The 267,284-nt window shown below is 47.4% G+C and overlaps 7 protein-coding genes, 2 long non-coding RNA genes and 1 other non-coding gene across 22 annotated transcripts; 5 read left to right on the forward strand and 5 right to left on the reverse strand.

Moving 5' to 3' along the window:
- Positions 1–10,698: 10,698 nt before the first annotated feature.
- ANXA6 (annexin A6) lies at positions 10,699–60,191 on the reverse strand. 3 transcript variants are annotated; one of them, XM_054718054.1, is made up of 26 exons: positions 60,060–60,191; positions 48,631–48,674; positions 42,750–42,840; positions 41,704–41,798; positions 41,034–41,147; positions 40,142–40,232; positions 39,155–39,234; positions 37,762–37,818; positions 36,828–36,921; positions 36,312–36,407; positions 34,915–34,973; positions 33,833–33,955; positions 32,766–32,824; positions 31,085–31,163; positions 29,375–29,456; positions 28,534–28,628; positions 27,792–27,905; positions 24,190–24,280; positions 23,344–23,423; positions 22,731–22,784; positions 16,740–16,757; positions 15,939–16,035; positions 15,183–15,278; positions 14,311–14,369; positions 12,617–12,739; positions 10,699–11,491 (listed from the first exon to the last, which is right to left on the reverse strand). In XM_054718054.1, exons 2-26 carry the CDS (start codon positions 48,646–48,648, stop codon positions 11,432–11,434), a joined length of 2,025 nt encoding a protein of 674 aa, XP_054574029.1. In that variant the 5' UTR covers positions 48,649–48,674; positions 60,060–60,191; the 3' UTR covers positions 10,699–11,431. The 3 variants fall into 3 exon arrangements, with proteins under 3 accessions (XP_054574029.1, XP_054574028.1, XP_054574031.1); XM_054718053.1 differs by lacking the exon at positions 60,060–60,191 and adding an exon at positions 59,785–59,908; XM_054718056.1 differs by lacking the exons at positions 16,740–16,757; positions 60,060–60,191 and adding an exon at positions 59,785–59,908.
- Positions 60,192–72,964: 12,773 nt separating this feature from the next.
- LOC103295793 (platelet-derived growth factor receptor-like protein) lies at positions 72,965–85,112 on the forward strand. Its single transcript, XM_008152270.3, has 6 exons — positions 72,965–73,022; positions 77,740–78,082; positions 78,945–79,096; positions 80,624–80,917; positions 81,639–81,778; positions 84,885–85,112. Exons 1-6 carry the CDS (start codon positions 72,965–72,967, stop codon positions 85,110–85,112), a joined length of 1,215 nt encoding a protein of 404 aa, XP_008150492.2.
- A 408-nt stretch (positions 85,113–85,520) lies between these two features.
- On the reverse strand, positions 85,521–119,170 carry CCDC69 (coiled-coil domain containing 69). The gene is made up of 9 exons (XM_008152234.3): positions 118,977–119,170; positions 104,320–104,389; positions 101,829–101,935; positions 101,008–101,095; positions 93,389–93,462; positions 92,262–92,363; positions 91,665–91,784; positions 88,364–88,461; positions 85,521–87,668 (listed from the first exon to the last, which is right to left on the reverse strand). The coding sequence occupies exons 1-9, from the start codon at positions 119,022–119,024 to the stop codon at positions 87,491–87,493; spliced, it is 885 nt and encodes a 294-aa protein (XP_008150456.1). The 5' UTR covers positions 119,025–119,170; the 3' UTR covers positions 85,521–87,490.
- Positions 119,171–136,869: 17,699 nt separating this feature from the next.
- LOC114235387 (small nucleolar RNA SNORA33) lies at positions 136,870–136,997 on the reverse strand. Its single transcript, XR_003621593.2, has one exon. It is a non-coding gene; the product is annotated as a small nucleolar RNA SNORA33 (small nucleolar RNA).
- Positions 136,998–137,426: 429 nt separating this feature from the next.
- On the forward strand, positions 137,427–146,939 carry GM2A (ganglioside GM2 activator). Its single transcript, XM_008152235.3, has 4 exons — positions 137,427–137,809; positions 143,178–143,339; positions 145,602–145,784; positions 146,134–146,939. Exons 1-4 carry the CDS (start codon positions 137,720–137,722, stop codon positions 146,311–146,313), a joined length of 615 nt encoding a protein of 204 aa, XP_008150457.1. The 5' UTR covers positions 137,427–137,719; the 3' UTR covers positions 146,314–146,939.
- Positions 140,234–171,638, reverse strand: SLC36A3 (solute carrier family 36 member 3). Of its 5 annotated transcripts, none has more exons than XM_054718059.1 (12): positions 171,229–171,638; positions 168,734–168,824; positions 166,391–166,479; positions 163,590–163,685; positions 157,988–158,072; positions 156,603–156,821; positions 155,602–155,700; positions 155,031–155,197; positions 151,794–151,963; positions 148,289–148,469; positions 140,683–140,799; positions 140,234–140,441 (listed from the first exon to the last, which is right to left on the reverse strand). In XM_054718059.1, exons 1-12 carry the CDS (start codon positions 171,315–171,317, stop codon positions 140,318–140,320), a joined length of 1,527 nt encoding a protein of 508 aa, XP_054574034.1. In that variant the 5' UTR covers positions 171,318–171,638; the 3' UTR covers positions 140,234–140,317. The 5 variants fall into 5 exon arrangements, with proteins under 5 accessions (XP_054574034.1, XP_054574033.1, XP_054574032.1 ...); XM_054718058.1 differs by having other exon boundaries at positions 140,683–140,784; positions 171,126–171,638; XM_054718057.1 differs by having other exon boundaries at positions 171,126–171,638.
- A 146-nt stretch (positions 171,639–171,784) lies between these two features.
- LOC114235378 (uncharacterized) lies at positions 171,785–182,981 on the forward strand. 4 transcript variants are annotated; one of them, XR_008556408.1, is made up of 4 exons: positions 171,785–171,885; positions 178,173–178,313; positions 181,127–181,212; positions 182,732–182,981. It is a non-coding gene; the product is annotated as an uncharacterized LOC114235378 (long non-coding RNA). The 4 variants fall into 4 exon arrangements; XR_008556409.1 differs by having other exon boundaries at positions 178,240–178,313; positions 182,732–182,980; XR_008556410.1 differs by lacking the exon at positions 171,785–171,885 and adding an exon at positions 171,901–172,218 and having other exon boundaries at positions 178,240–178,313; positions 182,732–182,980.
- On the reverse strand, positions 176,920–199,020 carry SLC36A2 (solute carrier family 36 member 2). Its single transcript, XM_008152236.3, has 10 exons — positions 198,855–199,020; positions 195,634–195,724; positions 194,993–195,081; positions 194,372–194,467; positions 191,043–191,127; positions 186,990–187,208; positions 185,310–185,408; positions 182,574–182,740; positions 180,009–180,178; positions 176,920–177,191 (listed from the first exon to the last, which is right to left on the reverse strand). The coding sequence occupies exons 1-10, from the start codon at positions 199,007–199,009 to the stop codon at positions 176,920–176,922; spliced, it is 1,443 nt and encodes a 480-aa protein (XP_008150458.1). The 5' UTR covers positions 199,010–199,020.
- On the forward strand, positions 184,482–187,076 carry LOC129149505 (uncharacterized). The gene is made up of 3 exons (XR_008556412.1): positions 184,482–184,666; positions 185,069–185,428; positions 186,964–187,076. It is a non-coding gene; the product is annotated as an uncharacterized LOC129149505 (long non-coding RNA).
- A 22,042-nt stretch (positions 199,021–221,062) lies between the features above and the next one.
- On the forward strand, positions 221,063–266,350 carry SLC36A1 (solute carrier family 36 member 1). Of its 4 annotated transcripts, none has more exons than XM_054718063.1 (11): positions 221,063–221,204; positions 230,564–230,711; positions 235,744–235,834; positions 236,817–236,905; positions 237,577–237,672; positions 239,652–239,736; positions 240,156–240,374; positions 245,830–245,928; positions 248,481–248,647; positions 252,888–253,057; positions 261,943–266,350. In XM_054718063.1, the coding sequence occupies exons 2-11, from the start codon at positions 230,569–230,571 to the stop codon at positions 262,212–262,214; spliced, it is 1,431 nt and encodes a 476-aa protein (XP_054574038.1). In that variant the 5' UTR covers positions 221,063–221,204; positions 230,564–230,568; the 3' UTR covers positions 262,215–266,350. The 4 variants fall into 4 exon arrangements, with proteins under 4 accessions (XP_054574038.1, XP_054574039.1, XP_008150459.1 ...); XM_054718064.1 differs by lacking the exon at positions 221,063–221,204 and adding an exon at positions 222,543–222,629; XM_008152237.3 differs by lacking the exon at positions 221,063–221,204 and adding an exon at positions 224,188–224,360.
- The last annotated feature ends 934 nt before the right edge of the window (positions 266,351–267,284 follow it).

The following is a 267,284-nucleotide window of genomic DNA, read 5'->3' on the forward strand; positions in this document are numbered from 1 at the left end:
CAGATGTTGAGTGGGGTCTTAGAGACCTACCCACCCAGGAGCAGCCAGCTCTGCACGAACCAGCCAGGGTGCTCCGGAGCCTTACTTCCCATCCCGAGTCTCAGTGATCCCTGCTGGGAAATGGGGACAATGAGTCCTGCTTTGCCTGCCTCCTGTGATGATCAGTAAAGTAAAATGATGGATTGCAGACATTCTTTGTAAACTATCGACTGCTTTACGAACATAAGGTCTCAGTTCATTATCTGCTGATGGGAGGGGGCCATGTGGATGAGCTGGCCTCTCTCGATCAGCCCCGGTTCCAGAGTTTCTTCATTCTTACAGTTTCTTCAAGACCACTCACAGTCTTACAGACCACTGAGGATACAGGGTGGACAAGCCAGACCTGTTTCCTGCCTGCTCAGAGCTCACAGATTTGGTGGCTGCCCTGTCCAGAACAGTAGCCATTAGCCACACGTGGCTATTTGAATATAAATTAGCTAAAATCAGGAATTCAGTTCCTCAGTAGCACCAGCCACATTTCAAGTGCTCAGTAGCCACACGTGGCCATCACATTAGCCTGCACACGTCCAGAACATTTCCATCATTGCCAAAAGTTCTATCGGACAGCATTGCTGTGGGGGCTGCAGGCTAATTAATAGGTAGTGACAGTAAAGCGCATTAGAGACGTGTTTTGACAGAAATTTACAGGGAGCTACATGGGCTTGGACAAAGGAGCAACTGGTCAAAATTTGGGGATCTGGGAAGTCCTCCTGGAGGAAGTGACGCCTTAAGCTGAGACCTGAAAGTAACCAAGCGCGAGCATAAGGAAGCGTGTTCTCAGCAAAAGGAAGAGACTGTGCAAAGAGAAGAGGACATTCGGGGAACTTAAAATTGTTCACTCTGAGTGGAGCATGGAGTTTGAAGCAGGCAAGGGGAAGTAACATAGGTAGGGCCTAGGGAAACAGACAGGCCGTCACAGGGGCCACATTCAGCCCTGGAGGTAGGGCAGGGGGGTGAAGTGGGGGTTAGGAGGGAGGAGGGGGAGAGACCACGGAATCCAATCCTCAACTGCTTCTGTGCCCTTCAGGCTGGGATTCCACGGGAATGCTAGAGACAGCTCCTGGCTCAATGGCCTCACTTCACAGATGAGGAAGTGCGGGGCAGACAAGGGAAGTGACTGTCCAAGTGAGTACTTGGAGGGACTTCCTGGCTCCTAGTCCAGTGCTCGGTCCCACACCACACTCAGTCCCTCGGTGGCAGTGACACTTTTAAAATGAGCACTAGCTGCCCGGCAGGTGTTGCTCAGTGGTTGAACGTCAACAGTTCGATTCCCGGTCAGGGCACATGCCTGAATTGCAAGCTCGATCCCCAGTGGGGGGCATGCAGGAGGTAGCCGATCAATGATTCTCTCTCATCATTGATGTTTCTATCTCTCCCTCTCCTTTCCTCTCTGAAGTCAATAAAAATATTTTTTAAAAAATAATAAAAATAAAATGTTCAGTAGCCACACAAGTGGCTACCGTACCAGAATGGGCAGACACTCCCATCATCATACAAAGTTCTATAGGACTAAAGGCACCAGTCCTTGAGTTAGACCAGGTGCAAAGGATGGTTGCTATCCTTCTCTCCACATAGATCCTTTTCTCTCCTGGGAGTAAATACACCTTCCCACACCCATGCTGTCAGATGCTCTTCTCTCTGCACCGCCCCCGCCCCCGCCCCCCCCCCCCCCCCGCCCCAATACCAAACTGAAGGGCCTCCCTCACAGCTCAGAAGCAGGCATCTGGGCTGGTGGCAGGACTCAGCATCAGGGAGAGAGATCTCGTCCCTGGCTCCCTTTATGAAATCTCCTGGTGACCTGGGATCAGGCCCCAGGTCAGCCAGAGCCTTCGTGAAATTGACAAGTGACCCTAACTGGAGGAAATAGAGTTTTAGATTCCTCGTCAGTAGAATGTATCATTCAGACCTAATATTTCTGGATCACTACATTCCCTCCAAATGCGATGTTTTCTCTCCCGGGGCCACAATAATCTGTGAGTCCTCTGTGAGTTCATGAAGCCCCACTTAGACAGGTGCCTGCTCATGGAGCCTTAAATGGCAGGGGGACCTGGAAGCACTAAGGCGGCTGAAGAAGCTGGACTGCCTTCCTCCCTTCCCCTCCCTCCCCCGCCCCCCTGCCTCCCTTGAGCTGGAATCTCCAGTCAGGAATACTTGGCTTGCACATTCTCGGGGAAGATTAGCACTGGGTTTCTTTCCCTGCCAAGATGCTGAGGGCAATTAGCTTCTCACACCTTTTCTCTCACCTCTTCTTTCTTCCAGCTATGAATTCCCTGAAATTGCCTCTTCTGTTGAGGCCGTGCGATAGACATCAAGAAAGAAGAGGCCCTTGGACTGAGTCCTGGTTTTGCTGTGTGGTCCAGGGCAAGTCCTTCCCCCTCTCTGAATTTCCCCTTCTGTGAGGTAAAGAAAGGAATCAGACTTGATAATCACTAAGGGACCTTCCATTCTGACTCGGTAAAGAAGTTCAAAAGTTCAGAAGGAGAAATCAGGGAAGGCTAAGATGGTCAGGAAATAATAGGTAATATTTAGGATTAACATCTACCAGACAAGGCCCTACGTGCTCTTAAGTGAATGATTGCATGCATTCCTCATCAGAACCCTAGTGCAGTGGTCGGCAAACTCGTTAGTCAAAAGAGCCAAATATCAACAGTACAACGATTGGAATTTCTTTTGAGAGCCAAATTTTTTAAACTTAAACTTCTTCTAACACCACTTCTTCAAAATAGACTCGCCCAGGCCGTGGTATTTTGTGGAAGAGCCACACTCAAGGGGCCAAAGAGCCGCATGTGGCTCGCGAGCCACAGTTTGCCGACTACGGCCCTAGGAGACTGGTACTGCTATTTTACAGATGAGGAAACTGAGGCTCATGGTGGTTTAGGCCAACTGCTCATAAATGGCACAGCTGGAGTTCAAACTCAGGTAATGTCTCCAGAGCTCACCTGGAAAGGAGTCCTCTGTGCTGGACCTCAAAGGATGGTTGAGATTTGGGTGTACATGGGAACCTCTCCCAGGCCCACGCCTTTGATGCTTAATTATTCAGCTCCATCTATTCCACCTTGTTAATATGTGTGGGGACTTCACGGGGCCAGTCTCATAATAGTCAGTCAGTCAATATTTATTTAGTGAATGAATGGATTTGAGCCCGTGGGTTTCCTGACTCACGAATTCTATTGAAAGCTCCCAAGGATTGGGATTCCTCATGCTCTTAGGACCTAGCCCAGCAGTCTGGGAAGACCCAGGTCCCACCGTGAACCTAAGAAATCAGACTCTCGGGTGGAGGGAGGACTGGAGGCAGCATTTTTAATAACCTCCCAGGGGTGACCTTAGTACTTAGTAGAGTTTGAGAAAGCCAAGTCCTTAAGCTGGGCCTTCCAACTCCAAAGTGAGAAGTACCTGCCTGTAGACTGGCAGCCAAGGAGACCTCGGTGTCATGAACCCTCAGGAGGTACCAAGTATGCTAGTACTTCTCTGGGCCCCCCAAACATCCAGCCCGTGACTTTTGCAAAAGCCCTTTGAGTCTCTGAACATCCACTCGGTATCAGGCCACCGCCCTTCCTGAACTTACCGTGTGACCTCAGTAAGTAGTTTCCTCTCTCTGTCCCTCAGTTTCCTCATCTGTGAAAGGGGGTCAGTTCTCTTTGCCCATTTATAACCCTGGGAATGTGCCCGGAAGGGTACCTGTTAGGATAATTTCACAAAGAGTAACATAGGTCAGGGGTCCGTCAACTCTAGTGGTCCATCGGAATCATCTGATCTATCTGGTCTTGGGTGGGTCCTTACATCAGCAGCTCTCAGTCCTGGCTGCACATTAGAATCACCTAGTGAGCCCAGTGAAAACACAGATGCCCAGCTCCCGCCCCAGATTAATTACAGCAGAATCTCAGAGGGTGTGGCCTGGGATTGCTATTTTAAAAGCTTCCCAGTTGATTCAAAGTTGGGGCTACCACTCTCAAAGGGGCCATTACAATAGTTCTGATGCAGGTGGTCCCAGAACCTCAGAGTTTCTTGGGGCTCTGTGGTCTCACCCCACCTCTTCCCCTTTTTTTTTGTACCAGGGGAGCTGCCTTCTCAGTACCAGGGTCAGAGACCATGAGGACGACAGATTTTAGAACATTGTACATGATGGATGTGAAAAGAAAAATTAAAACTCAGACCAAGTCACGAAGAGGAGAGCAGGTACATGTAACTCTGTCAGCATCTGAAAAATGGGATTCGGGGATGCATTTTGCAAAATTGTGCTTTCCAAGGAAACAAATACAGGGCAGTGTGTTGCAAGATTTTTGTCAAAGGAAAATGATCCAAGGACAAATGTTGCACAATTGTGCTGCTGAAGGAAGTGGCTTCTTGGCCCATCAAATCTGGAACAAAGCTTAGGGATTATCTTAAACCAACCCCCTGGCTGGATAGAAGAGGAAACTGAGGCCCAGGCATAGAAAGGCACATACCCAGGGTCAAGCAGGGAGTTGTGGATGAGCTAGCATCATCATTCAGGCTTCCCGACCACTTCCTGTCTGCTCCCTTTCCTCTATTCCTCAAGTATCCCCCATTTCTGTTTTTGCTCCAGGCCCCAGCCCACCTCCTATACTCACATTCTCTTGGATAGCACCCAAGGTCAAAACCTGGGACTAAATCTGTGTCTGGATATACACCTGCCTGATAACTGGGGCCAGAGCCAGCGGGAGGCTGGGGTGTGCAAGAGAGGAAGGAGCTGTCTGATGATGTGGCCTGACCTCAGAAAGGAAGCCTGGTCACCAGGGGGAATTTCCCCGGGGCGAGGTCTCATGTCTATGCAAATATGGCACTCCAAGTAGCCTGGACCCCAGAATGGGAGAGGGGAGAGGCAGGAAGCAGGGAAGGAAAGGGGTCTGCACCTCCCAGGGAACCCACATTATGCCAGGCTCCCTCCTTGTGATCTCATTTTGTCCCTGAGACACCCTGCTAAGGAGGAAAGTTGGCCGGGAGTCAGTGAGGGGAGGGTACATTGGCCCAAGAAAATGCAGTACATTCCAACCCCAAAGGGAAACCAGGAAGCGGCAACAACGATGATGGATTTGGTGCTGCCACCGCCGCTGCCGCCGCTGCTGCCACGGACAAGGGTGACAGTAATGATACTTGAGTCCGAGAAGTCTGACAAAGTTTCATTTTAGGTTTCCATCTCGCTCACTGGGGAGTTTTATCCTGGGGCCAGATCGCCTGGGGAGGTAATGACCCTGCCTCCCTTTGGGCGAATCTCAGTTAGTTAGTTAGCGGGTATGGCAGCTGGCACCGTTAACCCTCTCACCACCAGCTCCCAGAGCATTCCTAGATAAGGGAAGAGAATGGGAATGATGTTTTTGAAGGAAAATCTCTCTCCTGCCTCTTTACATGTCACTCACCTTGAGCCTCACCACCCCCTAAAGCCTTCCCCCAGGATCCTGTTCCCTTCCAAGGCTGACCCCATCACTGCCTGGCTCTTCAGGGAGCTGGCCTTGCCTCCCCGGAGTAGGGTGGCCATAGGACCAGAGTCTTGGCAGGGCAGTTAGGCCCCACATCTGTTTACCCGCCCATTGCGGAACATACACAAGGACAGCGGGCTGCTGATTTCTGGAGCTGTGCGCTGCACACGAGGCTGTGTGCCAAGAAGGGTGAGTGTGTGAAAATCAAGTGTGGGCACTTGTGTGAGCTGTTTCCTGTGTGGTCAGTAATACATGTATGGACCACAGATCAGTCTTTCTGATTGTTACCAGCATTGTATTTGTGGACCTAAGCGTTTTTGGTTTTTTTTTTCCTCTATGTGGCCACCCATGTGTGCTTCTGATTCCGGGTGTACAGTGTGTCCCTGTGGATATGACTGGCAGTGATTTGGGATCCCGTGTGTCTGATAAGTAGTCATTACAGGCTTTGAGCGGATACCAAATATATGGGAGAGTGGGAATGGGAATCGCTGGCCCAGCACTGGCCTAGGATCTCTTTGTCCAGGCCCTCCCATGCCTGCCCATGGCTATCTCCATCCAGGTCAAGGCCACCTCAATGGGGTAGCACTAGAGGGTTCTGACTGCAGCTGGTGGCACAATAGGCAGATGGCAGTAGCGGAGAGGAAGGGGTGAGACCCTCCCACAGAAGGAAATGTATGTTCTGGAAACCGCTACAACAGCTGGGCCTGGGGGGAGGGCTCATTCCTACATGGCTCTGATTTAGGGCTTCCTCCATCCTCACTTAGCTGAGAGGGCAGTGGGATGGCCTGCACCTGGGGCCTGGGCCTCACATCCTGCCTCTAAAAGCACTTCCTGCCTCTGGGTTCCCAGGTAATGACTCCTGGCTTCACCGCTGCCTCCCTCTCTCATTCCCCAAAGCAGGTCGGGCAGTTCCCTTGGTTTCTTGCTGCCCTGTGTCTTTCTTTTCTCTTTTCTTTTCTTTTCTTTTCTTTTCTTTTTTTTTTCTTTTTTCTCTTTTCTTTTCTCTTTCCTTTCCTCCATCTCTGCTTCCTCAACTCTGGCTCAGATCCTCCTGCCTCCACATCTGGGGAATGACTACAAGCCTGTCCAGTGGTCTCCCAGGCACTGGCCCATCTCCTCCACAGATACGTCTTTCTAACGGACCTCTCTGATCAGACCAGTCTCATCCCCAGCACCTTCCGGGCAAAGTCCACACTCTAGCCTGGACTCTGTGAACTTCCGGATGGTGTTCTCACACTGGGTGTGGGGCCCAAGACCCAGGGGCCTTTCCCATTGCCTCCACTTCTGTGCCCTTATTCCAGCTGTTGCCTCTCCCTCCCACCTTTAATATCTTTCATTGTTGGAAGCATAGCTACACATCTTTCAAGGTGCCTGGACATGCCTCTTTCCAGGGAGCCGCTCTTAACGCTTCTCTGTGGTTAATTTGTGGCCTCTGCACTTGGTACCACTTGCTACCATGTGCTTGGTTGAATTTTTCTAAAAATATTTCTTCACTTAGCTGAGGGTTAGTGGCACAGTGGAGGGACTCAGTAGTCCTCAGAGACTGTTGGAAGAGACTCTCCCTCGTTCTCCTCCATGAACTGGAATCTAGTCCATTTATTAATAACAAAGAGCTGAGTCCTTACTATATCTTGAACAGTGTGGTTTAATCTTCACAACCCTGTGAGTTAGAAACCTTTGTCATTCCCATTTTAAAGATGAGGAAATCAAGGCACGGAAAGGTCAAGTGACTTATCTATGTCTAAGCGGTTCGCTGGTATTTGAGGCCGCCTGCCTGCCTCTGTAGATCTAACCACTGAGCAGAGGGCTGTTATTCAACTAAAATTTCCCACTTGCCTAACTCCAACCATAAAGCGGGGAAGTCGGCCTTGGGAAACCTGAGGTCTGAGGGGAGTGGAGAGGCCTGCTGGAGCACCGATTTACCGCTTCTGGGTTCTGAAATTTGGGTTGGGCAACTTGACACTTCTCCCTCCTGTTGTCTGTCAGCTCAGTCTGGCTTCCGCATGAGGAGGAAGAGGAAGAGGAGATGTCAGCAGAGAGCAGGGCAGGAATCAGGAGGCCCAGGTGCTGGCCCCAGATCTAGCCCTTACTCAGCCAGGGCCACAGTCCTGCTCTCTGGCCACAATTTCCAAACTTATGAAATGGGAGGGCTGCTTTGGATGACCACTAAGGCCAGTTCTGGATCAGTCAATCTTCAGGCCATTTGCTTCCCCACTTGGACCATCAGTGTCCTCATTCAATGGGGTGAACCTCCCCCCCCCACCCCCCCCCCCCCGCCACTACAGCAAAGGAATGGTTATGGAAAAGCTTCTCCCACCAGATGCCTCTGGCAGTGACTCTCTCTGGCACAGTGAATGGGGATGGGGGGAATGGGGGTTAAAGAGCCAGTATTTCCCACACTGCTCTCCAATGGCAGGAAATGCGACAGTGGCAATTCCCCAACAGCTGCTCTGTGCTCGGACTCAAAGGGCAACCCCTCCCAACCAGCCGCTTTCTTCAGACATTTCCTGTGGCCCAGAAGGCCAAGGTTGGCACATCCCAGTCCAGAGCTTCTGAAAAGGGTTTGCCCTGAAGCGGAAATGCATGGCTCAAGGCAGGAGGGGAGCAGAGAGGAGCTCAAGAGAGGATGGGTCTGGCCCTAGCTGGTTTTGCTCAATGGTTAGAGCATTGGCCCATGGTCTGAAGGGTCCTCAGTGGCAGGCTCAATCCCCCACCCCAGGCATGTGTCTCTCTCACATTGATGTTAAAAAAAAATAATAAAGTTTTATTAAACAAACAAACAAATAAATAAATAAATAGGATGGCTCTGGGTTGAAGCCTCCCTTGGAGGGGAAGGAGAAAGTGGGAGAATGAATGTTCAGGGAGTTTATAAAAGCACTGAACCCGGCCCGGGACTGCAGGTCCCAGTTCTGTCTGCTGCTAACTTGCTGTGACCTGGGCCCGTTGCTTCCTTTCTGTGGAAGTGACAGTTGTCTTTCTGTAACTGAGAGGGAGGTGAGAATTTCTGAGGCCCCTTCCACATTCAGAACATTCACCACCATCATCGTCTTCTCCCACTTTGAGACAGTGTGGTTTGGGCTTCTGCTTTCTCTTTCCTTTTAGTTTTAATTTAGTCCCCACTTCTCTCCCTTGAACTCTGGCCACAGAAGCAATCTCCAGTCCGTTATCAGTTGATAAAGGTGTTCTGAAGGGAGGTGGGTGGGACACTCAAATGGAAGCTCGTAAGGATGAGGACCAATTGGGTCTAACTTTTTACATCTTTAGCATCGAGCACATAGCATGGCACATAGGAGGCATTTGATGAGTAGACGCTGCATGAATGACTGAGTGAGTGAGTGAGTGAAGTACCTTGGATTCACAAGAGTGGCTACTCCCTCCTCTGCTACAGCTCCAAGAAAACAATGTGGTTTGTTCTGCAGGCACCTGGGTCTTAGTGAGATTGTTGTAATAGATTCCCAACGGGCCATGCTCCTTTCATGTTTCCTTTTTTTTTTTTTAATTTAAAAAATTTTATTTTTAGAGAAAGATTGATCAGTTGCCTCCTGCACACCCGCTACAAGGGAATTCATTGTCTGCCTCCTGCACACCCCCTACCAGAGAATCGAGCAACCCAGGCATGTGCCCTGACCAGAAATAGAACCAGCAACCTCTTGGTGCATGGGATGATGCTCTACCAAGTGAGCCACATGGGCCAGGGCCCTTCATGTTTTTCTTAAGTGCATGGCTAGATGCACACCTTCCCTTCCCAAGAAAGGCTCCCCCTGGGTTTTAAGATAAAATCTGGACATACAGGTTCTCTATAATTGGATGTGAACTCCCATTTCTAATCTGGTCTACCTTATCCCACAAACCTTGAGGGTCTCCCTTCTACTACTGACTAGTCCTAGAATACAATCCATCCAACTGAAAGAAAATTAAGTGGGAAATGCATGTTGGGAAATGAGAACAGTGTTTTGTCCAGCACGAGGGCTCAGAGCTGTCCTCATTCCTGATTTCTAGGAATTCCACAAGTCCTAGTTTCTCCACTTGTGTGTTCCCTCAGCCTCCTGGGGCCTCCCACTTCGATTCCCTCAGGTCCCATTGCTCTCTCCTTTCTACTCCCAGCCTATTTTCCCACCAGAACATATTTTTAAGCAAATGTCATATTTAGCTTCGGATGCCTCTGTGATCTGCAGCTGACTTCTTGAGAAAAAAGCTCAGAAAACATCTTGGGATCCACCTCTCAGTTCCTACAGTGGGGCCTGGCTCAGGGCAGGTGGTGCCATAAGGCGACTCCAAGGCAGATAGGACCCCACTCGGCACGTCCACGCATCACCTCTCTCACCCCATGCCCCACACAGAGTACGAGATAAGCAGAATTGGGGGCTGTGTTTTACAAATAAGGAAACTGAGGCTCAGAGATGACATGCTCACAGTCAGTTAATGTTAAAGGTCTGACTCCACAGCTCTTAACCATTTGTTATCTTTTGGTAACAGTTAAATTAAGTTGGGCAAATACCCCAAAAAACTCAGCTGACTCTCATGGGGTTTGGGCTCACCATGGGGTGGAAGGCAGGAAGTGGAGAAGACACAAGGTAAATTGTCTTACTTTCAGACTCATTTTGTCAGAGATGAAGAGAGGGCTAGGGTCCAAGCCCTCATTGTACAAATAAAGAAACGGAGGTCCAGTGAGGGCACTAGCTAGTCCAAGGTCACACACTGGGGGAGGGACAAGACCAGACCCAGCCAGTCTCCCAACACCCAGTCCTTGCACAGCAGCTACATTATACACAGAGTGAGCTCCCAGGACGGCCAGGACAGAGAGCAGAGCCCTCCAGCCAGCAGGCACTGTCATGCTATGTCATTGGACAACGTTAGATCCAAGTCTCAGGGTCGAAGCAGAGCTGGGGGAAGGGAGACAGAGAAACAGCAGTTGATTCTACTGCTTATCAGTGATCTTCACAAAGTGGAAACTTTCCACGGGCCTCCCCAGATCACGATCACATCTGGTGCCCTTGAAGAGTTCAGAAGAGGAAGTTTGGGTTTGGTTGTAATGGATGAAGAGCACCACAGACAAACGTACGTCCACGCAGCAGGGGGGGAAGGGGCCCAAGACCCAGAGCTCAGACTCTCCTTTGGGATCCCCAGAAGAGAGTATAAAGCTAGAGCTCACTCCTGGGCAGGCTCCAATGAGGACAATCTAGGCTGCAGGTTCAAGGTCAAATATACAGGTCCTCACTGGGAATGTATTCATGTGTGTCTTTTTATTTCAAGAAAGAAGTATAAAGAGAATGATCTGGAGGCACATCCTAGACTCTCAATGCTAGAAAAGCCAAGATCTCTTTGTCCAACCTTCTCATTTTGTAGACGAGAAAACAGCGAATTGGGAGGGGAAAGAGATGAGCCCAAGGTCAGAAAGAAAGTATGTGGCTGATGCAAAATGGAACCCAGGTATCCGGACTCCTGGTTCAGTGCTCTAGCACAACCACCTGGACGGAGGCGGGCGCTGAAGAGGTGGCAGGATTGTTGGCCAGAAGACATTTACTCCTCCCTCCCGCCCCGCTGCCAAGAACACTCAATTGACACCTGCCACCAGGCCCCGCCATTCAAAACACACACATCACTCATTTCATAGACAGAGGCTCAGTATGTTTTTGGATTTGACAACGCCCAAGCCAGGGCAGGGGCTGTGGCAGGGACAGAAGGGTGGAGGAGGAAGATGGGGAATAGAGGTGGACAGAATCTAGGGCTACCGTTCCTCAGCCAATCAGATGTGAGGAGTGACCATGCTGGGCCTTCAGTGGCCCCTGGGAGTGGGAGCCTTTCCTAAACCCCAGCTGACGACAAGAGCCCAACCCTGCCCCCCTCCCCCCACCTCTACCCCTCCCGTAGTCTCTGAAGCTGGAGAATCAGGCTTGGTCACGGTGGCTGGTGCTGATGACCATGTCTTGGCTGAGGTGCCCGTCAAAGCCAGCGTCCTAGTCCTGGCCCCCACAGATAGCCAGCAAGGCCTTCATGAAGTCTCCGGAGGTGTCACCCTGGCAGAGGCAGAGGGAGAGGGAGAGCTGAGTAAGTGAAAACAATCCTGATGGTCTCAATGTCCCTCCTCCTAGCTGTCCACGTTCCAGGAATAGTCTGTGCACCTACCAATGTGTGTATATATAACATCCCTTTCCTACACAGAAATGGATATGCAACAGCCACACTGTTCTGGACCATACTTTTTTGAATTAAGAGAAGATCTCAAACCAACACATAGAGTCTTCTCATGCTTTTTCACGGCTGTATCGTATTCGACCACAGGGCTATACGTCAGGTAGTTAAGCAGTCCTGTTGGAGGGCTTCCACCCTTGCTGCTATAAACAATACCGGCATAAACATTCCTCTATGTGCCTTTGGGGATAGTATGGCTATGTCTGTCAAACAAATTCCTACCCACAAATACCAAGTCCAACACGAAAATGTCTTGAATTCTGAAATCTCGAAACTCCCCTTTGAAGACGTGCTACCAAGTTGCCTTCCCACCAAGTCTGTGTGAAACTGCCGGTGAGATTTCCCACAGTCTTGTCAACCGAGTACAGTATCAAACTAAGATCCTGGTCATTCTCAAAGACAAGAAAACGGGCTCCATAGTGAAAAAAAGTCGGACACAAAAGAACCACGTATTACGTGATTCCATTGATAGGAAATACCCAGAAAAGGCAAGTCTACAGAGACAGGAAGTCGCTTGATGGTTGCCCGGGGCTGGGGGTGGAAACAGGTAAACAGGTACAAGGACCGTAGTGGGGTGATGGAAATGTTTTAAACTGGATTGTGGCGATGCTTGCACAACTCATTACATTTACTAATATTTTTAAAATTATACCCTCAAACAGGTGCATTTTATGGTATGTAAATTATACTAGTTCGGTAACAATTTTTAAAAAGCAAAAAAAAGAAAGGCCCTTGTTTTATCTGGCAATCTTTAATTATAAACCTTTGAACCATCTGGAATTTATTTTGGTATAAACAGTGAGGCAGGTCTTTCATTTAGCAACATCCTGGCTGTCCTCAGAGGTAAGTCATTGAGAAAAAGACTATGGGAACAAAAAGGACTTCGAATCTTATGTTCAGGGACCTGACTCTCACCCCCTTCCCCACTGACCTCTAGCCCCACTCCTCACCTCAATGACTTCGTTGAGAGACTTGTCGTATTTCTCGATGAACTCCCGCCGGATGTTGAGTAGGTCGATCTCACTCCGGGAGACCATGATCCTGGTGAGGGTCTTCTCATCCGTGCCGGCACCCTGGTAGAGCCGGGCATGAGGAAGACACAGGGCAGGAGAAGAAACAAGGCCAAGTCAGGCTAGGACTAGTGGGTGTCTATCTGCCTCTCTCCCTTTTCCTGCCAAAACCGGGGTGGGATATTCTGCCTCTGCCTGCCACAGATAGTCCTGACCCAAATCCCCCTGGGCCTAGGGCTGACCAGACAGGCAAAAATGGCTTGTATGAGTTAAAGAGTGTACCCCCAAAATTCATGTCCACCTGGAACCTTACAATGAGACTAATTTGGAAATAGGGTCTTTGCATATGTAATTAGTTGAGGTCCTACTGGATTAGGGTGGCCCTAGATCCAATGACTGGTGTCCTTATAAGAAAAGGATGGCCCGGCTGGTGTGGCTCAGTGGTTGAGCCACACCTATGAACCAGAAGATCATGGTTTGATTCCCTGTCTGGGTACACACCCAGGTTTCGGGCTCAATCCCCAGTAGGGGGCGTGCAGGAAGCAGCTAATCAATGATTCTCTCTCATCATTGATGTTTCTATCTCTCTCTCCCGCTCCCTTCCTCTCTGAAATCAATACAAATATATTTAAAAGAAAAAAGAAAAAGAAGAGGATGTATGGACATGGACACAGCAGATAAAGATAAAGGCAGAGACTAGAGGGATTCATCCACAAGCCAAGAAACACCAGGATTCCTGGCAACCACAGAAGCTAGAGAGAGACACCAGCGAGTTTCTCCCTCGAAGCCTCCAGAGGAACCAATCCTGCCAATACCTTCACCTTGCCCTTCTGGCCTCTAAAACCATGAGAGAGTAAGTTCTGTGGCCCTTCAATTTGTGGCCACTTGTTACAGCAGATCTGGAAAACTAATACAGGCTCAAGGAGCAGGCACAGCGCAGGGATTGTGTGGGCAGGTGGGGCCCACTTTGCCCCCAGAGAGCTTGCTCACGTTGGGAGTCAGAGCTGGCACATGGTAAGTTCTACATAAATGGTGTCATGTCTGGGGACTGCAGGCTGAGAAGGCTCTCAGCTCGCTCTCACCACACAGCCTCCCTGGGCTCTGTCCGCAGTTGAGACTCTACCTGCTGGGCTGAGAGGGTGGCCGGCGTGGCCTGGGTTTTTGGGAAGCCAGGGCCAGGCCCAGAGCTGAGCACTTGCTACCTTTTGTGATCATTTCATAGGAGGCTCTGTGTCACCTGCTGGAAGGGGAGCTCTGAGAGGGCAGACTGTGTCCCTCTCACTCAGCCCCGTGTCTCCAGAGCAAGTTTCTCCACCTTGGCCCCTGGGGCCGGATCATGCTTTGCTATGGGCTCTCTCCTGTGCATTGTAGGCTGTTGGCAACCCTTGTCCTCTACCCACCAGGTGCAAGCAGCTGTCACTCCCCAGGCTGTGACACCCAAGATGTGTCAGAACACTGCCAATGTTCCCGGGGGCAGAGCCACCCTCCCCCCAGGGGCTGAGAACTACGATCCTAGAGCCAGACACAGGGCAGATGCTGCCAAATATCCAACAGGGACCCAGCTGTCACCGTGCTGCTCTGGGGGACGGCGGACGTGCTGGAAACGAAAGGAACAGACGAGCACGCCGTCTTACCTTCATGGACTTGTAAAGTTTGTCGGCGAAGAAGAGAGGCTTGTTCTTGACACTTTGAACTGCAGGAAGAGGAGAGGGATGCAGGGAATTTGGTCAGAGGAGCTGTGCCCAGACTCTGGGTGGGGCTTTCTTCTCCCACCTCCTCTCCCCCCAGTCATTGCCAACCCCAGGGTCATACTCAGGGCCTGGCACACTCACTCCCCTTCCTGATGCCACCTCCTCTGGCTCTCACTGGGTCCCAGATTGGAGAGGGTGCAGGCCAGGCTGAGGGACACCCCGCCCCCATGCATGAATTTTGTGCACCGGGCCACTAGTATTGTAATAACTATGCATGGTGCCAGGTGGGTGCTGGAAATACCGGGGAGAACACTGTGTAAAGTATGTTACTGTTCTATGTTAAAGTATAAAACACTATGCTGTACACCTGAAACCAATACTAAATACTGAAAGTAAACTGTAATTGAAAAATAAAAAAAATAAAAATTTCAAAAGGACTCAAATCATGCAAGAAGAGAGTAACCAAAGAGATCCAGGTACTGGGAGGAGGAAAAGGTGCACGTGTAGTATGAGTATATGTGTGTGTGTGTGTGTGTGTGTGTGTACACCCCCAGTCCGCTATTGCCCTCCTGGTTTCTTCCGCAGGAGAGCTGTTTCTGCTTCCTGCCCTGCAGCCTGGAACAAGTCCTCACATTGCCCACCGATCCATCACACAGAGGCAGGACCCCGGGAGCCGGTAAGTGGCAGTGTTGATTTTCCGGTACTAGTCGCTTAGGCAGCTGCCACAGCCACGTGTTCAGGGAATCTGGCCATGTGCCCAATGCCCCAGTCCCCGCCCTAGACCGCTAGCCCCTTCCCCTGGTCCCCGCAGGTACCAATGGCCACAAACGCGTCCTTGACGTCCCCAGACATCTCCTTCTTGATGATGTGCTCCACGTCATAGTTGGTCATCTTGATGAACTCCTGGAAGACTGGCCCCCAGAGAAGCCCCAGAGATGGGGGTGAGCTTCAGCTCGGAGGGAGGGGGGAGATCACCCCTCCCGCCCACCCAGCTCCGCCCACAGGCTGTGGAAAGGGGCAGCAGGTATGGCTGCAGGTATGGCTGTGCCTAGGTGCACCATCATTGAGGGAGGAAGTTCTGACCTCAGGCTGCCTTGGGCTCAGAGCCAAACCGTTTCAAGTCAGACACTGCCCCAGAGCCTTGGACAAGTTCTAGGAACCGGGCCAGGGCAGCAGATGAGCGTGGCTCCCAGTCACAGCTCTACCGTGAACTCACTGAATGACCTTGGGGGACCCCTTCCCATTTCTGGGCCTCCCTTCCTCCCGTGTCAAGTTGGGACAGAGATTACTCTAAGGAATCATAATGATAACACCGAGGCAGTTACTCTGTGCCAGGCATTGTGTTAAGTGCTTTTTGTGAATTACATTTTTTTATATCCTCACAACGGTCCTGCGTGGTAGAGCTAAAATCCCAGTGTATAGCTAAGGGAATGAAGGCACAGATATTGACTAACTTGCCTAAGGCCCCAGGGCTAAGTGGGAGATTCAAATCAAGACAGTCCAGCCCAGCCGGTGTGGTCGACAACTTTGGGGTCTCCCTGCTGACTGGAAAGGGGAGGGGTGAGGCTCACCTCTCCGGAGGTGCGGATAGCTGCGTGTACACAGGATCGTCATGAAACGCGTCTCCAGGGAGGTCTTGTCTCCACTGCTGGACGTGTCTGCTATTTCCTGCAGGGACAGTGGGGGAGAGGGTTTGGGAGGAAGACATGGGCAGGCCTTGGTTATCCCTCACTCTCATGTCTTTGCCTCGGCCGAGGGCAGTTAGAGGTGGGGCTAACCCAGCCACCCAAGGACACTGACATTGGCCCCTTCTTCCTTCCTCGGCCTCCTCAACCCCCACCAGTTCCCAGGAGCCCTGGGGACTGACACACAGGGGCTGAGCCTCGGGGCAGAGGACGGCGACCCCGGGGAGGGGCAAACAGGCACCGGGCGTGGAGACGCGGGAAGCGTGTCGTGCACACGGGCAGGGAAAAACGGCCCAGCCAGTGTTTCCCCAAGGGTCGGAATGTCACAACTTTAATGCACCACATCTGTGCTTCCACAACGATCTAGCCGGCTACAGCTCCATTTACATTGATTTTAAATTTCCCTTTAAAAATAACTGATTTCAGGTTTAAAAAAAGCGTCTATTTAAAGAAAATATTCATAGCTCACGTACGTAGCACAAATCAGGTGGGAAATGAGTGGGTGAAGTTAGGGAAACACTTGCCTGGCCCATGTTTTACCCAGTGGGGTTCGTAGAGGAGAGAGAGAAGCTGCGAGGCAAACCCCAAATCACTGCCTGACCCTGCCCCCTCAGCCCCGCCCAGAGGCACAGGCACAATCAGACTTCACTCAGAGGCCTTAACCCACAGGGAGACCCCGGCACTCACCAAGATCTCAGCAGCCACCTGAGAGCAGGGGGGAGAGAGGGGGAGGCAAGAGTCAGAGGAGGCCCGGAGAGGGTGGCTCTGGGGGCCCTGGGGTGCAGGGACAGGGGGCCTGGCTCAAGGTGGCAGAGGTCCCGAGAGGCCCCAAGGGGAGGCCCCGAGAGGCCCCAAGGGGACTCGGGACCACAGTGGGAGCAGGGAGGAGAGAAAACATGGTTCCCTGACCTTTGGGCTGGACATCAACATGGGGACAGGCCTGGGAATTAATTACAAAAATGTTCATCAAGGGGGGAGGGGAGGACACAGAACAGGGCACTCTGCCCATCGTCACCCCGGGCAACCTAGGCACCTCCAGACCTAGTGTGCTCATCTGCAAAGCCACTGAGCAGTCAGACTGTGAGACCTGCTGCATTCCTCACACCCTGCCCCCCACTCGGTGGAGGGTCCTCAGGAGACCCGCCACTTCACTCCCTCAAGGGACAGAGAGGAGAGACAGGAGAGCTGAGGCCTGGAGGCCAGGGGATTGACAGGGCACACAGCCAATCCGGGGGAAGTGCCAGCCGTTCAGCCATTTTACAGGGGACAGTGTTCATGGCTGCCTAAGGCCGAGCACAAATTCGGTTAGGCCAGAACTGCGACCTGGGATGCCTGGGGGCGAAATGTAGCCATCCCTGTGCACCCCAGGCTGAGTTCTGCCTTTGCCCATGTTCCCAAAACTGCCGACCCTTCATCTATCGGACAGACCCAAACCATCCTCTTCATAAACTTCCCAACAGCTCTCTGCTTTAGAAAGCTTCTTTTCATTCTAGAAGTTGGCAATGTCCATCAAAACGTAAAATGGCCGAAGCCGGTTTGGCTCAGTGGATAGAGAGTCGGCCTGCGGACTCAAAGGTCCCAGGTTCGATTCCGGTCAAGGGCATGTACAATGGTTGCGGGCACATCCCCGGTAGGGGGTGTGCAGGAGGCAGCTGGTCGATGTTTCTCTCTCATCGATGTTTCTAGCTCTCTATCCTTCTCCCTTCCTCTCTGTAAGAAATCAATAAAATATATTTAAAAAAAAAAAACACGTAAAATGCACATGCTGCCTGATCTAGCAACGGTGTGGCTGGGGATCTGCCTTACAGACAGACCGGCCAGGTCTGCCGGCAGCCGTCTTTGTAACAGGGAACAACCGGACACCATCACTACTGCTTGTTACTCAGGCTCTGCATGGCTCATCCATGATGAGAAATGAAATCCACACAGCTATTTAAAAGAGTGAGAGTGGTCTGCAGTGCTGATAAGGAGTTTCCATTTAAATTAAGCAAAAAAGTGTAGCATCACAGTGCCTAATTGAGGCTAACAGTGTTCCTTGTATCTAGATACGAAGAGATGAACACACACTCGCTCCTACCCACTTCCTGGGAAGTCATGTAGAGGGACGGTCAGGACACTGCTGACAGAGGCTAGCTTTGAGGAGGACTGTGGGGGGGAAGCTTTTGCATTTTATTTTATTTTTCCTGAAATTTTATGTTTACATTTTCTCAGCATGGAAGTATGTTATTTTTTATTTTAATGTCAAATCGGAGTTATCAGGGCTACTAGGTTTACGGGAGGCTTCTGGTTTTTACTAATACTTTTTTCTACATTAAAAATTGCCCAGCTTAGTAGTTGAGTGTCGACCCATGAACCAGGAGGATTCCTAGTCAGGGCACATGCCTGGGTTTTGGGCTCTATCCGCAGTGTAGGGGGCATGCAGGAGGCAGCTGATGGATGATTCTCTCTTCATTACTGTTTCTCTCTCTCTCTCCTTCTGCCTTCCTCTCTCTCTGAAATCAATTTTTAAAAAGGTTAAAAAAACACACAATAAGAAACAAACAAAATGACCTCGCTGAACCTTGAGGACATCATGCCAAGTGAAATGAGCCAGTTACAAAAGGACAAATACTGTATGATGGTGACTATTTGACCTGGAGTAGTCAATTCACAGGGGCAGGAAGTAGAACGGCGGTTGCCAGGGGCTGGGGAGAGGGAAATGGGCAGTTATTATTTCATGGGCACAGAGTTTCGGTTTTACAAGATGAAAAGAGTTCAGCGGATGGACAGTGGTGATGGTTGCACAACGGTGTGAATGCACTTATTGTCACTGAATTGGACACTTACAAATGGTTAAGATGGTAAATTGTATATTGTGTGTATTTTTATTATGTGTCATGCACATTTTACCCCAATTTTTTAAAAAGTTATGCTAAAAATGCCTAGTATTTTATTTTAAAAGAGGGAGATGTTTAAAAAACTTTAAGAAAAAGGAATTAAGGTATCAAACATTCTTCATTTATTTGGGTTAGAGAACCCCAGGCATATGTTTTTTTCAAAGCAACTTTAAAATAATAATATTTGTAATATGAAAAATGCAGTGGGTTACTAAAATAATTTTCCAGATAGTCAACACAAAAACTTTTCCTCATTAGCCTAGCTACTTCACGTAAAAATTAATCTGGGCCGTTCCTCCTAAAGTTAGTTTGCAACTCCTAGAAATATACCCAAAAGAAACCAAACATATATGCACACAAAGACTTGTAGACAAATGCTTATAGCCAGCAGCATTATTCATAATAGCCCTAAAGTGGGCACACCCCAAATGTCTATTAGCTGATAAATGGGTTTTTTAAAAATGACATATTCATACAGTGAAATATCATTTGGCAATGGGAAGGAAAGAAAAAATATATGTGGCATAATATGGATAAATTTTCAAAATATTATACTAAGTGAAAGAAACCAGTCACAGAAGACCACATATTACATGATTCCATGTATGTGAAATGCCCAGAACAGGCAAATCTTAGAGACAGAAAGTAGATCAGTGGTTGCCTAGGGCTGGGGGCTTCGAGGAAATGAGGAGTAATTGTAATATGTACAGAGTTTCTTTTGGGGATGATGAAATGTTCTAAAGTCGATTGTGGTGGTGGTTGCGCAAGGCTGTGAAGACACTAAAAACCACTGAAGTGTACATTTTAAACGGGTCATTGTATGGTTTATGAATTATATTTCAATAGTGCTGTCACATCAAAAAATACAATCCGGGCCCTAACCGGTTTGGCTCAGTGGATAGAGCGTCGGCCTGCGGACTGAAAGGTCCCAGGTTCGATTCCGGTCAAGGGCATGTACCTTGGTTGCGGGCACATCCCCAGTGGGAGGTGTGCAAGAGGCAGCTGATCAGTGTTTCTCTCTCATTGATGTTTCTAACTCTCTATCCCTCTTCCTACCTCTCTGTGAAAAATCAATAAAACATTAAAAAAAAATACAATCCGGGGATTGAATTATCTAAAACTGGCCACAAATCTTCATTTCACTCTTAAGTATAACTAGAAAAGTTATAGGTATTTTTTTGTATGGCCACAATTCATTTCACAATTAGATTATATATATTATTTATGGCTCCACCCGGAACACTGAGAATGAAAGGGAAGCTATTAGCAATGACTGTGGGGCAAGAGGTGAACACTGGACATGGGTCACCTGTTCATTAAGAGACCCAGAGCCCTAAGAGCTTGTTCTGGATGCCCAGGCGAGAGTGTGGAAAGGAGGAGGCATAAAACAAGCAAACACTGCTCAGTACCAATGCACATTATCTAGGTTTTCAGGGGGCAACTTGGCTCTGCATACCAAATGCCTTCAATTTTTGGATAGATTTTTCCGCCAGCATTCCTATTTCATCTCTAGAAATCGAGTCAAGGGAAAAAGTCACGCATGTGATAAAAGAGTTGGTTATTCGGACAAGGGCTGGTTAAATAAAGTGTGGCAGATCTTAAATGGGACAGTATATAGCCATTAAATGATGTCGATTTTTAAAAATAATATGCCACAGTTTTAACAGGATATTATTTTTACATTTTTAACTATTATAAATCAGGAATGACAACTAGAATGATATGTTCCGAAACATTAACAATGGTTATTACTAGGTTCTGATTTTTTTTACTTATTTTGCTTGTCTCTATTTTCTAAAGTTTCTACAGAAGAATGCATGTCACTTTTCCAGTTACTGTAAGGAAGGAGCCCACACTAAGATCAGGGTCCAGCGTCTGTGAATCTGCAAAGGCAGCTGAGTGGGGCAGGGCTCCGGTTCCTTTGGTTGTTTCCACCCAGGTTCTCTCTCGTCCCTTCTCTTCCCCAAAAGCTGCAAGCAAGGCTCACCACTGCCCCCTGCTGGTAGCAACTGGAAGCATATTCTCATAGGTAGACCAGGCTAGTGGTCGGCAAACCCATTAGTCAACAGAGCCAAATATCAACAGTACAACGATTGAAATTTCTTTGGAGAGCCAAATTTTTTAAACTTAAACTTCTTCTAACGCCACTTCTTCAAAATAGACTCGCCCAGGCCGTGGTGTTTTGTGGAAGAGCCACACTCAAGGGGCCAAAGAGCCGCATGTGGCTCGCGAGCCGCAGTTTGCCGACCACTGGCAGGCACCCGATTTCCAGAAGCACTGGGACGATAGATTTTGGGTGAGCTTTAAGGAGTTAGCCAGGTTCAGAGACCCTCAGCAGCACAATAGGGCCACTCTATTGAATGAGTGAAGGAAATCCAGCCTCAGAAAGCCACTCTAGGGGGCTGGGTTCTGAGGTTAGTCCCTAAAACACACTCAATGCAGCTGGCATACCCAGGAACGGAACCCTGCAGCTCTGGCAGCTGAATCCCAAACCAGGGGCTGGACAACTGGACAACTGGTTTGGAAGTTGCAGGGAAATGACTATATTGGGTCCTGGAGGACAGCAGATGGTATTAAGTACAAGCTTTGGAGTCAGGCAGGCCTGGGTTCAAATCACACTATGGGCACTTAGAAACTGTACCCTTGGATTTGTAAGGAGCTTCATTTTCCTTCAATAAAAAAGGGGGGTATAAAAAAGTACAAAGCAGTCTTAGCATCATACTCAGCACTTAGTAAGCATTCTGATAGTTTTATAGTTGTCAGGTCACAGCTAAGGTGCCTCCGGCTCCGATGCTGTGGTAACATTCCACACCTCTGCTGGTGGAACTGGGAGCTGAGCTGGTGCCCTGACTCCTAATCCATCAGAGCTCTCTTCAACCCACAACCGTAAAAGAAGGGGGCTGGATCCGCAGGCTGTGGTGTCTATGTTAATCCCTGGACCTAGAGTTTTGGGGGGCTGAAAATGGTTCAGGAAAAAGAGACAGAGACCAGGAGCTGGGCCAGGCCAGAAGGCGCTGGGATCAAGGCACAGGTGAGTGGGGATAGTGTGGATGGCCTCAGCAGGGACTGCCCAGCCATAGGGACACTTAGGGACAAAGGATTTGGGATTGTCCAGCCTCTGTGAGAAGCCACCTCCAGACTTCAAGCTCCCCAAGCCTTAGGAGCAAGGCAGAAGCAGAGAAGCCACGAGACCCGAGAGAACCCCCTGCCCCCTTCTTCATTCAACAACAAGTATATATTGCGTTCTGATCACGTGCCATTTCAGTACATCAGTGAGCAAAACAAAGATCCCAGCCCTTGATAAACTCACTTTCTAGGTTCTCCCAGGATATGACCTTCAACCTTGGTCTCATTCCGTAAACAATAAACTAGGAGCTGTAGCGCTCAGGCCCCCGTCCCAGCAAACTCCCAGACCTGCTCCCTCTGGGTTAACTTCACCTGGGCTACTGATTTGCGGTGTGACTTTCAGGAGTCACTCGCCCTCTCTGGGCCTGTTTTCCCTCTGTAATACGAGGAGTTTGACCTGGATGATCTGTAAGTCCCTTCCAGCTGTCAAGATCTTGGACTCTAAGCCTAACTCTTCACACAAGAAATATCAGTAAGACCAGCACCACATTCCCAAACATCACTGACAGCTCTGAGAGCCCTAAAAATCTCACTTCTAAGGATGGAAAGGTGCAAGGGGCCCAAAGTCCAAGTGTCTCCCATAAAACCACCCATGCCTTTGCCAGGAGCCTTCCCCACTCCCACAGAGCTAGGGCCTGGCACGGACTGATGTCAGCTGAAGCAGCTGGGGTCTCACCTTGGCATCTTCCCGGGCCTTCTCCCGGTCTTCTCCTCCTTCCTCACGGTTCCCCTGTAGCAGGACCAGTGCGAAAGGTCAGTCCCCAAACATCCACCCTCTCTGTCCCTCAGCAGCCACAGGACCTTGCTCAGCCACTCTGAACCCTTTTCCTCAGCTGGAACATGGGGACAATCATCCGGCCTTCATGGGGTTGGCTTCGTGAGCATTACATGTGAACGTCCGGAAGGCACTTGGCCCAAGGCCCGACTCAGACACAGTGAACTTGCATCAGGGCCTGGAACCTGGGCTGTGAGAATTTAAGAGATGGTGGTGGCAGCTCCTGGGTAACAACACAGGGAAAGGTCACCCACATGGCTTCCTCTTGTCAGCTGAGTGCCCAGAAAGCCAGGCTGAGGGCCATCCCGGGAGGGCTGCCTGGGGAGAAGGTGGCACCAAACCGGCTTTGAAAAGTGAACAGTGGATAAAGCTTTACACGAGGAAGTAACTGGCTCAGCAGTGGGACTGAGTTGGCAAGAAGGGAAGACACCCTCTCTTCCTCAGGATTGGGCTCCTCTCCCCTCCTCCCAGGGCCCCAGAGGGTCTAGCAGGCCTGGGGCCATGAATCACCCACCGTAGCCAGAGAGATGAGGATCCTTCTGAAGTGGCCGGATGTGTCTGAGCTCAGAGCATCCTCCAGGGACTTGTGATAGTCTGAGACAGAGAAAGGGGGTGTGGGCAGCTGCTGGCCAAGAGGACTGGCGGGGGGACCTAGAGGCCCAGACTTGGTGGGGGTGGGGTGGGGATGAGGAGTTTGTAGTTGGTTCTTGGGAGTATTCAGCCATCTGCTGATCTTGACACTGATATGCCCACTGGTCCTTCACCGCCCTCTGCTCCTGTCCCGGGTGAGGTCTCGCCTCTCCCATGAAACAGCCTCCCTGACTTCATTCTCTCTTCTACCTTCCCTCCTGCATGACAGCTGCTGGCCCCACAAACACAGCTCTGACCTCACAAATTCTACCATCTTAAAGCTGCTTTCAAGAGAAAAAGTTTAAACGCTCTTGATGGTATTGAAGATTCTTCAGAATAATATAGGGTCACTGGTGAAAAAATTAATAAGAATTTCAAGATGGCAATGGTGTGGCACGCAATCAAGCGCGGGCCTTCTGAACGCAGGGCCCCGTGGGGCTGCCAGGCCAACCTCCGAGCTGCCCTTCCTCTCCCAGCGGCGGGATGCTCTCTCCCCTCACTCCCAGACACTCTCTTCTGCCCCCAGGACTCTGTCTGGCTGAACCTCTATCTGGAGCACCCTTTCCCCAGACACAGGGCTGGTATCACCCAAGGCACTTATCAAAGCCTCCTGGCCTGAGAAACGGGAGACAGCAGAGCTGTGGACGAGGTGGGAAGCTGGGGGATCTAGCTGTTCGCCCACCCGCCTCCCAGTAGTGCTGGGCCCCAGGCCTCCTTCCCACGGACTCACCTTCCTTGTAGGCCGCATTGATGGCCTGGATTTCAGCATTGGTCCGAGTAGCTAGGATTTCGATGAGAGTCTTTTCATCTGTGCCGGCTCCCTAGAATGTCAAGGTGAAGAGCATCGGAACCACAGCCCTGACCTGCGTGCAGAGGCGGGCATGCTCCGAGAAACCGCCCAGGAGGTGAACGCTCAGGCCACCAAGCCCTCCTGGATTTTCTCCCCACACCCAGACGCAGCCCCCAGACCACAGACCTTGGCCCAATCAGGGGCGAACATGCCAGCTTGTCAAGATTTCTGGAACCTCCCACAAAAATTGCTGCTTTTCTTTTTAAATGCTTTTATTGCTTTTTAGAGAGGGAGGAAGGGAGAGAGATAGAGAGACAGAAACATCAATTGGCTGCCTCCTGCATGCCCCCTACTTGGGATTGAGCCCACAACACGGGCATGTGTTCTGACCAGGAATCAAACTGGTGACCCCTTGGTTCCTGGATTGACGGTCAACCACTGAGCCACACTGGATGGGCAAAAATTGCTTCGGCTCAAAATTTAAAATGAAAAGAATATATGATATATGGGAACTTGTACATAAAATGCATATACCACATGTACATGTCGGAATATAAATATTTACACATGAGTATATAAAAGGAACAGAGGACACACATCTCGGGATCCGTGACTGGTCTCTGGGTAGATGAGGGGTCACAGGTGATTTCTATTTTCTTCTCATTTGCTCTGTGTATATTTTCTCAAGTTTTCATAGTGAACACATATGAATTTGTCAGAAGAAAGAAGGTTTAGTGCTTGAAGGAAAAAAATATGCTCTATTTGTTCATATTTGGATGTGATGAGTGATACGTTAGGTCTTCTGGACTGAGGCAGCTGGGAAACCCGCTACTCAAAGGTTCCCACTTTGAGGGAGGGGGACAAGACTGATGGACTAATCGATTGGTAGATACTAATATCTGTTAAACACCGGCCATATGCCATTCACTGTGCAGGCTGCTGGGCCTATGACTATAAAAACAGGGAAGTCTCCTGGCTGGGTGGCTCAGTTGGTTGGAGTGTCATCTCATACACCTAATGGCTTCGGGTTCGATTCCCAGTCAGGCACATGCCTAGGTTGCAGGTTCAATCCCTGGTCTGGGCGAGTACGGGAGGCAACTGATTGATGTTTCTCTCTCATATCAATGCTTCTCTGTCTCTCTCTCTCTCAAATCAATAAAAAAACATATCCTAGGGTGAGGATTACAAACAAACAGGGAAGTTGTGTTCTCTGTCCTGGGAGGTTACTGCCCAGTGGTCAACTGGTCCCTGAGTTCTCCGCCCTGAAGCAGACTGAGGCTGCCTGAGGTCTTTAACAGCCTCTTTATTAAAAGCTGCATTGGTGAGGACAGCCTATCCTCAGAGTGTCCAGACACCCAGGTCTAGCCTCATCCTTCTCTTAATTCTGTGTAGGTTTTTTGTTTTGTTTTTAAAGTCACTCACTTTTTTGTCTAGAAGTTTTAAAAGGACAATAATCTCAACTTGCTTTGCCAGGGAATGTTTGTTCTCTAAATCATTCAGAGGCCAAAGCCCTAGTGATTTTGAGGCAGGATAGTAAGAAATTAGGAAAACTCCTGGCAAGTGGAATGAGGGAAACTGAGACAAAAATAGTTGCACAAGCTGAGCTAATAAATCACAAGACCTTTATCTTCCCTAACCAAGGACACTTGGGAGCAGATGGTTTACACCTCTCTTCCCCAACCAGGGAGTGAGTAGCTTAAATCACCCTGGTCAGGGAGACAGATAACAGAGACCCAGCTGATGCCATCACTGCCAGCCAATCTCCAGAACAGATGAAATCAGGGGAATAAGTAACAAAAAAGCCCAATTAGAGCCAGACAAACCCAAGATAAAAGTAAAGCAGGGAAGTGGACCAGGGAAGCTGACTAGAGAATTATCCCAAACTCCTCTATGGCTGACTTCGATGCATCAGCATGTTGAAGGACACACCTGGGAAGCTACTGAATATGCTGTTGAGACCCTGCCCTGAGACCTCCCCTAAAACTCCCATCTTTAGAAAAGAGACACGAACCCTCGAGACCCCGTGTGCGCTCTCTCCCTTGAGCACACCCACGCCTCCCCTTTCCTTGGGTGTATACTTTTGCTTTCCTTCTCCTAAACAATAAGGATCCCAGGAGACTTGCAACCAGGGGAGCAGCGGCAGCTTGTCCTAGGCTAACCCTCTGAAGCTGTCTCTAAGGATTCTCCTTTTACCTCTGGAACTTGTTTCCTGAGTCCATGCAGCCCAGCATGGCTCACTTATTTTGCCTCTGCAACTTCCTTTCCTGAGTCCACGCAGCCCAGCCTAGGCTCACTCCTGCTGCTGTGACCATGCCTCTTCTACCTTAAGCTTCCTTTGTTTCACTGTCCCCAGCTTTAATAAATGTACTCTCTAAACCACCTAGAACCTGTGTTGTGAAATCTTTTCCTGCGTGAAGTCAAGAACCCCCACATTCCAGACCGTGCAGGGCAGACCCGCCTTGGTCCCTGTCCCTTTCTGGCGACAATTTCATGCAGTTGTCAAGTCAGGCTCTAGAGCCAGACAGATTTGATCCGAATCCCAGCTCCACTACTTCATAGCGCTGTGACTTTGACCAAGCAACCTAACCTCTGAGCCTCAGTTTTCTCATCTGTAGAATGGGGACAAAAAAAATAAAAGCCTTGCCTTGTGGGTTGATGGGACAAGTCACTAAGCTAAAACACTCGGCCCAAGTTAGGTTCTACTCTATGCTCTTATTAAACGCTATCAGCTCCTGGCCCAACTGGAGCCTTGGGAAGCAAAGCAGCCTCTGCAACAGCTGGGCTGGGACCGAATGCCCTTTCTTGCTATTCGCAGGGCCAGGTCTTCAGAGTTAGCAGTGCCCTTCATAGCCGTGACCGCACTTGACCCTGTCCCACGTTTAGAGGGCAGGGATGGCTGTTTCCCTTTCACACCTGAAAGCACACAGGCTGTGGCCCAACAGCACACAGTACGTATGTGGCAGGGCCAGACTAGAATAGACTCCAACGGCTGCTGCTGTTCCTTCCAGGTCCATCCTGCTTCCTCTAGCTGCTCCAGGAGCTCCCTCTCACCCCTCCAGGAGCTCCCGCTGACCCCTCCAGGAGCTCCCGCTGACCCCTCTGGTGACTGGGCACACGGCACCACTTGAATCAACCACAGTAACAGCTGAGACTTAGGCAGAATTCCTGGGAGGAAGGAACTCTTTCCACTGGAGGTACCCACTGCTAGGATAAGCACAAGCCATCATACCGCCATGGGGAGAAAGGCTGGCGGACAGTCAGGAGCCGCAGAAGAGGGGTGAATCAGGGTTGGGGAGAGACAAGAGTCCATCCTTTTAACATTGTTTTTGTCCCGGGATTCAGCTATGTCCAAAACCAGACCAAGTCCTGTAATTTTCAGTTATAGGCGCCAACATCCCCTCTGTGTTCACGCCAGCTTGAACTGGGTGTGGGAGGGGCTCTACCAAGGAGTTACAGCCAACCCATCTAGGCTTTGAGGAGCCCCTGTGTCCCTCCAGCCTCTGCACAGACTGGACCCCATCCACTTGCTGCCCACACTGTACCTCCATGGCCTTCTTTAACTGCTTGGCATCATAATGGTCCGGTGGCAACATCAGCCCCAGAATCAGCCTGGCCAGGTCTCCAGAAAGCTCTGACTTCAGGTCAGCCATCAAGTCCTGCAAAAGGCAGAGCTGAGGTCACGCCAACAGCAGCACTTGCCCACATGTGACCCGGGTCAGGGAGGATATATGGAGAAAATAGGGGCTCCCCGTGGGTGCAAGGGCTCATGGGAGCCTGTGTCTGTTTTTGGCTGATGCTGGGTTTACTGTTTAGAGGAACTCAAAAGAGGGTGGGGAAAATACAACCCGGAGGGAGACCTGCTCTCCTTGGGGGCAGCAGACAGGGAAGGAAAGGGGACAGTGCCACTTCAATCCCGGGGCAAACGCGCCAGCCCCACGTAGGTGCCACTAAGGCACAATGATGAGTGACACTCAGCCTTGAAGCCTCTCTGTGCAGAGGGGACTGTGGGACGCCAGAGACACTGCACGAAAACAACATATACCCTCAGTCTCGCCCGGAGGCGAGCCTCTAGCAACTCCAAGCCATTCACACGAGTGTTGCTGACCACAGGAGCCGGGGGGATGCAGATGTGTCTGTAGGCAGCCCATACCCAGCCCATACCCAGATGCTCTCAGAACGCGTGACCACATGGGGTCCCCCTGCCATGAAGACCCAGGTGCCCCACGGTGCAGAGCTGGCTGCGACAGGCCAGCGGAAGCCCAGGTCCCAGGCTGAGCCCCTTACCCGGCCGAAGTGAGACTTGAAGGTCTGCCGCAGCTGCTGCCGCTGGGCGTTGCTGCGGTGTGTGATGATGTCAATGATGGTGTCCTCGTCGGTTCCTGAGTCAGAAAGCCCCGTGGCTCAGAGGCAGGCCTGTGGCCCAGCTCCCCCCCACGCCCCCCACTGATGGGCCCTGTCAGTCTCAGAGCTCCATCTCTACATCTTTACACTGTTATCTTCGAGTCCTAAATACACTCAGCAGATACCGTCCTTCCCAAGAGACAAAGGAAAATGAGGCCCCGAGAGCAGGGGACTTCACCCCAGGTCCCAGGGAGGTGCCCGTGGGCAGAAGCGGGGAAAGGGCAATGGAAGCCCCGCCCTAGATGCTGTCCCCAGTGGCCTTTCTGAGGACGGGCCATCCATCCACCCACAGGGTAGTTCTCCCACTGGACAAATGGAGGCCTGGAAGGGGTGGCCATCAGGGGGCGCTCCCATCTGAGCCTGGGGACTCTGGTTTCAGGGTCCACACCCCTTATTTGGCACATGGGGAAACTGAGACTTGGGAGGCTTGAGGGATTTGCCCAAAGTCACACAGTGAGCCGGTGGCAAAGCCAGGACAAGAACCCAGGCCTTTGGATCTTTCACCTGCACCAGGACATTGCTCCCGAGGGGCTCCTTGTTCTCTGGGAAGGGACTGTGCCAAGTCCCTCACCAACCCCTCCCGGCCATGCCCCCTCCACTCAGGGAGCCAGGAGCCTCCTCAGGAGGGTGAAGACTCAGCGACCCAGGGCTGAGCCTCTGCTCTTGCTCCTGCCTGGCCCCCTGCCAAACTCCAGAGGCCACCGGTCCCTTCACGGCCCCTTACCGAGTCCCTTCATGGCTTTCCTTAGCGCTTTGGCATCTGCGTCAGGGTTGAAGTCGTTGGCGGGACGCACGGTTCCATTCAGCTGCAAGAAGCAGAAATAGACTGAGCAGGTGCCTGGAGGCCCCCCGGGGGGCCAGGCCGAGAGAGGAGCATGCGAGGGAGGAAAGGCTGTCCCCACGAGCCCCAAACCAAGCAGCTTGGGGGGAAGAGGCAGGCGCGAGGGCACAGCAGACAGACCCTTGCCCGAGAGCTGAGAGAGGGAGAGAGACAGACCTACGGCAAGGGCCGGGCAAGCAAAGTGTCCAGGCTCTTGCCCAGTCAGCTCTGTCCTGGCTCCACTGGGGCCGCCCCAGTCCCTCAGTCTCGTCCTGTCCCCAAGGCCCTCCTGCCTCTTAAAGAGCCACCCCTCCCTCCCGAAAAGACAACAGGAATGCTCTGGAATACTAGAACAGTGTTTCCCAAATTTTAGTCACCCCTGAATGACCTTCACGTTGTTCTCTATATTTGTATACACCCTATGCTATTTCTTACTATTTTTACTGAATTCAATCTCTTTTCTGTTTCCCTTAAAGCATTCATTTTGAAATACATCTAAATACTGCTCAAGGGCAAGGCTTTCTGTCCAGTTTGTTCTTTGACGTATCCTCAACAGTGCCAGACAGAGTAAGCACTAAAAAAACACTTGTTAAATTGATGAATGAATAACATAATTTATATCACTATCACAAGTAGGAAGTTGGTATCATGTTCCATAAACCCATGAAAGTAAATGTAACACAAACAAAAAACCACACCGTCAAATACCTATCACCACAGTTAAGCAGGTGCTGTTCTTGCCAAAAGCAAAGACTGGGAGCTTGGAGCTGGCTCGCTCGGCTCTCTCTCCTGGTGGAAAAGGAAAGCCAGCAGGTGTGGCAGAGATGTGGCACCGACCAAGACCCTCTCTGTGACGTGGTCAGAAAGAGCGGGGAAATGAAGAGGAGGCGCTCTCTCGCCACGTGAGGCTCCGTGTTATTTCACGCTGTGGAGGCCCCCCTGTCCCAGGCCACGTTCATTTCCCGTATAACTTCAGGTGACATGCAATGACTGCTCTTGCCTTATAATTTGGGAAACGCTGTTCTAGAACATCAGAGCTCAAGAGCCCTTCCAGGGCACCGAGACCGCCACGTCCAACACCCTCATTTTAAAGGTGGGGACAGAGGCTCAGGGAGAAGTGGGGGCCTGCCTAAGGTGGCACAGCAAGTGAGCATCCAAGGTTCCAGATATTTCTGTGTGGACCCCGTGCTCCCACTCCTGAAGTGGTTTGCTCCAAGCACTTCTGTGAACACTCTCATCCCCGTCCTTTGTGGGGTCTGGGTCTGAGGATGCTCAGGACAACCTTGAATCCTCCGGTGCACCCCTGGGTGGCCCTCTGTTCTCAGCTTTCATGCCTCCTCAGCCCAACGGTTGGACCCAGGATGGGACAGGCCCCTCCACGGAACCAGCCAGGTTAGCAGTTAGTGGGCCAGAACCCTTCCCAGCGTGTTAGACGTCAGTGCAGGAAGCAGATGCCCACACCAGAGTGCCCACACCAGTTCATCACTCCAAGGAGAAAAGGAAGCTTCAGATGCGAGGACCCTGCGCTGGCCAGCAGGGGGCAGCTGGGTGCTAACCAGAACAGCAGGAAGGTGCGAGCAGGAGAGTGGAAGCAGGAAGTGGGGAGGGTCTGACCTCTACTCGGCCCACTGCACTAAGCTCCCACATCTGATAGGCCACCTGCGCTGCCTCCGGGAAGAATTGGCCAGCAGCACTGGAATGGAGGGGGTGGGGGAGGACAGGAGGGAATGTCATCGTAGGCACACCACACACACACACACACACACACACACACACACACACACACTCACACAGTAAATCCATCTACCTTCTCCCAGCCTATGCCTCATCCATTCACCAGAGCCCTCCCTCCTTCCGTCTCTGAGAGCCTTCCATCCTCTCTTGAAACCTCCTGAAATGCTGGCTCTGCCCAACAGCCTTCCTGCCCTGGGTGCCCAGCAGGACAGCACTTCTCCAGTCCTTCAACTCCCCCTCTCTTCCTTGTAATTTGAGCGATTCCTATTCAAGTCTCCCCTCTCAGAAAAGGCCACGACCAGCTTATAGCCACATCACCTCTACAGCTCCTCCTGCAACGCACCTGGCATGCCAGGTGCTCAGCAAACATCTGCTGAACTGAACCACCCCCTACGGCACTTACCAAGGGAACAAAGGTTCCTGTAGCCCTTACTGAACTGGACCCTTCAAGCCAGGCACTCAGAGATGGAAGGAGGGAAGGGAATTCTCAGTACCCACAGTTCCCTTCCCAGCACACTGGTCAAGTCACGCTCCCACTTCACCTCTTCATTGGCCCACCACCCGGGGAGAGGCTCATGTCCCAGGAAGAGGCCCCCAGCCCTGCTCCCTCATGGCCTCACCTTTGTTCCCCGCACTCGACACAAGTGCGACCTCAGTTATAAAATGAACCAGGCTGGCCCTGGCTGATTTGGCTCAGTAGTTAGAGTGTTGGCCTGTGGACCGAAGGGTCATGGGTTTGATTCCCAGTCAAGGGCATGTATCTCGGCTGCAGGTTCCCTGCCCAGGTGGGGGCCCATGTGGGAGGCAACAAACTGATGTGTCTCTCTCATGTTGATGTTTCTCTCTCTCTCTCTCTCTCTCTCTCTCTCTCTCTCTCTCTCTCTCTCTCTCTCTCTTCCCCTTCCTCCCTTCCTTTCAACCTCTAGAAATCATTGGGGAAAATATCCTCGGGTGAGGATTAAAACAAATTAACCAACCAGGCCGTACCCTCTCATCTCAGGGCCGTTCCTCCATCCCAAACCCTCTCCTGCAGATGCTGACTTCACCCCCACCCCCACCCCGGGCCTCAGCCTCATTGTCTTCAGGAGCCTCTCCCAGCCTGGGTTATGCACCTCTATGTGCGTCCATAGGTTCATACCTCCCCGCCACAGGACTGTCCCATATATATGCCCTGGTCTGTATGCCTTCCTAGGCTGCGGACCTCATCAGGTGCTTCCCACGAAGGCACTTTGTGAAATATGCTGAATACGTGAGCAGGGAGAGCAGGCATCTGTATTTTGGCCATTTACGGATGACGAAACTGAGGAGCAGCTATGAAGTAGGCCTGGGCCCCCATCTTCTGGTTCCTGGTCCACACCCCCAGACTGACGTTCCAAGTTCACAGGAGCAGACATCGCCATGTGCAAGACCACGTTCACATTCACACACAGACACTCGGACTTGCACCCGCGCGGTGCTCCCGGCTCGGGGAATCCCCAAGCTCATCCACTCCATCCACTAGAGCGAGGGACAGGACAGCTGCCCCCCAAGGCCACTGCCCCGGGGCCAAGAACCCACTTACTCATCATCTCCCCCACACAGCTTCAGCAGGGCCTTCTTGTATTCGCCAGAGGTGTCATTCTGCGGGGGAGGGAAGAGAGAAGGTTACCTCTCACCCAGCCCTGGGATCCTCAGACAAGGAGAGACGGTTCTGGAGAGCCCCAAAGAGGGGAGGCTAAACATCTATTCACTGTAGCCCTGACTTTCCTCCTGTCTGGAAGTGGCCGAGACACCAAACAGCGGTGTGCCGGCAAGTATTTAACAACTGCTCTCTGGGGGAAAAAGCAAAAGAGCCCTGATTTGGAGCATTTGCCAATTTCTGTGGTATAAATACCTCCAACGGGTAATTCCAAGCCACCGATATGATTTCATAGAATGTGAAATTAAGATAATCTGCTTTGCCACCAGATAATCCCCAGACCGGCCCTCCCAAAGTGAGAACAGGCCTCCAGGCACAAAAACGTTGGGAAAGGCAAAAAACAAGCAACTAATATACATTTAATAGATGTGGCATATTCCCTCTTGGAGCTTCATAATGGACTTACTATATTAAAAGCTGTGAGAAATTCTGAGATAAAGAAACTGGCTTATCTTTGCTTATTCTAGTTTTTTCCAAACGTTTTCCCATGGAGCCCTTCTGCACGTCATGCCTGTAAAATTCTGCTTTAGAAATACACTTTGGGGAGCACAGCCTGAACTCAGAAAGCTTCATCCCATTCACCCCAAAGAGGAGAAAAAAATCCAACTCTACATCAGTCTCTTGAGCAAGTCTCATGAGCTGGACACCCCAGAGTCAGAACTGGCCCAAGGCCAAGGGGTCCCAAATTAACTCTTCAGTGTCCCCCCTTCTTCCCGGAGACCGAACTCTCGCCGCCCTGGGATGGAGGCCTCCCGGATTCAGCCTGCGTGCCCTTCAGGACCCAGCCCTGCCTCCTCTAAAGAGGCGCCTCTCGGACTTCGTGTCTCACAAGCACCGCCAGACCTCAGCTCCCCTGACCGTGCCATGGGACAGCCGCTCCCAGCCCTGTCTCGGCAGGAAGCACCCCCCCCCCCCCCCACCCCCGACCTCGTGCCCATCGCCCCGCTCACCTTGATCATGCTGTAAAGCGACTTCTCGTACTTGGTCCGGAATATCTCCCGAATGTCCAGCATGTCCAGCTCACTGCGGGAGACCATGATGCGGATCAGCGTGTTGTCCCGGGTCCCCAGGCCCTGGAAGACAGGTGGGTTTCGGGGACGGAGTTGAGAGGAGGCCAGAGCGCTGACGGCCCCCAGCTTAGTTGGAAATACACTTTTCCTAACAAAACGTTACGATCAAGAGCAAAGGAAGCAGAACCTGGCCATTCCCTCCGTGTGTCCCTCCTGCTTTGATCTCCATCGTTCCAACCCTCGTAAGTTTACCTAACTCTGTAGCTCTGAGCAATCTATGGTTTAGGTTTGCACATTTGGGATCTCTGTAACTGTGCCACGGTGAATTTATTTTTCCTGCTACTCGTGATGGAGACTGGGTCGTCCCCAGTTTTTTCCTGACACGGACAATACTGAGATGACCGTACGAACGTAGGCACACAGGCCACACCTCTCCAGGGCCCCACCCTGGCACCGGGAGACACGGAGTAGGCTGCCCACCCCTGTGGGATGGCCACGCAGGGGGCCTGGGGCCTCTGGCTCTGGCAACACACGCCTGCGTTCATTTCCCTGCGAGCTATGGGCATGTCATCGGTTCTGTGTCCTGGGTGTAAAATACTGGGAAGCAGTGTTGTCAGACGCCCAGAGTGAAGCCGCTGGGTCGTGAGTGAGCATCGTGACTCAGCGGACAATGCAAACGTGCTTTCTACTTACCTGGGTCTCCATATAAACATTCTGATTGATTTGTTTAAAGTGGGGGCTTCCAACCCATCTGGCTGGGTGGATTGGGTGCAGGCTGTCACCGTGCCCTCTGCTCAGTCGGAGGTCAGGGCAGGTTCTGGGTGGGAAGGTGTGTGACCAGGTAGCATCTCAAGCTCTGGAGCTCACCTGGGACACACTGCTCTCACTCTGACCTGTGGCCAATCCCCGAAGGCTCCCTCGGGCCAGTGGACCACAGGGACTTGCCCACGAGTCCCAAGAGTCGTGGCGGGGTGGGCAGAGACCCCTCCCCGAACCTCGTTCACGTCAAACCCATCACGCACCTTCATGGCCTTGAAGAGCCTCTCAGCAAAGTACTCCGGGGTGCTCCGGATACACTTCACTGAGAAGAAAGGAGAGGGGGTTTCAGGAGGAGGATGGGGTGCCCTGCCCGTTTCCACTGCTCAGGGGCCCACCAAGTCCAAACCCAGGAAGAACCTGGCTCCTGATAACCTGCAGCCCCAGAGCATCCCAGACCTGCCCACTTGAACCGCAACCCCAGGGGGTAAAGAACTCAGGAGACGGGCCTCTTGTAACGTGGCTCAGGCGTTACAAAGACCCACTTTCTAGTCCTTTGGGGTTTCACAGGGCACTGGGCCGGGTGGGTGGTAGCATCTGGGCGGAGCAGGGAAAGGTGTGTCTTTAGATTCGGCTGCACTGAAAGGTACTGGCTGCTGGGCCGCTGGATCCTGTGGGTTGACCACTGGGAATGGGGCTGCCAGGGGACGGCTCGGGGTGGGAAGAGGCGGCCTGGGCTGTAGCCCTCTCCCAAGAAACACACACACACAACCCAGGCTCAGACATGCGGGCTCTTGGAATGTCTGGATGGCAAGGGCCTCTGGGTCAGGCAGTCCGTCCCCTGCCCCCATTCGTCAGATGAAGAAACTGAGGCCCAGCAAGGATAAGAGACTTGCTTTAAGTCAACAGCAGATTTGGGAGAAGCCCCAGGCTTGAATCTTGACTCCACATTGACCAGGCAGCTCCTGGCATCCCGCACACCGAACGTTCATTACAAAATGACCCCTCGAGCTGAAACCGGTTTGACTCAGTGGATAGAGCGTCGGCCTGCGGACTGAAGGGTCCCAGGTTCGATTCTGGTCAAGGGCATGTACCTTGGTTGCGGGCACATCCCCAGTAGGGGGTGTGCAAGAGGCAGCTGATCAATGTTTCTCTCTCATCGATGTTTCTAACTCTCTATCCCTCTCTCTTCCTCTCTGTAAAAAAAATCAATAAAATATATATTTTTTTAAAAAATGACCCCTCGGCCAGTGACGCAGCCTCTGTGCAACTCAGTTTTCTCATCCGTGAAATGGAGATAACGACAGTGCCCGCTCCAGGGTCCTTTTTAAAGATTAAACCCTCAGCACAGAGCCTGGCACGCAGTTCATGCTCCACGAAACCCACTCTCCTGGTCATTGTTTCCTGACCCGGCCCAGTGCTCTTTCTCGTCCCACCACACACTGGAGGGTGAGCCGGGGGAGGGAGCTGGTGCCTGAGGCTCGACCCCTGCCTCCCCGCCTCAGTGGTGCTGCTCTGGCCAAACCTTTGGAATTCAATGCCCAACTGCTCTCACCTTTCCATCTCCACACCACAGAATTTCTCCTTCCCACCCTCAGCCCCGTGCTCCTGGGCCAGCAGCCCAGCCCGCCTCGCAGCCCCAGAAGGCAACATCAGGACGTACCCACAGCCAGCATCAGCTTCTCAAAGTCCCCGGACAGCTCCGCTCGGATGCTGGCTTCGATGGGCTTCCCCGTGTTCCTCAGATACTCATCGAACACTGCGGGGGACAGAGAGTCAGGGGTGTCAGGAATGTCCCCGTGGCATTGAGAACCAACAGGGACATCAGAGGGGGAAGGCGCTGCGGCCAGGACGGAGTGCCAGCATGAAGGTAGGGCTGGTACTGGGGAGGTGGCAAGGAGGTCGTGCACACCGCCCGCCACCTGCTGCGAATGCTGTGAGCGCCCGGGTACACCTCAGGCTCCAGCGGGAAGACAGACGGGTACTTAGATGGAGGGGATAAGCATCCTCTTAACGACTCTGGTGAAGGACCATGCAAACCACTGCCCAATAAAATCGGGGCTCGTGTCTGGGTTGCTGATGAAGTAGTGACCATGCTCCGTTAGCAGGAAAGGAAAAGAGAACAGAATTCTTGGCACAACTCCAAGGGGGCAGCTGTAGTCTTTTGTCTGGAGCTTACCCAACCGAAGATGCTGCTTGCTGCGATTTCCCAAAATGTAAACGAACTGGGCTTCATCTGTTCCCCATTTCAGTTCCCCCGCCTCATACAGGTCCTGAAAGGGGAGAGGGGCGACTAACTGAAAGAGGAAACCTCAGGACACAGGGCTCACTGGCCAAGCCACTCCGAATTGATGCTGAATCCCTGAAGAGACCAGTAACTGGCAGCCTCAGGACCTTTGCATATACCACACGGCTTTCCCCCTTTCTTTCTGGGAAACTCCTAGACAAGCTTCAAGTGCCAGATGAGACATCCCATTGGTTCTCAAAGCCCTTCCTGATATCCCCAGGCAGACTTCTGTTTCCCTCCCTTCCTCTCTCTTCCAGTTTGTTTCTTTATACCTATATTCTTCTGTTTCTTTATAACTGATCCACTGTATATTGCAATGATTTCTTTATATGCCTGTCTCTCCACTATGACATGGACCCCTTCAGGACAGGGACAATATCTCAGCATTCTCTCTATCTGTCCCTCCAGAGTTACTGCATATAGTGGGGCTCGACACGCCTGGAATGTACGGTATATCCGAGGAGAAGGTGTTCGTGTGATCAACATAATCGCAGTACTGTCTGATTTTGTTTATTAGAGAGCCCGCAATGCTTGGCAGAGTGCCTGGCACACAGTCGGTGTTCAACAAATATTAACTAACTGAATAAATGGAAAAGTTAAGAAAGCTCCAAAATACATCTTACCCACTTTACAGGTTGTGTACCTTAGAAAGATAACATAAATCCTCTCTTTAACAAAGCACTATATACATAATGATGCCTGTGAGTCAGTTCTTTCTGGTATTTGCAAATTACTTCGCCTCCAGCCCTTCCCCGGGTCCCCAACCGTTCCCCTCTCTCGGGGCTCCCTCGCTGTGCCTCAGGGGCCTCCATCAGGGCTTGTTTACCTGGGCATCCTGCTGCACCAAGTCCTCGCTCACGACATCGTCCTCCTCCCTGGTTCCCTGGGCAGAGAGACAAGGAGCACGTGGTTCAGATACCAGGGCCAGGGACGGCCTGGTGCCAGTGGTGGAGAAACAACGCTGGGGAAACCCCGGTGGCCCCCGAGTGTCGGAGCAGTGACTTACAGCAGCCACTGAGTCGAGACCACATCATCTATTTTGTGGGGAATCATAGTCCCTCCACCGGCTTTTCCCTTCATCCTTGGAGCTGGGACCAGAAGGGGAGTCCTGCGAACAACCAAGGTCCTTCCAGGTGCCCCCCTCCCAGAGGAAGCCGGGCCTTGTACTGAGGACCCCTCAGAGGGCAGGGCCCCTGACACAAGTCCTAGCGTGGCCCACGACGCCCCCAACGAGATCACAAAAGTCTGCATGTGTGCATTCTGGTAGGGGCTCCCAAGAATTCACCAACCAGGATCTGAGGCCTGGGCCCTCAGATCTCAGCTCAGACGCTGTGAAGGCACCAAATCCCACTGGTGCTCCTTGCTCCCCCCAGGCCCTCGGCCCACGGACACTCGCAAGGACAGGGGGCAGCCAACAGAAACAAAGAGGCGGCTTAATTACAGACACAGCTTCCCAACGGTTTGCTCCTCGGAGCTGGGCTTGCGCTATCTCAGTGTCTGTCCCCACAGGGCCTGCGGCCACAGAGATGGCCACGCGGCTGGACAGGTACAGGTGAAACGGCACGAGACCTGCTCCCCAGCGCACTGCAGTCATGCAAAATGCAGGCCTGCCGCTGCCAGAACTTTCAATTATTCAAAAGAGTCCAGACGTCTGGGGTTTTCTAACAAAATCTCCCTGTTTGTAAATGTTAGCAACTAACTAAATAGGTGTTTTTTTTAAAACCCACTGTGTGGGGGAAATCCCTACTTGGCAGCCTTTCTTTGGCCTCTTTTTTATGGGCTCCTTTGTGGGGAGGGAGGAGCAGCAGGGCAGGCGGTGGGGGATGCAGTGCGGCAGCCCCAGGACCGCCACAGCCCTGGCTGGAGAAGCAATGGCAGGAGGGAGGCCCGGAGAGGAGGGGGAGTGCGTATGGAGAGAGGAAAGAGGTCACAGGAGAGGATATTCCTGGGCACAAGAGAGGAGGGTGCGTGCAAAGGGAAATGTGGGTCATCTGCCTGTGCAAACCAGGGTAACAGAGCAGACACCTGGACGCTCAAATTCTACACCCGGTGAGCCAGAGGGAAACCATCTCAAGTTCAAGGATAAAAGGGGAGAGGGGGAGGGAGTGGCCACAGTATGTGAAGAGCCACCAAGAAGCCCCTCACAGGCTCCCCCGTCGGTGGGGACAGGGCGGTGCACTCTGGTAGAGAGCTCAGGGGAGGGCCCCACGTGGACCAACCTGGAGCAGGACCACGAGCATCTTCTGGAAGTGGCCAGAGGTGTCGCCAATGATGTCAGCCTCCAGGTCTCGCTCGTAGGCTGCAAGGTTAGAACACAAGCTCTAGTCCCATCCCCAGGACATCCCAGGGATCCAGGAGAAAGGTCCCTGCTACCCCCAAGTGATCAGATATTGGTTACAAATCCCAAACCCCAGTCTCCATGGTAACCCTGGCAAGACCCAAGGTGCATTTTCACAGTTCCCTGTACTGACCCATGAAAAGATATGATGGCATCTCTATCCCCACCTGTGCCATCCTCCTCCGGGCACCATCATCGCTCAGTGGACAGCAGCTACAGCCTCCTGACTATTCCCTCTGCGTCTGCTCTCACTCCCTCTCCGATCCACAGCAACAAGGGTGACCATGTCTTAAAGCCAGGTCTGATCACGGGCTCCTGCTTTCCACTGGACTTAGAATAAAACACCATCGCTTCCTCTTGGCCTACAATGTCCTGTGCCCCACCCTCCGTGCTCCAGCCTCACACTGGCTACCAGGCTCATTTCTGCTCCAGGGCCTGGGACCTGCTGTTCCCTCTGTCTGCCAGGATCTTCTCCCCACTCTCTCTGTACTGGCTCCTTCTCATTCCGCAGGCTTTCCCTGACCCCCTGTCTGAAGCAGGTCTTCCCCAGTTAAGGTTTCATTCTTATCTCATTTGTTTCCTTCATAACATAACCACATCATCATCGCGTTTAACTGTTTATTGTCTGAATCCCTCATCATCTCATTAGTCTATAAGCTCTCGGAGGCAGGGGCTACATGTGTCTTGCCTCGCATCATATCCTTAGACCCTAGCATGCTGCCCAGCACAGAACACCTGTGGACAGGGGGACAGTCAGATGAGGGGAGGAGGAAAGAAGATGGATGAATAGGTTCTTAGGGTCTCCATCATTGCAATCGCCCCCATTTCATGTCTAAAACCCCCGAATGGCCCCTCCCACCCATCTCACCATCTTTGTACGCTGCCACCAGCTGGTGGATCTGCTCATTGGTCCGGGAAGCCAAGATCTCAATGAGGCACTTCTCATCGGTGCCGATGCCCTGGGAGAGGAGAAGGGACACATGAGTCAAGGGCTGGGCTGGGCCTTGGGCTGGGATCCTGGAGTGGCCAGAGCTATGAAACCCTCAGCATTTAGGGCGCTCCTACTACAGCTCGTAAGCAGCGATTGGGAAATAATGCTTTGAGAATCAAAAGACATAGATTCTAGTCCCCCCCACTTCCCACCTCCGCCCCTCGCCCCCCACCTGTAGCTTGCGTTGTGACCTCTCATTAAGAAACTTTATCTTTCGGCCCTGGCCAGGCAGCTCGGTTGGTGAGAGGTTGTCCCAATATGCCTAGATTGCAGGTTCGATCTCTGGCCTGGACACATACAAGAAGCAACCAATGAATGAATAAATGAGTGGAACAACAAATCAATGTTTCTCTCTCTCTCATTCTCTCTTCCTCTCTCTCCAAAATCAATCAATAAAAAAATTTTTTAAAAAAGAAACTTTAAATTCTGGGTCTCAGTTTTCTCATCTGTAAAATGGAGATGCTACTAGTTGTTCTACCATCTCACAGGGAGATGGAGAAGGTAAGGATCTCTCCCATTGCTTCCTCAGGACTAGAAACTGCTGGTGTGGGGGTCTGGGCCAAGGGCCCCTTTCCACACTGACGTGTGTCCCACATCTGTCCACCTGGAGGAGAACGTGGTTCCCTTCTGGGACAGGGTTTAGGCAAGCTGCCTCTTGAAGCAAGGCACACCCATGCGTGGGTGAGGGCTCTGAAGACTTGCTGTAGGGCCAGAATCTTACCCTTAACCACGCCCACACCCCCAACACACACAGACTCACACTTCTTACCGAGAGGGCGTCTTTAATTTCTTTGGCATCACAGTAGGCAAGTGGCCTCATCAGACCCACAATCAGTCGTTCAAACTTCCCCATCAGCTCAGACTTCAAGTCTGCAATGAGGTCCTAGCAGGTGGGGGTGGGGGTGAGAGGAGATGGGGGAGGAAGGGGAAGAGCAGTTACACTGATAAGAATTACATTTAATGAGCAGGTACTCTGGACAGGCACTGGGCTAAGAAGCTCATCTCATCGTCACTCTTGGAGGTGTGTGCTATCATCAACCCGAAGAGGCAGGCGTAGAGACTTCGGGCCACCTGCCCCAAGCCACGCAGCGGCACGTGGTGTAGGGGTCAGGTCCACAGGTCCTGCCTGCTCCCCACCATGGTTCATTTACTTGTGTATCGTGTCTCCCTCCCACTACCAGTGAGTCCAAGGGGTTGGCACCTCCCTCCCTGGTCTCATCCATCTGCGTGGCCCTAACACCCAGCATAGGGCCCAGCACACAGCAGGTGCTCCAGGCAGTCTGTGGCTGAACGGTCCCTGACTGAAGAGAAAAAGAGGCCAAAAGTGCCAGCACAGAGGCTGACGTGGAGCAAAATGCTTGGGAAAGACCCTGAGGAACACACAGGAGATGGAATCATTCCCCCAGCCCCACCCCCTGCCCTCCGGTCGCCATGGTTACCTTGCCATAGAGGGACTTGTAGCTCTGGGAGATCTCCTGCCTCTGCCTGTTGCTCCGGGAAGTGATCAGCTCCAGGATGGCCTCCTTGTCACTGCCTGGAGGAGGGGAGGACACCCGGCACCTTACCCAACCTGCCTCCAGGAAGCCCACCAGGGCTGCTCCCTGCAGTCCTCGGCATTAGCCTTCTACTCACAGGTGGTGGCATCACAGGGAGGACCTATGGGGCCCGTTAAGCCCCCACTAGGAGGGCTCGTAGCACACGCAGTACGTGAGCTCCGAGGGCCCGTGATTCAGCTCCTCATCACACAAATAAGAAAACTGAGGCCGGGGATGGGGGGCAAGGACTCACCCCAGGTCTCACAAACAGCCTGGCTTAGAAGAACTCAGGGGTCCTAACACCCAGAACAGGGTTCTTTCAACCAAGAGAATACTGAGGCCCTGGCTGGTGTTGCCAAATGGTTAGAGCGTTGGCCTGCACACTGAAGGGTCACAGGCTCGATTCCTGATCAAGGGCCCATACCTGGGTTGCAGGTTCAATCCCCAGGCCTTATTGGGGCGTGTGCAGGAGGCAACCGATCAATGTGCCTCTCTCACATCAATGTTTTCTCTCTCTCTCTCTGCTTACCTCCCTTTCTACTCTCTCTAAAAATCAATGGAAAACATATCCTCAGGTGAGGATTAACAACAGAACAAAAAGAGAGGATGCTGAGAACCAAGTTCAGGGTAGTGGTTACCCCGAGAGGAGAGGAGTGGAGTGATCAGCAGGAGGACCCGCCAGGGAGGGTCTAACCACAGGAGGAAGCGAGTGCAGTTCTCAAGCAGGGTGGCAGGTCTGTGGGTGAAGCCTCTGTTTATTCTTTAGACCTTGTTGGTCTGGAGTATTTCATTGTAAAAATATAAAAAATAATAAAAAGAGGAAACAAAAGCGTGAGTGAGTGCATCCTCCATCTCACCCCCACCCCCCAAAGGGCTCAGGGATGTGCCCACACGCCCCAGCGAATCCTGCCTCCTTTCCTGGGACCCCACTCCCAGTGGCGGGCACCCACCGAAGCCCTTCATGGCGGTATACAGAGCCTCGGCATCCTGGCTGGGATCAAAGTTTGGGAAGTCATGAATGGAGCCGCGGTACTTGGCACCCTGTGGAGAGAAAAGCAGAGGGTGAGCTGCTGACCCTGACCCTGACCGGGGCTCCCAGCCCCAACTCCAGGTCACATTCCCAACCCTGGCCACAGGCCAGTCCAGGCTGAGCCCTTTCTCCTAAAATTGAGCGTTGACCACAGAAAGCCTGGCCGAGGGCTGACTCTCCTGGTATCTGCTACCACAACCTGCCCCAAGGACGGTGCCAATTCCCGTGGGAGGGTGGCCCAGCCAAGCCCCATGGCCCTGCACCACTTTGCTAGGGCCCAGGGGAGATAAGAAGCCAGGCTTGGCAATGATCCCTACAGGAGCAACAAGAGCCCCTCATATTTGTACGGCACTCTCTGATTTACAAAGCCCTTTCGCCTCCATTGCGATTCTTTTAGCAACTTGGAGAAGCACTTAAGACAACCTCTATCACAGAAACAAAGACACCGAGCCCAGAGGAGGGAAGCCCTGCTGCCAGGGTCCCTGGAAGCCAGCTCCCCGCCTGCTCCCCTCTGCTCTCCAGCTCCAGAACCCTGCAGCTGCCAGCTCCTGGGGGCGGGGTCTTGGCCCGGAGAGCCCCCTCAGGATCAACGCCAGGACAAGGCACCGCCCCTCGGGGACCAGTAAACTGAGCTGTGCGCTGGCATCTGAGGACAAGCTGGCTGGGTGCTCGGGGCGAAGGGGCGGGGACGCAGAGCCAGAGGATCTTAGACATGGAACCTGAATGCACAATAGGCTGCTTCACAGAGAAGTCCGGGGTGGGTCAGCTACGCGGCTGGGGAAGCAGGAGGTCCAGGAGAGCGGCAGAGAGCTGAGAGCTGACGGTGCCGGGGCCCCAGGCACGGAGCACACAGCTCGGGACAGGGCACTCAACCTGGGCCAGGCCTGACATTGCAAGCTCTAGATTCAGGGAAAGAGAAGACCCCATCCCGTCTTTCACGAGCTTCTGATCCAGTGGAGAGACAAACATAAAGCTTGCAGTAAATACCCGAAGACAGAGGCAAAGAAAACAGGGGAAACAGCAGAGGTGGAGGCCAGCCTGGGGGAGGGAACCAGGAAAGGCTTGGTTGGGGGCGGGGGAGGCCCACATAAACTATGCCTTAAAGGAGGAAGTAGACAGGCCTCCGATCACCTCCTGCGTCTCCCAGGGACCTGGCCAGGCATTTGGGTGCTCTTTGGTTTACGTCTGCAGTTGCTGGCTTCTCCGAGGTATGCACGCGTGGGCGCCGCGTGGGCACAGGGTTGCTATTTAAAGTTCGGACAGGGCGGATGGCCAGAAAGGAACACAGTCCTCTTCCCGCCATCAGTGAATCCCTTGCAACCTGATCACAGCCCTGGACAGAGAAGGAACGAGGAAGGAACACATGCCCAATACCGGGACCAGAAGAGAGACAGTCCCTCCAGAAAGCTCTGTGTCTGTCCTGCTCGCTGACGCACTCCACGCACCAGCACAGGGCTTGGCACAGCAGCACTCACTAAAGACTTGTTTCCTAGACCCGTGGTCGGCAAACTGCGGCTTGCGAGCCACATGCGGCTCTTTGGCCCCTTGAGTGCGGCTCTTCCACAAAATACCACAGCCTGGGCGAGTCTATTTTGAAGAAGTGGCGTTAGAAGAAGTTTAAGTTTAAAAAATTTGGCTCTCAAAAGAAATTTCAGTCGTTGTACTGTTGGTATTTGGCTCTGTTGACTAATGAGTGTGCCGACCACTGACCTGGACGAATGGGTGCGTGAATGGGTGATGACCGAGTGTGTTCTGAGCAGAAGGAAGGTGGAATCCAAGCTGTGTCCTAAGGACGCGTAACAGCTGGCCCCACGGGGGCTGGGCAGGGAGAGGGCTTCATACAGAGCAAACAGCCTGGCAAAGGCTTGGAGGCAAGAGCAAGCAACACTGAGGGAAGCCAGCCCAAGGCTTCAGCGCTCAGTGCAGACGCCCAAAGTCGCCAAGATCACGGGAGTGTAAACTGCCAGGAGGGAGCGAGAAGATAGAAACATGCCCCAGGATGAAGGGCAGAGGTGTCAGCAATGGCCCGTGAGCTGAGAACCCTCTCCTGTCGCTGCCCCCCACTCCACCTTCTCCCTCCTCCCACACTGCGGTGGTTGAGGCAGTGTTTGGGGAAGGAGCTGCAGCTGAAAGATGAGGCAATGCCATCCTGGGGGAAGGGAATTCTAATGACAGGCATAAGGCTTGATCAAAATGACCCCTTAGAGCCAGGCCGGAGTGGCTCAGTGGTGGAGCATCAACCTATGAACCAGGTTTGATTCCCGGTTGGGGCACATGCCCAGATTGTGGGCACAATCCCCATTGGGGGACGTGCTGGAGGCAGCCGGTCAATGTTGATGTTTCTTTCTCATGGATGTTTCTAGCTCACTCTCCCCCTCCCTTCCTCTCTCTGAAATCAATCCTATATAATAAAGATGTAATATGCAAATGGTCGTTACACCGTGAAGCGTAATGACCGACCGCATAACGACTGGATCCGACTGGATCAGACCGCATAACGACTGGATCACGGATCAGCAGGAGGGTGGAGCAGCGAGCTACAAGTGGGCGGCGGAGAGCTACAGGAGGGAGCAGGGCAGCAAGCTATGGTGGTGGGGGGGGGGGCACGCAGGGAGGCTGGGGGAGCTACAGGAGGACGGGGCAGAGGGCGGAGAGCTACTGGAGGGTGGCAGAGAGCTACTGGAGGGCAGCAGCGAGCTACTGGCGAGCTACTGGCACACAGATTTGTGTGCAGGGCTACTAGTAAAAACATATTTAAACAAAAATAAAAACTATCCCTTAGAGACTGGCCTAGCAAGCAGCAGGGCCTGTCTCCCACATGGGTCTTTGCACAAGGATGATAAAATCTTCTGGGGGACCACCAGCCAGATGGGTTATCCCCGGACCCGGCAGGATCACAGCCACCAGAAGAGGGGGTGCAGGGCATCTCAGCACTGGTCACACAGACACAGAGACGGTCCTTCAAATCACCCAGGCTCACGTGTCCCACCATCGGCTATTCTCACACCAAGCTGGTGAATTTTTCGTCTCCAAGTGCCACCTGTGCAGCTGTCCCTACTTCTCTGGCAGACAGGTTCCAGGCCTCAGGTGCCCATGACCGAGGGGGGAGGGAGAGCAGAGACGAAGGGACTTTCCACCCTGAAATATTCAGCAGGTCCCGATGGCAGCTGGTGAGCAGCCTGAACCCTGGGGCTCTGAGGTCTTGGGCCCCATCCAGGCTGCGGCTGGCGTAGGAGTGCCCAGGCCTATCGGGAGCAGAGGTGACACCACCCAGAGAGAAGGCTGTGGCCAGGGCTCCCCCAGAGAGCTGCCTTGATCAGACCTGACCCAGGCCTCGTCTCTGCACCTGCTGGAATTCCAGCACCTGCCCCCTTGCCCTGTCCTCAACGTGTTCTTACACCCATGATCACATTCAAACTCAGACACCCCTGTGCAACTGAGGCCACAGAGCCATGCCACCACACGATTTCCTCAGTCTTTGGGCCTCAAGTTCTCCTCTCTGAACAGAAAGAGAGGGAGAAGAGCGCAATCACAGAAGTAACTGGGAGTGATCTGGGCCAGAGAAAAGAGTAGCTTTTCTGTGCATGCATGCATGTGTGTATGTGTGTGTGTATGTGCATGTGTGTGTGTGTGTGTGTGTACGTGTGTATGTGTTTGCATGTGTGTGGTGAAGGTGGGCACACCAGAAGCCGAACTAAGGTGCTAATTGGGAGCAATAGACACAAAGTTGGAAGACCTTTGTCACACTTCTCTAGTATTGTCTTCTGCAAACTCCTCCCCCGGCTAACCCTCTGCACTCCGAGCATGCCAACAGCTACTGCCCTGAGCGCACTGCATCCTCTCCCTCCCTTCTGCTCCAGCAGCCCCTCTACCAAGACCTCTCAGCCCCCTGCTCTTTCCGAGTGGCCCCTCCAGGCAGCTGCCCCATTCCTCCCACCTGTGTGCCCCCAGAACATCAGCACTGTGCATGGGGATTGCAACTCACCCCGTAGGACCAGGGACTCCTAAGGTTCTGCCACCCCAGGACTCTTGCTTGCAGGATGTCTACTGGCCCTTGGCCCACGGCAATGTGGGTCAGCCAGGCAGACAGCATGGTCTGGGAGCACTAGACCAGGAGTCCAAGATCTGAGCCCTAGGTCCTGGCCCCTCTGATCTCCCAGGGTCTGATGTGTCTACTTCAGTCACCTAAGAATTTTTCAATTCGAACGCCTCTCAGGAAGTACTCGGGGCTGACTGCCCATGGAGAATGAGGAACAGCAAAAGTTCTGCCTTGGATCTTTGCCCATAACCAGGAATACCGTCTCCTCCTGGTCAAAGAGGCCACTTGTGCAAAGTGTACTCCGCAGAAGCTCACAGGGGGGCAGAGCTAGGGCTCTTTTGCGTGTACTGATCCTAGATCACATGATACACTGTGCTCTTCAGAAACTGTGACTAGACGTCCTTAAGGCTCTTGTTCAATGGGTGGTGGGCCATGAAGGCAGGGACGAATTTAGTTTTCACTGAGCTCAACCACCTCACAATGGAAACTGAGGCCCAGAGAGGGTGAAGAATCCCCCCAAGATCACACAGCTTCTGTATTATGTCCACGACCAGAGGCTCTTTGATTGAAGTGAGGCACAAACGGGGCCAAGTCAAGAGTCCCTTAGTTTTATTCTCCCTTTTTGATCTCACTGTTGCAGTGACCATGTCTCTCTTTCTCTAAAGCCAGCAAACAGGGGTCTCTCTCAGGCAAACCCAGGCATAGAATGACCCTAGCTCTTTCCAAGGGCAGAACCCAATCCTGGCCACACACAGGAGTAAAAGCTCTGACACACCTCAAATTCTACTGCCCAGCAAGGTGTCCCACAACATGAAAGTCTGGGGTCTTGCCCAGCTGGCGTGGCTCAGTGGTTAAGCGCCTACTTAGGAACCAGGAGGTCATGGTTCAATTCCCAGTCAGGGCACATGCCCGGGTTGTGGGCTCGATCCCCAGTAGGGGACATGCAGGAGGCAGCCAATCAATGATTCTCTCTCATCATTGATGTTTCTATCCCTCTCTCCCTTTCCCTTCCTTTCTGAAATCAATAAAAATATATTAAAAAAGAAAGAAAGAAAGAAAGAAAGAAAGAAAGAAAGAAAGAAAGAAAAAAAGAAAGAAAGAAAGAAAGAAAGAAAGAAAGAAAGAAAGAAAGAAGAAAGAAAGAAAGAAAGGGAAAAATTGGGGTCTCCTACACCAGAGGGACTTAATTCCAGATGCGTGTGCAGCACACTCCCACCACCAGAGCATAGACGACCCTCCGTTGCTCCTGCCTGTCCAATATCCATTTCCCTTCCTGGGGGAACCCCTCTTGGGCCATGAAGTTCAGGTGGGACCAACTCTACTTTCTGGATCCAAGTTACCCAGGCCCAGCCAATGAGAATCTAACCTCGGACTTTCCCTAGAATCACAGGGAATAAATGATCAGGAAGCAGAAGGAAAGCCTGGAGCTATTGGTGACTAGTGTGCCAACTCAGGGAAGGAGCTGCCACAGGAATCCCACTTCGGAGGCAGAATCTAACACTAGCATTTGGACCCCTGGATCCAGCCAGACCTGAAGGCCTGGGCTTCTCAGTCATGTGCACCAATACACATCCTTCCTGCTTAGGATGCTCTGGGTGCCTGGAAGAGCGGTGACGTGGAACAGGAACAAGCAATGCCGGGGAACCTCTCCTGCTCCGTTCAGGCTGAAGGTACCAGGGATCTGTGCAGCGCGCCCAGTGACTCTAGGATCCCAGGCCCGGGGAAGGCAGAGCACAGCCTCCGGAGGCGAGAGGCTCCTTACCTGTGCTGGATTGGCCATGGTCTCGGGTTCTGCAGCAGAATACGCTGTGGAGAAGAGAGAGACCCCATGAGACTCCCTTGCACTCTGCTCCCCTCCATTCTCTCCCCCAGTTTTGCTCACCCTTCCTTCTTCCCAAGGGAGCGTATGTTCTCCCTGCTCTTTTCCAGCTGCCTCCAGCCCTTCAGGTTCAATGACACCCCAAAACCTGGCTCGGGGCCAGATGAGCTTTCCAGAGGACAGTGGATAGACTAGCCGGTGTCCTGGCACTCCCACCAGGATGGGAAAGGGACTTGGAACCCAGAGGGAGAGAAGTCACAGTCACTGACTGCACGTGACTCCTCCAGGCCGGGCAGGTACTTTCCTAGATATGGTCCCACCTAACCCTCACAGCAATCCTTCCCAGCAGCTATTCCTCTTTCTTACAGAGGAGAAAACTGAGGATGAGGGGAGTGGGGTCAGGGAGTTAAATAATTCTCCCAAGATCACACAGTGTAAGACTGAATTCAGTCAAATCCAGATTCCAGAGTCCACGCCATCTGCACCCTGCGTGCCCTCTTTCCAAGTCACCAAGATCTGTCCCCAAACCCAGACAGCTTAGCGGTCGGCACATGAGAAGACTCGGGGCTCCTGGTCCCCTGCTGCAAATACCTGGAGGGCCACGGTCCCTGTGTACGTCAAGAAACATGTCCTAGCCGAAACCGGTTTGGCTCAGTGGATAGAGCGTCGGCCTGTGGACTCCAGGGTCCCAGGTTCGATTCCGGTCAAGGGCATGTACCTTGGTTGCGGGCACATCCCCAGTAGGGGGTGTGCAAGAGGCAGCTGATCGATGTTTCTAACTCTCTATCCCTCTCTCTTCCTCTCTGTAAAAAAATCAATAAAATATAAAAAAAAAAAAAAAAAAAAAAAAGAAACATGTCCTTAGCCTCTACTCTGACAAGGCACCGCTCTCAGTGCTGAGTTTAAAACCTGCTTTTCTGGAGCTTACTCTGTAATGGGGAATACAAATGCATGTGATAAAAACCAGGGAGAAAACCCCGGCTGGGTGGCCCAGTCGGTTTGAGTGTCGTCTTGTAAACCAAAAGGTTATGGGTTCGATCCCCAGTCGAGGTTTGTATGGAGGGCAACCGATCGATGTCTCTTCCTCACATTGACGTATCTTCCTCTCTCTCTCCCTATTCCTCTCTCAGAAATCAAGAAACATTTCCTTGGGTGAGGATAAAAAAAAAAAAAAACTAGAGAGAAAAGATAAAGCTTGGTCAGGAGAGAGCGACAGTGGTCAGGGGGTCTCATGGACCGGGCGGATCCCTGGGTGCTCGGTGTGGCTGGTATGGCAGCAGGGACGCTTGGAGGATGTGGGGTCAGGGGCCCAGTGCTTGAGGCCACTGCGGAGACTTTGAAATTTTCTTTGATGAAACAGAAAGTCATGGGGTTGAGGGGTGACTGAACAAACAGGACACACGAACTCATTGAAGGAAATGCCAGGACACAGGTTCTACACTAAAGGACTAAGAAACCAAGGTAGTAAGTCACTAATATTGTGGTAACTATGCACGGTGCCAGGTGGGTACCTGAAATATGGGGGGACCACCTTGTAAGGTATATGACTGTCTCACCACTATGCTGTACACCTGAGAGTAATACAAAATCATACTGAATGTCAACTGTAACTGAAAACAAAAGTAAAAAAGACCCCAAGGTATCTTACCTAAAAACAGATGAGAAAGGGGGTGTGATTGGTTTGGAAAGGGGAAGAGAAGGGGGAGGGGCCGGATAATGAGCTCCCTCAGCAGGAAGGCCAAGATGGAAGTGAGCAATCTCCTCAGAATGAGAGGAGAAAGGAGAACCAGTACTTTCCATTTTATGGAAATTAGAACTTTTTAAAGCATGTCTATGGGTTGCTTTTTAAAAGTAAAAATCCCAACTCTGTCAGACATACTCAGTAAGATCTATGAGGGGCTGAGCTAGGAGGGAGGGCAGACACCAAGGCGACTGTAGCTCAGTGCTTCCCAGTTCTGCACAACTCTCCCCCCAAAACCCAAACAAAAACGCTTAAGGGAAAGCAGCCCTGACCTCTGTGGGGTCACTGGGGACAGTGTGACACAGTGGGGGACACAGGTTTTGAAATCAGACAGACAGACCTGAATTCAAATCCGGTTTGTCACTCATTAGCTATGTGACCTTGGGCATATGACTCATCTCTGAGCTCAAGGTTACCTCAAGTGCAAAACTGGGGCTGGCCCTTTCCTGCCTTGCAGGGTGGTTGGAGGATGAGACACAGCTCTGGTCGGGAGCAGAGCACACGAGGCCAGGCAGAGGCCTGTTCTCAGTAAATGGCCGCATTTGCTGCACTAGCGGGAAGCTCTGAGGACGGGTCCCCTCTGCCTGATTATGAGCCCCCCAAAGGGCAGTCAGCCGGCAGACATGAGATGGGGTAGGAAGTGAAGTGAAGAGCAGAGGGCAGCGATCTGTCTGCAAACACCCTGCTGTTTCCCTGACAACCAGGGGCCCCTTGGTACACATGTGCAGCTCTCACCAGGAAATGGAAACCAGCCCTGGGTTTCCCTGGGGGCCTGGGGGAAAGAGTGGGTGAAAGAGCACCAAGGCCGGCGGAGAAACAGGGACTTCCGAGGAGGCCGGGGGAGTCCGCCGAGGCAGGGAGGGAGGGCTGAGGCCTGTCACCTGCACCTCCAGCCTCGAAGCCTTCTCTTTTGGCCTTGCAGATGGAAACTCAGCTGCTGGCTGCAGCCCAGGCCCATCTGGACAAGAGCCCCTTTCCAAGGAGAGCGGCTCAGAGGAGGGGCCTCGAAGTCCTCGGGAAAACGCTCTCAGCTCTGAGAGCTGCTTTTGAGTGCCTGCCTTGCGTGTGCGTGGAAAGCAAGCTTCTTCCAGAGTTAAATGTTCAGACTGCAGCTCAGGGGGGTCGATCTCCAACAGCCCCTCCTCCGAGGGCTCAGGGACAATGGAGCGAATCACAGAGGTGCCGTCTACACTGCTTTACCCTGGCTTTACAAGGGGCTGTGCGTCTTCCCAGAGCAACCCAGCCCTCACTTCCCATTGGCTGACTAATGTTTTCTATCCAGTGTTTCAGAAACCCAGAGGGCCCCTTAACGATCCACTACTCTAATCTCATTTTCTAGACGGGGTAAAGGCGCCTTAGGGAGACAAGTGACTTGCCACGACCAAGACCACAGCCACAGCTCTGCCTCCCAGCCTGGCACAACGAGCACCCACACAGCCCTGAGCCCTGGCTGCAATGGGACCTTAGGAAGAGGCCCCAGGGAGACACCCAGGTTCTTGTTCCCAATCTGTCTGTAACTTCAGACAAGCCAGGTTCCCTCTTTGGACCTCAGTTTCTTCATCTGTAAAATGGGGACATCATCACTCCCTCTTTGGGAAAATCCAGGGTGGATGTGAGAGGCTTTTATAGATTTCAACCAGGAATCTTCACAGCAAAATCGCAGAATATCAATCCTACTAGGATTCTCCCCCAGACCCACGTGATTCCTCTCCAGCACCCCATCCCAACCTTAATATGCACGTCTCATCATCTTGGTTGAAACAGATGCTCAAACCTAGCAGGTATGGCCACTCGAGACCGGAGCCTCCTCTCTCCTCCTACAAACCCTGAATCTCTTCTGATCCGGCTGCTCACGAAGGCTCACCATGGCTGCTCATTCCAGAAATCCATTCAAGGGCAGAGTAGCCTCGTGGCTGCTGTGGCCACCCCCTGCCTTAGCCCTGTAGCCTGCAAGCCACCCTGCTTCCTCCTCCCTCTTTGGGAGCTCAGGACTGACTCGAGGAAGACTGCTCTGGGGTCGAGAACATACCAGAGCCGGCAGAACCCGTGGCTCACTGCCACAGAGCTGGGGAACCGGACAGCTGGACAGGGGAAGGTCACGGCCAAGTCATGCAAAAGGCATGGGCTTCGGGACCAGATGTGACTGTGAGTCACAGCTCTGCTCCTGCCACCAATCTGTGACTTAAGCAAGTTACCTAAACTAAATCTCCACTTCCACATCTGCAAAATGCCTTTACCCTGGTAAATGTTACCTCCCTGTACGGAGACAGAAAGGAAACAATGAATGTACAGCCCTTAGCACGGTGCCGGGCACATAGCAAAACCAGAATAAATGGCAGCTTTTATAGTGACGAGCCCAAACAAACACAAGGGAGGCAGTGTGGCAGCCTAAGAAGGAATGCAGGTTTTGCTGTCATGACCCAAGTTCAAATCCTGACACGGCAAATTCCTAGTTCATGGCCGTGGGTGAGTTCTGCCATTTCTCTGACTCGGTTTCTTCATCTCTGAAATGACAATCCCATAAAGTTTTTGTAAAAATTCAATGAAGTGAGGCAGGTAAAATACTCAGCATGGGCAGACACAGATGCAATGTTTAATAATTGGTGGCTTCTGTTACTGCGGTCATCCTCTTAGAGCAGTGTCTCCAGTTGTGACGGTCCATTGTGATGTTTGTCATACACACAGTTAAAGATATACACAGAAGTTCACGGTCAGGAGTGTGGACTCGCCCTAGCCGGTTTGGCTCAGTGGACAGAGCGTCGGACTGCAGACTTAAAGGATCCTGGGTTTAATTCCAGTCAAGGGCACATGCCCGGGTTGCAGGCTCGATCCCCAGTAGGGGGCGTGCAGGAGGCAGCAATCAATGATTCTCTCTCATCATGGATGTTTCTATTTCTCTCTCCCTCTCTCTTCCTCTCTGAAAACAATAAAAATATATTTAAAAAAAAAAAAAGATTGTGGACTCAATGCAGCGAAGCAGAGGGAGGAGGAGAAAAGGGGGAGAGGCCAGGCGATACAAAAACATTTGAAAAAAATTTTTACAAAAACACCAGCATAAGAAAAACATTTCTGTCCTCCAAAGGTTGCCCTGGCCTGTGTGGCACGATGGGTTGGAGCTGCGTACCAAAGGATCGTGGTTCCATTCCCGGTCAGGGCACAAATGCAGGTTACGGGTTCGATCCCTGGTTGGGACGTGCAAGTAACCAATGTTTCTCTCTCTCCCCCCCGCCCTCTCTAAAATTAACAAAATAAAATTTATTTTAAAAAGGTGGCTTGTGGGCTTTGGAGGAACAGAGTGCACTTTTAGGGAGGGAGGACATGTTGCGTGTATGGGGGTGAAAATTTGAGGAAAATCAAGAAATAACCTGGCCCTGGATGGTGTCCTCAGTGGTTAGAGCATCAGCCGGCAAACTGAAGGGTCTTGGGTTCGATTTCTGGCCAAGGGCACGTGAATCTGGGTTGCAGGTTTGATCCCACATGCAGAAGGCAACCAATCAATGTGCCTCTCTCACATCGATGTTTCTTCTCTCTCTCTCTCTCTCTCTCCTCCCTCCCTCCCTTCCCACTCTCTCTAAAAACATCAATGGGAAAAATGTCCTTGGGTGAGAATTTTTAAAAAAGGAAGGAAGGAAGGAAGGAAGGAAGGAAGGAAGGAAGGAAGGAAGAAAGGACCTGGAAGGTGGTATATGTGCCCCAGGAATCCCCAAGAGACTTAAATTTGAGCTCAATACAGCACTTCCCTTCCCCTCCCCACACCCCGCAACTCAGCATTCAAGGCCCTAGACATCCTTCCTGATTTAACTGTCCTCTCCTCCCTCCATCCACCACCACACCCTCCCCTGCACACTCCAACCCAGAATCTCTGCTTACTAGCATTTTCGATCCAGCTTTCTAGCATCAACACCAGTGCTTTTACATTTTGGCTTCATGAATCCCACTGGGGGGTGGGGGGCGGGGTTCAAACTAACCAAACCATACATAAGGCCAACCCCCAGAGATTCTGACTCAACAGTTCTGAGGTGAGGTCTGGGCTTTGGTAATTTTTTTAAACTTTTCTAAATGATTCTGCCAACTCTTCCAGGAAGCCAGGAGAGATTTCTTCGGCCTTTGACCCCCACAGCATTCTGAAACCACCTGCACTTAGTGGCTTGGGGCAACCACTGTGGATTTAGGATTCTCCTATTAGATGGAGGCTGCTTGCCTCCAAGGTATTGTGGGGGGAAATCTGTACTTCAAATTCTCTAGGGTGTCTGGTTTCGGTCTTTGCTTTTGAGCTATTTTACAGCTCAGTAAGTTGTAGATAACTGACGGTAATGCAAAGTAATTCTTATGACATGCTCATCCTGTCCTACCTGGTAAAGGTCTAATTATTTCTCTCCTCCTCTGATGGAAAAAACAGTTTGCCTCCATTTGTACATTCCTTTCAATATAAAGATGTCTACTGATTCTCTCTGGAGCTGGTATAACGCCTGCCTGGTCGGGTCATTAATTAATGAGTACAATACAATCTTTAGCACATGGTCGTTTTTATAGCAGGGTGAGCCATGATTCTACTCTTTCTTGAAAACGATTGTATATGTGTCTTTGTCATGTACCATAGTGTGTGGCTCATAAGGATTGTTGGATAAAATGCACTGAGTAGCTTTAACGCTCTTTAATGACCCCCTTGAAAAATCACAGTGTAGCCCTAGCCGGTGTGGCTCAGTTTGTTGGGCATCGTCCCATGCACCAAAAGGTTGCTGGTTCTTGCTGGTTTGATTCCCAGTCAGGGCACATGCTGGATTGCAGGCTCGATCCCTGGTAGGGGGATTGCAGGAGGCAGCCGTTTTATCTTTTGCTCTCACATCAATGTTTCTCTCTCTCCCTCTCCCTTCTCTCTCTAAAAAAATCTATTAAAAATACTTTTTAAAATCACAGTGTAGGGGAGGAAAAATAATTTTCCTTTTACTAGACCTTCTAGGTTCTTCTGTCTGGTTTAATAATGGAATCAACATTTGACAACTTAACAAGAGAAAATAACCAAATTTATCACGTATGTACATACAGGAGTTCCATAAGAATATGGGACTCAAGGGCAAATCGCCAGTTGAGGCTTATGAACTACTCCTAAAGAGAAAGGAGTAGTGGCTTGGACTTCAAAGAGGAGGCAGGCAATTCACAGGTAGGTGAGCAGGAGCAAATATTGCTGGGCCACCCAGCAATAATGAGACCCTAAGGGGGGAGTCTAACAACCAGACTTTGTTAGGTTCCTCTCCATCTGCCACATCTAGTTCATTATTGTGCTAAGGTCAATATGCTAAGGTGACTATGCTAGCGTGATCTCCCTTCCTGGGGCAGATTTTTCTAACTAAATTATTTTAGGCAAGTAAGGGGGAGGTAAAAGGCTCTTCTTGAGTCTTTTGTTTCTAAAAAAAAAACAAAAAACAACACACAGCTGAAAATTATCACTATTCCCCCAAAATGGGCATATTTGGGGGTGGCAAACTCTGCTCCCCCTCAACAGAATAAAAGGAACCATCCAGCCTGGTGCTTTTATTCCTAGTTAGATAGCTAAGAGAGGAAATACCCTGAGAAGTGAAGTAACTTGCCCAACTCAGTACTTAAGCAGGGGCTCATTTTTCCAAAAGTATTTACTGAGCGCCTCTTGGGTGTCCACTGATAGGAACTGGGGTTAGAATAAAAAATGAAACGGACGAGTCTCCCCCTGCCACCAAGCTGGCAATTTAGTTCAGTAACCTGCCTTTTTTTGGATCCCATACACCACCAGCGACAAAAGAAAGTAACTGTGCATTCATCATGATGAACAAAAATATACTTTTTAAGCATGAGGTCAAACGCATATAATAAGAAGTCAAAAAGTTTCTACCTGTACCTTTCTGATGAAAGAAAGTCACCTTTAGTGCCTGCCGGGGTGTGTGCACCCCACTTAGAGGTCTCTGGCCCATAAAATCTAGATCCTTCCCTTTCCTCTTTCCTGATGGCTCCTCCCCCAGCCCGCAGGAAGACGCCCAGGACCGCCCCAGTCCTCCGGGAGCCTCCGGGTAAATGCCATTCCTGGCCCAGAGCATGGGCACGCCCCCCAGCTCATGCACTCGGGTTTCTTAGAGAGCAGTGTCTTTCCCTCTCCTGACCCAGAATCATTGATCCCAGGGCTGGACGAGGCCGCAGGAGATCACTGGGCTGCCCCCGGTAGAACTGGACTGACCTGGTTTGAATCCCAGCTCGTCACTTTCATGGGAGGCAGCAAGGTGTAGTGTCTCACAGTACAGAGGCTAGGGCTCCAAGGCCTGTGCCTGAAGCTGAACCAGCTAGGCAGGAGCCTTAACCTCCTAAGTAAGATGAGAGCTAAAAACAGTGCCTACCACAGAGGAGTTATGGTGAGGATGAAAAGAATTAAAATGGGGGACATCTGTAATAGTGTCAACAACAACAAGTTAAGCCCTAGCCAGTTTGGCTCAGTGGATAGAGCATCAGCCGTCGGACTGAAGAGTCCCTGGTTCGATTCTGGTCAAGGGCCTGTACCTTGGTTGCAGATTCCCCGGCCCTGGTCGGGGCACAGGCAGGAGGCAACCAATCAATGTGTCTCTCTCACACTGATGTTTCTCTCTATCTCTCCCCCTCCCTTCCACTCTCTCTAAAAAATCAATAGAAAACATCCTCGGGTGAGGATTAACAAAAAATAAAATAAAATAAAAAGTTAAAAAAGAAAACATGGTTAGTGCTTAGAAGAGGCCGTGACGCACAGGACACATTATGTGAGAATATTATTTCTCCCCTAGACTTTTCAAGGCTCAGTTTGCACATCTGCAAAATGGGCATGCTAACAGCGTCTCACCTATCAAGGGCTCGGCCAGGGCCTGCCAAGTTGGAAGGGTGCAATACATCATAGAAGCTGCTACTTTATTATTACTTATAGAGCACCAGGACACCCATTTTGCAGATGAGGAACTTGAGGCTCGGGTCACCTGCCATCTAGAGTACCACACTCTTCTGAGATTACAACAGTAGCACTTGCTTCTCTGTGCACAGCACTCTGCAGTTTACAAGACACTTTCACATCTGCAATTTTGTAATCTCAAGAGGGTAAACTCATCCTCCTTTTACAGGTGGGGAATCTGAGGCTCAGAAAACCCAAGTCATTCCCCCTTAGCCAGTCTCGGTGGGGGCTTTTCAACCCCAGGAAGAAAGAAAATGGAATGTGGCTGATTCCCAGCCAAGAAGTTCATAAGCATAAAGGCATCCCCACTACACAGGCACAGACTTCCGCTCCTCTGCGGGGATGAGGGAGGAGGGGTTTTGGGGGAGAGAGACGTGCACACTCAGAAATCTGGGTAAAGACCACATCCTGTGCTTTGTCTCCACCCAGGAAGTATCTTGGAGAGGCTGGGTGGGGTGAGGTTGGCTACACCCCTGGGCCTCCCCAGAAAATCCTAGAACGATACAACAAGAAGACCCACGCAGCCCCCACCCACTTTACCAGCTGGGTACCCTGGGCACATCTCTTATCCCTCTAGAGAGGAAGGAACGAAGGACCAGGGGGTAGGAGGTGTGTCCCCAGGGCTCCCTCTAATGCTGCAGTGCAGAGGTTCCAGACCCTGGCAGCTACCCATCACTGCAGAGCTCCCCCACCCCTCCCAGGAATCAGCCCCAAGAGGTCAGGTCCCCGACTTCCCAGGGGCAGCCTGGAAAACGCATGCAAACGCATGCTGCCCCAGCAACAGCTGCAGCCCTTACCCAGAAACCACAACTATTTTCTGTGTCCCAGCAGCCGCCTTGGGAACAGGGGTGGAAGGCAAAGGAAGATGGGTGAGTGACTGTCACAGCTGCAGAGGGGGAACGAGGCCTCAGCCTCCCCGCCCAGCCCCACCCAACTCCCAGAATTCCAAATCTTAGGACCTTGAATCCTAGAAAACCAGCACCAGCTCTGGAAGAGAAAGCTGATGCAGCAGACTTTGCTACCGGCGGGGGTAACTAAGGCCCAGAGAGGGAAGGGGCTTGCCCAAGGACCCCCCCCCCCCCCCCCCGCACCTGGAACTATAGCCCAGCTTCCCACTGACCCCAGGCCATTGCCCTCTGCATGGTGCAGGGCGTGATGGGCAGAAGGGCAGGGTCCGTGGGAGCTGAAGCAGGGCAGGTCATTCACCCGCAGGGGAGGGACTAAGAGGTCAGGATTCCCCTCTGGGTCAGTGGGGCCAGCGATTTAAGGTGTGCTCTGGGCAGGGGAAGAAGGGGAAGTGAGGGAAAGGGCGGACTCAGGGAAACCAGAGGCCTTTCACCAACCCTGGAGCCATATGTCCAAATTTGGAATAGTCCTGGGAGACCCACCAGGGTTTAGAGAAAAGGAGGGGGAGGGAGGAAGCAAAGGCCGCCTCCATCCTCCCGAAGGACCCCCTGCCCCTTCCCTTTCTTTGCAGGGGTACAAGGGGGTGGGGGCAGGCTTCACAAGCCTGTATCAAGACTCCCCAAACCTTTTCACAGCCACTGTTTCCTCAGAGAGGGGCTGGCTCTACCAACTTGTCCTTGGAGATGGAAACTGAGGCTGAGAGGGAAAGCTACCGATTCAAGGTTACACTGCAAGTTGGTGGTGGAGCTGGGCTTCCATTCAAGAACTTCCCTCCCACAGAGGTGTTCTAGGGGTGACCCGAAGCCCCCAAGTTTGGGGAAGGCCTACACTGGGCTTGGGGAGAGCAGGAAGAAGGGTGGGCCTTTGCTGGGAGCCTCCTTCAGAGGCAGGCAGGGTCCCCGGGGCCTAGCGGTGGGGACAGCCGGTCCACACCCAGACGACCCTCCCCGCAGCTGCATACTCCAGCCTCTTCCTAAGGCTGAAGGTCTGACTCTTCGCGACCCGGGCCTGCGACCTCGGCCACACCCGTCCTGCGGGCCGGGTCCTTGGATCCCCCTTTCCGAGTCCCGGGCCTTCCGAGTCTCCCCAGCCCTCCCGCGCCCGAAGCAGGGCCGTCATCGCCGCGGCCTCCGCCAGGTGCCCGGGCCCCTGGACCACACCCTCCGCAGAGGCGGCCCTCCGCGTCCCTCCGGCCCCGTCGTCCCCCAGCAGGGCGCCCTCCGCCCCCGCTCCCGCGCCTGCAGCACCAGGTCTGCTCCCCCCGCTCATCCCCACCCCGCTCTCCCGGAGACGCACCCAGCCTGCGACCCTCTCGGGTTACCGCGCCCTTGGGCTCCCGTTCCCCGCGGCCCTCCCCGCTCCCGGGCGCCCCCTCCCCACATCCGGGCGGGAGGCGGGAGGCGGGGGTCCGGAGTGACTGGGCGTTTATTAATCGCCCCCGCATCTCCGCAGCCCCTGGCCGGGGGGGGGGGGGTCCCCTAGAGCGAGACCCTCTCGGCCTCCACGCACTCACCGCGCGCGGCGGAGGCCTCTGGTCGCCGACCGGCGGACGGGCAGACGGGAGGAGGGACGGCCGGGCGGACGCGGAGCTCGCTGGGTGGAAGCCCGTTAGCGGAGCAGCAGCCGCAGCGCGGGGGCGGACCGGGCGGAGAGCCGTGGGCGCAGGACGGACACGTGGCGCGCGGGGGCCAATCGGGCTCGCCCCGCCTCCCCGCCTCCAATCCCACCGCCCTGCCTTTGCTTAGGTTCCAGTCCTCCATAGCCCACCGGGTCGTTGACCTTACTTACCTGCTCTCGGGGAGAGAAGGGCCCAGAGAAGCCCCGGTCTTGGCCAGTGTCACACAGCCAGCGGGTTGTGGAGTCAGGATAGGAACCTGAGCCAGGTGACTCCAGAGAGCTGCTCCTTCGTGCTTGGTTCTGGGCAGTGCATTGTCCAGAGGAAAGGGAGACAAAAAGGCCAGCAGTTATGATCCAGGGCTGTGGGGAAAGCAACACACCTTTCCTGGAAGCATGAACTCTTTGGCAATACAGAGAGAGCGGAGTATGATTGATCCCCCGGGGATTTGTGAAGACTTCCTGGAGGAGGCGATGTTGCAGGGAAAGTCAGTAGAACCCCCCATCCTCCGCCTCCTTAGAAATTCTGCTTTGGTGAAAAGACAGAAAGATGGCAATTCCGAGATGTCATTCAGCTGCAGAGACTCTCTGGGCAAGACTCTGATGATCAATTTGCTCATCTGAACGATAAGGATAGCCAATGTTTTTACAAGGATTGTCCTCAACCTGTTACTATTTCAGAGACCTCTAAGCCTCCCACAAGGAGACCTGGTTGGGAAGTCCTTTCATCTCTTCATTTCCCAACAACATTGAACACCGTTCCTGAGCGGGGAGGCCGAAGTACGCAAATGGGAAGTGGAGCCCTGCCCTGCCCTCATGGAGGGCAGGTGCCTAGGTCATGGTTATAACGAAGGTCAGCCAGCTGTAATCTGGAAATCATAAAGGGCTGTGATGGCCCACAGCAGATGGACCCAGCCTAACCTAGGCTTCCGCATGACAGTGATGCTACGCTGTGACCAGAAAGATGAGTGTAATCTAGTAAGAGACTAGGAAGAAATTAAAATAATTACCTTAAGATGAGGAGAGGCCAAATTGTGGGGGCAGAGGGTGAAGGCTGGTGAGTCCTGTGAGGCTTTGCCTTTTACTCTGAGGCATTTGGGGAGCTGTTGCAGAGTGCTGAGCAGATGAGGGACATGACTTTTTTTTTTTTTTTTTTTTTGTAAAATCCACATAACATAAATTAAGCATTTTACAGTGAACAGTTCGGTGGCATACATATTGTGCCACCACCACCTCTATCTAGTTCCAAAATGTTTTCATCACCCTAAAAGGAGACCCCATAAGCTTTAAGCAGTCACCCCATCCTCCCCTCCCCTCGCCTGGCAACCACCAACCTGCTTTCCGCCTCTGTGGATTTACCTGTTCTGAATATATCATATAAATAGATCCGAAGTATATGTGGCTCTTGTGTCTGGCTTCCTTCTTTTAGTTTAATTGTGTTAGTCGGGGTTTTCTGGAAAAACAGAACCAAAAGGATACAAGAGGAGATTTGTTGTAGAAATTGGCATCTGCCGTCTCCTGGGCGGAGAAGCAGGAGAGCCAATGGTGCAATTCAGTCAGAGGCTGAAGGCCTGAGAACCTGGAGCCCTGAGGGCAGGAAAAGATGGACATCTCAACGAGAGAGAGAGAGAGAGAGAGAGAGAGAGAGAGAGAGAGAGAGAGAGAGAGAATGTCCTTACTTCACCTTTTGTTCCACTCAAGCCCTCAATGGCTTGGGTGACGAGGGCAGTTGCCTTTACTCAGTCTACTCAATCAAATGCTAACCTCTTAGCTAATCTAATGCTAACCCTCACAGACACACTCGGAAATAAAGTTTTACTAGCTCTCCAGGCATCCCTTAGCCCAGTCAAGCTGACACATAAAATTAACCATCACAATAATGATTTTGAAGTTCATATCAATACTCTATCCTTTTTATAGCTGAATAGTATTCCATTGGGCGGAGGTGCCACATTTGTTTATTCATTCATCAGCCTGTGGACAGTGCGGCTATAAATGCTTGTGTACAAATATTTGACTGAGTACCTGTTTTCAGTCCTTCTGTGTATTTCCTGAAGAGTGGAATTGCTGGTTCATACAGTAATTCTATATTTAACTTTTGAGGAACTGTTGAACTATTTTCCACAGTGGCTGCACCATCTTTCTTTCTTATTTTACTTATTCATTTATCTTTTGTGGCTCCTCTGGTCCTGGCGTGTTCCCTCAGCTCCCGAAGAGCTCTCATGGTTCCCCAACCTTCTCTATGCATCTCTCCCTCTCTCTCCCTCTCTCTCTCCTTTGTTTTTGTGAAGAATCCATTCAATTGGCCCTCAGTCGTCTCTCGGGACGAATTGCTCTGAATATAGGTGTACCTTGCATATGCTCTTGGGAAGGGGTGAGTTCAGGATCCACCTACGCCACCATCTGGGACCAGCCTCCAGCTGCACCATTTCATATTCCCACCAGCAACGCACAAGGATTCTCCACATCCTTGCCAGCACTTGATGTTTTTAGTTTGTAATTGCCACCCTAACTGGTGTGAGATAGTATTGCATGTGATTTTGCCTTGCATTCCTCCAGTGATGCTGAACCTCTTTTCAACTCCTTGTTGGCCATTTGTATGTCTTCTTTGAAGAGATGTCTATTCAAGTCTTTGCCCGTTTTTTAAATTTGGTTGTTTGTCTTTTTGTTGTTGAGATGTAAGAATTCTTTATGTATTCTGGAGATGACATATGCCTCAAAGGGTCATCAGACCCCTGTGCTAAGAGCACTGAATGCCAATAAGGGGTAAGAGTAGAAGCAGGTTCCTTAGGAGGTTTTTGTGGTAACCTGGGCAACAGATGCTGGTGGCTCAGTGTGTGTGTGGCGGGGAGAGGGTGGGGGGCGGAGCACCAAAAGTCTAAATTCAGGATCGATTCTGGAGAACTGACATGTAGCCTTATTCAAATTCATAAGAGCTTTAGTAGGAGAAACTTACATACAGGGGCAAGGCAGCTGCTTCCAGTGGTGGCCGGCTGGGGAAAAACCCACACGCCTCCCAGGACAGGGCCTCTTTTTTATCGGGTGTTAATAGTAAAACCATAGGGTGGAGAGTCACAGAGACCTCCGGAAAGAACATTGCATTCCTAAATCAGCAGCAGCATCAGGGAGTGATCACACTCCATACATTCATTAACCTCCTTCCTAGGCGTATGATGTTTACCTTTGGGCGGGAGGCATTCTGGTTTTTGGGTTAATCGGCTAGTCAGCCAAGCCTGAGGCTACAGAGAGTTAAGAGTCCAACATTTCCCAGACGCCTTTGCTGCTGGAGCCCTGTTACATTTCAGTGAGCTCACCTACACTTGGCCGGAGGTGGGGATAGGTGGTTAGAGACAGGATACATTTGAAAGTGGAGTGAACATGATTTCTTGAAGGAATGGATGTGAGGTGAGAAAAAAGGAGAGGAATCAAGAATGACTCCATGGAAGGATGGCGTTACCATGAACTGAGATGAGCAAAATGCAGGAGGAGCAACTTTGGGTTTGGAAGTGGGGAAAAGATTAGGAGTGCAAATTTGGACCTGTTTGTTTAAGATTTCTATCACGCATCCAAGAGGAGACGTCACAGAGGCAGTTGGGTAGACAAGTCTGGAGTTCGGAAGAGGTCAGACTGGAGATATGAATCTGAAAGTCAGAGGCATATAAATATTGCTCAAGGCCTGAGAAGGAGATGAGGTCATCAAGGACGGAGAGAACCAAGGGACATGCTACACTGAGTCAGGGAGAAGAAAAGGGTCCAATTAGGTGACTGGGGAAGAGCTTGCTGTGCCGTGGAAGGAAACCCAGGAGAGCGTGGTGTCTTAGAAACAATGAGGAGAAAGGAGGAGGGAGTGGTCAGTGTGCCAAATGCTGCTCTGAGGCCCAGCAGGACGTGACCCAAGAATCCATCACGATTTAGCAACGTGAAGGTCAACGTTTCTCGTGCTCTGAAGAGCAGACGTGGTGGTGTGTTGGGGGTAAGGGCCAGATAGGAATGGGCTTAGGATGAAAGTGCCCACTGCTTATTCTAGGAGTTTTGCTGAAATGGGGCAGTGTCCAAATTCTTAATTTACAGTGAAGTTCATTGAAGTTCAGAGAAATGGTGACCTTTGCCCAAAGATAGCCCACGTGCCTGAGGCTGGACTGGAAGCCAGGTCGCTGTGACTTCAGAGGCCAGTCTTGTTCCTGAGCTGCAGAAAGAGGCGAATGCACTGCTGTCTCTTTGAGTTGATCATCTCATTTCTGGGAACCACACCTAAGAAAATAATATGAAATACAGAGAAAGGTTTGAGACCCAACACTGTATTTTTAAAAATCCTCACCCAAAGGGAGAGATAAAAGGAGAGAGGGAGGGAGAGAGAGGAAGAGAGGAGAGAGGGAGAGAGAGAGAGAGAGAGAGAGAGAGACCGACTGATTGGCTGCCTCTTGTATACACCCCGACGGGTATGTGCCCTGGCTGGGAATTGAACCCGAAATCTTTTTGGTGTAAAGGATGACATTTCCACCAACCCAGCAACCTGTCCAGAGCAAACACTGTATTTCTTAACCACAGAAAAAGAAACAATTGAAACATGCAGGGGCCATGCAATAGCAAATAAGCATGTGTTACTCAGAAGAAGGCTGGTGGAAGAAGGCAAGCACGGGATAGAAACACTAAGATGACTTCAACTTTTTGGCTTCTCCTAAACCACCTTCCTCCACGGAGCTCCACTTCCCAAAGCTTTTGTAAAAGGGAGAGTGTGATGTGGCCCCGAACAATGGACTGGGATTCCATACTTTCTCACCTCCCTTCTCTGGGCTTTCCTTTCTCTGATTTAGGAGACGTCAGGATCTCCAGGCTGCCCTCTGGGGAAGCTGGAAATAGTCCGATACTGCCACCTGCTGGCAGACCCCAGTTATGTCGGCCTCCATCAGGAGAGGGTGCTCAGTGTTGGGCATTCAAGAGATGGGTCTCACCTTAAGTTCTCTAGAGCAGCGATTTTCAGATTTTCACCCCGTGTGCTGCAAGATTTTTAAAGACATGTGATACTTACTATTTAGTCAGGGATACTGACCTCTTTCCCCTTGGATTGTCAAATAAGAAAATGACAACAGCCAACACAACTGCCGTCTGGTGTGAATGTATCAAAATTATACCTTTTTTTTTTTTTGTCAGATCAGAAAATATATGTATTTTTGGTGTGCCCCAGAATTTCGGTAATTGGTTTCTGTGTGCCACGAGATGAAAAAGGTTGAAAAATCTCGAAGGAACCCTGTTCGAGTGACCACCAGGAAGCCTTAAGGCCTGTTGTCGTGCCTGCCACTCCTCTATAGGACTTGAGGATTTCACTTCTCTATGGGAGAGAACGTAGGACTTTCTAACCACTTGGCGTGAGCTGATTATTTTCTGTGATGGGGGTCTCAGCAACATGAGGATGCTTAGCTTTGGGCAGGCAGGCCGCTTAGAGGGCGGAGAGATGGAGAAGCAGTGCACAAATAAGAGCCAGGCTTCACAATCACAGAACCACTTTTCTCATGACTTCCATTGTTTGTTTTACTACTGTAACAATAATAGCTATCCATTATAGAGAGCCACAAGATAAAAAAATGTAAAGTCTACCGGACAATCCAAAGATAGCCTACATTAACACTGCATTAACACATCGATCTTTTATTACAGAACAACAAGAACAATAATACTAATAGCAACATGTATAGAGTACTTATGTGCCACACACTTACACTTTGCAAAACATTGAAACTTATTGCAAATATTAGCTTATCTTTTCTAAACCTTCATTTATTGTGAATATCCTTTAATCTTTTTTAATCCTCACCTGAGGATATGTTTAGAGAGAGGAAGGGGGAGAAACATCTATGTGAGAAAGAAACATCAATGGGTTGCCTTCTGCACATGCCCCAACCAGGGATTGAACCCCCCAATCTAGGTATCTTCCCTGACCAGGACTTGAAGAACCCACAACCTTCTGGGGTATGGGATGATGCTCCAGCCACCTGAACCACCCAGCCAGGGCTGTGAACATATTTTTATGTGATTAAATTTTCTTCTTCAAAACATTTAAAAGGACTATCAAATTCCATTGTATGGTAATAGTATAATTGATCGAATTGCCTATTGTTGGACATTTAGGTTGACTCTAATTTTTCAACATGGCTTTGAGATGGTTTCCTAAACCTTGAGTTCCAGATAAAAGAGTAATGAATAGCTTTTGAGGCTTCTGATACAAATTGCTAACTTGCTTTCTGTTGAGAGGAAACCTCACTCACCAGGTAGAAGGAAAGCCATTGAACCTTACCTCTATTGCATAGGTCACAAAGCATGTTCGTATCGGTTATTCCCTCACAATGGAGGTAGAAAGAGCAGGCACTGTAATCCCATCTGAAATGCATGGACTCACTGGCTGGTGGGAACTCACAGGGACCAGGGAGGCTCTGTGACTTAGCCTGCACAACATAGCTATTTTGTGCCTGGGTTCAGGCTGGAACTCACGTTTCCTGACTCCATGCTGTCTCTGGGATCCCACAAACAAGCACTTCCTTTAGGTTTAACAGCACGCTTGGGCCTTCAGAATGCTTTGCTTGTTGGACATGGGAGTGTACGATGGACCTTCTAGGCAGCTCATCACCCCACAGTCTAGTCAAGCCAAGAGATTACCTTGACCCCTGAAGGGGAAGTTAGGGAAGGCTGGGTCACTGTGGAAAGGGTAGGCCTGTAAGCCGCTGTAATTAGAAAAGCAACTGCATAGTTCAGTGCTTTAGAGCATGGTCTTTAAATTAAAAAGCGAATAAGTAAAAACGGCCCTAGGGTCTGGTTCCATCACATTCTAACTGAATAACCATTAACCTTCCCCGCCCGCGCCCCCCCCCCCTCCCCCGAGAGTCTGTTTTCTTGGTCATAATACATGGCTAGTATAAAGGTATCTGCCTCACAAGTTTGTTGTTGGAATCCACCAATATAATGATATAAATCACTTAGCAGCCATTAACACGTAGTAATGAGACAATAAATATAAGCATTGCTACTATTATTAAGTAAATGGATAGAGCCCTGCTTTATTAATAATAGGAGGTGAGAGCTAATGCTGGCTGGGCTATACATGCCCTTGTAATTTTGCTTTGTTCTGTCTGTACAATGCTAGAGAGAAGGGATGGGAACACATGATCTCTTCAGATTCCCTTTATTCTTGTATGAGGAAACTCTTGAGTCTCTCACATTCTAAGATTCCATTTACTGTTAAAGAGTCAGTAAGCGCTTGTTTCAAGATTCTGTGAGGTTAAGATTCTATAGTTCTGAGATCCTTTTTCTGGGATTCCAAGATCCCATGACTCACTCAAAATTCCGTTGAAATATTTCATTTGCATGGAATGAAATCTTCTAAGCCCGGCAGAAGCTTGCCTGACGAGTTCTTACTATTCTTGTAGGTCTCTCCTTAAATAGCACTTCTTCAGAAATTCCTTCCTAATTCTTCCTCCAGTGCTCTTTATCCACGCCTTCCCTTGTCTCTGCTGGAATCCTGCTCTTTCCCATCCTAGCACAGTCCTTACTGGTAATCAGAGATTTGTGTGATTTGGTTAATGCCTGTCTTTGTGTCTCCATTGCTTGGTAAAGTAGACTCTCAATGAATATTTGATGAATGATACATAAATGAATGCATGAATTCTATGAGTCAAAGATTCCATGAGTGTTTATTCCCAAAGTCTACTATTCCAGGCACTCCCCACCCCCCACCACCTGAGGACCTGACACCTGGGAAGGGAGTGACCTGTGACCTTTCCAATTCCATGATGTTGCCTGGCCTGTTTGTGCTCCTCCCCCTTCTCTCCCCACACCTCCATTATTTGCCTGTTTGGGAGCTCTTGCTCTTGAATTACAGAAAAGGCTGGGCTGTGTCTCTGCTGTTGAATCCAGCCTGGACACCAATTCGTTCGTTTGTTCGTTCGTTCGTTCGTTCGTTCGTTCATTCATTCATTCATTCATTCATTCAGCAAATGCTTGGCTAGTGCCCACAAAGTGCCAGGCCTGTGCTAAGGGACTGGGACAAAGGGTGAACAAAGCAGACCTAGTCCCAGCTTTCACAGAGCTCACACCCTAGAGAGCCAGATATGGCGTTCATGACATAATCACAAACTTAAACCATGAACCTTTGTGGGAGGGAGAATAACAGGGTGCCCTGAGAGCTTACAACAGCACACAGTCTAGACCCAGGCCACCACGCAGCGTCCTCCAGGGCCATGAACTGGTCTCCATGTCCATTGTCTGGACACTCTGCTTGTGAAACCTCTCCCTGGGGAACAATAGGCAAGAACTTAGGTTCAAAGTGGTGACAGGCTGAGCTCCCAGTACCCTTGAAAGTACTACGCCCAGCCCTAACTGGTTTGGCTCAGTGGATAGAGCGTCGGCCTGCAGACTGAAGGGTCCCAGGTTGGATTCTGGTCAAGGGCATGTACCTTGGTTGCAGGCACATCCCCAGTTAGGGGGTGTGCAGGAGGCAGCTGATTGATGTTTCTCTCTCATCGATGTTTTAACTCGCTATCCCTCTCCCTTCTTCTCTGTAAAAAAATCAATAACATATATTCTAAAAAAAGAAAAAAGAAAGTACTACACCCAGCAGGCTGGAAGCTAAACCCTCACCTCTCAGAGCCCTTCCCCTCCTCACAGGACTCGATCACTGAAAAAGAAACATTAATGTCCTAGAAGGCCAGAGCTCTAGGTGCCCAACACCCTCCTTGAACAGGTGGGGAAACCAAGGCCCAAAGAGGCAAAGCTGCTCAAGGTCACACAGTCAAGTGGCAAAGGGAGAAAAAAAAAACCTAAGCTCCCCATTGTCTCCCCTCCCCCCACACCCACTATCTGCCTTCTGCCAAGAGTGACCACTGAGTATGTGCATACAGAGGGAATCCTTTTTTAACCTGAAGCCAAGAGGGGTTGCACCGGCTATAAGCAAAAGTTAGCATGTAGACAAGGCTCTGCAGGACAGGAAGAGGTTTATGGCTACATTTGGAGGGATTTGCGCTATGGTGTTTCCTTAGGTCACAAACAAACATGAGAGAAAATACATCTGGTGATGTGTCTGTATTGAATACCACACTTTTACTTAACAAACATCTTCTTCAAGGAAATGTAGCTATATGAGCCTGGAAATGCTATTTCTTGCTGACTGCAGTTTTGTTTCCAGTAGCAAAAAACTGGAGACAACCCACCTAAATGGAAACAACCTAAAAGTCCTTTGGCAAGGGAATGGATAAACTGTGGTAGAGCCCAGCCATAGAATATTGTGTAGCACTTTAAAAAGTATAAAGGTAGATCTTCATAAGGGACCAGGCACATTGCTGAGTTTTAAAAAGAGGCAAATTTAAGAAAAACATGTACAGTGTCAAACCATATTAAGCTTCATCTGTATTTTTTTGAGAATGAATTTTATTTACATACTAGACGCCCTGTGCATGAATTCGTGCACCAGTGTTGTCCCTCAGCCTGGACTGCGGGATCAGGCCAAAAACAACTCTCTGACATCCCCTGAGGGGTCTCGGATTGTGAGAGAGCGCAGGCCAGGCTGAGAGACCCCATTGGTGCACGATCAGAGCTAAGGAGGGATGCGGGAGATTGGTCAGCTGGGGAGGGACCACGGGAGGGCTCCAGGGCGTGTCTAGCCTGTCTTCTCAGTGGCAAACAGCCAGACTCCAGCAGCAAGCTAACCTACCGGTCAGAGAGTCTGTCCCTGGTGGACAGAGCACATCATAGCGACTGGTCAATCAGTTGACTGTCTGCCCCTTGTTGGCCAGTACACATCAAAGAGAGTGGTTGAGTGGCCTTAGCATATCATTAGCATATTATGCTTTGATTGGTTGAACAGCTGACAGGATGACCGGACACTTAGCATATTAGCCTTTTATTATATAGGACTAAAGGGCAGGTGCACGAAAATTCGTGCCTGGGGGCATCCCTCAGCCCAGCCTGCCCTCTCTCACAGTCCAGGAGCCATCAGGGGAGGTCCTACCAGAACCAAGACCTACATCCGGGCATCAGAAGGCAATCCTGGGGCTCAGACCTCGAACACAGTATCTGGTCCATTATCTGGGTCCAGACATCCACAGTACTCCAGACCACCATTCTATGACCCAGAGGTCCAGCTCCTGATGCAGACCTCCACGAGGGACCCAGGACCCAGTCCTACATCCGGGCATCAGACCTACATGCGGATCCCTGACCTTCATGCGAGGACTCAGAAGGCCATCCCAGTGCTCAGACCCCAAACACAGAATCCAGTCTTGTATCAGGTGGCCAGATCTTCATCCATAGTCCAGGGCACCAGTCCATAACCCAGAGGTCCAACCCTGGAGCCAGAACTCCCCCCAGGGACCAAACCTCTCTCTGGGGCCCAAACGGCCCACCCAGGACCCAGTCCTACATCTGGGCATCAGACTTACATCCGGGTCCCAGACATTCAAGCTGTGGCCCAGAAGTCCATCCCAGGACCCCGACCTCCAACCCACTATCTAGTTTTTATCTGGGTCCAGACATCCACAGTCATCCAGACCACCACCTGATGATCCAGATGTTTAGACCTTGAGCCAGACCTCCCTCCAGGGCCCAGACCTTTCTCTGGGCCCGAACTGACCTCCCAGGACCCAGACCTACATTGGGGCATCAGACCTACATCCGGGTCCCAGATCTTCATGCGAGGACCCAGAAGGCTATCCAGGGTCCCAGACCCCAAACATGGAATCCGTTCTTTTATCAGGGGGTCAGATCTTCATCCGTAGTTCAGACTACCAGTCCATAACCCAAAGGTCCAGCCCTCGGGCCAGAATTCCTCCAGGGACCCGAGGAATTCTCTCTCTGGGGCCCAAACCGCCCTCTAGGAACTTGAACTATCCAGGGCTCAGCCCTACATCTGGGTTCCGGATAGTCAGGCCAGGGCCCAGAAGTCCATCCCGGGGACCGGACCTCGAACCCATTATCTACTCCTTTATCTGGGTCCAGATATCCACAGTAGTCCAGACCACCATTCCATGATCCAGAGGTTTAGACCTTGAGCCATATCTTCCTCCAGGGCCCAGACCTTTCTGTGGGGCCCAAACCACCTTCTCAGGACCCTGACCTACATCCGGAGCTCAGACCTACATCTGGGTCCCAGACCTTCATGTGAGGGCCAGAAGGCCATCCCAGGTCCCAGACCCCAAACACAGCATTCAGTCTTGTATCAGGGGGCCAGATCTTCGTCCATAATCCAGACCACCAGACCATAACCCACAGGTCCAGTCCTAGAGCCGGACCTTCCCCCACAGCCCAGACCTCCCTCCTGCGCCCAAACAACCCTCCCAGGACTCAGACCTTCATCCATGGCTCAGACGTACATCTGGGTCCCTGACCTTCATGTTGGGGCCCAGATCTCGAACCCAGTATCCAGTCCTCAATCAGCGTCCCGACCTCCACAGTAGTTCAGACCACCATTCCATGACCCTGATGTCCAGCCCCTGACCCAGAACTCCACCCGGGTCCCAGAGCTCCCTCCAGTACCCAGACCTCTTTCCCAGGACCAGACCTCCATAGATTTCTCAGACCTACATCCGGGTCCCAGACCTTCAGGCCAGGGCACAGAAATCCATCCCGGGGCCCAGTCCTCTAACCCGGTATCCAGTGCTTTATCGGGGTCCAGACATCCATAGTAGTCTAGATTACCATTCCATGACCCAGAGGTCCAACCCCTGACCCAGACCTCCTCCCTGCCCCAGACCGCCCTCCAGTGCCAAGACTGCCCTCCCTGGACCTATACCTCCATCAGGGGCTCAGACCTACAAAATGGTTTCTGACCTTCATGTGGGGAGAGGGTCTAAGCCACAGTCTGGCCTCCCTCTGCAGGAGGCGACCGGGTAGATGAGGGGAAGGCTCCGCCCCCATCACCCTGCTGCTGCTGCCTGCCCTAGGCCCTTGCTTCTTAGCACTGGCCCTGCCCTCACCCACTGGTGGGTGGTGGGCGATCTGGGGCCAGGCCGGCTAGGGGAGGGGCTGTGGGAGGTTGAGGCACAGCATATCACACCCTGTCCAGCCTCTGTGGAGGCATGGCAACGGGGCCGAGCCACTGCCTCTGTGGCTGCCTCTCCGGAAGGGGGACCACTGGGACCGGACCGTGCTGCCCCCTCTCCTGCTGCCTCTGAGGAAGGAGCCACGGTGCCGGGCCAACCTGTGCACCATGGCCTCTCCCCATCTGCCAGCCCTTGGTCCTCGCAGACGCTGTGGCTTTGTCAGGAAGGACATCTGGAAGACGTCCGGTCTAGTTAGCATATTACCCTTTTATTGTATAGATTATTTACTTAAGTAAAATTATTTTTTAGAAATACCAGTCTTCAGAGCAAGGTTAACAAACCTTTTTGGCAGAGGCACAGGCAGGAAAGATTCTGTGCTCTGTGGGCCACATGTCACTGTCACAATTGCTCCATTCTGCCGTTGTGGTGCAAAAGCAGCCCAGACAGCACACATGAGCGTGAGTGTGGCCATGTTCCAACACAACTTTATTTTTGGACACTGAGATTTGAATTTCCTATAATTTTCATGTGTCACCAATTTTTTTTTTAACCATTAAAAGACATTCAAACCATTCTTAGCTCACAGGCTATGCAAAAGCCAGTGGCCAACAGATGTGGCCCAGGGGCAGTAGCCAAGCCCTGCTTTAAGTGCAGCTCAAGCTCCACCTCCCTTCTCTCCATACTCACCTATTTTGTCCTCAAATCTTCCTGTCCTCTTCCTCCATGGCCCTCCCGTGACCTTCATGGCCCCTCCAGCTGCCTCCCAGCTCCGCCTGTCTGGCCTTGGGGACCCTCATCTCCTGGCGGCAGGACTGTTTTTTCCTGAGCAGGGCTCTGAATAGCTCCATTCACCTTGGCAAGGGGGAGCCCAGAGGAAGGAATTTTGGAGTCCTAGAGAAGCCAGGACTCGAGACCTTGATTTGCCTTTGAAATCAGGTCCCTTCCCCTCCCATCCCCAGAGGTCCCTTGCTACTACTTCCCCTGCTCACACTTTGCCAGCCCCAACAGTCTGTTCCCTGCAGCTCCTAGGGCCACATCAGCTCCAGGTCGCTCACCATGGACCTCAGAACCCTCTGCTTCCTGTCCTGTTGCCTGGTCATCTGTGTCCTTTCAGGTATGGACCTCTCCTTCCCTCTCGGCAAATAACTTTGACTCCCCCAGGATGTCCAGAGACCCCGTCTGCCTCTTCCGTCCAGGGAGTGCCTGGTCACAGCATGGGGCAGGGGAGTGAGGCTGGAACCCTGGTGTCAGGAGGCTGAGATCTAGGCTCAGCTCCTCCACTCACTGTCTGTGCTACCTTGGCTGGGTCCTGCCACCTCTGGGAGCTCAGCTTCTTCATCTGAGCAATGACAAGGATGGGCTGTGGGACCTTCCAGAGCCAACAGGCCTCTCTGATCTGAAAGTCAGGGGCTATTTGTTTAAGTCTAATACTGACTTAGATTCCTGGGTGGTTCTACTGTGCGGAGCTCTGAAATCTGAAAGGTACAAATCCTGGCTCCTCTGCTCGCTCACTGGCAAGATTTCATAAAACAGTCTCTAAGACTCAGTTTATTCAGGAGTAAAGTAGGGATAACAGTAATCTTAAAATTATAGAGTGGTTTTGAGGATTAAATGACATAATGTATATAAACGTTTGGCCTAGAGAGCCTCACATGTAAATACTCAACAAGTGGTAGCAATGTTATAAAGACCCCTGATTAAAGCTGGCCAATCCAAGATTATATAATTCTAAAAGTCAGAGTGATTATTTCTAGGTTCTTTGACTCTAGGAGTCTATATTTTGCTCACAAATAGCAGCAGTTGGAGGGCTCCATCAGGGGCACAGCCTGAAAGATTCTAGCCCAGAACCTAATAGAAGACAGATCCTTAGGGGAGGCGGAGGCCCCAGGGAGACTCTTCCTCCATCTCTCCACTTCCAGCCGTCCCCGGAAGAGTTGGGACTGGAATAATCTCTGCAAGAGAAGAGCTGGGTTTGGCACAGGATTTGGAGAGATGCTGTCATCCCAGACTTCCTCTTCCAGATGCTGCCTGGCCACTGGCAATATCCCCACGTGGTGCTATCAGATGTTACTTAGGGAGCTTCAGATGGGAGGGAAGGAGTGGGCATCTTCCTGGTAACAAAGGAGCGGTTTAGCAAAGGGTTGATGGTCGACATTGGAGGGTTATTTGAAGGAGGAGGAGTTGGGGGGGAGGTGCAGATTCTGGAGGTGATGTGATCTCAGACATTTAGAACAAGGGCACTGAGAAGACTCCTTGAGAGTCATCTAGACAAGGTTTTATAAAGCTATGCTCTAAGGAAGTAATTCTGTTGTCTATTGCCTGCCTTGGGGTGGGAGAGAGGGGGGGGGAATAGTGGTTGAAAAGCTGGATGGGTGGGTTTCCAAACTCCACGCCCTTCTACCAGAACAACCCTATTATTCTGCTTTATCATTGGCCTTTCTTTGATTTTAGAGAGGAAAGGGGAGGGAGAGAGAGAGAGATAGAAACATCAGTGATGAGAGAGAATCATTGATCGGCTGCCTCCTACACGCTCCCTACTGGGGATCGAGCCCACAACCCAGGCATGTGCCCTTGACTGGAATCGAATCCACAGGCCGATGCTCTATGCACTGAGCCAAACCAGCTAGGGCTATCATTGGCCCTTCAATATTTCAAGAGAGGGTTCTGCTATCTAGACTTTACCTATTGATTGGTTTGCTTTTAAACTTGAAAAGCTCTGGTTTAGCCGAACCTCTTTGTTTTATAAATGCAAAAACGGAGACCTAGACACGTGGTAGCATCAGATAGAATCCCTGGGCAAACCACGGGACCCTCGTTTCCTCATCTGCAGGCTTTGTGAGTGTTAGATAAGATAATGCACAGAGAGCACTCGGCACAGTGCCTAGGGGCCCAACAATTTTTAGTTATGACCATTATCATCATCATCAGATGCTGAAATAAAACTTGCCGTCTTCCTGCAGTTTGCCCAAGTGACCTGTTGCCTTGGCAAGCCCAAAGCTGTAGACATCGTGTGACGGCTCCCCGAGGGCCCCTCCCAACGTGGTCCCATAGCCCTCAGTACTGGAATGTGTTTGCAACCCCCTGCCATTAGGGCTTGTGGTGGGCCCTGTCGGGTCTGCCAGGACAGCCCCAGCTCTGGGAGCCACCCAAACCCAGCCCTCGGCCACATATATTCGGGTTTAATATATGTAGTACAGACATGCCTTGGCGTTATTGCACATTCCATTCAGACCACCATAAATGAAGCGAGTATAGCAATACAGTGAGTGGTAATCTTCTTGCTGGTGAGGGTTTTGCCTTCAGGTTGTAAAAAACAAAAACAAACAAACACAACATCTGGGAAGCACAATAGAGTGAAGTGCCATAAAACGAGGCGCACCCTAGTCCTGCAAGGCAGGCGTTCTTGTTCTCATTTTCTAAATGAAGAAAGTGTGGCTCAAGGAAGTCAAGTGACTTGGCCAAGGTCACACAGCTAATTTGTAGCAGAACAAAGATGGAGAGCCCAGACCACTGGCTCTGAAGTCCGTGTTCCATCAGCCGGTCCAGGCTCACCATCCCTTCTCTGGAGTGGCCTAGATACGTACCCCCGAGAATCTTCGTGTTTGGATGCCAGACTTCAGTGTTCTAGGTCACCTCGTTCATATGTTGAGCCCAGCTGTTCTCTCTGAGGCGTCGTTTCTCAGCCTGTAAAAAGGAGTAAGAAATGCTCCCTGGGCTGCCTTTGGGGCCTATGGCTAAGATTAAACCAGAATGTGTGTGTGTGTGTGTGTGTGTGTGTGCGCGCGCGCGCGTGCGTGCGTGTGCGTGTGCATGTGTGTGTGTGTGTGTAGGGTGGGGAAGGAATTCTCTGTGAACTGTTAAGTGCTCTTCCCAGGTAAGGAACTCAGAATAAAGCTCCCCTGAACTACCAGAACTTCTTAAAATTATTGAAACACCCCTTACTTCTAAGGTGGGGCAGGGCCCCCAGGATAGATGTCCCCATTAGGGACACGAGGGAGACCTTTTACCTTGTTGTGAAATAATAGAAAAATTGTATTTTGGTCTTTGCCCCCAGTGCCGGGCACAGAGCTCCTACAACTCTTGCAGTTTTCTCAGTGATAAGAGCATAGGAGCGTCTTTTGTTCTAATACTTGGTCTTTGACCTGCCTTAATTCCTGACTCAGAGTTCCTGATTCTCCTGGAATTTCCTGTGTGATAGGAGGGTCTTTTGTCCTAAGGCGGTGACTCTTGGAGGGCTGCTGGATAGCTTCAGAATGGGGCAGGCCACCAGAAAGACCAAAGAAGCTCGGAATTTCAGCCCCACCCCCACCCTGTGGGAAGCGGAGAGGGGTGGAGATTGAGTTAATGATGGATGGCGCCTGTGTGGGAAGCATCCTGAAATATCCCAAGAGGATGGGTGGGAGAACTTCTGGGCTGCTGAGCAGGTGGAGGGGCTGGGAGCGTGTGCACCTGACAAGACCACGGAAGCCCTGCGCTCCTTCCACATACCTGGCCCTGTGTGTCTCTCCCATCTGGGTGGTTACATGTATCCTTTATCATTTCTCTTTATAATCAACTGGAAAACGTGTTTGCCTGAGTCCTGTGAGTCATTCTAGCAAATTGAACCCAGGAGAGGAGTGTGGGACCTCCTATTTATAGCCTGTCAGTCAGAAGCACAGGTGGCAACATGGGACTTGAGACTGAGCTCTGAAGTGGGAGGGGAGGGGCAGGCTTGTGGGACTGAGCCCTTAACCTGCGGGGTCCTCGCTGCGTAGATAGTGTCCGAATTGATTTAAGCCATAGGACACCAGTGTGTTGCAGAGAATAATATGTGCTTTACAGTCATTAAGAGGATGAAATAAGAAAATGTATATAAAGGGGCTAGTACTGTTTTAGAAACGCTGTAGACTCTGTCAACAGTAGCTATTGGTATTATTAAATACTGAGCTCCCCATCACTAGACATATCTACTAGTAAGTGCATATTAAGCGACCTCTTTTGGAGCATGCTTAAGAAGGCGTTCAAATATTGGTGGCAAGTTGGAAAAGAAAATGTGTTATGTTCCCTTGCATAGCCCACCAGCAGTTTCACTTCTAAAAAATTCACTCTCAAGAAGCAATCTGAGTAAAGGTGTATGTATAAGACGATTATTGCAAAATTGTTTATTTTGGATAAGAATGTAAAAAAACAAATACCCAACAATGAAAAAAATAAATCATGAAATCCCTACCATGAAATCACATACAACTCATTAAAAATGTTGGTGTACAGCCCTGGATGGTGTGGCTCAGTGGTTTGGGCACCATCCCATGCACTGAAGGTTGCTGGTTCAATTCCCAGTCAGGCACATGCCCAGGTTTCAGGCTCGATCTCTGGTGGGGGGTGTGCAGGAGGCAGCCGATAGATGTTGCTCTCACATGGATGTTTCTCTCTCAAAATCAATAAAAATTAAAAAAAAAAGTTGGTGTACATGTGTTTGCCATGGAATAGTAATCAAAACATATCACTAAGTGAAAATTCAGATTAAAGATATGTATTATATTATTCCATTTTATTTTTAACAAAATAGTTATTTAAAATACTTGCATTAAAATAGCCTTGAGGAAATGTGCTTCAAACATTCATGGTGCTTATCTCTGGATGGTAAGTTTTGGGGCAATTTTAATATTTTTCTTGGTTTGTCTGTATTTTACGTTTTTTCCCTAAAGAGGGACAATGACTTGTGCAATAGTAATAAGTGTACAAGGTCCTCACAGAACTCTGAGATCAGTCAACTACTGGGGTGAGGAAAGGACAGAAGTGGAGGCGAATGGTGAAGGCTGGTGACCCCAGACTACCCTGTCTTCCTGCAGCTGAAACCCAGGAGCGCGGCAGAGCTCCAAAGGCTCAGAAAAAGAAGGACGGCAAAGCAGCCAGGCCCGGGGGCGTGAAGCCCTCAGGAGCCTCCGGCAGGAGAAAACCCAAGTCAGAGCGGAGACAGCAGCCCCTGCAGAAGAAGACTCCTGTGGAGGCTGCAGCTCCCAGCGCCCCGGCCCCCTCCATCCTGACCCAGGTGTTAGGGAGGGGCCGCTTCCAGAAGGTGGGGGACTCCCTGAGCCTGCGGGCTGGGGAGCCCCTGGAGCTGCGCTGCCGGGGAAAGGTGGTCCACTGGAGGGTGCCCGTGTACCTGGAAGAGGAGGGTGAGGGCCGCCTCAGGTATGGGGAGGAGGAACTCCTGCCACAGCCTGAATGGGTCCAGGGTGGCTCAGAGGATGCTGGGCAGCGGTTGATAAGCACTGAAACCGTTTCCATAGGGATTGAGATGGCCCAGGGCCCACACTGGGCATCCCATTATGTACAACTGCAGGCACCTAAAAGAAACAGTAGGATGGGCTCGCAAGGCCCATCAGATGCAGGGAGAGGCTTCACCGAATGGACACGTGGCTTCCCACAATTCTGGGAAGTCGGTTCTGGGGGCAGCAAATGGTGCCGGTAGGGAGAAAGGTGCAGAGACAAAGCAAAAGAGGCCGACAGTCCAGCTGGCGGCCACCCTTCTGTCAGGGGCGCCGCCTCAGGGAGCCAGAAAGAAGGATCAAGTTGGCCCGGCCAGCACTGCCCACTCAAGTCCAGAAGAAAACCGGGCAGAGGCTGGGATACAGAACTGGGTTCAGAAGGGTTGCCTACTGTTTCTCAGTTTAGTTTCTTAAAATGAGCTCTCCGGGGACTCGGCCTCTTTTAGCAGGCGGAGGTGGCTAGAGGGCAATTGCTGCCCTGAGCCAAGGGCCACAGGAAAGCCAAGGAGCGCAAAGGTGTTTGGGGGATCCCGCTAGACGGGTGTGGGCACGGTCAGTGGGGAACAGATGTCCCAGTTAGAAGTTGCGTGTGGGATAGGCGAGCCAATCAGAAACTGTGGGTGGGGCCAGTACAAACCCTGCCTGCTCCACTGGGGAAGGGGAGCTGGGGGGGGTCGAGTGATGAAAGTTGGGGAGGGGGACTGTCGACCAACCAAATGCTGCCACTAAGTGTCCCAAGCCACCCCTCCCCCGCCCCTCTCCTGCCCCCACCGACGGCCTTTCAGAATCAAGCACTTCAGCCAGCACAGCCGGTTACAGCTGGTGAACTCCACGGGCGCGGACACCGGGGAGTACAGCTGCTGGGCCCGAGACTGCCCGGATGCCGCCTGCACGGAGGGCGAGGACCGCCAGGGGAGGACCTTCATCTTCTTCACAGGTGCCCTGGGGCCGGGTCTCCAAGAACCGCCGTCCGAGAAAACCCTCCAAACATAACTGTCTTAAGCCTTTGCCCTTCGTCCCACCTGTACAATGAGGGAATTGCGCGAGTGGTCTCCAAGATCCTACCTGTGACATTTCTGGGGTTCCATGAAGAGCTGAGGAGCCCTACTTTGTCCCACCAAGGAAACAGACGACGCCCCTAGAATCAGCTGAGTTTCCCTTACTCAAATCCAACCATAACAGTAATGCTTACCCAACCTAGAGGTCCTTGACCTTGACTCGGTGTCCCCTGGAAACACCTTAAAAAAACACAGGTTTCTGGGCGCCATGCCCATTACGGCCGGGTGAAGTCTGGAACCCTGGAATGCCAACATTGGGAAGACTTGGGAGCCAGCAGTCAGTGCTTCCCAAGTCTGGTTGCCCACTAGGGTTCCCTGTGGAACTTTAAACCGACTGATTCTCTCCCCCGCCCCCCAGCAAGGTTCTGATTTACTTGGCCTGGGGGTGGTGCCCAGGACTTGGTTATTTTAAAATCACTTCAGGTGATTCTGATGTTCAGCCAAAGTTAACCATTGCCTTTGTCTCACCCTAGAGCGGTTTCATCCAATACAGATGCCACTAAATCGATGTGGCTATTTAAATCTAAATTAATGAACATGAAATAAAGTTTAAAGTTCAGTTCCTCAGCTGCACGAGCTACATTTGAAATGCCTGTGGCTAGAGGTGACATATGACAGCGCGGATGCAGACCATTTCCATCCTGACAGAAAGTTCTACTGGACAGCACTGCTCTAGAAAGCTGGTCCCCAGGCAACTCCTACTCACTGCCCCATTGTGCACCCGAGAATCTGGCCTGAGACTATGTTGCTAACGGTGCCTTGAAAGAGTTTGATGAATATGTGCCTCTCACAGGCCTGGTGCCTCATATCCAGTATCCCATTTGCTTCTTATCGGCTCTGCAAAGCAGGCCATAATCTAAGGTGACCAGATCGTCCCGCTTTTGGCGGGACAAATGGTTAAAAATCGGGACTGTCCCGCCAAAAGCGGGACGATCTGGTCACCTTACCATAATCGCTCCTACTTGACATGTAAGAAGAACCAAGGCTCAGAGGAAGAAAGTGATTTGCTTAAGATCCCACGGTGAGAGGGTGGCAGGATTGGGAATCCCACCAGAAACCTCAACTTCAAGTTCAGTACTTCCTGTAATACTTTTCACATAAAAGGACCTTTAGAGACCAAGCCATCTGAGCCCCACGTTGTACAAATGAAGACACTAAAGACCAGAGGGGGATTTGTTTAAGATGCACAGCCAGCTAATGACAAAAGCTTGAACTAGCCGGCTGGTCTTCAGCTCCCAGTCCAGAACTCCTTACCGGTGAGGAAAGAACATGGAGAATAGAGAAGGGCAGGGAAAGTGGGATTTCAAATCCTCTCAAGGGACTTACGCTCATGAGTGATGGTAGAGCATCAGGAAACAATACATCTGTCCTAAGCTCATTCTTCTCTCTCCCTCCTTCCTTCCCAGACCCAGAAGAACTCTTTGTCCCCACAGAGAATTATTATGAGGTGGTACAGTTACGCAGTCATCAACCAGTCCTGCTTCCCTGCCAGGTGACCAACCCCCTGGCCCAGGTGACGCTGCATCGAGAGTTCCCCCCAGAGGAGGTCCCAGTGGACGGGACGGACATCTCCTTTGATGTGAAGAAGGGCTTCACCATCCACCGGCCCCGAGCTTCCTTGGCTGGCTCCCTTTTCTGCTTGGCCAGCCTAGGAGGCGTGAGACAGATCTCTACCAAGTACATGCTGATCTACATCAACTGTGCGTGAGCCTAGGTCTCTGGGTGGGCAGGGCAGGGCAGGGCAGGGCAGGGGAGGATATGGGAGGGATCCCTCCTTTGGGAACCTCAGGTTTGGAATCTGTGGATTAGCTCTAAACCACCAACCCCGTTTTCACAACACTCCGTGTATTCAACCATCTTGTCCAGAAATAACCAGGCAATCAGCTATTGAGCTAGCCTGTATCAGTTCAGCCTTTCTGTCCACCCACGTATTCTTTTTAAAAATATATATATTTTATTGACTTTAGAGAGGAAGGGAGAGGGAGAGAGAGATAGAAACATCAATGATAAGAGAATCATTGATTGGCTGCCTCCTGCACGCCCCCAACTGGGGATCTAGCCCACAACCCAGGCATGTGCCCTTGGTGGGAATTGAACCTGGGACCCTTCAGTGCCCAGGCCAACGCTCTATCCATTGAGCCAAACCAGCTAGGGCAACCCCACTTATTCTTAATCAAGTCACATTATTCATCCATCCTCCCTTCATTCAACCATTCCATTCACCCATCTTCCATCAGATTAACTGTTCCATCATCTACCCATCCTCTATTAATTCATTACAATCATTCACACATCCTCTATCAACTCAACCACCTCAACCATTCATCCTCTATCAATTTAACCATTTCAACCATCCATTCAATCATTATAACAATCAATTCAACATGTTTGTCCCCATTTCTCCAATCTTCTCCATGGCAGACCCATCATCGCCCCCCAAACCCACCATCCAAGCTTCAGCAACATCGGTCCTACTGGGAGAGAACTTCAGTGTGACCTGCACGGTTCTGAGTGAGCCAGAGATTGCTGTGGACTTCCGATGGGAATATCCGGGGCAGAAGGTAAGCAGAGGATGAAAATATGTGTGTATGTGGTGGTGGTGGTGGTGTGTTGGGGCAGGAGTGTGGGAGTGAAGGATTAGGACGAGGGCCAGGAGCAATCACAGCAGAGTGGAACCCCTGCTTGACTAGGAATCTGATGATCAGGGATTCTAGTCCCAACTCTGACACTTCTTTGAGTGACCTTGGGCAAGTCACTTCTCTTTTCTGGGCCTCAGTTTCCTCATCTGTCAAATGGAGCTACTTCTCAGGTTAATGTACAAAAAATGTATAATGTGCCCCTTTGTTAATTTATCCAACAATATTATTGAGCACCCACCACAAGCCAGACACTGTACTAGGTGCTGCGACTATGATGATGCGTCAATAAGAGAGGGCTTCTGCTCTCTGTGAGCTCACAGTTTAAACAGGAAGGGGCAGTGAATAAACATCATCATCTGGAGAACTCAAGGAGCTACATCTACAGGAAGGTGACCAGGTGGATTTAAGATAGAGCGGTCAGGATGTCTTCTCTGAGGTGACATTCAAGCTGAGGCCCAACCGGCCCAAATCACTTCAAAATGGGAGTTGAGCAGTGTCTTGCTTCTGTTTTGTATACTTTTGTATTTTTATTTCTGATAGAGGGGCTTCTTTCAACATTTCTTTGCCTGGGAAAGCTTTAATTTCTCCTTCATATCTAAAGGATAAAATCCTTGGTTGATGGTTCCCATCTTTCAATATTTTCAATATTTCCTTCCATTCCCTCCTGTCTTGTAATGCTTCTCTTGACAAAATTGGATGATAATCTAATGGGGTTTCCATTGTAGGTTATAGTCTTACTAGAGGCCCGATGCATGAAATTCATGCAAGAGTAGGCCTTCCTTCCTCTGGCTGCTGGCACTGGTTTCCCTCTGGCACCTGGGACCCAGGCTTCCCTCGCAGCCCCGACTTCGTCCAGAAGGTCGTCCATATTACGCTTTTATTGTTATAGATTCCCTGGCTGCCTTGAGAATTCTTTTGTCACTGATTTTTGACAATTTAAGTACAATGCGTCTTAGAGAAGATCTTTTTGTGTGGGTATAATTATATGTTCAATTAGCTCCCTCAATTTTAAATTCTAGTTCTTTCCATAGGTTGGGAAGTTCTCATCAATTATTTTATTGAACAGGCTTCTCTTTCTTCTATTACACGTATTATCCTTAGGTTGCTCTTCCTAATGTAGTCAGTTCTTGTAGGGTGCTTTCATTTAAAAAAAAACACACACCAAAACCCTCTCAGTTCTCTCTCTTCTTCCTCCTGGGTTATTCCTAGATTTCTATCTTCAAGCTCACTAATTCTCTCTTCCATCTGATCTGCTGTATTTCCAATGTTCTCTAATACATTCCCCATCTCATTTATTGAGTTATTTAACCCCAGAATTTCTGTTTGGTTCTTTTTTGTAGTTTTAATCTGTTTGGTAAAGTACTCCTTTTTATTCCTGAGCTCATACAACTGCCTTTCTGGGTTTTCTTGTATACCATTGAGTTTCCTCATAACTACCATCTTGAATTCTCTGTCATTTAAGTCACAGTCTTCCATGACTTTGAATTTGGAGACTTTTCATTTTCTTCCTGTGCATGTTACCTTGGTTGTTCATGGTATTTGATGGATTGCTTCTCTGTCTGCACATTTGAGGCAGTGAACGCTTGTTTAGATACTGTTCTGCTCTCAATTCAGCATGTTAATAGGTAGGGTACTTGCTTTTGTTTCCCAGTAGATGGTGGTACAGCACAAGTTTTTGTGTTCTCTTACCTGCACCGTTAGCACCTCTGGGCTAGTGGTGGAGTAGCATCATTTAGGTTGAGGAAAATGCTGCAAACCCACCAGGATTCTCCTCTGTGACCAGCTCATCTCTGTTACATGACATGATCATTGTGGTGGGGGGATGTGGTGGGTGGTGGTGAACGGGTTTTATGAGCTCCCAGAGCTACTTTATTTCCCCCCCACTAGTGACCACTGACTCTGCTGTGTTTTTGGAGGCATCTCACTGCCTCCACTGGGCTCTGCTGAGATGGGTAAGGCAGGGAGGCAAGTTCATGATCTCACATCTGCCCCTTTTACACTCCAGGCCCTACTGTGAGGGCTGCAGCTCCACTTTTCCACTGGTACCTTGCTTGCTGGAATTGCAGCGGGCACCAAACCGCATCTGTTGCTACCTCCCTGTCCTACCTCCCCTACTCATTCCAATGCGTCCACCTTCAGATGCCCCAATGCGTGGGTCTTTCAGGTGTGTTTGTGTGTTGAGCTAGGGATCCTCTGAGTTGCACACATCCAACTTGTAAATTCAAGGGGAGAAACAAAGGAGTCGTGTCACTCTGCCATGATGGGGGTGTCACTTTAGGAACATTTAAAAGGGCTTCCTGGAAGAGCTGGAATCTGACTTGGAGGGAGGGCTGGACCCAGAAAAAAAAATGTACTGAAGGTGAGCCCTGTCCCCAGAGGTTTTAGGACATAGATATAGTGTGTGTGTGTGTGGGTGTGGGGGGGGGAGGGAGAGGTTGGGGGGGGGGCGGTGTCATTCTCCCACTTGTCAAAAGTGGAAGCTGAGACCCAGTAAGAGAAAAAGGACATGCAGATGGTTGGGAGACCACGGTTTCCCTCTGCCAGCATCTCCCCAAACATTTTCTCCTCACAAAAGAGTGTTCCTAGGAAAACACTGCCTCCTGTAACCATCGCCCACTTTGGAGATTCAAAACCCACCTGCACACGTGACAGACGCCGCCGTCTGCGTCTCCCCAATTTAACGTTGCTTGACTCGTGTTTCCCAGACGACTTTGATAATGAGCCCCCCACTCCCCCACTTTGGGGAGGGAGTGCCCACTGACATCCCCGCAGAACCAGAGTGCTGCCCACCCACCGGGGAGGTGCATGTCCGTGAGTGGGGAGGAGACCCCAGCTGCTCCCCAGGGACTTGAGGAGCTTTGCATTTCCCACAAAGAACCTGGCCTTTCAGGGGCTCTGACACTGAGCTGTGATCCTGGGCACGTCACTGCCCCTCCCCCGGAAGTATACGTGGTACCTCTTACCTGCCGGGGCCTGAGGGAGAGATGGCACTGGGAGAAGCTGGCAGGTGGTTATCTTTTTCCTGCAGATGGGCCGACCCCCCTACATCAGCGAGCGGGCCGACGTGGTCCGCAGGGAGGCCCAGGCTCAGCAGGAGGCAGGGAGCACCCTGTATGTGGAAGAGGCCCGGGCTGGGGACGCTGGCGTCTACACCTGCCGGGCCACCAACCTTCAGGGCACTGGGACGGCCACCACCCGCGTCCATGTGACCCGGAGGCCTCGAGTCTCCCCTGCCCCTTCTCAGCTCCCTCCCTGACTGCAGGCATCTGCGTATGGCTCAGTGGGCAGAAGCAGGGGTAGGTAATTGTGTGAACTTTGGTGTTTTTGATGCCAAGAAGGTGCCCCCAGAGGGGAGAAAGAACCTTAGCCTTCACCCCTTACGCTCTCCCATCTCTACTTTCACCCCTCACTTCACGCTCACTGCCTCACGCCCTGCCCTGCCCTGTCCTGAAAGCCAGCCTCCATTCCAACCCCAGGTGCAGGGCTGGGCAAAGCCAGGGCCAGGGGGGCCCCAGCACCCCGGGAGGAAGCCTAGACCCTGCTGGGCCACCCAGGCCCCAGGATTATTCCTCACAGATGCCTGCCCCTGGCAGAGGTCATCAGCAGGACCCACCTCTTCCCTCTCCCAGGAAAACACAGAGGCCAAGAGAATACTATTGTGTTTCTATTTGGCTTCCATAGCTTGTCTGCCCCAGGGTGAGGCTAAAACCACAGTTTGTCTCCTCCAGGCACCACAGGGAAACCCCCCGCTCCCCACCGCCTGCCCCCTTTCCAGCCCAGCCCCTCGCATGGAAACAGGCTTTCCAAAGGGCATTCTGCAGCCGGCAGCGCTCTGAACCGCAGTCAGAGGAGGTTAGGAAACGCTGAGTACTTTGCTTCTTCCCTGGGACTCTGAAATGTATGTTAGCCTATTAAAGGTTCTGAGAAGTCCTGCAGCTGGCAGATCTGCTTCATCGGGTTGAACCTAGAGTTGCTCAAATTGCTTGGCCACTAATTCTTTTCTTGGTTGTGTCCAATGAACTAGTGTATCCCAGACAGGCTTTGGGGAAAGTTACGTGAAATAGTCCGTGTATAGCTCAACTCCAGAGCTGCCCCAAGGCTCCTGGATAACCCGTCTGCCCACCGCCGGACTCCCCTAGCCCTGCGGAACCCCCATAACTAGAAATGAATGAAGAAGGCAGTCTGGGACGATGGAGGGAAACCTTAGTTCTACTGGACTAACTTTTCCTACGAGCGGGCCCAGGGCCGGGGGCTGACGCTGGGGGCTGACGCTGGGGGCCTCCGGCAAGGCCCTTGGGCTCCTGTGATCTCAGTCTGCTTTGATGTTGAAGAGAGGTAAGAACCTGCTTCAATATTTTATGCAGATTGGAGGGGGAGGTGTATCAGAAAGCATTTCATTAAAATGCTCTCTGCAAGAAAGGTTGTTATTATAGCCTCCTGCTGACTGGAAGCTTCCTGAGAAGAATCTTAAATCCACAGATACCAGGGCCACCGGACTGGCCTGCCCGGGTGAGTTGCTTCAGCCACCCCTTTGCACTGGAGGGGAAGCGGAAGGCCAGGTGCTAGGGGCCTGGGGTCAGGGGTGGTAGAAGGAGTTAAGGTGTGAGCAGGAGTAAAAGAGAGACCGGAGTGGGTGGGGGCCAGAGAGAGGAAGGAGGAGAAAGACTGTCACAGACTTGATCTTCCCAGAGCCTGGGGAGAAGAAAAAGCACAAGATGAGACCTGAATGACAGATGAGGCCCCTGTCCTGGCTCCGCGAGCCCCACTCCCCACCTAGGTTTCCTCATCTGGACAGAGAGGAGCTTCCAGCGTTGGCTGTGGAGTGATTCAGATGCACCAGACGGCCCCGTGCCCACGTGGCACTGAGACGGAGGACCTGGAGGGCCGAGGAGTGAGCTTTGCCTGGTCAAGGAGGGGCTCTGGCCATCAGCCCTGGCTTGACCAGACTCTGGGAGCAGGAGCAGTGGCATGTCCGATGCCCTGCCCAGACCCTGCCTTGGCTGGGTGGCCCCTGGCACTGCCAGCCCCAAGGGCTTCCATTGACCCCCTCCCAGATGCTCACCTTTCCCAGGTGAATCGTAAGGTTTGGCCCACTTCCTCCCCTGTCCCGAAGCCCCTAGCCTGACCTTCAGACAATCCTAGAACGGGACACTGCCGTGACTTAGGAGTCATTTGTTCAGTTCCCCCATCCGTTTTAGAGGAGCGGTAAACTGAGGCTGAGAGAAGGCCAGGGCAGAAGTGGGGACATCTAGGGGCAGGTTGATGAGCTGGCAGCAAAGCTGACAGGTTAAGACCAGGAGGTTGTGTCCTCTTTGTCCGATGCTCAAAGCGGCCCAGGCTCCCCCTGGGAAAAGCCTCAAAGCTCCCCGATTTGAACGGAGAGAGGGGGAGGGGCGGAAGGGCTCCTCTTGCTTGTTCCCTGGGCCAACTTGAGAGAAGGCTTCCTGGGGCCTCTGACGCCCCGTGGGTGATTCTGCGTGGCCCAAGCCCTGCGGCTCCCTGGGCACACACCCTGCTCCCATCTCTCCTGCCCTCGTCCCTCCTGGGGACAGAATGAGAGGCTCCTGCCGTCTCCTCTGAAGGTCCCGGAGAGGGAACGGTGACACAGGTGGCACGGTGGCCCAGGCCCTGAGCCTAAGTGGCCAGGAAGGAGACCTCCGTGGGCGTGACGGAGGGCAGGGGGAAGGCGGGGGAGGCGTCAGCCCCAAGGACCCGGTACAGCAGCTCCTCCTTCTCCTGCTGCAGCTGTCGCCTCAGCTGCGACTCCTTCTCCAGCGCCTCGTGGGCGAGCAGCAGGTCCTCCGAGAGCTGCCTGTGGGTGCAGACAGAGGCCAGGGTTGCCCCTCAGGGTCTCCGGTGGCTGCAGAGACCAACCCGTTCCCCTAGGACATCATCCAGAGATGGGCCACCTGCTTGCCCCAGCGTCCCCACCATCCCACCAGGCCCCCTTGCACGCAAAAGGTGACTTGATCTGTTGACCAAGAAGCGTGGCCCTCACGGGCAGACAGCTTTGGGTTCAAATCTGCCCCATCACTGAGCTGGGTTTCCTTGGACAAGCTATTTACTCTTTTCACATTTCAGTCCCCTCATTTGTAAAATGGGAATGAGAGTAAGGGGACCCAGCTCTTAGAGTAATAAGGAGGATAGATGATATGTATCCATCAGATTATGTCTGACATGATATCAGCTCTAATTTACTAAGCCCTTAGGTCTGACTCATTCACGGACGTTCATTCATTCTTTGGGCCTCCTGAGCTGGTCTCAGATTGGGCTTTCCCATGACGCCCCCTCAGCCAGGATGGGGACAAACGGATGCTAATCAGGGCCTTTGATTTAGGTTCCCAGGCAGGGTTGGTCCCTAGGGATACTGACTCCCAAGGAGGGAGGAGCCACATTCCCCGGATAGGCCCGGGCCCACCTGTCAACCCGATCCCTGGGCTTCTCTGAGACTCTCAACTGGAGGTTTTGGCAACAAGGGTGGAGGAACGGAGGCCGGGGAACAGCTACCTGGACACAACCGCCTGGTTGCGGCCTCGGACGTGGAGGTCCTCATTCTCCTGCTGGAGGGTGGTGATCTTCTCCTCCAGCATCAGGTTTTTTTCTTTCTGTAACAAATCAGAACGAGCTCAGACGGCCGCCAAACAATGTGTGCCGTCACCTCCCTCTTATCTGTGGGCCCTGAAAACGCTGACTCGTTCTAGACCAAATGTTACAATTCAGGGAGCAAGAAGATGCCTTAAAAAAAATAACGCTAAGGAGTGCACAGGGGGCTGGCCGTTTTTCATTTGGCCACATGAGAACGTTACAAAAAGGATACAGCCACCAGCACCTAGTATCTCCATCATTTCAGAAGAGAAAGGATATTCTTAGTTCTCCAAAAATCAGGGGATAGACTATATAGAAATAAAATGAAGTGTACCTGTTATGCTACGCCATAAAAATGGTTGGACAAAATTTAGAGGGAACATTTGAGATTAAATATCTGATTAAAATATAGGCTGTGGCACACACAGGCCAGAGACACCTTCCAGAGCCGCATAATCTCTGTGCAGATCCAACCCAGGGTTCCAAGGCCTCCCTTCTCCTGCAGACACAGCCACCTGGGTCCTCAATACCTGCGGCTCCCAGGCCTGTCCCCGCTCACTCTGGCCTCCCATGTCTGTCTGGTTTTCAGCCTTCCTCAGCCCCTGCCTGACACGTGACATCTGCCAGGCCCTCCTGATTAGCCAGGCTACACCCTGGTGTCACCCACGTGACAGCGACACGAGTAGCTAAGAAAAGTGCAGGACCCAGATAACAAGGAGCCACTGCTTGACCCAGACTGGCCACAGAGCAGTCTCAGCATGGGTGGCAGGTCAAAGCTGGTGGGGGCCTCATCCGGGTCCTACCCTCTGCACACTCCAGGGAGGGGGGGTCCTACCCTCTGCACACTCCACTGAGGGGGGGTCCTACCCTCTGCACACTCCACTGAGGGGGGTCCTACCCTCTGCACACTCCACTGAGGGGGTCCTACCCTCTGCACACTCCACTGAGGGGGGTCCTACCCTCTGCACACTCCACTGAGGGGGGGTCCTACCCTCTGCACACTCCACTGAGGGGGGTCCTACCCTCTGCACACTCCACTGAGGGGGGTCCTACCCTCTGCACACTCCACTGAGGGGGGTCCTACCCTCTGCACACTCCACTGAGGGGGATCCTACCCTCTGCATACTCCACTGAGGGGGGTCCTACCCTCTGCACACTCCACTGAGGGGGGTCCTACCCTCTGCACACTCCACTGAGGGGGATCCTACCCTCTGCACACTCCACTGAGGGGGGTCCTACCCTCTGCACACTCCACTGAGAAGGTCCTACCCTCTGCACACTCCACTGAGGGGGGTCCTACCCTCTGCACACTCCACTGAGGGGGGTCCTACCCTCTGCACCCTCCACTGAGAAGGTCCTACCCTCTGCATACTCCACTGAGGGGGGTCCTACCCTCTGCACACTCCACTGAGAAGGTCCTACCCTCTGCACACTCCACTGAGAAGGTCCTACCCTCTGCACACTCCACTGAGAAGGTCCTACCCTCTGCACACTCCACTGAGGGGGGTCCTACCCTCTGCACACTCCACTGAGAAGGTCCTACCCTCTGCACACTCCACTGAGGGGGGTCCTACCCTCTGCACACTCCACTGAGGGGGGTCCTACCCTCTGCACACTCCACTGAGAAGGTCCTACCCTCTGCACACTCCACTGAGGGGGGTCCTACCCTCTGCACACTCCACTGAGAAGGTCCTACCCTCTGCACACTCCACTGAGAAGGTCCTACCCTCTGCACACTCCACTGAGAAGGTCCTACCCTCTGCACACTCCACTGAGAAGGTCCTACCCTCTGCACACTCCACTGAGAAGGTCCTACCCTCTGCACACTCCACTGAGAAGGTCCTACCCTCTGCACACTCCACTGAGGGGGGTCCTACCCTCTGCACACTCCACTGAGGAGGTCCTACCCTCTGCACACTCCACTGAGGGGGGTCCTACCCTCTGCACACTCCACTGAGGGGGGTCCTACCCTCTGCACACTCCACTGAGGAGGTCCTACCCTCTGCACACTCCACTGAGGGGGGTCCTACCCTCTGCACACTCCACTGAGGAGGTCCTACCCTCTGCACACTCCACTGAGGGGGTCCTACCCTCTGCACACTCCACTGAGGGGGGTCCTACCCTCTGCACACTCCACTGAGGAGGTCCTACCCTCTGCATACTCCACTGAGGGGGGTCCTACCCTCTGCACACTCCACTGAGAAGGTCCTACCCTCTGCACACTCCACTGAGGGGGGTCCTACCCTCTGCATACTCCACTGAGGGGGGTCCTACCCTCTGCACCCTCCACTGAGAAGGTCCTACCCTCTGCACACTCCACCGAGGGGGTTCCTACCCTCTGCACACTCCACTGAGGGGGGTCCTACCCTCTGCACACTCCACTGAGGAGGTCCTACCCTCTGCACACTCCACTGAGGGGGGTCCTACCCTCTGCACACTCCACTGAGGAGGTCCTACCCTCTGCACACTCCACTGAGGGGGGTCCTACCCTCTGCACACTCCACTGAGGAGGTCCTACCCTCTGCACACTCCACTGAGGGGGATCCTACCCTCTGCATACTCCACTGAGGGGGGTCCTACCCTCTGCACCCTCCACTGAGGAGGTCCTACCCTCTGCACACTCCACTGAGGGGGTTCCTACCCTCTGCACACTCCACTGAGGAGGTCCTACCCTCTGCACACTCCACTGAGGAGGTCCTACCCTCTGCACACTCCACTGAGGAGGTCCTACCCTCTGCACACTCCACTGAGGAGGTCCTACCCTCTGCACACTCCACTGAGGAGGTCCTACCCTCTGCACACTCCACTGAGGGGGGTCCTACCCTCTGCACACTCCACTGAGGGGGGTCCTACCCTCTGCACACTCCACTGAGGGGGGTCCTACCCTCTGCACACTCCACTGAGGGGGGTCCTACCCTCTGCACACTCCACTGAGGGGGGTCCTACCCTCTGCACACTCCACTGAGGAGGTCCTACCCTCTGCACACTCCACTGAGGAGGTCCTACCCTCTGCACACTCCACTGAGGGGGGGTCCTACCCTCTGCACACTCCACTGAGGGGGGGTCCTACCCTCTGCACACTCCACTGAGGGGGGGTCCTACCCTCTGCACACTCCACTGAGGGGCGTCCTACCCTCTGCACACTCCACTGAGGAAATGCTCAGAAAGCAGAGGCCTGAGGTTGCATCCCCCTTCACCCCCCACCACCACTTCCTCCACGTACCACTGTTTCCATGAGGATCAGCCGCTTGTCCAGCTCATGAATACGCTCATTCTTCATCTCAATGACAAAGTGCAAGCTCTCCAGCTCCTGCTCCCAGAACTGACTGGGGCTCCCGTAATCCTAGACAGGGACATGAGTGGCTTCATCAGACTAGCAGGTAGAGGGCTCGCACTACCTCCCTCCTCCCCATTCTGCCTCCAACTCATGGTTTGACTTACAGAAGTCTCCTCCCTTTCTTGGCCCATGGGAAGTGCTTAACATGCTCATTCTATCCCAATAACATCCCTTGAGACATCCCAGATGAGGAAACCGTGGCTCAGACAGGTTAAGTTGCTATGCTAAGTGGTCGGTTTGCTGTTTGCACCTAATTCTCCCTGAATCCAGAGCCTGAGCATTTTACTAACCCACATGCGTCTCTCTGAGCCTTGCTTCCCCCGCCCCTGTGACACGGGGACCCTGTTTCTTCCAGTCCCTTGTGAAGAGAAGAATGTCAAGTCTGATCCCTGTCCTTGCAGAGGGCTTGGCCTTTCCTGTGGCCCAGACCTTGACCTCCCTGGAGACCCCAGAAGGAAAGGGCCCAGGTGTACGGCCACCCACCTGGATGTGCTTCTTATAGTCTCGGCTCAGGATGGACTCCTCCACCCTCTTCATCTTGGCCTGGAAGGCCTCCAGCTGGGAGCTCAGTCCATCGATGGTCTCCTGGAGCAGGAGCGATGATCAACGCCTGGCTCACAGAGGCAGCGGGTGACTTCTCCACCTCCCCGAGAGGGACCCGTTCGGGATCCTCAGCCTGTCTGCTCTACCACACCCAACGAGGCAGGCGCAAACCACTTCGGCCACTGCTTGGAACACACCAGCCCCGCCTCTTGTTCTAAAGCCTTTACGGCCCCTCCGTAGCCGTGGGAACAATGTCCTGGTATTCAAGGCTGGTGTTAGCTTGGCATTCACAGTACCTCCATACCGGGCTCAATACACTCGCCCAGGCTTATCTCCACGGCTCCCACTACACACCACCTCCTGCAGCCAAATATCACATCACTCCTCCAACTGCAAGGTGCATTCTGGTCTCCACAGCTTTCCCCGCCGGGAATTTCCTCCACCTAAACCTTGCCCATAGGACAGAATGCAACCCCTTAATATGATGCCCAGGCTCCCCTGTGTTTGGCCCTTGCCTGCCTCTCCAGCCCCAGTTCTCTCTCCCACTCTACGCTACGCCCCAGGCATCTTGGGCTTCTTCCAGTCCCACAGGTATTCCATATTGCCCCTCTCCTTCATGCCCTGAAGCACACTGGGTTGTTTATTTTTGTTTTTGTTTTCTGCATCAGGCGCCTTTCCTACCCTTCTTCTGAAGAATTCCAACCTATCCTTCAGGCTCTGGTATCGATCTCACTCCCTTTAGGAAATCCCTGACCAGCCAGGTTGGGTCGGATGCCTTCTTTCACGCTTCCACAGGTCCCAGTCATCCATCCACTCACCAGTCTCACCACACTGTGGCAGCAGCCCATGACGTCTCCAAGATCCTCCCAACGGTCCTTAGAAAAATAGGCCAACCCTAATCTCAAGCCTGGCTGTCATACCAAGGGGTCTGGATACATGGAAGGCAATCACGTCTGTCCCTCAGGCCCAGGTAGAGGCCACCAGCTTTGGCTGTTTGGGGCTCCGTGCTGCTTTCCTGCAGTCCTCCCCTACTCTCACAGAGACTGGCATGGCCCAGCCTCTCTTACCTGCAGGGCCACCTTGGCCTCCTGGAAGGAATGGGTAAGGGCTTCCTTCTCTTGCTCCTGTGAGGCCCGGAGGACTGTGGGGAAAGGAGACACCTGTGAGCTCAGACACCCAGATACGCCACCCTGAAGCCTTCTGGCAGGCCCACGGAGGCCAAGAGTGTGGGAATGCTCTTATCCATCCTCCTATCTCATGGGCTTGGGGCTGTGTCGAAAATAAAGTAGATATCTAATAAAAGCTCATGGAAAATGGCAACAAATTATGTCCAGCGAGGAACCATGAACCCTACCAGATTGTGGGTGCCACCCACACGTCGCTGGGGCTAAGACCCAAAGGTCTTACGTCAAGCTGTTCATCTCAGTCCACAGCATGCCGTGGAAAATGCGTAGGGCCAATGTTTTGTAAGCTGGGTTAACCAATCATGAATCATTGAGTTATGACTCGTCAAACCATGGCACAAAACCATGGTAAGTACATTAGATTTGGGGCCCGGAAGTCTACCTGGTCCTGATCCTGCTTCTTCAAAACGGAGGAGCCTTGAGGTCACTTAAAATATCTAGAAGTGCCTTTGCCTCGACTGTGAAATGGGTCAATAAGCCTGGCCTCATGTCCCTAAGGGGCGAGGAAAGGACATGCGAGGACTTCCCAGGCTGGGCAGGGCTACGCAGAGCTGGATTTATTCATCCCCCAAATCAGTACGGTTATATTTTTCATCCCACCTCCTCGACAAAGTACCTTCTGGAAAATTCCAACCGTGTCTCAACTGCAAGAAGACAACACAGAAATGACCAATCAATAGCGGGATGGGGAAGAGGACAGAGAGGACAGGAACGTTTAATACAGCCAAAGGCCCAGGTTACAGAAGGGGTCTGTCAGAGTGGGCAGTGACACAGAGAAAGGAATGTTCAGTAATAGAAATGTGGTAGGGCTGTCAAAAATGGAAAAGACAGCCATATAAAAATTATAGGCTTAATTTATTTTTTAATTATGGGTCTAATTTGCCTAATTAATTTGCCCATCAGTACAGGTTCTGGTTCCAGGTAAGAAGGGGGAAGCACTCTCCATCCAGTCTCTGACTGAATGTGGCTATAAAACCTGAACAGAATAAACGAAGCTGCCGTTTCTAGCCGCTGAAAAGTAAATGGTGGCAGGCCGACTGGGCAAGAAGACCAGAATTTGAAGTACCACTGAATCAGTAGATTTAAACAAGACCCAGAATCTCATGTACTCAAATATTTTAAAAGATACAATACAAAATTGCTCAGCATATGAATCCAAAATGGCTCAGCATACAATCCCAAACACTTAGCATACAAAGCAGCAAGAAAATCTCACCCTAGCCGGTTTGTCTCAGTGGATAGAGCGTCGGCCTGCAGACTGAAGGGTCCCGGATTCAAATTTGGTCAAGGGCACATGCCTGGGTTGCAGGCTCGATTCCCAGTAGGGGGCATGCAGGAGGCAGCCAATCAATGATTATTTCTCATCATTGATGTTTCTCTCTCTCTCTCCTTCTCCCTTCCTCTCTGAAGTCAATAAAAATATATTTTTAAAAAAGGAAAAAGAAGAAAAGAAAATCTCAACTTGCCAGAAAAGAAATCCAACAGATGCCAACACTGAGACACCACAGAATCGTTACCAGAGACTTAAGACAGACATTATAAAAGCTCCATGAAGTCAGGGTGAGCACTCTTAGAAAGAATGGAAAATAGAAATTCTTAGCAAATAAACAGGACATATGAAGAAGAACTAAAAGGAAATTTTAGAACTGAAAAATACAATAAATGAAATACAAACTCACTGAGTGGGCTCAACAGGGGAATAGAGATGACACGAGAAAGAGCTAATGAAGTTGAAGATAATCAGTAGAAATTACCCAATCTAAACAACAGAGAGAAAATATTAGAAAAACTGAACAAAGCCTCAGGGACCTTTAGGATAATCTCAAAATATCTAACATTTGTGTCATCAGTCTCAGAAAGAGAAGAGTGTAGTGCAGAAAACCTACTTAAAGAAAGAATGGTTGAATGCTCCCCACATTTGGCAAAACAAACCTACAGATTAAAGATGCTCACTGAACCCCAAATGAAGTAAACCCAAAGGAATCCACACCCAGACACATCACTTGTGAGAACTAATGACAAAGAAAAAAATCTGGAATGAAACCAGAGAAAAATAGTGTCTTATTTAGAGAAAACAACAGTTTGAATGACTGTGGATTTCTCATTAGAAACCTTAGTGACTAGAAGGAATAAGCACATTTAAAAACTGCTGAAATAAAAAAACACACCTATAAATATAGAATCCTATATCCAGTAAAAATATTCTTCAGGAAAGAAGGTAAAATAAAGACATTCTCAGATGAAGGCATACTAAAAAAAATTCATCACCAGCAGACTTGCGTTAAAAGAATTGCTCAAGGAAATTATTCAGACAGAGGCCAATAACACCAGAGAGAAACCTGGAACTTCAGGAATATAGAAAGAGCAACAGAACTGGTAAATACCTGGGTAAATATAACAGGCTATTCTTCTTCCCTGAGCTCTTTAAAACATGATTGATGGTTAAAAGCAAAAATTATAACATTGTCTGATGGGCTATTCAATGTATGTTGATGTAAGACATCAGACAAGTAAAAGTAAAAGGGGAGAGATTAGAGCAGGTGTCCTCAAACTACAGCCTGCGGGCCACATGTGGGTGTTTTTGCCATTTTGTTTTTTTTACTTCAAAATAAGATATGTGCAGTGTGCACAGGAATTTGTTCATAGTTTTTTTTAAACTATAGTCCGGCCCTCCAACGGTCTGAGGGACAGTGAACTGGCCCCCTGTTTAAAAAGTTTGAGGACCCCTGGATTAGAGGGACGTACATGATGGTAAGATTTCTATATTCTGTTTGAAGTGGTAAAATAATTTAAGTAGACTGTTATATATACTGTAATTCTTAGAGCAATGATTACACACACACACACACACACACACACACACACACACACACTCAGAAAGAGATATAGTAAAAAAGACAATAGGTAACATAGATCTAAATGTAAAACTTAAATCTATAAAACTTCTTAAAGACAACATAAAAGACCTTTGTTACCTGGGGTTCAGCAAAGAGTTTTTAAAATGACACCAAAAGCATCTCTCTATATAAAAGCCTAATATGCTAATTGTCTCTCTGATCATTTGACCAGTCGCTATGATGCGCACTGACCACCAGGAGGCAGACACTCTGACCAGTAAGTTAGTTGGGGTCCGGTGATCAGACTGGGCGAGATAGGCCGGACATGCCCTAGAGCCCTCCCGTGGTTCCTCCCTGGCCCCAATCATGCGCCGGTGGGGTCCTTTGGCCTGGCCTGCACCCTCTCACAATCTGGGACCCCTTGGGAGATGTTGGAGAGCCGGTTTTGGCCTGATCCCCACAGGCCAGGCCAAGGGACCCCACTGGGTGCATGAATCTGTGCACTAGGCCTCTAGTAATCAATAAAATAGAAAATAATACATTGGAATTTATCAAAACTAAAAGTTTTGCTGTTAAGAGAATGAAAAACAAACAAACAAATACACAGTCTAGAAGAATATATTTGCAAATACAAAGGACTCATATCCAAAAATATAAAGACCTCTCAAAACTCAACAGTAAGAACAAGCAAGCTAATTAAAATGGGCAAAATATTTGAAAAGACATTTGACCAGAGGATATATAGACAGCAAGCAAGCAGAAGAAAAGGTGTCCCATATCATTAGTCATTATTGAAATGTAAATTTAACCCACAAAGAAATATCACTGCACACCTATTAGAACAGCTACAATGAAAAATATTGACAAGTATTGGCAAGAAAGAATAGTAGGACTCATACATTGCTGATGGAATGAAATGATGGTCACTTGGGACCACAGTTTAGCCATTTCCCATAAAGCTACACCTACGTTTATTATGTAACCTATCAATCCAACTCCTACCCAAGAGAAATGGGTACACAAAAACCTGCACCCACATGTTTAGAAGAGATGTATTCATAATCGCCTCAAATTGGAAACAACCCAAATGTCCCACAAGTGAACGAGTGAACAATGCAATACAACTCTGAGATGAAAATGAATACACTAATGATGCATACAACAACTCGGATGAATCTCAAAGGCATCAGGTTGAACGGTATTGTATTATAAAAATGGGCCGAAACCGGTTTGGCTCAGTGGATAGAGCATTGGTCTGTGGACTGAAAGGTCCCAGGTTCGATTCCGGTAAAGGGCATATACATTGGTTGCGGGCACATCCCCGGTGGGGGTTGTGCAGGAGGCAGCTGGTCGATGTTTCTCTCTCATCGATGTTTCTAGCTCTCTATCCCTCTCCCGTCCTCTCTGTAAAAAATCAATAAAATATATTTTAAAAAATGGTATTGTATTATTTTGTTTATATAACAGCCTCAAAAAGACATAACTATAGCTGAAGAAGAGATCAGTGGGGGGTAGGGGAGATATGAGTACAAAAGGGCAGCCTGAGATAATATTTTTGGGGTGATGGAACTGATTTATACCAGATTATGCTGATGGTTACATGAATCTATGCATGTGCTAGAATTTATGGAATTATATACCCCAAAGAGTCAATTTTGTTTTTAAAAATAAAAACAAAAGCCTCTAGAAGAAAATAAAAGACAAAAATAAAGGTCATCGAATGTGGAAAACCACCACTATCCTCTCCCAGTTACCTGTTCACCTTCCCCCAAACAAAGCCCATATATTTCCCCCATGCTGTGCATTCATTTAATACATGTTTATGTAGCACTTAATATGTGCCAAGAAATTTAATAATAAACAGAAAAGAATTCTGATGAGAAGAACTTAAGACAGACAGTCCCTTCTCCTGTGGGGTTTTATAATAGGACATTTTTCTTATCAATCTATTCATAATGCTAAAAATCATATCAAAGCAAGGTTTGGAGAACAGTTATTTTCCCACAATAGCCTTATGGGGCAGGGAAGGTAGATTTTAGACTCACAAAAAGTGCACTGAGGTCAAGAGACAGGCCCAGTTTCACGAGGTGTGTTGATATTAAAACACAACTCTTCAAATTCCCAGGGCAAGGGCCTCAATTCCATTTCAAAACATTTTGTGCTAATGTTGCAATATGTTTCAAGATTCTTAAAATTGTTCAGACCTCTGTTCTAGTTATTCCATTTCTGGGAATCTGAGGACATCATGTGAAATGTGTGCAAATCTTTATGCAAAAGACGTTCAGTGCAGTGTTATTTATAGTAGTTAAAATCTAGATGTCTAGACTCATGGGAACTTAAGGAAAACCATGTATGCAATTGTCTAGCCTTCATAAACATGTTAGTGCAGCATAATTACATGGACACATGTTTTATAGAATGTTAAAGTGAAAAGAACAGGGTACAAAATTTTACCTATAAGTAATCACCATGGTGTTTTTAAAAGATAAATAATTCTGGGGAAAGGTCATGCAAATACTGATGATTAAAGGGAAAACTGGCATAACATTTTCTAGGTCAATTTCAATAGCATCAAAAATATATGTAGCCCTGATTGGTTTGGCTCAGTGGATAGAGCGTCGGCCTGCGGACTGAAGGGTCCCAGGTTCGATTCCGGTCAAGGGCATGTACCTCGGTTGCGGGCACATCCCCAGTAGGGAGTGTGCAGGAGGCAGCTGATCGATGTTTCACTCTCATCGATGTTTCTCGCTCTCTATCCCTCTCTTTTCCTCTCTGTAAAAAATCAATAAAACATTTAAAAAATAATAATTCTTTCTCATCGTTGATATTTCTACATTTCTCCCCATCTCATTCTTCTCTGAAATCAACGAAAATATGTTAAAAAAATATATATATATGTAAACCTTTTCAAAGACGATGTACAAATGGCCAACAAGTGCATGAAATGATGCTCAGCAAAATTAGTCATTAGGGAAATGCAAATCAAAACCACAATGAGAAAACACTCTGTACCCAATAGAATGACAATAATATTAATAATAGTATCAACAACGGAAAATAACAAGCGTTGGCAAGGATGTGGTGCAACTGGAACCCTTGCGCATTGCTGGTGGGAACGTCAAATGGTGCAGCCACTGTGGAAAACACCTGGTGGTTTCTTAAAAATTTAAGCATAAAATTACCACATGACCCAGCAATTGTAACTCCTGGGTGTACACCCAGGGGAACCGAAAGCAGGTGTTCAAGCAGGTGCTTGTTTTAGTGGCACTGTTCACAGTAGCCAAAGAGAGGAGGTAGCCCATGTGTTCATCCACCAGTGAATGGCAACAAAGTGTGGTGTATCCAGGCCAATAATAATGAAATATTACTCAGCCATAAAAACGAATGGAGTAATTTGTAAAGTGGGCAAAGCAACAGCAACAACAACAAGGGAAAGGAGTGCAAATGCATGCTGCAGTCCGGATGAGGCTTGGAATATGCTGGGCGAGGGAAGCCACAGGCTGTACGCTTCCATTTATATGAGTGTCCAGAATAGACACAGCCAGCAGACAGCGGGTGGGTGGTTGCCAGGGGCTGGGCATTGGGGAGGGGGTATGTGGAGTGACTGTTAGGTGATGAGAATGTTCTGGAACTGGATAGTGGTGATGGTGATGGACAGTGGTGTTGAATGTGGCCAAGATTTTACAAAATGGGGTTCACACGTGTAAGTATCATTACTATTGTAAAAAATGGCAAAAGTTTGAAATGATCTAAATGCCTATCCAAAGGGGCCCAGTTAAATGAACAAGGGTGCACACTGGAATGCTATGTTGTTACTAAAACTGATGTCGCAGAAGTTTAATAAGTTGTTAATACAATTCAAAGTAAAACAACAACAACAATTTATCTCCTTCCCCCCAAGTATAGATGTATAGTCTATACCCCCAAAATAAAGGGGATCTATATCGAAGGGGTAACTGACCAGTTCTGGGTGGAACTGCACACAATTTTAATCTTCTCAATAATAAAATAATAATGCTAATAATTATTTGCTAACTATCTTGCAAAATACCAGGCCCTGCTCTAAATTCTATCTATTTACCTAAACATTAAATTAAACACCCTACGAACAAAGCTAACTAACTTCTTCAAGGTTACACAGCTGCTAAGTGGCAGAGCTAGAATTCAAACCCAGGGCTGATGGCTATGGAGTCTGAGATCCTAACCACTACGCTGTAAGATCTTTTTGTTTAATCTATAGATTATACATTTTCCATGAGGTCCACATTTGGTGATATCAGAGGAAAGGAAGCTATTTGAAAGAAATGATCAATCTAACCAGAAATTGTAAGCACTGTCATTATTGTGGGGAAGAAATATGACACATTCTCATATATGTCTAGGTTTTCCAAATGTCCTTTAAGGAATATGAATAGCTTTTAAAATGGAAAAGAAAAAACCAAACAAACCACCTCCCAACTAAGGTGAAACAAAGCATGATGTCAGGCTTTTAAAGCTATGCCCCACAAGGACAGCCACGGAGCCTACAGACTGCAGTCCTGCGGCTGCCAGTTGCTGGGGAAGCAGAGGCAGGAGGAGGGACAGTGGGAGTCCCCGCTGTGAACGTGGCAGATGGGCCGCAGGGAGGCCCGCCCACACCCTCCCTAAGCACAGCTCCATCCTCACCTTGCATGGCTGCCTCATGCTCGCCTTCCAGGACTCTCCGCTGCTCGTCCAGTTTCTCTTGAAGCTCTAGCTCCCTCTCCTTCTCCACCTGGGGGCGGGGGTGCCAAGTGGGATGAGACTGAGCAGGGTCAGGTGCAGGTTCAGCAGAGCCTACTTACCCACTCACTGCCCCCTGGTGCTTCGTGGAGCTAGGGCAGTGGTCCGCAAACTCATTAGTCAGCAGAGCCAAATATCAACTGTACAACAGATTGAAATTTCTTTTGAGAGCCGAAAACCGACTTCTGCGCATGGGCCACGAAGTTTCAATCGCACTGTACGTGCGCGCCCGCAGGTGGTATTTTGTGGAAGAGCCACACTCAAGGGGCCAAAGAGCTGCATGTGGCTCGTGAGCCGCAGTTTGCCGACCACTGAGCTAGGTGATCAGAATCCCACCCCCTCGTCAGAGTGATGAAAACGTGCTCGGAGAGGGCACAAGACCCCCCAGGCGTAGCAGGAATGACCGACTGCCTTCTTTAGGGCTTAGAGAGGGATCCCTGAGAATTATCTAGGAAAGGGACTTAGGAGTCTTCTAATTCTGATGCCCACTCAAGGTAGGAAGCCCTTCTACTGTGTTAGTGTTTCTGCACCTTCCTTTGCATATAATGAAACATATCATGAATATAATGAAACAAGCTGTTAGAGATATTTGTTCAACTGATAAAGGACTCCCTTTTGGAAAAAGGAGTAAGAGATACCTCAACAATAAAGCCAAAAGTCGGTCCTCACTCTTGGATTTTGCAAGGCTCGCTGGACAGGAGGAAAAGAGAGTGGCTGGGACTTACCTGCTGTGCCCATTTCTTCTTGTCCTCTTCGTGCTGCTGGAGAAGTCTGGCAATTTCCTTCCGGTGCTGCTCAGCCTCCTCAGATGCACAGAGCTGGACAGTTGTGGCTACAGGTGAAAAAGCAAAATAAATAAAATCCCACTGAGAGGAAGTGGGGTAATCACGGCGACAGAGCGTGTGGGAGGCTGGAGCTGAGGGGTGAGAACCCTGCTCTCCTCACAGGAATGGTCTCAGCTGGGGATCAGCCTCCGGAGGCAGCCCCAGCCTCTCGGGCTTTCCAGGCCTCCTCAGTGCAGGGCCAGTGGCCTTGTGTTGGTCCCTGGTAACTCACAGGACAGTCAACTCAAGTACCCTACCCAATATCCAAATTAAAAATAAAAAAGTTGCTGATATTTAATGACTGGGCAGCTGTTACTTACTACAGATTTTCGGCTTTTTTGCAGAAGCCAAAGAACTGGCAGTGTGTGCCTTTGGGTCAAGCGGGAGCTGGGGCGAGCTGGGGCGAGGAGCAGCTGCCGCCCTCGTCCAGGAGGGGGCTCTGCTGTCCCCACAGCCCTCACCTCTTCCTACTGAGCTTCACCTGCCGGGGCCTGTGAGTGTCTGACTCTCGCCTTTAGCATTTCCCCAGATGGAGGGTGAGGAGCTGCCTGAGCAGGAAGGAGCCGCAAACAGGAAGTCTAGCCCTTGCTTAGGGAAACTCCAAACAGTCTTAACAGGCTCTGGGTAGGACCTGAGGCAGTGGCCCATCCCCTCGGTGCCTGTTCCTCAACATGTGAAATCAGGACAATAATAATACATTCCTCACGGGGCTATCCAAATGATTCAAGTAGAAAACAATGGCAATAGAAATAATAACAGCAGGTAAGGAACATCCAGAGCTCAGCATGCCCGGGCTCATGCCCAGCTCTGCTCCAAACGCCTCACAGTGTTACTTAGTCCGCACACCCACCCAATGGTGGGCACCATGATGATTCCCATTTCACAGGTGAGGAGACTGAGGGACAGAGGAGTTAGGCCCGAGATCTCCCACTTCACAATCAGGGAGAAGGGCTAGGAACCAACACACTCTGATTCCACTACCACTTCATTCATCTGATTATGCACGAAAAGCAGTAAGTGTGTGCCATGGCCAGGTAGCTTGGTTGGTTAGAGCATCACTGGATACACGAAGGTTGTAGATTCGACTCCCAGTCAGGGCACATACGAGAATCAACTAATGAGTGCATAAATATGTGGAACAACAAGTCAATGTTTTTCTCTCTCTCTCCCTCAAATCAAGTAGAAAAAAATGTTAAATAAAGAAAAGCAGTAAGTGTGGTGCCGAGCATTTGGAAGTGCTCAGTGTTCACTAAATGGCCTCCAACTGTTCCTCGGGGCTCATGACAAGCATTAGAGGCAAATACTAGTGTTTGCATGTTCGTATTATGATCACAGACCTCACAGGCTGGGCCCGGGTAGGGTATGATGAGGAATGTGGGGATTGGGGCTGCTAAGTGAGAAGCCAACACTGTGGTCAGTCCATCGGGGCAGAGGAAGCAAGTCAGCGCCCTGGGTCCTGGCAGTCACAGTGGTCAAGGTCAGAGAGCCCCACACAAGGTCAGAGAGCCCCACACAAGGTCAGAGAGCCCCGCACAAGGTCAGAGAGCCCCACATGCTCACAGATCACTCGGCACAGGGTTCCAAATGTTAGTTCACAAGACCAGGACCGACTGGCCCCAGCTACGGAGAAGCTTACTCAAAAATATATCATCACTAACAGTGCAGGCTCTCCAGCCCCACTCCCAGAGATTCTTATTTCGTAGGTCGGTGACGGGGCCCCAGGACCTGTATCTTTGACGTTTCCCCAGGCAATTCTCATGTACAGCCAGGCGAGAGAAACTCTGATTTCTGGTTCAATTGTTTATCTGGTACTTGAACCTCATCTACAATATCGCGGACAGCCTCCAGGCTGTAATTAAACACTTTCAGAGACGGAGAACTCATTCTATTACCAGGCAGCTCTGATGATTTTACGCCAACCACCACACAAACCATCCTTTGAGACTGAACTGAATCCTGCCTGCCTGTTCCTGTTACCTTGAGGCCCTAGTTCTGACCTCTGGGTCACACTGTACAAGGCTTATGTTTCTTCTCCATTGAGGGCACTTCAAACACTCGGTAAAACATCCTCTGTTCCTTTAACTGCTCCTGCCAGGACCTGATTTTCAGATTCCTTATAAGCCATTCTTCCTTCATTGAAATCCTTCCAATTTTCCTGGATTCCTCTGAAAATGTACTTTACGGAAATAAACTCAGGTGTGATATCCACAGCCCAGAACAGGAAAGCACAGGTCAGGACGATCACCTCCCTGATTTTAGACACGATACTCCTATTAATGTCACCTATCTAAAAATCTCATGAGATAATTAGGTGGCTCTGTCACCTTTGTTAATTATAAAGTAGGAAACCTCATGGATATCAGGGAAGGCGTTTATGGAGCAGGCTACTCACCTGTGTCCCCATTGAGGGGACCTAGTTCCTGGGGCTCCGGTCTGGGTGGCTGATCTGGTTCTTGGCGTCTCTGGAAGAAATGGCACAACAATGAGGTGGAGGCGGAGGGTGGGAGGTCAATGTGAGGATGGCTGCTACAGTGGCATTCTTCCAAAGCAAGACAGGACTTCCGCTGGGCGGGACCACTCAGGCCGCCTGCCTCCCCATCCCGAGGCAGCACCCCCTCGGCGTGGAAGGGGTTCCCAGAGCAGGGTTTTTCACCATGGCCAGGAAAAGCCTCCGTGTGGTTTGACTCCTGCCACACACCAAGGCCTCTTCTTCCTTCTCCCGGGATTGGCCAGACTCTGCTTTTACCCTCACCCATTATGACCCTCAGGTGCCCTAAAACTTCCCAACTTCCAGTGCAGTGACAATTCCCCTTTCTTCTCAGGGCCCGTGGCTAGCACAGCTTGCAGCCAAGTTCTCCTTAAAGTTCTGTGGTGTTGGGGGCAGAGCATCAGCAGTCCAAGCCGTGGTTTTACCGTGTTTATCTCTGCTGGAAGGGCCTGCTTCCCAGCCCTAAGGAGGCAGAAGTACTTCCCTTGCCGGACGGGGTGAGACACTGAATTGGGATGTACTGGGTGGGCACTATGCTGTCTACACTACTTAGCTAATCTTCAGAGCAACCGTGGGAAATAGGCATGTCCCCAGTTTAAAGAGGGGAAGGCAGGTTAGGCCTCCATCAAGGTAGATTAGGGCAGTGGTCGGCAAACTCACTAGTCAACAGAGCCAAATATCAACAGTACAACGATTGAAATTTCTTCTGAGAGCCAAATTTTTTAAACTTAAACTTCTTCTAACGCCACTTCTTCAAAATAGACTCGCCCAGGCCGTGGTATTTTGTGGAAGAGCCACACTCAAGGGGCCAAAGAGCCGCATGTGGCTCTCGAGCCACGGTTTGCCGACCACTGGATTAGGGCATAATTGGCAGTTAAGTATTTGAGCCATACCTAATGGGCGATTTAACCAGCCTTGGCCAGCGTTGGTTGAATCTGATCAAATGAGACTGATGGATGCAAAGGGCTTTCTAGATCACAGTGTAAGTGGCTTCCAGATTGTAAGTTGCCTCCCGTATGTGCCCCAACCAGGGATCGAACTCGCAACCTAGGTATGTGCCCTGACCAGGAATCAATCCTGCAAACTTTTGGTTTACCAGACGATGCTCCAACCAACTGAGCTACCTAGCAAGGGCAAATGAATAATTTTTTCCCTTTAAATTTTTTTATTTTTTTTAGAGAAAGAAGAAGGGAAAGAGGGAGAGAGAGAGAAACATGGACATGAGAGCAAAATATTGATTGGCTGCCTCCCGAATGCACCCCAACTGGGGATTGAACCCACAACCCAGCCATGTGCCCTGACTGGGAATCGAAGAACCAGTGACCTTTCGGTGCATGGGGTAGCAGCATCTAACCAACTGAGCCACACCAGCCAGGGCAAATGAGTAATATGTTTACTGGAGAGTTCTTACGGATTGATAAGCAAAAGGGCTGAAAAATTATTTGCAGACTACCACTCACTTTATAAAATAGAGGACATTTTAACCTTGCAAAATATAGTAAGAAAAAACTCAAAACCAGTTCTTCCAGGAAAAGGGAATGACATCTTTATCCAAGGTTACACACACTCTCACACCTTTCATTTTCTCATTTCACCTCAGATAGGTGAATATTTGGTCAATATCTGGCACTGGCCACTGGACCAGAATCAAAGCAAAATAATGTAAATCCTTTTGTACACTTCTCAAGATATTCTTAAAAAAAAAAAAGGTATTCTAGACCCCATTTTGAGAAACATTTAAAAAAATAAGTCAGCCCATGAAAAGGCTATGAAAATGTTCAATTGTGAATTATCACTATAAAAGAAAAACTTGAACAGATTTTTACATGTCATTATTAGAATAAAAATTATTAACAATTTCATGAACTCAAGAACCACTGAATGCTGTTAGAAAGCATACTTCTGGTTGGGGAGGGAAGATAAGTGAAGGGAAGGCTTCTAGATTCTAGAACATTCTGCTCCTGGCACAGTATGAGCCCCTGGCACACTGAGGGAGGCAGGGCGCCTCCCCCAGGCCCTGGTGCCCCAAATCTGCTCAGCGGCTGGGCGTGCCTGACAACGGAGTCCTCCATCCACCCTGCGCAGACTCAGCCCTCCTGTCCCAGGGGAGAGGGAGATGGCTGGGCCAGGCACAAGCCAGGGGAGCTGTCAACACAGGAATCTGGGGACGTGACAGGAGCCAGCCTCTCCACCCTGGGCTGGAGGAAGGAGGGAGATAAACACAAATGGTTGTCTCATCCCTCTTGCCACCACTGGTTACATTAATCTGGGCAAAGTTTTTATGGGGGTGAGAATTCCTGAACTCCTGTCACGGCTCTTCCACGAACTTGGACCAATCCCTTCCCTCCTTTGTGAGGGGCGGTGAGGAGGTCTTCGTTTCCCCCACGGCACTCGGAACACTGGAGACTGGAGCAGTGTGATCACCAACTCTGGGTCGCCCAGATCTGGATGCAAATCCTAAATCTAACCCTGAGTGATGTATGACCTCCCCAAGCCCTGGTTTCCTCCCGAGGTTGTTTTAAGGGTTAGATGAGATAATGCACCTCTAATACCTGGCACATTCTAAGAGCTCACACATTGCATATCGTTCATTACGTTATGTTTGAAAGGACGGCAGGAACAGAGACTCCACGGGGCTTTGGCAGCTTGCTGAGGCGGCCAGGGGCCTCAGGTTGCCTGAAATAAGATCGTAAAGCTCACGAAAAATGGTCTTCTCCCAAAGAACAACCAGAGCAAGGGGCACCACTCTCCTTCACGAATGGCTTCCAGACCATAGGTGGGATGTGGCCTGCACCCGAGTCCCCAGATCCTGACAAAGCCTCCCAGGATCACTCCTTCAGAATGACATTCAAAGCTTGTCACGGTCTGTCCTCCGTCTGCCATCCTTCTCCTCCACCCCATTTCTTTAGTTGAGGTCAAATTGGTATAGAACATTTTGTAAGTTTCAGGTGTACACATTAAAATTTGATATTTGTATACACTACAAAGTGATCACTACCACCACCATAGATCTAGTTTCCATCCATCGCCACACAACTGACCCCCTTCACCCATTTTGCCCTTCCCCACCCCCTTTTCCTCAGGTAACCACCAATCTGTCCTCTTTATCTCTGAGGTTTTTGTTTTGCTCTGTTTATTCATCTGATTTGTTTTATAGTTTCCACATATAAGTAAAATGATACAGTATGTATCTTTCTCTGACTTATTTCACTTAGCATAATACCCTCAAGGTCCATCCATATTGTTGCAAATGGCAAGATTTCCTTTTTTTTTTTTTTTTTTTTTTAGTGGCCAGGTAGTATTCCATTCTATATATGTGCCCCCCCCCTTTTTTTTAATATATTTTTATTGATTTCAGAGAGGAAGTGAGAGGGAGAGAGAGATAGAAACATCAATGATAGAGAGAATCATTGATTGGCTGCCTCCTGCACACCTCCCACTGGGGATTGAGCCCACAACCCAAGCATGTGCCCTTGACTGGAATCGAACCGGGAACCCCTCAGTCTGCAGACCGAAGAAGCTCTATCCACTGAGCCAAACCAGCCAGGGTGTGCCCATCTTTTTTATCCATTCATCCATCCATGGGAACTTAGGTTGTTTCCATATCTTGGCAGTTTTAAGTAATGCTGCAATGAACATAAGGGTGCAGATATCTTTCTGAATTAGTGTTTTGTATTCTTTGGATAAACACCTGGAAGTGGAAAAGCTGGATCATTTTGTAGTTCTATCTTCAGTTTTTTGAGGCCTCTCCGCACTGTTTTCCATAGTAGCTGCACCAGCTTACAGTTCCACCAACAGCGTAGAAGAGTTCTCTCTTCTCCGCAGCCTCTCAACACTCGTCATGTCTTCTCTTTCGGTCATAGCCATCCTAACAGGTGTGAGGCGATATCTCATTGTGGTTTTGGTTTGCATTCCCTGATAATTAGTGGTGCTAACCATCTTTTCATGCGCTTGTTGGCCATCTGTACGTCTTCTTTGGAAAGCCGTCTATTTAGACCCTCTGCCCATTTTTTAATTGGGTTATTTGTTTATTTTTGTTGTTGAGTTATATGAATTATTTATATATTTTGGAGCCCATTTTCTTAATATTTAAATATCTGTAAACATTTTTCAAATTATAGTAATAGCAATATACATACATTTATTTGTTACTAGAATGTTACATTATTTCCTTACATATTAAATTTTCAAATATATTATGAGCATTTACTACATAGCATTAAGTACTCTGTAAAAAATATTAGTGTTATTGACCCAAGCATTACATCTCTATGGATGGATTTAATCATTTAATCAATAATCTACTGTTGAGTATTTAGATTATTTCCATTTTCCAATTTCCAAATTATGCTTCAGTTAACATACGGATATATAAGATTTTTTTTACACACCTAAAAGTACTGGCTCTACCCTCCAGAAAGGTTCTACCAATTAGTTCACCCACTAATAGCACACAAGGCCAGCTTCACGGCAACCTTGCCAACATGGAATAGTATCACTTTTTTTTTAATGTTGGCAAATCTTCTAGGCCAAAACCAAACCCAAACTACCTATTGTACCCCACCATGTGCATCCCAAAGTGCTCAAGATGACCTCAGCATGTCATACCTCGGAAATACTGAGGGTTTGGATCCAGACCACCGCAATCAAGTGAGTTGTAATCTTTTTGCTGGGGGAGGGTCTTGCCTTCAATTTGTAAAAAAAATGCAACATCTATGAAGCATCATAAAGTGCAGCACAATAAAATGAGGTATGCCTGCACAGTCAACAATTTCTCAGACCTCCAGGCCCAGCTCATCTATCATTTCTCCTTCATCTCGCCCCAGGCCTGAGTTAGTTCCTATCAGCTCTAATCTCCAGGGCCTAGTCAGACATGTGGGGACCTACCTGATTACTTGTGTTTCTCCTGCTAGTTCAAGGGGCTCTTTGAGGACAGGGACCATTTGTGAAATCTACTATGGATTTGCCCCATTACGATGCCCAGAGCGGTATTTGTAGGAATGTGACCCACGGGCCTGCTGTATTAGAACCACATGGAGTGTTGGCTTAACATACTCCCCAGGCCCAGTTTTCGACCTACAGAACCTGAGAGTGGTGTGTGTGCTGGGAGGCTCCAATCTACAATCTCTAGGTGATTCTGATGCTCATAAAAACCTGAGGACACATTGCCCAGTACTGAGTAGGAATTGATAAGCAGCCACTCATGGAAAATCCCCAGGTTGGACCCTGGCCGCTTCCTCCTTGGAGGTCATGGAGCAGAGTTCACCCTGCAGTGCGAGAGGACAGGAGCAGGGAGGGAGACTTGACAATTTCCCGTCCAAAAGCACAGCCGGGGGACTGGGGATGGGAGGGGGAAGGCCTGGGACAGGGGTGGGGCATCTGGGTTGAGCTCTGGAAGAGGGATGGCAGCTTCCCGAGTCAATGGAAACTCGGGGGAGGGGAGGGGAGAACCCAGGACTAGGGGAGAGGCTGGGAGACCTGGGTTCCAGCTTTACTGTGTGGCTTTAAGGAAGTCCCTTCCCCTCTCTGGACCTTCGTTTCTCCATCTGTGATGGGTCAGAGTTGGAACAGATGTTCTCAGTCCTTCTGAACTCCCAGGTAGCCCTTCAGCTAAGAAGGCTGGAAACAGGACGCCTATCTCTCGGGAACACACACAGTTCTGGATCCAGGCCCTCGTTGTCAAGCAGATTAGAGCCCTGCTCTGGGTTCAACCTCAAGCAAACCTGGTCTGAGTAGGACGTGGCTGCCCAAAGCAGACAGAGTCAGGGTACAATGGGAGGACAGTGCCCCGAGCAGAAGCCAGTCATGTTCAGTTGGTGAGACCGCCCCCCCCCCCGCCCCGCCCCGCCCCAGAATATGTTTGCATTTTGGAGGGTAAATCGAGAAACAAATGTGTCCAAAAGGAACTGACAGGATGTGGAAGGAGACCCCAAACCAAATGACAGGAGGGACTGTTAACAGAACAGTGGGCCAGCCGCCTGAGCACTCAGGAAAACCTGCCGCTCTCTTCAGATCCGCAGAACGCAGGAGCTGCCAGCATGTGGTCCACAGCCTCAGAGGGCAGGGCTGTGGCCAAGGACTAGACTTTTCAAGAAGTTTCAGCTCAACCTGAAGGAGGATTTCAGAACTATCCCAAACAGAGGCAGGCTGTCTTACTGGAGGGTGGGGGGTGGGGGTGGTAGTGAGCTCTCCATCACTGGTAGCATAAAAGAAGAGGCAGACTTCCTTTTGCAGGTTGAACTGAGCGAACTCAGAGAACCCGCAGCTCCAACAGTCTATGGTTCCATAAGGTAGCCCTGACGTTCAGCAACTAAAGACCTCTGGTAAGCACGAAGTGTTCGGCTAGTGCGGATGGTGCGTAAAACCACCAGCATCCACAGAGCCTCGGAGGGCTCTGTCCAGTACTATTCAGCCTGCAGTACTTGGGGTGTACTAAAGCCTCAGGGGTAGACTCCTCCACTTCCCTTAAATTCTGGGCCTCACTGGCAAGAATGAGGAAGGCAGCCTGGCCGGTGTGGCTCAGTGGTTGGTCACTGACCCAGGAACCAAGAGATCGCCAGTTCCATTCCTGGTCAGGGCACATGCCCAGGTTGTGGGCTTGATCCCCCGTGGAGGGGATGTGGGAGGCAATCAATGATGTTCCTCTCTGATCAATGTTTCTATCTCTCTATCCCTCCCTTCCTCTCTCTCTAAAAATCAATAAAATAGGTGTTTTTTTTTTGTGTTGTTGTTGTTGTTTTAAAGAATGAGTAAGGCAGAAGCCACTGGGATAGAAGCTGCCTGGCTCTTCCTTACCGTGGGAATCCTACCAGGATGGAAGCCCAGAGTATTCTGAGGATGGCTCGGCCTCTGCTGAAGACACTGATGAGTCTAACCTGACTTCAGGGACCATCACTCCATCCTTTTTGTGGGCCTTCAAGGCTTTGTGTATTTCTGATCGAGTGCTTTGATTTACGCCCTCAGTATTTCTGCTTAGCTTAGAGAATTGAGTAATCAAAGGCACCTTAAGAATTCAACTGGCACCTCTGTCCCCCTAAACCACAGCCCTGGCTTCCCTTGGCCACATAGTTCTGTCACACCCATCTTGACCCAGAGGACAGGGTTGGAGGGGCCCCTGGAGACTGTTTACTCCAATTCCCCCTCCTACTTCCAGATGGAAAAACTGAGGCCCCAGCGGAGGGATGGGCAATAACTAGTCAGAGGCCACAAAGCAGGGGAGCAGAGCCTTAATGAGAATCCAGATTCAAGGCGGGGCCTGGAGTCCCTTCCGTTTCCTTAGTGCCTATACAGACGGAACCAAGTAGCTCAATGTTTAGGGGACGGGTGATTCTGAGCCTCAAGGGGCTCAGGTCACACCCCTCTGCAGTATCAGAGCTGCCTTTCCGGTGTCTGGACTCAGCGTGGGTGGGGCCCCAGCCCCATTCGTTTCAGGATCTGAACAACCACAGTCAGAGCGCATTGGCTGAGGGTGGAAGCAGGAAGGAGGTGGGGGCGGAGGCCCCAGGGGCCCCCTCCAGGGCCTTGGGTGGAGGAAAGGCAGGGCCTAAGTGTTCAGGGCTGTTGAGAAATGTGACTGTTCACACCCAAATTAGAGAAAGACGCAGAAGCAGGACCCACTCTTGACTCCCAGTCTAGTGCTTTCCTCTGCAGAGGCTGCAGCTGGTGTCCAAAAGCATTTGAGCATCGTCCAGGCACCTCCTTGTCTGCAATGCTCCCCACTCTTTTGCCAAACCATGGTTCCAAAGGGGAGGCCTTGGGTTCCGGTGCCCGTTTTGACTGGTGACAAGGTGGGGGTGGGAGTGTGAGAGGGTGGGGAGTAATGAACCTTAAGATAGATAACTTTCCTGGGGCAATTTATATATAAATCACCACCAAGCCGGTAACTTAAAACAACAGAAATGTATTCTCTCACAGTTCTGGAGGCTAGAAGTCCAAAATCAAGGTATCCGTTGGGTTGGTCCTCCTGGAGTTTCTGCAGGAGAGTCTGTCCCAGGCCTCTCTCCCAGCTCCTGGTGGCTGCCAGCCATCCTGGTGCTCCTTGGCTTGTAGGTGCATCTCTCCGATCTCTGCTTCTATCATCACATGGCCTTCTCCCTGAGTGTCCGTGTCCAAATTCCCCTGTTCTTATAAGGACACCAGTCATTGGATCGGGGCCCACAGTAATCCAGTATGACCTCATCTTAACTGGATTATATCCACAAAACACTATTTCAAATAAGGTCCTATTTATAGGTTCTGGGTGTACATGAGTTTTGCAGGGACACTCTTCAACCCAGCACAGATAACGTTTCTGATGCCGGGGCTGTTTCCTTAAGGAGGGACGGGGGTTGGGCTGCATGGGCAGTGGAGAAATGGTCAGGAGGTCTGCAAGGTTCATAGACACTCAATGAAAAAGAACTCCGCCTCTCGGGGGAAGAAGTACTGAAAGTAGGTCAGTTTGTACATCCCTATACGGGGGGTGGGGGGGGGGGGTGGGAGGGGGGTGGGGGAAGCATGGATGGGGACAGATGTTTTATGTATTGTGTAGTATTTGCCCTAGATGTTCTGGAAGACTCAGGTTTGACAATAAAGTGACACAAGATAAATGATTTTTAGGGATTAAAATTCACTTGCCGAGAGAAGTAGGATGGGTCGTCTTCAGGTAACGGACAGATTTAGATCTATCTACGGTGAAGATGGATGGGTTTTCTCTCGCTCCTTCTCTTCTTTGCTCCTTCACATGCGTGAGCTCACAGGAGCTCCCCTCCCCGCCTCTGCCAGTCCTGCTCTCCACCCCCCAAGGCTCCCAGTGCTCTGAGGGTAGAGGACGCTACGAGGAGGGGTGGAAACCCAAGTGCACCCCAAGATGTCAGAGCCAGGACTCAGGTCGTCTGCTAGACTCTTCGTTTTATGGGGCGGTGCGTGTGTGTGTGTGGGGGGGTGGGATCTCCTACTTTTTCCAAGTTGATTTTTTTGAACATGACCGTTTACGAATGTAATACCGACCCCTTGGGGCTCCTTTTCCAGGCAGGTTCCAGACTTTTGTTCAGTAGCTGCCCTAGGAACATGCGCTAGCAGGTGGCAGCGCCCCCCTACCAGGGTATCACCATCTTGACTTGTCTGCTTCTTAGCAACTGATTTGAAGTTTTATCGTTTCTGCCTTTTTTACAACACAAGTGCTGATGTGAAGCATGGGCCCCAAATGCAAGACCCAACTGAGGCGAAGACGAAGTGCTTAGCTGGCTGGGGCGTATCAGGCGATCAGGGGACCTACGCTAGCTGCCTGGAAATTCAACTACAAAGGAAAAGAACAGAATTAAAAGCGCGGGTATGTGCAGAAAAGGTGACACCGAAGAGTGCGCCTCCAAGGCAAGGATGATTCAAATGTTTTCTAATGCGTTTCAGGCCACAGAGTACCGAAATCTGGTCTGGCCTCACAGGTTTCAGGGCATGTGTATGGAAGCCTGTGTTGGGTTTAGCTGGGATGCTGTGTGGGGGGACGGTGGTTTCCAGGTTGGGCAAAAACCACCCAGAGGCCACATATACACCCATGTCCCACGATGTTTGGGGCAGAGGGCTCGGTGCCCAGGAGAGGCAGCTTCCCTTCACGGCCCCTCAGGGTCCCACCTTGGCACACTGCGTTAACAGGTCAGGTTTGCCCTGCCCCTACTACGCAGGGCCCTGCCTCTCCTGTGCCCCACTCAACCTAGCACACAGTCTAGTCCACCCACCTCAAAACCCAGCCAAGATGCCACCTCCCTCAGGAGCCTTCCTTTGTCCCCTCCACTCCCCTCCGAACACAGAGCCACAGTAGCCTGGGGTTAGGATGAAATGCCAGGATGCTCATGAATAATGTAAACACCCAGGTGTCCACTGGTTAAAAAAGTCACGGGACATCCACAGACTATTCGGTGGCCATTAAAAATCATGTCTCCAGCCCTGGCCAGTGTGGCTCAGTTGGTTGGGCATCGTCCAGTGCACCAAAAGGTTGTGGGTTCGATTCCCGATCAGGGAACACACCCAGGTTGTGGGTTAGATCCCTGGTTGGGGTGCATATAGGAGGCAGCCGATCGACGTTTCTCACCTCTCTCTCTCTCTCTCTCTCTCTCTCTCTCTCTCTCTTTCTAATTAATAAAAACATATTCTTGGGTGGGGATTGAAAAAAAAAATCATGTCTCCATGAACTATTTAACATGGGAGAATGCCCCAGCAAAATGTTAAGTAACTAGAATACAACCACTTAAAATAGTCACACTGATGTATAGTACACAGCAGGAAAAATAGAGAGAATGACACTGAAATGTACACAGAGGCTAGCTCTTAATGATGGGATTAGAAATGACTTTTAAGTTTCTTTATACTTTTCCAAATTTTGAAATTCTTCCTCAAACACTGTCATAAACAGAATAATTAGATTTCTTAAGTGGAATCCTAAATATTTGCTAGTCCCAGGTTTGTATCCCCTCTTCTATCCTTGCCAAAATATCCTCTGACCTCTACTTGAACTTCTCTCGAGATGGGGAACTCACTACCCTTCCTCCTCATGAGAAGTAGAATGTGGCTTCCGTTAGCTTCCCCTCACTGGCCACAATTCTACCTTCTGGAACAACAGAGAACAAAGCTACTCCTCGTGCTCCTTGACTCTACTGCAGAGGTTCGAAGGCAGAGGCCAGCCTCCAGGCTCATGCTCCCAACCCCAACAGCCACTCAAGGACGCTAATGTCCCCCTGGCTCCCACATGCCGCTTGCTTTCCTTGTGTACAATCTAGGCAGTGATGTGCTTAAAGTATAACTATGTTTCCCTTACGACAGTACCCACATTTGCCTCTTATCAAGGGTGTACCGCTTGCCAGTCAGTGCATAAGAGACTCTGTTATACACATTCTTTCATCTAATCTTTAGAACAACCCTATGACGCAGGAGCTAATATCACACCTATCTTACAGACGAGGAAACTGAGGCATAGGGAAGCCAAGTCCCTTCCATGACCACTTAATGGATCTGGGATGGAGGCAGGACTGAAGCAGCACCTAGCCCAGGGCCTCGTACACCAAGTTAATAACTGGATACATGAATCTAGTTCTAAACCCCCCTCCCCGCGTGTCTCTGGTTGAGTTTCATTATTATTTACTAGAGTCCCAGTGCATGAAATTCGTGCACGGGTAGGGTCCCTAGTGGCTGCCTGCTGCCGGCTGGGGCCTTGCTTCGTTTCGCGCTGCCCCCCTGGTGGTCAGTGCATGTCATAGCAAGCGACCGAACTCCCGGTTCGATGGAACTTCTGAGGGGACACCTAGCATATTAGCCTTTTATTATATAGGATATACACTGAGTGGCCAGATTATTATGCATTCAGAGATCATAATAATCTGGCCACTCAGTGTATATAGATGCCCATGCAGGCTCTTCCATGTTACTCACTTCTGCATCTCTCCCTTGGCCTCACCTGGCCTGTTACCTGGACGTGATCACAGAGTTACTGAATGACTGAGCCCCTGAGAACCTGCTCCCTGAGGCCCAGCTCTGGGAGCAGTGCTGAACCAGGTCTTGTCACCCTGCTCAGGCCTGTGAGGCTGTGGCCAGAGCAGAAGTCTTGGGGACTGGGGAGTTCAGACATCATGCCAGCCAGGGTGGATGGAAGACTCCATGACTTAGCCTCTCAATGGAGTCCAGAACAGCTAGTCAGCTGAGACCACCAGGCACTAAAACAGAAATCAGCCAACTCTCAAATCTTTGATCCTGGAGAGACTTTGAGAAGTCCCAGTGGTCAAGCCCTTGTCCCTAGCCAGGGTGGGTCCCACTGAAAGCTTTGGACTCATTCCTTGCTGCCTGCCACCTCCCCTCTCCACAACGAGCCCCATCACATGAGCTTTCTCTGGCTCAGCCTTTGCTCAGACTGCTCTCTCCGCCTCAACTGGGTAACTCCTACCAAACCTTCAACACTCAGTCAAGGCATCCCCCCACCCAATCCAAAAAGCCTTCCTATATCGCCCAAGGCTGGACGAGCTACTCCTGTTGCACCCTGGGCTAAGCCCTAGCCTGGCTCTTATTTGGCCCACATCCACTCACTCAAATACTAACGTAGCACCTGCTCTGCGCTCTGCACCAGGCGATGAGCACTGGATGCGGCGTGCAGAAAACCAGGCTCCGTTGCACAGCTTTGCCACCAACTGGCTCGATGACTTTGCCACCAACTGGCTCTATGACCTTGGTTTCCTCAGCTGTAAAGTGGGGAGGATGCTGCAGCTCCGCCTAGCTTCCAGGGCTCTTGTGAGCTCAGCAGGATGTGAAAGTACTCTGCAAACTGCCACGCAGGTTGAGTCATGGTTGTCGTGACCTGACCTCCTCTCGTCTGAGCTCATTTCTGTATCTCCCATCCTCAGAGTCCCCCTCTCTCCCAGGGGCCTGATAGCCAGTGGGATGGGCTTGGGAGCTCAGGGGTTGGCAGCTGGAGGAGAAACTGGGCATGGGCATGAAACAGGCATGAACTTTCAACAAAATCGATTTACAAATCCTGCCTCACAGGGGCAGGGCCCTGGCATTGCTGGGGCAAGGAAGACAGGCCAGGCTGCTCTGAGGCGACAGAGTGAAGGCTTTTATGCCAAAGGGCTTTGGAATCATTAAGAAGGCACCAGAAGCACAGGGTAGCGTGGAGGCAAAGAACACGGGACCAGGGGCCTAGGTACCAGGGTCCTCTCTAAGTTGCTCTCTGGGACATCAGTCCAGACCCTTCCCTTCTCCAGACCCCAGCCTCCATCTGTACACTCGGTGCTTCCGCCCAGGTGGCATCCAAGGCCCTTGCTCACTCGGATGTTCTGTGCTTGCCTTCACAGTTTGGGAGGGAGGTCCAGCCCAGGCTGTGCTCAGGACAGACAGGCACAGCTGGTAAGGCTCTCAGCAGGGCCAGGAGGCACGGGGACCCACGCTCGTGGTGGTCTCCTCTTCCAGCCTGTGGAAGGTCAGGCCGGCACAGGGCTCCTCCCCAGCCTCCTCCCACCACTGTGTGGATGGCTTTCACCGCGGGCCCATTTTGCAGACGGAGAGGTTGACACAGGTACACAGACTCGCCACGGTTAGAAATCATTCTGCACGTTCCCCTCCTCTTCCTTATCGAGGGGAAACTGAGGTCCAGAGAGTGGCAAGGGCTTTCTTAGGGTCACACATCATATTGCCGTTAGAGCCGGGATCTAAAGCCAGGACTGATGTCCACCTGTCCCCAGCTCGATTACAAGTCTCACACCAGGCTCAGGCTGATGGGCCCATCACCCTTGTCAGCCAGCCCTGTGCTTCCGCGGATGGAGGCAAGCCTCAGTTTCCCGGCTGGAGCCAGGGAGGACACGAGGGTTTCTGGGTCAGAGCTTGGTGAGGTTTTTCTGAACTGGCTGTAAAGGAGGAGCAAGGAAAGCTGGGGAGGCATTGTACTTGGGACCAAAACTTACCTTCCTGGACTAGGCACAGGGCAGGGAATAGAGTCGCACAGGCTGGGGACAGAACGGAACACCCAATAGGCAGAAAAGCTTGTGCTTGGGCACAAGCAAAGCCAGGTACAGCGAGAGACTCAAGTTCAATGAAAAGTGACTAAATATTCTCACAGGTTGGGCTCTGTCAGGGTCCCCACGGAACTGATCACCACATTTATGGGACCACTTATTCCCACCTGGCTGGAGGGCAGACAGTGGTAGGGAAAAGGGCCAGGACCTGAGGGGTCCCCCCTTTCCCCTGTGCGCCTCAGGTTGTCTCCAAGGAGGTTTGTCCTTCAGGCTCCAGGCTATGGACCTTCTGGGCTTGTCAGACCCCAAGGGGCAGCTGGTCCCACTGCAAGAAACCTGAGTAGTGTCTCCTGGGTCCTAACCCAGCTCTGAGGCCCCTTGGGGGAGGGGCAGGAAGGGAGGGAAGGGCAGCAGGCGGTAGATCTCCACCCTCGTTAGCCCCTCCCAGCTCTCCCCACCCCCCCCCCCCACCCCCCAACCCCAGCACAGCCCACAAGCGCCCGCTTTGGGTCCCAAAGAGGCTCTAGACCAGCGATTGTCAAACTTTAAACCTTATTGTAATCACCGGAGTATCTTGTTAAAAGACCAGCTCTGTTGGAGCAGTCTGGGGCAGAGCCTGAGATTCTGCATTTCTAACAGGTCCCACGTCATGCAGATGCTGTGACGCCGTGGACCACTCTGCGAGCAGCGGCCCTAGAGATGATCTGCTTCGGACCCGTGGGAACGCCGAAGGGCCAGAGAGGTCCAGCCACTTGTCCGTGGCCACACAGCGACCGGCCCCGGACCGAAGGAAAAGGGCACCTGCCACCGGCGCGAGAGATTTCCTCCCTCTGGCGGAGGAATGATCTGCCCTTCCCAGGCCCAGCGGCCGTGTTGGTAAACTCCGCTGCCCCGCGCCGCTCAGCCCCGGGCTGGGAGAAAGAGCGCCGCCCGCCCGGCCGCCCTTCCCCGCCTCCCTCCGTGCCGGCCTCTTGCCGTTCTCCGCCGGGCACCCCCGCGCCGGCCGGGGGGGGGAGCCCGCGGCGCCGAGGGTCCCCTGCCCCGGAGCGGCTCCACACTTCCCTTCCCTTCCGAAGGCAAACTTCTCCGCCTTACCTTCTTGGGGGGTTTGCAGCAGCTCAGCCTGCTGTGTCCGCAGCCCATCCTCCTCCGGGGGCTCCCGGACGCCGCCTCCTAATTCCGGGGCCCCCAGAGGACCCTGCCGCCCGGGCCCCGCTGCCGGCTGCGCGCCTGCCGGCCAGGGCTGCGGGCGAGACCCTGAAACTGAACCTGAAAGCGCAGACTTGAGCCCGAGCGGCGCGGCCGCGCGCCGTAAATACCCGAAGAGCGGGGCCTCGGCGAAATCCCTGGGGCTCGCCGCGCCACCGCTCGAGGCAGGTGACCAGAATCTTTGGCAATGATAGGAACCTCTGGTCTGGGCGGAAAAGATCCCGACGAGCAATGGATGCTTTTCCGGGCACTCAGCAGAGAAAAGGCCAGGGGGAAAAAAAAAATCAAAACAATTTTTTATTAAATACAACAGCTGCCACTTCGTGAGGGCTGTTTCTATCCCGGCTACTTTTTACATATTGTTTCTATTTCTTGCCATCTCTTTGCAACAGAAGTGTTATCGCCTCCATTTTACAGGTGAGGCTCAGAGATGTGAAGTGATTTGCCTAAGCTCACATAACTGGTAAGTACCAGAGCCCAGGTATAATCCAGTTTTAACTCCAGAACCTAAGCTTTGAACCACTTCCTTACAAATACATAACAATATTAAGTTTAATTGCAATGCCTCCTCACGTCTGGGTGGAGACCTCTTTCCGGCTATGATATTCAACTCGATCGATCTGAGATGGATGTTATCCATCAAAACAACTTTGTGAGGCAGACAGCACATACAGTGGGAATACGGAACATAAAATGCCTGGGGGAGATACTTTTTAATCTGCCCTCACTTTGTGACTAGCTGAGGTTTCTAGGAGTAGCAAGGCAGGAAAAAGACACCCAACTCTGAAAATCAGTGTGCAGGTGTGTCTGTGTGTATATTAGGAAATTACACAAGGCCCAGAGACACTTGCAAAGGGTGTGGATGAAAGGGGCTTACAGTCATGAACCGGGAAAGAATACGAGACCACCAAAGAAATTCCTCCTCCACAGAGCACAAGACCAAGTGCAACAGGTCCTAAGAAAGGAAACGAAGGGCACGGGTGACATTAGGTTCTTGGAAGGAGAAGAATATAGGATGGTTGTTCACAAAGTATGTTCCCAAATCAGCAGCGTCGAGACCACCAGAGAACTTTGTTAGAAATACAGAGTCTCAGGCCCCACGCAGACCTATAGATCCTAAACTCTGGGAGTGGGTCTCAGGCATCTAAAGCTTCACAAGCCCTCCTGGTCATCCTGGCCCAGGCTGAAGCTTGAGAACCACTATTGTAGGATGGGCTAACTGGGTAATGAGCAGAGTGTCTACTTAATATTTATCAAAACAGTGCTCATAATTTAGTCAAAACCAACAAGGCCCAAACCAAAACAACCGAAACATCCAAGAAAAGAATATTGGTTAAATAAATGATGCTCTATCCATAAAAATAGAATGTCATGCAATCAGCAAAAACACTGATGAAGATGAATGTTTTAAGTATTATAAAATGTAATAAATTCATTCTTATTTTAAAAAGTGTTATTAGTGACTACTTCTGGGTGGGTGAGATTTTAGATTTTTAAAATTATTCGTCATCTTCTTATGTTAAAAATGAGTATATACTTATTACTATCGTAATAAGAAAATTAGTACTGTAATAAGAAAAAAGGGTTTTAAAAATATATAATTTTAAATCCATGCATGAGACTGAGACTAGTTTTTCACCATCAAGTCATGAGCAAGTATGTGAAGTCCCAAAGTAATAGATAATGACTATGAAAAGCAACAAAAATGGCAAAAATGCAGCCGGCTGATGTGGTGCAGTGGTTGAGTATCAACCTATGAACCAGGAGGTGTCATGGTTCGATTCCAGGTCAGGACACATGCCTGGGTTTCGGGCTTGATCCCAGTAGGGGGCATGCAGGAGGCAGCCAATCAACGATTCTCATCATTGATGTTTGTTCTCTCCTTTCCTCTCTGAAATCAATAAAAATACATTTTTAAATGGCAAAAATGCATGGGGAGATCATCCCGAAACACTTATTTTCCCCTTTGGAGAGTTTATCATATGAACATTGAAGAGTTGAATTTTTTAAATTGTTCTTGACTTGTCATGTCAACAAACGCAATCAATACCTGGGCCGGTGGCTGGGAACTAGGAAGGCAGATTCGGTTCCTGGAGCCTTTATTCTCAGGAGGTCTTGCCTCCAGCTTTCTTGAGCTTTAAGTCCAGGCTTAGGTTTCTCACTTTCACACAACTTGGCTTTTTTTTTTTTTTAATGTTTTTATTGATTTTTAGAGAGAGAGGAAGAGGAAGGGATAGAGAGATAGAAACATAGATGAGAGAGAAACATCATTGATCAGCTGCCTCTTGCATGCCCCCTACTGGGGATCAAGCCCGCAACCCCGGGGAATGTGCCCTGACTGGGAATCAAGCCAGTGACCTCTTTGTTCCTGGATCGACACTTAGCCACTGAGCCACACCGGCCAGGCAGAACTTGGCTTTTAAATGATGTGCTTCAGAGTTCTGCCTGAGGGGTGGGCTGGGGGGAGCTCTAGAGAGTTTTGCTTTAGTAACTTAAGTCTGAATATGTGGCTAATGAGATTTTCAGTGGTTGATATACCAGTCAGAGTAGGTTAGGTTTTGCTGCAAGAATGAAAAACAGAAATGTCCGTGGCTTAACACAAGTGAAGCTAGGTTTTGCTCACACTACCTGTTCAGCATGGGAGGCAGTGGGCTCTGTTTTACAGCGAAACCTACGCCATCCTATGATGCAGCCATCTCAACACCGTGGCTCCGGGGTTTGCCAGGGCAAGAGAAGAGAGTGCACAGAGAATGGTGCATGGAGTCGTAAATGCTTCCACTCAGAAGTGACACCCGTTAAGACCATTCACATTCCATTGGCCAAAGCAAGGCATCCTACAGTCATGCCCAGCTTCAAAGTGCTGGGGAAGCGCAGCCTGTGCCCAGAAGGAGGGGAAAGCCCCAAATAGTGGTGAACAAGCAGTCAAGTCTGCCACAGTGAGCTATCAACAGGCAGGTTCTATGGTGTGCCCGTTTCTTGGACAAGTTAGGTGAATAACTCATCCTGATTTGCTCCGGATTTCCCCGCGTTTAGCACCGAAAATCCTATGTCCCAGAAAACTATGAGCAAGGTATACTGAGGTACCAGAGAAGTTCTTGTCAGTGGATTAGTCACAATCCGTTTTGTTTTGGTTTTGTTCGTTTGTTTTGGACATGAGACCTACACCTAGGAAAAAATGGGAAGCAATGCAAAACAGGTTATAAAGCTAATGTCGAGTTGTATTCTCCATGTCAGTGGTCGGCAAACTCATTAGTCAACAGAGCCAAATATCAACAGTACAACGATTGAAATTTCTTTTGAGAGCCAAATTTTTTAAACTTAAACTTCTTCTAACGCCACTTCTTCAAAATAGACTCACCCAGGCCATGGTATTTTGTGGAGGAGCCACACTCAAGGGGCCAAAGAGCCGCTTGTGGCTCGCGAGCAGCAGTTTGCCGACCACGGCTCCATGTATTAAAAGGAGATAAAGAGACCATGGTGGATGGGGATGGGGAAGGAGGACTCCCTGGAGGAATATTAAAACCAAAGGATATGTATGCCAAAGGGAATCCTAGAATCTCAGGATGGGCTGGTATCTGACGCTTCTGCTGCTTGCAGCTCAAATCTCTTCGCCAATTTCCTTCCTCGGTGTCTGTGGAGCCTAGGATCAAATACCTCCAGTGTAGGAGAAGCCATCACCTATCTCGCCATATCTGGGGGGGGGAAGAGGAGAAGTAGGGGGGCGTCGTTACAAGAAGGAGGAACAGTGTGAGTCAAGTCAGGGTAGAGTGTGGAGGTTGGGGAGTCAGGGAGCGAAAATTTAGTGTTTGTAGCTAGGTTGTGTGTAAAGGGTTAAAGGGGAGGATGGGGTGGGCTCTCTTGCGAAACGTTGGAAAGAACAGTAAGATTTACCCACAGCCTCTTCCACTAGAAAAGCACGAGGTACCCATTCATAAAAAGTTGTGCATAGACCCTCAGGCAGCTCAGAGCCCCCTGCAGCCCATGCAACGGGGCTGTGTCTGGATCCAGGTTAAGAAGCCCTGGACGCAGTGGTTGCTAAACATCTTTCTAGCTCCCAAAGCCTTTTCTGTCCCAGTTCTTCTGCTCGAGCCCAGTTGTTTTCCAGACACACGCTATCTGCCCAGAGTGACTTCCTTCACCATTCACCTCTGTAGGTTATAGTCTACCCGTGTGTCAAACAGCAGCCCAGTGACCCCTCCGAACGCCTTGCAGCACCTGTTCCACGGTTCTCTTAGCGCCCTTGGCAGTGCTCCTCCGAGTTACACTTGTTTGTGTGCTCTGCGTATCCTCCCTAATGGACTAAAGGTTACACAGCTCTGTCTCCTCCCTCCTCTCCCCACCCCGTACTTAACAGATTGTGGCAGAGATTTCCAGGCACCTCATTCAACTTGCATTCTACCCTCTTCCCTCGTTACTGAACCCCGATATGCTCTGGGACGGCCATGTGCTGGGCTGACAGGCTCCTTACCCAGCTCCCCTTGCATCTGGGGGCGGCCAGGGAGATGTAAGGGGAAATTACTGGTTGGAGCTTCCAGGAAATCTTTTAATAGGGGAATGACTCAGCTTGGAGCAGGGATCCCTCTTTCCTTGCTCCACACCCCCCTTTTCCTGCCTGGAATACAGACATGATGGCTGGAGTCCAGCAGCCATTTTGTTACCCTGAGCCAAAAGATGGGAGGTGCCTTTATCTCTGGTGAATTTATAGGAACCCCTGGACCAGCCTTGATCAGCTACTCCCTAACATTTTTACATAATAGAATAAATAACAAATTTGTTTAACCCACTGCCATTGAGAGTCCGTCTAGTGAATGCAATGTCTAACCAATCCACAGTTACTAATTTAGATTTGTTCTATTGAATTGGATAAGAATAGTTTTCTCTTACAGATGCTCCCCAGCTTCAGTTCTGGAGGTGGGAAGTGAGGCTCTGCTGAGCTTTGCCAGCCTCTTGATGGAGACGTTTTTGACAGCTTTCTCTTGGAAGGTACATCTATAAGAGAAGAAAATGAGAGGAAACCTAAAGTTATTGAGTCCTTATGCTCCTACTGCAGTGTTGCTGAAGGAATGAGCAGGTCATTTGCTTCACATCATCTGGGCATTGTTGGTTAAAGCCCAGTTTCCCTGGAGCCCTCTCTCCTTTCCCCTCCATTGAATCAGGGCCTGCAGGACTGAGTCCGCGGAATGTTCGCACTAAAATTTGAGCCTTATTGGTCAAACGGTTGTGGTGGGTCATCTCAGCAGGAATCAAATCGCTACATTAATTACACTGAGCTGTGTCGAATTGAATTAATGGGGAAGTCCTTTGAAAGGAGGATTGAGTCTGAGTAATGCTAATTATCAAGAAGCCATCCCTGCCTGTTTTCCCAGGAGACCTGTGGTTTGGGATTTGGGACTGCCTTGGGAGAGGTGGCAAGATTCACATTACCATGTCCCTTTACCAAGCGTCGATTCATGCCAATAACCGTTGGTGAGCACTTTCTCTGTTCAGTGAAGTTCAGGTGGAAGTCCTAGGGCTTTTCTCTAGGGAGAACTGCACATCACCTCTTTGCGGGGGTGCTGGGGCCTGGAGGGTACTAGAAATGAGCAGAGTGGACATTTCTTCACAGCGGTGGTCTCAAAACGTGGTCCAGGAATCATCATCATCATCATCAGCAGCAGCATCTCTTGGGAAATTGTTAGAAGTGCAAACTCTTGGGCCTCACCCCAGGCCCGCTGCATCAGAAATTGCTGGCTTAGGGGCCCAGGAACCAGTGTTTCACATGTCCCCATGGAAGTCTGATGTGTACGTATGCTTTGACCTTTCTGTCCTCCGCAGGTCTGACAGCCACTTTTTTTTTTAATGGGCACAGAGATAAAGGGTAGAGTGGAGTCCAGGAGTCTATAGATGAGCCCCATTTTCCATGTTTGAGCATCCTTGGCTGGGCTGCGTGACTGGTGTCTGAGCCGCCTCCACCTGCACCCTCCACGTGAAGCCCAAGGGACTGCTCCATGGCCTCTGAGCCATCTCCCTTCTAGGGACTAAGAGTCACTTTATGCATAGGGTCCTCTGATGAGCAGCTTGGTGACTTAAATGTAATCAAATGAACACCAGCTGGGGGCTTTTGAGGCCCAGATCAGAGATGTATATTCACTTGTCTGGCTGCACCTAAATCAATAATCTACTTGTCCCCTCCTACAACCCCCACATATCCCTTATCATAGGACTATGTTTGCCCCTTCTGCATTTCCTACCCAACATCACGTTGTCAATTCCATTCAGTTCCAAACATATTTACTGTGTATTCTGACTCAGTGGGAATCACACTCTCCAGGAGCCCACCTCATTCTTGAGTTGAAAAATGACTAGTTTTCCACCTATGTCACCTGCTCTTTAATCACACTTTAAGCAACTGCTTTTCACCAGATAACTGCCCTAACCCCTCCCTTTTGGAAAACCTGGTGTTTCCGGCCCTGGTCTCACCTTCCTTGCTCACTCTGATGGGAGCATCTTACCCACATGAAACGAATTAAAATGAGACTCAGAGGATGTAAGGACAGGGGCTGTGTTTTCCAAGACAAAAATTGGAAAACGTAATTTAGCAAAGGAATTTATGACATTTATGTTTTTTATTGACTCGATTCATTCATTTATTCGTTGCCAACATATTGGAATTCTGGGGCATCTCAATAGTTTATGGGATTAGGAGGTAGAATATTTGTCAGTGGGAGGGGCCCAGAACATATGAGAAATATGATCGAGGTCCAAGGCTTAAAACTTAAATGTCTACAGGGCTGGTAGGCACATAAATGAGGAGAGGGCCAGCATGAGATGGGCTGGGGTGCACACTGGGAACCAACCACAAACCCTGCAGAAGGAGCACCGGTGGGTGTGCAGCAGTGGATGGGCCTTAGAAGGAAATGAAGGCCCAGGCTGGCCTGACCTTCCAGTCAGTTTTTCAAGAGAAACTAGAAATTGGGGTTTCTTAAATGTAACATCTCTCTCTCTCTCTCTCTCTCTCTCTCTCTCTCTCTCTCTCTCTTTCACACACACACACACACACACACACACACACACACACACACACTCACACACACACACAGTTATGCAGGCCAAACCAAATATTTAATATTTGCTGGAGGTTATATCACCTGTGGTCCAGGTAGGCAAATGATGTAACAAGGCCTATGGGAAAATACTATGAAAGCAAAAGGGATCTCGAATTCCATCTGGGGGGAGGAAAGGGAAGAGCAGGCTTCACCGAGGGGGTGATGTTTGCGCTGGGCTGTGTGGATTACGCATGGGTTCCTCTTGTCAAGAAAGTGGGGAAGTTTAACTATGTGAGGTCATGGATGTGTCAACTGACCTTACTGTAGTGATCATTTTGCAAGGTAAACATGTATACAATTAAAATTTTTAAAAAAGAAAAAAATTAAGAAAAAGAAAGGAGGGAAGAACACTCATGCCCAGTGCGGTGTGGCTTTTCAGGGGGCTCAGGGGCTTCCTGTGGCTGGAAGTGCTGGGTGAACGCAGGGAGTGGGGGAGGGGCACCAGAAGGACTGCAGCCCCCAGGCCCAGCTCAGGCCCTGCCCTCACTGAGCTCCCAGCCTGATATAATATAGTAACTACGGTGGCGGTGGCATGTGCAAGGCAGAGTGTGGGCTGCTGCAGGGGTAGTGGGGTAGGCGGAGAGCAGTTTCCTCTCCTCTCAGCCTGGGAGGCGGCAGCTAGCAGCCGGCAGTGTTGTGGTTACCGGGGCCTTGGGTTACAACACATGTTTGTTTTTAAGAAACGTTGCAATACCTTTTAAATCAGGGCTCTGGACAGGATCCAAGGACAGTAGCAGGACCAGTCCCCGTGGCGCTTCTTAAAGCAGCAGCTGCAGGGGGCGGGAGTCTTGGGAACCTGGACTGCGGGGCGGGCCTGCGTTAGGCAGGGCTTGGAAGCTGGGCAAGGCTGGAAGGAGATCAAATCCCCAGTTCACCTCATTGCCCTTCTCCTCCAAGGCCCTGTGGGCCTGGAACACTTGAAGATGGTCAGTCTCCCAAGCTGTCTTGGAAAACTAGAAGCAGTGGGCACAAGCCCTGAGGAATGAGAGGTCCACATCCTTCCGAGGAAAGACCTTCCAAATGGTCCAAGATTCAGGGGTCCAGCTTGACAGGGAGTGAGTGCCCCATTTTGGGAGGCATGCAAGCAGAGACTGACATTGGTAGGGCCTATGGGAAAAGGCAGGCAGGGGCCTGCTGAGGGCGTGGATGCTCAGAGCCATTTTGATTGCGCCTGGAAGGGATCTTGGTCCCTTTTCAAAGACAGAAGCTACTCCTCAAAGGAGTCACGATGGGGATTCATGAGACTCCCATTCTGGTGTACTGTTGCGGGGAATGTAAAATGGTGCCGGCGTTATGGAAAACAGTATGGAGGTTCCGCAAAGAATTCAAAGCACCCAGCAATCCCACTTCTGGGTATACATCCCAAAGAATTGAGATTGGGATCATAAGAGATCTCTGCGTACCTGGGTCCATTGCAACATGATTCACAATAGCCAAAATAGGGAAACAGCCCCCCTATCCACGGACAGATAATGGAGGACAGAATGCTGAGTGAAATAAACCAACCACAAAAGGACAGATACTGTGTGATTCCACTTACATGAAGTTTCTGAAACAGGCAGCTCGTAGAAGCCTCGAACAGAAAGCTGGTTCTAGAGATCTGTGGCACAACATGGTGCCTAGAGTCAACAACACTCTGTTGTGCACTTAAACATTTGTTAAGATGGTGGATCTCATGCTCAGTGTTCTTACCACAAAAACAAACAAAGGAACAAAAACAAAAACCAAGGTGGGGGGGATTTTTGGAAGTCATAGGTATGCCTATTGATTTTGGTGATGATTTCTGGGGTGTATGCATATGTTCAAACTCATTGAATTGTATACATTAAATATGTGCAGGTTTTTTTTACACCAATTATACCATCAAGAAAGTTTGTGTGTTTTTTTTAAGAGAGAGAGAGGAAATGAGAGGGAGAGAGAAACATCAATGTGAGAGCGAAACATCAATTGGCTGCTTCCTGCACGCTGCCTACTGGGGATTGAGCCTGCAAACTGAGCATGTGCCCTGACCAGAATTGAACTGGCAACCTTTTGATACATGGGATGATGCTCAACCAAATGAGCCACACTGGCCAGGGCAAGAAAGTTATTTAAAATTTTATTTTCCATTCTGATTCTTGGCTTGCTATTGATTTGCACTTGACCCTGCATAATTCACATACATTCATTTCTCTGGCCTCACATCCTCACCCTTCCATTTACACAGTGTCTGGCATGGAGTAAGCTCTAGCAAAGATTTGTTGAATGAATGAATGAATGAATGATTTGGATTGGGGCTGAAGTTGGATAGGGATCAGCGAACTTCATAGTTTACAAAAAATTCCTGAATTATTCACAATCATGTGCATATAAGCAATTAACATTTTTTCTGGGTGGAGGGTTTATAGTCTTAATCACCATCACCATAACTTATTGAGGATTTATTATGATATGCTAAGGTCTTCAGATACCTTTTCACGTTTAATCTTCAGGAACTGTGAGGGGGATTGGATAGGTTACTAATTCCGCTCTACGAAAGTGGAAACTCAGGTTGGGGATTGTAAGCACCTGCTTAGGGCCAGGTGCTGGATTTGAACCCAAGTCCATCCGACTCCACAACCTGAGCTCCTGATGAAGTACCACAGCTTCTCAAAGAGATCTGTGACCTCAGAAGGTAAACAGGAACGTTCTATGGCTCTAGAGTTCTATTTCTCTGCGGGACTGTGGGGGATGGGGGAGAAGGGGCTGAGGTGGGGGGAAAAGAAAGCTAGCGCGAGCAGGACAGCGCCCACGCCAGCAAGGGCTGCTATTTAGAGCCGCCCCAGAGCCCCTAGGAAAGGATGATAAGGGGGCGGGCAGGGAAGAGCAGTTGAAACAGGAGCCCCAGGAGGGGGAGGGGGCTATCTCCTCTCCCGCCCCTGCTGCCTCAAGCTCACCCTGTCGCCTGATGTCTAAATAAGGCTTAGAGGCACATTCTAGGCGGCTAAAAATAAACGCCGGCTCCCCCCCTGCCCTTGGGCTCTGGCGACCTCCCCAGCCCCGTCAGGGCTCCCCTTGGCAGGACCCGCGCTCCCGGGGCACGCCTTCGGGGGTACAGAATCAGGTCTTTCTGGGGACCCAGGGTTCTGATGGGAGTGCCGCCTTCTACGAGACCTGGACAGAGATCAGGACGCCTGCGTCCTACTCTGAACTTTGCCCGGACAAACCTGCAGGCGTACTTCTCCCCCTCTCTGAATCTCAGTCTCCCCACATGTAAAACGCGGACGTTGCAATAATGATGTTAAAGCTCTGGCATTTGTGAATGAAGTCAGAATCCCACACTCTGGGATCGAACTTCAGAATGTGCCCACTGGGATTCTTTAGGGTACATCTGTCCTGCAGACTTATTTTTAGCTCCCTCCGTCTTTGGCAATGATCTGAATTAGTTGCCCATTCTTAACGATTTAAAGAATTCACACAAAAGTCCGAGATTCCCAACCTCTTGGAAAAATCCGATCTGTCCACACGGGGCCAGTGTTTTCTGGCAACCTGAGTCTGAATTGGGTAGCGGCCGCCCCCTGTCGGCATGATGAGTGTACTACAGGTGGCTGCTGCCGCCCTCCCTAAGGGTCAGGACCCTCATAACCTCTCTCTCAACCCCACCCTGTTGTGAGACTTCAGACTATCAAGGCGCTCTGGGGCATTGCCTGGACCTCCGAAGACGTCAGTGGGATTGTCTTTGTTTGGAAAAATATTAGCAGACACGCCCAAGGTCTGTTGAATTCAAATAACCCCCAAGAGCCACTTTGGAGGCCAGCAGAGGGGTGAGGGCCAGGGAAGGAAGCCGGGAGGGAGGAAGGGTAAGAAAAGGAGAGCAGAGCTGTTGGAAGAACAGGATTCTGGTCAGCCTTGCTAGGAGTCACCCAGCTCCTTTAGGGCAGCTCACTGGAGCCAGACTCTCCAAAGAATCAAAGATGCTGCATCTGTGATAGTGGGGAAGGGCATGTAATAAGAATAGAGCCACAGTTGTTTCATAGTTAGCCACCTTCCTAACTATAGATAAGAAGTGTTCTTACAAACCCTTGGAAACTGGAGGATGTGGTGCAGCTTGACCCAGAAGACAAACAGAGTTGCAAAAAGATAAGAGACACCTTGGGGCCCCGGATGTGTCCATGGCTCAGAAAAGAAAATGCATTTTGAGAACAAAGGACAGTGTGAGCTTTGATTGGTTGCTGTGCCTGGACCCGGACCCCCTCTGGGAGTTTGCTGCAGGAATGCTGACCATTCTCAGGTCCCAGGAACTGGTAGAGCTGGGTTTAACCATCATTGAAAATTAACTACCTTGTTATTAGACTTCAAGATCCTGGAAGGAGACACACCGACCACAGACCCTGCAGCCATTCCCTCCCCTGTCCCCCCTACACCCTTGCATGCAGCCTCTCTTCCTTATCCCTATATGATCAGCCAGCTAGCAGGAGGGGGTAGATTTTTGTGGACGACCTGCTGCTCTCCCATACTGCTGGCATTATTGGAATAAACGCTCGTATATGATTCAACCCTGTCTCTGCTTAATTAGCTCAAGTAGTGACAGGCAGCCCAGACCCATTATTTGTCTGGTTTCATCTGGACTGGCCCTCAGACGAATGGAATCCGTCCCACCTCAACAGTACGGTGTGGGGGAGGAAGAAATTTTACTCCCCTTCTAGATTCTTCTGGCTGATCTAATAATTAAGTTGCCATGAGACAGATTAACAGGGGAAAAAAAATAACCAAACTTAATTACATGCATATGAACGGGAATCCCACATACAGGAGAGGTTCAGAGACAGAAAGGGAAAATAAGGACTATATGACATTCTGAGCTAAGGAAAAGGTCAGGCACCTGGGTCTTCTGAGGGGAGGGAGGAAGGTCATTCACAATAGGATGAGAGCAGATGTTTAGTAATTGGGTTTGTGCCCTGTCCTATAGATAGGTCATAAACAGTTATTTCCGGCGATAGCTCTTATTGTGGCCAAGGCCCCTAATTTAAATTATTTAAAGGAGAGGTAGAAGGCTTATGTGAGCCTGCAGGGTTTTAATTGCTTTCAGCTCAAAATAATCCTCATGCCAAAGTGGCACAAAGTAGGGGAGGCCTGTTCTGAACCCCTTGAAGGGTGATGGGGTGTAGACATGAGAACCTGGGAACAACTGAGGCCTTGTTCTTCCTGCTGTTTCACCAGACACCTTCCTTGGGAGAAAACAGTGACTCCATAGCTGTCCCTCAGCAGCCACTCGGGGGTGGAAGAAGTGGGTCTAGTTCAGACCCTGCTTCTCTGTGGTCCTCAGCCCCTCAGCATTGGCCTCATAGGCAGCTTGTTACAAATACAAATTATTGAGCTCCAGCCTCACCTACTGAGTCATAATCTGCACTTTAAACGGGGATCCCAGGTGGTTTGCATGCATTAGATAAAAACTGCTTTAGACCAGTCATTCTCCTGTAGGCTGCACCTTGGAATCCCCTGGGGGACTTTTAAAAAATGCTGATGCTCTGTCCCACCCAGGGGTGTAGCCTGGGCTTGGACTCAGGTTGTTTAAAGCCGTCCAGGTGATTCCCATGTGTAGCCAACACTGAGAATCAAAGCTCTAGGCAAAGGCTGTAATGAGATGAAAATATTTGGGAATTAAAGTGATGCAAACGTGTATAGGGCCCACCCAGATGGAGGCTGGTCGGGGAGGCTGCTCTTGAGGCAACTTCCCCAGCCCTGTTTGTCTTGCCAGACCAGTACAGCTCTGCTCCCCAGGGCATTTCCAGGCCTCTCCAGGTGCTCTCAGGTTTCAGAAGAGCAAGGTGAGAAGGGAGTGGTGCTCCTGTTAGCTCTGCAATCATGCCCTGGGATGTGGCCCTGAGCAGGGAGACCAGAAACCTGGGTCCTCATCCTACCTCTGCTGGGTGGCTTTGGGCTCCAGTGTCTTGCTCTCTAACGTGGGCTAATCAGAGGGGATTGAAATCACGTCTAGTGTTCCTTCCACTTTATACATATACACACACTCTCAAAGTTGAAAGGGACTTCGTAGAGCTCTGGCCCGATACTTAGTTGGTTTGAGTGTCTTCCTGATATGCCAAGTTTGTGGGTTTGATCCCCCGTCAGGGCACATACAAGAAGCAAACAGTGAATGCCTAAATAAGTGGAACAACAAATCAATGTTTTTCTCTATCTCTCTCCCTCCCTCTCTCTAAAATCAATCAATAAATATTAAAAATAAAAACAAACAAACAAACAAAAGAAAGGGACCTAAGAGCTCATCTAGCTTGACCTTATCTTCCCACAAATGAGAAAACTGAGGACCAGAGAGGTTAAAGGCATTGTCTAACGTCAGAAATATCACTACCATTTAAAGAAAAAATGGGGCTTTGTTAAAGAACAAAATTCAACCGAGTAAGTTTGAAGGTCTAATTGGCTTTATTAAGTGATTCATGAATATGGCAGCATCCTATTTAGCAGCTAGAAGGGTGCTTCTGAAGGGTTGTACAGAATGGAAGGTTTTTATAGGCAGAAAGCGAGTGGGACTAGGAAGTTAAAAGAGTAGATTATTTCAGGCAAGGATACCTTTCTTTGGGAGAAGGCGGGGGGGGGGGGGGGGGGGGGGGGCGGGGGGGCGGAAAGGGAGGCCGGGGTCTTGTCAGGCAGATTACTTCACTAGTATTGAGCAGGAAATTCCAGATCATTAAAATTTCACTTCTGAGAGAGACTGAAACCACAATTAGGTTAGTTATTAAGTTTTGGCTTGGTGATGTGGCTGAGCAAAAGTGACTCCATTTGGCCATTGTTTCTTTTTTGGTAACACCTTCAATGGAAAACTATTCATTTTCTAGAGCATACTCTTCTACATGCCTAGTTCGGATTCTGTGATGAGCTCTATCTATGCCTTTCATTGCCTCTGAAGTTGCAGATAATTCATAAGAATGGAAAGTAATCTTTGCCTTCTCTAATGTATGTTCATTTTATATCAATAGGAGTTATGATTTTGCCTTCTGTTAAAGAGAAAACCACAGACCCAAAATGGCATCACTTATGCTAAAGACCATGATACCAAATCTAGATTTAGTACCTGACCTAATCATTGTTTCAACCTTTCCTAGAAATATAATCTTAAAATTTCAGTCTGGAACCAGTAAAGTAACCTGTCACATGGGCCCTCTCCATCCAGAAAGAAGAGGCAATCTGCCTAAAACCCCTGGCTGTTCACTTGCCCCCAGAAGATGTCTGAAAAATAATCCTTTCCTTTTGTAAAGGGTTCCTTGCCTGACCCTTTTCCCTATAAAAACCTGTCATTTTGTACAACTCCACAGCGTCCTTCCAGTTGCTAGATGGGATGCTGTCCAATTCATGAATTGCTTAATAAAGCCATTAGATCTTTAAATTTACTCCGTTGAATTTTGTATTTTAACACTTTCTTTTGAAAATTACTCTATAATAAAAAGAATAGCCAAGATTTAAGAGTCTTACTAGGATGTTCTATGGATCAAGCTAGCTGGACAGAATATGCAAGATTTAAAACCAGATGTCCAGACTATATTTGGGTTGAAATCCCACCGAGACCAGTTAGTAACCAAGTGTTCTTATGTCTACACCATCAGCTTTGAAGGGGTTCAGAACAGGGCTCCCCAAGATGTGCCGCTTTGCATGTGAATTCTTTTGAAGGCAATGAAAACCCTAGGGCTCATGAGAAAATTCCACTTTTCCCCTAAAGAATTTAAATTTGGGGCCTTGTCCAAAATAAGAATTATCGCCAGAAATAACCTTTTATGACCTATCTATAGGACACCTAATTACTGAATATCTGCTCTTCGCATCCTGTGAATGACCTTCCTCCCCTCAGAAGACTCAGGTGCCTGACCTATCCTTAGCTCAGGATGTCATATTTTCCTCATATTACTTTTCTGTCTCAGAACCTCTCATGTATGTGGGGTCTCAGACTCTCTCATGGATTGGGGGAGAGTTCCCATACATAGGTTTGTGTAGAGAGTGCCTGGGAAGGCGCATGAGCTGATTGTCAGCTGAGTCCAGTGGTGTTGGCAGAGCCATGTCCTGGAAACATACCTTGCCAGAGGCAGGTATGTTGTCAGCCTGACCTTTAGCTCAGGTGCCAGGGAGTGGGCTTAATTATCTAAGTTCAGCCAGGTGCCAGGAACGGGCGCAATTATCTGGCTCAGCCAGGAGTGACAATTACAAAGAAGCCACAAGAATGAAGAATTGCAGCTTGATCTTTAACCATGACTTCACATAATTTCCTTTGTCTTAAACTCTAGTAAAACTTCCTGGTATCATGCTGTATATAATAAACGTGCTATACCAGCTCTGGGTCACTGTCTCTCCATCTGAGGGCAGCGTCCCACCTGGTCCCAGCTTTCCCTACTGTTTCTGTGTCTGTCTCTTTCTTTTTCTCAATCCCCCGTCACCCCTACTCAGGACTTGTCTGCTCTCTAGCTGTGCTGGTCACGGCTCAAGAGAGAAAAACTTATAGGTTTGTAATTAAATTCGTTTATTTTCTCTTGCTAATCCTTCTCATGTGTATTTGATCATTAGACCAGCCAAGAGAACCTAGGAAGTAGAAGGAAAGTTCCTTCTCCACAGTTGTTTGTCTGTGACTGCTACATCAGACCTACTTGTCTGATTCATATGCATTTGAGGTGGTAATCACTCCTCATTACATTCAAGGCACTCACCACACCAGCCTTTAGATACATGCCCTGTCCCCACAATTTTCACCCCTACCCCACACAGGCATGGCTGCTAGGTCATTCTGGGCCATGTCATTCCAGGACTCAGACCCCATTAGTCGTCCAGGAAACACATGATGATGAACATTAGAGTGACAACAATTTCCACATTTCCAACCCATCACTCCTAAAATGTGTGTTCTTTAAAGACAAGGGCCTTGTTTTAATAATTGTCATTTTTACGTATGTGTGCACCTATTGAATGCCAGGTGGATGTCAACCGTGGCTGTACATTTTAATCACCTGGGATTAAAAACAAAACAAACAAAACAAAACAAAACGAATGCTGTGTCCCACCTCCGGAGATTTAGATGTAACTGGTCTGGAGGGTAAACTGAGCACTGGGATTTTTAAAAGCTCGCCAGAGGACTGCAGGGTGCAGCCCTGGCTGGGAACAGGGGCCTGATGGGCTTGACCATGTTTAAATTTCACATTGGCTCTTATCCCTAGTGTTTCTCATTTCTCCCCAGGATGGCCAGAATCCACCTCCTCAGAGGATTCTTATGGGATGCAAGAAAGCAACCCACTGCACTTTGAAGTAGTTTAATCTGATTTCTTGTCTTCTGGTATTATTCCTCTTAGATAATATCTTGTTTATTTCTTTACTTGCTGATTGCTCTTCTTCAATGGACCCTAGTGGGAGTAGGAACAAGGTCTTTATCTGGTTCAACTGTTGGATCTATAAATATTTGTTGAATGAACTTAATACTGAAAGGTAGTCTTATTATTATTATTATTATTATTATTGTTGTTGTTGTTGTTTTAATCTTTGAACAAGCCACTGTTCGCTCTCCCTTTCACCATGGAAATGGCGGTTATGGCATTGGTTTTCAGTCACTGTCTGTGGACTCCCAGAATCTCCCCAAAAACCCTTCAGATGGGCATGTCAATACTCTAATCTCCAAGGAATGCACTCACTCTTTGAAAGATCATCCAAGGTTGCTTGGGCAGTAAAAGAAGTGTTAACCACTTACTGCCCAAGATAATTGACTTCTTGTGTGAAGGAGTGTGCCTGAGGCTGAGAGAGTGGAGTATTTAGGAGTCAGGAGGAAGTGGGTAATGGGGTGGAGAGGCCTTGGCAGGTGCAAAGATGGAGAAAGGATGATGCTGGAAAGGAGGCTTGCAGTCCCTTCCTCTTTCCCAGTGAGGCTCCAATGATACCAGCGTTGGCATTCAGTTCCCCCACCCACCACCCACACATTCACCAAGGAGCACAGACACATGGACATCTCTCATAGTACTGTGGGGTCAGCCTCCGGGGAAGTGAGTTCTAATTTCACTTCTGCTGTGTGACCGGGGCAAGTCCATGGGGCCTCAAATTGCACTTGTGTATAATGAGGAGGTTGTGCTGGATCAGAGAATGAAGGATTTGTCAGATTGGGAGAAAGATGTGCAATTTAAAAAGCATTTTAAGACCCAGGCGGTGTTGCTCAGTGGTTGAGCGTCAACCCATGACCTAAGAGGTCCCTGGTTCTATTCCCGGTTGGGGCACATGACCCGGTTGCTGGCTCGATCCCCGTTCCAGGGCTTGCAGGAGATGTCTCTCTCTCATTGATGTTTCTATCTCTCTATTCCTCTCCCTTCCTCTCTCTCTTAAGTCAATAAAAATATATTTAAACAGCCCTGACTGGTTTGGCTCAGAGTGTCGGCCTGCGGACTCAAGGGTCCCAGGTTCGATTCCAGTCAAGAGTATGTACCTTGGTTGCGGGCACATACCCAGTGGGGAGTGTGCAGGAGGCAGCTGATCAATGTTTCTCTCTCTCATCGATGTTTCTAACTTCTGTCCCTCTCCCTTCCTCTCTGTAAAAAATCAATAAAATATATTATTTTATATATATATAAAAATATATATATATGAACAAAAGCATATTAAAAGATCAGGTAAAGTCTGGATCTTAGTTAACAATAATGTACTAATGCCAGTTTCTTAGTCTTTATAAAAATACTCCATCTTTTTTTTCTTCTTCTTCTTCTTCTTACAGCCATTTTCAGGGATCTTAATGACTTCAATGTCTTTAAGGCTCGTAACATGGCTTTACTATGCCAGCTTTCTCTAAATTTCTGCAGAACACATTCAGGTAAGCAGACTTACTGGCTGGCTTAAAATACTCCATCTTATTGTTAACAATGGGGGAAACAGAGATAGCTCTGAACTATTTTTTGCGATTTTTCCGTAAATCTAAAATTAATCCCAAAATTAAAAAAAAATGTTTAAAAAGATGATTGGGTAAGTTTCAAATTCTATTCATAATTTATTTTTTCAACTAAGATTGTCTATTATGTGTCAGGCACTGGGTACACACATCAGTAACTAAAAGCCATAGTCTCATCCCTTGTGGAGTTTGCAATCTAGTTAACACCCCTATTGCTTCTTTAAAAAGCAAACCTCACCTACAAAATGTAGTAGCTTAACAAAATCTTGTCTGATGAAAAACCAATGTCCTTCCTGCGTAGACCCGCACAGCGTCAGTTCAGACACCACAGCCCCGCCCCTCCCTCGCGCTTCGGCCCCGCCCCACCCGGCACTCAGCCCCGCCCCTTTCCTCTTCCGACTGCGCCTTCGCCCCTCAGAACGCGGGGCTTGACGCCCACGCCGCTGAAAGGGGCGCAAGGAGGAACCTCTGAGGTGCATATTGGGGAAAGATCTGCTTCTCCTCAAGGCCTTGAAATCCCAGATCCCGACGGGTTGGGGCGCTTCTGGAAGTCGCCGCGCTCCGCTTTGCATAACAATACAAGCTTTGCACAACCAACGCCGACTGGCATTTAAAGGCGTCGCCGCGGCCCCAGACCTCGTAGTTACCTTCCCGGGAGCCCACCTTTTGCAATGATGTCCCTGATTCGGGCTCCGCTCCTGATCTCCCTGGGCTTGCTTCTCGCTGGCCACGAGGCCCTTGCAAAGGTTCCAATGAAACAGGTGAGTGCTGCTCTTCTGGGAGGCTGTTTCCATTATCCTGGCCCAGCGGGTTGGGATGGAAGATGGGGTAAGCTACTCCGTCTCTGGAATTCCTTCTCTGCAGCAGAGCCTCCCAAAGTCACTAACTGTGGAACTTTGAGTGGGTCCTTTTCTTTCCAAGGGTTTGTTTCCCTGTGTGGGAGATGAAACAGCTCTCCTCTACCCTTCTAGGTTCTGTCTGCTGGTCTAATACTCAAATTGACATGAGACAGATGAACAAGAGAATATAACCAAATTTAGTTACATACTTATGTATGCGGGAAACATGCCAAAGTGGCGCATCCTGGGGAGCCCTGTACCCGCCTGTACAGTGAGGGAGGTCTGTACGGCCTTGCTCAGCTCCAGACGTCTTCCTAAGTAAAGTTTAGGCTCATTCACTTCTGTACTCTCCTGCCCTCTTTCCAACCGTCTGAGTAAAAATGTGCAGAACTGGAAGACTAAGGTACTGTTCCTTAGTCCCAGCCCTGTTTACCTGCCCACCTTTTCCCCATGTGGCTGGCTGGGTGGTTGGAGAGGCCCTCCAAGCCAGAAGGTCCAGCCTTGTTCCTCTGGTGACAAAGATCCAGCCCTGCTCTGGTTGTGAACCTTGGAGAGGCTCTGACCTCCAAGCTTGCTCTTTCCTTCTTACTCACCCCAAGCTCCAGACCCTGGGGAAAGGGAAGTTCTGTCATTCTGAGACCTACCGGAGGCCTAGTTTCATGGCCTCTTTGCTGCATAGCTGCAGGCAAGATACTATCTCTGGCAGCAGAGAGAGAGGCCAAGCCTAGATCCCCTCTTTCCAACCACCTTGGAAATACTTGTCTGAGAGCGAGAAACCATGTGGTATAGGGCAGTGGTCGGCAAACTCGTTAGTCAACAGAGCCAAATATCAACAGTACAACGATTGAAATTTCTTTTGAGAGCCACATTTTTTAAACTTAAACTTCTTCTAATGCCACTTCTTCAAAATAGACTCGCCCAGGCCATGGTATTTTGTGGAAGAGCCACACTCAAGGGGCCAAAGAGCCACATGTGGCTCGAGAGCCGCAGTTTGCTTACCAGGGTTATGGGGGAAAGTGGGATAGGACTGAGAGCTGGGAGGCTTGGCTATTGATCCTATCTTTGTCTCTAATCCATGGGCATGGCCTTTGGGCTCCTTGAGCCTTAGTCTCTTCATCTGTTAAATGGGCATGATGCCACCCTGCCTTTCTTATGAATTGTGGGTGAAGGAATTGCTCTAATACAGTGATTTTCAACCATTTTCATCTCATGGCACACATAAACTCATTACTAAAATTCTGCGGCTCACCAAAATATATATTTTTTGCTGATCTGACAAAAAAATAGATTTTGATTCATTCACATCAGATGGCTAATGTTGTATTGACTGTTGTCATTGTTTTTTATATTTTTATTGATTTCAGAGAGGAAGGGAGAGGGAGAGAGATAGAACCATCAATGATGAGAGAGAATCACTGATTGGCTGCCTCCTGCACATCCCCCATTGGGGATCAAGCCCACAACCCAGGCATGTGCCCTGACTGGGAATCGAATCTGGTTTATAGGTCAACACGCAACCATTGAGCCATACCAGCCGTGCTGTTGTCATTTTTTAATTTGACAATCTAAGGGAAAAGAGGTCAGTGCCCCTGACTAAACCGTCAGGTATTGCACGTTTTAAAAATTCTTGCGGCATACCAGTTTGCCTCTTGCGGCACACCGGTTGAAAATTGCTGCTCTAAAATCTTACAGGGATATAAGCCATTGGACTCAGCCTCACCCTGGCACAGGGGCAAGGAGTCTGTTTTGCCTATTGAGTAAAGGAGCTAGGATCTTCCAGAGGATTCAGTTTGTCCATGAATGTAGCTTGATAATGTTTCTCTTGGCTCCAGGTCTGACCGCTATGAGGTGGAGTTCGGCTAAGGCTCGAGCTTGCCCTACGTCCCCATTCTATATGTCTTGGCTATGGATGCCATTCCAGAAAGTCTTAGATTGGCAATTTTGGAGAGGCCTTGAGACATCATAAAGTTCACTTACCTCACTCAGGCCCATAGAGAAACATAGGGGACTCACCTAAGATTACACAGCAAGTGGCACTTTTGATCTTTATATGCCATCATCCAGCACTTCTCTGGCTCATGTGATTCAAAGCCCTGACCCTGAGCTCGCAGGCCAGATGAAGGCTGTTGGGTAGTGTTTGGGCATCCATAATATGTTAAGCCATGCGCTTTCCCCCCCTCTTAACCTGTTGGGGGAAGTAATTTCAGAGCTGCAGAGAAGTTGCACAGACAGAACAGAGATCCCACATGCTCCTTACTCAGATTCCCTGAGTGTTAACATCTTACTGACCGTGGTGCACTTGTCAAAACTGAGAAGCCAACATTGTTACTTGATGAAACACTAGGCTTTTTATTTGGATTTCACCAGTTTTTCCATGAATGGCCTCTTTGTGTTTCAGGATTCAGTCCAGTTGCCACTTTGCATTTGTTGTCACGTCTCCCCAGTCTCCTCTGGTCTGTGGTCCTTTTTCAGTTTAGTGTTTTCATGGGCTGGACAGATGTGGAGAGTTGTGATCTGTACTCTCAGTATATAAACGTCTCCTCTCCCAGGAGCCCTGCGAGAAGATATAATTATGCCCATTGGGTAGGTGAGGAAATAGCCATGGTCTCAGCTAGTGAGAGTGGCTCGGATCTGATTGGAGCCCAGGTCTCTGATTTGTACCCACATTTCTGCCTTCAGAGCTGTGCCTTTCCTCTCTGCCCTATGTTGCCCCACGTTGCCTCTTCCCGCGTGTTGGGATGGCAAATATCTGGTGCCGGGCCTGGCCCTTGGTGGGCATTGCTAATCCATCATACCTCCTTTTCCAGATGAGGCTGGCCTCAGCTGCAGAATTCATTGCCACGGAAGCCTCTCTAGTCAGGCATCTGGAAACCATCTTGTTCCGTCTCTCTGAGGGCCTGGGGGAAGGGTCACTTAAGAGAGGGAAGGGGTTTCTCAACTCCAGCAGGTTTCTCTGACCACTTCCTCCAGCCTGGGATCAGTCCTCAGTGACAATCGGGCTGCCTACGAAACTGTGAAAGTAGTTCCGGCAAACGGCTAGTCCTCCTCCAGCTCAACTCTTAATCCCAGGCTCCCTTTCATTTGACGGTGGCCTCCTAACTGGTCTCCCCCTTCCACCTTGTCCCTCTCTACGCTGTTCTCAACCATACACTAGAGCATGGCATTCTCTTGCAATGGGGTCCATTGCACTTACAGAAAATCCAGTCACCCGATTATGACCTGCGAAGGCCTGTGGGAAATGACCCTGCCACCCCTTCGACCTCCTCTGTGTCCTTGTCCAGGGCATCTAGCTCACTGGCTTTCTTGTAGTGCCAGAGCAGCTAAGATGCTTCCTACCACACGGTCTTCGCACATGTGCCCTCTGCCTGGACATATTTCCTCTCTACTTACCCGGTGGACTCCTCATCCTGCAGGAGTCCAGCTTAAGTAGTAAGTCCTTGGTTACTCTCCACCTTACCTTTTGTCTCCCTATGGCACTCAGAAATCCTAGTGAGTAATATGTACATTAGACTAAGCTCCTTAAGACAGGGCAGGGACATTTCTAATTGTTTACCACTATTAACACAGCATGCTGATCGTTGCTCCATACATATTTGTGGAACAAATGCTGAAGGATGCATTTATTGGTTCCTACCCTGTGTAAGGGGCTGTGGGGAATACAGGGATGAATCAGACCCTGTTCTGCCTTTCTTAGTCATGGCACAGTGTTTCATTCCAAGAAGCTCAAGTAAAAGTGTTTATTCCAGGTATATAAGGAATCTCATGGAACTAGAGGCAAGAAGTGGAGGCCGGGATGGCTGATGGGTGTCATTTAATGAGCCAGCTCATGCTTTGGGCCTGGCATTGTGTAATGAGCATTACATACATGCTCTCACCCTTGCCACAGTCCTGAGAGGAAAATATAAATGCCCCACTTAAAAGATGTATAAATTGGGGCTCCAAAGAGGAAACTGGCTTATACAATCATATGATATGGTGGCTGAGCTATGATTTCCACTCACGTCTGTTGACTAAAGCCTTGATTTACCCCACATCTCACTCTAAAGCCATGCCCTTCACTGCCTGTTTAGATAAGGGTGGCAAGGGGGTAGGTGACTCTGTCTGTCCCCTTTTCCACAAACCTTCAGTTCTTGTTCCTATGTCTTAGTCATGGGTCTCGGAGTTCTGGCCCCATCCCAAAGCTATGACCCAATAACGATGCAAAGCCCAAAGTCCTCAGAGTGACTTTGCCTCCATCTCAATTCCCACATCAGAGGCAGAGAAAACCCGTCACCAGATTGGGTTCAGTGTTCTTTTTTGACCCAGTCGGCTGTAGGTGTGTGGATGGTGGGGATCAGCTTGGGACTGGCAGGTTTCCCTTTTAAGTTGGGATGTGCGTGGCAGGCATATTGTACGTTTCTCAGAGGGGGCTGGGAAAGTGGATGGGCAGAATCTGCATGGTGTAGGAAGTTTGGAAGATCACAGACAAGCAGGGTTCCTGGGAGCAGGGAGTCAGTGGTCCTGTGTAGTTGGACAAGATAGTGGAGTCAGGAGACCTCTGGGGGATGTGAAGGAAGAAGAGAAGTGGCTCTGCAGAGGGGAGGAGGGTGACTCAGATGGGGACAGGGCATGAGCAATGGGAAGGCAGTAAGAAAGCACTGGTTAGGACTGGGGAACTTAATTCATTCAATGGGATTATCAACAAGTGGCTCACTGGGGATCTTTTCATGTGTGTCCTCTTCCCTTCCTGGGTTAACTGCATACCCCTTGGAGGGCGGGGCGTTGGATGTTTTGTTTCCCATTGTGTTTTGTATTTACTATTGTCCCTGGCCCTTGACTGGGGTGGGGGACTGCCGGGTGTGTACTGGGAATCAAGTCCTGTGCACGGGCTGCAAAGGGAAATCCTCCAGGAGCTTCCCTCTAAGGAAATCCCAAGACGGGCTAGAGAGGAGCGGGGGGCAGGGAGGTGGGAGATCATTTATTGGGGCTGACATCAGATTCCTTCCAATCATACCTTCCAAACAAAACAGGAAGATATAGTTAGTTCTCCTGTTTTGAGTGTTTGAGCATCCGTAACACTGAGTTTCAGTTCCTCCTCTAGCATTAAAACCAGTTCAAGGTCGGGTATACTGTGCTTTATTTTATAGTTTAGCACGCTTTCGGGAAATGATGTCTTTTGAGTCTTTGACTTCAGTCCTACCTCTCCCAGGGTCACACCCCCAGTAGCCTGCTCTGTTGATTCTTCTGACCTGTGAGCGTTCCTTTTGTCAACTTTTCTCTTCTCTTTTCTTGCTGCCATGATTGTCCCTAGGCATTCCGGATCAGTAGCTTTTCCTGGGAGAACTGTGACGGTGGGAAGGACCCTGTGCTGATCAAAAGCCTAAATGTGGAACCTAACCCCATTGTAGAGCCTGGGAATGTGACTGTGAGTGCCGAGACCCAGACAAGTGTCCCCCTCAATTCTCCTCTGAAGGTGAGTGGTGGTGGGAGGGGGGGATCGGTCAGGAGCTGGAGGGAAGGTGCCCTGGGCCAGCTGACAGGGCACTGGGGGCCTCATGCTCAGGGAACTGAATACCTGGAGGCCTGGCATCCCCGAGCAGCAAAGGAGGCATTGGTTTGTAGACTCATGCTCAGGTTCATAGACTCTCAGTACCATGATGTTTGAGATTGGAAGGAATCTGCTGTCAGCCCCAACAGCTTCCCACTGGGCATGGATGGCTCATTTCCTCACACCTGGCAGGGAGTGCTCCGGCCTCCCGGACAGGATGGCACAGTATGCACTGTTGTCCAACAGCTCTGGTTGGGCAATTTGGTTTTTGGTAATGGTGTCATTATCTTCTATATATATAAAAAGCCAGCGACCAGAACGCCATAACAACGGGAACAACCAGACCGGTTGCGATGATGCCTACTGTGGCCAGTGAACTGGCCCGATCCAAGGATGGGGCTGGCCAGCCAACCTCCTGCAGCCCTTCCCACCCAGCCAGTCCCACCTCCCCCAATCGGCCTGAAGCCCCTCCCCCTGGCTGGCCCTGCCCCTGATTGCCCCCCCTACCCCAATAAGGGGTGGGACTGGCCAGCCATCTCCTGCGGCCCCTCCCCTTACCCGGCTCCACCCCAAATCAGCCACCTCACCCCGATCAGGGGCAGGGCTGGCCAGCCAACCACCTGCAGCCTCTCCCCCCAGCTGACCCAGCCCCCAATGGACCCCCACCACCCTGATCAGCCCGCAGCCCTTCCCCAGCCAGCTCTACGCCCCCCCCCCCGATGGTACCCCCCCACACCAATTGGGGGTGTGACTGGCCGGCCAACTTCCCACAGCCCCTCCCACAGCCACTGATCCCTGTTCAGCCCCCCCACCCAATTTGGGGGTGGGGCCCGCTGGCCCACTGACCACAGCCCTTCCCCACGGCCGCCCCCCCCCCAATCGCCCCCCCCCAATCAGGGGTGGGGCCCGCTGGCCAATCACCTGTGGCCCCTACCCCTAGCTGGCCTGGCCCTGATCAGGCCCCGATTGGTGCTGGCCTGTCTGGACCCCACCTGTGCACAAATTTGTGCACTGGGCTTCTAGTTAACTATAAAACAAACACATCAATTAGCAAGAGATATGTAGTCAACTTTAGAAAACACAAATGGCCAAAATGGGGGGAATAAACGAAATCATCTGAAATTTCTCTACCTCATGATAAGAGGTAAGCACTTTTAACATTTTGGAATATTCCCCCATATAATCACATATAACATACATGTTAATTTCAGTGGATATATATGAAAATAACCAGTGCTCCTTATAAATGTCCTCTTATAATCTATCTCCTCACAAGATAGGCATTGTTAGCTACTTACATATCCTGTCAGAATTTTTTTTCTGCATTTGTAAATATATGTATCTTTATACTGTGAGATTATATGACATGTGTTATTATTACTTTTCACATCATACTATTATTTTCCATACCTCTTTCTGTGGCATTTGGCATAGATCTACCGAAACATTTTTAATGGCAGAAATATACTGTTGTAGATCTGTCATAGTTTACTTAAATCTAATGTTGGATATTTAGTTTGTTTCCAGGGTAGTTTTTATTTTTAGTTTTTGCTATTATAAAGAGCTTTGCAGAAATTATTCTTGAAATGCACCTTTTCCTACTTTTCTGATCATCTAGACACAGACTTTTTAGGTCTCTTGATATCTGTTGCCAATGTGCCTCTAAGTGTTTCAACCTGTTTGTCCTCTAACCGGCAACAGCGGATTTGGCTTTCCCCACACATTTGTTGACACTGAGCATTTTGTAAAAATCCTTTCCAGTCCTGTATGTCATCCCCTCTGAGGTTAAAGTTCCTTTCATAAGTTTATTTGCCTTTTGTAGTTACTTTGAGAAAGTCTAGGAAGCAATGCTACAGTTAGCCAATTAGCAGTTGGATGACAAATGCATTTCAACTCAAGTATCAGCTTCAACCAATGGGTATGGGTGGTGACTACCTAAAGAATGCTAAGACTGTGTGGTTCAGTGAAGGGGGAAAGTCACATTTGATTATTCATGTCTGTCATGGGCACAGGAAAGGATAATATTGGGGCGTGTGCGGCAATTTGTCGTTTCTGGATCAGAATGTCTCCAAAGATCCCAAGCAATTAAAAACCGTGTGATTGAAATGAAATGCTGACCTTTTAAAGAGGCAGAGGAACTAGTATGTTTGCCTGGAAACTGACACTTTTTCAAAATCTTTTCACCAGGTGGACTTAACTGTGCAGAAGGAAATGGCTGGCTTCTGGGTCAAAGTCCCATGTGTAGAACAAATCGGTAGCTGTACCTATGAAGACATCTGTAACGTATTTGACATTTTCCTTCCCCCTGGAGAGCCCTGTCCAGAGCCCCTGCACACCTATGGGCTTCCCTGCCACTGTCCCTTCAAAGAAGTGAGTACTCAGGGAGGGAGAGCATTATCCCTGTGGCTGGAGTAAAGACATGGGGTTTAGAGAGAAGGATCCTTGCCTTCTTTCTCCTGCAGATCTGGATGTCTATGGGTGGATGTAAATTGGTGTGATCTATTCTGAACTGCTTATCTTTTGGGAACCTCAGTTTACTCATCTATGAAACTCTGGTGTGACTTTCAGTGCTCTACGGTGCTATGGCAGTCTCCAATCTTCTGTGGCTCTTAGGAGAATGGGAGGAGGGATGGTTCCTGGTTGCAACCTAGAGGTGGCTCCAGGAGAGAGTTCTATCAGTAGGCTCCCACTGACCTGTGATCCTCTGGCATTTCCGCAGGGCAAATACTCACTGCCCAAGAGTGTTATCAACATACCCCACCTGGACCTGCCCAGCTGGCTCAGTACCGGAAACTACCGAATCCAGAATATCCTAAGCAGCGGCAAGAAACATCTGGGCTGTTTCAAGATCGATGTCTCTCTAGAGGCCATTAATATGGCACCAGCTGCAGCAGAATGAAGGCCTGTGAGGAAGGTGTCCTCTTCCTCTGTCTTGCATTTGTCAAAGCCAAATTCTGATTTTCTGTCCCCCTTCAAGCCCCTTTCCCCAGTGATGCTACTACCCTCGCTGAAAGTCATTTTGTGCCACTGACATTTTAGGTGTGGGCAAGCAGTCCTAACCTCAGGTGGGGTGATCCTGGCAGTTCTTGATGGCTCAGGACATCTGCTGGGCTGGCCACTTCATTCTCCTCTTCACTCCTATGGCTTTCTCTCTAAGAGCTTAACTTATTTTCCAAGCAGTCAAGGAAGAGAATGAACATGTTTTGTTACCCCAAGTTCAGACTAACCCAGTCTTGCTCTCCTGAAGTACCTTGAATGATTTTTCTCATTAAAAAATTTTTTTTATCACTAACTTAAAAGCAGAGTGAGAGTATTATCAGTTTTCATTTTACTCCAACCCCCTCGGACAATGAAGGGCCTGAACTAGTAGAGCTCAGTCCGTTCCTCCATTAACATCTGCGATTGGGCACAATGTATCCTGGAGAGGCAGGGTGTGGGGTGAGGGTCTTCCTCTATGTATTTAAGATAGTTGACAACCTCAGGTGCCTGCAGGGCCAAGTACAAGACATAAATGAGTGACGAGGACCACAGGGAAGACACGTGCCTTCCCTTTTTCCTTTTTACAACAGCCCATATGCATTGATGTGAGGCAGCCGATGCCCAGTCTGGAGTTGGGGATATAATCAGGGATGATGGGGACTGGGTGAGTTGGAAAGGGGACATGCTGTTTGTAGGGGCCACTGCTGCCTAGACATAGCCAGTTAGTGCCACGTGAGAGTGTTGTGGGCCCAGTTTGCCAGATATTTTCAATTTTTTTTTTCCTTAGAGATGCTAGAAATCCAGACTTTTATACGGAATTTTACAATGTTTAGATATTGGCAAGTAATTATTTTTTAAAACACTGTGCGGGGGGCAGAGGGGCCAAACAGACTTAGCAGTGGAAAAATTTGGCTCAGGGTGGCCAATTTGCAACCTACAATGTAAGAACATGCATGCTTTGTCCTTCTGTCCTTGAGACAATTCCTCTGGCCCAGGTTTTCCCTCAAGAGGGCCAGATCCATAGTTTCTGACCCAAAGTAGGCCCTTCCAGTACTAGGGGAGGTAGAGGCAGCCTTCAGAGCTGTGAGCGCTGTCAGGGTGAATGTGGCAAATAGATGCTGAAGAGTTGGACCCACCAGCAGCTGTTCTGGAGCAAGGATCCAACAAAGAGAGGTGGACCCATATCAGGTGCCTGGGTTTGTCTGTCATCCTGACCTACATGACAACTTACCCACAGACCAGCCCTAAATTCTGGGCCTAAGATCCCATAGGAAATAAGTGGCAGAACCACTGATTGGGTAAAATTACTGCAAAGTTCTATTTTGTTCTGTCTGGGACTGTTCCACATAGAAGAATATCTAAATAGAAAACCCTCTTCCCCAACATACACTTTTCTAAAGCCGATGCTTTAAGGGCAGCTGCTGCCCAATAGAGGAAACCATTGCTTTTGCACTTACAAATATGTGTGGTCTGTGATTCCAGGGATATCATGGGCAGTTGGCACCCCTTGTCCCATTAAATGAGGCTGATAATACAAATGGTTGGATGTGGTTTTGGTTAGGAGGTACAAAAGACCTCAAAAAATATCCAAAGCCTAAATAAATAAATAAGTAGGTAGATAGATAAAAATAGCACAGCCTGAGAGGTCTCTGTACAGACTTGTGTAATCTACATTTCTCTTAGAAAGGTAAAGAAGGCACTAATTAATATAGAGATGGTGGAGTTTGCTGAATGTATATAATATCCACAGTGGAAGTGAAACTCTGGATGGGAGGTGGGAGAACTATTAGAATAAAAATAGATAATGACGTGCATGGACATCTGTGGAGTTGCCTATGGAATGGTTGTAGGGTTGGGTCAACTCATAGAGGGCTTGGTATGTCCCAAATACACACCCCAAAAGGCCCACGATGCTGATCATGATGTCCTTTGCAATGGTGACACAGCTCATGTCTTCAGGGTAAAAGGTGATGAGCTCCAGGAGGGGCGGGATGATGAGGGCCAGGGCACTGCTGCTCACGGAGCTCATCAAGGAGATGATCAGCTCCAGGCGGGGGATGATGATGGCTGAGACACCTGCAGGCGGAAAGAAATGGTGTCACCAAGGTTCCTGCAAGAAGGGAGCTCAGAAAGAAACCATTTGGGGGGAGCCTTATAATGCCACCTGTCTGATAAGCCATTCAGGAGAGGTGGGGAAGGAGCCCATTGTAGACTTGAGTAGGTCAGGCACCCTGGCTCTGGACTCCCATCTTTGTTTTGACCACTTTCTTTTTATGTTTTATCTTATTGGGTTTTTCCCATATAATATTTATTGGAAAGGCCTCTCGACCACCTATTTATTATAACCGATTCATTGTAGAGATGGGGCAATCTAGAGCTCTAGAGGTCACACAGCTGAGGTGAGAATCCATTAAAATGCCCAATCGAAGGCCCTTTCGACTCTCCTGTGGGGCCTCCCATTTATAGGAAGGAACTTGGTGTATCATCGGTATTCAACAAATGCTTGACTCTTACTTGGATGCTGAATCTACGGTGAATTTGTACTAATCTACATAATATAACCACTGTCTAGAAGGAAGGATATAAAAAATGAGAGATAGCTTGTTGCTGCCAGAATCTCAGCCACTTGCTTTCATACTCTTAAAAGGATCTGGATAATGAAGGAGGACATAAAACATGAAGACAGCATTAGGCTGCTCACTCCCCATCTCCTATAAATACTCAAATCTCCATCTTTATGCATATAATAAACATATATCTTGTATTTTTCTAGGGGAGTCCAATTTTGATAATGTTTAAAGAGGAATGAATAAATATACAACCTATTGATTCAACTTTATACAACCATATGATTGTCCTATGAACAAATTAGGGGAAACCTGCTCGGAAAGCACCCTTACTAGTTTGCTGGCTCTTGAAGAAAATATCCCGTGTTTATGAAATTGCTCCAACACATCTAATCAGAGAATGAGAGAGACAGACTCTCATGGTTGGGAACCCATCAATCCTCAAATGGGATGGTCCCTATCACAGTATTCCTTCATCAGATGTTTAATAAATTTCTTAAAGAGGTACAGAGAAAAGTCAGTGTCTGTTCTCCAAGAGAGCTCACAGTGACAGGGCAGAGAAGACATTCAAGGAAGCTCTAAAGCAGTGATGGCGAACCTATGACACGCGTGTCAGCACTGACACGCGTAGCCATTTCTGATGACACGCGGCCACTGAGGCAGCCGCATGCCGAGGATGAAACATTTGCGAAATAATGTTTTTTCCTCAAAGTGACACACTACCCGAGTTATGCTCAGTTTTTTGGCGAAGTTTGACACACCAAGCTCAAAAGGTTGCCCATCACTGCTAAAGCAAGATAGACCAGAAGGGTGCCCTCTAAGGGTCAGGTCTGCTCATGTCAACCCATTGCTCAGAGTCCTTCCATGGCTCTCTGTGGCTTGCTCTCCTTAGGGCCCTGCAAATCCTCTGGCTTCATGTTTGATCACTCCCCACTGCTTTTAGTTTTCCAAAAAGGCCAAATGTCAATACTTGCTTCGGATCTGTACAGAGCCTGCTCCCTACACATGGTACACGCTTCACTCCTCCATCTACCTCCTACTTATCTTTCAGGTCTGAACTGACCAAGGCTAAAGGTATGTGCTCTTAGGGTATCCTGTTCTTATGACCGTAACCATGGCACACTTTATTGCTGTAGTTATTTTCCTGCATATATTTCCCACTCAGCTGTAAGCCTCAGGAGGGCAGGAACCCTTTCTTCCTCCTTATTCATGATTGTGTCCCTCGTGCCTAGCACAATGTCAAGCATATAGTGGATGCTCAACAAACAGTTGTTGAATGAATGCAGGGTAACAACTGACAGATGCATAAAGGAGGAGGAAGTGGTCATTCAGCCTATACCAGATGCAGGACATGGTATTAGGTCAGCTGTCTCTAGCGATGCCTTCCCTGAACCTGAGTGGCCGGAACCACTCAGTTTTTCTCTTCAACTGACACCATTCCTTAGGAAGGATCTCAAAACAACATATTGTCAGGTTCCTGGTGTCTTGGAACAGACTGGGAACTCTGTAACACCTTAAACGGAGCAGGTGCTGTTTCTGCTTATAGAACCCCAGTTAAGGAAAGTATAACATCTGATGGCATCTCTGCTGGGCTGCTCCAAGCACTACACAGTTTCTCCTGACCCCCAACCGAGACAGGATTCCCCCAACTTTAAACTTGGACGCATGGAGCTTTTAAGACTCAATTTGTGCTCTCTCTCTTTCACAATAATTCCACAAGTGGCCGAGGACAGATATAGAAGTTACCCAAACCCTCACTTCTCCTGGTTCCTCCCCCCATTCCTCTTGGGGCACCTTTTCTGATCTCTGGATATGCTTCGACAAAGAACCCCCAGCATCCCTGTTCATTCAGTCTGTGCGAGAAGCAGGGCATGGTATTAGGTCAGCTGTCTCTAGTGATGCCTTCCCATGTTCATGATGTCTCCCAGACATCTACTAGATCAGTGGTTGGCAAACCGCGGCTCTCGAGCCACATGCGGCTCTTTGGCTCCTTGAGTGTGGCTCTTCCACAAAATACCATGTGCGGGCGCGCACGTACAGTGCGATTGAAACTTCGTGGCCCATGTGCAGAAGTCGGTTTTCGGCTTTCGAAAGAAATTCCAATCGTTGTACTGTTGATATTTGGCTCTGTTGACTAATGAGTTTGCTGACCACTGTACTAGAGCACCCAATGTAGAATGAATGAGTGAATAAGTGAATGGAAAGAAGCATGAGGAAAGGGAGGGAGGGTGGAAGGGAGAGAAAAGAGTGCACCCAAAGAGTGATCTCCAAACCCTTAACAAATCAGCCCCTGGGAGGTTTTCCCTACAGTTAAACACAACTTTATGATTGGGGACTTGACCCTAATTTATGATAGAAAGGAATATGGCACAACGGAAAACACAGACTTTGGTGCAACACAACCCACATTCAAATCCCAGCTCTGTCACTTAGCAGCTATATGATTTGAGCATGTTACTTAAATTGTGTGAGTCGCTGTTTCCTCAGTTGTTACTATTGCGCTGCTAGGCTTTCATGAGTGTTAGATACTATCAGCACCACGCCTGGCATACAGAAGGCAGACAGGAGTGTGATCCAATGAATGATACTTCTTCCTCCCATAAACCAGCTAATGTATACCTTCTATGTGTAGGTGGTAGAGATTACTATAATATTTACTACGTGGTAGTTCTGTTAAGCCCATTTTTCAGGTGGAAAGTTGAGGTTCAGAGAGCTAAAGTATCTTGCACAAGCTCATGAAGAAGGCAAGTGGCAGAGCCAGTAATAGCGAGGTAGATGGCCAATGTGGCTCCCAGCCACAGCTCTGGTCAATGAATGCCCTTATCCTACTCACAGGTCACACCGACTAAGGCTGTGCGGACAGACAGGTCTGCAAACAGTGTCCAGCTCTCTGACACCTGGGAGACGACAAAGGGGATGATGATCTCGGCGGGGACGTGGAACTGGAGGGCGTAGGTGAAGAAGATGCCAATAGAGTACATCAACTTGACTGACTGGTACAGCCTGCAGACAGACAGACAGGACGGGAAATGCGACGTGGCTCCTGGGCAGGGCCATGCAGGACTTGCTCACTGCTCAGAAGCCGTACCTGTGACAGCGCTGGCTAACTTCCAGTGACTCAGGCCGGACCTGCCGTCAGAGCCACCTGGAAGCTTATTAAAAGTGCACTTCCCTGGAGATTCTTATTCAGCAAGTCTGTGGCTCAGAAATCAGTGCCTTTTTTTCTTTTAGTTTTTAAAAAAGGTATATCACCCTAGCTGGTTTGGCTCAGTGGATAGAGCGTCGGCCTGCAGACTGAAGGGTCTCAGGTTCAATACTGGTCAAGGGCACATACTCCATTGTAGGCATGATCCCCTGGTCAGGCTGTTGGGAGGCAACCAATCCATGTGTCTCTCTCACATCGATGTTTCTCTCTCTGTGTCTCTTCCCCTCCCCTCCACTCTCTCTAAAAATCAATGGAAAAATATCCTCAGGTGAGGATTAACTAAAATATAAAATAAATAAAAAATAAAAAGGTGTATCGGCATAGAGTAAAATTCATAGCACTAAAGCCATATAGTGAAAAACCTCCCTCCCACCCTTAATTCCCAGTCACCAGTTTCTCTCTCCACAGGCAATCCCTCTAACAGTTTTCTTGTAGCCCTTCCAGAAATCAGTAAATATGCAAGCTTATTTAGATACACACACAAACACACATGCACACACTCACACGGCAGCATCCTCTACACACCACTGAGCTCTGTCTTTGTTCATTAACTATGTCTTGGAGATTGTTCCCTATCAGTACACACAGATATGGCTCTTCTATTTAACAGCTGCTTGGTATTCCAATTGCGTGGATATACTACAGTTTTTTTAACCAGTCCCCAGTGAATGGATATTTAGATTATTCCTAGTTTTTGTTTTGTCTTTTTGCCAGTAAACAATGCTGCCAAGACTATCCTTGTACATGTATCTCTGCACATATAGTGTGCAATCCCAGAAGTAACAATGATGGGTGGAAGCATATGAGATTTACTATTGCGATAGCTGTTGACAGTGGCTGTGTGTGGTCCTGGCCTATTGGAGGGCTGGTTTCCACCTGCTTGCCCAAACAGTGTGTGAACACCTGCTGCTCTTTGCCTTTGGGCTTTTAAAACATTGGCATTTCTGTAATGAGGGAGACATAGCATTTTAAAAATATATAAAATGCCATTTTCTGGGATTTGTCCGTGAACTGTGTCATATGGCCATTTTTTCTTAGCTGTTGGTCTCATTATTAGGGAGGATTATTTGCTTATCCCTTCTTGCAGGCTGCTCTGGTGACTCTCATGACCAGCCAGGTTTAGAGCAGGTGTGAAGTCCTCATGGCACCCGATGTCCATGTTTTCCAGTTGAGGCCCACCCCCTGGAAGAAAACGCCCTGTCCCAGGTGGCCAGTGGCAGCCCAAATTGCCCAGAATAGGAACAGCCTATGAGGATGCTATATGACTTGTGTAAAATAAGTCTCAACTTCCAAGAAATGCCACATTTATCATCTAGTCATTACTACAATGCAGTGAGGGGGTGGGGCTGGTGATATGTTTCTCATTTTGCAGTTGTGGCATTGTGGGAAATGAATGGCCCACCATCCTACCTTCCCCAAAAGACCCAGAGTGTGGGGACACACAACCATGATAATAGCCAACATTCAATGAGTGCCTATGATATGCCAGACACTCTTCTAAGCACTTTGTGTGTAACCAATTAATCCTGAGAAGAGTGTGGACGTCATCTGGGCTGTTCAACAAATTCTTCCAGTTCTTCCAAGTACGTGGTAGAATTAAACTTCCCTGCCCCCTGGAGTGAGGCATGGCCGTGCACTGGCTTTGACTGATGCAGTGCTATCAAAAGAGGTGTATGCTTTAGCAGCTTCATTAGAGAGCATGGGTCAGGTACGCTCTGTTATGGCAAACGGCAACATTTCAGGGAAGGGCTGTTCCTTCAATCTGAGCCCTAGAGTGGGGATGGTGCAGAGGTGAGCCCCAGCCATCCCGTAACGGACATGTAGCATGAGCATATGTTTAAGCATTTGTGTGTATTCAGCCATTGAGATTTTGGAGTTGTTTATTATTGGAGCATAAGCTAGACTATCTTGACAGATACAACTCAGCATTAGTATTACCCTCATTTTACAGAGGATGGAAATGAGGTCTTTGAGATTGGGTAGCCCAGGGGTCCTCAAACTTTTTAAACAGGGGGCCAGTTCACTGTCCCTCAGACCGTTGGAGGGCCGGACTATAGTTTAAAAAAAACTATGAACAAATTCCTATGCACACTGCACACATCTCATTTTGAAGTAAAAAAACAAAACGGCGAAAACACCCGCATGTGGCCCGCGGGCCATAGTTTGAGGACGCCTGGGGTAGCTTGTCCAAGGTCATATAAAAACCAGGATGCAAATCCCATTACACAGCGTTAGGACTTGTGTTCTTAAGCACATGGCTCTACTGACTGCTTAGTCACTATGTACCCCATACTGCCAGAATAATGAGAATAGCTAACACTCGATGAATCCTATATGTCAGCCCCCAAATGTTTCCTAGATGAATGAATGAATGAATGAATGAGTATGTAAATGAATGAATGATTGAATGTAAGAACCCCAGACCGAATTCTAACCTGGAGCATAGCCATGGCAACTCAGGCCAATTTCGGGAATGGGAGGCCCAAGGAGCTGTCCACCTCCAGGACCCTAATTATTACTCTGGAGTTATACTTTTTATCGCTGCTAATTCTGTTTTCCAAACACTCCCGATCTTTCCTGTTTCAGGGCCTTTGAATCATAGAGTCAGACAGATTCAGTTTCAAGCTTCAGCTTCTCCCAAACAATATGCACCAGGCGAGTTACTTACCTCTCCAAATATCAATTCCCTGACCTATTAAATGGATCTGAAAGTAAGGATGCTAACTCGTAGTGCCTGGATTGTCAAATGTGCCTGTTATTATAATGCCAACATTAGCAGTTAATATTTCTCGCTAATAATAACCCAAGGAAATGCCACATTCTGCTGCTAAGACTCAGAGCCCACCCTGGGTGGCAGGGACATACCAGCAATTGGGCAAGTTGAGAGTGATGCTGGCCTGGGTGTTCAACCCGAACTTCATGTAGCCAAACGACCCCATGCAGATGAAGAGGATGGTGACAAGGGACATCCCCAAGTACAGAACAAAAGAAAACTGCTGTGGATGCTTCATCTGGTTTTGGAGAGGCAGAACCTGGTGGTGAAAGGAAGTTGTAAAGGGAAAGGTAGAAGGAGATGTGACACCTTGGGAAGGAGCCGGTTCCCCACAAGCACAGACATCCTTTTCCTGGTGGCCCTGGGGCCAGGAAGGGGCCTCTCCACATGGCCACCCCTCTTGCACTTCCCGCCATGCTCTCTTCTGCCAGGATTGCCCTCCTCCTCCATCTGGGCTGAATAGTGAATTCTCACTCAGTCTTCAAAGCTTAGTGTGGTGCACAGGGCATTTGGTGCCCTGAGAATGGGTCCTGACATTCCCTTCCACCAGGAGAAGATCATATTCCCACTTTTCATAAATACTATTATTTGCTCAGCTGGGACAATGCCTGGCTTCCCTCGAGAGCACAAGGGACGCTTCGCTCAAGCCCACATCCATCTTACCATACCGACGCCTTCAAACGTGAAGACGGCTGTACCGAAGAACAGCAGGAAGTTCTCCCAGCTTGCCATCAAGGGCAGGTTGCTGGGATCTGGAATCTCCTAAAAGGAAGGGGAAGAAGGGCATTGGCTTTGCCATGGCACAAAAATCATTGCCTGGTAGAAAGCTGGGCCAACCCTGACATCCACACAGAAAGTGCTATGAGCACCCAGGAGATATCTAGAATCGCTCAGCCTTCTCATCTTTTAAAAAGTTATTTTTATTGCGGTAAAATACACATAGCATAAAATTTACAATTTTAAGCATTTTCAAGTGTACAGTTCAGTGGCATTAAGTACGTTCACATTGTTGTGCAACCAACACCACTAGCCATCTCCAAAACTTGTTCATCATCCCAAACTGAAACTCTGTACCCATTAATAACTCCCCATTATCCGGCCCCCTGGTCACCCCTAATTTACTTTCTATCTCTATGAATTTGACTATTCTAGGTACCTCATGGAAGTGAAATCATACCATATTTGTCCTTTTGTGATGGCTTACTTCACTGAGCATCATGTCTTTAAGGTTGATCCATGTTGTACCATAGATTAGAATTTCATTCCATTTTAAGGCTGAATAATATATCACTGCATGTCTTTACCGTATTTGTTTATCCATTTGTCCAGTGATGGGCATTTGGGTTGTTTCTACCTTTTCGCTATTGGGAGCCCTCTCATCTTTAAATGTGGGACTCAGGGAGGAGAGGGGAATTGCCTGAGGCTACTCTCCAAGTTAGGGGCACAGCCCAGATAAGGATTCCTCTCTCTTTCTAAAAGTCAATAAGAATAAAAAATCTTATAAAAAAATCTTTAAAAACAATGTTCACAGCTATCACCATAGCAGGGGCTGCTCAGAGCAGGGGGTCGCCTCCCTTACCTTGACCTGCCCATAAAGGTAATAACGCTCCCCGGGTGTCTCAGAAACCCCAGACACGGACCCGCTTCTGGCTTCAGGCACAGACCTGCATGATATACTCAAAGATCAGAATCATGCTCCCCAGGGTGGTGATGTTGGCCAGAGTCGAGAAGACGGACAGCACATTGAGGTTCTGGATAAACACCAACAGGACCAGGAAGGGCAGGATGGTCAGCATGTAGAAGCGAATGTCCAGGATGGGAGTCAGCACCAGCTTCTTCCTGGGTTGGCAGGTGTTGGAGGTCACGTGGGCTTCTTCCACTATCTGACACAGAGCACAAAGAAGGGAGTACAGTTACGGGTAAAGGTTAAACAAAGGATACCCACTTAAGTCTCTATTTCAGATGATGAACAGGTAACTTTTTAGTACAACTTGTCCCAAATATCACATAGGACATAATCATAGTAAAAAAAAAAAAAAAAGTTGCTGAAGCCGGTTTGGCTCAGTGGATAGAGCGTCGGCCTGCGGACTGAAAGGTGCCGGGTTCGATTCCGGTCAAGGGCATGTACCTTGGTTGCGGGCACATCCCCAGTGAGGGGTGTGCAGGAGGCAGCTGATTGATGTTTCTCTCTCATCGATGTTTCTAACTCTCTATCTCTCTCCCTTCCTCTCTGTAAAAAAATCAATAAAATAAAAAATATGTATATAAAAAAGAAGTTATTTGCTGCTTATCTGAAATTCCAATTGAACTGAGTGTTATATATTTTTATTTGCCAAATCTGGTTACCCTGACCATAGTGCCATGACTGTGACAACCAGAAACTCTTAGAATCATAAAATCTCAATGGCAAAGGGTCCTTTTGTCATCTAGCCCAACCTCTTCTTTCCTACGGAATGGTTTTCTTTCCTACACCGAACATCGGAAGTTGATTACACAAAGGTATTTTCTTCTACTTTAGATAGCTCTAAAAGGTAGAAAGCTCTCAATATTGGGCACCATCGATCTACTTGAATATTCCATCTACATTACTTATTATAGTTCTGGCTATTTGAGAGAGAGCACAAACACAAATATGTTCTTTCTACTCCATGAAGTCAAGAGAGAAGGCTAAGATTGATTTTTAATGCCTGTTAGGAATGTAATGAGTGCAAGGTTGTAGCTTGTTTGCCTTACATTTAATTAGTCATCCCTATATGACAACCCTCAGATACTTAAAGTAAATCTTACTAACACTTTTCAGGCTAAAAAAAAAATCTCAATTATTTCTGATTGGACATGCTTGTAAGCCTCTCTCCATCCTGGTTACACCCCTCTATGATCCTTTAAAAGAGTGATTCCCAGGACTGAGAGAACTCCCAAGAGTAGTCTCATCAGGGGTTAGAAATGAAGCCATCTCCTCCCATGATCTGAACTCTGTACTTTTGCTCACGCAGCCCTAGCAGTAGGAGGTCTGCTTTCCTCCCATTCTATCTAGAAGAGGCCTCTTTACCTGTTGTAAATTGTCTGCCATAAACATAAAATACACACTGCAGAAGCCCAGTTGAGTGACGATTAATAAGAAGCTGACAGTGTACCTGGGAAGGAAAAGAAGCAGCAGACAGAGGGAGAAAATTATTTTTTAAAAATGTACTAATTTTTATTTTTTGAAATAATTATTTCTGTTATTTTAAATATTTCCCCACTTTTCTATATTGAAATTTTTCAAGTCCACAGAAAAAGGTGAACGACTAGTATAATTAACATCCATATATCCTTTAACTAGATATACCAATTGTTAACTTTTGGCCCTAACTGCATCATGTATGTATTTTCACACACACACACACACACACACGCACACACACACACACACACACACACTTTTTCAGAACCATTTGAAAGTCAATTGTAGATAGAACACTTCAACTCTAAATACCTCGGCATACCTCTCTTAAGACTATGATGCCCAGAAAGTCAACTTCAATATACACATACTAGAGGCCCAGTGCACGAAATTCGTGTATGGGTGTGTGTGTCCCTCAGCCCAGCCTGCACCCTTTCCAATCTGGGACTGCTGGCTCCCAACTGCTTGCCGGCCTGCCTTCCTGATTGCCCCTAACCGCTTCTGCCTGCCAGCCTGATCACTCCCTAACCACTCCCCTGCCAGCCTGATTGATGCCTAACTGCTCCCCTGCCAGCCTGATTGCCCCTAACTGCCCTCCCCTGCAGGCCTGGTCACCCCTTACTGCCCTCCCCTGCCGGCCTGGTCCCCTCCCAACTGCTCTCCCCTGCAGGCCTGGGTCCCCCCCAACTGCCCTTCCCTGCAGGCCTGGTCACCCCCAACTTCCCTCCTCTGCCGGCCTGGTCACCCCTAACTTCCCTCCCCTGCAGGCTTGATCACCCCCAACTGCCCTCCCTTGCAGGCCTGGTCCCTCCCAACTGCCCTCCCCTGCTGGCCTGATCGCTCCCAACTGCCCTCCCCTGCTGACCTGATCCCTCCCAACTGCTCTCCCCTGCTGGCCATCTTGTGGCAGCCATCTTGTGTCCACATGGGGGCAGCCATTTTTGACCACATGGGAGCAGCCATCTTGTGTGTTGGAGTGATGGTCAATTTGCATATTACTCTTTTTTTTTTTTTTTTTTTTTAGATAGAATAGAGGCCTGGTGCATGGGTGGGAGCCACCTGAAGGGTGTCCTGGATCAGGGTGGGGGTTCCCTTGGGGCATGGGGCGGCCTGGGCGAGGAGCCTGTGGTGGTTTGCAGGCCGGCCACGCCCCCCGGTGACCCAAGCAGAGGCCCTGGTATCTGGGATTTATTTATCTTCTATAATTGAAACTTTGTAGCCTTCAGTGGGGGCCAGGGCAGGCCAGAAACTTGGCTTCTTCCATTGCCAGGGAAACCCAAGCCTCCTGCTCGCTCCGTGGCCACAGCCATCTTGGTTGGGTTAATTTGCATACTTGTTCCTGATTGGCTGGTGGGTGTGGCTTGTGGGTGTAGTGGAGGTATGGTCAATTTGCATATTACTCTTTTTTAAAAAATATATTTTATTGATTTTTTTACAGAGAGGAAGGGAGAGGGATAGAGAGTTAGAAACATCGATGAGAGAGAAATATCGATCAGCTGCCTCCTGCACACCCCCTACTGGGGTTGTGCCTGCAACCAAGGTACATGCCCTTGACCGGAATCGAACCTGGGACCTTTCAGTCTGCAGGCCGACGCTCTATCTACTGAGCCAAACCGGTTTTGGCTGCATATAACTCTTTTATTAGATAGGATAGTCCATATTTTTAAATAACCCAATTCTCTCCAAAATATTTTGATTAGCTGTGTGTGTTTTTTTAATTCAGAATCTAATCAAGCTTTGTATATTGCATTAAGGCTGTGTCTCTTTAGTCTTTTTTCATGTGGAACAGCCCCAAATCCGCCTTTTTTGTTTTCCACCACCTTGTTGTTCTGGGAAGAGTCCAGGCCAACTGTCGTGCTGAATGTCCCCATTGTGGACTTGTATAATTGTTTCCTCGTGATCAGGTCCAGATAAGCACTTTGGTAAGCATACCACATAAGTGATATTTTGTACGTTTTTTCATCATATTGGGAGGCACATGATGTCCTGTGGTTACACTGTGAAGTGACTGCCAGACTTTTCCAATGTACATTTCCTTCTTTGTAATCTGATGGTAAAACTTTGAGATGGCATGAAAATCTGATTCCCCTCAACCTAAGGGTTTTAACGTTCATTAATGACCCTTGCCTGAATCAATTATTTCATCAGTGGTTGCAAGTTGGTGGTTTCCTAATTTTATCTGTCATTTCTTCTAAATTTATTAGCTAGCATTTATTTCTTCTCCACTTTTTTTTAAATTACAATAGACTCACATTAATATTTTTGAACTTTTGAGCCAAACTGATGACATTGCTGGGAAGCAAGATTTCAAATGCTCCCTCAGACCCATTATTTTAAAACTTAATATATTATACTCCATCATAATCATTATGCTTTTATTTTTATTTTTAAAATATGTTTTTATTGACTTCAAAGAGAGGAAGGGAGAGGGAGAGAGAGATAGAAACATCATGATGAGAGAGAATTATTGACTGGCTGGGGATTGAGCCCACAATGAAGGCATGTGCCCTGACTGGGAATCAAACCACGACCTCCTGGTTCATAGGTCAATGCTCAACCACTGAGCAACACTGGCTGGGCTCTTTTAGATTTTTAAATTGTCTCCATTTGAGGTTGCATTTATTTATTTATAGGAAACAAAAATATGCTCCTCTACTTAGATTCTAAAGTTTAGATCGGTGTTTTTCAAAATTGGGTTGTAGTATCAATTGCATCAGAATCATCTGAGGTTTAGGCAAAAAAATAAAGATTCCTGGCTCTCATATCAGCTTTTGAGTCAGAGGCTGGGTGATGTCATGTGAGATTTCAAAATGGAGAAGTCTTTTTTCTCTTTACTAGGCACATTTTTAAACATATACAAAAGCAATGACAATAATCCAGTGAATTCTCGTGTGCCCATGCCAGCTTCAACAAGTGAAGTTTTTTCCACTCCTCTTCCATCTATCCCTTCACCCCTACACCACACACATGCTTCTTTTGTAGCAAACTGAAGATCTCGTGGCATTTCACCTGTCAATAACTTAGAATGCAACCCTAATGGACAAGGACTTAAACAAATAGCCATCATGCCATTACCAACCCTGACAAAATTAACAATAATTCCTTTATATTATTTCATATTCAGTCCATATTCATATTTCTCCAATTGGCTCAAAATGTCTATTTTACAGATTCTAAAAAGTTTAAACATTGCATTTAGTTATTAAGTCTCTTAAGTTTTTTAAACTGCTAGATTCCCTTTGACCTGTTTTATTTGTTTTTCTTTGCAACTTGTAAATTTTTGGTTCGTATTGAAGCTATCAGATACTTTGTCCCATAGTATGGCCCACTTTCTAGATTTTAGTTGACAACTTCATAATGTCGGTTATCTTGTTTCTCTATCCTGTGTTTCCTGTAAACTGATGTTAGATCTAGTAGCTTGATTAGACTGAGGTTCATCGTTTATCTTCCTGGTGAGGATATTTCAGAGGCGTGCTCTGTACTCCCTACTGTACCCCTTTATAAGATACCTCACGCCTGGCTGTCCTGTGTGTAAACATGAGATGCCAAAATTAGTACCTGGGATCTGGTGGTGTCAGTGTATTCTTCCTTCATGAAGTTTCCCAATGACCTTTCACCTAATGGCTTGAACATCCATTGATGATTGCTGCCTACATGCAATGGGCAGTTTGTGTTTTTCTTAAATCTTTCATTGATTTTTTTTTTTTTTTTATTTAGATTTTTTTTTAGAGAGAGAGAGAGAAACATTGACACTGGAGCAAAACATTGATCTGCCGCTTCCTGCACACCACCACCGGGGATGGAGCCTGCAACCCAGGCATGTACCCTGACCAAGAATTAAACTGGCAACCTTTCAGTGCACAGGACACGGCTTAACCAACTGAGCCACACCAGCCAGGGCTGAAACGAGCAGTTTTTCATCAAGCTACCCAGGTATCCCTTGGCACACCAAAAATTACAAATCATTGTTATAAATGTTTTCCCAACTCTTTCTCAGGTACTGGACTGCCAGCGAAATGGAATGGTGGGAGCTACATGCTCTGGATTCCAGTCCTTGCTCTGCCACTACATTCCTGTGTAAACTTGGGCAGCTTTATTGCCCCATCTGGGCTTCATTTTCCCCCTCCATTTGAATAGCCATGGTTATGGTGATCTCTAAGGACCCTTTATACCCCCAAGTTTCTGATGGTGCCATCAGAAACTGACAAACAATGGTAAAAAAGGATGGGGCAATTAGGAGTCACCCATTATTACTGCCCAAGATTTCACCTGCCTGATAATTAGTGAGACTCATAATCGGGAGATCAATGACCTACTGAGAGTCCCAAGTGAGGAGTGGCCACAGGAATCTTGGGAGCCACAGTGCTGACTCACTACCTCCTGAGGGGCTCTGCTGGGAAGGCTGAAATGTGAGGTTCCTTTTAAGATTTTTTATAGGTTTTTGGAGAGAGAGGAAGGTGGAGGGAGAGAGAGAAAAACATCAATGTGAGAGCAGAACATGGATGGGTTGCCTCGTGCACACCTGCTATGGGGATAGAGCCTGCAAACCTGGGCATGTGCCCTGACAGGGAATCAAACCTGCAACCCCTTGGTGCACGGGAGAGGCACATTGGCCAGGGCTGAAATGTCAGGTTCTTGATCGAATCTCTGCTCCACCACTATGTCTATGTCCTTGGATGTGTTATTTTGTCTTTATGAGCCTTGGTTACTTCATATTCCCAGGACAAAAAAACCGCCAGCCTACCTCACAAAGTCATTGAGAAGAGCAGAGGAGCCAAGACATAGAATAGCATTTTGTATGCCATAAACTTTTTATCAAGCAAGGGAACAACCTAAATGTTCACTATTAGGAAAAGGATTAGATAAATTTATGGTATACATCCATACCGGGAACATCGTGAGCTTTGAAAAATGAGAGATTTCTATGTCCCAATGTGGAAAGAAATTTTGAAACATATTGTTAGATGAAAGAGCAGATTTCCAAAAAATATTCTAATTAATGTACAAGATAATACAAAACAAAGTGTATATTTTCAGCCCTGGCTGGTGTGGCTTGGTTGGTTGGGTGTCATCTCGTGCACCGAAAGGTTGCCGGTTCGATTCTCCATCAGGGCACATGCCTGGGCTGGGGGCTGGATCCCCAGTAGGGAGCATGCAGGAGGCAGCTGATCAATGTTTCTCTCTCTAAAAATTTTTTAAAAATTAAAAAATATATTTAAATAAGATTTAAAAATATATATTTCCATTCCCACACAGATATCCACATACATGCAGAGAAAAACAAGTCTAGAGGACCACTGACTAACTAGTGTAAAGCGTGGGAGTGACAATGGAACTGTTCGAGGAGATGCTCTATATTGTTTGACACTTCGCAATAAGGACATATTCATTTAAAACCTGTGTAACTAGAAATAAAGGAAGATCAGGTGAGGGTTATTAGTGCTGCTGTTGTTGTTATTATTACTGCTATGACATCTATGACTATTACCTTCCCCACACCGAGTGGGTCCTGAGCCAGGCGTTTGGGCACGTTTCAAGGCTATACATCATGGCCTCCCCGTAGTTCACAAAACTCTTTTGCAGTCTAGAGAAAGAACAAGAAACGCATAACTTAGAACATTTTTGTGAAAAGTACAATTTACTCCCACAGTGAGTAATTATTATACATATATTTGTGTGTTAACATGGAGCATTCTAGTTATTTTCTAGCAACACTATTACTGAAATATTTTATAACCGTATACTTGAACAACTTTCAGGAGTCAGCTTTTTTTCGCTTTTTGCAGCAGTTTTATTTTAAATACTACTATTTAAGTGGATTTTAAAAAAGCAAACAGTAGCGGTGAAGTGATTAGGCCTGCAAACCAGGAGAGGGGCCGTGAAAGGAGGTGTGACGTGTGCAAGCCTGGTGAGGGGGAGGAGGGGATAGGGAGAGCGGGGCTGGGTTTCTGGGCTTACATTCCCTCCTTCCCACTGCTGAGGGTGTTGGGACATTTGGGAGGCCTATCTGGGACCGTATCACACACAAAGGTGATACTCGGGCTCCTGCCCAGCAGCCCTGTAGGATGTGACACCCACATTCCCGCCTATCTTGTCCCTCTTCCCTCGGCGGCCCTTCCTCGGGGTGGGGAAGGCCTTCCTGAGTAAGTGGGAGCAGCAGCAGTTTGTTGAGGGCCCTGATCCCCGTGTCAGTGGCAGGGCTGGGGGGAGTAGCTGGGAGGGGAAAAGGTCCCCAGACTCGCCAGGAAGCCAGGGTTTAGATCCCAATATGCCCTCTCTGATAGCTGGGAGACCTTGAGTAGGTCTCTTTAGATTTCTGGGCCTCAGTCTGGGTTTGGGGGAGGAGACAGTGAGAGATGGATACAGAGATGGGAAGGCAGCATGAATCTTCTATTTTTATTATTGCTGTGCTTGGCATTTCAAATATAAAGGAGGTCACAATGCACAGGACTGGCAAATATTGGTCTGGGGATTACAAATTCAAAAGCTCTGGGGACCAGTAATGTGGTGAGAGGGGCTGGAATGAGACAACGGGGAACAGTGGAGACAGTGGCAAACCCTCTGGTTCACCCCCCGTCCTAAAAGGGGTTGGCTGGGACTTGGCTTCAGCTGAATGATAACGGAGTGAAGCCCCAGAGGTGCCAGACTGTCTAACGGGCAAGAAGAAGATGAAGATCTTTTTTTAAATGTGAAATCTCCGAATTTTTAAACATAGTCTAAAACAAAACAAAGCAAAAACTGTGGAATTTCCCCAAAACATATCCAAAGGCCCTAGTCAGCTCTTATGCCATCAGTCTGTAACCTCTGTATTACAAAAGAAAGAAAGAAAAGGAAGGAAGGAAGGAAGAAAGAAAGAAAGAAAGAAAGAAAGAAAGACAAGTCAACGAAAACAACAACAACAACCAAACCCCAGGGGAAGGCTGTCATGAATGGCATAGATATTAGAAGCCTACTTGATGATATAATGGCCCCAGTAGGCTGGAAGGAAAAAGAAATTTGCAAAATGTTAGAGTGGAGTCAGAAAAGTCTTTGGAGTACCAGCTCTGCCACTCCCTAGCTTTGTGACCCTGAGCAAGGCATCTAACTCAGATCTAAGTCTCAGTTTGCTCATCTGTAAAATGGGAATAATGGTGCTATGGAAGTTTACTGTAAGGAGTAAATAGAAGAAGGCTTGCAAAGCTCATGCCATGTGCCTGCCACAGTGTAATTGTGCAATAAATTTAATTGCAGAATGAGTAAGTGCTCTTAACAGTGTTTTGTGAGCTGGAAAGTGCTCCACAAATTAGGTGTGACTGATATAGTCTCCAGATACACCTATTTGGGTTTGATAAATTGGCTTTATGAGGAGTTTCATCAACTTTGACTTTGGAAGTCTTTCTGCACGTGTCTGATGACATGGTTAGCCGTACATACCTCCGGAACAGCTCAGTGCTATGGATAGAGAGCCACCAGGTGGTGAGCTGTAAAAAATTACCCATCACCCATGAATGGTAGTTGTTGTTTTTTTAAATATATATATTTTTATTGATTTCAGAGAGGAAGCAATAGAAACATCAATGATAAGAGAATCATTGATCAGCTGCCTCCTGCACGTCCCCTACTGGGGATCGAGCCCACAACCTGGGCATGTGCCCTTGATCGGAATCGAACCTGGGACCCTTCAGTCTGCAGGCTGACGCTCTATCCACTGAGCCAAACCAGCTAGGGCGAATGGTAGTTTTTAAATAGGAAACTCTCAGCATTACTTGTTTTCACTGCATTTGTCTTTTCTTTGCATTGAAGTTTTAAAAAATATAAATACTGAGTATCAGATGTGTGCTTTATTAATGACTGATGTAATTGCAAACTAGTCATTTCATTGCTAACTTTTTTACTTTTACTAAATTGTCCCCCAAAAAGTTTACCTGGAACAAATTACCCATACAAAATGCGCGTATGGGAGGTGGGGGAGGTTGAGGGTGGGAAGATTAGAGGAAGAAAAATATCTCTAAGTACCTCACATGTACATGGCGGTTTACAGAGCATGTTTGCATCTTGTATCAATGTGATCTTTCTAGGTTCAGGGGGAGCTGGAACTTGACAATACCATCCAGCTAGTTAGCAGCAGAGTTGGGCCTGAACCTAGGAGTTTCCAGTGGAGGTTCTTTATCACCGCCTCTGTAGAATCTAGAACAGCAGGGGCGGTGGTGGCTTGAAGAAATGACCAGGTAATTGGGTTAATGTCAAAGGAAACTCAACACACCCTCAGACAAGGCCTGGCACGGGCTGAGAGAGAAGCAGGACTCTCACCTGTGACTGAGGTGATTCGCGCAGTTCACCAGGATGACCATGCAGTGCACGGTGATGATCCCGATGACCAGCAGGCTGAGGGGCCCGACCTGGAGGGCAGAGAGAGGTGGGGATGGTTAGCCACACACTGATGGCTCCCACACCCGGGCCTCTCCCAGCTCCTGGTAATAAAGCTGCCTCTGGGATGAGAGCCCCTGCCTGAAAGGCCTAATGCCTCCAGATGTTCTGGCCTACGTGCCCTTCTTAGCATCACTATAAAGTGGCTGCCCAACCTCCACTAGGACACTGCCAGTGACAGAGCACTCACTACCTTCCTGGACTTGGGACTTTTTCCTCCAGCACAGGTTGTCAACACGGGCACGAGTGACATTTTGGGCCAGACGATTCTTGGTTGTGGGGGCTGTCCTGTGTGTTTTAGGATGTTCAGCAGCATTCCTTGGCCTCTACTCACCAGGTATCAGTGGCATGCTCCCTTTCCAAACAAGTTGTGACAACCAAGAATGTCTCTAGACATTGTCAATATCTTTGGGGACGTGTGTGAAAAATTGTCCTCAGTTGAGAGTCACTGCCTTAGTATGTCTAATTTGTCAATATTTCTTTCATTTTTAACTAAAAATTGTATATATTTAAGGTGTACAATGTGACGATTTGATATACACACAGATAGTAAAATGATTACTGTAATCAAGCTAATGAACACATCTTCTCACATAGTTTCCATTTTTTCTTTGTATGTGGGAAGAGATTAAAAAACAGGGCTCATTATTAATCATAATCTCCCATGCAGTGCACTTGGCATAGAGTAAAGAGGGTCTGTCTCACCTCCTTTGTTCTGGACACTCATACCTTTAGAGATGTGACCTGAGATAATATTCTCTCTCATAAAGAAACAAATTAGAGATCAAGAGTACCACTAGATTCCACTAGAATGTAACCTCCCTATAGCAGAGACTCTGCCTTATTTACTTCTATATTCCCAGGCCCTAAGAATGCACATAATGATTATTCAATATACATAGTTCTCAAGTGAATTATGGTCAAAGGTTCTGGTGGGAGATTAGGAAGCAAAATCAAAGGACGAAAGAATTATCTTAAACGGCAAATTCCACATGGTGCAAAGACAGTAGCAATGGGGTAATAATACTCTTCAGAAATTCTAGAACCCTGAGAATTCCAAAGGGGAGAGTCCCATTTCTGGGTTAGAACTGCCACAGGTTGGAAGTTATAACAGAAGCCAGGGTCTCAATATGCCTGCTTTAGACACAGGGCCACTTACCAGGCCTGGATGGAGGAGAAATTCACTTCGATTAAATGGAAATCGTCTGTTTGGCATTAATTCAGTACACATGAATCGGGACTTCCCGTGTGCCAGTCACTACAGTAGGTACGGTGGAGAGGTGTTAAGATAAAGTTCCTGCCCTCAGAACTTTCAGGTAAGTGAAGAAGATAGAAATATTAGAAAAGAAGTGTGTCTCACTTTTGTAAGTGCTGTCAGAATTCCAGGTGAGGTAGGTATAAGTTCTAGAAAACCAGAAGGTGACAGAGACATTAATGTCAAAAGGAAGCAGTCAAGTTTTACAGAGGAGGGAGAAGGGAATGGCCTAAGAAGAGACAGAGGTGGGTAGCAGGGAGGGTGGGGGACTGGAGAAGATGTTATCCTCATCTTCCAAGCCACTCTCTCGGAGTTGATCAAATGGACTGAAACAGAAGCCACATGTTCATACTGACTTCAGGGACCAGGCTGCTACTGTGAGTGAGTGAAATGGGGTGGGTGATCCTGGGGCATGGGGAGGACTGTGGTAAAGTTGACTATGTATCAGTCTGTGAGGATGGTCTTGAAGAATAAGGGCAGGGTGGTGGGGGAATTGAATGAAGGTGGTCAAACTTCCGGTTATGAGATAAATAGGTACTGGGGATGTATGTACACCATGAGGACTGCAGTTAACACTGCTGTGGGGTATATTTGAAAGTTGCAAAGAGAGTAGATCCTAAACGTTCTTATCTCAAGGGAAAAACATTTTTTTCTAACAGGAGGATGAATGTTAGCTAAACTTATTGCAGTAATCATTTTGCAATATCTCTATGTCAAGTCATTATGTGGTACACTTTAAACTCATACAGAGCTGCATGTCAATTATTCCTCAATAAAACTGGGAAAAGAATAATGTCCTGTCACCTCCGGGCTCCAGATTGACTCCTGTGGATTGATGCCTGTATTCACATTTGCTCTTACAGAGGGTACCCCCAAACTGTCTATTGATAAACAGTGCAAAGGCCTCAGGGACCCACCACCCCATTCCCCGAAATGGGTAAACCTAGTTTTCATCACCAGATTCCTCTTACCAAGATGCCGGCATTTTTCATGGCCACGGGAAGACCCAGGAGCCCAGTGCCAATGTTGCATTTCAATAAGTGGATCAAGGTTTGCATCATCCTGTGTGGGAAGAGCAGGGAGACGAGAGGGCATGTTAGTGGAAGGGAAGGGTGGCCCAACTCAGCCTCCTTCCAGCACCCTCTGTAGGGAAGAGGGACAAAACCCGATGAAGTGGACTCTGGCTTAGGTTCCAGGATCTGTCCTGGAGTAGCTGATCCAGAGGTGGGCTAGTTCAGATAGCTCAACAAATATGTTTTTTAATTGATTTTTTTTTTTTTTAGAGAAAGAGAGGAAGGGAGAGGGGGAGACAGAGAGGGAAACATCGATGAGAAAGTGAAACATTGACTGGCTGCCTCCTGCATGCCTCCTACATCTGACCAAGCCCACAACCCAGGCCTGTGCCCTGACCAAGAATCAAATTGGTGATCCTTTCGATGCATGGGAGGATGCCCAACCAACTGAGCCACACTGGCTAGGGGAGCTCAACAAATATTAACATGCACTAAGCGTTAAAGAAAATGTTTCTAACAATTGCTACCATCTGGATAACTCCCTAGTACCAGTTTATTCATTAACTCACCCAGTGCTTTCTTTCATGATTTATTCACTCAATATTTATGAAGACCTACTAGATGTAGCATTTAGGTAGACAGTGAAAAAAATTAACAATTTTCTCGATTTGGGGAGTAATTATTGGTGCCAGGTCATTGATTAATTCACTCCCTAGAAAAAACACAACCTCCCACCAATATATGGAGTATTTACTGGTTCTCGTTCACTCTTTCATCTATTTACCCAACCAGTATACATTTTGAACTTATTCCATGCTATGTATTGGATAAAATTTAATAACATTGCTACTGTGCATGTGGAATGCTTACTATGTGTCTGGCAGGGGTTAGTTAAGTCTATATATCTAAGGATGGGGGCACCCATTGTCCCCTCACTTCTAAGAGATGACATTTATTTCTTGGTATCTGGAATTATTGAAAAATATGTCAAAGCAAAAACATTAAACAATGTTTTGTCAATTCTTTGATAATAATTTTTCCAAAAGATTTGCTCTTTCTCCCTCCTTCCCTCACTTCTTTCCTAGAGTGGTGTCTGGTCTCACTTGAATCAGGTCTCTTGGGAAAGGTGAGACAAGGTTTTGGAAAAGCTGTTAGCTAACAGCATCATAGATCAGGGCCTTGGAGAATAAAACATATGAGGAATTCCTGGGAATTAAAAAAATATATATATATTTATATTTTTCTTGAAAAATATTACATTGGTGTTATAAAAGGAAATGCCAAAATTTCACCAAATGGGAATAATCACCCTTAACATTTTGATTGACATTCTTCTGGGCATCCTTATTTGCTTTTAAACACACACCATTTACACAAGGAGAAGCATTATAATACTATATCCTAAATTAATTTTCATTATGAATAGTATGTCCTATACATTTTTCACAACCATAGATTTCCTTCATCACTTGTAATTACGGTATTTACTGTATTGTGTGTGTACATACTTTATTTAAATGATCTCTTATTGTTTTGGAATTGTCAACCTTATAATCAGTGTTTCAATAAAATCATCATGCATACCTCTCTCTCCCTTCTCTATCTCCCAATTCTTTCCCCGGAGCAGTCACGACTGCCAGTTCTGTGTGTATGGGTGTATTTTCAAAGAAAGCATATGCAAAATAGTATTTGTATGTTTTATATAAATATACATTAGGATTTGTAATACAACATTGTCATCTACAAAGATACCGAAAGGACATGAGAGAGGAGGACATTTCTTGACACCCTATTAACACTGGGTATTGTCATTTATAATCTCATTATACCCACGGCAATTATGTGATCTGATTACTAGGTAATAATCTGCTTGGCAATAAAGTCCTAAGAAAAATTTCCACGTATCTGAGTCTTTGGCAGTAAAAGTAGGGACATAAGTCTAGGACGTGACCTTTTGTTTCCTGGATGGGTTTGTTGTTGGGAGGGAGGGAGGCAGGGAGAGAGAGGAAGAAACAGAGAAAATGAAGACTAGTAGCTTCAAGAGAGGAGAGCAGCTTGAAACTGTGGCAGAAAGAGCAGCCAGCCTAAGACACAGAATTGTTCCTGGAATCCAGAAACTCATGCTGGATGGCTACTCTATCTGGGTTCTTTGCAAAAACTGGGCAACAGGTTTAATACCCAGAGCCACACGGATCAACCTTCTCAGATTCTGAAGGTTCTGTCTTTCATCCATTCGTCCCCTGTACACTGGGGATAAGTGTGTAAAGAAGAGAGAAGTAGGAAGACGTGTCCCAGAGCTGAAGGCTGCAGCGCTTGACCTCAGACCTGGAAGGGCAGTGCAGCCACTTACGACAATCTATTGGCTTCCTCAGCAGGATGGACACTCTCTGAACTGGTGTTACTGCTACTCTCGGAGACTGACTTGGACCCGTCATCCAGGGAGTTGGACTCACTGTCGTCCCTTTGAAGCAATGAAGTCTTCGACATGGTGGGGAGGTGGCTCCGGGTGAAGTCCTGTAACAGCCTCGAACCAGTCTTCCATGGGTTTTTCTCCAGAGAAACCAGGGCCGCAGGCCTGAGATGCTAGCTCCTAATTCTTGAGCGTGCCTGCCCTGGGTGAAGCCTGAGCTTGTGAATCAGTGAAGCGCCGGTGGCAGGGGAAGCTGATGTTGATTATGCCTCACCTGGCTTTTGGGGAACTTAAGAGAGTCTCATCTCAGGAGGACCCTCAGTGCCCCTTGCATTTGATTGGCCACATGCCAGGATTTGCCTGGACTTTCAGCCCCTCCCACTTTAGCCCTAAAGTGAACAGTGTGACTGGGAGGAAGAAGGCACCATTGGACTGGAGGTCCCGGTGCCTGGATGTGGGGCCAGGCCCAGTGCTCCACTATCCCTGGCCAGCGGGAAACCAGAACTACCTCACAATGGAGGCTGCCCGTCCAATAAAGTGCTGCAGAATCCCAGGATGCAGGTGTGGTCCAACAGAGGGTAATCCGGCTACCACTTTGCCCTGGGTAGGGGTGAAGCGTGGCTTTTATGGCCCAGTTAAAATGCCACCTGCTCAGAATTTCTGTACAAGAGGACTGCCACCTATTTAAAAAGGAGTGCAAGTAAACTTTAAAAAATTATTCAAAAAATATTCATCGAGCATTAATATAGAAGAAGGCAAAAGTAGGCTTACAATTATCCATATATATAAAAGGCTAACGGACTGTGACGACTGGCTGGTAGCTATGACACGCACTGACCACCAGGGGACAATGCAGGAGCTGCCCCCCAGTGGTCAGTGCGCTCCCACAGCCAAACTCCTGCACCTGGCCAACCTCCCACGGTCCCTCTCCCTGGCCGGCTGACCTGATCTGCCCCGATCATGACTGGGCGAGACGGCCCCGGTCGGCCAGGAGGGACCCCACCCGAGCACGAATTTGTGCACCAGACCTCTAGTGAGTATATGAAATACAGAGTTTATTCTTGTATTATTATTTATTATTGCAGTATTTATTACTATTAACCTACTTTTGCCCGCCCTTGTATACTAGGCACTGTTCTCCACACTGCGAAAACATTAGGGTATGAAAGTACTACAACTTCTGCCCTCGTAGAACTTATGAGCTAGTAAAGAGACTGATAATAAAAAAATGTTGCCGAAACCGGTTTGGCTAGTGGATAAGCGTCGGCCTGCGGACTGAAAGGTCCCAGGTTCGATTTTGGTCAAGGGCATGTACCTTGGTTGCGGGCACATCCCCGGTGGGGGTGTGCAGGAGGCAGCTGATCAATGTTTCGAACTCTCTGTCCCTCTCCCTTCCTCTCTGTAAAAAATCAGTTAAAAAAAAATGTTGAGTATATGTTCGGAATAAGTACTGGAAAGAAAAATAATGCAGAAAAGGGAATGGAGAGTGCCGGTGGGGGTTGGGGGGGAGGGTTGCAATTTTAGACTGGTGGTGACAGTGGGCCTCACTGAGAAGTGGCATTGGGGAAAGGGCTGATGAGGTGAGGGAGCATGCGCTGTGTGTGTTTTGGGTAAGAAACGTAAAGCAGAGGGAGGAATAAGTGCAAAGGCCCTGAGGCAGGAGAGTGCCTGGGGTATTACAGGAATGATAAGGCCAGGTGGCTGGCTCAGTGTGCACAAAGGAGGGGAGATGAGTAGAGGGGCATATGTCTGGTTTGCCCAGGACTGGGCTGGTTTGTGCTTGTTGCCCTGGCACAATGAATAATTATTAACATTGCCTCTTTTCACTATCAAGAGTGTCCTGGCTTGAATGATAAATTGCAGGATCACACCAGAGATGCAGTTAATGTAAGTGGAAGTAACAAAAAATGGGTGGACCCTGTAGGCCACTGGAAAGCCTTTGGATTTTACTGAGGGTTTTGAGCAGAGAAGTGACATGACTTGGGTTTTAACAGGATCTCTCTGGCCATTTTGTTGGCAGCAGATTGAATGGGGGCGAGAGCAAAAGCAGGGACATAATTAGGAGGCTGTTGCAATAAACTCAGAGGCTACTGCAATGACCCAAGGTCAACAGGGGTTTCGATCAGGTGGCAGCTAAAGATGGTGAGAAGTGACTGAAGTCTGGACACCTTTAAAGTGAAAGCCAAGAGGATGTGCTGATGGACTTACTGTGGGGTATTAAGGAAAGAGAGGGCTCAAAGATGACTCCACTGTTTTTGGTGTAACAGGAAGGATGGGATCGGCATGAACAAAGTCTAGTCTTGAAGATGCCTTTGCAGAGCAAACCCTGGCCCACTGTACTTTGTATGTTTATTTGGGATGGTCTGGACAGGTTACTTATGAAGATTATGGGGGGGGGGGAGACAAAGTGTTCCCCATGGCAACCCTTAGTAATGCTCTGAAATCAACTCTATGAGCCTCTTCCCTCCCCTGAATATCAAAAGAGATCTCTCCCTCCTCTGATGCCCGAAAGGCTATTTCCCAAGTTGGAAATAACTTCCCCTCCCCAACGCATTTATTCATTGCTTTAATACTCACTAGTGAATGCCTGCTCTGAATTAGGCAGGCGCTACAGACTCAGCAATGAACACTTTCAAGGAGTCTGTACTTTAGTAGGAAGTAGGAATAGGACAAACAAGTAAACAATGAGACAGTGATAGATTATAAGAAATGCCATGCTCATTTTAAAACAAAGCAAAACAAATGCAAAACTTCAAAAAGTGAGAGTCACCCTCATCCAGAGAGAACAGCTGTGACCAATTTAATGTGCTTCATTCATGCACATGTCCCATCACTAACTTGATGTGTAATACAGCTTTGTAAAAAATTGTGATAAAATACATGTAACATAGCCGAGACCGGTTTGGCTCAGTGGATAGAGCGTCAGTCTGCGGACTCAAGGGTCCCAGGTTCGATTCCGGTCAAGGGCATGTACCTTGGTTGCGGGCACATCCCCAGTAGGGGGTGTGCAAGAGGCAGCTGATCGATGTTTCTCTCTCATCGATGTTTCTAACTCTCTATCCCTCTCTCTTCCTCTCTGTAAAAAATCAATAAAATATATTAAAAAAAAAATACACGTAACATAAAACTTATCATCTTAACCATTTTTTAAAAAAATTGATTTTAGAGAGAGGGATAGAGTGATAGAAACATTGATTGGCTGCCTCCTGCTCACCCGTACTGGGGATCAAGCCCAAAACCTGGATATGTGCCCTGACCGGGAATCGAACTGGTGACTTCTTGGTTCACGGTCAATGCTCAACCACTGAGCACACTGGCCGGGTAGCTATCTTAGCCATTTTTAAGTGTGCAGTTCAGTAGTGTTAAATACATACACAATGTGTACAACCAATTTCCAGAACTCTTCATTTTGCAAAACTGAACCTCTATAACAATTAAACTTCCTTTCCCCCTCTCCCCTAATAATCCCCCCCCCCAATTCTACTTTATTTTTTCATGACTCTGACTACTGTATGTATCTCATAAAACTGGAATGATGCATTATTTGTCTTTTTTTCTGACTGGCTTATTTCACTCAGTATAATGTCCTCAAGGTTTACCAGTATCTGTGTTGTGACATGTGTCAGAATTTCCTTCCTTTTTAAGGCTGAGTAATATTCCATTGTAATATATACCACATTTTGTGTATCCATTCATCTGTCAACGGGCATTTGGGTTTCTTCCACCTTTTGGTTATTGTGAATCATGCTGCTCTGAATATGGGTGTGCAACTATCTTATTTGAAATGCTACTACAACTTTTTCACTTAATATATGCTATCCATATTTTCACTTCACCAAACAGATGAAGAAATAAATTTTAACGATTGGAGAACATTTGATTTTTAAAGTAGGGTTTATTGAGGTATAACTTACATCCAGAAAAACTCACCCTTGGAAAGTGTACAGTTCAACAAGTTTCGACAAATGCACAGTCTCATAACTAACACCAATCTATATAACATTTCCATCACGCCAAAAAGTTCCCTCGGGCCCCTTTGTAGTGAATCTTCTCCTCCAACATCCATCCATTCGGTTGAGCATCTTTGACAACATTATATAAATACAATCAGATAATATGTAAGCTTTTAAGTCTGGCATCTTTCACTCAGCGTGATGCTTTTGAGGTTCATCCATGTTGTTGAATGCAACAGTTTAGTCCTTTTTATGGTTGAGTAGTACTCCATTGTATGGACATAACAAAATGTGCTTCTTCATTCACCTGGTGATGGACATTTGGATTACTTGCAGTTTTCGGTGATTATGAATAAAGCTGCTGAATGAAGAAACATTCATGTACAGGACTTTATGTGGTCAAGTGTTTTTATTTATCTGGTGAAGATTTTGGAGTAGGATTGCTTGTGTATTTTTAAGTTTGTAAGAAACCACCAAACTATTTTCCAAAGTGGCTGTACCAGTTTGCATTCCCGCCAGCAATTTTTGAGAGTTCCAGTTGCTTCCTTGTCTAGTTTTTTCTTGTGCCTTATTTTAATTAATAAAACCCTTACTATTTGATATACAGGACATACCCAATTTTTCAGTGATGAGCAGCTTTATAAATATACCCCTGAACATTTGATTGTTGCCTTAGGAGGAAGTCTCAGAAGTAGAATCGTTGGGACAAATAATATTCTTATTTTCAATCTTGATTCATATTGTCCACCAGAAAAGTTGTGCCGAATGCACTACCACAAAAAAAAAAAAGAGTGCCAATTTTTCCACACACTGTAAGTGCCAACTTTTTATTAATCTTTAAAATGTTTAGAAATGTGATAAGTAAAATTGACTCATTGTTACTTTACCAGTAATCCCTATTTCTTTGGTTACTATTGAAGATGAACATCTTACATAATTTAGACATTTGTATTTGTTCTCTTATGAGTTCCCTGCTTGTGCATTTGCCTATTTTTCTACTAGGGGGTATGAAGGGGTAGGAGTAGGTATTTGGCTCTGTCTGTCTATCTGCACTCAGGTATTTACTCCTTCTGAAGGGAGGAGCTGAAAAGTCACATTGTGAAGAAGAATTTGTGGCCATTTTTGCAATCTACTACAAGAGCCTTTAATATGCTTGGCACACAGTCGGTAGTCAAGGTGTTGTAAGACTTAAAAGGTAAATAATGCCAAATAATGCCATTGTCCAGCCCTTTCCTCCCTGCCATTGGCATTTATTTTCATGCCTCCCATCCATTGTTGGGATCTTTGAATTGGGCCAATACTTTATCCAGTGGTTTAGAAAGTTTATTGCCCTTGACAAATATGATGGTTTTTTTTCCTGAGAGTTTCAGCTCACAATGGGCCACTTGGCCTAATTCATCTTGATGCTGGAGCTGGGTACACCTTGCTGGGACCCTTTTTCTGTCAAATCAGGGTCAGCCTTAGCTGGCCACACCTCCTCCTGCCAATTGCTGCCACTTGGGTGCCCCCGGTGGCTTCTTCTTGCATAGCTCCATTCAAGATGTGAGATTCACCATGTGAATGGCCAAAACGTTGGGTGGAATGGAGAGCCTTCCACGGGAGAGCTCTCCATGTAGTGGAAAGCTAGAGATGGAAAGAAAAGGAATAAACAAAAAAATTTGTTTTAATTACCACCTAGATCTTGTAGCTGGTGAGTTCTTGCAAAATAAAGATAATGCATATATAAAAGAGTTCCATAGCATTAACAGTCAGATGCTGGTGGGTAAGGAGTTGTGCCATTCTCACTGAATAAAAATGGTGGAGTTGGAAAAGGTGACAGCGTGTCCTGGCTGGATCAGCTCATCCAGGGCCTGGTAGGTCCCCACCACAAAGCCCACGAAGCCCAGGATGCTGATCAGGGCGTCCTTGGCGATGGTGAGGGGGCTCAGGCCCTCTGAGTAGTAGGTGGTGATCTCCAGGAGGGGTGGGAAGATGAGGGCCAGGGCACTGCTGCTCACGGAGCCCACTAGGGAGAGGACCAGGTCCAGGCGGGGGATGAGGATGGCCAAGATGCCTGTGGGAGATGATACGGGATAGATAGATCATCCCAGGTTTAACCAAGCTGTTAAAGTTTGTTTTAAAAGTCCTTTTTTTAAAACATAAACAAGTTGTTTTTCATACATTCAGTTTCATACAGAATAAGCTGAAAGTCCTATAATACCCCCAATCGTATTCACTAGATGTTACACATTAAAAATTCGGTATGTTTCCTTCCAATAATTTTTCCAATTTATAAATTCATATTTTTGTGAGGAAAAACTACCCACTTAAGTTCCGTGACGAGGGCTGCAAATTTAACTGACAATAGACACATGAATAGGAAAAAAGACAACGTTTATTCGGGGCTAGGGAGCCTTCAGGTGAATTGGCTCCTGGAACAGCCAAAGAGAGGGGTTCATATTCCCCTTTCATAAGGTGAAAGGGAGGTGGGACAGTCTCAGGTAGAGTTCACTTTAAGTAATTACTCAATCTTCTTTCTGGCCAAAAACCTACCAGAGAGGGAATGTATGGCAGCTTTGCTTTTCAGGAGGTCCTGCTTAATTTGGCAAAGGAAGTTTAGTTATAATTGTTTTTCTCACTGTAGCTTCTATTTGTTCAACTGTTTTTATCTTAAAATAATTTTGATGCCACTAAAGTACATTTTGAATCCATGCATATTCAACGATTAAGCTCTTAATAAGTAACACTAAGTAACAGTGCTGGAAACTGTCCCAACTATTTAGGATGTATCAATGTACAAAACAGACAAAAACTGAAAAAAATAAAAATAAAAAAACAACAACAGCCTTACTTCCTAGTGCTAACATTTTAATAATTAACACGACTATGAGCACCTCTTGAAAAACATGAGGATGTAAAATTATTTCTAGGAGAGGAGTCTTGGACTAAGATCGCAGGCTCTCTCTAAAAGTGTCTTCTACATACATGTCAGAAAACAATCTGACAAAGAAACACTAAAAGCTACAGATTTTGAAATTCTATTTTCCCCTCATAGATGTTTTACATTTTTTATTTTGCTTGATGCAAAATTTTCACTAAAACCGACCAGATGCCTCCCCCAGGCTTCCTGTGGAGGAAGAGTGTGGGATAACAATGAAAACAGGTCTGGAAGGCAGGATTCTGGCTTCTCTTTTGGGTAAGTCCCAACCCCTTTCTCTGCTTGTTTCCTCATCTACAAAGTGGGACAAATGATATCTCCCCTTTTAGGCATTATGGTTCATATTGCAAATGGTGTTAAAGTTTTAAACAAGTAGCCCCTGCCAGTGTGGCTCAGTTGGTTGGGCATCATCCCGTGCACCAAAAGTTTTCCAATTCGATTCCCGGTCAGGGCACATGCCCCGGGTTGTGGGCTTGATCCCTGGTAGAAATTGTTATTTTTATATTTGAGACAAATTCCTTCAGCCCTTTGGAGTCTCTGTGATTCTGAATGGTAGTGTCCCTGCCTCCTAGGGTAAATTGGGAACAGATCACTTCAAAGGAAGAAAATCAGTATCCAGTGAAATAAATGGGCTGGTCTAGTAAAGCAAGAAGTAAGAGGGAGATTCTTAGAATCACAATTAAAGGAGCCTTAGGGATGGCTGGGCCCTATCACACCCAAGGCAGGAAGCTCTATCAAATCCTTTGCTCCTGCTAAGATACTCATAGAAATGGGGTACTGGGATCCTGGGGCCTGGGGCCTGGAGCAGGGGGAGGGCTGTGAGGGGCTGAGTGGGGCCAGTGAAGCCAACAAGTGAGCAGGGACCACCCAGGGGGCAAGTCCAGTTGACTACTGCCAATGGGGAATGTGACCCTAGAGTTGGTAAATCATTCCCCCCCAAAACTATTAGAAATTTGGATTTGTAAGTGAGATCTGCCACATTTTGAATGTCTGCCTGGATTTATACATTTATACACTGTGAGGGTCAAACAACACACCTCTGCTGCCAGATGAGATGCTGGAGGCTAAGGATAGTTAGCATAATAAATGTGAGAAGTTCATCAGAAGGCTGATGGATGTTTTCAGCAGGGCTGAAAATCTGCATATTATTACCTGCTGCTGAACAGCTGTAGGCATTTCCCCTAACCTGATAATCTTTTCCAGTTTACCAAACTTTACCTTTGATATGCCTGTTTACATTCCTAAAGTGCCAATGTGTTTTCCAGTAAATAAAAAGCTGTGGGTCCAGAGATTCAGGGACCCACCCCGCTAGAGGGTGAAGCCTCTGCCTGGTTCCCCCAAATGCCTCCCAAGTTTATATTTCTTGTCTAGTCTCCATTTATTTGTAGCCCTTCTCCAGATTCCTGAACCCTTTCTGTGAAAAGACTGTGGCAACGAGACTTACCGACTGTCGTTTTCAACCTCTGTCCTGGAGGCAGAGGGTCTGGCTCTGGACTTAGATGACTTGGATTCAAATCCCACCCCTGGCACATCTTGGCCAAATACTTATCACTCCCTGCTTTGGTGTTCTCATTTGAAAAGTAGGGTTTCTCATAATCCTACCTCATAAGAGTTCCTGTAGGAACTTCTGTAAAATATGGACTAAAAAAGAGCTTAGCACAGTGTCTGGCACACAGTAGATGCTTAATAAATATCAGTTCTTATTATGATTGTTGTTGGATAAGCTGTGCCACGACCTCAGGCTGTCTAGCATCAAATCTGTCTTATTAGGTAGATGTAAGAATTAGCGTATCCCTGAGGCTTAAATGAATCACTACTTGCCAAGCCTTTTCCGGTCCTTGAACTACAGTTAGTGCTCAATCAGTGCAGATTATTACGGCTATCCTTTATCATCTGGCTGATTTCTGATAGCCCTCAGGAAAAGAGCAACATTGCTCTCTGCCTTCTACTCACATGTCAGGCAGACCATGGTGAAGCGGATGGACAAATTCAGAAGCAGTGCCCAGCGCTTGGACACCCGGGAGATGGCGGAGGGGATGATGATTTCTGCAGGGACGTAGAACTGCAGGGCGTAGGAGAACAGGATGCCGGCGATGTAGAGGAGCTTGACCGACTGGTACAGCCTGCAGCACAAAACAGTGTTGTTGTCTATGACCACTGGGCTCTGACACCCGGCCTCTTCAGAATATTAACCTCTGACCTTAGGACAGTCCCTCTGGCTGCAGTTTTCTTGTCTAAAGGTGATGGGGAGGGAACTTCTAAAAGCCAAGAGGGAGTCATAGCAGAGCACGCAGTGAAAATGGACTGAACCATCATGGATTTGAAAAGCAACAGTTGAGAGGGTCATCTCTAAATAAAAAGAATCTTTAGCCTGGGTATACTAGTATATAACACCTGAGCATGGGTATATATAACAGCTGAGCATGGGGTGTATATAACAGCTGAGCATGGATATATATAACACCTGAGCATGGATATATATAACATGGATATATATAACATGGATATATATATATATATATATAACAAACCACTATCACTTGATGCTCAATTTTAGATTTTAGGAAAGAGAGGCTCAGTCCAGGGAGACAAGTGATAAGTGGCAAAGGCCAAAAACCCTGTGTCTAAGAGACTCTGGTCCCTGTGATCTCTGACAATTCTTAGGAATTCTCTGGATTCTCCCCAAAGCTCTTGGCACAGTTCCTCAACAAATGCTTCTAGTAGGTTGTGAGAACTGCAGAATCCCAAATCCTTGGGGAAAGATGCGGTCTACAAATAGGGTTGTGTGAGGGCTGGGGGCAGTGGGGGGGGGGGGGGTGGTGGTAAAAGCAGGGGTAGGATTACTTGCAGTCATCAGACTAGAAGCAGAGTGTGTGTGTGATGGGGGATACTGAGTTTTATCAGAGCCTTTTCTGACCTATGGAGATATGACATTTTCCCTTTAATCCATGAATATGGTAGATGGATCTCCCATGTTTAATAAACCTGTGTGCGTATGTGTATGTCTGAGTCTGTGTTTAGGCCATTCCTTAAAAAGATAACTTCCACATTTCTGTGTTTCTTCCTCACAGAAGTCCTGATGCCTAGAATACCACTTACTCCATTTCCATCTGTTCCAAACCCCACCGATTTCTTGAAATACTCATCTTTTGAGCAGGTACTACATGCCAGATGCTTTTAACATGCCCAATTCAATCCCATGACAATTCTGCTTTATAGATGAGGAAACCAAAGGTCAGAGAGGTTAAGTAAATCACCCATGACCACAAACCAGGAGGCAGTATTACTGGGACCTGGACCCAGGAGCGCCAGAGTTGTCCTTGCTTGGACAGAGTTGCCTTGTTAGACAACAAGATTCTCTGTTGTCCCATTCCAATGTAGTTTCTTTCCTTGAAAGTCCCCAAGGCCTCTTGGATCCTCTACAGGGCTTCTTTTTCTGTTCTGTGTTATAATTGCTTATTATACTAGCTCTCCCTCCCCCACTCCCACTGGATTATGAGTCAAGGAAGATAGTGAAGCTGAAATTTATAGTCTATTCACATCAGCATCCTCCATGCCCCCATGTGTCTAGACCGGCATCTGCGTATAATTGGCCTGCAGTAAACGCTTGATGAATGACATCTATCAACTTGGGAAAGGTACCCCCTTTAAGGCCAACTAAGCCTCCAGGTGCCCCTTAAAAAGGAAGGCATCCTGGAGAAAATGCTCACAATGCAGTATGGTTTCGTGTGTCCATTTAAATATGGCTCTGTTGAAGTCTGGCTCAGCTAACTGTTGCTTGAACTGAGTGCATTTGAAGAAAACATCTTTGCAGTGGTCCTCCCAAACTGGTTCTTGTTTGACTACTTTTCATCTTAGCTCCTCTGACATGGAGATGTGCACCACAGGCCGTGGCAAGCAGGACTTGGTAATACAGCCTTCACAAATATAACTGGTAATTCTTTTAAAAATCCTCACCTGCAGATACTTTTCCATTCATTTTTAGAGAGAGTGGAAGGGAGGGAGAGAGAGAGAGAAACATCGACGTGAGAGAGACATATCAATTGGTTGCCTTCTGGGGATCGAGCCTGCAACTGAGGCACGTGCCCTTGACCGGAATCGAACCCGGGACCGTTCCATCTGTGGGCCAATGCTTTATCTACTGAGCCAAACAGGCTAGGGTCGCAAATACAATGGAAAGTATTGCCAACCACCGACTTCTCTCTCTGCCTCTTGCCCTCCCCTAGACCTGTCACTTTCCTCCTTAGGTGACCAAGGATTCTCACTTCTTTCCTTTCTCCCTAAATATGTCCTCCTTCATTCTGAGCTTAACAAGACCTCACTCAACATGAGAGGCTGTAGTTAAAGGAGGAGCTCCCTGAATAGAGAACCCAGAGCCCAGGGCTCCAGCAACAGCTCTGCTTCTCCCTGGGGAGGCCCTCTAGGCCTCTGTTTGCCATCTGTGGGAGGGAGGAGGAAGTGACCTATACGTTCCCACCTGGCCCTGAGTCCTCCCCACCAGAGGGCCCATAAAGTTACCAGCAGTTGGGCAGGTTAAGGGTTATGCTGGCCTTGATGTCATTTTGAAACTGCAGGTAGCCCAGAACCCCGAAGCCAATGTACAGGGCAGTGATGATGGCCATTCCCAAAGACAGGATAGCTGGGAAGCGGCGGGTATCCTTCATCTTGTTTTCCAGGGGCAGAACCTGCAGAAATAACACAGTGTGAGAAGACAGCAGGAGAAAGAGGGCCATGACGTAAAGAAGAAAGGCATGCCACTTCTGGGTATATACCCAAAGGAACTGGAAGCAGGAACTTGAACAGATATTTGCACACCCACTGTTCATACAGCATGATTCACAATAGTGAAAAGAGAAAACTTTTTAGAAACGTGTCCATGGATGGATGAATGAATAAACAAATGTGGTATATATATACCATAGAATATTATTCATCCTTAAAAAGGAAGAAAATCCTGGCACATGCCACAACATAGATGAACCTTGAGGACATTATGCTAAATAAAATAAGCCAAACACAAAAGGATAGATAGTGCATGATTCCATTTATACGAGGTACCTGGACTAGTCAAATTCATGAAGTCAGAAGGTAGAATGATGGTTTCCAGGGACGGAGGATGAGGGGAATGAGGAGTTATTGTTTAATGGGTAGAGTTTCAGTTTCTTGAGGAAAAGAATTCTGGACATGGATGGTCTTGATGGTTGCACAATAATGTGAATGTCCATCATGTCACTAAATTGTATGCTTGAAACGGTGAAGATGATAAATTGTGTTAGGTGTGTTTTACCACAAAGAAGTCACAAGATGAACCCTGGACCATTCAGAGCTGGGAGGTCCCCTCAGGTTGTCCAGGATCAAGGAGCTCAGCTCCTTGGGGCAGCCTGATCTGGGCAGATGCATTTTCTTTGGCCAGCATAGTCTTTAAGAAAATTGAATGACTATGAATGTCTTTAGGCACAACGTTCTTTCCCCATTCACCAGGCCCCCTTCTTTTGCTCACACTGACATATGCTTGCCTCCTCACCCACACTACCTTCCAAAGGCATCCGAATCTGAGACTTCCAATTCCAGTGTACTCATCCCTCCCTGTACAGATGGGGAGGCTGAGACGCAGGTTACACAGTGGGCTGGTGGCACAGCTGGGATCAGAGCTTCCTGGTTACCCAGTAGCACATTTCTTCCCAGACCATGTTCTCAGGATCCTTCCACCCCGGGTGCATCTCTGAGAGCATCCATCTGGAGACCAGTCTGCCTCTTGAGCCTGCTGGGCATCTGAAGGTCACGTCTGTCTTTTGAACCAACGCTGTGAAGACCACAACTCTATGAAGCTTGTACTTGTACAGTGCTAATTTTACAGATGAGGAGAACAAGGCTCTGAAGATGAAGTAACTTGCCCCAAGTTACACAGCTTGCAAGTGGCAGAGCCAAGCTGCAGACTAGGGTTGTCCTCCAAAGTCCAAGTGCTTGCTTCTACTCAATTTTGCCTATACTCCTACAGCATTGGGTATGTGTGGTACTCAGTGGGAACTTAGCATCTACGCCCTGGTATTGTTAATGACTTTTTGTCCTACATGCATCTCCTCCCTGCCCCATGCATGTGGGAACTGCGTGAAGGGAGTGCTCTGTAGGGGTCACTGCTGTGCCTCTCCACTTTCTTCCGGGTGAGGGGCAGGTTCCCAGTTGTAGCAGGTATTCAGGAAAACATCCTGGGGGTTATGTGGAGAGCAGACAATCCACCCTGAGCTTTCCCACTTTGTAATACATTTTAGCTGCATAAGTTCTCCAGGCTAAACATAATCTTTTCTTTAGGCCAGAACCAAGGAACCATGGCCCTCAGAAACAAGACTGAATTATATTGTCTGTGAACTAGCAAGCCTACTCCTGGAGAAATAAAAACATGTTCCCACAAAACCTGGACGCAATGCTTATAGCAGCATTACTCATCGTCAACACCTAGAAACAACCTTAATATCCTTCTACAGGTGAATTGATAAATTGTAGTGTTGCTGCTACAGTGGATGCTCAAGAGATAGAAAGCAACGAGCTACTGACGCATGCAACACTATGGATGATCCTCAACGCAGCTAAGTGAAGGAAGCCAGTCTCAAAAGGTTACATACTGTATGATCCCCTGTATATTCTGGGAAAGATAAGGCAGTAGAGACAGTGAACAGGAGGTGGTTGCTAGGGATTAATGGAGGTAGGGGAAGTTTTTTGTGGTGAGGGAATTGTTCTGTAACCCAATTGTGGTGTATCTATGACTCCATGCATTTCTCAAAACTTACAGAAATGTACAACCCGCTACTAGCTCCCCAAAAGTGAATTGTATTATATATAAGTTAAAAGTAAACTTAAAAGTTATATACACAGCACTATCCTTCCTCAAGTGTGGAAGTAGAGACTATGTAATAATCTATCATAAGGATACAGTACTTTCTAGTTTAAAGCTCCTTTATGTTTCATCAAATCCTGTCATTTAAATTGTACACCTCCATTTGCTTTGATTTTAAAAGGTTAGGAAACATGTTGATATGAAGATACATGTTTAATAGATGTACTGGGACAAGAACAGATCTCTCTCCTGACTGCTTCCCTGTTGTAACCTGCGTTTCTCTTGTTGATGACAACTGACCCTATTGAAGCCAGAGGTTACTTTCTCCCGTGTGCACAGAAACCCAAAACCCAGAGCACCCAGCGCCCGCTCAGGAGGCCACGCACAGCACCAGGGAAATTCCACCCCGATTCAAACCTTACCAAGCCAATGCTTTCAAATGAAAAAATGGCTGTTCCGAAGAAGAGAGAGTAGGTCTTCCAACTTGTTACCAGTGGCAATTGGCTGGGGTCTGGAATACCCTATAGGAAAGAGATATGAGGTAAGACATTAACCCTCAAAGCATGTTTGGGCTCCTTTAAGAGGGCATTCTGAAAGTAGACCTGAATTTTTTTTAAAAATTAAATGTCAAGTAATATAGAAAACTTCAAAAGGAAGTAGGCAACAATCCAAGTTGATTTTAACACTGCACAAGAACAAAGAGCCAGAGGGGAAAAATATCAAGGTATTGTCAAAGTATTGAAGAATCTGTAGCTCATGAGGGAGTTTGGTTTATCAGAATCCAACAAAAGAAAGTCCTGCACACCACAGGTTAGTGCCAGCCTAAAGTGCCCAAGAACACTTTGTACAGTGGTTATGGGTACTGGAAATTACTGTCTATAGTTACAGTGATATTCCAGGGAGCCCAAAGGAATTGGTTAAATATGAAAGTCTCTTCTTTTTCAATGAGCTACAAATTGAAGAGGAGGCCCCAGCTGGTTTGACTCAGTGGATAGAGTGTCGGCCTGCGGACTGAAGGGTCCCGGGTTCGATTCCTATCAAGGGCACATGCCCGGCTTGTGGGCTCGGTCCCCAGTAGGGGGCGTGCAGGAGGCAGCGGATCAATGATTCTCTCTCATTGATGTTTCTATCTCTCCCTCTCCCTTCCTCTCTGAAATCAATTATATATATATATATATATATATATATATATATATATATATAACAGAAGAGGAGGAAAATGTATGAAATATGTTATGTACCCTGTGACCTAGAATGTGAAAATCATTACAGAACCATTCCTCTCATTGAGCAAACTCTGGAATTGTCCGAACAAGAACCATAGGTAGTTAGAAAATTCAATTTTGTGGAATTTATCAATATTGCCTTAAGGAATATAAGACTTATTTATAGTTACCACAAAATATTGGACTAATTTGTTGTTATTACTAAATTCCTTGTGACTTCTGAAAGAGAAAAACATCTGAGAGGTATTAGGTATGACAAGGGGCTTCTGGGATTTAAATTTCTGTGCAGTCTTGTCTATTGTAAAATAAAAATTAGAAAGGCTAGAAAAGTAGGGAACTGAGGGAAAATCAATATGTATAAGTCAACTTCAAAGATGTTATAATTTACATTGTGATAGATTGGCTTTTGGCTTTTCAAGACTATTTATATCTCTGTGATAAAATATGAGGGTTTTTTTCTCTTGAGTGCCTGAGGGAGTAATTTTGAGTGCTTGGAATTGTAGCCTAGAGTATGTAAGACTATACAGATGCAATTAGATAAGAAGATGCTGCTTTCTTTCTGCCTTTTGCTGCTATTCCAACCGTTACAGGAATAATCTATCATTCACCAATTAAGATGCTTTCCTGGCAAAGCATTTTTTTAAGCCAGAATTTGACATAAAACAATGATTGGAGAAGCAACATGCAAGAGAAGATATCCAGAAGAATGAGATTTCACAGAGACATCTCTGTGGAAGACATGTTACAGTGAGGCGGGTACCAGGCTGAACAATGAGGTAAACACTTACCTACCCTCAGTGTTGGTGCCAGGTATCAGTCTATTCTTGATTAAAGGCTCTGCCCCCTGCAGGAGTCAGGTGTGTGGTGTGCACTAACCTTGGCAATGTACTGGGCGATGATGATCAAGCTGACCAGCATGCTGATGTTGGCCAACATAGAGAAGATGGACAGGACCCTGAGGTTCCCAAAGAGGACCAGCAGCATCAGGATGGGCAGGAAGGCGAGCATGTAGAGTCGAGAGTCTACCGTGGGTGTGAGAATCACCGTCTCATTGTAATGGCAATTGCTGGAGGTGCCATTAACAGCTTCCACCACCTGAGGAAAGAATGGGAAAGGCAAGTTGGAAGAGTCAATACCTCTTCTGGCCACGTGATTACTCAGTTCTGGTCCACAGTCAAACTCCCTCCCACAGGGCTGGAATGTCTCACTTGAATCAGGGTGAACTTAGAAACTTCTTATTGTAAATCTTCGGCACCATACTTCTGCAAAAGAGGCAGCACAAGTAACCTTAATAAAAATAAAATAACTAGCCCTAGCCAATTCGGTTCACTGGATAGAGCATCGGCCCTCAGACTGAGGGGTCCCGAGTTCAGTTCCGGTCAAGGCCATGTACCTCAGTTGCAGGCGCGATCCTCAGCCCTTGTCGGGGCTCATGTGGGAGGCAACCAATCTATGTGTCTCTCTCATATCTATGTTTCTCTCTCTCCCCCCTTCCTTTTCACTCTCTCTAAAAGTCAGTGGGAAAATATCCTCAGGTGAGGACTAACAAACAAACAAAAAAGAAGAAAAAGTAAAATTAATACAAAATAACTACTTATAGTGGCTATCTATCAGCTCTTGGAAACCCAGCATCCATTCCTCCTGATTTTGATTTATTTTTTTGTGAATTCTCTCTCACCCAGACACAACCTGGGAGGACTGTAAGTCACAATCATACGGCAGAACTAAAGGACAGGCCTTTGACTCAAGCTAGGGCATTCACCATCTCTCCCTGCAACCTGAATCTAAACAACTAGCAAAATGACAAAATGACACGGGGACAGAAAAAGAACGGGTAAAAATTAACTCTGACAAGGGATCCCTGAGGAGACTACGTCAGTTCTATGTATATCTCCCCAACTGCCCTGGTTCCTGTTCTTTTCTGAGACCCATTTATTTATTTTTATTTTTTTATTTTTTTATTTATTTCAGAGAGGAGAGGAGAGAGGGAGAGGAGAGGAGAGGAAAGAGAAACATCCATGATGAGAGAGAATCATGGATTGGCTGCCTCCTGCCCGCCCCCTACTGGGGATCAAGCCCGCAACCCGGGCATGTGCCCTTGACCGGAATCGAACCTGGGACCCTTGAGTCCGCAGGCTGATACTCTATCCATTGAGCCAAACCAGCCAGGGCTCATTTATTTTATTTATTTATTTTTTAGCTTTCTTTGTCATTTTGGAAGTTCGCCAATATTCTTCTACTACACTTACTTTTTTGCTTAAGTACTTGAGTTCCCCAGCATCTGTTTCTTTTGCTTAAAACAAATGAAGAAACAAACAAAAAATCATCACTTATTTGTTTCTTAAATAGACTAATACTGGCATTTTGAGTGAGAGAACTCTTCCTCAAAGGATTAAACCATTCATTGCAGGACATTTAGAATCCCTGGATCCCACCCAATGAAATCGATTAGGATCCCCCATCATTGAGACAAACAAAAAACACCTTCCTACACACAGTATAAACACCACTGTCAAAGTCAGGGGCAGGGGAGGGATGGTACTATCCTCATTTAGAGCCAGCATTACTTCACTGATACAGGCTTACTGTGCAAGCCACACAATCCACTGCAGAACAATTAGAAACTAGAGTTAGGCAAGAAGAAAATGTAAAGCAGTGGTCACCTCAGTACCCGTGGGTAGGCACAGTAATGCCTTGGAATATACGCATCTACACATTTTCTATACAGTACAACAATGACGTATAATATGAATCCTTTTTATTTTACAAGACTCAAATCATAGCATACACTCTTATTTTTAAATGTCCTTTTCATTTAACAACATACCATGAATACTTAAATAAATCATTGTCTTGTTGTTTTCTGATTCTTCACTGCAGTAGGAAAAATACTTAGAACATTGGCCAGGCATTCAAGGCTCTCCATAAATGGGCTCCATTCAGCCTTGAAGGCTCTTCTACAACCAATTGTATTGCCTCTCCTGAGCAAGTCCCCTGCGTTCCTGTCCCCAGGTGTTCACTCCTCCTTTCTTCCACCTTGCCTGCCATCAATGCTCTTCAACACCCTGCTCAGATGCACCTCCCAAGGGAGCCTTCCCTTGCTCCAATGATCTTTCCCTCACCCACACATTTCTACCCCTTAGTTCACAATGAAGTATCCCAACCTCAGGGTGTTGTTAGTAGTGTCCTGATCTGGCACCAAAATATCATATTGATATTTAACTTTTTATATGCTTTAGAACACATTCCACCAAGCCTGCAAACTCAAGACAATGCTTGCTTTGTCTCTAGACAGATGATAAAGTTCTGCTGTGCTTGCCTTGTCTCTAGACAGATGATAAAGTTCTGCTGATATCAGATTGATTTCCAAGCAGCAATCTGGCAATGTGCTTTGAAAGCCTTGAAACAAACTCTTTGATCCTTTACTTTTACTTTCAGAAATATATACTAAGGAAATAAAGGAGCGTACTAAGACTTGTATGGATTATAATAGATTATGAATAAAGGGAAACAAAATATCTAACAATAGAAGACTAAGTCATGGTCAATCTGTGTGATGAAACACTAGTAACCTATTAAAAATTACATTTAAAACTGTAAGGAAGTTGCAAATTGCTAACCAGTTAATAATAAATTAAAACAATAATCGTGAGTAGTTGCACTAGACCCGTGGTTGGCAAACTGCGGCTCGCGAGCCACATGCGACTCTTTGGCCCCTTGAGTGCGGCTCTTCCACAAAATACCACGGCATGGGCGAGTCTGTTTTGAAGAAGTGGCGTTAGAAGAAGTTTAAGTTTAAAAAATTTGGCTCTCAAAAGAAATTTCAATCGTTGTTCTGTTGATATTTGGCTCTGTTGACTAATGAGTTTGCCGACCACTGCACTAGACTAATTTTGCTTTGTTTTCAGAAGCAATATAACATAGTGTTTAAGAACTTGAGCTCTGATATCAAAAGGTCTGCAAATTTTTTTATTGATTTGAGAGAGAGAGAGAGAGAGAGAGAGAGAGAGAGAGAGAGAGAGATACAGATGTGAGAATCACTGATCAGTTGCCTCCTACATGCCCCTAACCGGGGATTGAGCCTACAACTTGGGTATGTGCCCTGACTGGGAATCAAACCCACCACCTTCTAGTGTACAGGACGACACTCCAACCAGCTGAGCCACACCAGCCAGGGCAAAAGGCCTGCCTTTTTAACTGTGTCTCTGTGACCTTATATATATGAATAGAGTGTATAGCACCAGTTTTCTCATCAATACCTATTCTGATAAGGTCATGGAGAGAATTAAATGAAAGCATATAAAATGTTCAGCACTGCACCTGACACATAATAGAAGCTAACTTTGAACGCTTACTATATTTTTCCTTTCTAAATTTTTTACATTTTCTACTTCTGATATTACCATAAACAGAAAAAGACCCCTAAAGAATGATTTTCTTTTTAAAGCTCATTGATTGACTAAGGATGGCCTCTGTTATTACTCATATTATTTTGATCAAATTGCTACAAGATAAACTTCTGGGTTAGATTAAAAGAATTTACTGGGGACAAGAACTGTAAAGATTGAGCCACTAACGGTAGATAAAGATGGTCCAAAGAAAATTAGGTATTACTGGAAAAGACCCATATCAATTTTAGGAGAGTTAAGGATGATTAAGCTCTAAAGCAAGATTTCTTCCAGTCTAATTTTAGAGACCAACCTTGAGGAAAAGTCCAAGAGTACTGTGGGGAAAGTAACCACTTCCAGAAATCTGCAGATGAGTAAACTGGGGGAAGTCTGGATTTTTTGATAGCATCTAGTTTAACTTGCTTTTTATATTAATGAGGACACTAGGGCCCCCAAAAGCAGCAGCCATTTGTTGAACAACTAGTAGAGGATCCTCCTTTTCCAAGTCTTTTATCCTCCCACCTTCTCTAAAAGACTCTACCTGCTTTAAATTATCAGCCAGAAACACAATGTACACACAGCAGAAGCCCATCTGGGTGAATATAAGGAAGAAGCTCACCATATGCCTGGAAGAAAGAGAGAGAGAGAAAGAACACTTGTTAAAAAAAGAGTTGGCTTGTCATATCCATTTCTTGCCCCAGGGGTTGGTGGCCTTGTACCAGCACCCTTGGTCATGCCACCACAATCAACAATGGGGCAGTAGTAAGACGTGAGGTAACAATAGTTCTTTTATAAATATGTTTCTCAACCACCCTCACATTCTCAGTTCAGCAAGTGGTAAAATTCTTCACAGTCAAGAACCTCTCCCCACCTGGCTCTGAGGCATTTTTGTAACTGATACTAATTAATGTAGGGCAGTAGGCACAATGTTTTTATTAGCTGTTATTAATATTTAATTTTTTTCTATGTGGGCACAGAAAAAACACATGGTCCCTTCCTCTAGTGGTTTATAGACTAGTGGGCAAGATGGACCAAAAATAATATTTCTCTAAGGGCCATGGTAAAAAGGGCATTTTACCCAAATTATAGAACAGATAGCCTTCTTAGAAACACCAATACCTGAGTGAGAATCTCTTGAGAAAGGGAAGAAAGAGATGAAGAAAGAGAAGGGGGAGGAGATGGAGAGAAAGAAGTGAGGGAAGAGCATTTCAGCAGAAGGATTAGACAGATTTTTCTAGCTGCCATGTGGAGAATACATTGAGGGAGCACAACGAAGGATGGGAAGATTGGATAGGAGATTCTTACAATAATGGAGGTGAAAGATGGCAGCAGCCTGAACAAAGATGTGACCACTAGGATGAGAACATTGAAACATTTTAAGAGGTACTAGGAAGCTAGAACTTACAGAACCCAGTTGGGGAAAGAAAATGGCCTAAGGTGATGATAGGTTTTTAGCTTGGGCAACAAAATGAAGTGGGATGCTCAGAAGGAAGAGGAATTTTTTAGGGGGGAAGGGAAGAAATTACACATTCAGTATTTGAATTGTTGAGCTTGAGGTACCTACAGGAGAGAACTGTGTATTAAGGTCTGGAACTATTGATTTGTCAATAATGGATAAAGCCTTGAGAAGGCAGATTAGCAACTGAGAATGTGCAAAGTGAGAAAAAGAGAAGGCAGCATTCAACCCTTAGAGAACACCAGCATTAAAAGGAAGGATAGAAGCAAAAAAATTCCACAACAAATGCAAAGGAGTGGCCAGAGAGGTGGGCAGGAAACTAGTACAAAAATCATTTAATGGACGCCAAGAGAAGAGAGAATGTTTGAAGAAGAGAATAGCCAATTGGACCCAGTTTCAGATCTACTGCCTGAAGCAGTTCCTGGCACATTGTGGGCATTCAATAGATATCTGTCGAATAACCAGATGTTGAATATGAGATAGGATGGTGGCTAGAGGATGGTGTAAGGTCCAGGAAACTCTATTAATTTATTTTATTATTTTTGAGATGGAGATACATGAACACATTCAAGTGTTGAGAGGAGAAGTTCAAAAAAGTTCAAGTTATAGGAGAGGAGATGATTCGTGAAACAAGATTTCTAAAAAAGAGCAGGAAAAGCTACTTTATATGCCCAATGAGTAGAAGGATTTGAGGGGTTGTGATAGGCAAAAACCTCCTCTTGGTGACACAATTGGGAACATTCTGGCAGGGTACACCTCAGGTACTGCAGTTTAGGGTTTGAGGTATCACAATTCAAGGGAGCTAGACTTTGACAGTCGAGATGGTGCTCAGAAAAAAGGAGACATATAGGGTGGGTATAGGCCTGAAATCAAAGACAAAAGGGTAAGTTTAGTCCCGAGTACCAGAGGACAGAGGGTGTTGCCTTGTTCTCTGTTATCCCTGAAAGCTAAAAGTTGGGCCCTGCAGGAGGAAGACTTCAGCTCACTGAAGGGTCATTAACCAATTGGTCATTTTCTCTCTTTTCTTCTCACTATAAACTCTCTCCTTAAGAGACCTCTTCTGCTCCCTGGCTTCTGGGCTGATCACTTCAGTTCTGCATTTCCTGCATGAAGATAGGTACAAACCTATACATACAACTACCCACTTGATATTCCCACTTGAATATCTCCCAGGCACCTCAGATACAACTTGTCCAAAACAGAAGTCATCAGAAATCTAAGTCAACTTGGACTTTTTCCTTTTCCCACTACCCCAGGACCCAAATCATGACCAAATTCACTTTTCTCCATTCCCACTGCCATCAGCTAGGTCCCAGACATCACTACCAGCTGCCTGGACTTTGACCATAGTATCCTTATGGGTTTGACTAGTCTATTCTTGCTCCTTTGCAATCTATTCTCCTTCCTGAAGCCAGACAGATCTTTAAACAATGCAAATGTAATTACTTCCTTGAATAAAACCTTAAATTACTTCCCTTTCTTAAAACCAATGGCGTCTTGGTTGCTTTAAGAAAAAAAGAACAAAACCTTTAAGAATGTCTAAAATGTACAGCTAGATCAGTCCCTGGATCCTTCTTTAGCTTCATTTCCCTGACTCTCAACCCTCAAGTTACCTGGTCTTTCTATACCTTGAAACTGCCACTTCCTGCTTCAGGACCTTCAGCTGTTGCTTTTCCTTCTTCCTGGAAGGCCCTCGAGGCTCCTGCCCATTTTCCCACAGGTAATTCCTCACTCTTAAGAACTTCCTTCAGAACTCATCACCACTGTTTCGGCCCAGGAATTCTGCCCAAGCCCACACACATCTCCTTACCTGCTTGGTAGCAGCTAGTACTTCTTTCCTTCATTGTACTTACCCCAGTGGTTATTAAGTAATTGTGTCCTAAACTGTTTAACACCTGTCTTTCCCACTGGACTATGAGTTCTGTGAGGGCAAAGCCTTGTGTGTCTTGCTCCTCACAGTATTTCCAGGGCCTGGTACATGGCAGCAACTGGATAAAAATGATTTAATAAAAAAAGTGAAGCCCTGGCCAGCTAGCTCAGTTGGTTAGAGCATCGTTCCAATACACTAAGGTTGTGTGTTCGATCTCTGGTCAGGGCACATACAAGAAGCAACCAATGAATGCGTAAATAATTATAACAACAAATTCATGTTTCTCTTTCTCCCTTTTTCTCTCTAAAAAAATCAATAAAAAAGTGAATACTATTAAAGCCATATAGCAAAGGATGAACACCCTGTCACTGGAGGTATACGAGGAGGGGGCTGGATCAGGAAGGTTGCCAATGAACCCCTTCCATGTAGAGAGTCCAACATTCTGTGCTGTAAGAGCCAGCTTTCCAGGGAAGAAGGCATGCCCGATGGCCACATTTCCTCCTCCTGTATCTTACCCCACTTCTAGCAAAGAAGGACAAGTTACCTTCCCCAGTGAGCGTGGTCCCGGAGCCAGGTATTGGGGCTGGCCTCTAGTCCATGCATCACTGTATCCCCATAATCCATAAAGGGTTTGTTAAGCCTGCAGGAGAAAGTGCATACACAGTTACTGAGAAACAATTTAACCCGAGATCATATACTGAAAAGTCAGGAGACACAGAGCAAGGCAGGACCCAGCTGGAGTGGAAAGAACACTGGGGCAGTGACCAAAGTTCTAGTTCAAACTTTGCCACCTGGTGGTATTTCATTGGTGTCTTGTTTTCCTTACCTGTTAAGGGCAGTAGTCACCATATAATACACACTTTGTACGGGTACAGTGGTTTTTATATCCATGATCCCATTGGATCCTCATGACAATACTCTGACGCAGAGTTAGGCATGGATTGTTTATACTCAATTTACAGGTGAGTCAAGAAGATACAATGGCCTGGTTGACAGCACCTAATGAGTCACATGGCAGAGCCTCACCTTACCTCCCTGCCCTCAATGCTTTTCTTTTTCTTGGCCTTGTTGGAAGCAATCAACTCTTATTATGTGGAGGATGTTTTGGGATGTCCCTGAGAACCAGGTACCAAAGGAATTGACACGAGGGAGCTGCTTTCCTCACCTGTGGCAGAAGCGCTGGGCACACCTGACCAGGATGTGCATACAGTGCCAGGTGATGAGGCCCATTGCCAGCAAACTCAGCGGGCCTAGCTGAAGAAAGGGGGAGCGAAGGGACAGGGGAAGAGAGAGGAGAATGAATTGTGAAGAATGCTGCGGGGAGGCATTTGGTAGTGCAGATATTCAGGACTCAATGAACTTCCTAGAAACCCTGGTTTGCAATCCTTTTTTAGCAGCAACAGCTATTCTTTCAGAGATAATCTCAAGGAGTACTCCAATAAAGTACAGAAAGCAATGACAATGGGGAATAAGGGACCCAGGATTCTGACCTTTAGTGGCCTCCGAGGCGTCCCCAAGAATGAGTGCTCTGTAGAGCACAAATGGAGAGGCGTAGTCCAACCCCTGCATTCTACAAGGGAGGAAACTGAGGCCCGGAGAGTGGACAAATAACTTGCAAAGGCCACTCAAAGTCTGTGGCAGAGCCAGAACTCATACCCAGACTAGATGTCTAGACTCCAAGTCTGGGCCAAGCTGCCTCCCAGAAAGACAGCTCACTGCAAACCGTTATAAACCTTTAGAGCCTCTCCCCCCACCTCCTTACTACAACCCAGTCGTATTGGCCCCACCTATGGCAGCCCTCCTTACCAGGAGGCCTGCGTTCTTCACAGCCAGGGGTAGTCCCAGGATCCCAGTGCCCATGTTGCATTTCACCAGGTGAATCAAGGCCTGGAATGCTCTAAAGAAGAGTAAAAAAAACATGACGGTCTGGGTGTGTGGAGGTGAGGAGATCCAACAGACACTGCCCCCCAGCATACCAACACTGAGTTAAGGTGGATAGGTGAGCTCCTGGCCATCTCTCAGTCCCCTTGGCCTTGCCTGGCACCTCTGAGTCTCCTGCAGGGTGACCAGCCATTCTGGTTTGTCCAGAATGGTCCTGATTTTAGCAGCTGACATTCAATCTATGCCATTATAATACTATATAACAGACATTATGCTGGGTATTTTACATGTATTTTCCTATTTAATCCTCTTGTCAAGGCAAGGAAGCAGATGAGAAAACTGATGATAGAGGTTTCTTTTTAATGACGTATCCGAAGATATACTGGGGAGCCAGGATTTGAACTCAGGACTGCTTCAGAGTCCCTGTTCTTCAACCCACTTCTCCTGGACTGCTTCCTGGAAATAGGCCCAGACAGATGAGTAAAGGGGCACCCCACTTCACAACCAAGGACACTGAGGTTCAGAGTGGGAAGCAAATAGCCCAAGGTCATAAAACTAGTAGCGGAGACAGGATTGAACGCAGAGAAAAAAGAAAGGGGCAGGCAGCAAAGAAATCATTGTGACTTCTGAATAAATAGGTCAGATGACTTGGGTCCCCAGATGCAGTCTGTTAGGACAGGGTCATTTGGGGATTGAGCTCCAGAAGGGTTTTTTCCCTCAGGCCAGGACATCAAGCTGAGGAATGGCATGACTCCTCCCACCCCAACACAAACACAACCACTCAGACCCTTTCTTTCTCTCTCTCTTCTCTCTCTCTCTCTCTCTCTCTCTCTTTCTTTCTTTCTCTTTCTTTCTTCCTTCCTTTCTATTGATTTCAGAGAGGAAGAAAGAGAAACATCAATGACGAGAGAGAATCATTGATCGGCTGTCTCCTGCACACCCTCCACTGGGGATGAAGTCCTTCAAGACCCTTTCTTGAAGACCAGAGGACAAGATCTACACCTCCAGAGATAAAGTTCCAGGGAAGTACCCTTTCTGTTGATGAATTCCACAACAACCTACTTTGGTACCTCTTTGCACCTGGACCAGGTTTAAACCAAGGTGAGTATTAAATTTACATCCACAACTTAGAAACCTTGGAACCCTACCCACCCCACCCCCCTGCCAGGAGAGCCTTCCAGAGAGGAGATTTATAAAGAGTAGCAGAGGTATTCTGGAAGGAGCCTGGCCTCTGAGGTTGGACAAAACCAGGGATTAAAACCCAAGGCTACTACTTAACTAGCTGTGTCATCTTGGACGACGATGTGTCCACATTGCTGACTCTGTAAATGTTTGGAGGAATGGTATTTTGAAATAACTGCTCCAAACAGCCACACTTTATGTTAATCCCTAACTTCTTTAGCTTCCTAAAGATCTGCCCATTAATTTGTTCAGGGCTGAAGAGAACAACTGGGGGGGAAAGAGAGTGAGAGTCTCTGCATGCCGTTCTCTCTCCCTCTGGGTGTCAGCATCGCTGACAGAGCACAGTGCCCTGTGACCCTCCAATGATGTCCTGTTTTGCAACTAGAAAAAGGTCAAGGGGTCACTTGAGAAATTTCTAACCAGAGGACTTAGGAAATCAGGATCTAACTTTGGGCAATTCAGCCAGTTTAAGAACACAGACAGTGTGGTGACTTGTGCAAAGCAATGGGCTGGAAGGCAGGAAACCTAGGTTTTAGCCCTAACTCCTTTGGTCACCTTGGACCGGCATCCTATTCACAGCAGCCAACACTTTTGGACACTGCACTGGGGGGCTTTATGTGCAATTCACCTGCACAGCCTTCCTAGGAGGAGCAAACTGTCACCTCACAGAGGAGAAACTGGGCCACAGAGCTCTGTCACTTGCTTAAGCTGGTAAGCAGCTGAGTGGGAATTGGAACTCCAGTCAGCTGACCCCATAGGTACCATGCTCACCAGACTTGTTTTACTACTTCCCTCCAAGCCAGAGGGGTCCTCTAGTTTTCACATGTTTCTTTCTTTGATTCTTAAGTGCTGAAATTGCCACCAAACCACGTGTCAGTTCAGGACACAAGAGCTAGTTGGTTCCCTCAGGGCCTCTGATTGAGAAATACCCCCACTCAGCATGGATTGCCCCCCCTCCTGCCCCCCAAGTCTAGAGAGCTCATGCTCAGTGTCAGGCATTCTTAGAACTAGCCCGGGGGCAATAGAACCCTCAGGCTCTCTCTTTAAGACAGACGTCAAGGTGATTGTGTCCATCCCTCATCCCTCCATTGCCCTGCAGGGCAGTGGAAAGGGGCTTTGCCTGCTCCTTATAGTAACTTCTCTCTCCTTTTGCAACTACCCCCGCCCCATCACCCCTTCAGAGTGAATTTCCAAGGCAGCCTCCTTACATTCACACTGCCACTGATTTCATTGTTTTGTATATGGGGAAACCGAGGCTTAGGGAAGTCTAGGAGCAGGTGTTGTTTCTTCTATACCAATGGTGTCAAAACCTTCTTAAAGCAGCAGAGCGGTCCACCACTGTGTGCCCCCCCCGCCCCCCATTTCTTCTAAGTGAACTAGCTGCTCTGCTTGAGTGGTGGAGGCCTAGGGAGCTGGAGCCCCGTAGCTTGGCTTTCCAGCCTAAACCTTCAGTAGGCCCCTGCCTGTCAAGGTTTGAAAGCCTCATGAGTGATCCTCCCCACCCGCTCCCAAATCACACCCCAGGGCAGTGGGGGAAACAGGGCTCTTCCACAAACGGTGCTTTGGATGTCATCACTGCAGGCAGGTATCATCTTCTCCTGCAAGAAGTGGGGGATTCTGCCCTGCTCCCCAACATGATCAAAACGGGCCAGGAGCAAAACTAACTTTAGGGCCAGCACTGGATTCCAGCTCCCACCCTGCCAATGATCCAGTGTATGGCCTGGGATAACTGAGCCTCAGTTTCCCCACCTGCACGTGTTGGAAGCTAGTTCACCATATTTGTCAGGGCTTTCTGACAGTCACCACTCCTGCCCCTGTTAAGCTCTCAGCCTAATGCAGCCTACAACTGCCCCTTTTGCAACCTGGGTCAGACAGCCCACCCACCCACCCTGACCCCAGGGTTTCTGCCAATGCAAGCTTCTGGGCAGGAGGGCAGACATGGGATGGGAGGAAAGAGCACTCACGTTATGCCGTTGGTCTTCTCCAAGACCGGCAACTCCGATGGGCTCCCATCCAAGAAACCGGAGTTCTTGTTCTTGGCACTTTTGAGAGGTGACCTGAGGTCCAGTTTGAGGTCAACAGCTCCCTGGGGACCCCCGGCACTCTTCGTTCCAGGCATGACTGCTTCAAAAAGAGAGGGCCGTGGGTGATGAGGAGGGCTGCGTTAGAAGGAGGCGAGCAGGGAGGCGTCTAGTCAGGTGCAAAGCCCGACTCAGTGGCTTGTCCCTTATTAGCAGGCTCTGGCCAAACTGGAGTGAGGCTCCACCCACCTCCCCCAGAGAGTGCTCCTGGCCTAAGAAGCAGTGGAAGAGAAGCCAACTGGGAGGAGGAGGAGGAGAGGGGAGGGATTGGGGATGGGAGTTGTCATCCACCCTTACCTAACAATGAATAGTAATGGCAACAGTGACTGATCATTTCAATAACTATTATTTATTAAGCACTTCACTAAGGGATAGATACTCTTCTAAGTGCTTTACCTATATTTTCTCAATTAACCCTATAAATTAAATAATGAGGAAATCAGGCTCTGAATTAAAGGAGCCTGCCTAAGTTCAGAAACCTAGAGAGCGAAAGAGTAGGGACCAGAGCCCAACTCCCCACGCCTTTTCACCGGTGGGCCATTTCCGGCATTCTGGGAGAATGCCCACACACTCCCGCCTCCGTGGTCATCCCAGGGCCGGGCTGCCGGCTGCTCGAAGGTGTCCTTTGGGAAGCTCCCCTTCCTGCAAAAAATAGTTGGGAAAAAAGAAGTAATCACTCACTCACCTCTAACTGCGTCTTAGCTTCTGTGAGGCTCCAGGGAGACAGAAGCGGAAATTCTTTGTGGAAAAGTGGGGAGAGGCAGAGATTGTACAACCCCCAAATTTCACTGGGCAGGACGCTGGGCCCTGGGCCGGGGAGGGTGTGATCTGCCTAAGGTCACACATGTCGTGCTCACTAGAACACTGCCAACAAAGAAGACCCTGGGGGTTTCTCTGGTGCTGCACCCTGTCATCATCCCTGCTTCAGTAACGGACCAACGGGCCAAATGCTCTCCTCCCTCAAAATTATAGCGTGTTACTGGAACCACACCACGCCCTGTGCCGCCATCTCCTGTGCCAAGAGCCTTGCTTAAATATTTCACAGCTAACTGGTAGCATCCCAGACAGATTTGTCTGGTCCCCTCCCTTACATGGGACCCTTTCCAAGGTCCAGATTGGTAATTTTGTGTTCTCTTCCTTAAAGAGGCCCTCTCTACTCCTTTCCTTTATCCCAACCTCCTCCCCAATGGTATAAGCTTCAGACTCCACAAAGCCTGGCTACTTCTCTGGGCAGCACTGTTATTTTGCTTTTACAGATGTGGAAACTAAGGCTCAAGAACTAGTAGAGAATAGCTTGTTCAAGGTCACAGCTAATTCTGTTTTAGGGAACATAGGATTTACTAGATGGCTGCAAACTCCTTGGCATCTACAGAGGCAAAGAGGGAGAGAGGAACATCAATGTGAAAGAGAAACATTAATCGGTTGCCTCCCATACTCGTCCCAACTGGGGATAGAACCTGTAACCTAGGACCAGGAATCAAACCCCAAATTCTTTGGTGCCCGGGATGATCTTCAACCAACTGACCCCCCCCCCCCAACCCCCACCCCTCTTCCAGGGCTCTTGGTTGCTTCTTGAATGTGCCCTGACTGGAGATGAAATCCGCAACCTTGGTTGCTTACACCAACTGAGCTACCCGGCCAGGGCTGCATCCCTTGGTCTTAATACAGTAGCTTACCAAACAGGATGTTGCTCAATCACCCAGGAACTGCCATCCCCAAATCAACCAGCTTAGATGATGAGAGCTGTTTACAGGACACTGCCCAAGTGACAATAGAATCCAGCATCTCCTCCTGCAATTCCAAGAGTCAGTCCTGAGGAAAAGACAAAAAGACGCTCTCTGCCCATGAGTATCCTTTTTGCATTCCCCAGGCAGCATGAGCCTGCATAAGCCACTTCTATGGTTCATAGAACTCATTACTATGGAACTCTTCTGGGCACGCCACCCCACCCCATTAGAGTGTTCCAATTCCCTAGTCCAAAATCCCAATAGTCGTCACTAGGAGGCACTCCAGGCTCTTGCCATAAACCCCGGTCTATGCCCAATAAAGGGCTATGACACAGAGAATCTGTTCCTACTAGCACTCCAGCTCCTTATCCTACACTGTGTGGGCTCAGGCAATCTTACTGGTTCCCATCAGCATGGCCCACTAATATTGCTTGAAGGGTGGATTTACATGCCTTTTGTTTTATAATATCTAGATAGGGCAGTGACCCCCCAATCAGTTATGATAAAGACTAACTGGAACTTTAAGCAAACCATCAGTTGGGAGGGTCTCTGGGAGGAGCTAGGGCTTATGGAAGTTCTTGCATTCTGTAATCTCGAGAACCCAACACATGAGAACCCTATAGGAAACTCTATAATAAAGCTCTGCAACCATTTCACATAATGTCTATTTCAAACTTACCAACTCAACAAACTTTTACCTTCATTCCATCAACTCTTATGTTCCTAACTGTAGCCTCTCTTAGGACTTAATGAACAAGTTTGGATTTCACAGTTCATGGGAATTCCATATTAAGGAGTCCTCTTTTCTATCCCCTGGTTTTTACGCACTCGGTGCAAAAGGCTTTGGGTCCCCAGCAAGGGGCTGAGCCAAGGAACCTGGGCCCTTTTGATGATCTTTACTTTAATTTCCTAACTGCTACCCCAGGTGATTGCTGGTCAGGTCTCTCATTGCAGTTTTTGCTTTCAGGCTTTAACATTTCTACAAATTGGGGTACATTGAGCAGACTTATTTGAAGCCCTTTACCAGCAGGGGTTCCCTTTGGTCTGCCCAACCTTAGGTAGTGCTAGACTAAAACCTGTGTTTTAACCTCATCAGTAACCATGTAAAGATTTCTGCCCTACTGGGACAAGTCCTAAGACTCTCCCTCTTCTGTTTCCAATTTGTTCCTCCCTTTTCAATATTTGCTTTATTCCCCTTATTTCTTAATAACCTTTAGGCATTATCCATCTTGTTGGGAAGTCTCTTAACTCTCCCCTCTTCCCACTCTCTTGTTAAGTAACCTGTTTTTATGAACATCTGTAAAATCCATCAGGGGGAGCTGAGACACCATGTTTGATAAGGCTTCCTGAACTGTTTTTCTGTTTTGCAACAATGAGGTTACCTGGGTTGCCCATGAGAAAGGAGCCTCCCCTTAATCACAGCATTTACCATCACCTGGGAAATGGACATATTCAGCAGGTGAATATCCCGGTTATCATAAAGTCCACATGGCTTGCAAATGAAGCATATCAGCTGCTTCCTCTGGGATGTTCCACTTGGAATTTATGGGGGGAGTTGGGAAGTCCCCATTCTCAGGATAAACTCTTTACAGTGGCTTTTAACCAGTCCACTAGGCTTGCTGTTCCCTCGGGAATAACCTCCTGTTTTCTGAATCATGTATAGCCATCTGTGATTATTTCATAGGGAACTGTGGGTCCTGAATCAATCCAAACATGTCTTTCCACTCTCTAGCATTCAAAACCAAACACACAGCCCCCAAAACTGGTTACTCTCACAATTCATTTAAATAAAGGTTCTTCAGGAACCTGGTCCACAAAATGCAATAACTCCTTCACATTATACCCCCTGGCTTCAATAATTTCTTGCTTTTGCCCTTCCTCCATGTTGATTATCTTCTTGGTGGCTAGAGATCTTAGAGGTATTCTGTTGTCCCTGCATCTATGTATTTTTCCCCCCTTCGGGGTGGCTTTAAGGCAAATGCCTGAGTTTTAGATCCACTGCAATCTGAGCGTGGTCTGGCATCAAGGTCATTTTGGCTATTACAGATAACAACCACAGAATTGTATATTTTGCCTTTTTTCCTGTTAGTTTGCATTTCCTTACTCATCAAGTGAACCAAATCCTCGAGAGTTAGATCCATCTCTGAGTCCCATTGGTAACTTTTACCTTTGCTAACTGATTGTAGATAGCTTCTGTCTCATATCATGGATGACCATGTGGCCACCCAGAAATCAAAGTTTCCTCATCCTCACCCTTTTATCCTTTCTCTTCAAAAACTATATCATTCTGTGAGCCAGGACTGTTATAGCAAATCCCACTTCACTACACTAACTAAATTGGATTTCCTGACCCAATTCCACGATGGTGGGGTGGGTGGGGAATCTACCCCCCACCACTACCAAACATTCTCAGACACCAGCAGTGTGTCCAAGAATACAACTCATTTCTGACACTATCTACCCAGAGGTAGCATCAGATTCCAGAGGTTAAGGGTTAGTCTGTTAAAGAATAAAATTCAACAGAGTAAATTTGAAGATCTCACTGGATTTATGAAGTGACTCATAAACTGGGCAGCATCTCATCTAGCAACTAGAAGGGTGATTGGAGGGGTTGTACAAAACTTAAGGTTTTTATAAAAAGAACATTGGGGACAAGAGAGCTATAAGCAAAATAAAAGAAAGGATTATTTTAGACCAGGACATCCTTTGGGGGAAAGGAAAGGCAATGGTTTTTTTGCAGATAGTTTCTTTCTATGGGGGATGTAGAGGCCCATGTGACAGATTATCTTGCTGGTGTTGACCAGAAAGTTCCAGACTGGTTGATTAAGATTATATTTTTGGGAGGTGGTAAAACAGCAATTAGGTCAGGTATAAAATCTATGATTGGTATCATGGGATTTAGCCCAAGTGATGCCAATTTGGGCCTGTGGTTCTCCTTAACAAGTCCTACAAGACCAGTACCTCTTCCTCCTCCTTCATCCCCACCCTCCCTCACCCCACTTCCTACACCAGCTGAAAGTGCAGACTCTTACCTGTGTTTCTGTCCAATCAGCTATAGATTGGAGGTTCCAATGATCCTCCAACTCAGAATGCCAATCACAAGTCCAGGTTGTTACCTGTACTTCTGACGAAGTGGCTATAAGTCAGAGGTTCATAAACCCCCTCCTTGGGTTTGATTAATTTGCAAGACCAGCCCACAGAACTCAGAGAAACATGTTACTTACTAAATCACTGGTTCATTATAAAAAGATATAACTCAGGAACAGTCAGATGGAAGAGAAACATAGGGCAAGTTATCTCCTTGCATCTCTACCTGTTCACCATTCCCGACACTCTCCTGATCCTGTCCACTTGGGTTTTTATGAAGGCTTCATTAAATAATCATGATTGATAAAAATCATAGGCAACTAGTGATTGATTCAACCTCCAGCTCCTCTCTCCTCCCCAGAGGTCAGGAATGAGGATGTAAGTTCCATTTCTCTAGTCACATGGTTGGTTCCATTGGCAACCAACAACCAACTCCCATCCTTAGGTGTGTCCCAAAAGTCACCTATTAACATAAAAGACACTCTCAGCACTTGGGAAATTCCAAGGGTTTTGAAAGCTGGAAGTTAAAAATTGTTGACAAAGACCAAATATAATGTTTTGGTCATCTGAATGGTCAAACAATAGATTTCTTATAATGGGTTAGTGGTGCAATGAATGACATGTCTGCCTACGCATCCATCAGATGATTATATTTGTTATAAATAACAATATTGCAATAAGAAAGGCACTATTATCTAACCCATTTTACAGGTGAGTGTGGAGGACAGACTGTTCCATGCTGTGACTGTTGACAGACCTTGGCCAGAAGGGAAATTGTTTCCCAAAGACCTCCCTGGGAGACTGTTTTGATCTTAATCATCTTGTGTTCTGACACAAACCACACTCCTTCCCTGCCTCCAGGTACAGTCTGGGTCTGGAAAACATTTTTGTTGTCCTGACCTGGTCAAGCATGTAAAGCCATTTCCCATACTTGGTAGCAGTCACATACTCGTACACATGAGTATTCCTCCCTTGTTGCCCTATATCATTCTCTGGCACCCGCTAAGGGGTTCCGGGACCCATTTCATCTTGCAGTAGTCCAAGACACAACTCATTTGTTAGTTTCCCTCACTAAACTACTAATTACCAGATTGGAATTGACAGCCTCTTTCTTCAGTCTTTCCCTGCACTTCACGTAGGAAGGTAGATTTTCAGTCTGGGGGCTTTTCCCTGTGTCTGTGCATTGTAATAATTGGTGAGCCAGCCAGGAGACCTATGAAATGGGTCTTGGGAAAGAGACGTCAGTGTGGAAATCCTGGGTTGGCCATCTACTTCTATGTGGGGAGCAGTGCCTGTATGTTTAGAGGCATGTGGGCCGCTGGGAGAGTATGGAGACACTCTAAAAACACCAGCTCGTCTCATGCGCTTGTTTAAGGAAGTATGCATTGCACACTGTGGCAAGAAGGAAAGTGCACGGCTGCAGCTATGGGCTGGCCTCTCTTATGGGCATTTCGGCTGGCCACAGGCACCCAGCTAGAGGCAGAAGCCAGAGTCAGAAAATTGAAGGATGAATTAAAACTAGAAAAGGATGTAAGACTGTCTACAAATTTTCTAGCATTGGGACTAGCTAATAAGAGTTGGGGAATACGATAATAAACTAGAAAGCTTGTCATTTTGCCTACCTGGGAGGGCACAAGCTGTCATGACCTCAGGTAGATTAAGATGCAAAGCAATGGAACCCATAAGAAAGTGAAGACAGTGAGAAAGTGGATACTGCAGTGATAGATGGTAAGACAGATGACATACCCCATGCCACCTGACCTTTGATTCTGAGGAAAGCAAAAGCACAGCGGTAGCGATCACCTCCACAGGCAAGACAACCTCCCAAGCAAGAGACTTTAATGATGAGGGAATACACATCTGCCGAACTAATTGATAAGTTTCAGCAAAAGGACAGGTAACATATACCCACTTAGCCAGTGTGGCCATGGGACAAAGGGGGTGATGGCATTTCCTTAACCAGTGAGAATCAGATAAAATGAATAACATTACTACACACTCCGCTCTCCAACAGTGACTGCATGGCGCCCCAGAACTCATGGCACACCTCCTCTCACAGATTGGGTCATACTAACATGTAGGGAGACTTGGGCAAATGAGTGAGATCTTTGTGGGCATGGGGGACCAGGAGAATCTATAGAGGAAGTGCAACAAATTCTCAGAGTAGCAGAGTGTCTAGTGTAGGGGAGGGAGGGCAGAAGGGAGCCAACAGTATCAGATGGAACTATTGCTCATGTTTTAAAGCCTTCCATAATCCTACAAACACTGCCGTAGGGGGCCCCCTGGGATTTCCCCCTGCTCTGGTTGGGTGCCTCCCACCCCCTAAGAGTATAGGATGAAGACCAAGGTCATCCCCAGGTGAGGGCCATAGTGAAACTTTAATAGGAACTCACTAGTCATTGGTCTCCCAGAAATAAACAGAGGGTAACTGCTTTGGTGGACACTGGCTCTGAATGTACCCTAATACATGGAAATCCTCAGAATTATCTGCCCCCCGCCCTTAGTGCTATAGATAGCTATAGAGGCCAGACTAGGAAAGTCCCCCTCATTCTGTAAATTGGGTGCTCTACCTCCCACTCCTCCGAGAGTATGAGGTCTTCATTTCCCCAGTCCCCAGAGAACATATCTGACATTTACAACTTGCAAGGCCAGACTTTACAAACCTCTATTGGAGAATTCTGCCTTCGAGTACAAGTAATTAAATCAGTACAGAGAAGCAATGTCAACCAGGAGCCTGTTAGCTTACTGCCACTGTAGAGAGTGGTGATGGTCAAACAATACCAACTACCAGACGGACACAGGAAGTAGAGGCAACTGCCCAAGAACTCCGCTGTGTGGGCCCTGTATACCCTGTACACAGCTCATTGTGGCCAGTAAAAAGCCAGATGCCTCTGGGAGGATGATAGTAGATTACAGAGAACTAAGTAAGGTAGGGCCTCCTATTCATGCAGCTGTGCCTAGCATTGCCTTCACATTAGACCCATCTGCAGTACCAGCAGCCTCCTGAGGACTTGCTGAGGAACAGTAGGGAGACCAGTCATACCAGAGCACAAGATGGAAATTGGGGATTGCCTTGAATAATCCCTTAAACACCCTGAAATACAGGAATGTGTTTAGAGGCCATCTAGTAGGAAAAATTATACACATATCTCCAGGCACTAGAATCTCACTTAAGAGCAATGAGAACCTTGCTCCAGGGAGGGCATGAAAAGCACCAAGTCCTACAGAGAAGATGGTGGAGTCACATTTCCCATCTCAACTCCTTCAGGGACATCTATTCAATGAGTTGGGTGAGCCCTGTCTGGGGGTCAACCAATGAATGAATAAATAAGTGAAACAACAAATCTCTCTTTTTCTCTCAAATCAAATTTTTTTTTTTAAAAAAAGGGTGGGTGATGGGTGAAACTGCCTGCACTTTAAAAATAGTATGCTCTCTCTTTCATAACTGAATTTGAGGTCATAGAGTGCATGATGTGCGTGTTGGAAAGACTGGATTGAGTTTCAAGAGATCTGAATCCTAACTCAGCCTCTATCACTAATTATCTAGGTCGCTTTATTTTCTTGAACCGCCTTTGCCTACCTGTAAAATGGGGATATACTCTGTATCTGCTAAAAGGCAGGGGCTGCATCTGGAAAGTTTATGCTCATGACATGCTAACCATATAGGACTCATTAAAAAATAGGAAAAATAAAAATGCTTTCTAGCAGACATAAGACAGAGAAAAGATTAGTAATTATGCCAATGTAATGCTTAAAAAGCCTTTAATGGAATCTCATTGCCTACAGGAAAGAGTTCCAAACTTGAGCTGGGATTCAAAGCCCATCATATTTCAAGTCCAATTTCCCACCATCTCACCTCACAATAGTCCCTTCCTCTATCTCCACTCCATGTGCTCAACATTGCCACCATATCAGACAACCAGAGCCATTCCCCGATCATGCAATACACCCTCACAATTGGTGTTTTTTGCATGTGCTGTTCCCTCTGCCAAGAATATTCTTTCCCTTGATTCATAATCTCTCACATTCCTGCTCATCATTCAAGTCTCAGAGGCTTCTGTGACGCCTCTCTGTTCCTTGGTCAGGATTAATTCTCCTTTTGAGTTCCCCTAACACTTAGTCATCACCAGGTTAGAGAGCCTCTCAGGTGGAATATGAATTGGTGGTGTATGAGGCCAGGGAATGTGGCCAAATCATGTCAGGATTCCTATCTTCTATGTGGTAGATGGGGCAAATTAGATATGTCTGGAAACCACTTTGTGCAGGGGAAACATTCAATAAATACTTGCTATTCTTTCTTCTCCTTCTTCTTAATGATGAGTGTAAGTTACTCAGATAACTAAATCTAAGTTATCACATTATATTTTTTTTCAAATACTTGTTTATGCATTAGATTAAAATATGATTTTCTGTTCTTTAGGACCATAAACTTAAGCCATCCTCACCTGCATGTCATCCTTCTGGCTCTGAGCCCTGAACTCACTCACCAGCCATCGGAGAGGTTTCAGATGATGCATGTGTAGGTGGTGGCACCAAAAACTTAAGGTAGCCCAAGGTCCCAGGACTTATGTACAGGGTGGTGATCACAAACATCCCTCGGCATAGGATGAGTGGAAACTGGGCAGGGTCCTTCATCTTGTTTCCAAAACGCAAAACGTGTGAATGGAGGGGCCATAATTACACAGTGGTTCCCATTTATGTGGAGACCCCATTGTCTGTTATTCTAAATTCATTCATCTCATCCGTCACAAAGCTTGAGAGAGGAAAAATACTCTAAAAGATAGAACTCTAGGTACAAGGAATTATACCAACATCAGTATATTAATAATATGAATTATATCAATAATATGAATATACATCAATAGGAATTATAACAATATCAGTTACTGAAAAGACTTGAAAGGCCTCCAGTCCAGCCATCCTTACCTGAGTATCCTATTTCACGCTCAGGAAAGGCTCTTCCTCTGGGCAGCTTTGTGGTCCATGGATGGTGATGACGATGCTGATGATGATTATTGATGTTACAGAAAATCACAGTTAAAATGTACAGGCTGGTCTAAAGGAGTTGTGCTTCTGTACTCAGACCACCAGGGAGCGCTCCATTGCTAATTTCAGGTCTGAAAGGTGACCTTCCCCTGTAACGGAGGTGTGTGGGACTGCACTGTAATTTTGGATTCCTCCTGCTTGTGGGATAGGGAGGGGACTTGAGGGGAGACATTGGAATATGGAATAGGAATATAAATTGTTCTGAATTGTTCTGGCACCAGAATGAAGAAACCTGTTTCCTTATTTGTGGTTTGACTTAGTCATCTAGAAAAATCTCTATGTGCTCATCCTTTATTCCAGTTCCAGCTCTGTGTGATCTGTGATTCTTCATCTCAGAACCAGCCCCGTGGGACATCAGCTCCAAATAATGGTTCAGGCAAAAACATAACTTTTATAAAAAACTAAATATAAAAAATATTTTTCTTCAATCATAATTAACTTTAGCTTACTGTAACTTTTTACTTTATAAATTTTAAAACTTTTCAACTCTTTTGTAACAACACTTACCTTAAAACACAAACATGGTACAGCTGTACAAATATTTCTTTATATCGCTATTCTATAAGTTACTTTTTTCTATTAACTGTTTTTTTATTTTATTTCTGAACAGGGTCAGGATCATCCATATCACTCTCTTACACCTTCACATCTTGTCCCACTGAAGGTCTTTAGGTACAATAACACGCATGGAGCCACGGAGCCACCATCTCCTATGGCAACAAAGCCTTCTGGAACACCTCCTGAAGGACCTGCCTGAGGCTCTTCTTGAGGAGGTGTCACTCTTTCAGACATATGTCCATGGTGGTTTGCTTCATTCATCATAAATTTGCTTGTAAGCAGATAATGCACAGTGAACATTCCTCTCTATTGATGAAAACCTACTGGCATTGGGGTCGATGTTATCAAACTTTTTAAGGAGCTTGATGAGGTCTGCAAAAGATTCTGCTAAACCCTTCAATTTTCTTGTGGGTTCTTCTTTTTCTTCTCCTGCAGTTTCCTTGCCTCTTGCCTCTTCTTCAGTTACACAGTCCTGTTCTAATTCCTCTAACAACTCCTCATTACTCAATTCCTTAGGAACAACCTCAGGAGCTCCTCAATGTCATCTTCATCCATACCCAAGTTGAAGTTGCTTGCTATCTCAACATCTGCCTTGTTGATTTTTGCAACCTTATCCTTGGCAAATCCTTTGAACTCATGATGAAACCTTTTGAGTTGTCTTCTTCCACTCATACACTCAGATGCCACTCATACACTCCTTGGTGACATCACCCCAAGTCCAAGCAAGATTCTTCACCCCGTCATAGATATAACCTTTCCTGAATGGTGCAGCAATAGCCTGGGTAATGGTCCTCCTCAGGTAGGAGGCCTTAAAAGCTACGGTAACTCCTGGACCCATTGATTAAATCAAAGAGGTAGTATTTAGAGGGAGAAAAACCACTTTGATATTGGGGATAAAGATCACCAATAAAATGAGGATGTTCAGGAGCATGATCAACAATAAGCAAATTTGTAAATGGTGTATTATTTTCCAAACAGTACTTCGCCATGTTTCTGGCACAGCAATTCAGAAGGGAATATTGGAAGGGAATCAGGGTCATCCATGACTTCTTATTGCTCTTGTAGGACACTGGCAGTGTGTGCTTAGTGATATGCTTGAAGGTCCTGAGGTTCTCTCCATGCCAGATCACAAAGGGTTTCAATATGTAGCCTGCAATATTGCCCCCAAGCAAAACTGTCCTCCTGTCCTTAAAAGCCTTGAAAGCTGGCATTGACTTGGCCTCCTTGTGGGTGAAAGTCCTTTCAGGAGGCATCCATTTCCAGAATAGGGAGGTTTCAGCTATCCTGAGTATTTGCTCTGGCAAATAGTTTTCCTCCCCAGTCAGCTTATCTAGAGTTTCCAAAAATTCTTTAGCTGCTTTCACATCAGCACTCACAGACTCGCCATTCACTTTCACATTATGTAACAAATAATGATTCTTGAATCTTTAAAATCATCCAGAGCCAGCAGTAAATTGAACCCTGTAGTTGGGCCCAGCCTTTTCTTTCAACATCACAAGCTTTTTGCTTTGGCCGTGATTGTCATGGTGCCGAGAGAGGGCTATGCTGTGTCTGGACTTCAATTCAGGTCGTCAGAAGTTTCTCCATGTCTGATACAGGTCCTCCTCAACCTTTTGTCAGTCTCATTGCCTTCAATGAAGCCGATTCTTTAAAATTTGTCACTATGTTCTTGTTCTTCAAGATTGCAGCTGTAGTGAAATGGGACAAGCCTGACTGGTGAGCAGTAACCATCACAGATTTTCCAACTTTGTAGTCCTTAACCATATTAATATAATTTCCAGTTCAAGTATAGCTTGGCCTTTTTAAAAATTTGTTTTGTTAATTCTCATCTGAGGATCTTTTTTCCATTAATTTTTAGAAAGAGCAGAAGGGAGGGGGAGAGACAGAGAGAAACATCAATGTGAGAGACATCGATTGGCTGCCCTCAGCACATGCCCCAACTAGGGCTGGGGATCCAGCCTGCAACCAAGGTACGTGACCTTGACTGAAATCGAACTGCAACCCATCAGTCTTCGGGCCAAAACTCTCTACCCACTGAGCCAAACCAGCTAGGGCACTTAGCTTGGCCTTTAACTGAAAACATTTGCAGTTGCTTTGGTATGCTTAGGGACCATGAGGAACAAAACTACACGAGATTAAATCAAACTCAAGAGAAAATTATGCAATCAAGAGATGAGGCAAACTTTATAAGTAGAAAGGGTACACTCTAAAATAATGATAAAACATATGTAAATACACAAACCAGTAACATAGTTGTTTATCATTATCAAGTATTATGCACTTTCCATAACTGTATGTACTATACTTTTATACCACTGCAGGTTTGTTTACACCACATCACCACAAACAGGTGAGTAATGTAGTGCACTATGAAGTGACTAAGTGATAGGAATTTTTCAGCTCCATTGGGACCACCATAGTATTTGTGGTCCATCGCTGTCATTATGTGGTACATGACTCTATTTGTGGAATGAATGAATAAATGAATGAAGTCATTAATTGAAAGAGAGCATTTAACGAAATTCTGAACAGAGACAGAAAGATGGCTAGACACTTCATTTTTTAAATGAAAATTTTGTTTTATGATGATAGAAAATATTTATAGTTAAAAATTTAGAAAAACTAAAGGAACAAAGAGAAAATATAAAGAGAGCAAAATTATCTCTGGAGATTCTCTTTTTAGCAGTTTATGATAGTAACAACATAAAAAAATAGAAATAAGTCATTAAATGTCTGTCAATAAGGAGTTGGTAAATACATCATGGACAATGAGTCCATGACTTATCATTAAGCAAGAAAAAAAGTTACATGGCAGATTAATATCATAGTTTGAAACTAACTTATATGTGCATATTCAAATATTCATGAAAAAATGGAAAAACTATCACATAACTTTTAGTGGTATGTTTTTGCAGGAAGAGAGATCTATGGGGACTTTTAACTTGATAATGTCTATATTAGTTTGATTTTTTCTAAGAAATAGCTGTGCTGTTTTTGTATTCTGAAGGGAAAATAATCTATATATATATAAAAGCCTAAGCGACCGTTAAGACTGGTTGACTGAATGACTGGTTGACCGGTTGCTATGATGTGCACTGACCACTAGGGAGCAGACGCTCAATGCAGGAGCTGCCCCTGGTGGTCAGTGTGCTCCCAAAGCCAACCTCCCACGGCCGGCCAACCTCCTATGGTCCCTCCCTGCCGCTGGCTGGCCTGATCAGCCCCGATTGCCAGCCAGGCCGAGGGACCCCACCCGTGCATGAATACGTGCACCAGGCCTCTAGTCAACTATAAAGATTTAAAAATGAAGATACACACCTGTAGATTCATTTCAGAGAGGCAACTGCTGTTAACCTTTTAGAGTAGACATTATATTTGTATATACGTAAACTACTTGAGTTTCTTCCAGCATTAGGGTTTGAAGATCTACTGCTGAAAATACACACCTATTTATTGAGCAGTTACTTTAATAGTTGCAGAGAAACTTTTATAGCCTCAGTTAGCTCACAGACTAATTATAGAGAGGAAATATGCACATATAACAATACTCGAGGAAAACTGCGAATTGACTTGAGAAAGGAAAAACAAGGTGGTGATTCCACTGTGTATACCAGGGAACAATACCCAAGAAGATGAGCATTCAGGATGGGGGTGATTTGGATCGTTGGAGATGACAGAGTGGAGGGAGGAAATTGCGTGTGGGAAGAAGAGCGGAAGTAGAGGCTCAGTGCTGGGAAAGGACTGGATAGCTCTGAGAATGGGAGATGGCTCCAGATGGGTTGAAACACAGGACACATACGGAAGAGAAGTGGAACATTGGGCTGGAGGGTAGATGGAGGCCTGTCTACTGAGTCCTTTGAGCCAGAGTAAGGAGTTTAGAATGTACCTTGTTCAATAGGAAGATCTTGAAGATTCTCAAGTGGAAAAGGTGTGCTCAGTTTTCTCTGTTGCTCTGAAATGAGGACCTGGAGGTTCCAATGCAAAGGTTGGATTATTTGGGTTTTACTAACTTGGCTGCTTTGAAGGGAACTACTCGAGCTCAAGCTGGGCTATCTTTGCCATCTTGTATGTCTGTGCTAGTGCTCTGCCCTACCTGTTTACGGTTATTTGCCAGAAACATATGAAATGCACAGCAGAAGTCCAGCTGGCCCACAGTCAGGAAGAAAAACACCATGTACCTGGGCACTGGGAGAAGATTATTTGTTATAAAAAAAAAAAAAAAAAAGGAAGGAAGGCAGAGAGAAGATGGGCCCTCCCAATGTGCTGGTATTACTGGCTCCTGCCTCGCTTCTCTGACCTGGGTGCCTTTGCTACCTACAGCTGCAGGTAAGAGGCCTTGTGGCAGCCTCAGATCTCCTCCAGCTCCAGAAGGGACAGGAACACACTTGCAGGCTCATTACACCTATATCCAGGTATCTTTCCAGGCAGAACCTTTGTGTCCAGGTATTTATGGAGTCAAGAGGGCCTGCCTTGGCCTCCCTGTCTCTTTACCTGCTGCCCAATCTCATCTACTTAGAGAAGTAAGGCTCTGTCCACCTGCAAATTCCAACTGATTTTACTTGGACACTCAATACCCTGCTCAGAAATGGCTATCCCTTCCCCCATGGAATGAATCTGCCTCCACTCTTGACCCCCCAATCTATGCTCCACATAGCAGCCAGTGATCTTTTTTAAATTATTGCTTATACTAGAAGCCTGAAGCACGAAATTCGTGCAAGAGTAGGCCTTCCTTCCCCCGGCTGCTGGCACTGGCTTCCCTCTGGCCACCGGCAGGCACCCAGGACCTGGGCTTCCCTTGCAGCTCTGGCTTCGTCCGGAAGGTCGTCCTGAAGGACATCTGGTCTAATTAGCATATTATGCTTTTATTATTATAGATCATGCCCTTCCTCTGCTTAAAACCCGTAAGGAACTTTCCTCCGCTCTTGGAAAAACATTCTAAGCCATGATTTGGCTCCTGCTAGCTTTCAACTCTTTCCTTTTACATCTCCTCCTCTTCAACTCATTATGCTTCTCCAGTCTCTGGGGGACTCTGAGCTCTTCCACTTTGTGGCCTTTTGCTGATACCTTCCTTAATTAAGATAGTTCTCCCCACACCTCTTCAACTGGTTGGCTCTTACAGATCTTGGTTTAAACTTCATGTCCTCAGAGAGGTTTTCCCTGTCCCCCTGTAGCTCTTATCCTAATGCATAATTATGCATTTACTTCGTTGTTGTTTTTTTAAATATATTTTTATTGATTTCAGAGAGGAAGGGAGAGGGAGAGAGAGATAGAAACATCAATGATGAGAGAGTATCATTGATTGGCTGCCTCCTGCACGGCCCCTACTGGGGATTGAGCCCACAACCTGGGCATGTGACCTTGACTGGAATCGAACCCAGGCCGACGCTCTATCCACTGAGCTAAACCAGCTAGGGCCATTTACTTCTATTATTTATTTTCCATCTCCACTTCTAGCTTGTGAAACTCCATCAATGTAGGGATCATACCTATTTTATTTACCCCTATCTCCCTAGCACCTAGCATGGTGTCATTGTAGGTACTAAACTGATACTTGTCCAATGAGTGGGTGAGTGAATTAATAAGTGAATGGGACTCTGTTTTCTCAGTGAATGGACTGATCTTCTAGAAAGTACAGAATACATCTGACTTTGAGTCACCGCATGCAGACTGGCATCCCCTGATGTTCAGGGTCCTGAACCATTGCAGACTGGCCCAGGGCCTCCTTAGTCTGGACCCTTTTTGCTTACATGTACCTCCTAGCTTCTTGGTCCTGGCTGCTACAGCGCCTGGATTGTGAGGGTCTCCACCACCCATGTCCTACAGCTTGGTCCCAGCTTGCCATGGACCTATGCTCTTTCTGTTTAGGCAGGTCTACAATGAACAGTCAGTAGGGGTGAGTAAAGGAGTTTATAGTGTACTCCAAGTCACAGTTACAACAAAATGTGGCATCAAAATGAACTCCTTGCAAATTTTTTCCAGTAAAGGACATCTGTTGAATTGAGAATGACTTATTTCACACCGTGAGAGCAGTGGGAATATAGTCCCATTGTGTAATATTTTGACTTCCAACTACTACAGACTAGTGGACAGTGGGGTGAGGCTGGGGTGGGAGGGTTTGGGGATAGCTGGTGAAGAAAACAATACAGCTCAGGTGTCAGAATGTCTCCTGACCACTGAGAGAGGCGGCTCCAAACTCCAGCCACCAGAATCAGTTAACCCACACTCACAGTAACTAGGATTATCCTTTCCCAGGATAACTAGCAGTTGACCACATTTACACAACACTTTTACTCAGAGTTGTGGCTTTCAGCCTGTCATGACTCACTGTGCACTTTGGGGCAAGCTGCTCATCTTAAAGACTTAATTTCCCCATCTGCACTCTAGGGGGTGGATCTAGAAGCATCTAGCTCTGACTCAGTGATAGTCCACCTGGGCCCATGTGCAAGTCCTGAGTCTGGTCATTGCTAACTTCCTTTTATGATTAAAGAAAATTCTCTGGTTAAGCCCAGAAAATGTCTTTAAAAAAACACACACACAAACATATTAATTTGCTCCTAGTAGCTGCATTGCGTAACAATGCAGTTATTTCTTTAGGACAGTGTTTCTCAAACTTTCATATGCATCAGAATCATCTGGATAGCTTGTTAAAATACAGATGAAGACACTCCCCACCCGCTTCCCCCAGAGTTTCTAATTTAGTAGGACTGGGATGGGGCTGAAGAGCTTGCATTTCTAACAAGTTCCAAGGTGACACTGATGCAGTTGAACTGGAGACCAGCATTGAGAACAACTTTCTTAGGACATCCAAAAATACTGGTATTAATTAGGGTTGTATTTCCAGCAGGACAGATATCAACATTGGACCACAGCCTTCCTGGGACTTCATTGGGAGCCACCATCCTATCTCATTTCAGGCAAGGAGAGAACAAAGTAGCTCTCCTAGTGGGTGTGGTCCTGAAGCCAGGTGCAGGGCTGGCCTTCCATGCTGCATCACTGTATCCCCACAGTACATAACGGGCTTGTTGAGCCTTGGGAGAGAGCACAGGAAATTGGACTTTGTTGGGTTCAGAGGTATATTCTGGGGAGAGAGCAAGACAGGTCTTTCCCTACACAAGGCTGAGTAGAAAAATATGTTAGGAGCCCTGGCAGAAATAATGGGTGCCACTGTGCCTCATTTCCCTGAAGAACTCTGAAAACTCATTCACTAATTCATTTTAGATATTTAGTGAGTGACTACTGAATGTCAAGAGCTGTGCAAGGCACAGGGATCCATATCAGTGAATAAGATAAGTGTGTAAGCCCCTAAATCCCATTATGAAATATATTTATATCAGTGTGTAATCTCCTAAATCCCATTATGAAATATATTTCTGGCACTTTTTTTTTTTTTGGTCTAAAACACTTAAGTTTCATACCCTAAACGCTGACTGAGAGAAGGCAGGGATGTATAGGACAGGATGACCTCCACAGTGGTTTCCTACTCTCAGTTTCTATGACTGCATGATATTGTCCCACAGCAGAAAAAGTAGTCCACAAAAACTGAGTGTTTTTACTGGGAGAAGAGGGGGTGCTGGGAGGAGCAAGGGGTGGCCCAGCTACCATCTCACCCCCCTGCCCCCCTCCCCCGGCTGTGTCTCCAGGCCCTGGCTGGCTGGAGCAGGCGTGAGTTTGACAGGTCATAGTGGTTCTTCAAGATCCATTGTTCTTTCTTGTTCCCTTGGCACTGACACCAACTCTGGATTCAATTGTACTCAGGGTTCCAGAACAGGAGGCCTGACCTTATCTTGGGGGTGTTCTGGGGACAAATGATAAAGAACAAACATTTCCTCCTTTCGCTGCCTTGTGAGCTCTTAAGGGAAAAGCTACTCGTGAAATGGATAAAGTTGTGACAAAAAAACCATGGCTGCCAACAGCAGACCCAGACCCTGCCCTGCACAGGATCTGAGGAGAAATGCTGGATATAAATGCTGCCTGCATGAGTCTTAATACCCACACCTCTTTTAACCCTCTCAACAACTCTAAGCAATAGGGTTTATTCTCACTATTTTACCTGTGGCTCAGAGATGGGAGAGCTTTGCCCAAGGTCACCTATGGGAATAGCAAATTTGGGATGGGAATGAATATGTTTCTCTGGGGTCTTAACCACAGGTTGTCCCGAAAACCCAGAAGCTATTAAGTTCAACATTGCCTTTCCTCCTATAAAATGCTTGAATTTTCCTTACTACAGACAGCGTTCCAACACTTCTAGAGGTAAACCTCAAGCAGACTGGCCCTTAAACCTTTAAGGACAGATGATAGTCTACCTTCTAAAAAGAACTTTGGCCTTCTTTAGAACTTCTCCTTCAAGATTCGACCAAACTCATGCCTCCTTGTCCCCCAATCTTCCCTGGTGCAATTTGTGAGGTTGATAAAGAGGATTTCTCCTTTGTTCATTCTTTTGCAAACCTTACTGAGCTCCTTGTGCCCAGGCTCTGTGCTAAGTTTGGGAGGATACAGAAGTAAATGAGGCCTGGCCATTGACCTCAGGTTGCTCACAGTCTAGATTGTTCCACGCTAGAGTTAGTTGACCTTTTAATGAACAATTATTATATGCCAGGCATTGTTTTAAGGGCTTTGCATGGATTATCTCAATTGATTCCTTTTTTGAAATTAAAAAAAATATATTTTTTATTGATTTCAGAAAGGAAGAGAGTGAGATAGAAGCATCAATAATGAGAATCATTTATTGGCTGCCTTCTACATGCCCCCCACTGGGGATCGAGCCTGCAACCCAAGCATGTACCCTAACCCGTGTCCTCCTGGTTCATAGGTTAATACTCAACCACTGAGCCATACCAGCTGGGCTCAACTGATTCTTAACAACTGTTTGAGGTATGTGCTATTATTATCTCCATTTACAGAGGAGAGAATGGTAAATAAGACAGGTCCAGTAACTTGTCCCAGGTTACATAGCTAGAAAGTGACAAGAGCTGGGATTTGAGCTCAATTCTGACTCACTCTAAAACCAGTGCTCATTTCTACAATGTTCTACTGAACCAGGTTAATGTCAAACCTGGATTCTTTGATTTTGCTGGTGAAAGTTTGATCTACTTTCTTGAGTGGAGGCAGAAAATACTTTATGGATGTTCTTGCTAGCAACATCATTTCTCCAAGAACTAGCTCAGATGCCACCTCTAACACAAGCCTTCTCTCTTGTCACCATCTAGGAAAAACACCTTCCTCTTCTGAACCCTCTAGAACACCTAACTTCACTGGTGCCGTTCCTTATGGAATTTTAGTTATTTGTGTACATCTCTTCCTCCCTAGGCTGACCCTTGGAGGCCAGGACATAATGGTGCCTCGTGTTCATTGCTATGGCCTCACAATGTTCAGGTATTCGGTAATGGAATGAATGCACCCCTAAAGAGTTACACTTGAGATTCAAAGCAATATCTTCAGGGAGCATTATCTTTGCCACTAACACAACTTCCTACACCTCTCTTTGCCTGTCTGTCCAGAATGGAGGAGAGCCCAGATTTATCTCCTTGAGTTACTGGAAGGAAGAAGGAAAAAACTCCCACAACAGTGTCCAAGTACAAGATGTCAGGCCTAGGAGCTCTTGGGAGGAAAGGACATTTACAAGATCATACCAGCCTCTCCCAGGCAGCAGAAGCCCAAGTGGAGGAGTTGCTGGCTCTTCCTGGGGGCGTCTGGGCATTCCTTGGGGTGCACCATCCAGGGACTAGTAGCTAGTGGAGGTGCCCCAGCTCTAGGTAGGGAGATACCCCGCTCTTCAGCTCCATGCACGGATGAGGGGTTGGGAGTGACCATGGCTTTGGCAGGAACGTGAGCAGGAACGACTTTGGCACAAGGAGCTGCTAGACACAGATTGCAGCTTCTTGAGCCTTAATGGCTCAGGAGTAAAAATACAGTTCCACCTCCCTCACCCGGAGTGACACAAGCTCTGTTCCTTAAGAAGAATAAATGGCCAAAAACATGAATGGGTGGAAATATGGGCTTCTCCACCCACACAGACTCCTCACAGTTGCTCTAACCATCTGTTCTTCCCGCTCTTCCTTCTTGCCACAAATATTGATTGAGTACCCTTATGCTGGCACTCTGCTGGGTGCTGGGGACCCACTGGTGGCAGGCAGTGCAGCCCTGCCCTCCAGGAGCTTGACTGGAAGCCAAGAATATTATTCAAGAGTTTCCCAAACCTAAGTAAAAAAAAACTGTGATAATTGCTCTGAAGGAGAATGAAAAGAGGCTTGCGTGTGTATAGCAAAAGCAGTTACTCTTGTGAAGGGGGCCAGCAAAGGTTTTCCTCCAGGAAGAGGGAAGCTTCCTGAATGGCCATGTTTGCTTCACATTCTTGTCTAAATGTGGTTCCCTCTGAGGCCACTGCTTCCTCTGCAGACCTCTCATACCACTTGGCTAGAACCCTTGCTCCTTGTTGCTCTACTCCCTCCCCTCTAAAAGTGCTGGCTCCTTTGGCACCCTGTCTCTCTTTCCCTCCCTCCGCCATTTCACTATGATCATTGACGATGATTTCAGCCACCATAAATGAGTCATCTGTACTCCAGCCTCTTATACCCTTGATCACCTTTGCTTCCAAATAGTTTGTCCTCCACCCTACCTGAGTCACCCATTCCCACCAGCAAACCCTAGATCTTGTCATTACCCCAAATGGCAGCACCTTCGATCTCTATTTCATGCATCCCATTCTCCGGGTGGCTCATCAACTCCTACTGGTCCATCTCACATCTACTAGTTGGCCAACTCGAAGCAGAGGACCCAGTTAAACCAAGCCTGAACTCCTAACCCACAGGAACTGGGAGACAATAAATGCATGCCATTTTAAGCCATTAAGTTTGTAGCAATTTATTACACTGCAATATAAACCTAATATAATCACTCATCTTCTTTATATGGTGCCTAAAATGTTTTTTTCCACAACAGCATCTTATATTTTTGAAAACTCAGACACAATTTATTTACATATTAAATGGGTACCACGCTGTACCTTCATATGGAGAATTGTGACCACTAGGGTCTAAGGGAGGCCTCATAGGAGAACCCAAAGATTCTCACAGTTGTTACCAAGAGTGACCTTGATCAAAATCTTTGTCTCTCTGAGGCTCAGTTTCCCATGTGTAAAAGGAATGGGTTGCAGCAGATCATCTCAAAGAAACTCTGAAGTGTGAGATACAATGATTCTCTGGCTGACTCTCTTGTTCATATTAGTGCCAATCCTGCATTTTCACAACCCCAAGAGTGAGCACCTCCTTAAGTTTTTCACCTGAGTCTTTATCCTAGTCCAGGCCCTGGTGTGAATACATGTTTTGATTTTTCTTGGGTAAATACCTAGGAGTGGAATTGCTGGATCATAGATTATGATCTATATCATCTTCGGAAGGAGGAATGTAGCAGAAGCAGGGAAAAGAAGAACACGGTGCTAAAATATTTGAGAGATGAACTTCCTCTCCCGAGTCCTTTCCTCCTTCACGGGAGAGAAACTGAAGTCCACATTAGTAAGCGGCAGAGCTGGCCACAGCTCTTACCTCTAGATGCCTGCTTCAGGGCTTTTTCAGTGGCAACAGGAGCCCCTTCTCTCTTTAAAGCTCTCCCAGGCCCTTTGTTAGCATTGTGAGGTAACCCCAAGGGCTGCCTTCCCTACAGATGGCCTTTGTGGGTTTGCTCCAGATCTCATGAAGGGCCTGGATCCAGTTCTGGGAATATGCCTCATTCAATGGTGCATTCTTCTGCCTTCTTTCAGGGGATCTATGAGTTGGTCCTGTCTTGTGCCAAGTCTGAGAGCAAGGAAGCTGTTGGCTGAGTAAGCGGTTAAGGGAGGGTCTGGGGGTGGGGTGGAAGCTGTAACCAGATTCAAGGAGGACAGGGCTAAAACTTTCCAATCTACCATAAATCTATTTTCAGAAACTGATCACTTCTTGTCACCTTCACTGCCATCACTCTTATGTAAATCATCATAATCTTACCCTGGATTCCGGACTGCAACTGCCTCCCAGCTGGCCTCCCTGCCACTGCCTATGTCAACCCAAAAGTCCAGGTTACTAGTTTATCTTTATTAACCTGTCTGCTGAGAACAATTCTTTGTGTGGACTATAGGCAGGACTAGGGTGAGGCAAGCTAGGAAGCTTAGGTCACAAAATTTAAGGAGGCACCCACTCTCTTGTTCATATTAGTGCCAATCCTGCATTTTCACAACCCCAAGAGTGAGCACCTCCTTAAGTTTTTCACCTGAGTCTTTATCCTAGTCCAGGCCCTGGTGTGAATACCTGTTTTGATTTTTCTTGGGTAAATACCTAGGAGTGGAATTGCTGGATCATAGAATATGAGTGTAACTTTATAAAAGCAAAACAAAACACAACCTGTCAATTTTCCAAAGTGGTTGTATCATTGGTATCCTCCCAACATCAATGGATGAAACTTCCAATTGTTCCACATTTTCACCAACATGTGTGTTTCCGGTCGTTTCTTCTCTGTTGCCACAGATGGATTGCTTCCTGTAAATATGGCTCATCTGTGTGATTTTTCCTCCCCTGTCATCTGGTGTGGCTTCCCTGTTCCAAACCAGACTCAGGAGAGCTTTTGTTGCTAGTCTTGCTGAACTGTTCCCACACCCATTGTTGCAAATAAAAGGGATATAGCTGTGCAGTTCTGGTGAGCTCTTCACCTCAGGAAAAGTCTTTAACCGGTGATTTTCTGCGATCTGCCCCCATTGGCTTGCATCACTATTCTCTAGATTTCTTTCTCATTCTCCACAGCTTCTGTCTGATCTCAGGTGCTTCTATTGGCCTTACACATATTTTGGTATTCTATTTATCGCCTGACTTTGCTGAATATAGAATTTTCAGAGTTTTTTCCTTTTTGCTTTTGCACAGTTTCCAGGAGTAAAAGAGTAAAAATGCTTATGTATGTGTCCATTTTGAACTGGAAACCTTTATTTCTATTTTTGAGTAAGTAATGGGAGCAGAGGTGGAGATCTGTGTATTTGGGAACCACTATGGGGGAACCATAATTAGGACTGCATACTGACAAGGTTGGTAAGAATCCTAACAGCACCTGAAAATGCTGCAACTTTTTTTCCAGCTTCTCTCTAATAAGGGTGTGATGGTCAGATACATGAAAGAATCCTTATTTATAGTGCATGCATCCCAGAAAGAGATTAAAGAAGGCAAATTCCCACTTGCACCAGTAAGTCTATTTGTGTGGTTCTCAGAAGATCTGGCTTCTTTAGGTAAGACATTAGGAAGAGCCAAAGAATCAATGATATTCGAGGCCTGGGGAAGATGTAAAGGGTGCATTCATTGATTCGGCTCAGCAGTATTCCAAGAGTTACTCCTGGTACTGAGCAGTCAATTATCAGGTGAGTTCTTCCAAGGATGGGATAAACTCACTGGCCTTTACATTTTGATTTGAGCATGGATCTCCATTTGTTTTCTCTTTCCTTGGAAAGATGAACCAACCGGAGTAGATTTATTTTTTTTAAAAGTCAACTAGGTTTTAAACATATGTAAAGTAATATATGTTTATGAAATAATTTAAACAGTATAGACAGTGAAGAGTACAAGTCTTTAGCAAAACAATATATAGGTATTTCCATCAATACATAGTGGATGGTTTGGTGAACAATACTCACATGATAGTAAGTTTATCTTTGGAAAGAGTGAATTTGGGAGAAGGGGAATTTCCACTATTAATATACTTGCATAATCTAATGTTTCTAATAAGAATATATCAATATATTGCTTATATAATTTTGCTAGATACTTTAAAAGCCTATTGAATATAATTTATACAGGGTATCCCAAAAATGTATACAAACTTTGAATAATTATTAATTCCAATGGGTTAAATATGAAGAGAAAGAAACATCAGTTGAGCTATCAGCTGTAAAGTGTGTATACATTTTTGGGGGACACTATATATAATAAATTGCACATACTTAAAGTGTATAAATTGGATAAGTTTCAACATATATATTTACCTGTGAAACCACTACCACAATCAAGATAGTGAACATATTTCTTGCCTTGAAAGTTTTGTTATGCCCCTTTATAATCACTCTACTCTCCTGACCTCCCACTCATTGCCAAGCTACCACTGATGTGCTCTTTGACACCATAGATTATTTTAAATTTTCTAGAACGTTATATAAATGGAATGGTTTTTTTTCTTATTTCTCTCTGTCAGCATAATTATTTTCATATTTGTCTATTTTACAGCTGCTCCCATAGTTTTTTTTTGGCTCAATAGTTTCATAATTTTTAAAAGTAAAATCTGCGGAGGAAAAGGAGGAAAGAGAAGCACAGATAACACATAAACCTCAAACATACTGAAATGTTGCCATTCATTGAAAAATGTTGCTTAAAAATTTTAAATATATTAAAAAGATAACGTTGCCTTACCTCACAGTCCTATTTCCAGTAGCAACTACAAATGAGTTTGTGTCAACTTCTAAAAATATGGCCAGATGACTTTTTAAAAGATGTATTATCTCTTGATTATAAAAGCAATGTGTGCTCCTTGGGACGTGTTAAAGAAAATATAGCGAAAATAAAAACGACCTTTCACAAGCCCACACTCAGGGTACAGCGCGCTTAGACTGGGGACTCACTGCGCATGCTCCGAGCCCGCCCCGCTCCCGCCCCGCCCCCGCAGTTCCCTCTCGCAGTCCCAGCCCCAGGAGCGCGGTCTTGCCTGCAGTGGCAGCACTGGGTCGCCAGGGGGTGCTGCGCAGCCGCGCTCCGGAGCACCGCGAGAGGGGAGGAGCTGTGGCTCGCGGGAGTTTGTGACCGGGGCTTCGGGCTCAGGCGCCTGGATCACGTGACGAGGCCCGGAAGCGGCTGCCGGGCCGCCCAGGGGATGGCGAGACCTCCTCGCTGAGGTGGGGTGGGACGCACTTCACGGAGGCGGGAGCCCCGGCCGGAGCCGTGTCAGAACCGGAACCAGAGCCGGATCCCGAGCGGTGAGTCCGTGGGCTGACAGGCTGTGGATGGCGGCCAGGCAGTGCCTTCCTCAGGACCCACGTCGCCTTCCTCCGGGGCGCAGCGGATGCTCAGGGTCAGGCACCGACCGGCCTGGGATGCGGGTCCGAGCCTCCCGGGCTCCGGGCCGCAGCTGTGGTACCCGCGGGCACCCCTCCTGGGATGAGGCGACCTGGAGACTCCCCTGTCCCTCACGTGACCTGCCCGTCCCATTTGACAGGTGGGGACACTGAGGTGGGGAACATCACCTTGACGACCAGCCAGGGCTCTGACACGCATCCCGGAGGAGCCCGGCCGTGTCCCGCGAGTCACCCGCCCTCTGTGGGAGCCGCGCGGTGGGGACTGGCCGAGAGCGGGTCCGTGGGTCACAGAACCCCCAAACCGCAGGGACCTTGGAAATCATCTGGTGCATCCCCCCCCCGCCCCGCCCTGCCCCCTCCCTGGATGTCGGGGAAATCGAGGCCCAGGAGGGGGAGGGGCTGGCTTAAGGGCACCGCGGAGGTCGCAGCGCCGCGACTGGTGTCCGTCTCCCTGGGCTCCGACAGCTGTTCGCTTCCCACCGCCGCCGCCGCCAGCAGAAAACTTGTCGCGTGAAGGCACCCTTGCCCCGTCCCCTTCTCTCTGGTTCCTCTCCCCCTTCCGCTCTGCATCCTCCAGCAGCCCGTTGGATCGGCTCTGGGTGTGGCTCCCTGCCTAGTGTTCACGCTTTTTTCCTGCAAACTCATCATTCTGTAGGTTTGTTTCTTGCCGTCCTGCAGTTTTGTGTCAAGTCAAACCAAATTACAAAGCAAGCCTCGGAGGGAGGCGACTCCCAGCGGAGGCTGTGGAGAGCCCTGGCATTAACTTGAAGCACATAAAGATCGCTGCTGTGTGTGTGTGTGTGTGTGTGTGTGTGTGTGTGTGTGTGTGTGTTTTCCCTGTAGCTGGTCAGATTCGGGGGAATAGTGGTTATTTGGGGGGATGTTTTGCAGTTATGTGAGGCTTGCTGAAATAAGATAGCAACGCGGTGTAAGGGAAAGAACCGAGATTGGGGAACGGGGAGATCCTGTGCTAGCTCTGACACTTGCAAGCGGCCTCCCGTGGGTTTAGGTTTCCCAGGCTGTACAGGGATGGAGTTAAATCCCTAAGGGCCTCCTCTGCTGTGACATTCTCTGTTTTCTAATCAGAGAGCTTCCCTCGAGCCCCCTTCATCAGCATCTGCCTTGCAACAAGACTTAACCCAGTTGTCCAGGAAGCAGTTTCCCTATTTAACACTTCTTTCTCAGTGGCCATGAAATCCTTCTCCTCTTTCTTCCTATCTCTGTAGGATGGCCAAGCTAAATGATGACAGCAGAAAATGAGTTGGACTGTCTTTTTTTCTCTAAATATGATCCAGGCCCTCTTTGACTCTTGTCAAGAGTCTGGGCAACAGTAATCAACGTGTACATTTACAGCCCATTTTCTTTCTTCTTCTTTTTTTAATCCTCACCGAGGATATGTTTATTGATTTTAGAGAGAAAGGAAGGGAGAGAGAGAGAGAGGAACCTTGATATGAGAGAGAAACATCAATTGGTTGCCTCCCGTACACACCTCCACCGGGGATCAGATCCAAAACCTAGGTATGTGCGGGGACCAGCAATCGAACCTGCAACCTTTTGGTGTATGGGAAGAGAACCACCTGGCCAGGACTAGAATACATTTTCTTTAAAGATGTTCTTAAAGTCAGGAAGCAAGGGGACACAAAAGGCTTGGTCATTTGCTCTGTGCCCGAGACCCATTGCCTGGGACGAAGGCTGTAAGCAGCAGAGGCTGCTTTGATGATGGCATTAAGTTTTTCTCCCTTTGTTTTCCGATGATGCCATTTATAATTGCCTGCTCTTGGGTTCTTATTTTCCCTTGACTGTTCGTTCGGCCTCATCCTTGTGCTAACTTGGAAGTGCTCAGAGCTGTCCTTGTCTGTTTTAAAGGCAGTGTAAGGAGGTGGGTTCCATTTCTTTTGCAATAGTCCGGAGATTACAACGAGGACCAGTGGATGGAAGTGCGGTAAGGGAAGTGGTTTGTGAGTGAGCATAAGGACTCTGAAAGAATTAGGGCTCTCTCACATTGCAGTACAGCGTGGAGTTCCCTGTCACCGAAGCTAATTGTCACGGGGCAGTTAGTTTTGGGGATGTTGTAGATTAGAAGATTGTGTTGGGTAGAGGGTTGGACTAGTGAAAGTTTCAAGTTTTCTCCCAAATTCAGAGGTTTGGTGCAGTTCTAGGACTGGACTTGTTAGCATGTGGGATATGAAATAGAATAGATAGATGTCCACTTTTGGGAATGCTTTATTTTCCCCCTTGCTTCAGATAACTGTTCTCACAGTTAAGTACTCCTGCTTTTTCTTTTTCTTTTCAACCCCTCCACCCCCTCCCAGTGAGTACATCTTTTTTAAATGCTTGTGTCTTTGAGGGTCAGATGCTGAAGAATCATTGCTGTTAATAATACATTTCTTCACACCTTGACCTGAAGCAAGATTCTAGAACTAAGTCGAGTGAATAGACTTTGGGTCTATTTTGTTAAAAATATATTTTATTGATTTTTTACAGAGAGGAAGGGAGAGGGATAGAGAGTTAGAAATATCAATGAGAGAGAACCATCGATTAGCTGCCTCCTGCACACCCACTACTAGGGATGTGCCTGCAATCAAGGTACATGCCCTTGACTGGAATCAAACCTGGGACCCTTCAGTCCGCAGGCCGATGCTCTATCCACTGAGCCAAACCGGTCAGGGCATGGGGGTCTATTTTTGCTAGCGTGGTCCTGATAACACCTTCCAGAAGTAGGTGATTGACTAACCACTAACACCTAGCCTTTTCTTACTTAGTAGTTCACTCTTTTGGACCTAAATATCTTATGGAGATTTTGACTTTGCATTGATGGGCCACACATAATGTTTACTGTCCTCAAGGATGTGAAGGACAAGCTTGTCTTGAACTCTCACATATTACAACCCCTCATTTTGACAGTCAACAGGTTCTCCTGTTAAAACTTCCCACATAACAGGAACTGGCAATTGCAGCAGTAGACTTGGAAACCAGGTTTCATCAAAGGGAGCCCAGGGGCAGGGTGACCTTGCAGGCTAGCACTCAGTGGGAGAGCTAGAAAGCAAGAGGAGGAGTCCTTAGTTGCCTGAAGGAACTTCAGGGAGTGACTGCACCCACCCTCTATGGTGCTTAAATCCCTACCTAACATCTCTGAGGAGGGTTTCTGCTTGGGCTTTGCCAGGGATAGGAAACACGCTGTCTCCCAGAGTGAACCATTCCACCTGGACAACTTCTTTTAATAGAAGGTTCTTCCTTATGTCTAGCCAAACACCTGCCTCCCTTTACATTCCACCTACTGATTGTATTTCTGACCGACCTTCGAGGCCCCGAAGAACAAGTCTTATCCATAGGATAGCTTCTAATGGCAGTTTTTTATGCCTCCTAAGATGCCAGTCCTCCAGGTTGATCTTTCTCTGTGCTTCCAACCATTCCTCACTGAGTTGGCTTCCATTCCTATCCTGCTGCTGACCCCTGGCTGCACCACAGTTTGCCATTGTTGCCATTTATAGTTGGCTACCTGAAATACCATGCATGGCAAAACTGAACAGTGCTATATATATCATCTACACGGGGTTTCCTAGTGCAACCTAGAATTACATTGGCTTATTATTATATCACTGACTTCTGTGAAGCTTGTCAACTAAAACATAAGTAGCATTCCCCCACACCCCTCGCCCCTTTCAACGTTCACACAATTGCCAAGCCACATCTCCCACATCCCGCCGTTGTTGCTTGGTCTTTAGATCTATAGATGTCAGTCTCTTTTTGAGCAGTTTCTTAACAATAATCTGCTGTGGGTGGGTAACTGCAGTTTTGATACACAGAATGAAAAGGCACCTTCACAGTGTTTGAAATGAGCATCTGTACCAAGTAAGCAACAGAGTGGTTTCTTGGTTGATGGGGAAGGATTAGGGAACCCGATGGAGGTTTGTATACTGTCTCTTCTCCCTCAGTAACATGCAGGATTCAGTTGGAAAGGCCTGTTCCTCAGACACTTTTGGTATATTGGAGGAGACTGGAAATTAGCTGTTGTTTGCATAAGTAGTTAGACTAGTTGATTCCTACAATATTAGAACCAGAGAGTCACTGAGAGAGATTTTAGTTCACCCCTTCCCCTTTTTGCATGTTTGGAAAAAAGACCACAGACATAAAGAGAATTGTTTCAAATTACTAAGCAAGTTAATGATAGAGGCAACCTTAGAACCCAGGTCTTCTAAATTACATAGAAACTAGCTTATTTACTTTTGCCTGAATAGTAGCTTTCAACTACTTCATAATCCCCCCACCCACCCCCCCTCCGACCCTATGAGCTTAACTGCCCCAGAGCTAGATGACTTTCTTGAATTCTTCCAGCCTGTGAATGAAGGACGCCCTCTTAGATACTTGGCAAAGTTGCTCTGGTGGTGAAGCTAGGCATGATCCTCTCTGGGACTTCCAAGCACTTTACTGGCTTTCTACCAAGCACTTTCCTTGTGAGATTACATGGGGTCCCATTTCCATGTAATTACAGTTGGTGGGGGAAAATGAGGCCACCCTGGATCACTCAGGTGCCAGGGTGGGGATAGTTTCTGAAAAGTCTCCTGGGACTGGACCTGTGGGAGCACTCATCACAAAGCTATCCTTTGGCAGCTAGTGTGGGGTGTCAGGTGGAAGGCATGTTGTAATGGCCATCAGAGGTCCTGTCTCCTCACCACGTCTCTGAGATAGCACATCAGACTCAAGGTGAGCATCCAGCCACATGCTGGGGGAGCCCCTTACAGGCAGGCAGTTGTGCCAGTCTGCAAAGCGTCAGAAGGATTTTTATTTGTAATTTTAATATCCATGTACCTTTCTTTTATCACTTGATTGCAATTCTTGGAGGGCAGGAAGTTGAATCTTTTTCATTATAATATTCCCTCACTACAACTGGCACTGTATTCAGTAGATGTTTCCATTCAGTAGATGTTTCCAGATTCAGGCAGAGTGTCAGGAGACATGTTTACTGCTTCGCTCCTACCTGGCTGTAGCAGAGCAGGCCCCTTCATCTTTTTTTTTTTTTTTTCCGGGGAGGGAAGGCGTTGATTCTTCATCTGTAAAATGAGCAGCTGGAGTGACCTCTGAAGGCTCTTTTAACAACAGTCTCTAGGATTCTGGAGTCTATACGACTCTCAAATGTATCCTCATTATGTATCTTAGAGAAGTCATCGTTCTTTTCGGTAGTAGCATTACTGAGAAAGTCCACCTAGGGAACACCACCCTCACCGTCCTTTCCCAGCACAACAGGAAGGGTTTCTTCTTTCACCATCTTTAAAAAATTGGCAAATCTATAAAATAAAAGGGAAGAAGCATTGTGGAGGGCAGCTATTGACACAAAGGCCAGTGGTGAGCACCTCTCATGCTCCTGGTTTTCTTCTGTGCTGCTTTTAGCTGCCATTTCTCAGTATTCGGGTTTGGTTGCAAGCAAAGAGTCCTAGGGTCAGGGGATGAGAGTCACTGATAACCTCCAAAGAGTATAGGATATGCCAGAGCTCATGGCAAAGAGAAAGAGAAAGTCATTTATGGCTCTGGGATCTGGTGAGGAGTTTGAGCAGAACTGGATGATCTGGAGAGCATTTCTTGAATGCAGCAGGGTTCTTTCTCTAATGAATGCCGAGGAAAAATAGGATGCAGTTAAAAATATTCAGGTTTCTGTCCTCTGAGAGCTTGCTCTTGGGGAAGATGGAAATACATACAATTTAACTGTTGTTCAAGGTCCAAGAAATTAGCTCAAAGGAAAGGATAGTTCATCTGGACCTAAGGAACAGGAAAGACTTCCTGGAATCATCTGTTTGCCTCTTCCCCTACCTCTCCCAAGTATGCCTCACCTCTGCTCTGTCCAGGTGTGCTGGGACAAATTTAGAAACATATGAGTGTGGCACCAACTGGGAAGGCAGAGAGGTAAAAGCTGAGTCAGCTCAGCCTGCCCATGTGAACTTTGCACCTTTTTCATTTTCATAAATCCAAGCACTTGCATTGCACTTAATACATAGTGCAGCCTCGTTGAACTACTGTGACAATGGCTGCTTCTGCCCCAGAGTCCACCCCAGGCATGGAGCTAAAGGCCCCAGCCACGGGAAGTCTTAGCTCTGACTCTGCCCCCACAGCTACCATGTCCACACAGAGACTTCGGAATGAGGACTATGCTGACTACAGCTCCACAGACGTGAGCCCGGATGAGAGCCCATCTGAAGGTCTGAACAACTTCTCTTCCTCGGGCTCCTACCAGCGATTTGGGGAAAGCAGCAGCACAACGTAAGTAACTGTTCCTTTTATCCTCCTGGGGGAGATTCACGTCCCTCAGTTCTGTATCAGTAACATAGTCTCCCTTGGCGTTATTTTTGCTCCCCATCTTACCAGTTCCCCCACTCTATAGATGAAAATAAGAGGTTGGGCAATTAACTGCCACTCTGTAGTCTGTTTCTTATTCTTTGTTCATTACAGCTGTATTGGTCCTAGAAGACTAAGAGCATAAACATAAGAAAAACTTGTAGAAAGAACAGTCTCTTAATTTAGAACTAAGGGTCTTCTGTGCTAGAACCTCAAGTACCTCGGAGCACAGTTGGAAGCCTCCTTTGCAAAGTCTCCTCCAGACTTCTGTCCCTGTCACCAAACAGCCAATTCATCTGGCTGAAGAAGTAGGAAAAGGGAGGAATAACTTCTCCTGCACTTAAAAAAAAAATCAAGGGGGTTATAGAGAAGAGGAGATCGGCATTGCATTTCTAAGAAGGGCTTAGGTTTCATCCCTGGAAACTGAATCCCATCTCATCTGGGCTGAGTTTGCTCTTTGGGCCTCACTTCCCCCAAATGTAAGATAACATTGAGGACCTCACTGTGAAGCTATGCTCACTGTTTGGTGTTCTCCACTCAAATTAGAAAATTCAGAGGAGCATTTTCTATTCCATTAAATTCTCCAACTACTAGTAGATCCTCAATCTCAGCAGACCCCTGACATTTACTTGGGATCTCAGCATCCCATCTTTTGCAGTCCTTATGTTTATTCCTCAAGCTTAGCCATCACCCTTTTGTGTTCCTTTGTGGATTCAGTATGACTTACTGAGGCATCCTTTGTATCCTGGATTTATTCTGTCTCGTGTGACTGCCCAAGGAGACCATAGGAGTTTCTCTTGGAAGCCATTACTAGTGAAGCTCCTCTGGCTGCCATCTCTCCTGGTGTAGGGCTTTTTCTGCAGTGAACTGGATAGAACTAGAGGATCTCCACAACTAGCTGATTTCAGCTCAGGAAGCTTCACTCTCTACAGCTTCTTTATCATGTAATATGCCTTCTCTCTCTCTCTCTCTCTCTCTCTCTCTCTCTCTCTCTCTCTCTCTCTCTCTCTCTCTCTCTCCCCTCTCTCTCCCTTTGCTTGCATTGTTAGCTGATGGAAAAGATACTTGGAGCACAGCTTGGAGCAGTGAAGACCATTGTTCTCTTTCCCCTTAACCTTTCCACCCAATTGGCTTCCCCCAGGCAGAAGGAGCTCCAAATGCAGCCAATGACATGTGATAGCTTCCCTTCAGAAGTCACACTCATTATTGTGAAATATTTCTTCCAAGCTTTTCTCTCTATAGTTTCCCTTCCAGTTTTTGCTCCTTGTTCTCAACTGTTGTCCATGCAATGCTTGCCAGATAGTCTAGATTTTCATTTTTAAAGGGATGTCTCTGAAGTTCAACACCAACTAGCTTAGCCAGTTCAGGATGGTAGCTGATAGGTTTTATATGTATTGAAGCTAATGCATGCCTGTTAGCTATTCTGAATATCTCCTTTATTCACATTGGGTTATAACTAGTAGTCAACCTCACATTATTTACCCTTGTTTATTGGAAATTGAGCAAATAAGAAGATACTTTCCTTGGGTTTTTTATTGGGACATTTTCTGGGGTATACTTTGTTCTGAGGGGCCTCCTGCCCTCATATTGTGATACAAGGTAGGTGACCCAAAAGCCCATCTGTAAGTGATGGCGGGTATTACAGTCCCATCACAAGGAAACTGTCACCTCAAGAAAAACAGTCAATAGTATTTGTTGCCCACAATAAAATTTGAGCTTTCAAAATTAGAAAAAAAACTTGTCTTTTGCACTGACACCTGGATGGTTTCCCTCTACTTAAAGATTTTCTGATGAGATCAGTGATGATATTAATACATGTGATTTTTTTTATGTTATATAAGGTAATAAAGTCAGCATTTAGAAGGTCTATATAACCCAGAGAACCAATATCTTCCAAATGACTAAAGTGTGATGTTAGAACATTTTGCATGGGTAAAAGATCATTCAAAAAGCGAAATCACCAGTGGGTTTTAATGTAATAGAGAATGAAAAGTTCAGAATCCACATTACAACTTCCAAGAAATGACCACATGTCGAGTTTTGGTGTAGTATCAAAGAAAAATTACTACAATTTTCTAAAGAGGTAATTAAAATACTTCTTCATTTTCCAACTACGTGCCTCTGTGAGGAGAGACTTTCTGTATACTTCAACCAAAACAACATATTGCAGCAGAGTGAATGCAGAAGTAGATAATCCAGCTATCTTCTATTAAGCAAGACATGAAAGAGATTTCTCACATTGTATTTTTTGGAAAATAATTACTTTTCATTAAAAATCTGTTATTTATTTATATTAACATTCTGTCTCCTGTGAGGCTTATTGTTATTTTAATTTGATAAATATTTGTATAATTTCTTGGTTTTAATTTGTAATATAGTATATATCCGTAGACATAATCCATATAAGCAAAAGCTATTTGTGATCTTCAATAATTTATAAGTATATTAAGGGATCCTGAGACCAAAAAGTCTAAGAACTACTGATTTGGAGCATAAATAGAACCACAAAGATTTGCAAGGCTTATTAAGATGTTATTTGCCTCCCTGTCTCCCCCACCCCCACCCCACCCCTATAGTTAAGACTTTGCAGTCCCTAGAGTTGATTTTGTGATATGGTTTTGAGTTAATCTCAGCTTGGGGTCATTGAGTAAAAAGAGTAATTTTGTCAGTTGCTTCGAATCCTGGTGTTTCAGAGCTAAAGGGACTTGGGAGAGTATGTTGTCCTAGTCCAGTCTCCTCACTCTACAGACGAGAGAACAAGCCCAGCGAAGGGGGAAGGGAATTGTCATATGGAGTTAGTGGCAGAGCCAGGGCTAGAGGGACCTGGTCTCCCATAAAACCAGCTTAGGCCTTTAGGGGAGGGCTCTGGGAGGCATGTAGGGTTGGTACAGTGCTTATCTTGTCAAGATAGAAATTTGATTGGCCCATCATCCTGCCCATAATCTCCTGGTCACTGGCTGCTGATGATAGAGTCACTCCTGGAACCTTGCAGTCTGGTCCTTAAGCTGTTTCCTCACAATAGTCCAGAAGAGCACTCAGCCTCTTATTTTTAGACTTGAAGCAGGATCCTCGATTTTCCTTGGGGACAGTAGGACATTAGAGAGGTTTTCTTCCTGGAGGCAAAAGGAGAAAGGTTACAAAAAATAAAATTTCCTTTCTAGAGGGTAAAGATCAGTGTAATATGGTCAATGTTTGTTTTCTGTTTCTTCTGAATTGCACATTTGAAGACGTGTGTAAGCAGCATTTAGGAGGGATTTAGGTTATTTGTACAGAAGAATTTTAAGACAGTGCCAGCGGCTAAATCTTGAGTGAGTCTGTGATTTGGGTAAAAGCCATACCATATATGACCTGGTCCTTCTGGAAGTAACAGAAGAATAGAAAATGCTGAAGATGAGGCCTCTGCTCTGTCAGTCCTTTGACAAGTTCCCATTCCCTAGGGAAAAAGTAGAAATTCCTTGCCCATCCTCACCCCCACCTGAGAGGCCTCAGAACCAAGGCATTCTTTCATGTTGGTGCCCTGCGTTTCTCTCTCTAGGCTTCTGTTCCCAGGCCTTTCTTCCTTATTGGCCCTTACAGACCCTGCCTGTCTTGCTGGACTCTGCTCAGATCTCTGCCTTCTGAGCCCTCACCTGTCTCCCCTCCCTGGGCATTGTTCCTGGCTTTTCTTCAGATCGGGATCTTTCTACCTTGAGACATTGTTAGTTTCTAGAGACTGAGGTCCATATCTGATTCTTACTTATTTCCGTCACTACATTAACAGTGTTTTACACACGATAGCAGTTTGCTGAGTGAAAAAATAAATGAAGATGTAAGAGGCTTTACAATTGTACCTTTGAGGGGAACAGTCTGTATAATAGGTGAGGGAAAACTCTGCCCTCAGGCAGAAGGATAAACTAGGTGACTAAAGAGGGCTTATCCAACCCTAGGATCTATGGCAGCAGTCACCAACCTTTCGGACCTCACGGACCACCAGTGGTCCGTGGACCACCGGTTGGCAACCGCTGCTCTATGGCATTTGACTGTTTTTATTAGTTTGTTTTTTAAAGTAAAGTATGCCAGGGACTTCTGGCCTGTTGAGGTACTGCATGACTTTTATTCTGTTCACTTAGTTTTGTTTTATTAATCCTTACCTGAGGATATTTTTTCCGTTGATTTTTAGAGAGATTGGAAGGGAAGGGAGAGGGAGGGGAGGAAGAGAGAGAGAGCAAGAGACATTGATTGGCTGTCTCCTGCAAATGCTCCCGACTGGGGTGAGGGATCAAACCTGCAACTCTGGTATGTGCCCTTGACTGGAATCAAACCCAAGACCCTCCAGTTCATAGGGCAATGCTCTAACCACTGAGTTTCGTGGGCCAGGACAAATTAAAAAAAAAACACACAAACAAACAGGAGAAAAACTTTAATACAAGCACAAGGAAAATTCATGTAAGCATGAAAATTCCCTCCATAAAACTTTCTGTTAAGGGTTTTGGGCTTCTCTTTTTTATTTTCCCTGTTCTCTGATACTAGTGTCTGTCCTTTGCAGTTAAGCTTGTCATCCTGTTACAGTGTGGGTTCTGATTCTTTACAGTGGATGGGTCTGTGGTGAAAACCAGGCCCAGATACACTAGGAAAGGATACAGTGCCTAGAGAGATCCCTACTGTCCCTCTGGTATAATCTCCAAGAAAGAGAGAGTTCTCAGAGATGCCACAGGGAGTGGACCTTATAGCCCAGTGGCTAGGAGAGCGAGCTTGGGGATCAGACTGCCTGAGTGTGAAACCTGGTTCAATTATTTACCAGGTGTGTGACCTTGGGCAAGTTATTTCCTCAACCATAAAATGAAGTTAAAACATGTCTCATAGGGTTGTTGTGCAAATTGAATGAGGTAATAATATATGAAGGCACTTAACACTGCTAAATGCCTAATAAATGTTAGCTCTTGTTAACATGTGCTTGTCTACCTTCTTCCCACTTCAGATGGTTCCAGACCTTGATCCACCTGTTAAAAGGCAACATTGGCACAGGACTCCTGGGGCTGCCCCTGGCAGTGAAAAATGCAGGCATCTTGGTAAGAGTCTGCATCAGCGGAGGGAAGTTTCATGACAATCTTAGAACGTAATGGATCTTTAAAAAATATTTTTACTTTATTTAAAACATTGTAATGGGAAGCTTTAAAAAAATATCAGCTGATAAAAAGCAAAATTCAGATGTTCATTTATCTACAGATATTTATTGAGGGCCTTTAGTGTGCCAGGTACTGTTCTAGGCTCTTAGGATGCTATCAGTGAATAAAACAGACAAAGATTCCTGCCCTCAGGGAGCTTCGTTTCTGGTGGGAAGGATGTGCTTAAAATGTCTCAGGCATTTTCTATCAATAATGTTAACTAATGAATTAGTAACAGAAGTCTGTCCATTTTCTACACAGTTCTTCCAACACCCTGTCTCTAGATGGCCAACTCTGAGAATATTTTTCTTTTAGGATTCACTCCCTATAGACTGTCCAAAGCCATTCTGGTTTTTGTTAGAGTTGGAGATAGCTCAGAGATGTGGGTTGTTCTTAGCTAAAGGCTATCCTTTCTTGATCTGATACTGCTTTTTTAAAAATTTCTTTATTGATTAAGGTGTTAAATATGTGTCCTTATTCCCCTATTACCCCCCCCCCCATTCCCTCTAATGAACAACATAAACTGATGATACTGCTCTTAAAAGAACTTCTGCCTTCCTCCCACACTCCTAAACCCATCTCTTTTTCCCAGTCACAGGAGCCTTCTGTTTTACTGATTGGCCACAGTCTTGGAACAGCCTTATCTTGTGTCATTCTCCACAAGATTAATTCTCTGGAAGGCATGCTAAGTTTCAGATGATGCTCATCTCACTGAGCTAATCTCCATGCTCACATTTCTGTTTCCAGTGCTGTGTCAGAACTTCTGTCATTGGAAAGTACCTTAGTAGAGTAGCATTGTGATCACTTGCAAATCCAGTCTCTGTTGGCTCCCTCTTAATTGTCTCTGCTTGTCTCTCCCTCTCTTGCCTGCAACACCTGTCCCCAGATGGGTCCCCTCAGCCTGCTGGTGATAGGCATCGTGGCCGTGCACTGCATGGGTATCCTGGTGAAATGTGCTCACCACTTCTGCCACAGGTGAGAGCCCTCTGAGTTACCTCTTTTTAAAAAATATATTTTTATTGATTTCAGAGAGGAAGAGAGAGGGAGAGAGAGATAGATAGAAACGTCAATGATGACAGGGAATCTTTGATTGGCCGCCTCCTGCATGCCCCCCACTGGGGATCGAGCCTGCAACCCTAGCATGTGCTCTGGACCAGAATCAAACCTAGGACCCTTCAGTCCACAGGCTGATGCTCTATCCACCGAGCCAAACCGGCCAGGGCATGAGCTGCCTCTTGAGTGACAGATTGTCCTTTTAGGTTTCATTACCTGAAAGTGAGCACTTACACAGATCACTCTAAATTTTTTATGCTACCTGAAGGTGGTTGCTGATTAACATTGCCCTCTTATTTTTGTGTCCTTTTTTTCATCATGTGTCATCTGTCAAATTATGTGCAGTGGACAGAAGTAAATTATAAATTTATATTTACCCATTGAAATGATTTTGCCAGGTGGTTGTCAATTATAGTGAAAGTAACTGTTCCATTGACTTGCTACTTCTGATCCTTGAAAGCATTTGGCCCAGGACTCAGTGATATCTCCAGGGTGAAAGATGGGGAACTGGCCTAGGTCTCAAGGAGATGCATTTGTTCTGTCATTGTCTAACTCACACACTCTGCCCTTCTGCTCTCCCTGCCTCCTCCCAGACTGAACAAGCCTTTTGTGGACTATGGGGAGACAGTGATGTACGGACTGGAATCCAGCCCTATCTCCTGGCTCCGGAACCATGCACACTGGGGAAGGTAACTGATTTCCTCTCTTACTGTGGCTGTGGCTGCCCAGTGGTAAGGCCTTTAGATATGGGGTAAGAGGTAGGAGACAGTAGTAGAAAGACCATTGTTTGGGTCAGGAACTTGAGTTCCAGTTCAGCCTTTCGGAGGTAATCTCTGTGACCTTGGGCTGTGTGACCCCTCCCTTCTCTGAGCCTCAGTTTGCTCATTGGTAAAACAGGGTCCTGGCCTTAAAGAGCTCTGTAGGTTGTTCCAGCTTTGACAGTCTATGAGCAGGGATTATATTCATTCCCTCATTGCTCAACAAATATATATAAGCTCTCTCAAAAGTGGTACAAAACAATTCTAGGTATAGGGAGGGGGTGTTCTCTGAGGTAAACTATGTGGTCCCTGCACTCCAGGGGCTTGCAGTTTTTCTAAGGAACAAGGTGCGTGAGACGCTTGTGCCCAAGAGATCAGGAATAGTATAAATCAGCAGGAAGAGTGTCCTGAGCTATAAATACAGCCTAGGCACTCAGAGGGGAGAGGCTTTCCAGATTCTCTTATCCACTGTGCCAGATGAGAAGTGCACATGGTAGGTGATTTAAGGGCAGGGCACTGGGCAGGAGAAGGAAGGCTTCAAGGAAGAGGTGAGGTGGAACAAACAGATTTATGAGGGAAAGAGACGTTTCAGGAGGTGGAGAGTATTTTGGAAATTTCTCCTTATGGTAACTTGTCAGATGCCTGAACGGAAATTTCCTACTTTTTGTTTTCTATTTGAGGAAACGATGCATTTAGATGTAGAGAATTGATACTATCAAGGACCGAGTCCTTTAAAAAAATTTTGAACCACATTAAAACTATATTCTTCAGAAAAACTCCTTTTTGTGGTTACAGGGAGACTTTCACCTTCACTCGTTCATTATTAACTTCCGCCTGCGATGCAGTTTTGTGTAATTCTTTCAGCAAAATCATTTTCTGTGTTTGGGAGAACCCAGATTGCCAAGTGACCACTTTTGGTTGATTGGTTGGTTGTTGATTAATTCTTCCCTCCCTCCCTCTCTCTCTTTCCCTCCCCCCTCCTCTTCTTCCTTTCTTTTTTTCTCTATCTCCCTTTTTCCCTCTCTCCCTATGGCTCATCCTGCCCTTTCCTTACTCACTGTCTTACTCCCTTCCTTCCTTGCTTTAATAAAATAAAAAAATATATATTTTTGAACAAGATAAAAGGACATAAAGTGAAAAGTAAAGGTATATATACTGGTCACAGTTGCATAGGTATCCTTTTGGAATATCTGTATATATACAAACATGTACCTGTTCTCAAACATGTTTGGAAACTTATTTTTTCCCTTAAAGGTGTTAGTCATTTCTCTGTCAGCCCGTATAGATTTAACATATGCTTTTTACCTGCTGTATACTGTTCCATTTAAGAATGGTCTATAATTTAATCCTTTTTCTTTTGATGACCCTTTAAGTTGTTACCAGCTGTTGCCGTTGTAACAGTGCTTCAACCAGCAGTCTGTTTGGTTACATCTATTTCTGTGTACTTATGTGAGAGTAGATTGGTTCTTGGATTCAGGTTATAGACAGAGCATGTGAAGGGGTCCACACTTCCTGGCTGTTATGTTGAGGGTTCCCTGTCGCTGTAGAACAGATGGTATGAGATGGAACAGGTGGGCCATGGGGAGGGGAGGCCAAGGGCTGGGCAGTGGTCCTGATGTGCTCTGCTCAGGCCACTCAGTCGCAGGCTTGCCTGGCCTTGTGCAGCATTCCTGACAAGAAGCCAGGAAGGGGACCTTGGAAACCTCACAGGCAGCACCTGCTTCACCTTCCTCCAAAGCTCTAGACTGGTGGCATTTAGCACAGTTTCTCCTTTCACCAGGACGCACTCATCCTTGTCACCTGATTGGAAGGGTCTGTGATGACTGGGGCAAAAGTGTGTTCAAACAACGTCTCTCAGGGAGTCTTGCTTTTTATCATGATCTTCGTATTTCTTCCTTCTCCACCTTCAGGCACACTGTGGACTTCTTCCTGATTGTCACGCAGCTGGGATTCTGCTGTGTCTATTTTGTTTTTCTGGCTGACAACTTTAAACAGGTAGGGTCCTGGGGGCTGGGAGAGGAAGAGGGAGAGAGAGGGTGGGGGGGGGGCAGAGAGAATGGCAAGAGATAAGTGGACTTTCTGTTCAGGATTTTTAAAAAACCATTTCTTTTTATTAAAACCAGTTTTGATCAACAAAAGAATTAAGATTCTTTACATAGAATACTTTACATAGAACAGTGTCTTTTATTTTATTTCATATAAAGACCTAGGGTATCAAGAAACTCAAAAGGCCTTGTGCGTCTTCCTATCTTTTGGTAAGATATGATCAAACCATGCTATGATAATTATGAAGATTTGCAAAGATAGTTCACCAACCACAGACTTCCGTATGGCCTTTTTCACACGCTGAACCGTTAGTCAGGCCTTGGTCATTTGAAAGGCTTTTTCTGTTTTTTGTCTTCCCCTCGTTCTAGGTGATAGAAGCAGCCAATGGAACCACCAACAACTGCCACAACAATGAGACGGTGATTCTGACACCCACCATGGACTCAAGACTCTACATGCTCACCTTCCTTCCGTTCCTGGTGCTGCTGGTTTTCGTTAGGAACCTTCGAGTCCTGTCCATCTTCTCCCTGTTAGCCAACATCACCATGCTGGTCAGCCTGTTTATGATCTACCAGTTCATTGTTCAGGTACGAGCTCAGGCTCTCTCCTCCCACCTATTAACTAATCAAAGAAAGAAACAAACAAACAAAAGTAAGTGGAGCGTCAATAGGGATATGTTACTTATGTGTGATATATTTACATTATCGGTTCTCAACTTCAGCACTATTGTCATTTTGGACCAGATAACTCTTTGTCATGGGGGGCTGTCCTGTATCTCACGGGATATTTAGCAGCCTCCCTCGTCTCTACCTGCTAGGTGCTAGTAGCAACCCCTCCTCCCGACTTGTGACAACGAAAATGTCTCCAGAAATTGCCAAACATCGGGGAGGCGGGGGAGTAAAGTCATTCACCTTGAAATCACCGATTTAAACTTTTCCCTAATTAGATAGTTAATACATGGATCATTTTGTAAGATTGGAAAATAGAGAAAAATATTAAGAGAAAAATAAAAACCAAATTTTCTAACCTATCCTATCTAATAAAAGGGTAATATGCAAATTAACTGTCACTCCGTCACAAATATGTCGGCGCCCATAGCCACAAGATGGCAGCACCCAGTCCTCTCAGCCCCACTGAAGTCCCCCAGTCCCGCTGTGAGTGGCCTGGCGGAATGCTACAGCGACAAGACAAGCGTTCCACCCCAGCCACGGAGGGCCTCTGGGCAGCGGGCATGGAGCGGCCAGGGGGGTGGGGGGAGAACTCTTGCGTCGTCATCCCGGCGACAAGACAAGCATTCCACGCCTGGCCGCGGATGGGCCACTGGCGAGGCCGGGGCACTGATGGGCCTCTGGGCTGCGGAGAGCCTCTGGGCAGTGGACACGGAGCGGCCAGGCCCCACAGAGAGCTACTGGCCCATGAATTCGTTTGTAGGGCTACTAGTATTTAAATAAAATAATTCCTTACCACTCTAGTTTTATATTTATTTGTCAAAATTATAAATCCAGTAATTGTTCCTCCCTCTAGGATAGGTTAGAAAATTTGGTTTTTATTTTTCTCTTAATATTTTTCTCTATTTTCCAATCTTACAAAATGATCCATGTATTAACTGTCTAATTAGGGAATGACTTTACTCGCCTCCCTCCCCGATGTTTGGCAATACCTGGAGACATTTTTGTTGTCACAAGTCGGGAGGATGGGTTGCTACTAGCACCTAGCAGGTAGAGACGAGGGAGGCTGCTAAGGGTAATACACAAGAGGATATCTGTGTATATATATGGTTAGAAGATTTCATGCTGAGAAAAATGTGCCCTTAAACACTGTGGCTGTTTGTGGGCAATACATTGCATTTTGCCAAAACTTGAGAAAAGGAAAAGAGTGACAGCGGGGGAATAAAAGCATAACTTTTTCAAAAGTATTTAAATTTAATTCCCCTGCCCTGGCCGGTGTGGCTCAGTTGGTTGGGCATTGTCCCCTTCACCAAGAGGTTGCTGGTTCCATTCCTGATCAGGGCACATGCCAGGGTTGTGTGCTCGATCCCCAGTAGGGGGCATGTAGGAGGCAGCTGATCGAAGTTTTGCTTTCACATTGATGTTTCTCTCTTCTCCCTTCCTTTCTCTAAAATATCAATAAACTATTCTTTAAAAAAAATTTAATTCCCCCAATAACTCATCAACACTCACTCATTAAAGTGCAGACAACACAAGTGCTTGGTGAACACCACATGCTCACCCTGCGTCTCCCCCACTCGGGCACCTTTGGTGTTACTGTCTGTCTCCTTCTAGGTCCTATGAGCGCATTACACACTATGTACAGAAATATATAAAACAAACATATATTTTTGTTTTTTTAAACATACTTAAAAAGATTATTGTATGTAGTTTTTGTCTACTTTGGTATGTTTCCCTCGATAGTGCCTCAGAGAGCTTTCCAAATTGATAAACCTGATTTTACCTCATTTTTTTAAATTGCTACAAAGTATCTCAGAAAATAGATGTTGCCTTAGTTTATTTGACCAGTCCTCAGTCAGCGGACTGTCAGGTCATTTATAGCTTTTAGTATTTTTTCAGTACTATGACAGTGCATTTTATTACACCTTCCTTTTTGTGGGCATGTATAAGTACATCTCCAAGATATTTATCCAGAAGAGAAATTGCTGAAGAGTTTGCACTTTTGAAATTTTTATATTGCCAAGTTGCTTTTTCTAAGCACTATTTACTGATTTCATATTGACTCCCTTCCACGGTACCTAAGTTTCCTATTCTAGCCAACACTGGATATATCAATTGTTTTAATTTGGACAGTTTGACAGGTGAACTTTGCCTCATTTTCAAACAGTTACCTACTGATGTGGTTTCTAGGAAAACAGTGGGTCATAAAAAGGAGGGACTTCCTGTACTGAAGAAATGACAATGAGTTTAGATTGGATTTAATTATTGACTGTTTTTTCCTTGTCCGAGTAAGTCAGAAGAATGGCCCTGACCAGTTTGGCTCAGTGGATAGATCGTCGGCCTGCAGACTCAAGGGTCCCCGGTTCGATTCTGGTCAAGGGCATGTACCTTGGTTGCAGGCACATCCCCAGTAGGGAATGTGCAGGAGGCAGCTGATCGATGTTTCTCTTTCATCAATGTTTCTCTTTCATCGATGTTTCTAACTCCCTGTCCCTCTCCCTTCCTCTCTGTAAAAAAATCAATAAAAAAAAAAAAAAGAATGGCAGATGCTGACTTCTTTGCAGAATTACTATTTAAAACATAAACATCTCTCCATGTCCCATTTTATTATGAGACTGGAAAAAGGGCCTGTGAATGCATGATGGATCATTTCCAGAGAGTTCCCCCCGCCCCACCTCTGGCAAATTAAGTTAAAGCAGAGAAGGGTAGATAAATTCTTGATTTAACTTTGTAATTAGAGATCTCAATCACTGCCTAGGAAACACTGCAGTGGACATTAAAGATGAGGTGAGTGACACACCTACCACATTTAATTATAAACCCGTGTGGGTAGTTGGACTGTGGTCGATGCCACGATCAGAGGGCTGGGATGGGAATATGAGTCGTGATAGCATCTCAGTCCCAACTGCAGGAAGTGTCTGTCTAGAGCATTGTCTGTGCACAGTACATCCTGCGCTTTGGTGAGGCAGTCCTGCTCATTGCTTGAGAGCAATTCTAAGCCTGCCTCTTGGCTCAGCCTGGAGGTGTGTTGCTATCTGCCCTGGGTGCAGCATGAGGGAGTGCTGTGTTGAGTGGCTTCATTTTGACGTGGCACATAGCTAAAGGTGTTCCCTTTGGGTCCTTTTTGTTGTTCCTGCTGCTGCTAATTTTGTCCTGTCCTGGCATTTTACTCTGTTTACCATGAGGATTCCACTACTGTTTGATATTCCTGAATTTTTACCCAATCCTTGCATTTAGCATGTATTGTGACTGGTGCTCTTGCTCCTCATGCACATGCCATCATAGGAAGCTGACCGAGGTCTTCCACCTGAGCAGGTTTTCCTGGAACGAACGGATGGCAGCACATTTCTGAGCAGAATGCCTTGCCGAGAGGGACTCCCAATAAATATTTTATCACTGCATATCCTTAATTCTGAGATGCATTTTTTCACACATAATGTTTCCAAACTTGGAGTACATCTTGCAATCCTTACACACATTTAACAGCGCTTTCTCAAAAAACATATTATCATTGATAGTAGTGTAGAATTGTGGAGATATATTGATAGTGAACTGATTTTAATTTGTACATTTCTTTGCATAAGCTTTTTTCATTTAGTTGGTTGTGTTGTAAGTCAATAGCAATTAACTATGTAGAATTTTAAATTCCTGTTGCTAGTCTCATTCACACAGTATCCCCAGACATACATTCTGAAATTCCCTCTCTGATACGTCAACTTGATCTGATGTATGAACCTGAGCAGTAGTCATCCCCTAACCAACAGATTGCTCCTGTTTCTAGAAACTTAAGTTGCACTGTGACTCAGGAATAATTACAGGGCACTCTCACTCTCTTGTCTCATTGAAGAGCAAGAATATTTATTGTCTGTCATCATTCCAGTTACTGAAATGCTTCTTGTGAAAAGATCTAACTGATTTCTTAGCAGCAGCTGAGAAAAAAGTATTTTTAAAATTCTTTATGTTTTAGGGAGACCATAGTATAATCACTTTGAAACCTTTTAAAGAGAAGCCCATTACATAGCTTAATACTAGATCTTCATTTGTTCACTGATATTATTCTGTCACACTGTTAGAACATGCCTCATATTTATCTAAATACCTCTATAGTTAAATCATTTTTAAAACATTGTAAAAGGCAGTTGTAAAGTCAGTTTTTATTTTAATCTAAGCAATGTACACACACTGTTTAAAAAGCCAAATTATAGCCCTAATCAATTTGGCTCAGTGGATAGAGCATTGGCCTGCGTACTGAAGGGTCCCAAGTTCGATTCCGGTCAAGGGCATGTACCTTGGTTGCGGGCACATCCCCAGTAGGGGTTGTGCAGGAGGCAGCTGATCAATGTTTCTCTCTCATCAATGTTTCTAACTCTCTATCCTTCTCCCTTCCTCTCTGTAAAATATCAATAAAATATATATATTTTTAAAAAACCAAATTATAAAAGGACGGTAGCTTCTACCCTACTCTGCGTCCTGCTCCTTCGATGCTATTACTGGGCACTACTGTCCAGTGGTGAGCTGATAGGATTCTGTGTCTGCACCTCCTTGCTTGTACATCCTTACATTAGACCTGCAGTTGCCAGTTGCCTTGGTTTTTATTTTGCCTATTTTTTAAGTGCTCTTTTTGCTTTTTTCCCCGCAAATGTTTCAATACTCCTGTCATGTGCCTATCAATATTTTCCAAGTACTCAAACTTATTCATAAGTTGTTTTTTGTTTTTTTTTTTAAAAGAAAGAAATGTAGAAAAAAAGGGAAAAGAACGCATCTAAAAATTTACTATCTTCCCTCCAGCTTTATCTCTGTGGAGTGTTTATGTAGTTGTAGCATAGTTAATATATAAATTTAAAAATGTTTTTACTATTATTTCATAAGCAGTTTTTCATGTGCTACTTAATTATCTTAGATTTTACTTTTTAAATGGTGTGTGATGTTCTATGGCATAGTTGATCTGAGTAAACTAAATGTTCACTTGTTTGGGAACATTTAGGTTGTTTTTAGTTACTGATAACTTTGTTCAACTTTTCTATACTTTGCTTTTCTTTTTCCTGCTCAGATTAAATTTCTAGGGATGGGATTACCTATGAAAAGAATGTGATTTTTTATGCAGGCTTCAACATTTGAGTGTTGTTGGGTGTTTATTTTAACATTTGAGTTTTTTATGGTATATTGGGCTAGTCCCCCAAACCAAGTGAGTTTTCTCATCCTGAAGGGAAAAATATATACAGGCTAAATGTTCCCCAATTATCTGTCAGGTGTCAGACTTTCTACCCTCAGAGAATCTAGGATTTAGGAAAAGTGTGACCTGTCTGATGTTGGGATTCAAATCTCGAAGCTCTGTTTATATAGCTTTTGCTTTGTTTTATTTTCTCTCTTTTAGGGGATCCCAGACCCCAGCCGCCTCCCCTTGGTGGCACCCTGGAAGACCTACCCTCTGTTCTTTGGCACAGCCATTTTTGCATTTGAAGGCATCGGGATGGTAAGAGCTGCACTGTGATTCTCTGGTGTCCTTGAGGAATGCTTTAAGGAATGCTGAGGAAATGCTATTAGAAATAACCTTCTGAGACTTAATGGCCAGTTAGTGTACAGCATTTCAGGGATTTCATTGAAGTTCCTCAGCTCCAACTTTTGAAAATAAATTGTATGCAATTTGAGAATGTTTACATTCAAACCAGCTCTTTTGCACACCCATCTTCTGTATGTGCACTAAGCAATAGTACATGGCAATTAGGAATGTAGGGCCTGGAATGTAGAGTCTTCCTGCCAGAGAGTAGCTGCGTGACCTTGTGCAAGGACTTACCCTTCACTGTTTGCCTCTGAAAAGTGATTTTAATGATTAATAATTATTAGGATTAAGTGAAATATATATGTTAAGTGCTTCACAGAATCCCTGACATATGATGAGCATTGAATAATTTTTATTAATGATATCAATTTTATTATTAAATCAATAAACGTGTGAATACTTTCTCTGCCCTGGATCATTGGTGTGCCATATTTTCTTTGTATGAATGAGTAGCCTTCACTCCTAGCTTAGCTTCCCCTCATTATTGCTGTGATTTCACCAAATTCTTCTCCTAAAGAGAGAAGTCTGCCAGTCAGTTGTACCTAATTTGATTTTTATTTTTCATAATAAAGGCACAGAATTCTCTGAAAAAAATAATTATTAGCTCTCCTGGCCAAGGACTTAGGAAATGAGAAGGCACTTCTCCTTTCATAGAATTTATTTTTGTCCCCATTTGATTTCCCAATCATGTTCTATATGCTACTATGAAAACCTAGGAGCCTGACAAATTTTTGTCAAAATAGAGAGGAATTGTCCCTGTAGTGCTGATGGACTGTGTGAAGGCTCTAACGTCATAGGGGAGGCTTTCAGAGGTTGTCCTGAGATTTTAAACTTTTCCCGTGTTCCTTCTCGGGGCTTCTCATCACCCAGGAAGAATGTCTCACCTTGATTCACAAACACCAGTGGTTTCCCTGCTGCTGGGGCAGAGGCCTGAATGGCCGCGTATTGCAGCAGTGAGAAAGTGGCCCCAAGTACTCAGGACTGGGAAGAAGAGGTTGAGTAAATGTGGAAGGATGCCTGGAAGTCCTGGATTCTCAAGAGCATTGTACTGAGTTTATCAGTTTTCCCTAATGGTACAGTGCAGAAGTTATTCTTTGCTTCATTTCATTAGCCAAGACTTGAATATGGAGTCATTCTGTAATCACGATCATCTGTTACTTCAAGATGTTTCTGTTTTCTATTTTTACAATAGAGAGAACACTGCTAGTTTGACTGTTAGTTTGGATTTGAGGACTGTTGAGCATGTCTGGGTAAAGTGCCACTGCTCACTGCTCACTGTGCTCTCTCTCTGTTTGCACCACAGGCCCAGGCCTGGCGGACATGGAGGAGAGGGCTCCCTGCCCTCTGTCTCTTTAGACTCTCCATAGGAGGAAGCTGAAGGAAAGTTTAGAAACTGACTCTTATTGCATATGGATCAACTGTAGCTTGAGACCCTTGAGGTGCTAGGATGGGGGTTGCTGAAAGCCAGTTGGAAATGCAGAGCTGTTGCTCCCCTCAGAGCACCAGGCTTTGGCTCGTGGTGTCTGCTGGGGTGTGTCTGGCACAGACCTGCTCTGCCTCATGGCCACAGGCACTGGAGGCAAATCAGTGTAATGACAAGGTCAGAGATAGTTTGTAGTCATTGCATTGTGCTGCTTTTCCTTGTCAGTCATGCCAGAAGCAGTTGATGGCAGATTGTGAAGATTGTCACAATCATACCTGCTGTCTTCCCTGTTCCTAAGTGAACCAGTCTTCCTAATCTTTCCTTTGCTTTAGCAAAGGTTAAAGAATGTCCTGTGCTGTGAGGGAGGAGATGGCAAGGGTCAATGGTTTGAAATAGGAGTCTAGAAACTGGGTTTTGTTATATATCTCCAAGATCCTGAATAAACAAGATCCTCTATTAAGTCATGCAGCACCTCAGTTCCTCTAACTTGGAAGTTTAACTTGTCACTGCTGATGTTTACCCCTTTTGAGGTAAGGAAACCATTTCTGTGGACTAGAGTGGCCATTTTCCCTGACCTGTGTGTTGTATTCTTTAGACAGATTAGCAAAGCTATGATCTCAGGTGAGCTACAGCTGACCTGTGCCACCACCAGTATCTGTTCCAGGTGGGCATGATGCAAAAGGGTCTGTTAGTTGCCAGGTGGCTGCATGCAAGGGGCAAAGAGAACTCCCAGCCTACAGTAATCTCAGAGCAGGAGGCAGAGTGTTAGCCTGGACCAGGAGTCCTGAGTTTCAGTCTTGCCACCCTAACCTCTCAGGACTTCTCTGTTGAGATTATGGGCTCTATGTCTCAAGCTCTGAGAGGAGAGCTTCTGAGGAAACAACTTGCATTTATTTGTTTGTCTGTCTAATAAAGGACGGATTTGCTTTTGGGGAATTCTAAGGATAAAGAAATTACTTTTTTCTGAAAATACTACATTTTCTTCTTGGCCATTAATATTGCTCTTTGCTGTGTTTTCTCTTCTCTCTCACTACTCTCATAGGTTCTGCCCCTTGAAAACAAAATGAAGGATCCCCGGAAATTTCCAGTCATCCTGTATGTGGGAATGGCCATTGTCACTAGCCTCTACATCAGCCTGGGATGTTTGGGGTACCTGCAATTTGGAGCTGCTATCCAAGGCAGCATAACCCTCAACCTGCCCAACTGCTGGTAAGTGGGTGAGGATGGAAGCCCGGGAACACTAGATATTTTTTTAAATCACTGTAATAGGTCAGAATGTAGATTCTTTCTCTTACTTATCTCTTAAGTCAGCCTGCTTCACTTTAATTTTTTTTGGTGTGTGTGTGTGTGAATCCTCACCCGAGATATTTTTCCATTGCTTTTAGATAGAGTGGAAGAGGAGACCCATCGCGCGCTGCCTGTATCTTAATCTTTCTCCACATCAGGCTCCTCCTTGTTACCTGTGTGAGCTGCCTAACGTTCAGTGCAATCATGCATTGGAGAGAACACTCAGTCCAATCATGCCTTGTGGAGAACTCCTCAAAGGCTTCCCCTTGCCTTCCTTAATGTGCCTCGTCCAATTCCCATTCAGTGAGGAGGACTTGGTCTAGGAGTTGCTCTTGAAACTCTGATGTCTCACTGATCACACTTCAAGTCTCAGTGAGATGCCCCTTCTCTCTGCTCCCATAAGTTCCCAATAGGCTTTTTATTCCTTTGCGTTGTAATGGTTCGTCTGCCTGTACTGTGATCTCCTTGCACTGTAAGCTGTATGAAGGCAGCAACTGTCCATTTCTCCATTTTATCCCAGCACTTGGTATGATCATCACCCAGGGAATGATTTTGAACAAAAAGGAGGAATAAATGCTGAGACTGAAGCATTTTCTACATGAGGAGATGTTATCATGAAGCAGCTGGGGTGTAGAGGACAGAGGTGATCTGTCTTGTACTAGCTCTGTGGCCTTGGACGAATCACAGCTTCTTGCTGCCTCAGTTCCCTCTTTTGGGAATGAGAAATAGTCATTTCTTCCTGCCAGGATTGCCATGAATATCAAATGATATGCGTGAGAAAGCTTTGTAATAGTATGTTGGTGTCATGGAGAAGTAGGATGTTGCCCTTAGCTTTAGTCTTTGTTTGGATGAGTAATTCCTATGGAGGCATATCCTGAATGGATTGGTTGATAAGCTGATTGATATACTATTTCTCCCTGGAAATCTGAGCCTAGAAGGGCCAAGTATCTAGTCCATTCACCTTAAACCAGTCCAAATAGAGGGGGAGAGAGGGCCCATCTGCTTAGTCCCCAGCCTCCGCTGCGCCTCTCCCGTGCAGTCACTGACTTGATATGCACATGGAGCCCTCTCACCTTGGACCAAAGGTTGTTGGGGCTCTTCTATGTCTCACTTTCCTTAACTCTTGGTTGCTGTATTATAGGGAAACAGACATATTGAAATGCTTCCTAAAAAGGTAGATGTCACAGGGTGTGTCCTAAGCAACAGTTCTGTTTTGAAGATTAAAATTTCATTATGGAGAGCAGCTGCGAGCAGACACAGATGCTTGCTGAGTGCCCTGGGGATCAGAATAACCTTTCGAGCTGGCCCGTTGATCTGCCTATGTGTTTTTTAGAGCTCTGATCGGTGAGGCATTGTGCAAGGGCAGCTTGAGAAAATTGAGAAAAATGTTTATTAGGTAGTCTGAGTTGAGGATACCCTAGTCAGTAGGGGTCTGGGGGCTAAGTTTGTTATGTGGCCAGCCAACTTGGTAGCCCTGAAATGGGTCATTGTTTTTTAGAAACTCTTTATCTTTCCCTCTGATGCTTGCTTTTACATTCCCTATCGAGAATCAGATGGTAGCTCGGCATAACAAGATAAGTGGATCAGGAGCAGCAGAAGCAGCCCACATAATATAAAGCCATAGATGGGCATCTGTCTCCTTTCCTCTGAGATTTTTAAATCCAGCTATTCTAATCTTTCTGCCTCAATTCAGGTGCAATTTATTTGGCCTGCAGGTGGCTATTCTGATTCCAGACTTCCCTGAACTCCAGCAAGCTTTGGTGCTGCCCTGAGTTTAATTATAGAGCCACCAGCTGATTTTTGCAAAGAGTTTTTATTATCTATTCTTAGAGCAAGTAAGACCTTTTGTCAAACTCAGTCTCTCCTGGGGTATTCTGCTTCTATCATAAGAACATGTTTCAGGTATTAAGTTCAACCACAGAGAAATTCAGTGCATGTTATATACAATATAATCATCACTTTTAAATAGATTTCCAACAAGGGAGGGAGACCAGTGTTTCTCGCTGCTCAGCCCCTGAGGGTCTTGTTTGACATGGAGTTTTGCTTAGGGACAGAGTGGTCTTCCATTTCATGGTCCTGTGAGATCCATAAGTGCTTGTAAGGCTTTTGTTCTACTCTGCATAGTCGTAGGCATGGGGTAGACAGAGGTATCTCCCGACGAGTTAATGGTCTTCTTGAGAAGCTGCACATGAAGCAGTGGCAGGAAGACGGCTGCAGTGGGGTGGAAAGATGGATTCTGCTCCTGCCCCTTGATCCTGCCGGTCATCATCTGATTCCAGGGAGCTCTGAATTGGATGGGGAGGATATTAATAAACAGGCTTGTTACATTTATTTGTATTTTTAATTGTTTTATGCTTGAAAGGATATATGCCTCTGGTAAAGATTCCAAATGTTCAAAGGTATACAGAAAAGGTTAAGTTTCCACTCACCTCCTTTAGTTCCCAGTTCTACAACTTTCCATTTCAGAGGCAACCGTAACAACCAGTTTCTTGTGTTTTCTTCTGGAGATGTTTCATGTATGTAAGAGTGTCACATGTGTGTATGTGAGGGGGAATAGTTTTTCTCTTCTTAAAACGAATTGTAGCACACTGTAGACACTGTACTGCTTCATGATTTTTCCTCTTAATACTATTTTATAATAGACAAATATGCAAATTGACCATACCTCCGACACACACAAGCCACACCCACAAGCCACGCCCATTAGCCAATCAGAGCGAGTATGCAAATTAACCCAAACCAAGATGGCTACAGCCACAGAGAGCAAGGTTTCCTAGGTAACAGAGGAAGCCAAGCTTTCTGCCAGCCGTTGCAGGCCTAAGCCTCCACTCAAGCTACAAAGTTTCAATTATAGAAGGTAAACAAATTCAAACAAATGGCGGCAGAATGGAGCTTGAGAGAGCAGGCCATGGTTGCCGCCAGCAACAGGGGAAGCAAAGCTTTCCACACACCCTGGCCGGGCCCACCCGCTTAAGGCAACAAAGTTTCAATTATAACCCCAACACAAATGGCTTCCGGCCCGCCTCGGACGGAGCCCCAGGCTTGGCTCCGCTCCAGGCTACAAAGTTTCAATTGTAGAAGGAAAATAAATTCCAGATACCAGGGCCTCTGCTTGCGTCGCCAGGGGGCGTGGCCGGCCTGCAAACCACCACAGGCCCCTCGCTCAGGCCGCCCCGTGCCCCAAGGGAACCCCACCCTGATCAGGGACACCCTTCAGGGCAAACCAGCTGGCCCCCATCCCTGTACCAGGCCTCTATCCTATCTAATAAAAGAGTACTGTGCAGATTGATCATCACTGCAACACACAATATAGCTTCCCCCATGTGGTCAAAGATCCTGCCCCCATGTGGACACAAGATGGCCACCACAAGATGGCCAGCAGGAGAGGGCAGTTGGGAGGCACCCGGCCTGCAAGAGAGGGCAGTTGAGAAGGACCAGGCCTGCAAGGGAGGACAGTTGGAGGTGATCAACCCTGCAGGAGAGGGCAGTTAGGGGTGACCAGGCCGGCAGAGGAGGGAAGTTGGGGGCAAACAGGCTGGCAGCAGAGTGGTTAGGGGGTGATCAGGCTGGCAGGCAGAAGTGTTTAGGGGCAATCAGGAAGGCAGGCAGGCAAGCAGTTGGGAGCCAGCAGTCCTGGATTGTGAGAGGGATGTCCGACTGCCCGTTTAGGCCCGATCCCACTGGTGGGATCGGGCCTAAACGGGCAGTCGGACATTCCTTGAGGGGTCCCAGATTGGAGAGGGTACAGGCTGGGCTGAGGGACAACCCCCCCTCCGTGCACGAATTTCGTGCACCAGGCCTCTAGTAGTATATCCTAAAGCTAATCCCATGTGAGTTGTGCCTCACACTTTTTAACTGCTATATGGGGACCCCATGATGTATTTAACCAGTTCTCCACTGATTAACATTTAAACCGTTTTCAGTCTTTTGTACTTAAATAACGCTGCAATGATATATTTTGAATGTAAGTTTATGTGCACATGTGCAAATATATCTGCAAGATAAATTGCTAGATATGAAATTGCTGGGTCCAAAAAACACATGCATTTGTAGCTTGGATAGAAATGGTCAAATCACAATGGGACCGGACCCTTTTGCACTATGCCTACTAGTCTATGAGTGTGCGGAGCGGCTTTTGAATGTATCTGGGCTCTCTCTGCAGGCTGTATCAGTCGGTGAAGCTGCTCTACTCCATTGGCATCTTCTTCACCTATGCCATCCAGTTCTTCGTCCCAGCCGAGATCATCATCCCCTTCTTCGTGTCGCGCGTGCCCGAGCATTGGGAGCTGGTGGTGGACCTGTTGGTGCGCACCATGCTGGTTTGCCTGACATGTGAGTAGAACATGGGAGAATTGTCTTGTTTGTTTTTTCCCAAGGGCACCCAGCCTCCAGGGCTTTCATGGGGGAGAGTTTACATTGTAGTGAAATTGCCAGTGTGGGTGAACAGGAGGCTGGGCACGCTCCTGTTTCAGAGTTGAGGTGTGTCCAGATGGTTAGGTGAATTAATGACATATGTTCTATACAGGACATGGGAATGGGAACTGACATTTATTTATCAATATGGTGTGAAATGCTACAGAGGTGGTCGAAAGTCATAGTAAAGATATATAATTATATTCCATATAAAATACAGTAAAAACCTAAAAGAGAGCCATTTCACCACATTCATAACGAGTGAGTACAGGTTGCTTTGATAGGCGGTACATGTTTACTTGTTTTTTCAAATGATCACTTATGCAGTGTGACAGTCTGTTCCTTAGATTTCCTTTCAGCTGCATGATACTCCTCTAGACATTTTTGGATGTTGGTCTACATAAACGTTTCTTAGAAAATTTTCTGTCGTTTAACCAGGTGTTTCATTGATCACTTTGTGTTTTATTCCTCTTCTCTGGACCACACACCCAGGGGTGTGAATTAAGAGATAAAATTTCATCCTATTTGCTGTTGGTTGAAACTGGTATAAATTTAAAACAAAACTTATTTCTACTTCTGTCAAATTATGTGAGTTGATACAATAGAGAACCCCAAATGAATTGATCTGTGCCATTTAATTTAAATTACTAGGAGATTTGCAATTGCTTTTCAAATTGAAATTCTTAAATCATATATTTCTCTTTAGGCTATATTGGCTTTTTATTTTATTTTTATAATTTTTATTCTTTTGGGACAAGATGTTTTTCATAATACATTGAGACTTCCCTAGAAATTTTATTATTATTCATTTCATGTTTGGAATAAATATAGGTCTCTATGATTTTTTAATTGAACTAGAATTGAGTGTTTAGGGATGAAATATGTGGATGTTGTCTGGCTTTCATTCATAATATGGGAAATCAGAAATTATTTTATTGGTTGCCTGTTAGCAAGAGAAGGGCAGGCAGGAGATTATCCATCCTCTTCAACCGCCCAAGCAAAATATTGTGAACAGCCTAATGCCTCTCCAAGAATAGACCTCGTCAGGGGAAGACTAGGGAACAGACAAATGCCTATTACAGGATAGACTAGTGCCTACCTGAGGATAGACCTCTTCAAGAGAATAGCCTAGAGATATTGCAGAATGGACCTCCTCAAGCGACCTGCAGTTCTTCTTTATGTTACTTTAAGTATAGTGGGTAGAAGCTTGTCATTCTGGATATCTGTGTGGAAAGAACTCACTGGAGTAAGGAAGTAAAGGCCTTTCCTTATGGCTTTCTGATTTAATTTTGGATAGCACTCTGGAGGATTTATATCTGGGTGGAGCTGGAAAGGAATTGGGCAGAGGGTGGATGCCTTGATTTTTCCAGGCCCAGAGAGCTGATGGCAACCAAGAATCTGAATTCTCCTTGTAGCCTTTACTTGGTAGACCTTCAGTCTCTCTCTAGTCCAGCTCAATAGAAACAGCACACTCAGCAGCTAATCCAGGGCAGCCCACAGGTCACTGCTGGCCTAGAGCTACTGTGAGGAAGGAAGGTGATATATTTTGCTTTTTAAGGCAGTAAATTGCCTTAATGTGTGCTGATAGGATTCTTGGACTCTAGATTTTACCCCTGTCTTCTGCCAGCAACTGCGGATGCTTTGATTCAGATATGTATGTTTTATCTGTGAATGGATTAGCCTTAAGTATCGAGGAGATTGATTCCACATGCAGGTGTTTATAATGTCAACTCTCAGGGCCCCAATTCTTTGATCCAAAGGGCATTGGGAGTAAGGGTGGAGGTAATTCACATGATTTGCTTTGTTTCAAAGTGATTCCTCTAGGACCGTGGTCGGCAAACTGCGGCTTGAAAGCCACATGCGGCTCTTTGACCCCTTGAGTGTGGCTCTTCCACAAAATACCACGGCCTGGGCGAGTCTATTTTGAAGAAGTGGCGTTAGAAGAAGTTTAAGTTTAAAAAATTTGGCTCTCAAAAGAAATTTCAATCGTTGTACTGTTGATATTTGGCTCTGTTGACTAATGGAGTTTGCCGACCACTGCTCTAGGAAAACTAGGTCTGTCTAGGTGAATTGTGCTGCAACTGCATAGATAGTAGCTCTCCCTGACCGAATAGCTGGGCAGTGATGCTGGGCCTGATTCCTCTCTCAGCCTCATTTCCTTCTCAAGTCTGGCTTTAGCCTTCAGTAGCATATGTCTTGCTTCCTGCCAGATTTCTTTCTGCTGCTCCCTGCAGGAGCCACCAGTCTCTGATTCACAGATTCTCATGATTCTCATGCTGTCCTTAGATGCCTTTGGTTTTTGCTTCACTTTTCCTGGCTCTGTCTGTGGGTCTCACCTTTCTTCTACAGCATGATGCTCAAAGGACTCAATCTGCTTTTGATCTTTAAGTGTGTTCAGTTGTTTTTTCCCTTCTGTGATCTCTTGTGGCTTAGCATTGCATTGTCATCCTATTAAGGGATGCAGCCCCTTCATCTCTGAGCACTCTGGCTTCCCTAGCCTTCCCTGGAGACTCTGAAGTAATTGTGGGATTCAGGAGAGGCCTTTCACTGTAGCACCAATTTAAATGTATTTATGTGAGTTCATTTTGGTTTTGTTTCTTTGTGCTTTCAGATGTTTTTTGCATAAGGTTAATTGGTATGTGATTTTAGAGCTTTGATGTAACTCATTATTTTCAGTTATACCCATACATTTTAATGGCAACTTGTTTTAATTTATTTCTGGTGTTTTCTTGTCTTTGCCTCAATTTTTCCTCTTCTTCCTCAAGGGGAGCAAGGCAATTTGGTCCGGCCTCAAATTTTTTATATCCAATTGAAATTAAACTTTCTCATCACTCTCCTCTATCCCCCAAAGATGGCTCTGCTTTTTAAAAAATATATGTTTTTATTGATTTCAGAGAGAGGAAGGGGGAGAGAGATAGAAACATCAATAATGTGAGAGAATCATTGATTGGCTTCCTCCTGCACACTCCCCACTGTGGACCGAGCCCACAACCTGGGCATGTCCCCTGACCGGAATCGAACCACAACCTCCTGGTTCATGGGTCGACGCTGAACCACTGAGCCACACTGGCCAGGTGCTCTGTCTACTTTTTTTTTTTTTTAATATATATATTTTTATTGATTTCTTACAGAGAGGAAGGGAGAGAGATAGAGAGTTAGAAACACCGATGAGAGAGAAACATCGATCAGCTGCCTCCTGCACACCCCCTACTGGGGATGTGCCCGCAACCAAGGTACGTGCCCCTGACCGGAATCGAACCTGGGACCTTTCAGTCCGCAGGCCGACGCTCTATCCACTGAGCCAAACCGGTTTTGGCGACTTTTTGATGTTAAGTTTTAGAATTCTGGGGAGGAGGGGCTGGGAAAATATGCATGCCAGAGAATGGTGCTCATTTTGCTATGATTTCAGTATTTGCTTTCAGCCCATATGTTTAGAAATGTCAACTCTGCAGGTCACCTTATGTCCCAAGCTTGTGTAGGAGAGGCTGGCTCCATCTGGGGAGCCGAGAGGTGCAGGAAGAATACTTTTTTAGGATTCCATGAGGCACTAACCTGTCCTTCAGTGGTTGGTACTAATTGTCTATGGTGTTTGCCATGTGAAACATTTCACTTCAGTTAGCTATGAGAATTTCAGAAACCCATTTTTGAAGTGTAATAACATAAAACCATATCATCTGAGAGGCCTGTTCAGATTACAGTGCATACTTCTAAAACATTCCAGGAGCCAGACCCTTTAGAGCATAAAGCTTCCAAATCCAGAGTGGCTTCTCAGCAACTTTTGGCCTTCCATACTTCTTGGTCTTGCAGCTAAATGAAGAAGGAAGCAGCATAAATTAGCTGTGCCTGGGCCCCAGCTCCGGGAACCCTTGTTAGACCTCAACTATAAGATATGAAGGGCATCCGATCACTAAGGTTTCTCTCCAGTTTAAAATTTTGTGATTCTGTACAGCTACTTTGAGCCTGATTTTAGACTTTGACCAAAATATTGCTTGAAAAAATAAAGTTAATGTAAAGATATTTGGAGAATGTCTATATCTGAGATTTTTGAGGAAGAAATTCCCAATATCCCACTGACTTAACAAAATATTTTTCTTTTGCATATTCTGCGTGAATCCTCATGGGTGCATTTAAAAAATAGTTTCAATCATAGTATACACATAACTTTGTTGCATTTTATTGAATATTATATCATGAATATACATACCCTTCATAAATATTTTCATGACTGCATGATATTCCATTATATTGCTGGATCATATTTACTAAACTACTCCTTTAAAAGATTTTTTAAAAATATATTTTATTGATTTTTTTAAAGAGAGGAAAGGAGAGGGACAAAGAGCTAGAAACATCGATGAGAGAGAAACATCAACCAGTTGCCTCTTGCACACCCCCTACCGGGGATGTGCCCGCAACCAATGTACATGCCCTTGACCGGAATCGAACCCGGGACCTTTCAGTCCGCAGGCCGACGCTCTATCCACTGAGCCAAACCGGTTTCGGCTAAACTACTCCTTTAGTGTTAGACATGTAGGTTGTTTCCCTTGCTTTTGTATTTTTTAAAATTTATATTTCAACTAAATGAAACTATATATTCTATCTAAGACTATAATTAATTTAAAGGTAGATTTCTAAATTTAGAGTAACACGGGTGGGCTTTCCCACCATCAATCATAATAAAATGGCAGAAAAGAGCTTTCAGACCCAGGAGCTTTAAGTGTCCAATTGGGATATGATTTTAGATCATATTTCTGTAAGTGTGTATTTGTTCTTTTAAGTTCTTTCTCTCTTGTACATTAGTCAGCTCTTTCTGTTGCTGGCCTAAAACCACAGACCCCAGAATCCCAATCAGTTCCTTCTCTGAACATGGCCGTTTGCCTCATGTTGCTTCAGCCGTTAGAAGATCACTCTTATAGTTTTTTTAACCCAAAGGGAAGATGTTTTGTAATACCATTGGAGCCTCTTGACTGATCACGAGGTCCCGCTGAGTTGTCCTCAGCCCCGCTTTCTGTTGCTGCTACAGCGAGCTATGGACCTGCAGTTGGGAGTGTGCTATCTTCCTCTTTTATGGGGTGTTCTTTTGTGGGAAAGTGCAGAGAGAGTGGGAGAGGGTGGTTCCAGTTGGCTATGTCCTGAGATCTCTACCTTCTTGAGTTTCTCTTTCTAGAGAGCTTTAACTCATAAGAACATTTAAAAGTTTTAGTTGCTCCCATATATTTCCTAAGTACCTGATTCCTGCCTCTGGAATTAGTTAAAACTAGTTTGCCACATTTTGCATGGTGACAAAACAGATATCCTTGCTGTTGAACCCTTGGGGCTTTATGCTACTTTGGGTCCTCTTCTCTTTCTCTTCCCCCAGATTAGTGGGAGGCTCATTCTTCTTGCCTTCTCCCCCCATTATCTTTCTCCAATGCCAGGCTTTACTTAGGGTTCAGTTGTGGTATCTGGTTCATCTAGGACAGGAGGAGGGTCTTTTTGCCGCCCTGTGGTCCTGGCTTTAAGAGAAAAATTTTGCCTGTTTAAAAAAATCCCTGTTAAGGATATTTTTGTTAAGTATGCTTATCTTACTTATCCTTTGCAGTAAAAACAAGAACAAATTTTCAGATTGCTTTCAAAAATGTCATGATGAAGTGTAACATCTCTGTTCAATCTGAGAAAAGATTCTGATCACACAAGCTTCTATTTCTCTTTCCACTTAATTCTTATCTCAGAGTAGATGGAGCACATCTGACTTCACTTCACACCCGTATCATGAATGTCCATCTGCCCTTCAGGTTACTGTGAGAGATGGAAAGGAAATGGCAGACTTGGAGCTGGGAAGGGGCCAGGCAGGTCATCTGTCTTGTCTCCTCCTGGGGCTCACTGTCCCTGATAAAGGCCTCCCTTCTCTTAAGCAAGTAGAGCAGCCATGGAAACCAGGGACTGGCACCGGAGGAATAACACACTCCCTTCAATGGTACAAAACCAGGGCGAGAGGCTGTTTTGGCACAACCGTGTGTTCGAGGAGAGGAGTCCCGTCCCTCACTCTGCTGTGCCGTTTCCACTTTCTCTAAAAATCACTAGAAAAAATATCTTTGGATGAGGATTACAGGAAAAAAAAAAATGACGAGAGCCAACACAACAGTAGCTGTCCAGTGTGAATAAATTAAAATCATACCTATATTTTTTGTCAGATTGGCAAAAAAATATGTATTTTTTGGTGTGCTGCAGAATTTTAGTTAGTTTATGAGTACCATAAGATGAAAAAGGCTGAAAATCACTGCACCAGACACTACTGTGTTGGAAGTATTCTGGTCTGTGTTGTCCAGGACAGTAGTCACTAGGCACAGGTGGCTGGTAAGTCATTGAAATGTGGCCAGTGTGAATGAGGAACTGAATTCATATAAATTTAACTAGTTGGGGACCTCACAGAGGACCCCACAGCTGCAGAGTACGCATGAGACAGGAGATGTGAATCTGCTCCTCCCCTGATAAATCTCAGTTCCCACAGGCCTCTCCTCTTATTGCAGGGAGTGGTATTCCAGTTTAAAAGTAAGTGCTTTTCACAAAACCTGGCCAGTAAGTAAAACCCAGGGATTTCATCTGATGTTCAGCCAAAGAGGCAGCGATTGATTAAATGATTGACTGATTGATTTACACAGTCCATCTGACGGGTAAAATTGGCTGCATTGAACTGAGATGTTCTGACAATCTCCACCAGTGTGACATCTTTCTCAGAGCAATTTGACTACATTGTTGCTTTATGAAGTTAGAACTAAACCCCCCATGGCAAGTGTACCTCTCAGGGCTCAGGGAGATAATAGATGTGCCCTCGATGGCTCTCAGATGGAGGCCAGCAATGGGGAAGACAACCCATGAAAATACATTTGATTACTAATGAGTTAAGGATACATTTTTCACAAGCAGCAAAATATAAGCTAATGATAATATTAACTGTATTGCATGCCTGTTGTACAACAGGCCTTTTGTTAGGTGCTTGTGTAATCAACCTCCTTGGTCATCATGACATCTTTGTGACATGGGAGCTATTAGTATCCTCATTTTCCCCACAAGAAAACTGGAGAATAGAAAGGAGCCATAACTTCCCCAATGTCGCTCAGTAGAGCCAGGGTTCAAACACAAGAGCCTAATTCCAGAGTCCATAATCCTCTATAGCCTTGTGAAACATCGGTCTTCACCTCCAGTGGAAAGCTGAGTTAGATGGGAAGAGTGGGGTCCCTGGGCACTGGGTCAATGTGGTCAGTGAAGCCTCCTCCCCTTGGTTTTAAACAGCACTGTCTGACCAGTCCAGTCATTGGTATGGGAGGGAACCTGATGGCATTTCCTAAAGCAGCCCCCATTCATCCTCGTCAGTTCACCTTCCTCTCATACTAGTACACCCGGGCCTAAGTTTCCGATGTGAGAGCCCATTACTAGCTTGTCCTGGCACAGGGACATGGTCATTGTGTATGCAGTCTGCCTGTACACAGAACTACAGTGGAACCTCGGTTCTCGAGCTTAATTCGTTGTGGAAGGCTGTTCGAGAAGTGATTTGTTTGAAAACTGAGTTATTTTTTCCCATTAGAAATAATATAAATTAAATTAATCTGTTCCAGACTCACAAATGATTTTCTGTTTTAACCTTTCTTATATACAGTACAGGTCTAATAAACACTTCTTTTCTTAAATGTATTAAACAATCCCCTTCTGGCCTTAAACAAATCACTTTCAGCACTCATTTCAGGGGTGTCTTTCAGGAGGTCAGTATGCAGCATCTTTGCTTTTTCACATATCATTGCCTCCAAAATGCTATCACTGGCTAACTGCTTTTCTTCTATTCAAATCAACAATATTTCTACCTCTTCAGTTGCCTGTGGTTGTTGTTTTGTGAGCACTTTCACACCCTTAGCAACATGCTTTTAGCAACTCCACCAGTGCGTTTGCATAGCCATCTGGGTGCATCCTCTGCACCTGCCCATCCTTGTGTGCCTGAGAGATGCTTTTTGTCATGTTTAGGTATCAGTGTGAAAGGGTTGTTGGATTGAGAACCAAAATTTTGTTTGACAACAGAGAGTGAGAGGGGTGGGAAGAGAGAGAGAAACATCAATGTGAGAGAGACACATCGATTGGTTGCATTTCCCATTGCCCCAACTGGAGCCCTTGACTGGAATCAAACCCATGATCCTTCTGTCCATAGGCCAGTGCTCTAACCACTGACCAAGCCAGCCAGGGCTGGAGACATTTTTTTCATGAACTATTTGGTCAAGAACCAAATAGTTTGAGATCGGAGATGTTCGAGAACTGAGTTTTGACTGTACTTCTACTGTCCATGTATGGACATGCTCTGAAATGGGGCTTATCATAGTACCGTTCCAGAAGAAGGAGGGTTTTTCCCTATTTTGTTTCTTGTCAGTCAAGTAGAGATGTTTGTGCTGGAGGTATCCTCAGTGGTAAGCGAGGGAGCAGTGGCTCAGATATGGTCCACTTCCTTTTTGCTCTACACTGTCTCTCCCTTGGTAGGACCAGATTGCCCTGGAATGTCATTTGATGGAAGTGATGCACAGTGATAGGCAAGCTGAAAGCCAGGTGACTAGAGCCAAGAGATATGGGTTCCAGTCCCAGGTTTGCTGATCTTGCATTGAGATCCAGGTTTACTCCACCTCTCTGGGCATTTATTTCTCATCTGGATTAAAAGATTGGGCTGGATAATATCTAAGTTTCCCTAGAGTTCTCCATTTTATGAGAAGGACACTTGCTAAAAATAGAATAGTGAGGTCTTTTCCAGCTCTGGGAAGTCTTGAATATCCCTGTCCTCTCTCCCACAGGCATCTTGGCCATCCTCATCCCCCGCCTGGACCTGGTCATCTCCCTAGTGGGCTCCGTGAGCAGCAGTGCCCTGGCTCTCATCATCCCACCCCTCCTGGAGATCACCACCTACTACTCAGAGGGCCTGAGACCCCTCACCATCGCCAAGGACGCCCTGATCAGCATCCTGGGCTTCGTGGGCTTTGTGGTGGGGACGTATGAGGCTCTGTACGAGCTGATCCAGCCAAGCGCTGCTCCCAGTTTTATCAACTCCACCAGTGCCTTTGCATAGCCTTCTGGTGTATTTCCTGCACCTGCCCACCCCACCTCTGTTTGTTCCCTAGCACCTGGCTCCAGAGCCTCAGGGAGGGTCCAGGCTCTGGGGGAAATCAAGGTTGCTGTTCAGGAACCCTGCTACCTGGCACCTAGGTGCCCTGGGCCAGACCTGAGGGCAAGGGGGAGAGTGGGTAGCAGATATGCGGAGGTACCTTTAGTGGCAGTGCCATCATTGTTCATTTGTACTTAACTTTAACCCAGAGCTTTACAACTGTTTTCCCTCGTCATGCCTCCTCCCTTACTTGCCTCTCTCCTTTGACCCACCTCCCCCAAATTATTCTTGTTGCACAGCTCACTTTATTTAAAAATTTTAGCGTCTCCTTTTCTGGTCCAGGCCTAGATGAAATAAGTGAGAACTCCCCCTCTTTAGAAAGCCGGGCCTATCTCTTTCTCATCTCTCTCCCCAATATTTTACCTCAATATTCACCTACCTATTCAAGTCTCCAGCAGGTGTCTGGATCTACCTAGTAGTTTAAAACCAGCCCCCAAAGCTGGAGTTTTTAGTTTTTACTCTCTCTGGCTTGCTGTGACTGGCAATACCTCCTCTCTGATTCCTTATGTGGGTCACAATACTATATTCTTAGTTGCTTTAGCTCCCCAAAAATATCAAGTGCTGCCTCAATTGAAAATATTTATATTTTATTTAAAATTAGCTTTTGTTCTTAGACTCTCTAGATCGGGGGTTATTGTGACTCGTTCCTTCCTCAGTACACCCGTACTGAGCTGCTCCTGCTGAAAAGAAACTTGCTGCAGAAAATGTCTGCTTAGGTCCTCAGCCCACATGGCTGAGCCCTCCAGAGGTTTTAATCAGGAGCATCTGAATGCGAACCTCTGTGGGAGGCATGGACTTTGCCTCCCATCGGCCAGCCTGATTTCATACTGAGAAGACATGAAGGACTCGGGAAATATTTGCCAGTGCACGAGGCCGAGGTAAAGGACGGCCGAGTGGGGTATGTTTCTGCCCACGGAGGCTTATAAAATGGTGGCTTTGTGCAATCAGGCCTGTTTTTGAGCCTCAGCTCCTGACATGCAAACAGCATGGCAGCATGCAGTTGTGCTGGGAAGACACCCACGCTGTTGCCATGGATGAGATGATGAGGTCATTGTGCACAGAGAGTATGAAATTAAGTTCAGAGAATTGACAGCAGCTGGTCTGACACTAAGTGTGGTGCTTGGTTGTTTACAATCAGCAGGGGATAGGGCAGACGCTGTCCCGTCCTGGCTGCCTTCATGGCCTGGACTCTAAAGGAACCACTTGCTTGGGATTTTGGTCTCCTGTGTTCTAAACACTAATTGTGACTCCTGTCCCTCCCCCTGAGTATCAGAAATGGCCTCAGGGTTGGCACACCTCAAGGTCAGCCTTCAGATTTGGGAACAAACTGCAGAGAAGGCCTGGCTTTTGGCTGCCCCTTCTTCCTTCTTGGTGTGAGAAGTCTCTCGGGGGGCATTAGTCATTAACGCCACTTCTTGAGCTGTGTCTGTGTATGTGTGTGTTCATGCATATGTGGTAGGATCCTGCTGTCCACTCCTGTCACCAGGCTCTTGGTTCCTTACCTGGAGCTACTGTTCACCCTGAAACTTGGGAGAGCAGCACAATTTTATCAGGGTTTTTGTTTTTGTGTTTCACCAAAGCTCGTAAGGGCTATGACCCACCTTTACAGCCCCAGTTTTTTCTTTCTTTTCTCTCCCAAAGCCAAACTCTCTTATTGCAGTGACTCCTATGCTACCTAACTTAGGAAGATGAGATCAGTGGTGTCTTGGTCTCCCTTAGGGTAATGACACTTTTCATCCACTGTTCCTGCTCTTTGGTGGTCACTAACAGGTGCTCATATGACCAAGATTCTAGCTGGAGGTGGCAGCGGCCCTGCCCCCTGAAGCCTCAGGCTTAGAGGTTGTCAAAGTGGGTTCAGGAATCACCATGTCCCGTTTGCAAGCCTGGGCTCCAGCAGTCTCCCCACAGTGGGCCTGAGAGCTGTTTTCAGTGAAAAGGTGCATGCCAGGAGAGGGGGTCAGACGTGTGTCCTGCCCGTAGCTGCTGTGGTGGAGGCTTCTGTGCATGAAGGGAGCTGCTAGAAGCAGTCCAGTCCAGGTGGGCAGTGACACTGGGACTGTGATGCTGGGACACGAGGGCTGGATAGCACAATACTGAGGTCCTCTGGCCCCTGGTCTTAGCACAGTGCAGGCTATTGCCTCAGGGTCCCTGACCTAGAGAACGTGGTGTATAGGAGAGGCGGCTCCAGCTTTGGGGCTTCTGGAAGCTTTGTGCATGGCCTTCACCCTGTTTGATCTCTTTCCTGGCTCCTGCTTTGACAGCCGGATCGAATGGCTGCTTCAGAAGACCAGGCAAGGCGAAGCCGTCAGTGGGCCTTTCTGGTTGTGTACTTGCACTGCACTTAGGTGTTGAGTAAAAGGGTCAGCCAGAGGATGGCAGGAGGAGGGACCCCTCCTCATCTGGAACCAGCCCTCTGGGCCAGCTGACGGAAGCTTCCTCTTCTGCTGCCTGTGGGCCTCCTGTAGGCAGGAGCCCTTGGTTTCCTCTCACCGCCCCTTAGGAACAGCTGCCCCGCCTCTTCCCGTGCCTCGCTGGAAAAAAGCTCCAGCATAAGCAGCAGTCTGATCGGGAGCAGCAGAGCAAAGGCTTCTGGGGGGTGAGGCTGCATCTGCCAAACCAAAGGCAAATCCTGGATTTTCTGGCCCAATACTGTTAGGCTCTGTGCCCCTCCCCCAATGCAGTACCAGATTTTTATTAGCTCAGAGGTAGCTGCTCAGAGCCCCTTGTTCTGTCCTGGAAACGCCACTATTGGGAGCACGTTTCCAGCTCCCTGTCGGCAGTGTACCTCCCCTTAAATGTAGGTGCTTGCTGGGAAGCGCATGACCTGGCATCTTCTATTCAATTTGCCTAGAGTTGTCATTATTCACAAGTGACATTATTTATAGTGTGCTGCTCTCCGGCTACTAGGAGCCCTTCATCTGCACAAACCCTGGCCAGATATCTGTGAATGTATGGCAGGTCATAGCTGAGAATCTGCAGCTTATGCCCGCCCTCCTTCTCTGTCACTCACCTCCCCAGCCATCTTCATTGGCTGATATGCTCACTACTCACTCTCTACCTTCACAAAAGGTAAAAATTGTAATATTAGCAATTGTCTTAAAGTGATGATCCCACCAAATAGGAATGTTAGGAAAATCTTCCCCCTACCCCTGTATTCCTGTCTTGCCATTTTCTCCTCCATTTTCTCCCAAAATTGTAGAATATCACTTCTGTCTAACACTACATGTTCGCCTCATGTTTTTTTGGAAGTGCAAAATCTCAATGTCTGTTTACAGCTCTCTCTAGTCACCATCCACAGCAAGGGGGTTTGTATCAGTGGGTTTTATTTCATAGCTGATCAGCGGGCCCCAGCATTGGCCGTGGTCAGAACGCAAAGCTGGTTCCTCACAGCGGAGAGACAAAGTACAAGAGGCATGACTTGGTGATTAGGGAGTCAGCTCCAAGTCCGCCTTTGAATTAAATTTTCCAGAGTACATTACAAATCTCCAAGACTGTTAGGGGAAGAGGAGACGGTGTGGTTTGTCTTGGAAATCATGATCGATACTTTTAGGCAATGGCCTTGCTGGCTGCAAGGCTGTTTGCTCTGACAGCATCAGTTTGTTGCATTTCTTCCCTGTTCTTTGTATACCACTGGGTCATTCCCTGGCCAGGGGACATAAATGGTGCTGATACAAGGTTATCAGAGTGCGTGTGGGGGGCGAGGGGGGGATAAGGGTGGAGGGTGCCTGTGTTCTTTTATTTAAATCAAGGTGATACTGGGGAAGCTATTTTACTTTAGTGAATGATAAAATTATGTGACTCTTGTCAAATGTGTCAGTGGATGTGTGAATAAGAGGAGTATGAAAAACTGTCCAGCAGATCTTTATAACCACACAGTACTGTGTATGTTGTATGTCTACATGAATGTATGTTGCCACATGGTATGTGTAGAGATGAGGATCATGCAGGAGCTAATAGAAGATATTGTTTTGGGTTCTGCATATGGATCATGTGTTAAACTTTTCCTGTTCAATAAATGAATTTTATTTTTTATTTTTGAAGGTTGTAGTCTGTGTCCTTGTTTTCACTTAAAAAAAAAAAAAAGTCACTCAGATCCCCTTACTTGATCCTAGGTCAGAATGTTTCTGGTGTATTTCATGGAGCTCATCTGGGGAGTAGTGTGAACAATAGAACCATCTATGGAATTGAGAGTTTCCCAAAAAGGGGCCAGGAAGTGATTTTTCTATTAGACAGTCCTGCCCTTCCTGTCTGCTCCTGCTTCTCCTGAAAACTTGAGTAGGAATTCTCAACCCTCCTGTGCCTATCAGAGGATCACACATACCAGGGGTTTTAGTTTCATGCATCAGTGTGGCTAGGCTATAGTGTTGAATAATGCAGTTATTCATTCAAACACTAACCTAGGTGTTTCTGTGAAGGTATTTTGTAGATGTGGCTAAAATCTACCATCAGTAACCTTTAAAGAAGAGATTATCCTCAAAATGTGGGTGGGCCTCCTTTAATCAGTTGAAGGACATTTAGAGCAAAACTGAGGTTTCACTGAGGAAAAAGAAATTTGCTTCAAGACTACAGCATCAGTTTTTGCCCAAGAGTTTCCAACTTGCTAGCCTACCCTATGAATTTTTGACTTAGGAGCCTCAACAATCCCATAAGTCAATTCCTTAGAATCCTTTCTCTCTCTCTCTCTCTCTCTCTCTCTCTCTCTCTCTCTCTCTCTCTCTCTCTCTCTCTCTCTGTTTCTCTTCATGTTATTGGCTCTGTTTCTCTGAAGAACCCTAACTGATATGAGAGGTAACACTCAATTTTCTTGAAGTTGGGGGACTGATTTCAAGGCAGTGGAAGAGATGACTTTCCTTCGCTTTTTGTCACATTTAAGAAGAAAAACAAGACCATCTCACTGACCCTTAGAGGATCTGAAAACTGATCTTTGTTGGCTACTAAATTAGATTTGTTCAAAAAGCAGAGCCCTCAAGGAAC

Source organism: Eptesicus fuscus, chromosome 6 (genome assembly GCF_027574615.1).
Source record: "Eptesicus fuscus isolate TK198812 chromosome 6, DD_ASM_mEF_20220401, whole genome shotgun sequence".
NCBI classification, from domain to species: domain Eukaryota; kingdom Metazoa; phylum Chordata; class Mammalia; order Chiroptera; family Vespertilionidae; genus Eptesicus; species Eptesicus fuscus.

Bases quoted from the DNA above. Each gene is read 5' to 3' on its own strand.
- ANXA6 (XM_054718054.1), bottom strand. The intron at 24,281-27,791 runs GTACAGTGTGGG...TTGACATTCTAG, and splicing joins AGTTAAAGAAGGCCATGGAG to GGAGCCGGCACAGATGAAAA. The intron at 22,785-23,343 runs GTGGGTGATTCA...GTCCTGCTACAG, and splicing joins TCCTCATCTCTCTGGCTACG to GGGAACCGTGAGGAAGGAGG.
- LOC103295793 (XM_008152270.3), top strand. From the start codon at position 72,965: ATGGACCTCAGAACCCTCTGCTTCCTGTCCTGTTGCCTGGTCATCTGT. The intron at 73,023-77,739 runs GTATGGACCTCT...GTCTTCCTGCAG, and splicing joins GGTCATCTGTGTCCTTTCAG to CTGAAACCCAGGAGCGCGGC. The intron at 80,918-81,638 runs GTGCGTGAGCCT...TCTCCATGGCAG, and splicing joins CATGCTGATCTACATCAACT to ACCCATCATCGCCCCCCAAA.
- CCDC69 (XM_008152234.3), bottom strand. From the start codon at position 119,024: ATGGGCTGCGGACACAGCAGGCTGAGCTGCTGCAAACCCCCCAAGAAG. The intron at 104,390-118,976 runs GTAAGGCGGAGA...CATTTCTTCCAG, and splicing joins GCTGCAAACCCCCCAAGAAG to AGACGCCAAGAACCAGATCA. The intron at 93,463-101,007 runs GTGAGGATGGAG...CTTTCCCCACAG, and splicing joins GCATGAGGCAGCCATGCAAG to TCCTCCGGGCCTCACAGGAG.
- GM2A (XM_008152235.3), top strand. From the start codon at position 137,720: ATGATGTCCCTGATTCGGGCTCCGCTCCTGATCTCCCTGGGCTTGCTT. The intron at 143,340-145,601 runs GTGAGTGGTGGT...TCTTTTCACCAG, and splicing joins CCCTCAATTCTCCTCTGAAG to GTGGACTTAACTGTGCAGAA. The intron at 145,785-146,133 runs GTGAGTACTCAG...GCATTTCCGCAG, and splicing joins GCCACTGTCCCTTCAAAGAA to GGCAAATACTCACTGCCCAA.
- SLC36A3 (XM_054718057.1), bottom strand. From the start codon at position 171,262: ATGTCGAAGACTTCATTGCTTCAAAGGGACGACAGTGAGTCCAACTCC. The intron at 163,686-166,390 runs GTGAGAGTCCTG...TTCTTTCTCTAG, and splicing joins GCGAATCACCTCAGTCACAG to ACTGCAAAAGAGTTTTGTGA. The intron at 151,964-155,030 runs GTATGTCCCTGC...GTCTGTCTGCAG, and splicing joins CTCAACTTGCCCAATTGCTG to GCTGTACCAGTCAGTCAAGT.
- SLC36A2 (XM_008152236.3), bottom strand. From the start codon at position 199,009: ATGCCTGGAACGAAGAGTGCCGGGGGTCCCCAGGGAGCTGTTGACCTC. The intron at 194,468-194,992 runs GTGAGGAAAGCA...TTTCTCCTGCAG, and splicing joins GCCCAGCGCTTCTGCCACAG to GCTTAACAAACCCTTTATGG. The intron at 180,179-182,573 runs GTAACTTTATGG...TTTGTGCTGCAG, and splicing joins CTTAACCTGCCCAACTGCTG to GCTGTACCAGTCGGTCAAGC.
- SLC36A1 (XM_054718062.1), top strand. From the start codon at position 224,542: ATGAGGCGACCTGGAGACTCCCCTGTCCCTCACGTGACCTGCCCGTCC. The intron at 236,906-237,576 runs GTGAGAGCCCTC...GCCTCCTCCCAG, and splicing joins GCTCACCACTTCTGCCACAG to ACTGAACAAGCCTTTTGTGG. The intron at 245,929-248,480 runs GTAAGAGCTGCA...CTACTCTCATAG, and splicing joins CATTTGAAGGCATCGGGATG to GTTCTGCCCCTTGAAAACAA.